This window comes from Zingiber officinale, chromosome 3A, assembly GCF_018446385.1.
Source record: "Zingiber officinale cultivar Zhangliang chromosome 3A, Zo_v1.1, whole genome shotgun sequence".
NCBI lineage: Eukaryota > Viridiplantae > Streptophyta > Magnoliopsida > Zingiberales > Zingiberaceae > Zingiber > Zingiber officinale.
The window spans coordinates 164,414,489-164,700,557 of NC_055990.1; the positions used below are offsets into that span (position 1 = coordinate 164,414,489).

General features: G+C 40.7%; 22 protein-coding genes and 2 long non-coding RNA genes across 29 annotated transcripts in view; 10 read left to right on the forward strand and 14 right to left on the reverse strand.

Annotated features, from left to right (window-relative positions):
* Nucleotides 1-32,346: 32,346 nt before the first annotated feature.
* Nucleotides 32,347-34,964, reverse strand: LOC122053351 (sigma factor binding protein 2, chloroplastic-like). Of its 2 annotated transcripts, none has more exons than XM_042615369.1 (2): nt 34,353-34,964; nt 32,347-32,601 (listed from the first exon to the last, which is right to left on the reverse strand). In XM_042615369.1, the coding sequence occupies exons 1-2, from the start codon at nt 34,762-34,764 to the stop codon at nt 32,459-32,461; spliced, it is 555 nt and encodes a 184-aa protein (XP_042471303.1). In that variant the 5' UTR covers nt 34,765-34,964; the 3' UTR covers nt 32,347-32,458. The 2 variants fall into 2 exon arrangements, with proteins under 2 accessions (XP_042471303.1, XP_042471304.1); XM_042615370.1 differs by lacking the exon at nt 32,347-32,601 and adding an exon at nt 33,244-33,291 and having other exon boundaries at nt 34,353-34,961.
* A 3,387-nt stretch (nt 34,965-38,351) lies between these two features.
* Nucleotides 38,352-40,839, reverse strand: LOC122053350 (G2/mitotic-specific cyclin S13-7-like). Its single transcript, XM_042615368.1, has 8 exons — nt 40,664-40,839; nt 40,350-40,467; nt 40,232-40,267; nt 40,097-40,154; nt 39,526-40,008; nt 39,192-39,440; nt 38,782-39,119; nt 38,352-38,705 (listed from the first exon to the last, which is right to left on the reverse strand). The coding sequence occupies exons 1-8, from the start codon at nt 40,707-40,709 to the stop codon at nt 38,549-38,551; spliced, it is 1,485 nt and encodes a 494-aa protein (XP_042471302.1). The 5' UTR covers nt 40,710-40,839; the 3' UTR covers nt 38,352-38,548.
* Nucleotides 40,840-42,122: 1,283 nt separating this feature from the next.
* On the reverse strand, nt 42,123-44,373 carry LOC122054233 (cysteine proteinase inhibitor A-like). Its single transcript, XM_042616046.1, has 3 exons — nt 44,127-44,373; nt 42,790-42,991; nt 42,123-42,390 (listed from the first exon to the last, which is right to left on the reverse strand). The coding sequence occupies exons 1-3, from the start codon at nt 44,310-44,312 to the stop codon at nt 42,383-42,385; spliced, it is 396 nt and encodes a 131-aa protein (XP_042471980.1). The 5' UTR covers nt 44,313-44,373; the 3' UTR covers nt 42,123-42,382.
* Nucleotides 44,374-44,686: 313 nt separating this feature from the next.
* Nucleotides 44,687-55,687, reverse strand: LOC122053352 (structure-specific endonuclease subunit SLX1 homolog). The gene is made up of 3 exons (XM_042615372.1): nt 55,410-55,687; nt 45,505-45,611; nt 44,687-44,997 (listed from the first exon to the last, which is right to left on the reverse strand). The coding sequence occupies exons 1-3, from the start codon at nt 55,640-55,642 to the stop codon at nt 44,825-44,827; spliced, it is 513 nt and encodes a 170-aa protein (XP_042471306.1). The 5' UTR covers nt 55,643-55,687; the 3' UTR covers nt 44,687-44,824.
* Nucleotides 55,688-55,981: 294 nt separating this feature from the next.
* On the forward strand, nt 55,982-69,318 carry LOC122053353. Its single transcript, XM_042615373.1, has 26 exons — nt 55,982-56,413; nt 56,559-56,618; nt 56,713-56,805; nt 57,405-57,633; nt 58,842-58,948; nt 59,291-59,353; nt 60,033-60,133; nt 60,894-60,988; nt 61,184-61,204; nt 61,383-61,478; nt 61,576-61,696; nt 61,815-61,979; nt 62,080-62,270; nt 62,506-62,777; nt 64,780-64,881; nt 65,380-65,556; nt 65,942-66,130; nt 66,228-66,469; nt 66,554-66,700; nt 67,143-67,356; nt 67,596-67,730; nt 67,795-67,938; nt 68,295-68,366; nt 68,455-68,640; nt 68,740-68,799; nt 68,889-69,318. The coding sequence occupies exons 1-26, from the start codon at nt 56,162-56,164 to the stop codon at nt 68,964-68,966; spliced, it is 3,612 nt and encodes a 1,203-aa protein (XP_042471307.1). The 5' UTR covers nt 55,982-56,161; the 3' UTR covers nt 68,967-69,318.
* A 1,021-nt stretch (nt 69,319-70,339) lies between these two features.
* Nucleotides 70,340-74,321, forward strand: LOC122053354 (ABC transporter I family member 19-like). Of its 2 annotated transcripts, XM_042615375.1 has the most exons (7): nt 70,340-70,524; nt 71,200-71,360; nt 71,804-71,855; nt 72,251-72,387; nt 72,833-72,919; nt 72,996-73,334; nt 74,130-74,321. In XM_042615375.1, exons 1-6 carry the CDS (start codon nt 70,395-70,397, stop codon nt 73,290-73,292), a joined length of 864 nt encoding a protein of 287 aa, XP_042471309.1. In that variant the 5' UTR covers nt 70,340-70,394; the 3' UTR covers nt 73,293-73,334; nt 74,130-74,321. The 2 variants fall into 2 exon arrangements, with proteins under 2 accessions (XP_042471309.1, XP_042471308.1); XM_042615374.1 differs by lacking the exon at nt 74,130-74,321 and having other exon boundaries at nt 72,996-73,610.
* A 3,952-nt stretch (nt 74,322-78,273) lies between these two features.
* LOC122054234 (NAC domain-containing protein 21/22-like) lies at nt 78,274-79,556 on the forward strand. The gene is made up of 3 exons (XM_042616047.1): nt 78,274-78,495; nt 78,567-78,832; nt 78,952-79,556. The coding sequence occupies exons 1-3, from the start codon at nt 78,327-78,329 to the stop codon at nt 79,399-79,401; spliced, it is 885 nt and encodes a 294-aa protein (XP_042471981.1). The 5' UTR covers nt 78,274-78,326; the 3' UTR covers nt 79,402-79,556.
* Nucleotides 79,557-80,742: 1,186 nt separating this feature from the next.
* Nucleotides 80,743-82,072, reverse strand: LOC122053355 (GDP-mannose 4,6 dehydratase 1-like). The gene has a single exon (XM_042615376.1). It carries the CDS (start codon nt 82,017-82,019, stop codon nt 80,904-80,906), a length of 1,116 nt encoding a protein of 371 aa, XP_042471310.1. The 5' UTR covers nt 82,020-82,072; the 3' UTR covers nt 80,743-80,903.
* Nucleotides 82,073-84,523: 2,451 nt separating this feature from the next.
* LOC122053356 (GATA transcription factor 8-like) lies at nt 84,524-87,319 on the forward strand. Its single transcript, XM_042615377.1, has 3 exons — nt 84,524-84,789; nt 85,648-85,911; nt 86,050-87,319. Exons 1-3 carry the CDS (start codon nt 84,652-84,654, stop codon nt 86,908-86,910), a joined length of 1,263 nt encoding a protein of 420 aa, XP_042471311.1. The 5' UTR covers nt 84,524-84,651; the 3' UTR covers nt 86,911-87,319.
* A 352-nt stretch (nt 87,320-87,671) lies between these two features.
* LOC122053357 (50S ribosomal protein L18-like) lies at nt 87,672-90,124 on the forward strand. 2 transcript variants are annotated; one of them, XM_042615378.1, is made up of 2 exons: nt 87,672-87,962; nt 89,552-90,124. In XM_042615378.1, the coding sequence occupies exon 2, from the start codon at nt 89,572-89,574 to the stop codon at nt 89,914-89,916; it is 345 nt and encodes a 114-aa protein (XP_042471312.1). In that variant the 5' UTR covers nt 87,672-87,962; nt 89,552-89,571; the 3' UTR covers nt 89,917-90,124. The 2 variants fall into 2 exon arrangements, with proteins under 2 accessions (XP_042471312.1, XP_042471313.1); XM_042615379.1 differs by lacking the exon at nt 87,672-87,962 and adding an exon at nt 87,982-89,280.
* A 5,933-nt stretch (nt 90,125-96,057) lies between these two features.
* Nucleotides 96,058-97,060, forward strand: LOC122053361. The gene is made up of 3 exons (XR_006132191.1): nt 96,058-96,302; nt 96,380-96,452; nt 96,840-97,060. It is a non-coding gene; the product is annotated as an uncharacterized LOC122053361 (long non-coding RNA).
* A 240-nt stretch (nt 97,061-97,300) lies between these two features.
* On the reverse strand, nt 97,301-101,070 carry LOC122053360 (actin-depolymerizing factor-like). Its single transcript, XM_042615381.1, has 3 exons — nt 100,918-101,070; nt 97,865-98,124; nt 97,301-97,708 (listed from the first exon to the last, which is right to left on the reverse strand). Exons 1-3 carry the CDS (start codon nt 100,930-100,932, stop codon nt 97,558-97,560), a joined length of 426 nt encoding a protein of 141 aa, XP_042471315.1. The 5' UTR covers nt 100,933-101,070; the 3' UTR covers nt 97,301-97,557.
* A 291-nt stretch (nt 101,071-101,361) lies between these two features.
* Nucleotides 101,362-169,737, reverse strand: LOC122053359 (S-linalool synthase-like). The gene is made up of 11 exons (XM_042615380.1): nt 169,422-169,737; nt 104,221-104,539; nt 103,589-104,147; nt 103,401-103,519; nt 103,080-103,309; nt 102,901-103,016; nt 102,700-102,792; nt 102,412-102,627; nt 102,211-102,340; nt 101,865-102,110; nt 101,362-101,785 (listed from the first exon to the last, which is right to left on the reverse strand). Exons 1-11 carry the CDS (start codon nt 169,431-169,433, stop codon nt 101,483-101,485), a joined length of 2,343 nt encoding a protein of 780 aa, XP_042471314.1. The 5' UTR covers nt 169,434-169,737; the 3' UTR covers nt 101,362-101,482.
* Nucleotides 169,738-194,459: 24,722 nt separating this feature from the next.
* Nucleotides 194,460-197,215, reverse strand: LOC122053362 (protein TIC 20-I, chloroplastic-like). The gene is made up of 3 exons (XM_042615383.1): nt 197,013-197,215; nt 195,452-195,631; nt 194,460-195,142 (listed from the first exon to the last, which is right to left on the reverse strand). The coding sequence occupies exons 2-3, from the start codon at nt 195,615-195,617 to the stop codon at nt 194,511-194,513; spliced, it is 798 nt and encodes a 265-aa protein (XP_042471317.1). The 5' UTR covers nt 195,618-195,631; nt 197,013-197,215; the 3' UTR covers nt 194,460-194,510.
* A 588-nt stretch (nt 197,216-197,803) lies between these two features.
* LOC122053363 lies at nt 197,804-200,440 on the forward strand. 2 transcript variants are annotated; one of them, XR_006132192.1, is made up of 3 exons: nt 197,804-198,516; nt 198,646-199,101; nt 200,097-200,440. XR_006132192.1 is itself a non-coding variant. In XM_042615384.1 (2 exons), exons 1-2 carry the CDS (start codon nt 197,937-197,939, stop codon nt 199,029-199,031), a joined length of 966 nt encoding a protein of 321 aa, XP_042471318.1. In that variant the 5' UTR covers nt 197,804-197,936; the 3' UTR covers nt 199,032-199,184. The 2 variants fall into 2 exon arrangements, 1 of the variants encoding a protein (XP_042471318.1); XM_042615384.1 differs by lacking the exon at nt 200,097-200,440 and having other exon boundaries at nt 198,646-199,184.
* Nucleotides 200,441-207,691: 7,251 nt separating this feature from the next.
* Nucleotides 207,692-208,123, forward strand: LOC122050885. The gene has a single exon (XM_042611753.1). The coding sequence runs from the start codon at nt 207,692-207,694 to the stop codon at nt 208,121-208,123; it is 432 nt and encodes a 143-aa protein (XP_042467687.1).
* Nucleotides 208,124-209,073: 950 nt separating this feature from the next.
* LOC122054235 lies at nt 209,074-210,015 on the reverse strand. The gene is made up of 2 exons (XR_006132609.1): nt 209,904-210,015; nt 209,074-209,299 (listed from the first exon to the last, which is right to left on the reverse strand). It is a non-coding gene; the product is annotated as an uncharacterized LOC122054235 (long non-coding RNA).
* A 275-nt stretch (nt 210,016-210,290) lies between these two features.
* Nucleotides 210,291-221,641, reverse strand: LOC122053364 (methionine aminopeptidase 1B, chloroplastic-like). Its single transcript, XM_042615385.1, has 12 exons — nt 221,439-221,641; nt 220,746-220,824; nt 219,756-219,993; nt 215,836-215,997; nt 215,706-215,747; nt 215,469-215,540; nt 214,651-214,730; nt 213,308-213,405; nt 212,202-212,249; nt 211,012-211,197; nt 210,585-210,634; nt 210,291-210,483 (listed from the first exon to the last, which is right to left on the reverse strand). The coding sequence occupies exons 1-10, from the start codon at nt 221,569-221,571 to the stop codon at nt 211,052-211,054; spliced, it is 1,098 nt and encodes a 365-aa protein (XP_042471319.1). The 5' UTR covers nt 221,572-221,641; the 3' UTR covers nt 210,291-210,483; nt 210,585-210,634; nt 211,012-211,051.
* An 853-nt stretch (nt 221,642-222,494) lies between these two features.
* LOC122053365 (exocyst complex component EXO84C-like) lies at nt 222,495-228,330 on the reverse strand. 2 transcript variants are annotated; one of them, XM_042615387.1, is made up of 7 exons: nt 228,136-228,330; nt 227,007-227,101; nt 224,806-225,841; nt 224,228-224,395; nt 223,238-223,426; nt 223,025-223,161; nt 222,495-222,943 (listed from the first exon to the last, which is right to left on the reverse strand). In XM_042615387.1, the coding sequence occupies exons 1-7, from the start codon at nt 228,229-228,231 to the stop codon at nt 222,700-222,702; spliced, it is 1,965 nt and encodes a 654-aa protein (XP_042471321.1). In that variant the 5' UTR covers nt 228,232-228,330; the 3' UTR covers nt 222,495-222,699. The 2 variants fall into 2 exon arrangements, with proteins under 2 accessions (XP_042471321.1, XP_042471320.1); XM_042615386.1 differs by having other exon boundaries at nt 223,868-224,395; nt 228,136-228,329.
* Nucleotides 228,331-234,377: 6,047 nt separating this feature from the next.
* Nucleotides 234,378-236,133, forward strand: LOC122053366 (AT-hook motif nuclear-localized protein 22-like). Its single transcript, XM_042615388.1, has one exon. It carries the CDS (start codon nt 234,824-234,826, stop codon nt 235,811-235,813), a length of 990 nt encoding a protein of 329 aa, XP_042471322.1. The 5' UTR covers nt 234,378-234,823; the 3' UTR covers nt 235,814-236,133.
* A 25,239-nt stretch (nt 236,134-261,372) lies between these two features.
* Nucleotides 261,373-263,667, forward strand: LOC122053369 (ACT domain-containing protein ACR8-like). Its single transcript, XM_042615390.1, has 6 exons — nt 261,373-261,772; nt 261,862-261,907; nt 261,996-262,178; nt 262,261-262,848; nt 262,932-263,036; nt 263,118-263,667. The coding sequence occupies exons 1-6, from the start codon at nt 261,711-261,713 to the stop codon at nt 263,472-263,474; spliced, it is 1,341 nt and encodes a 446-aa protein (XP_042471324.1). The 5' UTR covers nt 261,373-261,710; the 3' UTR covers nt 263,475-263,667.
* An 851-nt stretch (nt 263,668-264,518) lies between these two features.
* On the reverse strand, nt 264,519-269,140 carry LOC122053367 (3-phosphoshikimate 1-carboxyvinyltransferase 2). Its single transcript, XM_042615389.1, has 8 exons — nt 268,754-269,140; nt 268,386-268,630; nt 268,160-268,313; nt 265,658-265,872; nt 265,455-265,572; nt 265,183-265,390; nt 265,041-265,102; nt 264,519-264,963 (listed from the first exon to the last, which is right to left on the reverse strand). The coding sequence occupies exons 1-8, from the start codon at nt 269,084-269,086 to the stop codon at nt 264,745-264,747; spliced, it is 1,554 nt and encodes a 517-aa protein (XP_042471323.1). The 5' UTR covers nt 269,087-269,140; the 3' UTR covers nt 264,519-264,744.
* Nucleotides 269,141-271,668: 2,528 nt separating this feature from the next.
* Nucleotides 271,669-276,001, reverse strand: LOC122053370 (uncharacterized protein C119.09c-like). Its single transcript, XM_042615391.1, has 3 exons — nt 275,626-276,001; nt 274,813-274,961; nt 271,669-272,037 (listed from the first exon to the last, which is right to left on the reverse strand). The coding sequence occupies exons 1-3, from the start codon at nt 275,809-275,811 to the stop codon at nt 271,905-271,907; spliced, it is 468 nt and encodes a 155-aa protein (XP_042471325.1). The 5' UTR covers nt 275,812-276,001; the 3' UTR covers nt 271,669-271,904.
* Nucleotides 276,002-282,465: 6,464 nt separating this feature from the next.
* The window catches only part of LOC122053371 (CDPK-related kinase 3-like), a 6,345-nt gene continuing 2,741 nt past the window's right edge, over nt 282,466-286,069 (reverse strand). The window contains exons 2-11 of the mRNA XM_042615392.1: nt 285,290-285,420; nt 284,951-284,992; nt 284,722-284,830; nt 284,522-284,600; nt 284,018-284,314; nt 283,718-283,827; nt 283,389-283,496; nt 283,201-283,263; nt 282,920-283,087; nt 282,466-282,822 (exon numbers count right to left, since the gene is read on the reverse strand). Coding sequence (XP_042471326.1) covers nt 282,688-282,822; nt 282,920-283,087; nt 283,201-283,263; nt 283,389-283,496; nt 283,718-283,827; nt 284,018-284,314; nt 284,522-284,600; nt 284,722-284,830; nt 284,951-284,992; nt 285,290-285,420 — 1,242 coding nt within the window. The 3' untranslated portion in view covers nt 282,466-282,687. The remainder of the gene's footprint in view (nt 282,823-282,919; nt 283,088-283,200; nt 283,264-283,388; nt 283,497-283,717; nt 283,828-284,017; nt 284,315-284,521; nt 284,601-284,721; nt 284,831-284,950; nt 284,993-285,289; nt 285,421-286,069) is intronic.

The following is a 286,069-nucleotide window of genomic DNA, read 5'->3' on the forward strand; positions in this document are numbered from 1 at the left end:
CCAGTTCCTGTTTTTTCGGCGGCTACCAACCCACCGGTGATCTTTTCCGCCCGTTTCCTTCTCAGTGAGTCTTCTCCCTTCGTTTACAAGGTCCTCCCAAGTCGTTTTGCCTCTTTCGTTCCCGTTCCTCTGGTTTCTTGCCATCTTATTGCTTCTCCGAGATGGCAAGCTCCTCTGAGCCCGCTGTTGGTGTTCATGGCCCTTGGTATATGACCATGGAGAGTCGGTTTGATGAAGAGGGCGCTCGGCGTCTTGTTCGGACGTATGAGATCCCCGATGACCACGAAATAATTATAGCCGGCCCGTCCGATCGGCCCCATAACCCGCCGATCGGCACCATTTGCTTTTTTCTAGACCAATTCCAGGGCGGCCTTAGCTTTCCTACCCATCCATTCATTTTGGAGGTTTGTAATTATTTCCGCATCCCGCTCGGCCAACTTGTGCCGAACTCCTTTAGGTTGCTGAGCGGGGTGGTTGTCCTCTTTAAGCTGCATAGTATCCCACTTGACCCCAAAATATTCCACTTCTTTTTCTACCCCAAACAATCCGAGTTGGGTACTTTCATTTTCCAGAGTAGAATAGGCTTTAAATTTTTTGATAATATGTCGACCTCCAACAAGCACTGGAAGGAATTTTTCTTCTACATCCGACTTCCCGAGCGGCCGGCATTTCGAACCAAATGGCAGATCGCCGTGCCGACCCAGCCGGAGCTCGGCAAATTCAGAAGCAACCCGGCATACCTTCACGCGGCGAACTGGTTGTCCAGTCAGCGGTACAAGATCGACCAGTTGCTTCTCAAGGGGGTGTTGTATATTTTCGGATTATCTCCCGTTCGGGCCAATCTCCCCTACCGCATGAGTAAGGACTTTTTACTCTCCTCGCCTTTTTTTGTCTAACTGATTTTAATTTCTTCTATTGCAGCTGAAGTCATGTGGCGCTCCAAAGCTACCGCTCATCTGAAGTTGAAGGCCGTGGAAATTGAAGCGGCCACCAAAAAAGAGCTTGCCGAGCGGGGTCTTATCCCCAGCCGTCCGGCAGCTACAGGAGAGGGGGGGGGGACGCAGTCCGCCCCTGAAACAGAAGTTACCTCAGCCGCTTCAACGGAGGTTGAGGCGGATCCTGTTTCCTCTGCTCCAGCAGAGCTGGGAGTCCCCCAGGTCGGGGATCCCCCACTGGAAGTTCGGCGAAAACGTCACAGAGACTCCAGCCTTCCGCCGACCCAAGAGGGCGGACCACAGGCGCCGATCGGGGTAGCTTCGCTAGATCGCACGCCGTCGCACATCGGGACTCCAGCAGCCTCGCCCACCGCACAGCCCTCTGGTTCTCCTCCACGAACTCGCCATCGCTTACGACGGTTGGGCGAAACCTCTACCATAGGGGAGTCCTCAGGCCAGGCGACTGCGGCTGAGGAAGCGCCGACCGGCCACCCGACCATCAAGACTACTCTTCGATTCCCATCGGAGGAATATTTACTGTCAGCCGATCGGCCCGCCAGCCCCGTTCATGAGATAACCCTGACGGGTCCGCTCGCCAAGCTGTTCGAGGACGCTCAAATTCGGATTGCCCTCATGACGCCCAAGCAGCTCGGCGATAACCATATGCAGCAAGCCACTCAGGTAGGTTCGTTTTTCTTCCTGTGTCATGCTATTGTTCAGTTCCTGACTTTGTTATTTTCCTCACAGCATTGGGCGGAGCAAATCGCCACCAGCCATCGGCTGGCCGAGCTAGAGGACCTCATGGAAAAACTCCAAGTTTCGAGGGGTCTGTCGGCCGAGCGGGAGAAACAAGCCCGTGAGGCCGAACAGAAGAAAGCCGCCGACCTGGCTACGGAGGTGGCTCGACTTGAGGGCCTGGTGAAGACACGCGACGCAGACGTGAAGCGTGCCAGTAGCCGGAAGAAGCGAGCGATTGCTGATCTGGACAAGAAGAAAGTAGATGTCCGTGCGCTAGATCAGCGATCCAAGGATCTGGAGGCCCAGCTGAACGCCGAGCGGGAGGTCCGTTCGGCTGAACGCACAAAAGATGAGATGGACATAAAGGCAGTCCAAGATTCCTTAACTGCCTCCCGGGCGGTGCTTAAAAAATATAAGGAGAGAGAGCCGAGTCGCTTAGCAGCAGCGCGCCAAGAATATCTCCGCTCGGAACGGTTCGGCGCAAAATTCGGCGACAATGTCTCCTCCACTTTCGCCGAGGCGGTCAAGGTCACCATGGCGTATTTGAAGAAGGGTGGCCACCTTCCTACGGGAATGCATATTCCCTCCTCCGACCTGGCGGCCATGATTGATGATATCCCGGACGCCTTTTTTAATTTTGAAGACTCGGAGTGAGGCGAGTTCTTTCGAGTGCTCTCTGTATTTCCTCCGCTCAGCGGATGCAAAAAATTTTTGTACGTGCCGTTCGGCCTCCTTATGTTCCTTTGCTTGTATTTTTTGTTTGCCCTTCATTGTCTCTTTTTAGTATGTTGCTGCTTATCAGTTGGACTCCCCTTGTTTCCTACTAAACGACCGATCGGGTTAATCAATTGACTTGTTTCCTCAAAATCGTTTAGCGCTTGGCTATACTGTTTGCCTTCAGTGAATGCGAAGTGTTGGCAAACCGACGGCCGATCGGACTTAAACAATTTAGTTTTTGCGAATGCTCGTTGCGCGGATGTTTATAGACAATCGACGCGGTTCTTGATTTTTAACGACGGAGCTCGTCGGTCTTCCGCTCGAGGGGTTTATAGACGCCGGCTCGTCTCTCGATCTTTAACGACGGAGCTCGTCGGCGCGGATATTTATAGCCGGTCGGCGCGGCTCTCGATGTTTAACGACGGGGCTCGTCGGTCTCCCGCTCGGAGATTTATAGACGCCGGCTCGTCTCTCGATCTTTAACGACGGAGCTCGTCGGCGCGAATATTTATAGCCGGTCGGCGCGGCTCTCGATGTTTAACGACGGGGCTCGTCGGCGCGGATGTTTATAGCCGATCGGCGCGACTCTCGATCTTTAACGACGGTGCTCATCGGTCTCCCGCTCGGAGGGTTTATAGACGCCGGCTCGTCTCTCGATCTTAAACGACGGAGCTCGTCGGCGCGGATATTTATAGCCGGTCGGCGCGGCTCTCGATGTTTAACGACGGGGCTCGTCGGTCTCCCGCTCGGAGGGTTTATAGACGCCGGCTCGTCTCTCGATCTTTAACGACGGTGCTCGTCGGCGCGGCTCTCGATGTTTAACGACGGGGCTCGTCGGCGCGGATGTTTATAGCCGATCGGCGCGGCTCTCGATCTTTAACGACGGTGCTCGTCGGTCTCCCGCTCGGAGGGTTTATAGACGCCGGCTCTTCTCTCGATCTTTAACGACGGAGCTCGTCGGCGCGGATATTTATAGCCGGTCGGCGCGGCTCTCGATCTTTAACGACGGTGCTCGTCAGCGCAGATGTTTATAGCCGGTCGGCGCGGCTCTACGGTTTAACGTCTGGGCTAGACGGCCGTTTAAGGCTAATTTTAACGCTCCCGTTCGGCGCAGCTTTAAAATATACAATTAGCGCCATATTACACCACTTTGCTTCCCGCACGTGGCCTTCGGTTTTTGTGTCGATGCTTGGGTATCGTACGCCCGGCCGAACGGCACGGGGTCTTCCGCATTGAGCATTTTGGCTCGGATAATTACCTCCGTCCAAACGATACGGGGCCTTCGATCTTCGAGCGCTAGGCTCGACCCATTTACCTCCGGCCAAGCGGCTCGGGGCCTTCGTCGTCGAGCCTCTGGCTGGCTAGTATATCAACCTCCCGTCCGAGCGGCTCGGGGGCCTTCATTTCGAAAATTACGATGAATTCTACGCCCGAAATAAACTATATCTGAAAAACTAACCTGCCGATCAGCATAAGATCTAACGCAATTTCTCAACTCCCGAATACCCGTGGAGTGAGGTGGATACAATGTACTTCGTCGAAATTTATCAAGGCCAGGAGGATGGCGAAACTTCCCGGTCGATCCTCCATGGCCGCTCGGCCTACCAGAGGTGGAGGCGGCCTGCTGCTTTATCCTTTTACTTGAGCCTTCCGCTCCCATTGCTCCACGAGCCTTCGTCATCGAGTGTCTGGCTCGGATACTATACCTCCAGCCAAACGACTCGAGGCCTTCTCCATCGAGCCAAGAGCGCTTGGCTCGTATCTTATACACCATGAAGATAGGCCGCTCGGCCAATAATTCCAGTTGCGCACATTATAACATTTTGCCTTCTACATTTCAAATATACAACCAAACGGAAAATATACAGCACATTCTATTAGTGCACCTCTTGCCCTGTCCCGGACAGGCTAGAGATAATTTGTGCTTCATGGTGGATCCAAGTGTCAATCCCTCTTCATCCGCTCGGCGGCTCGTCCACCCAACTTCCTCGTATGCGGTCGATTCATCGCCTGACATCAAACTCCCGTTCTTGAGGTTCCAGAAGGAGGGGCTTGCTATAAGTCGAATTCGGGAGATGAAGTATCTGCTTTTGAGGGAAATGGAACTGTGGCAGTCGGTGCTTCCGCTCGGGAGAAGCGTCTGCTCGGAGGGTTTTGCCCTTCTTATGATCCCGAACGGGAGGCTCATCAGATGAAGATCCTTGCTCCCCGTGAGCGGGCGCGATTTCTGAGGGAGTACGGAAGAGTGCCTGAGGGAATGCGACGGTGGCTTGAGGTGCTCCCGCTCGGCCACCCGACGCAGATGTTGCTTGTTGCTCCGGCCGCTCGGCGGCTGCTTTCTGTTTTAGCTCCATAAGTTTGGCGGCCCTCATCTTGACCAGAGTGTCGAGTTCTTCCGTCGAAAGCGTCACCGTGTGTTGTCGTCCAGCCTCGTCCATTGTTCCCTTTCGGATGCAGGTGCGTTCCCACAGACGGCGTCAAATTGATCCTGTCCGAACCAGGGGTCAACGAACGCTGGGGACGTGGCGCTCCCTGCTGGATCCTCGAGTACTCCGGCGAACCTGCAACAAAACCGAGCCTGGGGGGGGGGGGGTATCCCGGCGACGGCCCTCCGACGCTCAAGTCAGGCGAGGAATGGATGAAGAAGGTGGCTGCAGAATGAAGACTCGCGTACCTCCGGTGAAGAAATGGAGACCTTATATAGACCTCTCCAAGAAGCCTGGGCGCGCCAATCAAAGCAACCACCTGCTTTTGACCATGCCCAGGTATGGGTCTGTCAGAAGGGCCATGCTCAGATATGGATCTGTTAGGAAGACGTCCAAGAGGCCATACTGCTACTGTATCAACCTTTCCATGATGTGACGGCAAGATCCTCCATCGTGCGATCTTGTGTACGGCCTAATCATCAGACATGCTTCTGCTGATATCCCATATCCCGAGCTGAGCGCCTAGGCCGCTCGGCCACCTTTGTACCCTCGCCCTTATCTTGGCCGAACGGACAACCCGCTCGGCCCTTCGGTCCCAGCCGAGCGGACTCCCGCTCGGCCCTTCGATCCTCCTGCCTTGGCGTCGGAAACCCAAGCCCATGGATGGGTTATCTCTAGCTCCGCTCGGACCATTACCCGCTTGGCCAGCCCTCCATCCGTCCTTAAGTTGGGACCCTTCAGAAGGTGGGCCCCCCATTCTTACCGCCGGATCATCAGGTAAGCAGGTGGTGGAAAAAGTAGCTCCAAAGGTCTTGAACGCGTACCTCCGACGAAGTATGAGGCTCTTTATATAGAGCGGTGAAAGAGCTCCTGCACATCCACCGAGGCGCCTACGTGTCTGCAGCCCATACCTCGGTATGTGTTTGTCAGAAAACTTACTTGACGCCATACTGCTACAGTCCAAGCACGTCTTCGATGGGACAATAGAACACCTAGCTGTCAGACTTAGAGTATGGCCTAGCCATAGGACTTGACAGCTGTCAGAAGATGTTCTTGCCCTTCCCTACCCCACAGGCCGGTACGTCCGTCCGGACGAGGAGTGAAGTCCGGATGGCCCTCATTTTATGCGACAGCCGGACGGAATTCCCATCTCGTCGGCCTGCCGTATGCATCGATATGCTGGGGAGATTTTCGGTAGGGTACTATGTAGGGCCTGTTAGCAGTATCACCTTCTCTTAGGCCTTCCGCTCGGCTCCTTGCTACTGTTATATTGAGCGTCGGAACCCCGACTTCAGTCGGGGCGCCTATTGCCCTTGGCTATTCACCGGTCGGTCTGCCGGGATCGGTCGGGAGGTCGGTCTCTCCTTCTCCGGTCGGCCACTTGGCCAGACGGCTACAGCGTGCCATTGACCCCTCTCCGGTCTGCTCACCCTTCTTCGACGGACCACCCGACCCTTTGACCTCCACGTGGCATTGACCCTTCAGAATGAGAGTCCTCTGTTCTAACCGCCGGATCAGAACTAATGATAAGAGAGGAAAAAATACATGGACACTAATGAGATAATGAATAGATGATGAACTAATTATAAAATGAGATGAAAAAAAAAGAAAATTAAATGTAAAGTCTTAAATAGTTATATTGTAGCTTTAGATATAATTTTTGCATCATAATATAATAATTATAATTAATATATAATTAAATGTAGCTGTCATTGGAATTAATTGAAGTGCACTATAAAAATAGAAACAACAAAATCTGAAATAAAATTGATTGCATTGGAAGCTAGCAAAATCTAAAGAGCATTATAATAGAATTCGAAGCAAGCCCAATTTAGAGCAAAATCTACATGCATGCATAATGTAATCTGGGAACTAGATAATATAACTGTTAAATGTAAATATTAAATAATAAATCTATTCTTTAATTAATAATGAACCATAATAAAGTTAGTAGCCTAGGTATAGATCTTAATGACCTATATGCGTTGAGCCGAGCCTGTCGGTTGAAGATACTCAATCTACCGTATAGATTGAGTATGATGGTAGATTTTCTCAGTGTTTTTTAAAAAAGTAATATACTATCTATAATTTTCAAATGCCACTAATAAATAGATCTATAATTTTCCCGGATGCTGTTTGCGTCATCCGTACATCCTTGCCTGACGTCGTCGCACATTGGACTATGGGACCACCACAATCCTTTTGGGGCAATTGACGTATATCCAAACATATCGTAGTCGTGAATCATTTTAACCATATCCATATGTGTGACCGATGAATGCTAGGATAGAAGTGGAATCTTATTTGGATACTCTTGACCGATGAATTGTGATATTTCTCGGCATCACCACCTCTGACCAAATCTGCAATCTTCTCGTAAACGGCCCTTAATTAAATCAATGATATCATCCTTAGAATCATGGAGTCCAACGGTTGAGCTAGAGGACTTGAGTAACTGGGCTGAAGAGTCTCGTGAGTTGGAGGGTTGGAGATGTACACCACCTTGATCGGCGGCGGCGGCTGCTTTTCTTCTTCTTCGACTTGTCGCCTGCTACTGTGGCGGCGGAGTCGCTCTTCTTCTTGTTGCTGTTCCGCCCCTCCATGCTTCTTTCCTCTCCCCCTTCCATCCTTACCCACGGCGGCAGAAAGGACGACGGCGAGAGGGAATCTGACCAAGATTTTTGCCATTTTAAATCTACTAAATTCTATTATTTACATTAGATTATTGCATTATATGTGGTTAGATTTTGGGTAAAAAATGGGGGGAAAAGGACAGGTGTCCGTCTCGATTGGAGGGGAAGAGAAGCAATAAAGGATGGGCCGTAAAAAGTTCATGGCACCAATAATATAGACCACGTGGCAGAGCAGCAGACACGGGTCCGGAATCCGGATGCTATGTTTGCGTCATCCGTACATCCTTGCCTGACGTCGTCACGCATCGCAACGCCGGTACAAGATACTCATCCTAATACGTATACCACATAATAATTTGATCTACGGAGATAAATGATCGGCATTTTACTTAAACCGTCGATTAATTTCAGTGTTATCTACTTCAAATATCTAATTTTAAAATACATATCATATTCATAGTATATTTTTTTCATATTTAAAATTTTCAATTGTCCTTTAAAAAATTTATTATTCTTAATTTAACTGACAAAAGTAGATTGAGAGCAGAGAATTAGTTTTAATATATCTCTGCCATTATATCAGAATTTGAAGCAATAAATTTTTAAATTTATAAAATTTGATAAAATTTATTACAAACATTATAAGATTTAGAATAATAATATGTACAACTAATAATTTTTTAGAACTTTTGGTTTGAAAAATATTAAAATTTTAAATTTTCAAATGATGTATCATGTATATTAATTTCCTCCTAAATTGATTGATAAATCTTCAATGATTTCAAATCAAAATACTCTTAAAAACCTTCTTAATATATCCATATTTTCATATCTAAATTCAATAACATCAATTACAAGTGATAAATTTTTAAACTTATACAGGTTTAATAAAATTTATCATAAGCTCAGACATAAGACAATAATACTCACAAACCAACATTATCAATGGATTCTTAGAACTCTTCTGGTTTGAAAAATATCAAAATTTTGAATTTTGGAATTGTATAGATTTATCTGTCAATTTCAGATAAATTTGGTTGATGGACAAACTCCAAATCACTGCAAACCAAAACTAATGTAATTTTATAAATTTTCTTAATATATTTGATCCCGTCCAGAAGCTAAGTATATGGGCAGACGATGAGGTGGCAGGAATATTAACGAAGAAAGGACTTCGAGCTGGGAGTTGCGGACCTACGCACACCATAGACAGAGCCAACGAGAACGTTAAAGGAAGAACCCAAAGAGAGGGTCCCTGACACATGCACTCCAATGTATAAGTCAAAATAGTAGCCGAGCGAAAATGAAGAAGAAATTGAACAGTATAATAGTAGTGTGATTGCGTGTGCGTGCGCACCTTTATAGCCAAGAAAGAGAACCCCTTTTTATACTATCTCTCATAACCTCTGTAATAATGAAGCGTTAGAGAATATCAGGCGTTAGAATATGTTAGATAGTGGAGGATGTATGACAGCCTTGTCCTAGGTAGAGGAATGTTCCGTTGTGCGTATATATCAGAGCAGGTAAATATTTCCTAGTGAGTAGCCGTTATTCTCTGGCAGGTGATTGTGATTTCCTAACAAAGCTATCTCCTGGAGGGAGTCCGATCGGCTTAGAGCCAACCTGCAGGTTTAGGTTGGGAGTCATGTCCATGTGAGGTGGAGAGCCAAGCCCTGTTGAAGTCTGATCGACGTAGGCCAGTCGAGTTTATATTGGGAGTCATGTCCGTGAGAAGTGGGGAACTGAATCCCGGAGATCCAATCAACTCTAGGGTTGGTCGGCTTTATGTTAGGAGTCATGTCTATGAGAAGTGGAGAACTAAGCCCTAGAGATCCGAGAGCCACAAAGGTCCGATCGACTCTAGGATCGGTTGGATTTATGTTGGGAGACATGCTCATGAGAAATGGGGAATTAAACCTTGGAGATTCGAATGGCTATAGTGTCGAATGAGTTAATGTCAAGAGTCATGCCCATCAGAAGTGGAGAACTGAGCCCTAGAGATCCGACCGACTATAGCGTTGGTTAAGTTTATGTTGGGAGTCATGTCCATAAGAAGTGGGGAACTTAGCCCCGGAGATCCAATCGGCTCTAGAGCTGGTCGAGTTTATATTAGGAGTCATGCTTATATGAAGTAGGGAACTGAGCCCCAAAGGTCCTAAATTATAGTGTCGGTCGAGTTTATCCTGGGAGTCATACACATGAGAAATGGGGAACTGAGCCTCAAAGGTCTGACCGACTCTAGCACCAGTTGGATTTATATTGCGAGTCATGTCTATAAGAAATAGAAAACTGAGCCCCAGAGGTTCAACTGGCTCTAGAGTCGATCAGGTTTATGTTGGGAGTCATGCTCATGAGAAGTAGAGAACTGAGCCTAGGAAATCTGATCGTCTCTAGAGCCGGTTGGATTTGTTAGTCCCGGTGTGATTGGTAAGAGAGGGTGAATTGCCTATAAGTTAAATTCAAACCTTCTTTTACCATTGTTCTTAGCAAAAATAAATACACATTAGTTAATTAAAATAAATATAAACAGAAAGTAAGAGATAAGAATATTTTACTTGATTTGCAACTGAGGAGGTTGCTACTCTAAGGCAGTGGAAGCTCACTAAAATTCTCCTTATTTGAAGGTGAAGAAGCCTCTTACAAAGTTTAAGCATAGACAGAAAGAAATACAAAATATCAAAGTTAAAGCATGAGTGTTGTCTAAACTCCTTAGACCAAAGTTCTATTTATAGCCTTTTGGTCGAATTTATCCGTTAGTTGATGTGGCAGCTCAGGATGCTTAGAGCAGGTCCAAGCGCCCCCAGCAGTGCATTTTATCTGCTCGTAATGACTCTTCAACGGTTCAGCGATAACATTTTTCTAGTACCCTGGTGCCTGGACCAGTCCGGGCGCCTGGACTGTTGTTGACATTGATTCAAACTTTATCCCCGCTGCAACGTCTCTGAAAGGGCGTCTGTGCTGACCCAAAGTAGTTCTGGCATCCGGACATGGTCCGGGCACCTAGAGTCCAGGCTCTTGGACTTGGTCCAAGTGCATGGACAAATCAACTTTGTGTTGACTTGTCCGACTTTTGCTCCAATCGCTTGGGTGATTTCTCTATCCATCCATAGTTGAACTCACCCAAACCCAACTCTAGCCTTCTCTCCTCGAGTAATCTTCCACTTTGGTTTCTCATCCCTCGAAAGTATCATGTGCGTCCTTCTTGTTCCACTAGTGTTCTCTTCCATAGCTTCTCGTCTCTTGAATGCACCGAGCCTTTCGACTTGCTTCATGTGACATCCTTCTAGTTCACTATGTCTTCCGCTTGACTTCTTATATTCAGGAAAATGAAGAATCACTATTTGAAGCATGAGACATATTTAAAGGTTTATTAAGACAGTGTCATCACAATTTGGAAAGATGACTGACAATACAATATTCAATATTTGGATTTCTTTTTTGAGTAAGAGATTTTTGGATATAGCTACAAGAGGTTCTTTGATGAACAAAAGTTTGGATAAAGCTTATACATTAATTGATCTAGTGGTAACAAACCTCTGAGAATGGTCAAGTGAAAATTTAATGACATATTCCTCGAGAATTTTAGAAGTGTGAGACATGAATGCAAGTGTGTTAGCTGAACAAGATGTAGTGCAACCACCCAAGAACTTTGAAAATCATGAGTCACAGAATGAGAGGTTCAAACAATCAGAGGCTAAGTTAGAAAGCTCAAAATTGTTTAAATAATGCCTCCCTCCCATCCAACCAAAGTCTAGTGAATATCGTAATGCTTTCAAGATGAGAAGTGACAAGAATCTTAAAGAACCTTTGGAGAATGCTCGGTGTAGAAACAAGGAGAATTACATAAGAGAATCAGAAAAATCTAACCGCATATCTCCAGTAAATATCTATAGGCCACCAGTACCGTTCCCTGAACGACTAATGTAATCAAATCTAGACAAGCAATTTGAATCTCTGTTATATAGTCAAAAGGGGATGGAAGATAGGAATCAGAAATTCATTCTAATATTGTGGTAGAATACATTTGTACAATCAATCCCTCTCCCACAAGGCAAGTGGCAAATATGAGCGAAGACAAATTTAGCAAATTCTATAATGATAATTTGGTTGCATGTAAATTTGTTGGTTTAATTCAAGATGATGAATTTTCTGATGATGATGAATTAACCACATGCAATTTTGTTGAAATATGCAACAACGAAGAATTTTTTGATGAGAATAATCAGTATGAAATTTCTGATGAAATTATTGATGCTCCTGTTTATGATATTGATGTTAGTGAATTCTCCAATATTGATGATGAAGTTAATATTTTGGAAGGATGTGTAGGGAACTATGTTGTGAAAGCAGTATCTCATGAATCACATCCTATGTTCCCACAGCCACTCAACACTATGAGAGTTGCAAGAATCGAACAAGTTGTGGATATAAGTGTAGGGATTTGTGTAGAGTTGGCAGGGCCCCAAGAATCACCACCTTTAGTTGCACTACCACTTGAGCTAGAGCCAGAACTATCATTTTATCCTGAAGAAGTTATATCCATTTATTTAGAACTTTCAGGTACCTTTCAACAATACAAGGTAATTATTTCTTGTGATCTTTTAGAAAGTTTCATAGAGATACTTGTAATGGATTTTGTTGGATGTGATTCAATTTTTAATACATACTCAGTTCAACTTAATATGACTCTAATTCTATCTTACATGACATACTTGTGGGAGGTATATTTTTTTTTTCCTTTGGGTGTGCAAATTTTCATGAGGTTAAAAATTTAGAGTTCAATCTGAACCGTCTTTGACCATCAGAAAGAACTTCCGAGAATACGAAGATGGAGAGAGCGGTATTGATCCTGTCCGAACGGCTGACTCAACGGACACTGGGCACGTGGCGCTTTTCGGTTGCTGATGTGGGTCTTCGACTGGTCGCACGAATCTCCGGCAATCCTGCACAGAAGTCGGGCCGGGAAGGGGTTCCCGGCGGCGACCCTCCGACGCTCAAGTCAGGTAAGCAGACAGCAAAAGGTGGCTCCAAAGCTTGTAGAATGCGTACCTCCGGCGAAGTAAAAGGCTCTTTATATAGAGCGGTGAAAGAACTAATGCACGTCCACTGAGGCGCATACGTGTCCGCAGCCCATACCTTGGTATGTACCTGTCAGAGAGCTTACCTGACACCATACTGCTACAGTTCAATCACGTCTTCGATGGGACAACAGAACACCTTGTTGTCAGACTTAGAGTATGACATAGCCATAGGACTTGACGGCTGTCAAAAGATGTTCATATCCTTCATCCACCGCCCGACCGGGATGTCCGTCCGGACGGCCGACGCGAAGAGCGTCGTCCGGACGGCTTTAATTCCCTGCGCTGGCCGGCCGGAGCGCCCATTATGTCCTGCCTTCTCTTAGGCCTTCCGCTAGGTCATTATTTACTATTTCATTGAGCGTCGGAACCCCGACCCCTGTCAGGGCGTCTTTCACTATCAGACGTTTACGGGCAGGCCGATCGGCCTGCCCTTTCTTCATGCGTCCGGTCGGCTCACCCTTCTTCGACGGACCACCTGGCCCTCTGACCTCCACGTGGCATTGACCCCTCGTTAGGGGGTCCCGGGCTCTTACCACCGGATCACTTGCCTCCCCTTCGAGTCTAGTCGAAGGAGGCAAAGTCCGACTGACTGGACTGCCGATCTGACTGAGCATTGGGCCGCTCGGCCAGGCATAAGGATGCTCATCCGTTCGGCGGTATCTTGCCCATGCCTTGTGTTTTCTTGGAATCCATGTCCGATGTTCTCCCCTACTACCCATCACGTGCGCTGCGCACGGTAAGGGGAGCTCATTAAATGCGACCAATATTCTGCTGACACGTGGCGATCGTGCGTTTGTCAGCGTATGGCGGTGGCGTCACTTCCGATGGGACAACCGCCGTTTGAAATGAACGGCTGGATGATGACCTCGTTATCAACGACCTGGATCGGACGGTGGAGGTTGCTCCCGGGCGGCGATATAAAGCCCACGACTCCGTTTCCGCCGCATTGTTGCTTTCTCCTCCTCCGGCGCTCCTCTGCCCGTTTTTTTCTCCGGCGACCTTGCCCCTCAACTCTTCGGCAACCTCAGGCCCCTGTCGATCATCTTTCTTGCTCGTAAGACCCTCTTTCTCGTTCCCAACGTTTTCTTCTTGCTGTTAATCATTTCCTTCAGTCGGTTTTCCTCCATTCCTTGCTTGAACCTTCCCCTTTTGTCCCGCATTCCTGTCTTTCGATCATGACTAGTACTTCGCAGTCAACCGGCGGTGCTCCGGGTCTTTGGTATTCGACCATGGAAAGTCGTTTTGACGAGGAGGACGCGTTGCGTCTCGCTCGGACTTACGACATTCCTTCCGACCATCAAATAGTATTAGTCACACCAGCCGATTGGCCTCATGAACTGCCGATCGGCACAGTTCTTTTTTTCCGAGATCAATTTCTGGCCAGACTACGCTTCCCACCCCATGAATTTTTCTTGCAAGTCTGCAATTACTTCCGCATTTCACTCGGCCAGGTAGTTCCCAACTCTATCAGGTTGCTGAGCGGAGTAATAGTTTTGTTCAAACTGAACGGCATTGCCTTAGACCCAAAAATTTTCCACTACTTCTTCTATCCCAAGCAGGCCAAGTGGGGAACTTTTGTTTTTCAATCTAGGATAGGTTTCGTCCTCTTCGACGGCATGCCGAGCTCCAACAAACATTGGAAGGAGCACTTTTTCTATATACGTTTTCCCGAGCGGCCAACTTTTCGTACCAAGTGGCAGACGGCGATGCCAGCGCAGCCGGAGCTCGGCAAATTTAGAGGCGACGCGGCCTACCTTCATGCAGCCGAACGGCTGGTTGGTCAGCGTTATCATATTGACAAGCTGCTCCTTCCGGGAGTAATGCACATATTTGGCTTGTCCTCTACCCCAGCCGATCTGCCCTGCAGTATGAGTAAGTTCCCTTATCTTCCCGTTTGTTTTGTTCTAACTGATTTATTTTTTGCTTCTGCAGCTGAAGTCATGTGGCGCGCCAAGGCGACTGAGAAGCTCAAGTTGAAAGCCGCTCAGATTGAGGCGGTGACGAACAAAGAGGTCGCCGAGCGGGGCCTTGGCTTAGCTGATCCGACCGGCGAAGCAAGTGAGGGGACTCAGAATGCCCCTGAAGCCGTGGCAGCTACTACCTCCCACGAGGAGGCAGCGGGCGACACAGAACCTCCTACCCAAATCGAGGTGGAGGGCCGCTCGGCCGACGATGTTCCGCTAGTCACTCGAAAGCGCCGCTGACCGGACTCTGCGTCTACCTCTTCTCCACTTGATGAGCCACCGCCCGAGCGGGGCGCGAATGCTCCGATGTTGTCCGGGACGGTTTCCCTCGAGAGTACTCCGACCCCACATGGCTCTCCGAGGGCCAGCTCTGAGGTGCCGCCATCCAGCCCTTCTAGAACTCTGCGTCGTATCAGGCGTTTGGGCGACCTCCCCTCCTCGTCCACCGGTAAAGCCGATGCCTCTCAGAGCGAGCCGAGCGGCTCGAATTTAATTAAGACCATTCTGCGCCTCCCCTCAGAGGCATACATGGCTGCTGCTGATCGGCCAGTGGTCCCCGAGCAGCAGATCACCTTGACGGGCCCTCTTGCAAAAGCTTGGGAGGACGCTCGGCGCCGCATAAAAGCGATGACTCCCGGGCAGCTCGGCGACAGCAACCTCCAACAGGCCACCGGGGTATGCTCTTCTTCTTTATTCGTGTAATTGAATTAAGTTGTTAACCTATTCCCCTTTGCTCGTAGAACTGGGTGGAGCAGATTGCCATTAGCAATCGGTTGGCCGAGCTAGAGGATGAACTGAGAAAACTTAAAGCCGCCGGGGACAATCAACAATCGACGACCGCTCTGGAGAAGGCCAAAAAATCACTGGAAGCCGAACGGAAAAGGGCTTCCGATCTGGCAAGCAAGGTCGTTCGGCTTGAGGCGATGATCAAGCAACGAGATAAGGAGATCAAGACGGCGACCACCCGAAAGCTCCAGGCCATCGAGGATATGGACCGGATGAAGGTGGAGATCCGAGGGCTGGAGCAACGCATCAAGGATCTGGATGCTCTGCTGGCTACCGAGAAGGAGAGCCGCTCGACCGATCTCCAAAGATTTGATGGAGACTTGCAGGATCTCCAAGCCGCCAGCGACGCTGCCCATGCCGCGCTCAAAGAATATCAAGAGGGGGAGTTGGCCGTTCTGACGAAGTGAGGAAGGCGTATCTCCGGACGGAAGATTTCGGAGAGAAGTTTACCGACAAGATATCCCTCACTTTCGAAGAAGCGATCAAGGCGGCGGTGGATTACCTGAAGACCAAGGGCCACCTGCCCGTCGAGCTGGCCATCCCCCCCTGAGGACCTCGCGATCGTGATGGGCGCCATCCCCGACACTCTTTTTGACTTTGACGCGTGATAAGCGTTTTTTGTGTATGAACTTTTTTGTATTCCAGCCGTTCGGCCCAACTTTTTTGGTTCACCCAGTGTATAATAGATAATCTCTTCTGTTCCTTCAACTTCTGTTTTGGCAAGAAATTTTTCTCTCGTCACGACTGAAGTGTTCTTTTTAACTCTTCCGCTCGGCACCACGCTCGGCACCAAGCTCTACCCGACAAGTCGATTGTTTTTAATGTCTTTTATCATGCGACTGAACAGCCGCTCGGCGTTCTATCGAAGCCGCTCGGCGTTTACACGCTAATATCTTTTAACTTCTATTGACCAACTTTTATTTTGTGCCTTACCCCCAAAGGGGTTTTCCGTACACATTGGATAAGCGAGCCGCTCAGCCGTATGTTGGTCTTAACGACCAGGCTGTCGTTGATCGTGTCATGTGAATGGCTATCCGCTCGGACGTTTATAGAGGCCGGCTCGTCTCTCGATATTTAACGTCGGAGCTCGACGGTCTTCCGCTCGGACGTTTATAGACGCCGGCTCGTCTCTCGATATTTAACGTCGGAGCTCGACGGCCTTCCGCTCGGACGTTTATAGACGCCGGCTCGTCTCTCGATATTTAACGTCGGAGCTCGACGGTCTTCCGCTCGGACGTTTATAGACGCCGGCTCGTCTCTCGATATTTAACGTCGGAGCTCGACGGTCTTCCGCTCGGGCGTTTATAGACGCCGGCTCGTCCATCGATATTTAACGTCGAGCTCGGCGGTCTTCCGCTTCGGGCGTTTATAGATGCGCTCGTCTCGATATTTAACGCGTCGAGCTCGGCGGTCTTCCGCCGGGCGTTTATAAACGCCGGCTCGTCTCTCAATATTTAACGCCGGAGCTCGACGGTCTTCCTTCGGCGTTTATAGACGCCGGCTCGTCTCTCGATATTTAACGTCGAGCTCGGCGGTCTTCCGCTTCGGACGTTTATAGACGCCGCTCGTCTCTCGATATTTAACGTCGGCTCTCGACGGTCTTCCGCTCGGACGTTTATAAGCGCCGGCTCGTCTCTCGATATTTAACGTCGAGCTCGGCGGTCTTCCGGGCGTTATAGACGCCGGCTCGTCTCGATATTTAACGTCGGAGCTCGACGGTCTTCCGCTCGGACGTTTATAGACGCCGGCTCGTCTCTCGATATTTAACGTCGGAGCTCGACGGTCTTCCGCTCGGACGTTTATAGACGCCGGCTCGTCTCTCGATATTTAACGTCGGAGCTCGACGGTCTTTCGCTCGGACGTTTATACGCGCTCTCTCGATATTTAACGTCGGAGCTCGACGGTCTTCCGCTCGACGTTTATAGACGCCGGCTCGTCTCTCGATATTTAACGTCGGAGCTCGACGGTCTTCCGCTCGGACGTTTATAGACGCCGGCTCGTCTCTCGATATTTAACGTCGGAGCTCGACGGTCTTCAAGGTTAATTTTGATGCTGCCGATCGGCGAATCCATTGGCCATCCTTTGCATTAATTTTGCTTCCTGCATTACAAGGACATGGACGACTAACATAAACAAAAATGATTTACATTCATGCACCTTTCACCCCGCTCGATAAGGCTGGAGATGATTTGCACTCCACGGTCGATCCAGCTGCCGCCCGTCTTCATCCTCCAAATAATATGCTCCCGATCGGAGCTTCTCAATAACCTTGAAGGGCCCCGCCCAGGGAGCTTCTAACTTGTCGACATCGCCGACCGGCTTGACTTTCTTCCAGACAAGATCGCCGACCAGGAATGATTTGGGGATTACACGGCGGTTGTAATTTTGCTTCATCCGCTGCCGGTACACCATCAGCCGAACGGACGCCTTGGCTTGCTCCTCGTCGACCAAATTCAGCTCCATGTTTCTCCGTTCGGCGTTGCCATCATCATAACTCTGAATCCGGACGGACTCGATGCCGACTTCAACTGGAATAACTGCTTCGCCACCATACACCAAATGGAATGGTGTGACGCCCGTCCCTTCCTTTGGAGTCGTCCGGATGACCCACAAGACGGCCGGCACTTCATCCGACCAACTTCCTCCCAAATGGTCGAGCCGAGCGCGCAGAATACGAAGAATTTCCCGATTGGCTACTTCGGCTTGACCGTTGCTTTGGGGATAAGCCACAGACGTGAAGTGTTGTTCGATGCCGTAGCTCTTGCACCAATCCTCCAACACCTTCCCTGTGAATTGCCGCCCATTATCGGAAACCAATCGGCGAGGGATGCCGAACCGACAGATGATGTGTTGCCATATGAACTTTTTGACCATTTGTTCGGTGATCTTGGCTAGCGGCTCGGCCTCCACCCACTTGGAAAAATAATCTACCGCCACTAGTAGAAATTTCCGCTGCCGGTCGCCATAGGAAATGGACCAACGATATCCATTCTGTTGGTTGCTACTCGGAAAACCTATAGGTTCCACTGTACAAAAATTTTGTACAAAGGTCTGAACCTTTTCCTAGCTACCATGTGTTCTTTTAAATTAAATTTTTGATCGCCTGCGGAACTTAACACGTTTGATCCAAAACTTAATCTATTTGTTCTTTTAGGTTTTGACTTGGATCTCCTGCGGAACTTTACACGTTCGACCCAAGTCTCCTTAAGTTATTAATTCCATTAAATATTAATTTCCATAATTGGTTCCCAATACTGACGTGGCGAGGCACATGACCTTCTTGGATATGGGAGCAACCACCACCGACTAGACAAAATCTTTTATAGAAAGCTAATATTTAATTTCCTAAAATAACTTTAGGTTAACCAAAGAGAACAATCAAATCACAAGGAAAATAAAAAACAAAAGAACACAACATCGAAAAAACATATTCGAAATTCTAGAACGTAAGCCTCTTGTATTTGGTATTATTTCCATAAATAACTAGCATGATGCGGAAATAAAAATTACTAGTTATACCTTATAGAAAAACCTCTTGATCTTCTACCGTATTCCTCTTCTAACCTCGGACGTTGTGTGGACAACGATCTACCGAGATGAGAAACCACCAACCACCTTCTTCTCCTCCAAGCAAGGTTCGGCCACAAAGGAAAAACTTCACCAAGGAGAAAAACCAAAATACTAACCAAGCTCCAAGAGATGCTAGCTTTCTCTCCTTCTTCTTCTTCTTCTCCAAGTAGTATCCGGCCACCACAAGAGCTCCAAGGGGGAGAGAGAGGTTTGGCCACCACAAGAGGAAGAGAGGGAGAGGATGGCCGGCCACACCAAGGAACAAAAGAGGGAGAGAAATAATAGATGTTGTCACTAATGAAGGCACCCTCACCCCTTCGTTTATATTCCTTGGCCTAGGCAAATTAGGAAATTTAATTGCAATAAAATTTCCTCAATTTCCTTGACATGATTTAATTGAGAAAAATAAAATAAAATTTCCCAATTAAATCTACATTGGCCGGCCACATCATTGGAGAACAAATTGGACAAGTTTCAATCAACAATTAAAACTTCCTAATTTGTTTCCGGAAATTTTAAAATTAAAATTTCTCTTTAAAAATCTCTACATGGTTAATAAAAGAAAATTTCTATAATTTTAATTTTACAACATGTGAATAATTTTTAAAGAGAAAATAAAATATCTCACCAATCTACAAATAAGGAAAGAGATCTAATCTCCGAATCCTACTTAAGTTAATATGACCAAGCCTTAGATGCCAAAGATATGCTTGGTTCATCTCCGAAGGTTCTTTTCTCTTATTAGAGTTAGAAGATGAGTTATAAATTTCCATGTTTTGCTTTGTGGAAGAAATTGGATTTAAAGTATACAAATTGCCAACTAATGCACCAGAACAGATAATCACTTTATTTCTTTTAATAACTACATCGTTACTGAAAGAAACTGAATATCCATCTAAAAATAGTTTAGAAACTGAAATTAAATTCTTTCTAAAACTGGGTACATAAAGACAATTTCTTAAAATCAAATTTCTATTTCTACTAAAAGATAAGTAGACGTCTCCCACTGCAACAGCTGCCACCTTATTAGCATTGCCCATGTAGACGGTAATTTCTCCTTCAGATAGTCGTCGGGTTTCCTGGAACCCCTGCAAGGAATTGCAGACATGATCAGTGACTCCCGTATCTACACACCAGGTGCTGGTAGATAACACCGCTAAACATGTTTCAACAACTAGAGTATGAGATATACCTTTGTTTTGGTTCCTACGAGGATAGTCCGCCATCCAATGTCACCTTACGGATGAAGCACTTGCCTGACTTCTTCATTCCAACTTTAAATCCCGTACACTGAGATTTATTCACTTTCTTTCTTGAACCAACTTGTTTCTTCTTCTTTCCTTTCGGTTTAGAAGTAGAACCATTTTCGATAGTGAATTTGAGCATTGTGACGAAATAATCCTTCTGCAGTAGTTCCGCTAATGAATAAACCCTCTTATTCATATTATAGTTCGGTGCCTCAAAACTTCTAGGTAGCGTTGGAGGATCATATCGATCTGGGTTTCCCCATCAATTTCTCCTCCAAGGATCCGTATCTCGTTCGGATAAGCCATCATCTTTAGGATATGATCCCTTACAGTACCCTCTTGCATGGTGGTCGTCATTATCTTTCTCATGGCTTCTTGCCTAGAAGCCCTATCCTGATGACCAAAGAGTTCCTTGAGATTGTTCATAATATCATATGCTGTTGGTAAATCTTGATGCTGATGTTGCAATACATTTGACATTGAAGCCAAAATGTAACACCGCGCCATCTCATCTGCTTTTACCCATTTCCTATGATATTCAATCTCCTCTTGGGTAGATTTACCAGTAGGTGCATCAGGGCATTGCTCAGTCAGTACAAATTTATAGCTTTCAGCAGTAAGAACAATGTCCAGGTTTCTTTTCCAATCTATGTAGTTTGGTCTAGTAAGTCTATTCTGTTGAAGTATGATGGACAGTGGGTTGAAAGACATCCTAAAAATCACAAATAACTTTTGGTCAGAACTCTAAATTTAGAATAATATTGATTCCTCAAACAATACTATTTTAAATTAACCAACACCTCAAAACACCGTGAATTTTGTATGCCACGTTAGTGTGGACGTATACAAATTCAACATTTGTAAAAGGAGGGTTTTATCCCATTAATTTTATTATCTTGTCAACCTAACTTTTTGACAAATAAAATTAATAGTTGGTGTCTTTTGGTCACACAAATAATAGCAGTGACTCCGATGGGGAGGATACTATTAGATGTGTCTAAGTATATACCATTACTTGACACTAAGTTCATTAATAAGATTATGCCCCTTCCGTTGGGGAAGATCACACGCTCTTAATTAACTTCCTATAGTCATCCAAAAATGGAAGTCTGTTCTAGTGATCCACAAACAAGCTCATCCGTTATGGAGGAAGGCACTCAGAGCCAACGCGCAAGCTTGTTTGCATCACTTACAAACCAGTAATGGAGACCATGGGATTTATTTAAAAATCCCTCTCCCACTTAGTTATTTATAAATGAGGAATTTTAACTATGCTAGCCTACTAAAACTTGTAAACTAACATGCACACACAGCATAATATAAAAGCAATAAATAGAAAATTTAATTTTCAACTATTATGGCTTTTATCACTAATTGTCCTCCGTGTGTTGTCATCCCAAGCTGCTGCCATATTTGGCCACCGCCACCGGATCTAGCTGTCGCATCCATCTTGCTCCTAGTTCCGCTGCGCCTCTGGTCCTTAGAAGGTTCCATGCTTTGCAAGATTCGATCCGCGACATAAATAGAATTTTACATTTTGATCCTATATTTCATAAAAGGAATGTACATGTATCTAGATCAAAAATAAAATCTTAATAAAACTAAATACAGCTCCTGCTGTATTTTAATACAATCATGCACACACAGATAAATGCCCTTGACATGTCCAAGGGTCCAATCACACACATAATAACTAAAAGCCATAATAGTTGGATCCTGCATCCACAAAGTTAGCACATTCTACTATTAACCTGCCTAAATTATGTATGACATGTGCATAATTAAACTAAATACCAAATACACAGAGGCAAAACCCTAGCTCTGATATCAATTGTTGGTTGCTACTCGGAAAACCTATAGGTTCCACTGTACAAAAATTTTGTACAAAGGTCTGAACCTTTTCCTAGCTACCATGTGTTCTTTTAAATTAAATTTTTATCGCCTGCGGAACTTAACACGTTTGATCTAAAACTTAATCTATTTGTTCTTTTAGGTTTTGACTTGGATCTCCTGCAGAACTTTACACGTTCGACCCAAGTCTCCTTAAGTTATTAATTCCATTAAATATTAATTTCCATAATTTGTTCCCAGTACTGACGTGGCGAGGCACATGACCTTCTTGGATATGGGAGCAACCACCACCGGCTAGACAAAACCTTTTATAGAAAGCTAATATTTAATTTCCTAAAATAACTTTAGGTTAACCAAATAGAACAATCAAATCACAAGGAAAAGAAAAAACAAAAGAACACAGCATCGAAAAAACATATTCGAAATTCTAGAACGTAAGCCTCTTGTATTTGGTATTATTTCCATAAATAACTAGCATGATGCGGAAATAAAAATTACTAGTTATACCTTGTAGAAAAACCTCTTGATCTTCTACCGTATTCCTCTTCTAACCTCGAACGTTGTGTGGGCAACGATCTACCGAGATGAGAAACCACCAACCACCTTCTTCTCCTCCAAGCAAGGTTCGGCCACAAAGGAAAAACTTCACCAAGGAGAAAAACCAAAATACTAACCAAGCTCCAAGAGATGCTAGCTTTCTCTCCTTCTTCTTCTTCTTCTCCAAGTAGTATCCGGCCACCACAAGAGCTCCAAGGGGGAGAGAGAGGTTTGTCCACCACAAGAGGAAGAGAGGGAGAGGATGGCCGGCCACACCAAGGAACAAAAGAGGGAGAGAAATAATAGATGTTGTCACTAATGAAGGCACCCTCACCCCTTCTTTTATATTCCTTGGCCTAGGCAAATTAGGAAATTTAATTGCAATAAAATTTCCTCAATTTCCTTGACATAATTTAATTGAGAAAAATAAAATAAAATTTCCCAATTAAATCTACATTGGCCGGCCACATCATTGGAGAACAAATTGGACAAGTTTCAATCAACAATTAAAACTTCCTAATTTGTTTCCGGAAATTTTAAAATTAAAATTTCTCTTTAAAAATCTCTACATGGTTAATAAAAGAAAATTTCTATAATTTTAATTTTACAACATGTGAATAATTTTTAAAGAGAAAATAAAATATCTCACCAATTTACAAATAAGGAAAGAGATCTAATCTCTTTCTTTAATCTTTTGTAAATTTTACAAGAGAGATAATTTAATTTAAATTCTCTTTAATAAATTATTTCTTCCACATAATAAAAATTAAAATTAAAATTCTTTTAAATTTATTTTGGCCGGCCCTACTAGCTTGTGTTCAAGCTAGGCCGGCCCTAGCTTATTTCCCAAGCTAGCTTGGCCGGCCCCTATTGGGTGGGTATAGAAGGTGGGTATAGGTGAGTATAGAACTCTATAAATAAGAGGCTACGATAGGGACCGAGAGGAGGAATTGGTTTTGGTCTCCCGATAAAATTAAGCATCCCATGTTCGCCCCGAACACACAACTTAATTTTATCAATAATAATTCATTCCACTAGAGAACTATTATTGAACTACCGCACCAATCCCAAATTACATTTTTGGGCTCCTTCTTATTATGAGTGTGTTAGTCTCCCTGTGTTTAAGATATCGAATGTCCACTAATTAAGTGAGTTACTAACAACTCATTTAATTAATATCTTAGTCCAAGAGTAGTACCACTCAACCTTATCGTCATGTCGGACTAAGTCCACCTGCAGGGTTTAACATGACAATCCTTATGAGCTCCTCTTGGGGACATTATCAACCTAGTATCTCTAGGACACAGGTTCCTTCTATAATCAACAACACACACTATAAGTGATACCATTTCCCAACTTATCGGGCTTATTGATTCATCGAACTAAATCTCACCCATTGATAAATTAAAGAAATAAATATCAAATATATGTGCTTGTTATTATATTAGGATTAAGAGCACACACTTCCATAATAACCGAGGTCTTTGTTTCTTTATAAAATCAGTATAAAAGAAACGACCTCAAATGGTCCTACTCAATACACTCTAAGTGTACTAGTGTAATTATACAGTCAAGATAAACTGATACCTAATTACACTACGACCTTCTAATGGTTTGTTCCTTTCCATTTTGATCGTGAGCTACTGTTTATAATTTATAAGGTACTGATAACATTATCTTCTGCATATGACACCACATGCTATGTTATCTACAATATAAATTAATTGAACAACTACAAACAAATGTAGATAATTTGACCAAATGTGATTCTTTATTCAAGACAAATGTTTACAAAAGCTTAGGCTTTCAGTATACACTCCAACACATTCCCCACTGGTCGAACGGACACGAGACTATAGATGCCTTCATTTCCTCTGCCGGTCGGTGATTGAAGTTATGGTACTTCTGGCATGAAAGGCACGTCGACACGGTCTGAGCGGCGTCTGCTTGTAAAGTCGGCCAAAAGTACCCGGCCAGGAGGATCTTCTTGGCCAACGATCGTCCGCCCGGATGCCCTCCGCAGGATCCTTGATGTACTTCTTGGAGGATGTAAGCCGAGTCTTCCGAGCTCACGCATTTCAACAACGGGCGAGAGAAAGCCTTTTTGTAAAGCTGATCGCCGATGAGTGTGAACTGACCGGCCCTCCTTCTTAACAGCTGGGCTTCGTTCCGGTTGGACGGTGTGGCTCCCGAGCGGAGGAACTTTATGATGGGTGTCCTCCAGTCACTTGGAAATGTGAGGCCTTCCATCCGGTCGACGTGCGCCACCAACAGTACTTTTTCAATTGATTGTTGAATGGCGACCGGCGTTATTGAGCTCGCGAGTTTGGCTAACTCATCGGCTGCTTGATTTTCTGCTCTGGGTATCTTCTGGACAATAACTTCTCTAAAATCAGCTTTGAGCTTCTCGAAGGCTTCAGCGTAGAGCTTGAGCCGAGCACTATTGATTTCGAAGGTACCAGAGAGCTGCTGAGCGGCCAACTGCGAATCCGAGTGAAGTGTTACCCGACCGGCTCCCACATGCCGAGCTGCTTGCAAACCGGCTATGAGGGCCTCATACTCTGCTTCATTGTTTGTAGCTTTATAATCCAGCCGGACGGATAAGTGCATCTTCTCTTCTTAAGGGGAGAGTAACAATATTCCAATCCCGCTTCCGAGTCGAGTGGACGACCCATCCACATATATTCTCCACATAGCTTCCGGCTCTGGCCTTTACACCTCAGTCACAAAATCGGCCAAGGATTGCCCTTTGATCGCCGAGCGGGGCTGGTATTGGATATCAAATTCACTTAACTCCGTCGTCCATTTGATGAGCCGTCCGGATGCCTCTGGGTTTAGCAATACGCGCCTGAGCGGACTATTGGTTTTGACAATGATGGTATGCGCCAGAAAATATGGACGAAGGCGCCGAGCGGCGAGGACCAGAGCGAAGGCTAGCTTTTCGAGCCCAGTGTAGCGAGATTCAGCATCTTTTAAAATGTGACTGAGGAAATACACAGGCTCTTCTCCACTCGCCCTCACTAAAGCCGAGCCGATTGCATGCTCGGTTGAAGACAAGTACATGTACAGTGGCTCGCCCGCAGTCGGCTTGGCCAATACCGAGAGAGAGTTCAGGTATGTCTTTAAATCTTCGAACGTCCGGTCGCATTCTTCGTTCCGGTGAAATTTTGTAGCCTTGCGCAAGATCTTGAAAAACGGGAGGCTCCGGTCGGCGGTTTTGGAGATGAACCTGGACAGAGCGGTGATCCGACCGGTCAAACGCTGCACTTCCCTTGTATTTCTTGGAGGCGGCATATCTTGTAGAGCTTTCACCTTGCTGGGATTTGCTTCGATTCCCCGCTCGGTCACTATGTACCCCAGAAAGCGCCCTCCTTTTGCTCCGAACGGGCACTTCTGGGGATTTAGCTTGACTCCATATTTGCGCAGCGTTCGGAAGGTTTCCTCCATGTCTTTGAAGAGATCGGCCGCTTGGACGGACTTTATGAGAATGTCGTCCACATAAACTTCTAGATTCCGCCCGATCTGATCTCTGAATACTTTATTCATCAGGCGCTGATATGTGGCCCCCGCATTCTTCAATCCGAACGACATCACATTATAACAATAAGTGTCGTCGGCCGTCACGAAGCTGACTTTTTCTTGATCTTCACGGGCGAGCGGCACTTGGTGATATCCCTGATAGGCGTCGAGCATACAGATTAATTCGCAGCCGGCCGTAGAGTCCACCAGCAGATCTATCAGGGGCAGAGGATAAAAATCTTTCGGGCAAGCTTTGTTGAGATCCCGAAAGTCTATGCACACTCTCCACTTGTTGCCTGGCTTGGAGACTAATACTACGTTAGCCAACTAGCTCGGGAACTGCACCTCGCGTATATGGCCGGCCTCCAGAAGTTTTTCCACCTCCGCTCGGATGATGGAATTCTGCTCGGCGCTGAAGTCCCTTTTTCTTTGCTTTACCGGCCGAGCGTCCGGTCGGACATGCAACTCGTGCTGCGCTATGCTCGGCAAAATTCCGGGCAGCTCATGTGTCGACCAGACGAAGACATCATGATTTCTTCGGAGGCATTGGATCAATTCTTCTTTCTGCTTCTCTTCCAGATCGGACGCTATAAAGGTTGTGGCCTCCGATCGGGTTGGGTGAATCTGCACTTCCTCTTTTTCTTCATAAACTAAAGAGGGTGGCTTTTCGGTGATGGCGTTTACCTCGATCCGGGGCGCCTTCCGAGCGGAATTGGCCTCTGCTCGGACCATCTCGATGTAGCATCGCCGAGCTGCTAGTTGATCTCCCCGCACTTCTCCCACTTTGTCCTCCACGGGGAACTTGATCTTCTGATGGAAGGTTGAGACGACCGCTCGGAATTCGCTGAGAGCCGGTCGTCCCAAAATGACGTTGTAGGATGAGGAAGAGTCGACCACCACGAAGTTTGTTGTCCGTGTCCTCCTGAGCGGCTCTTCTCCCAGCGAGGTAGCCAGCCGGATCTGTCCGACCGGCTGAACTTCGTTACCCGTAAACCCGTAGAGCGGGGTTGTCATGGGCAACAGCTCGGCTCGATCAATTTGCAGCTGATCGAACGCCTTCTTGAATATGATGTTGACTGAGCTCCCTGTGTCAACAAATACGCGGTGAATAGTGTAATTGGCTATTACCGCTTTGATGAGCAGAGCATCGTCGTGAGGTACTTCAACTCCTTCCAAGTCATTGGGCCCGAAACTAATTTCGGGTCCTTCTGCTCGTTCTCGGCTACAGCCGACCGCATGAATCTGGAGCTGCCGGACGCTCGCCTTTCTAGCTTGGTTGGAGTCTCCTCCGGTCGGCCCGCCAGCAATAACGTTGATCTCGCCTCGGGAAGTATTGCTTATATTTTCCTCTTCCCGAGCGGATGGCCGAGACCGTTCTCTGGACACTCGGCGATTCTCCTTCCTTGGGGAACGATGCCGATCGGGAGTCTGTTGCTGTGGCCTATCAGCTCGCGTCCGATCGGCGTCATGAGTTATCCGTTGCCTGTCGACTGAGGGAGACCGTCGTCCGGCATTCCGGGGCGCAGGATGAGCCACGAAGGGAAGACTTCGGCAATCCCTTGTGTTGTGCGTATCCGTCCGGTGGAAGGAGCAGAACATCGGGGACCATTTCTCTTTGGCTTGGGTCGGGCGACAGCTACCTCTTGCACATGAGACCTGGCGTGGGGGGATCGGATTGCTTCGGCCCTTGGTCCTCTAGGCGGCTGATGGGCGGCTTGCTGTTTCCGCTCGGCTGGAGGAGCCCGCTCGACTGGAGTTTCCTTTTTCCTTGCCGCTTGTACTTCTTCCACGTTGATGTATTCGTTCGCCCGGTGTAGCATGTGATCATAGTCTCGGGGCGGCTTTCGGATGAGCGATCGGAAGAAATCCCCATCCACTAGGCCTTGTGTGAAGGCATTCATCATGGTTTCCGAGGTGGCCGTTGGAATGTCCATCGCCACTTGGTTGAACCGCTGGATGTAAGCTCGAAGCGATTCACGGGCTTCTTGCTTGATGGCGAACAGGCTCACGGTCGTTTTTTGATAGCGCCGACTGCTTGCAAAATGATGGAGGAAGGCCGTTCGGAAGTCCTTGAAGCTTGTGATGGATCCGTCCGGCAGCCTCCGGAACCACCGTTGAGCCGATCCCGAGAGAGTGGTGAGAAAAACTCGGCACTTTACTCCATCTGTGTATTGATGGAGAGTGGCTGTGTTATCGAACTTACCCAGATGATCATCCGGGTCGGTTGTCCCATTGTACTCGCCGATCGTCGGAGGCACGTAGTGTTTGGGCAGAGGGTCTTGTAGAATGACCTCCGAAAATTGGCGATTGATCCGCTCGGGAGATGCGTCCGCTCGGGGGGCTTTCCCTTTTCTGTTGTCTCGTCTTGGTATTTCATCCGAAGATGATCCCCGCTCTCGATTAGTTGCTACAGCTTCAGGAGTGCGGAAGAGAGCCCGATTGAATGGTACTGTCGCTGGTGGTGCTTCCGCTCGGCCACCAGACGCTGATGTTGCTTGTTGCTCTGGCCGCTCGGCTGTGGATTTCTGTTTTTGATCCACGAGCTTGGCGGCCCTCATTTCGATCAGAGCATCGAGTTCCTCGTTCGAAAGTGTCACCATGTGTTGTCGTCCAGCCTCGTCCATTGTTCCCGTTCGGAAGCAGGAGCGTTCCCACAGACGGCGCCAAATTGATCCTGTCCGAACGGCTGACTCAACGGACGCTGGGCACGTGGCGCTTTCCGGTTGCTGATGTGGGTCTTCGACTGGTCGCACGAATCTCCGGCGATCCTGCACAGAAGTCGGGCCGGGAAGGGGTTCCCGGCGGCGACCCTTCGACGCTCAAGTCAGGTAAGCAGACAGCAAAAGGTGGCTCCAAAGCTTGTAGAATGCGTACCTCCGGCGAAGTAAAAGGCTCTTTATATAGAGCAGTGAAAGAACTAATGCACGTCCACTGAGGCGCATACGTGTCCGCAGCCCATACCTCGGTATGTACCTGTCAGAGAGCTTACCTGACACCATACTGCTACAGTTCAATCACGTCTTCGATGGGACAACAGAACACCTTGTTGTCAGACTTAGAGTATGGCCTAGCCATAGGACTTGACGGCTGTCAGAAGATGTTCCTATCCTTCATCCACCGCCCGGCCGGGATGTCCGTCCGGACGGCCGACGCGAAGAGCGTCGTCCGGACGGCTTTAATTCCCTGCGCCGGCCGGCCGGAGCGCCCATTATGTCCTGCCTTCTCTTAGGCCTTTCGCTAGGTCATTATTTACTATTTCATTGAGCGTCGGAACCTCGACCCCTGTCAGGGCGTCTTTCACTATCAGACGTTTACGGGCAGGCCGATCGGCCTGCCCTTTTTTCATGCGTCAGGTCGGCTCACCCTTCTTCGACGGACCACCTGGCCCTCTGACCTCCACGTGGCATTGACCCCTCATTAGGGGGTCCCGGGCTCTTACCACCGGATCAGGTATTACTCCATGTTGATCTTGTAACGACAACTTTCTTCATAATAACATGGCCAATTGGAAGGAAAGTCTGAAGGTATTCTACTCCAGCTAGAGCCTGATTTAGATGAACTAAATAAGGGGTCGAGCTAATGACATAAAACAATCACTTCTTGGGAGGCACATCAAATTCTTTCTTGTTCTCATTTCTCTTTTTCATAACCCAAACCTTCTACTTAGTTCTTTATAAAGAAGAGAATGGTTACTGGAAATTAGGATTTTGAATGTATATGCATGCGTACCTTTGCTCATGTGAGTTAACTACCTTTTATAGGACCATATCTCTCCAGCACATTCTCCCCGTGCCCCCCATTTCTCACCGTTGTGGCCATATTCCCCTAAATAAATTCCTATTATAACCCATTTATATCGGAGTTAATAGCTGTGTTTTCCTCCTTTCCCGTGATAACGGCTATATTATTCATTATCCTCCAAGAATAACGTAATGTTTCGTTGCTCCAGTCAAGAGTCGGGAGTAGTTGGGAGTCGGACATCAAGCATAGCAGGGAGTTGGTAGTCGATGTTGGATTGCAATGGTTGCAAACAAAGTCTCATATTGAAAACACATAGAAAAAATCATGGACTTATAAGGGAAAGATATCTACATTGGTATGAGACCTTTTGGGTAGAGCTAAAAAATAAAACTATGAATGCTTATGTCCAAAGTGGATAATAACATACTATTGTGGAGATATCTAAATTCTTTTTATCTTAACAATTGGTATCAAAGGGGTAAGAAAGTCCTAGTAGGTCGGGTGGACCGAGGGGCAAAAAAGTCCTAATAGGTCGATTGGATAGAGGTAGGGATGACAATTTTCCCCGCGGGTTTGGGGCCCCACGGGGAAAACCCGAAATGGGGATGGGGATCCCCGATTTTTCGGGGATGGGGCGGGTTTGGGGCGGGTATGAGAATACTATCTCCATCCCCGAACCCGCCCCGAATATTATTATTATTAATATTAATAAATAATAATATGATTTTTTTAAAAAATATTAATAATAGTGTTAACATTAATCTATTGGCTTCAAATAGGCAACAAGATCTGTGAGGTCTGTATGTACTTCATGATTTACCTGAGCTATTATTCGGAACCATGTCTTCTGTATTTCCCTGTTTGCCATCCTTGCAGGAAATCGAGTTGAATAAGACTAGCTGGAATGCACTGTTTGAGCCTTACCTTTTCTTTGAGACATACAAAAATTATCTCCAGGTTGACATTGTTGCTGCCGATAGATCATGGAGATGGGGCGGGGATGGGGAATCCCCGAACCCGTGGGTTCGGGTCCGGGGAATCCCCGAACCCGTGGGTTCAATCCCCGAACCCGAAAAAATGAAAATGGGGTGGGGATGGGAATGGCAAACCCGCCCCCACCCCGCCCCATTGCCATCCCTAGATAGAGGGATAGGAAAATCTTGATGGGTCAAAGATCAGATGACATTAAGCAGGTAGGTTTGAGGACGCCCTTCGTTTGAGAGAGGGTTGTTGGGTTGCAATGGTTGTAAATAAAGTCTAAAATTTAAAACACATGTGATGCGGTGATAAGGGAGAGCCCACCTGTTACAGATCAATTGACATGGTGTATATCAAAGTCAAGGCGGTCAACGCCGGACTCACAATTATCCTGGTCGGCAAAGGAGTGGCCGAGCGAACATCACTCGGCCGGTCAGGGCATCATGAGCCGGTCGGTAGTGAAACGAGCCACTCGGCCCACCCGTCCAGCGTAAGGAATGACGTTATATAGGAAGAGACGAGAAAACAAAAGGGAGCATGCCATGTATCATTAAATACAAAGAAGGCAAAGAAGAACACTACACTTATCATTAATGCACATAAGTCAAGACAAATAAGTCTTCCTCTGACAATTAATATTATTAAATAAGGGCAGATGAACGATCACAGAAAAGGTATAAAAGGGGACGCCATTATGAGGAAGACAAGATTTTCTATTTTCTTGATTACTTCATTCTCTCTTCCTGATTTTGATTTGAGCGTCGGAGGGCCAACGCGAGGGACTCCTTTCCTGATTTTGATTTTGTTTGCAGGATCAAAGTTTTCATCCAGTTAGCAGTCATCTCATTCCCGACTTTCCAACTTCCTTCATTCATTATGAACTTATAAAGGAAAGGTATTTCCATTGATACGTAAATCTTTTGGATAGAGTCTAAAAATAAACTATGAGAACTTAGATCTAAATGAATAATATCAAATCATTATAAAAAATCTATTTTTTTTTAATCTTAATAATCCAAAAGTAACTGAGAACTGAACACCTAACATAGCTAAGAGTCTATGTAACTACTACAATTACAAATCTAGTTATAGCAGTTATAATTCCTTAATTACGACAATTGCATATTCAACTGTAACATTTACGTTATTACGCTGCCTCTGATCGATTCAAAATCTAGGTAGAAAATTTAAATGAACATAATATGATGAAATGATATCGAAGAGTAAGAGCATCTGCATCAGATACCCTATTTAAAAATTTTACCTTAAATTTTAGATAGGGTAGTTAAAAAATCTTTACATCAGCTACTCTATCCACTCCCTAAATTATGCATTTATATGAACAGTACTTCTCTAAATTTAGGCAATGAATTCCATTCCCTAAACATTAGAGAGGAGAGAGAAGAAATAGGGAAGCTGATATATGATGTTTTGAAAAGTGGATATCTAAATTTAATAAAGTAATTTTTTTATCCTAAATTATATATTTTGGATAGAGAAGCTGGTATAGATGCTCTTATAGGATAAACGTACACGATTGAATAAGGGAAAGCGACATCTGTTTTTGATTTAAAAAAAAATAAAAATGGAGCGTCGATTAAAAAAAAATTAAGACCTCGTTCTAATTTTTGCCCATAGCTTTTTTTTCAAATTAGTTAATTTACAAAATAATTTCGAACAGTACAAAGACAAACTCATTAGGTACTGGTTGCCCTCTCTTAATAAATTAACTTTTCTAAAATAATAATTGAACGATTGAAAAAACGGGGGGAAAGCGTGTTTTTCGTTGGGAAGGAGTAGTGGTGTTGTCGGATGTGGATGGAACGGCTGCTACTGCTGCTATACCTGCTGCATCTGCATGCTCGCTACTGCACTTCTCTGCAGGTTCAGAATTGTAGTTTTCAAATTAATTACGCTCAGTTAATTGGATAGTGACCGAAAAAAACAAATTTAAAAATAATTTACATCTATAATTATACGCTTTAAGTGTACATATGGATTATTTAGATTAATTATATACGAATTGAAGGTTTGATTTGACACTCAAATACATCTGGATTAGGAACAGTCATATTAATTGGCTAGTTAATCAGATAGCACTATTATATATATAATGCAAAATTTTCCATGATAATTGGCTCAGCTCAATACTACTCTAAACCCTGCTCTCGTGTGAAGTGATTAACAGGCCACGCTTTTTAAAATACAATTAAGTACCATGTCTTAATCTAATTAATTATTCATTTATTTGACTGATTGTATAGTAAAACAATGTCGGCAGCCCCAAAAAGATGTACTGAGTTGACCTCAATCTAGCTCAACGGTATAAGATTATACTATTAATGGTAAAATTCACAAAGATACCCTTATTTTAAATCGATGCAATTTCTTAAAATGCAGGTTTTCAGTAAAGATGAACTATTGTAAAAACCTCTGAAATAGCATGCATTTTCACAGCCGCTAATGCTATAACTTGAATTATAGGTGATCATAAAATATTTTTTTTTAAAAAAAAATCACCTTGCTAATAGAGAACCACTCTTATGAAGCCTTTGTATCAATCTTACTCTGCAAACAAATGTAAAATAAAAATGGGAAATCAAAAATGTATTTTTTGATAAAGAAAATCTCAAGACTAGGGATAAGCAGTCAATCCGTCAAACCGACCAACCCGCTTATACCGACCAGAACCGAACCGAAAAAAAATGATCCGCCGGATATAGGGTTGGATGTAGGGTCCTAATATTGCATTATCTGATCTAGTAGGGCTGGATAGTTTTTTATCCCAATAACCGAACCAACCCGATCCGATTACCCCTACTTGTAGCAACTAATATTGATAAGCTGTTACACGTTATAGCAACTATTGCCGATAAGCTGCTACACGTTATAATAGTTATTTTCGATTAGCTGCTATAACGTGTAATGAGTAATGTCTATTATCATTTTTTAAAAAATATTTTTTTTTGTTATATTTATATTTATATTTTATATTTCATTGGATATAAGGTCGGATATCCAAATAACTGACAACCCGTCGGATATTTAAAACATAAGAACCGCCGGATATAGGGTCGGATGTAGGTCCCGATTTTGCATTATCTGATCTAGTAGGGCCGGATAATTTTTTACCCCAATAACCGAACTAACCTGATCCATGATCACCCCTACTCAAGACACAGAGCTGAAGCACAGGGAGAGGAGAGGGGAGAAAATGCACACCTAGTTCCTCATATTTATACCACCTTGTCACATCTAATTAGGTTTCATATAATTTGCCAAAGCAACAACAAAAATAGATAGGAATGAACAGGTCAGACATGAAAAGATGAGTTCAACAGGTCAGACATGGACATCCACAACATCGGAATGATCTTACATGAAAAGATTAATTGCCTTTTCACTTGTTCAGTCAGATAAGAATAACCGTGTTTACTTGTGCAAGTAGAAATTAAGGAGAAGAGAGAGGAGAGGAAAAGACATGATCTTAGGAAACTTGTATATCTTCCAACACTGGACGATGTAATTTCCAATTAATTGGCACACAAAATACCAATATATGTACACACATGGATGCAATTTAAGCTAGATCGAGTCAAATAATAGTCAATGATGGGAGTGTACGTGACCTTGAAGCTCGTAGTAAACTGGCGGCGTCGACAATAACCCCGGCAACTCCTCGTGGTCGTCCAACTTCAGCTCCCCGCCCGCTCGCTTCGCCCGCCCGTCCCCGCTCAGATCCGCGCAGGCGGAGCCATCGCACGGCTCTTCCTCCTGAGGCGGTAGATCAGGGGTCCCGTAGTAGTCGACTGCGACGGCGCCGTACTTGGAGAGGGACGACTCGAGGTCGGAGTCCCGGCCGGTGAGCCCTTGGACGACGGAGCGGAACTCGGCGACGGTGGCCTTCACCTTCATGGGGTTGGAGATGTACACCACCTTGATCAGTTGCTGCAGCTTATTCTTTTTCTTCTTCTTCTTCGTGCAGATCTTCTCGGTGGCAGGATCGCTCTTCTTGTTCTGGTTCAAGGACTCCTCCTCCATATGTCCCCGCCGCAGGAAGGAAAGCGGCGGACGAAATCGAACTGGGATTCTTACCGTTAGTGGCTAGATCCTGAGAGGTTAGATCTGGGGAAAAAAATGGGAACAAATTTGTTGCCGGAAACGTAGATCGGACTCATTTGGGGAGTGGTCGCCAGGACCACAAAATTAATGAAACCGACAAAAACCGGCCACGCGGCGGATTCACAGACACGGGTATGAATGCTGGACGTCAAATGTACGGACATTCATGGCGTCATCTTTCGTTTATCGGACATATGTTATTTATTTTATATGTTTACGGTAATTTATCAAAAGACATAATTTATATATTGTATTTATCAAATATATATATATATAGAGGATAATTTTATTTATATCAAAAGGTTCAGATAAAAAAAAAAAAATCAATTCTCAGTTTATCCTCCTGTCAACCTCCCTTTTTTATCATCATTTTCAAGCATCCAATTCACAAAGTGAATTGAAAATTATTTTGTGATTCAGATGTACGTTTTTTCACCGTCTCTCTCCCTCCATCTCTCTGCCTGGTCTTATAAACACGAAAAAATATGAACCTCCTTCGCTTGTCATTCTTTCTCGTGATGATTGACGGAATTGCAAAAGACCCGTCAGGGTTTAGGAATATTACCGTAAGAGTTTCAAGAGAAGTCCAAAGGACAACAGCAGTTAAGAACGTCAACATTGAAGGGAAAACTTCTAACAAGAGTGAAATTAGTAGAAGAATACAGTTAAAGATTTAGCGATGTATGTATAGATTTATTATTGTAAAATAGGATATTGATGTAAAAAAAAATTACAATTTGGTTACAAAGGGTGATGACAAAAATCATGTTTATGATTTTATTGGATGTGTGGAGAATAAATATTCAACAACACCTGCAATATGATGTACTCCAATAATACTTACTCGATTTGCAAGGTGCTCCATTGTGATTCTAGATTTTAGTTAGACCTTGCTCATGCATGTTAGGTTAATATAGTAGGTATCAGGACATTGGGCCTAATATACGATCATATCAAACTCACTTTCTACCTTGATTAAAAGTTTTGTTTGATATCATATCTACCTTCTCTCCTCGCTCAACCCTTCATAATGATTAGGAGTTTGTATAAATCCAATTACCCTTGGTCCATCAATGTATTTTTACCAAAAATTACTATGGACCTAAACTTGTTTGATTACACCAATTTAACGTGTTGTTAGTTTATGTGGTTGTAAGGAGTTAAATTGTGCTAACCACTTTTTATTTAAGGCTCTCATTCTCTCAATGGTGGTCCTAGTTTACGAGAAAATATGCCCCTAATCTTAAGTAATTATGGAGCCATAAATTCATGGATGACTTCAACCCAGTTGAATCTAGTAAATTTCTCAAAATCATCTACTATATCTATAAGACATAAAGGGACCTTATATGTACTAGAAAAAATTAATACACAAACAAATATATATACAAAATATAGAATTTACAAAATAATAAAATATTATCTTCTTCTTCAAAGCGTTTGACATAAAATTTAAGCAACTTCTCAATTCTGGATCTAGTAGTTTTTTTTTTTGTTTAAGAAGTATGTTAGAAAGAGGTTACCGAATGTTTTAGTTGAATTGATCGGAATCAAATCTCCTCGGTCTGCAATACCATGCAGCAATGAAACGTCTCTTCTTGTGAAGGCAACCGGAATACATAACCAAGTTAAATGATTAGTTGACTTCTATAAACATATACATAAGTATTGGACATACCGTGGGCCTGATATGATCATATCAAGCCCACGTTAGGCCTGATTTGGCATCATATCAGTCTCACGTTGGCCCTGATATGATATCATATTAGGCCCTCGTTTGCTATAAGACCCCACTATCAGTGTCATTAGCTGACTAAAATAATCACCTTTTCAAACTATTTTATTTGACTATACAACTACTTCGTGATTAAAATAGAAAATTATAAACTGTACCTGAGAATATAAAGGTTTGAGTACTTGAATTCCAATTTTGAAATATATTGGCCAAAATACCACGAATATGTTGTATATCTTGTATGCCAAGAAAAATACTAAAGGGTGACTGTTTGATCAACGCTATGTGTCGGTTATGTAAAATTACAGATCCATGATGCCTTCCTTTCTTTGTGGATGCTTGAAAAAAACTTTTAAAGTGACATAAGATACTGTTCCAATGTAGTTTCTGTCCAACATCAACTGAACCCTACAATTTAGAAAAATTAAAATTTTTTAATCATACTCATTTGGATCTTCCTCAATGTCCTGGCTATTTACGGAACGTGAGAAGCAGATGAATAATCATATGCTCCCGGAAGAAATCGAAGAATTCCTTGGGAATCCTACAAGATCAATTCGTTCTTTTTTCTCTGACAGATGGTCAGAACTTCATCTGGGTTCGAATCCTATTGAGAGGTCCACTAGAGATCAAAAATTTTTGAAGAAAAAACAAGATGAGATGCATTTCCTCTAGCTCCCGAAAAGGGCATTATATGTACTGGATTAGAAGGATTAGTCATACGAAAATTAGGATTCATTTCTTGTCTCAAATATTCACTTGTAGCATACCATATCTCAATGGATTGACGTAATTTTTCTACCGCGTGTACATTCCCATAATGATGGTGTTTCTCTAAAATAAAACTTTGTTGTTCGGCGTCTTGGACTAACCATCCCTTCGAAGGGATTGTTAAAAGATCATCAATTCCTAATGAAATAGATGTAGCAGTGGTTTGCTGGAAACCCAAAGTTTTTATTTGATCCAAGATATGTGATGTATATGCCATTCCGAAATGATCGATTAACCTGCTAATAAGTCGTTTCATGGCAATTCCATTTATCACTTTATTATGAAAGATCGGATCAACCCGTTCTGCCATAAGTACCTCTTCTTATATTTCTTCTGCTGAGTAGGATTCGACAATAGACCCAAGTCAATGATAAAATTTTTCAAAATCACAGAGTTTCTAAGGCGATATCTTTACAGATAATTGAAATGGAAAGGATGATACACCCGATCCACTTCTTTGCGCTATTATGAAAGGAGATTATTGTCGGAAATCCTAAAACCTTTCACTGGAGCCTCACGAACACTGTAGATTTTTAGGTCAAAAAGTTTGATGCCGCTTGAGAGAGACACAAAGACATGTAGGATTTCATTAGGGGGATGATTTCGTCATAAAATTGAAGTTGCAGTTGGAGAGTTACAAAGAACACCCAAGCATGCACGAGTTGAGGGAGGGAGGGAGAAAAATTATCGCACGATTATTTTTAAATCAAAATGATTCAAAATATGGTTCGGATGCTCGGGAAATCACGATTGAAGAGGGGTTATTTTGCATACCTCTGTTGATAAATTGCCAATATTTTTATAAATACCTATTGGTGCAAGTGCTTTTTAATCCCGGACTTCTATTTCAGAATTTGCCCAGTTTTAAAATCTGGATGCTTGATTAATCAATGACCTAAAAGGGAATTAAAGCATTACCCAGAGAGACCACATTTCAATTTCCTTTTTCCCAAGAAGTGGTGCATATTGAGTTAGTTTGTGTAGGAAAATGAAAACAGACTACTCTTAAATCATAATTTCAATCACCCAGCAATTATTTACACATTGAGGTATCGATAAAATTGCCAAAAGGTTCATGTTGCTTCTTCTTCTTCTTCTTCCTAATTGCTCCAAGGAAAAGGAGCACGGACCGAGAAATCTTTCATTAAGAACATGAAACAAAACACGTCTAGCATTTCTCTGCAACTTCAACCAGCATCATATTCTGGTGGTCTTCAACTCCTCTACCATTTTCGTTGCCGGAGAACGCAACGCCACACCACTAAATTGCTCCCCTGAATACTTCTTGTAGGCAGCTCTCAGTTTGCTCTCACGAGCGCCAGCGTGGGAGTTCACCAGCATCTCCGCGCAGTCCCTAAATATCGTTCCAAAGTTTAGATGTTGCAACACTGGTCTATAAATAAAAACTCTCTTGAGAATTATATACTTACAATAGCTGGTGCTCAGAAAACCCAGTGTGCCTCTTCAATCTCTCGTTCCAAAGAGGTTTCTTGTTGAGCGTGCATTGTGCAGCGTACACCGCAGAAGCGGCGACCATCGACGGGCAAAACATGATCATGGAGTAGTTCATTAAAGCCAATTCCGCAAAGAAGTACACCATGTGTTCCATCTCCTTATCACAACTTGCAGCCTTAATAAACCTCACGAGGAACACGTACAGAGTTGGGACAGTCAAGTTCCATTCGAGCTTGTTCAGAATCCTCTTCTCCATGCCAAGGATTTGCTCTCGGGTGTATGCCCTGTCCGCTATGCAAATGAAGTCGTTGACCTGCAAACATACACACAAGATTCAGCTACAAGCCCCTGCAATTTCTAATCACTATGTGCTGCCTTTGACTACCTCTGGCGCCCAAATTTCCTCATACTTGCTGGAAATGAGCATGGCAGATACACCAATTAGCTGAAATTCTTTACGCAGAGCGGTTTCAGTCGAAAGGTACCGATCGACTATGTTGAATGTTAAGTAGAGCGTCTCAGGGGTCAGCTGAAACCTATGGTTCACTTCGATCAACCAGTCAGCAAGAATGGCTCTCATCTTCGCGTTGATCTCCACCTGGGAGTTCATGTAGTCATGGGGTCTGCTTGCGTGCTGCATTAGTAGTTCAAAGAATCATCTTTAGTGAACAGATCCAATTGGACGAATCACGAGTTATGAAGATTCGACATTTTAGTACCTCATTAGATTTGTAGAACTTGTAGATATCCTCGACGTAATCAACAACAGCCAATTGGTCACCAGCATCTGCTACATCAATCTCGTCTACCAAATCCTTCGGCTTGCATGAGATTCCACAAGCAATCTTGCTTCGAGCAGTGAGTACGGAAGAATATGCATTAACCTTTTTCCTGGAAGACCTTTTGTGAGAAGACGATGCTCGGTGTGTTTCGACATCAATAGCTGTCACTACTATCTTATCAAGGTCAGTCTTTGCTACAATCTTTTCCTTCTTAGCGTTCTTCTGTTCAGGTTTACTTGGGACCTCTGCAGCAACCTTATCCTTCTTACTGTTCTTCTCTTCAGGTTTACTTGGGACCTCTGCAACAACCTTATCCTTCTTACTGTTCTTCTCTTCAGGTTTACTTGGGACCTTGTTGAGAGGCGGTTTTGCTACTGCACGTTTGTCGACTGCCCCATCTGATGCAACGACCACAGGGATCTACATCAAAATGGCACATTTTGAGATTAGTCATTAGCAAACAACGGTGCGAATGAGAAAATCAAAGAGGGAAAGAGCGAGATACCACCTTGTTAGCATCGGCAGCGGCGGCTTTTGCATTTGCCAGAAGTTGAGCACCAAAGCTTCTGTGACATAACGCATGGAAATCAGAAAAATTGAAAAGTAAAGAAAGAAAAGTGAAGGTTCTGCCGAAGTGACTTACCTTGTGATTGGGCGATTGATTTGGGGTTGCTGTTTCCTGATAATTTGAAGATGACGTTGATTTCAAATTATATGATAATCGCGGTGTGGAAATGAAGTTTATTGATTTCTGCACTTACCCTTCGGGAACGCGGGGATTGACCAGATTGCCGATATCTCCGAGCGCCCTGCGGTTCTTTGCATCGGCTGCAGTGACAATTTTTGGCTTGCCCGCGGCCGGTGGAACTACCCCAACAACTGATTTGAGGAGAGACAACACATTTTAGGCGACTCATGATCAAGAAAAACATGAATCGAAATCAAGAATTGGGTTCCAAGAAACACTAGCAAGATTCATTGCTCCAACGATGAGAAGGCAACAGAAAGGTTGGATTTTGACACGAATGGTTAAGAACAGAGAATGGAATCGAATGAAGTGCAATGAAATGGCTACCTCTCTGTCGATGCAAGACAGGGGCCTGCTGACGCCGGGAAGCCATGTCGCCTTCTTCTTCTTCTTCTTCTTCTTCTTCTTCTTCTTCTTCTTCGTTAGCTTAGTCCGGCGCTAAACTCGACAACTCCGACACATTCACCGGCAAGAATGAGGGAGGGCGGACGAGGAATGGGGAAGCGGTGGGTATGGTGGGGGTTTAAAGAAGGGGACACGCAAATGCAAAAAGAGGCAACCCCTTACGAGCTTCCAACGGTCGAATTCTTCTTTCCATAAAATTCCATTTTCCCAACGGTATGATTTTGGTGAACGGGGAAGCACGTGGCAGCACCAGGTGGCTGCCCACAGAATTGCGTTGCCTCTTTGAGGCGAAAAAGGGGATCTCTGCCAGGTTTCGGCTGTGGCACGCTACGGCTAGTTGCGCCGCCCAGAAAGTAGCCGTTAGGTGGGTCAAATTTTTATTCCCACGGCTGACACGTCACGGAGTCTCGTAGCTGTCCATATTACTTCTTTTAAAAGAGAATATAAGTAAAATAAAAAATAAAAAATATTATTATAAAAATAGAAAGAAGTAAATTTTAGATAAACTCTATTCTACTTTTATAAAATTCATTCGAAAATAGTTCTCTATATATCATCAGTTTCAAAACAAATATTTGAAATAAAGCTACGTTTTTTGAAGTAAATGTTCTGTTATATTAAAATGTAAGGAAAACAAAGCTCCCTCTCTCCTTTAGTTAAATTATTTTTATTTTCAATATTTTTTTATCTATAAAAAAATATCACTTAAAAATCTCTAAGAATTTGAGATGACCCTTCGCCGACATACATATTATAGTCACAAATGCAATTATAATTATCGTAAACTAATCGAACTCAGCCTATAACTAAACATATTGATCATCAACTTAAATTGGGAGCAAACAATTCAATTGAAAAGTATTTTAAGTGGTTATTGCTAATTTTACATACTATAATTATGTTTTTTTAAATCATCTAATGGTTGAAAATTTTAAATTTTAATAAAAAACTGGAGCCGATCCAGTAGCAAAAATTCAATTTTAATTAGAATTGGACCGCTTGATTGAACAACTCCCTGTCCGATTCAATTTTAAAAACTCGCTGCAACTCTTACTACTTCCAAGTGACCTGTTTCCCTCTATGTATACTCCTAGCATGATCAAATCCAATTGTTAAGCAAATCTATTGACTAGATTCAACTAGTAGCAAAAAGAGGATTATACTCACCCAGACATCCCTCGCGGAGTTGACTTACAACCGACAGTCAAATAGCTAAGAAATGGGAGGAATTTTTTCCCGCTCGCTGGGATTCAACTAGTGATCGAGCTTAAGCTCTGTCCAGAGCAGTTACTAATCTAGCATAATCATCGACTCATCACTCATCAGTACAACAAATAATACAAAAGTATCTCGGAACTAAAATAGGAGATAACAACTATGCTGAAGCAAGACAATGCATGGGGGGCAAACCAACAATATTAAAATAACATCGGCAAATACATGCCACTATTTGTTTCAATTAGAACTACTTTTGTTCGTTCTTCGCACTCATCACTCTGTAGCTTGTACAAGCTATAACAATATCATACCACATATATACAGAACTTCGATAAATATACTGCGGAAGGAAGCAACAAAACCACACATCTGTGCACGCCATGAAGTTCTCTTGTGGGGATTGAAATTTAGCAAACTAAATCATCATTCACCTGGATAAAGGAAAAAAAAATGAAAGAGAAAGAATGAACTCATATTTTGGTGAAAGGAGCAAAATCAAAGGCATCCTTTGATTTATTCTGTTCGGTAACAGAAAAAGGTATATGGGCCACACAATACATGCCTTGGCGAATAATTCAGTAGTACAGTATCGATCTTTGATCATTAGAATACAAGAATGAGGCTAGTAATTTATGAAGAAAGGTGGAGAAAGCAGATTTTAAAAAATTGGGTAGAAACGGAGAAGAGGGATCATATTGAGTCATTGAGGTAGTCTTACTATATGACATAAAATCAAAGGCATTTTTTGAATCAACTTATCTGAGAAAATAGGGATTTTAAAAAGAAATAGTTTGGCGAGAATGAATGGTAGCAAATAAAAGCAACCATACCTTGTGAGGAGGTACTAGGGCTATCAGCCAGTGGCTTAAAATCCTCAAGCTCCATGAAGTTCATCCAAGGCTTGACCCAGACTTTAGCCTCATATTGTTTTTTGGATCCACAATCATTAGCCTCCAGAGTCAGGTAGTACATTTTACCAGCTACAACTTGCTCTTTAGCCTTCAATAACTGTGTAAACTTGAGAAGAGCATTCTACACAAAATGATATCAATTAGAGGAAAATGTCGGTATCCTACAATGTTGAAGAAATAAAATCAGCCAAGAAAAGGTAAAAAAAAAATGGTTGATTCCAGAAATCGGCCAATAAAATCAGCAACATCGCCTTTAGACCTAATTACACTAGGTTCCTCTTTGTTTCAAATGGTTATAACCTGTTGGAAATCCTTGTCAAAACTTATCATAATCAATACTATCCTTTAGACTTAATTACACTAGGTTCCTCTTGGTTTCATAATTCCTATAACCTGCCTGGAAATCCTTGTCAAAACTATATCATAACCAATACTATCCCTACAGTGATGCTAGGATTTCAGGGGATGATAATGCAACATGGAATTCAGAGGAGGGGCTTGCAGTAAAACCACGGGTCAATTATAAGCAGGTAGTGCCAAATGATTAAGTTTGATCTATATCCCACAAGCTCACTGTTGTACATTCTTATCCTGAGAGTAGAAAATTGGAAGATTGCCGTTTGCTAGGCTAGTTCATAAAGAACTCAAAACTTCATACATGAACATCAAAGTAAATATCGAAATCTGCATCATAAAGTATTCTATAGGCATAGTCAGATAGAAGGAAGAGTACTTGACAATCCGAACTGAATTAAGAATTGAACAATTAGCGAAGGACTCAGGACTTTTTCAAAATTGAGGTAATCAGCCGTTGACACAAGTTTTGAAGGAAACAAAAAACATGTACATGATCTTGAAAACTACCTTTACGCATTATAAAATCAGGCCGAAGACGTATTTGAACAAGTCTAGGCTCGCGGAAATTTTTAAAAATGCAACAAAAATCAATATAAAAGAAACTTCATACTTCATCGCACGAAGCTCATTGTTCAACCTAGCTTTTCTGCTGGTTTGACGAAAAAAGAGTACAATAATTAAATACATAAGAAATTTTGTTTACTCCACCAAGTTGCCCCTTTTCACGCCTAATTCCTGGATTAAAGTTTTCAAAACTATTAAATTTGAAGAACATTCCTAGGGTAGAAAAAACTCAAAAAGTTGGTACCCCGAAGTGTTTAATTGGACAACATAACCCAATAACGAATGATGCTAAACGACGACGATGATTCAAAGAAAAACCCAAACAGGGCATGCACCTGCTTCTTGTTGTACTCCTCCACGGCAAAACGAGCAAACCCCAGGATCTCGGCGCTGTTCCGGAATCCTTCGCAGTCATGGATGCCTCCCATCATACGCATCGAAGAAGCGCCTCGCAGTGAGAAGAACAAAACTAGGAGAGATATCAGAGGAAGAGGAAATCGGCGATTCGGCAGGGAAGCCATGGCGGAAACCTCGACCGGAAGAGGAGCAGCGAAACCCGTCAAGATAAAATAGCGGAAACGAAACGGTGACATGTAAATAACGGCTTCAGTTGTGGCGGTAAGATGTTCCGAGGTGCGCCACAAAACGCGGGACGGATGATACATGGCGCCGATTCTCGTGTCTGTTGCACGACACGAAACAGGGAGAAAGTGCCTGTTCCAGCTAGCGACGCGGCGTCATCATATACCAAGGCAAGGCAAAGGAGCCATTGGCGTCGTGCGTGGTGTCTCGAGAGGGACAGGCGAGATAGAGACTACAATGTAGAATGTAATGAGATACGCTACAATTATCGAAGGGATCCCAAGATTTGCAAGAATGATAAGGTTAATTACAATTTATCAAAACAACAAAACGAAAATGTTCTTTTACTCTGAATTCTTTACAACGAAAAATCATCTGGTGCCATCATTGAACAATCAGAAGCTTTAGTTAACAAACTTGAGACGAAAGTGATAATATACACTGTCATAAATTAAGATGAGTTGGCTTTCCATTCTATTTGCAAGCTGCTCCAGTCGAACCATCTACGAACATGGTCTAAAGCCGTTTGGCGATGTTCCAATACTGGATTTGCAGCACACAATTCCTTTTTCTTCCTTGGCATTTTCCGCGAGGCAATCTTCCACCTTGACTCGAATTCACAAGCTACAATGAACCAAATGTCAATAGTTATTTGAGAAAAACAGTGACAGGAATTCAGGGAGAATCCTGATGGTAGCAAGGAAATTATGATGCATTGATCATTATTGGAATGCAATAATTGAAAGAAAACAGTAGATGAAATTTCAAGTCAAAGTTTCCATTTAAAGTTAGGGTGGTAATATGGACTTAAGATAAATCTACTCTAGTAATGCTGTTCTACAACGATTGCATAACCTGTAGTATGGAATTCTGGTGGTATGATCAATTAGAATCAACTAGCTATAGACTGAAACTGAGCCTAGGCAGAATCAGAATCATAAACTTGCTGAACAATCTTGGGCATCCTACAACAGATTATCCAAAAGTTGCAGAACAAAGTTGTAACAAGTAGTAAAAGATTTGCAACTCTTATTCGATGCATAACAACAATTTTGATTTTGACACACGAGGCATTAACACCTGTTTTAACTTGACGCTATCTACTTGATAAAGTCAAGCAAAGACATTTACCTTCACTTCGATCCTTGAATCCTCGAATAATACATGCAAGACTCCAAGGCCTTCCACCAGAGCATGCTTTTGCTCCACCTTTTAATATGCCATTGTGTTGCTTCAGTCTGAGAATGCCATCTTTTGTCAAACAATTGGAAGGGTTTCACTTACATATGCACGAATCTATATATTCATCAACAACATCTTCCTGACAGATGAATCTAATGAAGGTAAAGGCACACAAATAATACATATAAAATTCTACAGAATGTGTGTTTTCAGATTTAGCAAATATTTCAGTGGCATGTAAGTCAGAAATCAGTACTTAACAAATTAGAAAAGCAATCATCTTTTGAGATTTGTCAAGGACACATTTAACTAGCACCTTATCTGGATTTAATATAGGCATTGGACGTGTAATCAAAACCTCATCTTTTTCGATAAGAACAAAATAAATTAAGGAAATGTATACAAGCGGGAAGTTCTCAACATTCCACCAGAAAAATCCATGATCATATTTGTTAAAGCTTCAAATCCGAGGCCAAAAGCTTGCACAAGGTCATTAGAGACTCACGCAAGGTCATTCAATACTTATATACTTGCTCATAAAATCTTTGGAAAATTGATAAATTTACTGAATTTCACTTCCTGTCATGGCACCGCAAAAAAGAATAACTAGGTTGAGTAGGTTCCGTATAGATCTCAACCTTGCTAAGTGACTATTTTCGTACTGACGAGAACAACTAAATTGATGAGGTAGAATCACCATTTTCACCAACAGAATAAAAACAGCATAAAATACTGCTTGATCCTGTCCGAACCAGAAGTCAACAGACGCTGGGCACGTGGCGCTCTTCGACTCGCTGATGTAGATCTCCAACTGGTGGCGCAATGCTCCGGCGAACCTGCACTGAAGTCGAGCCGGGAAGGGGGTTCCCGGCGGCGACCCTCTGACGCTCAAGTCAGATAAGCAACGATGAAAAAGGTGGCTCCCGAAGTCTCAGAATACGTAGAAAAAAAGTCTCACCTCCGGCGAAGTCTGAGGCTTTTTATATAGAGCTGTGAAGGGTTTGGGCACGTGTATCGAGGTGCACACGTGTCCTCTGTCCTTTCCTAGGTATGCGGCTGTCAGAAATCTTACCTGACCCATATCGCTACAGTCAAAGCATGCCCTCGATGGGACAGCACAATCTCCTGTCACAAGATCTGGAGCATGGCACACACGTGAAACCTACCGGTTGTCAGAGAAAGAAGTCCCCTGTCCTTTTCCCTTGCTCCAAACTTGTTGTCCGGGCGGACAGCTCCCTTAACATCCGGCCGGACATCCGTAGTGGTTTACTTGTGCTTTGTGGAGACTAATAAAGAGGGGTGCTTTATGATTTTGGTCGGTCAAGAGGTCAGCTCGGTCCATGACCTTTTCAACTGAGCGTCGGAACCCCGATTTGACAGGGTGCCGTCCAACCATAAGTGCGAGCCGGCCGGACCCATCCGGGTATTCGATTCCATCGGCCGGCTGGTCTTCCGGTCGGACTGGCCGTAGACGGCCGTCCGTCCGGTCGGACAACACTCTCCCCGGATGGGCGGCTGCTCCGGTGACTTCCACTTGGCGTTGACTTTGCAAAAAAGGGGGGGCCCCGCTCTTACTACCGGATCACTTGCCTCCCCTTCAAGTCTAGTCGAAGGAGGCGAATAGTCCGACTGACTGGACTGTGAGTCTAGCCGAACGGCTCCTCCATGTTAATACTCTCCGCCCGGTCAGCCATAGAGATATCCTTGAACGAATCAATGATGGCCTTCACCGGATCTCCTCGCGTTCTGCGCCAATCTTCGACATTAAGGTTGATCATACCTTCATTAAATGCTCCGAATGATTGACTGCCACGTGGAGCAATGCCATCAGAGTACGGGGGCGGTGGCATGATATTTTGATGTGATCGAAGCGATTCGAAATAAACGGCTAGATGCATGCTTTGATTCCCGTGACCTGGATCCGACGGTGGAGGCCGCCCGGCCCTCACCCTATAAATTCTTCGTTTCCTTCCCACCTTCACTCGCCTCCGTTACCTCTACTGTTGCCCTCTGCGCTTTGGAGCTCCGGCAATCTTGTTTCTGCCCTCTGACGCTCTCCGGCACCTTTCCTCGATCCCTCTCCTCCCAGTAAGGTTTTAGATCTTTCCTCCTTCCTTTCCGGTATCTAATTCACATTTCTTCCCTTAGCTCCAGTCTTTGAAACTCCTTTTCTTCGTCTTTGAAACTTCTTTTTTGATTTCTTCTGTTCGGATCATGGCCAGTTCTTCTAATCCCGAAGAACAATCCCTAGGCCCATGGTATACTATCACGCGGTCCCGTTTCGAACAACGGGATTTTGATATTTTGGCTGACAATTTCGAAATCCCCGAGGATTTCGAAGTTCGCCTAGCTGGTCCCGCCGCTCGGCCACATAGACCACCGCGCGGCGGTTTCTGTGTCTTTCGTGACCAATTTACCGTCGGTTTGCGGTTCCCCGTGCATCCTTTTATAGTAGACGTCTGTAATTATTTTGGCGTGCCGCTCGGAAGTTTAGTACCAAATACCTTCCGCCTCCTCTGCGGTGTTGTCGTTTTGTTTAAGATTCACAACATTCCCCTCCGACCGGAGGTCTTTTTTTATTTCTATTACCCTAAGCAAGCCGAGCCAGGCACCTTTATGTTCCAAGCTCGGCCCGGTTTGGTCTTCTTCAATAAACTACCCACTTCCAATAAACATTGGAAGGACTATTATTTCTATCTCCGCATGCCCAGTCAGCCAAACTTTCCGACCCAGTGGCAGGTCAGTCTACCTCCTACTCCCGAGTTGAAGAAATTCAAGACCCGACAGGATTATCTTCACGCCGCAAATGTACTAGCCGGTCTGCGGCTTGACATCAACAAACTTCTTCACGAGGGAGTGATGTACATTTTTGAATTGCTGACTGATTTCTTCTTCTTTTCATGCAGCTGACATCGTCATGGACTCGGTGATGGCCGGCGTTCTGAAGAGAAAGGCAGCGGCGCTGGAGGCCGCGGCGGCCAAGGAAATGGAGGCGCTGGGTATTCAGCCGGTCGGTTCTCACGAAGGAGAGAGCGGCTCCCAGACTGAATTGGCCGCTCAGGCCTCTCAACAGCAGGTGGCCAGCGGAGCTACCTCCTCCAGGGAACCAACGGCCCCCGAGGAAGGGTCCGTTCGGGAGGAGGAACAGCCACTGCAAACGAGGCGCCGGGTGGAGACTCCGCTGCGCTCGGCTACCTCCGTGGTCCAACCCTCCGACCGGGCCGCCGTGACTGCTAAAGGCAAGGCGCCTGTGCCCGAGACCAATTCGTCCGACCGGACGCCTTCTGACTGGGACGAGCTGACTGCTCCGGTTGAGGCCACTCCGGTCGACACTCTCCCCCCTGCTCGCCGTTCAGTCCAACGTTCGACCATCCATTCGCGATTTTCTGCGCCATCTTCTGATCCCGGTCGGGCGATCCCTGGTCACGGCCGCACAATACGGGTTACTCTTCATCTTCCCACTGAAGAGTTGCTACCAGAAGCCGACCGGCCAACCGTGCCCGAGCACACCATTACTTTGAAAGGGCCCCTCGCCGAAATGTGGGCCGACGCTCGGGCGCGCGTAGCAATGATCCCCCTCCGGAACTTAGCCAACAGCCACATGCAAGCGGCTACGGGGGTAAGTTTTTTGTTTTTTGTTGTTTTTTTTTTTTAAAGTTCTGCCTGAATATTTCCGCTCGACTTTTAACAACTGCGCCTTCTTGCTTCAGAGATGGGTGGAAGAGATAGCAGTTGCAAGCCGCCTGGCTATGGCGGACGAGGAGATAAGGCAACTGCAGGCGGCAGGCGGTCCGAGCGGCTCCCAAGGCCCTTCCTACTCTGAGCTGCAAAAAGAGCTGAAGAAAGCTCAAACTCTGCTGGCTGCTGAGCAGAAGAAAATAGCTGACCAGTCCGAGCGACAAGTCAAGTCGCTTGACACAAAGATACCTCTGGCCACCACTCGGAAGAACACAGCCATCTCCGATCTGGAGAAGAAAAACGTGGAGGCCCGGGGCCTGGAGTTGAAGATAAAGGAGCTGACGGAGCAGCTCGACCGGGAGAAGGAAGGCCGCTCGGCCGATGCGGAGAAGATTGAACATCTGAATGAGGCCCTCACAAGTTCCCAGTCGACCTTCAAAGAATATCAGGATGCCGAGCCGAGCCGAGTTGCCGCTCTCCGACAAAGCCACATCCGATCGGCCGAGTTCTCGGAGAAGATTTGCGAGCGGATGTACTCGGCTTTCGACTTGGCCATTACGGCCACTATGATCTATCTGAAGTCGAAGGGCCTTCTTCCGGAGTCCACCAATATTCCAGCCGGCGATCAGGTGGAGCTCCTGAGCAACATTCCGAGGGACCTTTATGACTACATCGAGTAATTCTTGTAATTTCTCCGCTCGGTTGAACATGAATCATTTTGTACTTAGGCCACACGGCCTAAGGTTTTAATTTTAATGAAATGCTTTCCTTTCGTGTACTCTATCTTTTTGCACTGTCCCCTTGCTAATACTTGTCCTGCCCGCTCGTCTACTATCACACCTTTGGCACTCGAGGTGCATTCTTGCAAGTGTTTTCCCCAGCCCTCCGTTCGACCGAATATCATTCTCGAGTCTGAGCGGAACTTAGCGTCGGTCTAACAATATCGGCGGAGAATACGAATAATTGCAGTGTCAACGATATTCCGCTCGGATTATTTATAGACGCCGGCTTGTCTCTCGATGTTTAACGTCGGGGCTCGACGGCGCGGATATTTATAGCCGGACGGCGCGGCTCTACGGTTTAACGTCTGGGCTAGACGGTCTTCCGCTCGTAGGGTTTATAGACGCCGGCTCGTCTCTCGATGTTTAACGTCGGAGCTCGACGGTTCGTCCGCTCGGATTATTTATAGACGCCGGCTCGTCTCTCGATATTTAACGTCGGAGCTCGACGGCGCGGATATTTATAGCCGGACGGCGCGGCTCTACGGTTTAACGTCTGGGCTAGACGGTCTTCCGCTCGGAGGGTTTATAGACGCCGGCTCGTCTCTCGATGTTTAACGTCGGAGCTCGACGGTTCGTCCGCTCGGATTATTTATAGACGCCGGCTCGTCTCTCGATATTTAACGTCGGAGCTCGACGGCGCGGATATTTATAGCCGGACGGCGCGGCTCTACGGTTTAACGTCTGGGCTAGACGGTCTTCCGCTCGGAGGGTTTATAGACGCCGGCTCGTCTCTCGATGTTTAACGTCGGAGCTCGACGGTTCGTCCGCTCGGATTATTTATAGACGCCGGCTCGTCTCTCGATATTTAACGTCGGAGCTTGACGGTTCGTCCGCTCGGATTATTTATAGACGCCGGCTCGTCTCTCGATATTTAACGTCGGAGCTTGACGGTTCGTCCGCTCGGCTTCTTTATAGTCTGCTCGGATATTTATAGCCGGACGGCGCGGCTCTATGGTTTAACGTCTGGGCTAGACGGTATTCCGCTCGGAGGGTTTATAGACGCCGGCTCGTCTCTCGATGTTTAACGTCGGAGCTCGACGGTTCGTCCGCTAGGATTATTTATAGACGCCGGCTCGTCTCTCAATATTTAACGTCGGAGTTCGACGGCGCGGATATTTATAGCCGGACGGCGCGGCTCTATGGTTTAACGTCTGGGCTAGACGGTCTTCCGCTCGGAGGGTTTATAGACGCCGGCTCGTCTCTCGATGTTTAACGTCGGAGCTCGACGGTTCGTCCGCTCGGATTATTTATAGACGCCGGCTCGTCTCTCGATATTTAACGTCGGAGCTCGACGATGCGGATATTTATAGCCGGACGGCGCGGCTCTACGGTTTAACGTCTGGGCTAGACGGTCTTCCGCTCGGAGGGTTTATAGACGCCGGCTCGTCTCTCGATGTTTAACGTCGGGGCTCGACGGCGCGGATATTTATAGCCGGACGGCGCGACTCTACGGTTTAACGTCTGGGCTAGACGGTCTTCCGCTCGGAGGGTTTATAGACGCCGGCTCGTCTCTCGATGTTTAACGTCGGAGCTCGACGGTTCGTCCGCTTGGATTATTTATAGACGCCGGCTCGTCTCTCGATATTTAACGTCGGAGCTCGACGGCGCGGATATTTATAGCCGGACGGCGCGGCTCTACGGTTTAACGTCTGGGCTAGACGGTCTTCCGCTCGGTGGGTTTATAGACGCCGGCTCGTCTCTCGATGTTTAACGTCGGAGCTCGACGGTTCGTCCGCTCGGATTATTTATAGACGCCGGCTCGTCTCTCGATATTTAACGTCGGAGCTCGACGGCGCGGATATTTATACCCGGACGGTGCGGCTCTACGGTTTAACGTCTGGGCTAGACGGTCTTCCGCTCGGAGGGTTTATAGACGACGGCTCGTCTCTCGATGTTTAACGTCGGAGCTCGACGGTTCGTCCGCTCGGATTATTTATAGACGCCGGCTCGTCTCTCGATATTTAACGTCGGAGCTCGACGGTTCGTCCGCTCGGAATTCGCTGAGCGCCGGTCGTCCCAAAATTACGTTGTAGGACGAGGGAGAGTCGACCACCACGAAGTTTGTTGTCCTTGTCCTCCTGAGCGGCTCCTCTCCCAGCGAGGTAGCCAGTCGGATTTGTCCGACTGGCTTAACTTCGTTGCCCGTAAACCCGTAGAGCGGGGTCGTCATGGGCAGCAACTCGGCTCGATCAATTTGCAGCTGATCGAACGCCTTCTTGAACATGATGTTGACCGAGCTCCCCGTGTCAACGAATATGCGATGAATAGTGTAATTTGCTATTACCGCTTTAATGAGCAGAGCGTCGTCGTGGGGCACTTCAACTCCTTCTAAGTCCCCGGGCCCGAAAGTGATCTCCGGTCCACTTGCTCGCTCTTGGCTGCAACCGACTGCGTGGATTTGGAGTTGCCGGACGCCCGCCTTTCTGGCTCGGTTGGAGTCTCCTCCGGTTGGCCCACCAGCAATAACATTGATCTCACCTCGGGAAGTATTGCCTCTGTTTTCCTCTTCCCGAGCGGACGGTCGGGACCGTTCTCTGGACGCTCGACGATTCTCCTGCCTTGGAGAACGATGCCGATCGGGCTTATGTTGATGTCGCCTCTCGGTGCGGGTCCGGTCGGCTTCATGGGTCCTTTGCCTCCTGTCGATGGAAGGAGACCGTCGTTCGGCTTTCCTGGGAACGGGATTAGCCACAAAGGGAAGACTTCGACAATCCCTTGTGTTGTGCGTATCCGTCCGGTGGAAGGAGCAGAACATAGGGGTCCATTTCTTCTTTGGCTTGCTCTGAGCGGCAGCTACTTCTTGCACTTGGGACCTCACACGAGGGGAGCGGATTGCTTCGGCCCTCGGTCCTCTCGGCGGTTGATGAGCGGCGGAGGGTTTCCGCTCGACTGGAGGAGCCCGTTCGGTTGGTGTTTCTTTTTTCCTGGCCGCTTGCGCTTCCTCCACGTTGATGTATTCATTGGCTCGGTGTAGCATGTGATCATAATCTCGGGGTGGTTTCCGAATGAGTGATCGGAAAAAATCGCCATCCACCAGGCCTTGCGTGAAGGCGTTCATCATCGTCTCCGAGGTGGCCGTTGGAATGTCCATTGCCACCTTGTTGGACCGCTGGATGTAAGCTCGGAGCGATTCTCTCGGCTCTTGCTTGATGGCGAACAAGCTGACGCTTGTCTTCTGATAACGCCGATTGTTGGCGAAGTGGTGGAGGAAGGCCGTTCGGAAGTCCTTGAAACTTGTGATGGATCCGTCCGGTAGCCTCCGAAACCACCGTTGAGCCGATCCCGAGAGAGTGGTAAGAAAGACTCGGCACTTTACTCCATCGGTGTATTGATGGAGCGTGGCTGTGTTATCAAACTTACCCAGATGATCATCCGGGTCCGTTGTTCCATTGTACTCGCCGATCGTCGGAGGCACGTAGTGCTTGGGCAGAGGGTCTCGTATAATAGCCTCCGAAAATTGGCGATTGATCCGCTCGGGAGATGAATCCGCTCGGGGAGCTTTCCCCTTTCTGTCATCTCGTCCGGGTATTTCGTCTGAAGAAGATCCTCTATCTCTTCGAGCTGGTACGGCTTCAGGGGTGCGAAATAAGGCCCGATGAAATGCGAAGGTGGCTTGAGGTGCTTCCGCTCGGCCACCCGACGCAGATGTTGCTTGTTGCTCCGGCCGCTCGGCTTCTGCTTTCTGTTTTTGCTCCACAAGTTTGGCGGCCCTCATCTCGACCAGAGCGTCGAGTTCTTCCCTCGAAAGCGTCACCGTGTGTTGTCGTCCAGCCTCGTCCATTGTTCTCGTTCGGATGCAGGTGCGTTCCCACAGACGGCGCCAATTTGATCCTGTCCGAACCAGAAGTCAACAGACGCTGGGCACGTGGCGCTCTTCGACTCGCTGATGTAGATCTCCAACTAGTGGCGCAATGCTCCGGCGAACCTGCACTGAAGTCGAGCCGGGAAGGGGGTTTCCGGCGGCGACCCTCCGACGCTCAAGTCAGGTAAGCAACGATGAAAAAGGTGTCTCCCGAAGTCTCAGAATACGTAGAAAAAAAGTCTCACCTCCGGCGAAGTCTGAGACTCTTTATATAGAGCTGTGAAGGGTTTGGGCACGTGTACCGAGGTGCACACGTGTCCTCTGTCCTTTCCTAGGTATGCGGCTGTCAGAAAGCTTACCTGACCCATATCGCTACAGTCAAAACATGCCCTCGATGGGACAGCACAATCTCCTGTCACAAGATCTGGAGCATGACACACACGTGAAACCTACCGGTTGTCAGAGAAAGAAGTCCCCTGTCCTTTTCCCTTGCTCCAAACTTGTTGTCCGGGCGGACAGCTCCCTTAACATCCGGCCGGACATCCGTAGTGGTTTACTTGTGCTTTGTGGAGACTAATAAAGAGGGGTGCTTTATGACTTTGGTCGGTCAAGAGGTTAGCTCGGTCCATGACCTTTTCAACTGAGCGTCGGAACCCCGATTTGACAGGGTGCCGTCCAACCATAAGTGCGAGCCGGCCGGACCCATCCGGGTATTCGATTCCATCGGCCGGCTGGTCTTCCGGTCGGACTGGCCGTAGACGGCCGTCCGTCCGGTCGGACAACACTCTCCCCGGATGGGCGGCTGCTCCGGTGACTTCCACTTGGCGTTGACTTTGCAACAGGGGGAGCCCGCTCTTACTACCGGATCACTGCTGACTATAACCAAATTACATGAAGATCCTCAACAATCTGCAGCTTTTTTTTTTAAAACAGATAAAAGGCTACCAAGTTCCAGTCGGGTGAGTTTGAGTTTCTAAATGTAATCGTTGTCGATTCCATATCTTCTTCTAAAACCATTATTTAAATCAAAATCAAACCGTCCAAGAAAAACGAATTGCAGATGCGGATAGCTCCTCTGCAGCTGCAGCGAATAAATCTTCAAACGAAATTGGGCAATCTCTCCACGTTTTGCAATAGAGCCCCCACACGAGGTGAAAATGACTCCAGAATAGATCCTCACTCAAGCAATTATTTTTGAGTTGAGATCCCCTGTCCCCAAAATGGTGTGTCCCCATGTCTCCTCGTCGATCGGACGGGTTAAATCATATCTCAAAGATGCAGTGCACATCACGAGATCATCATAATCGTCCGATCGACAAGAGGACACGGGGACACCCCATTTTGGGGACAGAGGATCTCAACTCATTATTTTTACCCCAACAGATCAAGGACACAGAAACGATCATCAAAAGGCAAAAGTCACAAAATTGGCAGCACAAACGATGCCGGGAAGGATGGGAAGAAAGACTTCAACGAGTCTAATTGAAAAGTTTCTCATTGAAAAATTGGGAAAGTACCAAAATCGACCGGAAGCATCCATCCATCACAATAAAGAGGAGAAAGAAGAAGCAAAAACAAACGTCCTCGCTTACCGACGCGAGAAGTCGGTGGTGACGCCGACGTAAGTCTTAGGCAATCGGGATGAGACGATGAGATAGACTTCCCAATCTCTGGCCTTCCTGCGACGCTTGAGTCGTGCTCCTCCACCTCCGTTCCGGCTGTGGTGTCGGGACTCCGGCGTGATTTTTCCATGATGATCCGCCGCAGATGTTCTATTCCGGCGACGATTTTTGACGGATCGGAAGACGCTCGAGAGGGGCCTCATTGCGCCCGTTGAATTAAATGGCACCACGCCTGAGCCAAGCCTAATTTGCACATCTCGGGAAATTTGCATTCACCACCTCCAAGAGTTTATCATCAGTCTCAAAATCTCCACAGAGTTTCAAAATCATAAAAATACCCTCAATAGTTGTGGAACGACATAGATTGGTATTGCACAATTAAATATTAATACATTTAGATATGCGTCATTTCCATATTTATAAATTCTTTATAAAAATACTTTAAAAGGACACGTGGTCGAGACCTTTGAGCAGGGAGTGAGAATATCGAAGTCAAGTCAGTATAACTACTCCCATCTCAAAACGAACCGGCGGCCAATTCTCTCCGGCCGGAAATCGCGGGTTCAATTTCTTGCGGATCCCAATCGGACCCAGCAATTTGTTGATCTTCCGTTGCCGTGTGGACTACACTACCGATATCGATTTTTCTTCAGTAAACAAGGTAGACCGCCGTTCGCCGGCGTTGGGCTCTCTCCCCACGCCGAGGACCTGCTTCCGTTACCATGGCTTCCGGCCAGAACTCGTCCGGGAACACGCTCATGGATCTCATCTCCTCGGTTCCCACGACGGCGCCAGCTCCCACCGCCACTAGCTCCAGACCTAGCGAGGCCTCGGCTCCCTCCCAGCTCGGCAAGCCGGCGGCGACGGTGGGAAAGCCTAAAAGGTCCACCTTGATGCAGATTCAGAGTGACACCATCGCCGCCGCCAAAGCGCTCAACCCTGTGCGAGCCATCCCGCAGAGACAGAAGACGACGGTACGCTCATGTTTCCCACTGTCTACATCTTTGTCCCGGTTATTGTTATTATTCTGTTCGTGAGAACTGCATAGGCTCTGTTTCTTTTTATTGCTCCGCGTCAGTCTAGTTTTGGTAGTAATCCCTAAAGTTGTATTTTGAGCAGCCGGTCTCATATTCCCAGCTTCTGAGGAGTGTGCATGAACTCGCAGCCACATATGATCAGGTTTTTTTTGCTTGCTATTTGCTATATCTTGATGTTAATTGTTTTGATTGTTTGAAAGTGATACCGATGCTGAAAATTATCTACCACTCTATAGAGAAGCTCCCAGAAGCAATTGGTTAGTCGTGTGTTTCCAAAGCTCGCTGTATACAGCTCTGTGGATCCTTCAGTTGCTCCATCACTTCTTATGGTATTCAGTTTCTTCTCAATTCTTACTTTTTGTTCAAGTTCTTTCACTGGTTGCCAAGTCTTCCTATCTTTTGATATTTTATGCTACCTGAATTGATAATCATTAGGAATTGGGGATCACTTGTTAATACTGGTAGTTGAATTAAGGTGTGCATAACAAACGATTTCGTGGTATAAATTGATATCCTTTTGGGTAGTCCTGAAGTTGAAGGTGGCGGTGATTGTTTTGGGAATGAGCAGACTCAGAGGATTAGTTGCCCCTAAAGAAGTTACTCAAATGCAGTAGTGCGGTAAATAATTAAAAGGTTAAGAGTTATTCTACTAGTATGAGTGTACCAATGGCACATGGCAGGAGACCATCAAGGAGCAATATAAATTTTATGACATGCAATACTTTGAAAGTTCAAAATCCATCCACCCACATTTATTAAATATATCTCATTGAAGCTTAAATATATATAGTTAATCATTGTAGGTGCATTCATTTCAAGTTGATTGGTAGAAGTTCATATAATGGTTTCAATATGACTTAATCAATCTTGGATGCTCATGTATAAGAATTAGAAACTAACCCATAGCGCCTTATGTTTTTTTCCTCAGCTTCTTCAACAATCTGAAGATAGAAATGTTTTGCGATATGTCTACTACTACTTGGCTCGAATTTTGTATGATAGTGATTCTGAAGGTTTGAGTCCTAGTGGTGGAATCCCTACTCCAAGCTGGGATGCAGTTGCTGACATTGATGTTGTTGGAAGGGTCACGAGAGCAGATGTGATACCTCGAGTAGTAAATCAGCTTAGTACTGAGGCCACAAATGCTGATATTCAATGTAATTATTTTATGCTTTATCATCCATTTTCACATTGCTATATTTACTAAAGCATGCTTAATGATACCTTACATCATTTAATGCTTATTTACCATCTCTGCATCCTGTTGTCTGAATCTCTAATCCACCACAACTTCAGTTTGAGCAGGAATAGCTTCAATAGTGTGATAAAATTGTAAGAAAATATTGAATCTCTTTTATTTCGGAGGAAGAAAAATGAAGCTAAAGAATTTCTTTGACTATTCCTTACTGTTATTTATTGATCAAGTGTAAAGGAATTCATAGATTGGGAAATTTCATCTGCTTTAGGTTGTAATTAATTACCAAGTTTATGATGCCTTTTCAGGTAGATATAGGAATAATGAAGCAGTAAGTACATTCAGACTAACTTTGCCCTTCTGCATGATACTCTAACCCCTTTATTTTTTGTCTTTCTTTTACTTTACTTCTTCTTGCCTGATACTAGTATCAACATGACATTCTATCATTATAATCCGCCAGGCTGACGGATTTCACCCCCATTATAATCATCATAAGTATTTGCCTCAACAATACCCATACAAGAACAATTGCCTTTAGTAGTCTAGGAATTTTTACAAACACTTAAAACAAGGCTACTTGAACTAGTATAGGAATTTATATTCATAATTCTCTTAGCTCAAATAACAACAACCAAGCCTTCTCTTAGCTCCAATAGCCATGTAAAAAATTTTAAGCAATTTTTGGTACAACTAGAAAGTTTCTGTCATAAATTGATTGGTTTCTGATGTTTTTGTTTATACTTCATTGGTCCTTGGAGAAATAATGTTTGTTTTTGGTATGAAGGATGCTTGACCTTCTGAAAAATAAGAAAAAATTATTATCAATAGGTTTGTCACGAACAGTTTCTGAAGGAAAATGCTTCTAGAATTCTAGGACAGATTTTGTTTTGTTAGAAGATGACTAGTTTGTGTGCGTGTGTGCATGTGCGTGTGTGTGTGCACGTGTGCGTGTGCGTGTGCGTGTGTTGGAAAAACACTTCTTTTTGGAGTTCAGTGAGAATATACTCTTTGTTCCTTTATCTTTAAATTGATAGCTTCTCATGTATGCCATTGTTGTGAACATCTTTAGCTGCCAAGCTTATTGGTAAAACTCTTAATGATCATGATTAAAATATTATATTATAACTTTCCTTTTCATTCTAGTAACTTTGATATTCTCTTCTGAAGTCCATGCACGTAGGCTTGCAGCACTGAAGGCTCTTACTTCTGCTTCAGCAAACAGTTCTGAAATCTTGGAGAAGTTGTATGAAATTGTATTTGGCATTCTAGAAAAGGTTTGCCTGCCTCTCATGATCAATTCTTTGCATAGTTATATATCTATTTTAGGAAAAGAAGAAATATTAATTTCAACACGATATCCACCATACACAGTTTGTCCTTTTAGCTTCATTTTCTTTATGCCTTCTCTGTACTGTGTCCTAATTAGTTAACTTTGTCAGCAGATGATCTGTGTCAGCAATAAATGCTCCTTTTTTTGGAGGGTTGCTTATTGCACAACCTACAATCTAACTTTGATTTTTCTTTTTAATTTTTTTTTCTACTTATAGCTTGCTTTCAGGTCTCTATGCCATTTACAAAATTCCTGTTTCTAATTCACATGATTTTTAATTTTTGAGATTGGAGATATGAAACAAAAGCCTCGGAAGGGCATATTAGTAAAGCAAGGTGGTGATAAAGAGGTAATTTTCTAATCTTCTCAACAAAATTAATTGATGGTCACCAAAGCTGGTTCATTTTGGTCTTTCTTTTTCTTATTTCATGGAGAAACTGAGGGAAAAAAGCTGCTGATATTTAAGTAATAGAGGATACAATCTGTCCATACTCCATGGTCATGTACTAAATGTTATCTTCATGGAGTATTCTGCTAACTCATATTAGTGTCATTTATTTGCGTGTTCATGTGAATATTGAATGGTTTCTGCATCTTGTCATGTAACTTTTTTTTAGTTTCTTTTAAGGCTATGCCAGTATTTTTTCTTTTGCTGCTACTATTCGGTATTTACAATGATTGAATATTCTGGATATTTGTTTTTTTTTTTTGAAAAATCTGAAGCTGTTAGTGGGGGATTTGACTATTCCTTTAAAAGGACAAGTTATTTTTTCTTGAGATTGAATTTAGTTTAGCAAGAGAAAATTGTTGATGACAATCTTTAGATATCCAGAAGGTTCATGTAGTTTTGTTGGACATATAGAACTGTTGATGCTTATTTTTATTTTTGTAAAAGATTTGCCATCGTGGTAATCATAGGGTTTACATGTCAGTAAGATTGGTGTATCATGTGGTTGCTACAGTTGATACAGTAATTGTGTCAGTAATATTTTCTTGATACAGTAATTGTATCCATCTCATGTTCGCAGTCTACAATTCATGATAATCTGCAATATGCTGCTCTTGGTGCTCTAAGAAGACTTCCCTTGGATCCTGGGAATCCATTATTCCTCCATCGAGCCATACAAGGGTCGGTAGTTACATGTTTCTGAGGTTCAACATCATGATATTAGAATCTGCTCCAAGAGTACATTTATATTATACCTTATTGTAATTCTATTTTGCTTTTGAAATGATGATCATATAAAGTTATAAGGCAGTATTGATATGACTTAGAATCTACTACCTGTACTAACTGATGTTTAGTGTTATCTATCATCAACTAAAGTAATTTGCTAAAGGTATTGTCTTTGCAGTCTTTTCATTTGAATTTAATGTCTCAAAACTAATGCATGAACATATGTCTTTGTTTGTAAAACATACTATAGCTTATTCATGACAACTATTCACAGAAAGTTTAAATTGCAAATGATGATACTTGCTGATTGAATTAGTTGTTGTAGGAGCAAGATTTCTCAGGAATGCTATTTTTGATGTTCCCTCTCTGTTATGAAGCAGTGCCCTGTGGTTTGCTTCTTTGCCATCTGTGTTGCTGCTGATGCTTGATAGCAACTTGGGCACTTTTTTTTCTGAATTGTACTCCTTGTTAGTCTTTGCAAGTATATATATATATATATATTGGGTGAGGCCTTTTCACTGTATAGTTTTTCAGGAAGTAGTATGATGCCAAAGAGAGAATTTTTATGTGGTACTTGGATTACAATGTAATCATGAATCAGCCAAGTTGTATACTTAATACTCTTATTAAAATATTACTCCTAGAATTGCTTATATGTTATGTCTATAACTTCTTCGCTTGCTAACTTCTTGAGGCCCTGTTCTGATTTTAGGATTTCATGCGGAGATCCGGTTGCTGTGAGGCATGCCATGGCAATTATCACTGATATTGCTACCAGAGATCCTAATTCTGTTGCCATGGCTCTTGGTTAGTTTTTAGTTTACGTTTCATTTTTCATTGCGTAAAAAGATTCTCTTTTGATGCCTTTTAATTTTTTTTAATGTCTATTAATTAAGTTCAGTGTTCCTTAGATTTGGTTGCAGAAGTGGTATAACCTACCTATTTGATAAACAGTTCTATGCTAATTTGTGATGCACCTAAGTGTTTTTTTTTTTTTTGCAGGGAAACACATTGAGCACGGAGGTGACTTGCTCTGTCATTCTTATCTTTCTGTGTTACTTTCAAATAGTGTAGTTAAGCTTGGATTTTACACTTGTAATAGTGATACATATGCTATCTTATAAGGGTCTTGGCATATTTCTATGTAACATCATGGATTTTGTATTAGTTTTATTAATAAAAGCAATTCTTGGATGAGCAGGTGCTTTGCATGACATACTTCGGTTGCATGATGTTCTTGCTAGGGTTTGCCTTGCTAGATTATGTTATGTATTATGTAGAGCCCGTGCACTGGATGGTATGCAAATTTTATTGTCTCAAAATTATTCTTATATATTTTACTCTGTTGATTTCTTACTTTTGCATTGTTGTCTAATAGGCTGTTTACTTTACAGAGAGGCCTGGAATAAAATTTCAATTTACTTCTCTTCTTTATCAACTGCTTCTGGATCCCAGTGACAGAGTTTGTTTTGAGGCAATGTTTTGCATTTTGGGAAAATTTGATAACACCGAGAGGTAATTCTTCAGTCCTTGCAAATTAGATACAAATGTTGCCTATGTTCATTTTTTTTTTTCTGTTCTGTTAATTTTTCTAAGGAATAAAGAAGTTTCTTTCTTTATGGTTTTGTTGCAGAACTGAAGAGCGTGCTGCTGGATGGATTCGATTAACAAGAGAAGTTTTGAAGTTGCCTGAGGCACCATCTGTAACATTAAAGGATGCTTCAGTAAAATTGAATCGTGAGAAACGTGCTTCTAAAGCAAAGCACCCACAACCCCTTATGAAACTTGTAATCCGAAGGTTGTTGAATTTTTTTTTTTTTGCAGTGTATGTTCTGACAATATGAAGTTTAAGTCAACAATACCAAATTTATTTTATGAGTTTCTTTATTACAACTCAGATTAGAGAGCTCTTTCCGAAGTTTCTCCAGGCCAGTTCTTCATGCTGCTGCAAGAGTTGTTCAGGAAATGGGAAAAAGTAGGGCAGCTGCATATGCTTTGGGTGTGCAAGTTGATGAAGCAATGCAACTACATTCATCTGAGAATGATGATCCTCCTGATTCACAGCTCATGGGAAGCTCAAAATCTGCAGGTAAATATATTTCTGAAAGCAATTTCTTTGAATATCGAGAATTTTCTTTGTTTGATATGTATGCGATATTTTAATCCTTTTTAGAGTTGCATTCTGTTAAATCATTTATCGTTTGTTTTCTATCCAAAATCCAAACAACTGTTGAAGCATGTAAATGCATGGTTCACCAAAGTTTATTTATCAAATTGAACTGTTATATCTCTTTTATACTCAATAGATGGTCTCATTTTTGCAGAATCACACAAGACTTTATTTCCTTCAACTGGTCCAGGTGGCATTGATACTATTGCAAGTTTATTGGCTTCACTACTAGAAGTAGTGCGCACAACTGTAGCATGTGAATGTGTTTATGTTCGTGCTATGGTAATAAAAGCTCTGATATGGATGCAAAACCCACATGAATCATTTGAGGAACTGGGATCTATCATTGCAAGTGAACTGTCTGATCCTGCTTGGCCTTCCACTCAATTGAATGATATCTTGCTTACTTTGCATGCTCGGTTTAAGGTACTTCCCTCTCTATTCAATTGCATGTGTGTGTTTTTGTGTTAGTCTAAATACTTTTTTAACTCCCTTTTTAAAAAAGAGTGTACTATGTTTTGATCCTTGCTCATCCTTGGAGATTGAAAAGTTTTTGCAATTTTCTTGTGATCAAAATATAAATATGTGATAGTGTTACATACTTAGTGTTGCTCTTTTAGGGGCACAAGAGTTTTGCATAAGGATTGTGTTGATTTTCAAAATGATTTAAATTTACAGAATCCTTTATCCCATATTGGGAGAAGTTATCAGCAAACCAAAAGTTACATCGAGAATGAACTGTCTAACAGTATTTTCTAAATGCTGTGATGTAAAACTTTTATACTTATATGAAGCTAAATTTGTTAGCAAAATGGAATTAGTTATTAGTGATGTTAGCCTGGACAAAAGGAAAGTAGTGAAACATGCTGCCTTCAGTTTGATTGAAGGTGAAACAAGACTTTTAAAGCTGATCTAGTAGATTAAAGGTGAAAGTAAGACATTTAACAACATCAAGATGTGGTGTTTTAGCTTCTGTAACCAATGTTTATGTCACAAAACCAGCCTATTTGCTTGAAGGGTAATTTACATTAATCTCCATAGGCTCTACATTGGTGGAAATCTTTTGTACAAATTGCACTTGGATTGTACTAATAAATGAGATATGAAAAGAGAACTTTTGCTTGTAAGGACAAGGTGGAGCGTCTCTATAAACTGTGTGTTGATCAAAATCTCATGAGTTAGACAAGGTGTAATGCATCATTCCAAGCTAGGGTATCAATCTTTGGCCTCAACAATTTTATTTCAGTATTGTGTTGGCATGCCAAAAAAGTTCACGGAAGCCTTGTGAAAGGAAAGCCTTACTTGTGGGTCATCTTTTTGTGGAACCTTGACCCTTGCATCTCGTCGCGGTTCGCAGAAGGTCAGAAGAAGTCCCTGTATCCTTTCATGGTTCATGGAATGCTGTAAGAAGGTTATCCTTATGAATCATTCCATCACAAAAGCTCACTGTGGGAACTTAGTCCTTGACTCCCTTGTGACTCACAAGGTTGGAAGTGGTTTTACATTGTGTCATCACCGGTGAAAGCTGAATACCTTTCCCTTGCCTTGTCTTGGTTCTTGAATCTGTTTCATGCATTGGTAGGTTTATCATTCCTCTCACAGACAAAGTCCGACCAATAATTTTTGTGTAGAGCTGCAGAACACCTCATTATTGCCACCAGCAGTGAAGCCATATAGTGCTTTCTGACACTGTGGACCTGGTAATTTCCGTCCTCGTCCTGCATGCTAAATCTCTGAGCTCCACTCCATGCTAAAGGCTTAAGAAATTTTGGAGGATTCAAATTGTTGAAGAACAATTGGCGCTTATAGTGTAGGCAGCTCTTCCTTGGCCTAAAATTAGATAATATACAATAGTTAACGATTAAGGATATCATTTTCGCGATTACCAATAAATTTGTGTATTTTTGTAAAAAAATATGCAAAGCAGAAAAATCTGTCACCTCAAACATGTTGAACCTTGTTCCCTGCTTGTCTTCCTGCTTGTTTCCCTGATTATTATGCTTCTGGTCTGCTCTCTCGACTTCTGAGTAGCTTCCTTGGTCTCTTTTTTCATATCTTTTCCCTCATCTATTTCTCCTTTCTTTCAATTTTTGTCTATCCTCACCTACTGACTATTGAGCTTGGGGTTGTTTTCATGTTAGCTATGAGGAGCCTGGTACATATTGATTGGCACACCCAGTTTTGTAAGATCAACTCTTTTTTGAAAGATAATATGAGGTACCTAGAAATCCACATTGAAGCTTGCAATTTGCACTCCATTTGTTTCATAAAACTCTTTGAGGGAAATTTAGTTTATTTTCTATTATGATAATTTGATTAATTGTTGTTTATTTTCATTTAAATTCATGAAGGCCATCTTTGTTTTTTGTGATGTTTGTAGCTTCTATGTAAGTTTGATCTTTATTATGTTTCACTGTTGACTAATCAGGCAACACCAGATATGGCAGTGACACTTCTTGAAATTGCAAGAATATTTGCCACTAAAGTCCCAGGGAAGATTGATGCTGATGTGCTGCAACTGCTATGGAAAGTAAGTTTAACTTGTGGCATATATGAACCATCCTTTTGCTTTCATAGTTTTCAAAAAGGTGTGGATTCATACTTACAAGTAAAACAACAATTTTATTTGAACTACTCTTCCCATAAGGAACTTGTGTTGTCATTAATTTCTTGAGGAAACCCTTTCATACAATCTGCAAGCATTATTTATCTACACAAAGACTGATTCCAGACTCATAGCTTCTTCTTGTTATGGTCGCAAACAGTTGATTGAGTGGTCGTCCTCTTTGTTTTGATAATTCAGAAATCTGGACTCTGTTTTATTTTTGTACACCATGGTGTGTGTATATCTCTGCAATAGCTGCCTTTATTTTCTTTCATAACAACTCGTGATTTTGAATTATTTCAATTCAAATAAGTTCTGCAAACATGAGTCAGTGAATTTACGCACCTTTCTCTCCATATATGTATGGGAAGCTTTTCTTTAAATATATGTATTGATTGGCATGTCTCATTATTTACTTGGCAGACATGTCTTGCTGGAGCTGGGCCAGAAGGGAAGCATACAGCATTGGAAGCAGTCACCATTGTTCTTGACTTGCCACCTCCTCAGCCTGGGTCTAGGTTAGGACTGGTATCTGTTGACAGAGTGTCTGCATCAGATCCTAAGTCTGCTTTGGCTTTACAAAGATTAGTGCAGGCTGCAGTAAGGATCGCTTTGACTTGCTGAAAGTTTGCATCTTTATACACAGATACATCTATATGCCCGTCTTTACTTGCACAACAAACAAAAAATTCTGCATGTGTAACCCATAAATGACTTGAGACATTTTTGTCAACGCTAGCATTTTAATGTTCCTTTGGGTGGAGGGCTAGTTGTTGCGAGTTTGGGGATGTACTGGATAGTGAGTACTTGTTTTGGAGATTCTAAAGAATACTTTTTTATTGCTTGTGATCTATATACTGGATAGTGAGTTGTCTTGAAGATTCTAAAGAATCCACATTTATTGCCTGTGATCTATATACTGGATAGTGAGTACCTGTTTCGAAGATTCTATAGAATACTTATTTATTGCCTGCAATCTACACAGGTTTGGTTTCTTGGTGAGAATGCAAACTATGCTGCCTCTGAATATGCTTGGGAGTCAGCAACACCTCCTGCTACAGCACTTATGATGCTAGATGCAGACAAAATGGTGGCCGCTGCAAGTTCACGGAATCCAACACTTGCAGGTGCTTTGACACGTCTTCAGAGATGTGCCTTTAGTGGAAGTTGGGAGGTACAAACTTTCATCTAAAAACATCATTTTGAATTTATTTTACCAGTAAACAAAGGAACATTTTCTCAGGTAAGTTTTACCTGCTTTACCTGCACAGGTTCGGATTGTTGCTGCTCAAGCCTTAATGACTATTGCAATTAGGTCAGGGGAGCCATATCGATTGCAGATATATGAATTTTTACATGCTTTATCTTTAGGTGGTGTTCAATCCCAGTTCTCACAATCACACTTCAGTAATGGGGAAGATCAAGGTGCTAGTGGTACTGGTATTGGGTCTCTAATTAATTCTATGCTAAAGGTCCTTGATGAAATGTACAGGGCACAGGATGATCTCATTAGGTGATATATAGATTAATTTCCTGTTCCTCCTGAAATGAATGTTCATTTTCATCTTCCTTATTCTTGTTTTTCGGTGGCTTCTAGAGATATGCGTAATCATGATAACAACAACCAAGAGTGGACAGACGAGGAACTCAAGAAATTGTATGAGAACCATGAGAAGCTTCTTGATTTAGCTTCTTTGTTCTGCTTTGTTCCCAGGGCAAAATATCTTCCACTAGGTCCTACCAGGTAATTACATGGTGCTGATTTGCACATGCTAGTAAATTTCAGTCAATTGAAATTTATGGTGTTAGGAGGTACCTATTCAAACAAGTTTGATCTATGATTTGTATGTTTTAACATTATTACTATGCCATGCTTGTATTTGAAATGAACTAAAACTTCTCTAGCTGATTTACTGTTGACTTAATGAAAACTAGCTTCTTGATTAAACTTAAACTTGTAGGCAGTAGAACTATCTTATTGTGAGATCTTACAATCCTTAACTGAATGAGAACCACACTTTTAGGTTAGTGTGCCAGAAATTATAAAATTATATTCAATCTTTTGCACTTGTAAATAAGGTATGACAAACTTGTTCTAAAATTGGTATTTTTTGTCGCAAGTTCAGTATTTGGCTCGATCTCCCTGAATCTGTGATTTGATGTTCACAACTTGTATTAATTTGCAGCGCCAAACTCATTGACATCTACCGTAACCGACATAACATTGGTGCATCTACCGGACTGAATGATCCAGCTGTTGCTACTGGAATATCTGATCTGGTATATGAATCTAAAGCAGCTCATATGGAGCCTGAAACCATTGATCCGGAACTAGCAATGGCCTGGGCAGCAGGTTTAGATGATGATCTATTGGGAACTAATGCCCCTGCATTGAAAAAAGTAAGATGCCTCTCTACTTTATAATTATAGGAAAAGTATAACTGTCTTGTAGCTTCAAAAATTTCAGTAAGCAGATTATATGTTTCATTTTGAATGCCAATAAACAGTTGCAGTATGGCTGCTGAAGGTCAAACCCATTGTATGAAAAATAATACCATTCACAATTTTCCTCGAGAATTCATCATCAGTGTCATACTACTATTTATTCTACTTTATTACTCATTTATACTCCTTTCTAGGTAAATGAATTTCTTGCTGGTGCTGGAATTGAGGCTCCAGACATAGAGGAGGAAGATGAGAGCCTGATGTCTCGTCCATCTGTGGCTTATGATGACTTATGGGCTAAGTCTTTTCTAGAAACTGACGAACCGGAGGTAATGGTAAGGATTTTTTTTATGTTTCTGATAAATTTTATGTTGACGAATTGGATTATTCCAGGAAGATGATGGTAGGTCATCTGGGACATCATCACCTGAGTCAACTGGCTCAGTTGAAACTTCCATATCCTCCCATTTTGGTGGTTTGGGCTATCCGTCCTTGTTCAGTTCACGTCCATCAGGTTATGGAGTCTCGCAAAATTGGGTAGGTCCATGTGTAACTCTGATACTTTTTGCTAACATTTTTTTGAGCTGAAAGTTCTCTTTTGAAATTGTTAAATATTCTGTATCTTGTTTTATATTATTCATTTTTTTTGCACCAATTTTACTTTATATTCATCTGGGGCATCATTAAATAGGCGATGCCCATGAATAACACAATTCATTATCTATGTAATAGTGTTAAAAAAGAATGAAAAAGGAAATCTAAGATTCTTTTTTATGTGTGTAGAGTATCGAACTAGTTATCATGCACTGCTATGGTAGAATTACTTCTCTCTCCTTCCTATCAGAGTTGAACTGGAAGCTAACATCAAAGCCATATTTTATTGAAACATTCAGGAAAACAAGTCTGGAAATGATGCAACAAGGTTCAGCAACGCATCATCCACTTTTGAGGCGGCAGATTATCCAGTTTGGATTTAACCAATATTTCATAAACCTATTGTTAATTGTGACAATATCCTTAGTTATTAATTACTGATATCTTATCTAATTATAGGTTAGGGAAGAGACACCACCACCACCATCTTATGCATCAGCGGTTCTTGGAAGATTTGATACCTTCGAAAACCCTTTAGCAGGGAGTGGAGCTCAGAGCTTTGGCTCGCAGGAGGAAGATAGGAGTTCCCAAAATCCACAGTCTGGGAAAGCATTGTATGACTTCACTGCTGGTGGCGACGATGAGGTGTATATCCTGCAGTTCTTACAATTTTACATCTGCTTGATAACCTTTGTTACCCGATGAGCTTTTATCCTGCTTAACTATTGTTTGTCACGTCTACAGCTAAGTTTAACTGCTGGAGAGGAGGTTGAGATCGACGATGAGGTTGATGGCTGGTACTATGTAAGTACACAAGTTCATTAGACGACCGACCAATGGAGCCATTATGAGTTGAACTCGACGGTAAATAAATGCATTTTTGATCAATGCAGGTGAAGAAAAAGCGACCTGGGAGAGACGGGAGGATGGCTGGGTTAGTTCCAGTTCTTTACATCAGCTCATCATCTTGATCATGAAGGAACGAACTCATCTACATATTTACACATTGCTGGTTGCATCAGTCCCAATCCCTGAAAATCATCTCTTCAATTCCTGTTGTTCAGATGAATCCTTAAGCAGGAAGAGCCTGCATTATACTGCCTCTGTTTATATAGACCTAAACTATGTCTATGTTTGTTGTTTGTTGTAGATCGATCTGTAAATAAATGTTGTACGGGAGGAATTTTAAGTTGAATAATTATACGTAGGTTTAAGGTTTTATATTCTTTTAGAAAAAAAAATGTATAATTCTAACACCAAAATTTGGTGGAAAGAGACTTATTTATTGCACATGATGATAAGATATATCGTGTTCATCGTATACTTGGAGGAATTGTCATGTCGTATCGAGAGGAATATGGTTAATTGATTAGATTATATATATATTTTTTGTTTTTTTTGCAAGACTCGAAAAAAGTTACTTAATATCCTAAAATAGTTATTATTATTTGAACTTAAATTAAAAAAAAAAATCTCAGTTAGTTTCATTGATTATATTAGTTTCATTGATTATTTCTAGAATGATCGATCTGATTTTATGGAAGTTTTCTATTGACTATTAGGATAATTAATCGGTCTTACGAAAATTTTTCATTAGTCATTAGAGTAAATCGAGAAGTGTATGTCGTGGTAAGTCGAGAAGTCCAGTATCTTTTGATTACACTTCTTATTTGTAGGAAAAATTCTTATAAATACATTTTAGCTGGGGTTCGAACTGTGAATACTTAGATGACAATCTGAATGTCCTATTGCGTTAAAAAAAAATAATAATCCCAGTTAGTTTCATTGACTATTTCTTTGGTGACCGGTCCGGTCTTACGGAAATTTTCCATCGGCTATTAGGGCAATCGGTCGGCCTCACGGAAGTTTTCCACTGACCACCAGGATAAATCGGAAAGTGTATATTGTGGCCAGTCTAGAAGTCCAGTATCCTTTGATTATGTCTTTTATTTAGAGGAAAAATTCTTATAAATATGTTGTAGTTGGGATTCGAACTATGAGTATTTAGATGATAATTTGAATATCCTATCATGGTATCATGATCCCGGGGACTATTATTATTTTAACTTTAGGATGATATTTTCGACTTCACTGTGTAAAATAATCTTATAAGTCATTTTCATTCAAATGAAATTTTATAATTAAAAATAATGCTTATATAAAAAAAGAATTTTATCTTTAAAAAAATGATACTGTTATTGTATTACTATTTATATTTTTTGAGAAAAAATATTTCAAATTATTTTATTATTTAAGAAGAATTGATAATAATTAATTAATTGACCCTGTTCATTTTATGTAAAAATGAATAATAATGATACATTTTTGGGTAGGTATCAATCAAATCAAATCCAAATTATTAAGCGAAGACCGGTGAAGTCTTCTGGCGGACAAAGGAGATGATCGGCGGCGGCATCGAGGTGTCAGGCCTCCACTTCGCCTACGAAGGCCGATCGCCGCTTTTCGCTAGGTTTAACCTGAACGTCTCTCCCGGTTCCCGATGCCTCCTCATCGGCGCTAATGGATCTGGTGAGTCTTCCCTCTCCTAACCTATATTTGTCCTTCTTTGATATTGCTAGGTATTCTTTGATTTCTTCCTTACAGGTTAAATATAGTACCAAATCATATCTTTTCCTGTATTTAAACTCACTTCAGAATTTTGCGTGCGTAGATGAATTTTAGTATAGCATTCTCCTTGAAGTGAATGCTTTCTGGCCTCGGCTAGTTGTATACATCGTTGAATTGGATGAATCGTTTTGACCGTAGCAAGGATTTGGTAGGCAAGTTTTGCACGGTATAATGTATAATGTTTGTACAATTGAAGATCGTGCCCAAGTATAATTTTTTCCAATCTTCCGGAAGAAGAATGATTTAAAGTTTTTAATTTGCATCTCTCCGTGTTGAAACACATAGGAAATTTGCTTTTCAGTACCTTGATTGACCCAACTATTTGAGATCGGCAACATGGGCCGTATTCCTCAATTTGAATCTATGCAACACTATATCATTAGTAATATTAAAGGAGAAAATATTTCTATTACATTATTACAAGTTGCGCTATAATTGATTCAACCCTTGAAACTACTCTTCGATTCCAATATAAAAAATTACTTGTACTCTAATTGATTCAACGCTTAGAGCTACTGTTGATTGCGAGTATAAAAAGTTTTTCCTTCAAGCTCTATATTTGGCGGGTTTCTGCAGGAAAAACTACCCTTTTGAAGATTTTAGCAGGGAAGCATATGGTTGGGGGAAGGGATGTGGTGCGAGTTCTTAATGCCTCGGCTTTCCATGACACGCAACTTGTTTGTAGTGGTGATCTTTCTTATCTTGGTGGATCTTGGAGCAAAACTGTTGGATCAGCTGTGAGTGTTTGGTATTTATTGCTGTCTTCAAGTGGAGTTAATTGACCTCCCCTTCCCCCAAAAAATAAATGATAATTTATTATGTATGACTTTCCTGATATTAGTCCTGTCTGGAACTAATCAGTTTGGAAAAGTGAATTTCTTTATCATCGATTAAGTTTAATATGCTTTTCCTTTTTGTTTTTGTTTGAAATTCCTAAGCAATTGATATGCAATATAATGACTAGCAAATGGCGAAGTTGATAGTTGACTGGTGATGTTTTCTGATTGATGTCCCTTGTGTGTCATAGTTTCAATCTATTCCACGATATGAGATCTGAAACGGTGTTTGACATATGCTGTGTTGAAAGTTGTCAGCATAGCAAGGAATAAAGTTGTTGAAAGTCTAAACTGCATTCATTAGTGGATTGATTATCTAACTCAAGGACTTCTTGTTCACTCAGGGAGAGATTCCACTCCAGGGCGACTTTTCTGCTGAACACATGATTTTTGGAGGTATGATGTTGAATGGAAGTTTGGGTGATGAGAATTTGATAAAATGTATTACTTGATACGCTTTTCTCAAAAAAAAAAAAAAAATCTCTTGCTGGATTTGTCTACATCAGATTAATAATGTTAGTATTGGTAAGTTTGTTTTGAAATGACTAGTTATTGATTGCTTTCCAAGTACTGGCTGTGAAAGCAAGAAATGTTTGCAATTTTGTGCGGTAGTTTTTCTCTCTAAGAAAAATATTTTTTATGCTTGGTGATCTTTTCTTAAAGTTATGTGTATTGATTGAATTAACATTTCTGATTGTAGTTTGCCTTTGCTAGTGTCAGTGCAACTGATTGTTGAAAATAAATGATGGAAATATGTACTTATCAAATTATTATTCATCATCTCTGAACAGTTGAAGGTGTCGATCCTGTTAGGAGAGAGAAATTGATTGATCTTCTTGACATTGATCTTCAGTGGAGAATGCATAAAGTTTCCGATGGACAACGCCGCCGTGTCCAAATATGCATGGGCCTTCTCTACCCATACAAGGTTAATTTGTTGCCCATTCCTTTTATTCATCATCAACAATCTGGAAAGAAGAGCATGTTTCCTCATTCCACTCCCAAATGATACTGTTTCTGTTTTCCAAGCTAGTATTGTAGCAGAAGTTCTTTGCAAAAACAACAAAGGGTACAATTTCATGCTGCTACAGAAGATGTGCTCAAATCATCATTCTCGAGTGCTTCTGGATATAGTGTTCGCTAATAATATTTTCATTGCTTAACATGATTTTGGAAGTCTATGGTATTGTGATTTGTTCACATAACTTGGTTCCTGGAGACCTAATTAGAGATTAAAAAAATGACATGACACTTTTTCTGAACAGGCCTTAAATTCCTTCTTTACGGGCATCGACTTTGATGATATTTTGTCTAAATGATGGGATCTTGTGTATATCTGTAGAGATTTTGCTTAAGCTTCAAATTGAATGCAGGTTCTTCTACTCGATGAGGTGACAGTAGATCTCGATGTTGTGACAAGAATGGATCTTCTTGATTTCTTCAAGGAAGAATGCGAACTGGCATGTGCTACTACTTCTCATAGCTATTTAAGCATTCTGTTGTTCTGTTTTATGATGTACTGTCATTGTATTTCAGAGAGGAGTCATCATTGTCTATGCAACTCATATATTTGATGGACTGGAGTCATGGGCAACGCATTTGGCCTACATCCAAGATGGTGAGTTGCTGAGGTCAGGAAAGATGTCCGACATAGTTGAATTGAAAAATGCTGATAACTTGCTGTCGGTCGTTGAGTCATGGCTTCGATCGGAAGTGAAGCTACCGAAAAAGGAATCCACAGCACCTATTAACTCTACAACACCAGCAAGCAGGCCCAGTCCTTTTGATTCTTCTCCTTTTAGATCATCCCGTCATATGGCATACTATCGCTGATTCATTAAGGCCTTTAAAAATCACTGTTCTCCTGAACTAGTGGTAAGATCATGGATTATGTCCAAATCCTATTCTTGGCTAATACAAAATAAAGAGTCAGTTCTTTTTTCTAAGGTTCATAATGGTTCTCTCATGTAGTAGGTAAGTATCTTGAAGCCAGATCATGTTGCTTCGGTTTGTGCCACCAGAAAAGCAAGCAAAACCTTATCGTATTTGAGTTGTCAAAATTTTATTATGTAAAAAATTGGATGTTGTGAACATAAGATAGTTACTTTTATTTTCCAAAAAGGGCATTCTTTGGCCTAGCACTTTCAAATTCTTCATATGCTACTCAACAGACAACAATGTTGGAATGGGTTTGGTTGGTTGCATGGGATGGAATGAGAAAGATTGCGTTCTAATGGTTGTGGTATGCCAATTAAATGAATGAATTCATTCCATGCCTTTCATATTTGAAGAGGCAGAAAACTTCATAGTTAGCAGTACCTATATAAGTTAGTTCAAAGAATGAGAATCCACTTAAGTATGTAGTTCCTTAGTATCTTAATTAGTGGTAGAGCAGTAGCTTGCCAAATAATATATGTGTATGTATTCAGAAGTGACAATTGTGTTGATATTTCAGAATGCTCATGGTCTCTCTCTGCAGAGGGTTTTCATTTGCCGATGTACTATACCTATGGGAAGTAAGCTTTCTAATTGCAAAGTAGTTTTAAATTTTCAAAAATATAATGAAGAAAGTAAGTGACAGCGCATTGAAACTCCATGCCAAGTATGTCTCATTTGATTGTAGCTAACGAATGTGTTTACAAATGACAATAACAGGGCATTCTTCTGCAGATAAAGAGAACTCTTGCATGAAGCCACGGGCCAAAGTTGAAAAAAAAAAGGAGACTGCTTGAGCTTTGTTGCTTTTATTTAATCCTTTGTTATTCCTTCGGAGCTGCAAATGCAAATGTAAATGGAGGAAGAAATTTAATTGTATTTGTACAGATTATTTTTGCTCAATTATTGTCTGATAAAGTTGGATCCCGTAGAGTGTACGTTGCATGACATGTCCTAGTCGACTTTGCACAGGTAGGTATTGGGCATCAGGATTGTACGTTTTCTATTGTATATCTTCATGATTGTCATGTTGGGCAAGAATAGCCTCACCTGATGAAGTTCTCGTGAACTCTCGAGGATATGATTCGTATTCTTGTGTATTATACCTACAGCTTGAGACTTAGAACAATTTAAACTATCAATTACAGCAAATTTCTATCAAATTTATTCCTAATCTGATTGAATACTACTTGTGATTTGTTAGGTTATGATGTGATTATATTGTGATATCTATGGGGACATTATCAAGATTTCCTGAGTGAGATGGGATCGGTGGTGAATTATGTTTTATAAAATATGATGCAATATATATATATCTTATTATTTTTATTAAAAATCTCTCCCTACTAATTAATTTTGGTGAAACCTAAAATGTATTTACGTTAATGTTCTTTTTTCTATTTATATTAAAAATAATTCCAAGGTTTATTAGTAATTTCACAAGCGAAACAATCAGTGATCTAGAGTTCGATACTTAGTTGTAGCGTATTATTATGTATTTTTCTCATTATTAATTTTCTCTGGTTGTTTTATATAAAAAAAATATAGTTCTTTTTAGTCTCATATCTTAAAATTGACAACACTATGATGATATGATCAAAAAAGCTTCTATAAATATTTTAGGCTGACGATGTTAAAAAAATATATTTTTCTTAGTTTTTTTTAAGTAAGACAAGTATAATATTAAATTAAAATAATTTTTTTCATAAGGAAGCCCGTTGCAGTAGTCATTATTGCATGGGTCTGATAAACCATACCCAAATAATTAATTCTTGGTTTATAAGGGTGGTACTAGAAAATCCAAATAATTCGGATTTTCAAATATCCAAATAATTCATATATTATTATATTACACACGCAACGCGTCTGCACGATGACATTAATATATATATATATATATATATATATATAGTGGAGGCTGAGATTAATATCTCTTAATTATCCTCTTCAATAATTAGTCTAAAGATTATGTTCAAAATCTAATTAAACTTATCCACAAATGACAAATCTTATACTTTGTTGGCTTCGAAATGTCTCTCTACAAGTGGTTAAATTAATGCTTTTAAGGCTTCATTTTCTATCAGATTTTTGCGTTATCTCTCTCTTTATGCATTTTAATTTTCCTCCGTATTAATAATTAATTAATTGGCCTAAATTAACTTAATTATATAAATATATAATCTGCTCTAAAAAAAGTCCAAATTGAACACCAAAAGGCCAAACTCATGGGCCCTTTTATAATCAATCGATAATCCTGAGAAAAATATAATTAATTATCTCAACTAATACATATTAAGTATTGCTGCTTCATTCTGCCTTGCCTCGCTTTTAATTAAGAATCTTGTCGCCATCTCCCTATTATTTTGCTTGCAGACAACCACTTTACCAACTTCTCAAGTCATATAATTAATAAGACATGCCCAAATCCACACTTCCACTGCATGCAAATCCTAAATAATCACTTAATTCCTTAGTTATCTTTAATCAATTAACTAATTAACAAACAACTTAAATGGCTGGAGAATGAGGTGGCGCTGAAAGATATTAAAAATAAAGGGAAAGAAATGATTTAAATTCCATATGGTTGTAATTAATAAGGATATATATACGAAGGCCAAGGATCGATCGACATGTGCAAATGAAAGATAACAAGAAATGCGAACTGCACACTCGTAGTTCAGTCTCTATCCCACAGTGTTCACGCCTTCGTTCATGAGTCCCGCTGCCACAAGAGAACGAGAAAGGTGCGTGGCCATCCCATGACAATTTCCCTGTGTACTTAATTAGCTTTTAGCAATAATTCGAAACATCATAATTAGAAATGACAAGGAACTGAGGAGAAGAATATTCCATGTGTATATTATATTGGCTATATATATATCCAACGTTTACACATCCAATATTAATTAATTTATCTCTTCAATCATATTATCGCATGTGTATGCCGGGGTGTGACAGAGGAGAGTTTGATATATGTGAGCTTGTTCATTAATTATTAATTCCAAATCATGGAGTTCAATTATTGCACTCTTTCTAAGGCTCGTCAAGATCAAATGATTTATTAATTAATTAATTAGTTTCCTAGCTTGAGAATAATGTGTCTAATTAGTAATTAAATTATACTGATCATGAAGTAGTCTCTCTTCTTTGCTCGACTCTCCTTTCAATGATTGGATTAGGACGTGTATGACTATGGCATGTCATCCTCATCATGTGAATGAAAGGCAGCCACCTAGGACTACGACTCAGTAAAATGGATAAAGTTTTAACTTAATGACTAATTAATCCAACAAATTCATGTTTCATTACTACTAATAATTGACTTGTCTTACAATGGCGACAAATATGGATGTACAAGTATATGATGTCTCCATCTCGTTTAAGATTGTTAGTTATTTTTTTTTTCCATTAGAATTTAATTCGTAACTACTAACTAATATGATCGATCTGCAGTATGAGAAGGAATAAAGCGCTAAGCATTTTCCTAATTCGATTTGAAGAGGCTTGGATATCAATACATATGTACTCGAACTAGTGGCTTAATTTCTGACTTTATTATTATTCTATCTATATATCTTTATTAATCAGGCCGTGCACGATTCTAGCATCAAAATATATATATATATATATATATATATAATCAAAATTATGAAGATGGCTGACTGGGGATATGACTCTTTTATTAATTTTGTAAAGACTCCGCTTTGATTTGTAATAATATGATCTTGTCTTAAAATTGTGAGAAGGTTGGCTGAGGATATGACTCCTCTGTTGACCTCGTGAAGACTCCGTTCTAATCTGTAACACACAAAATATCAATGCTGGGTCAGGGAACGGGTCCCAACATTGACCCTTCAACGCTCACCGAAATAATAGACAGAAAGTGGAGTAACATAGTAGCAGTAAAAGCACAAACGTAAATAATGAATAACACATATCTCCGTTGGTACATGTACCTCTTTTACATACTACTACAGTAGGCGACGTTCACGCTCCTTAAGGTGTGAGTATGTTTTCCCGACCATCCTATGAAATGAGATGTTAGAAAAGTGTCTCTGATACCATACCTCAATAGGGCATGCAAATCCCTAATATGACAGTAGAAATTTTCGTCGTACGATTTACCTGTTGACTATGCCCTGTTGTCAACGGTGTTACCTCTCGGGGGATATTAAGAGATATAGGAAGGGTCCCACTATTTGGCCTAGCGGGTTAGCCGCTTGGCCAGGACTCTCCGCCCGATTGATCTCAGCTGCTTTTCTTCATATAGTGATTCGGTTCGACAGATTGTTCCTAACCCAACCAGATATGAGCTCCGATCGACCTGACATTTGCTTAGTCAATTGCGAGAACCTGATGTTCTGGCTTTACTGATTCAATTCGAACGAGCAATCTACCCCCAATGAACCTGCTAACCAACCAGATACTTCGAACTTGATTGACAGTTGGCATCGAATACCATTCGATCCACTTTTAATGAGCTCGTTGGTCTTTTAACATTGACTCCTTTAATTTTAACCACTACATCGACTACTGTCTTTATCCTTAGATATACATGTGGATTAGTACTTAATAATTTTTTAGACTAGAGTTTCAACAAAACATAAAGGATGTTTTAGCCTGATAATATATACACAGTGAAGAGCCACATCAGCTAGATTTCTTGTGGCGATGGATATCTGATCAAATTCTTTCTCCACAAGCATAATATTTGTTAGGGAAACACAGCATCTTCTCGGAGATAACGACCGCCGCAAACTCTGGAAATCATGACAGCAATCTGATACCAAACAGTAGTTAAGCCGCTTTTCATAATATAAATTAATCGAGCTATACGTATCTGTGTGTATATATAGAGAGACTAGAGAGAGAGAGGGAGTTCAAGTAGTTTTTGCACGAAGAAGGTAGCTAAGGCTTAAATTTGAGGGTTTAATGAGTTTAAGGCACATTGAGTCGACTCTCCCAGCTGGGTTTCGCTTCTGCCCTAGCGACGAGGAGCTTATGTGCTACTACTTGCAGAAGAAGGTAGCTAACGAGAGTTCCTCCCGAGGAACCATGGTCGAAGTCGATTTGCACACTCATGAGCCATGGCAACTTCCAGGTTACTTAATTAATCAATTACTTATTCTATTATTGCTGTTTGTCATGTGTATATATCTATGTATGTATCAGAGGCGGCAAAGCTAAACGAGAAAGAGTGGTACTTCTTTAGCTTCCGAGATCGAAAGTACGCGAGGGGTTGGCGATCGAATCGAGCGACCAAGAGTGGGTATTGGAAGACGACGGGGAAAGATCGCGTGGTTTCTGATCCAAAAAGCCATGAGGTTGTGGGAACGAGGAAGACGTTGGTGTTCTACCAAGGGAGGGCTCCCAAGGGGAGAAAGACTAATTGGGTGATGCATGAATTTCGACTAGGGATGCTACATGCACCTCCCAAGGTTCGCCATGCCCATGCATATATCTCAAATTCTTCTTCTTTAATTAATTAATTCCCTTTTATTAATATATTCTTCTTCAGATATAATTAATTAATTTGGTGTTTCATTGTGCGTAACAGGAAGACTGGGTGCTGTGCAGAGTGTTTCACAAGAAGAGAGGGGAGTCTTGTAAGCTCTACGACATGGAGAATGAGCAGGAGAATATCCACAAGCCGAGCTGCTCGTCTCCTCCTCCTCTTCCTCGTGATCAGCATATGCCTACTGACCATTCAATTAGACTGTGCCATGAACAGACGACGACGACGACTTCGCCGGCATTCCCCATTGATCTCCCAGTAGTGCAGGAGGGCAACTTTCTCGACTTGGCATGGCTGCGCCACCACTTCATCGAAGACAGTACTGGCTTGCTGTTGGATGTGGGTTTAGACGGAGACAGAGAATTGGATGATCATGAGATGGTGGTGCAAAGGCTCGGCGGAATAATGGATGACAGCTTTGGAGCTTGCAGTACTGGTTTAGTAGCTCGAGGTGGAAATAATTACAACGTCGATCAGTTCATCTTCCCCTGATCGATCCAAGCAAATTATATATATCCAACACAACAAATTCATTTCGCATAATCTCTAGCTAGCTAGCTTGTGTATAGGTACAGCAGTGTTGTTTTCTCTTTCGAATTCATGACACAAAATATTATACGAGTTCATGTTGTGATTTTGTTAATTTACTTGCAAAGGATTTTTTTTAAAAAAAAATCTAATAATTATTTATATAATATAATATAATATAATTCTTCTAAGCTAGAATGTTATTATTAGAATATTAGACGGCCCAGGCTGAATAAAATGTGAAAAAAAAATTAGAACACTAAAACATTGCTGAAAATTAAATGATGTAGTAATAAGGAAGAATCTATCTAACACGAGTTAATTATCATAGTATAGATCAAAGTCAAGATGGTCAACACCAGGGAAGCGGATCATCGATTGATTGGAGAGACCCTTGTCCTATCGGCCATCATATTATCCAATCGATCATATGAGTAAACAGTATAATTAGTTCGGTCAACAGGAGAACAAGTTACGCGAGTCGAGGCATGATCCGAGCGGACCACTCGTTAGACTCGAAGAATGACGTTGACATTATACACTTAATGAAACAATAAAATGAATAATTAATAAAGGAAAGAGAAAATAAAATAGAATACTCCATCTATCGTTAAATGAGAAGAAGTCAAAACAAAGATATCTTCTATCGATAATCAATATCATTAAACAGGGAAGATGAAGGGTCACTAAAAAAAAGTATAAAAAGAGCACACAACACAATGTATGAAGAAGAAACACAAAATCTTTATCCAACACAAAAGACCCCTTTCTTAATTTTGATATTGTTTTGTAAAAAACAAGGTTTTGTCGAATCAACGAAACTGTCTCTTCACGCCTTCGATAGATCACTAAATATAAATTTTAGACTGTTATAATAATTTAGAAAAATATATAAACCGTTTTAGAAGATGGAGGTGATTAATTATTGAGCGGCATTGATGACCATCTCAATAAAATAGTAAGGCAAGAAATTCGAAGGGTAGTGAAGAAATTCAAACGCCACACCAAAGCATAGCTAATGGTGTTGCTGACGACGGAGAGAAGAGCGGCTACGACTTCACTGCCATCTTTATGTTTCATTTCGTCAATAATATATCAATATAAAACCCAACATTAATATATTAGAAGGTTTAATCAATTTTAAATTCATATAAAATTAGTATTTTTTAAGGTTTAATCAATTTTAAATTCATATAAAATTAGTGTTTTTTTTTTAAAAAAAATGATTGCATAGATATATGATCTACTCATCACATGAGTCGAACATTGGCCCTAACCTCACAGGCGATCGCAAGATCGAACATATTTCGGAGAAAACTTTGGGAAATTAATTTTATCGAATACGAAGAACTCAAAATGACAAAACGCCGCAGAGATGGAGCGGAACTAGGGCTGCTGGTGGGCGTCGATGTATCCGGCATCCGCGAGAACTCAAAATGACCAAACGCCGCTGAGATGGAACGGAACTAGGGCTGCTGGTGGGCGTCGATGTATCCGGCATCGGCGAGCACCTTCTCCTTCTTCGCGATCTCCAGGTCATGATCCACCATCATCTTCACCAGCTCCAGGAACCCTACCTTGGGCTTCCACCCCAGCGCCTTCCTCGCCTTGCTCGAGTCGCCTTTCAGGTTGTCCACCTCCGCCGGCCGGAAGTACCGCGGATCTATCACCACGTGCTCCTTCCATTCCAGCCCCACGTAGCCGAACGCCGCCTGCAGGAACTCCTCCACCGTGTGCGATTCCTCCGTCGCCACCACGTAGTCCCCCGCCTCCTCCTGCTGCAGCATCATCCACATTGCTTCAACGTAGTCGCCGGCGAAGCCCCAGTCTCGGGCGGCCGATAGGTTCCCGAGGAAGACCTTGGTTTGGAGGCCGAGGCGGATGCGGCCGACGGCACGGGTGATCTTACGGGTCACGAAGTTCTCGCCGCGGCGGGGGCTCTCGTGGTTGAAGAGGATGCCGTTGCAGGCGAACAGTCCGTAGGCCTCGCGGTAGTTGACGGTGTACCAGTGGGCGGCGACCTTGGCGGCCGCGTAGGGGGATCGCGGGTGGAACGGGGAGCTCTCCGACTGGGGCGGCGGCGTGGATCCGAACATCTCCGAAGATCCAGCCTGGTAGTAGCGGGCGGGTTTGGGGGAGCACCGGACGGCCTCAAGGAGGCGGAGGGCCCCGGTGGCGACGACGTCAGCAGTGTAGTCGGGAATCTCGAAGGAGACGGCGACATGGGACTGGGCGGCGAGGTTGTACACCTCGTCGGGGAGGAGGGCATCGACCCATCGGCGGAGGGACGAGGCGTCGGAGAGATCGGCATAGTGGAGCTTCATCCGGGCCTTGGCAGCGTTGTGGGGGTCGACATAGAGGTGATCGAGCCGGGCGGTGTTGAAATTGGAGGATCGGCGGATGAGTCCGTGAACCTCGTACCCCTTCCCCAGCAGGAACTCCGTCAGGTACGATCCGTCCTGCCCCGTAATCCCAGTAACCAGGGCTACCTTCCGCCGCTCGCCGGGCATCGGGCGCGGTACCGCAGCCGCGTCTGCCTGCTCCTCGTCGTAGACGCCGTTGTTGGATTCGTGGGGCGCCATTTTTCCAGATCTGAGGGAGGGGAGGAGACGACGAAGGAATCCGAATTGGGGATGGAAAAAAAATATATATAAATTGGAAAATAAAAAAAAATGTCAACTTAAATAAAAAAATACGGTCCAGTATGAGATCAACAGCAATAGGGGATTCCTCATGGAGGGCTGGCTCATTTTCAGTCGTCCGATTCGCACCTAATAAATCAAGGCCGTTTATAATCGCTTTCGTTAAACGGTCAAGATTCCATCCGTCCATGTTGGACGGATAAAATGAACCTTTCCATAGTTATCTTCATGGGCTTCACGTTCTCGCGAGGCCCTTCATGGGCCAAATCCATAAGTTCTCTCAATGGACCAATAACGAAGTCGTACGGAAACGCCAAGGTCGAATGCCCAGAAAGTGCGTGCTAGTATACTGGTTTGCAATTTTTCTATCTTTTAATAAATTTTCTGGATAGCGTTGGGTTAATTAAATTATTGTCCCTACGCACGGGAGTTCATGGTGATTAGGTTAGGTACAGATCATGCCAAAGCGTTTCCACCTCATGCTTAACATATTGACCATTCAAGCGAATTAGGCCTGCTCCATCTTCCATTAAATTAGGCCTGCATTTTTCTCCTTTGTCCAATGGATCTACCGATAAATTTGATTTTTGTTACACTCACACTTTTGTTTGCAGTCAAGTAGAGGCCAAAAGATTTTCCAGATCTATCAAAAACCCCGCCAAACCGAAGTAGTAGCACCTTGCGGCAGCGCCACATGCTCCATAATTGCACCGACACTGTTTGGAAACATCCTCTATGGCACCCCTCACGACTTGAACGTATCCTATTCCTATTGGATGAATAGTGGTGGGCGCCACCGGATGGTCTAACGGAAGACGGTTTTACGACGTTTGCTATGCCAGAGGAAGCATCGGATCAGTTGGCCTTCTCCTCGCCGCCGCTGTCCCTCTGCTTCGCCGCCTGTGGCCTCGGGCCACGGCCACCTCTGTCGGTCACCGACGCTGTCGCTCATCGTCGATTACTATCATTTCTATCTGGAATTTCAATAATTAATTGATGATTTATTTCTTCATTAATTCGGAAGAAAATAAACATGCGAACAAAATTAACACGTAGTCTACACGGCGCAGATGCAAGTTGGGAAGCGATGGCGACCGCAGAAAGCAAGTGGCGCGTCCTCATCAACGTGGTTTAGTTAATTGTCGATTCATGCTTACGTACAGTAACACTACAATCTACACCTATTTTCAAAATTAATTACTGCTGATCTTGGAGATTAACTCGACGCAGGTTGAATGCGAACGTGATTATAATTTAGGTCAAACCTCACCCACCTAATTACAGCGATTGAATGAGATCAAATACCTACCTAATCTTGGGAAACAATCAAAGAGTGGGCGAGGACCAATTCTTTGTGTTAGGACAAGAAGAGAAAATACAAAGAAAAAAAATGTACATTTGTGGACGTTTGGTATATATGTTTGAACAATATTTTGTATTTAGATTTATTATCAGCGTGCACTATGGATACGTTTTGCTAGGAATGAAATTTATTTTTATTTTGTGTCTTATCTGTGTCGATAAACGGCATGTGACATCGCCGCATGAGATGCGACGTGTCTCGCGTGACCGAAACGCGTCGGTTCATGGCTGTGATCCAGCTGGCTCCGTCGTGGGTACATGTGCGGGGGACGAATAAAGTGCCACCTGACTTCCGGAGGACCCAACACGTCGTATGATTTGTTAAGAAGTTAAAAGCGGAAACAATAATTTAGTCGTTAACGATCCCGAGACGGGTAGAGAATTTTCACACCCCGTAGATGCCCGCATAACCCCGCTGCGTGCGTGGTGACCATGTGATCGGCCTGAGAACCGTGGAGGAATTATGCGGCGCACGTCGTCGCTTTGCCTTCACGAAACGCTCTCGAGATGGACGGCCTCGATGCGTCTTGACTTAATTCTTTGCCCCCGTCTACTGGGATGATTGTCGACAGCACAGCAGTTTTTTTTTTAATTTTATTTTAAAATAAGAAATAATTCAAATGAAGAAATCGTTTTAGTAAGACGGCGGGAGTTTTCTAAAAGTTCAAATAAAAGAAATTGAAAATTCTCTTAATTTATGCGGATGTTTTTTTAATGTAAAATGTAAAATTTAAGGTAAAAGTTAAATTTAGGATGATTGATATGGATGCTCTAATATATCGCTATCCCATTTTGATTTATTAGAAGTGGGGGTTGAATGTATTGGTATCCGGCAGACAAGGAGGAGTTAATGTAGGCAGCGGCGGTGAAATAATAATCATATTCGTATTCCGGCGCGGTGTGACTCGGGCCCTCCGGCGATCAGCTACATAATAGACAGAGAGACAGACGTCAGGGTGATGGCGAAGGCAATGGGCGGAATCCAGCTAGCAATGAACGAGAGAGGATGTCTACCTTGCACCACACCACACCACACCTCACCAACCTGTGATGTGGGTCACGCTAATCAGATTGTATTCCACTTAATTATTGTGACCTCATCTCGCTGCTCAGTCCATGTTGCTGCTGCTGTTGCTGTTTCAGTTTCTGCCGCTATAGTTGTTGTGGTGGATGCATCGACCCTGTCACGTTCTCTCCTCTCCTCCTTTTTATGCTCCGGGCTTTTGCCCCCCTTCCTCTTTCTTCCCATATCCCAACTCTCCCTCTTGGCTTTAATCTCCCTTCAAACAGGCCGATAGTATTTCTACCTCTGCGACAGCTGGTCACCGGCGAGCTTCTGCTCTATTCGGTGAGGGTGTGATATGCACACACGCCTGAAGCATAATTTTCATGTCATTTCTGTTTCCCGGTCTATTTGTGGTTTCATGCTCTCTGCCCTTAGATTCGGGTTCATGATGACTCTTCTTCCCTTAATTTTCTTAATCAAGGAGTGTTTGGAGCTAGAAAAATTAGAAAATTTGAGTCTAGTGTGACAAGAAAAGCAAAACTGTGTTTTGTGTTAGGGTTTTTTATTCCCCTCGACTTTTGCTTTCAGAATTGAGCTTGCTTGCTTCGTTGTGAAGCGATTTGCATAGTTGTCTTTTTCCATCGGCGGCCGTGCCGTCTCTCCAATCACGTTCCATGCCTCTTTGACCGCTTCCTTCCTTCGCAATGAAGCCGGCTTCTCGACGTCCTTCCACGCGGTCTCCGCCACTGACCCGGAATCCTTCACCCCAAAATTGACAGCTAAAATGTAAATGCGAAAGCCCTGCAATTTATTTGTTTACTTGTTTGTTTATTTTCCTTATTTTTTCTGGAGAGAAATTGGTCAAATTGCCGCTCAACTGGCGGCGTAGACGGCGGACCGTGGATTGGTGAAGTGACGCGTTCCTAATCCTACAAACCATGGCCGCCACGTTACGTTAGCTGAGGTAGATCTCGTATAATTCTACGGGCCTTTGTCCTCGCGCGCAGATAAACCTGCCCTGCTTTCGTTCCCTGATTCTCCTGGTTTCTTTTCCGTTCAAGGCGTGTAGGCAGATCGCCAAGTGGAGGAGTCCTGTTCATTTCTTACTCGTGTACTCGATTCATTCCGACGTTTTCGCGAGCGTTGCGTTAATCGCGTTATTGTTTTGACCTCGTCTCATTCATGGTGGTGTGTGTGCAGAGGGACGCGATGGAGGATGGCATGGGCGACCTGTTCGACCACATCGAGGACTTACTCGACTTCCCCGGCGACGAGGACGTTTTCGAGCTGTTGGAACCGTGCGGTGGCGGGAGCGAGACGCTGCTGCTTCCTCCTCTGCCGGTGCCGGACGCCGGGGTTTTAGGCGACGGCGTCGGTAAGGACTCGCTCGATGGCTTCACTGCCCCGAACACTAACAGGAAGGATGGAGTCGAGTTCAGCAAGGAAGACGACAAGCTTGGCCAGGTGAGTTTTCAATTTGGTCCGGTGAAATGAAAAAAAAAACTATAATTTAATTCCATAAGAAACATTACAATTTAGATCAATAATTGTTGCCGAAATTTTGGTAATTGACGAGCAACGTGGTGTTTGTGGAAATGGCAGTGGGATGAGCTTGACATTGTGCAATTGGAATGGATGTCAAACTTCCTCGATGACTCCGAGTCCTTCTCGCTTGGCCTCACCGGCGGCGTTGACACCGTCGACAAAAGTAGTGCCACCAGCGACGACAGCCATGGCGAAACCAAAGCCATTCGGCGTTGTTATTTTCGCACCTCGAGTCCGGTCTCTGTGCTCGAAGCGAACAGGAACGCCTCCGCCGGCGGCGTCAGCGAGTCCTACTCGTCATCGTCCTCTTACTCTTCCTCGTCGACCTCCGCTTCCTACTTCATCGGCAGCAAGAACGACGCGGGGGCATCGCCGCCTCCGATCAGCCCGCCTGAGTCACCCGCGGCGTTACTCGTTCCCGCTCGCGCGCGCACAAAGCGCGGGCGCCCAGCCGCCTACTCGCCTCTCCACGTCCTCATCCCCTGCTCCACTCCTGTGGCCGCCGCCGCCGCCGCCGCCGCGTACACTTCAGACCCTGAAAGCTTCTGCGAGTCATCATTTCGCGCCACGCTACCGCCTCCACCCAACAAAAAGAGCAAGAAAACCCATCCAACCGGCGAGGGGAACGACTCGAGCCCGCCGGCTGCGGTGCGAAAGTGCATGCACTGCGCGATCACCAAGACCCCGCAATGGAGGGCAGGGCCCCTGGGTCCCAAGACCCTCTGCAACGCCTGTGGCGTCCGCTACAAGTCCGGCCGGCTCTTCCCGGAGTACCGTCCCGCCGCCAGTCCCACCTTCGCCCCTTCCGTTCACTCCAATTCCCACAAGAAGGTGGTCGAGATGCGAATGAATGCCAAACACAATGCTACCGCAACCGACGGCTGCGATCTCCTCGAGTACATTCGCCGGCGAGCATGAGCCACGTATGCATGCAACAAAAAATAATTCCACGCACACTCAATTAGCAGCAGCAATTTCTTAGATTTAGAAATTATCCCGGTTTCTGATTTCATTTTATTTAAATACAATATTTTTATATTTATTATATTATATTATTATATCCCCTAAAATTGTGTACAGAGGAGTTGGGAGTGAAGAGAAGGATGGTTGAACCACTACAGTCTACAGGTAGGAAGTAGTAGTTGACAGTCACAGAGATTGCAAGAGAGCATATTGTTGTCATTGTTTAGTTAGAAGAAAGAAGGAAAGGAGAGGAGATTGATTATTATTCTAGTTTGATTGTGTGAGCTTGGTGTATTAAATTCTTTTTGTAGTTGATTGATTGATATTTGATAATGACTATGTGGATTACAATATTTTGGTTTTATTTTTCACTTGTTTTGGAACTATTGTGTTAGTCTACTCTCTTCAACCATCGCACTGATGCACTCAAAACTCTCTACTACATCTCTTGCTCTCCATTGCAATTTGGATTCTCTGAATTATTTTTTACGTTTAAGTGATGGTCCTTTTATATATATTGATGGATATGAATGATCTTCATCTATTTTATAAGAAGAAATTATTCATCTCATCAATATATATAAAAAGATCATCCCTTGGATCATAAAATGCGATCCAGGATCTGCTCTGGCATTTATCCGTGCTATTTAATTTATTCCTCTGTTTTTATGAGCTTCGGATCTGAACTGGACTTAATTTGGATGAATTTAAACTGAACCGGAATTGAACTGATCTGTGAATAGTCTTAAAACCCTAATACTCTCACCCTCAATCTGCCGCAGCCCTATTCTCCCTCTCCCATATCTCCCTTTCTCTCTCGCATCTCACAACTCAGTGCCGCCGGTCTCCCGTCGGCGCACAACTTGCGCCGTCGACGAGTTGTCTCCACCGACAAAAAAAAAATCTCCGCCTCCCTCCCGCACGCGGACCTCTCGCGAGAAGGCCTCTTTTCCATTTCGTCCCGTTGGTTGCGACGCCGCCGCCTGGTTCTGTCATCTCGATCTCGCGTAGGACTTATATTCATTTGCTAATTTTAACCTTCATTTTTTCTTGTAAATTTCATCCCGTCTCTTCAGAAGGAGAATCTCTACAGCATACAAATTTGCAGACATTTTCTAGCATGAAAATGAAGCATTATTTAAGCTAGTAATCGCAGGTTTTAGCATTATGGTTATAGGCTTATAGCTATTGGGGAAATTTTAAACCTCTAAGCTGGTTGCTGTCTCGTATAGACAGTGTAGCTCTGGTCAATTTTTGATCATTAAGGTTATTGCTTTATTAAAATATTCATTTGTTGGGTAAAATTGATGCTTTTGTATTATTTAATTCACATTCTTGGTCATCCGGAAAGTTAAGTGGTTCTAAAAACATTCGATTTGATGTTTAATTGCTTAACGTAGTCTAGATGAAATTAGGACCAAGTACCTCGATGTGATTATGATATCCATTTTGCTCCAAGCGCTGCATAAGCAAGACTACGTTAAGCAAACTACATTCTTGGTCATTCTTGGATTGAGGCACTTGGTGGAATTGATGCTTGCCTGGCTATTAAACCGTACCTTCTAATTCTTTTTGCCTATCTTTTAGTTGCTACATTTGGCACTCTTGTACAGCATACAAAAAAATAATCTGAGTCAGGGCAGTAAACTCATACATGCCCTCATATGTGCCAGTCCTTAAATCCATTTGGTGAATCAGGTTTCATGCTCATTGGATATGCTACGACACAAGCTATGTTTTGCCTAATCTATTATTTTAGCATTACTTGAGCTATAAGCTATGTTATTCAATTTCCAAGATTGAAGATTATTCGATGTGTGAATTTACATCATATCCCAAATATTTAATCTTTTGCACTCCATGTCATGCAAGCCAATATCTTGTCATATCTAACATGGAATACCATTATTTTTGTGTTTGTGATTATCTTAGCTATTGTTTGCCCATCTGTATCTAGCATACACCAACAACATAGCAGAAGAGTTGAATTTGAGAGTGGATTCAGCAAGGGTAAGAGAAAATGAAAGTAAACTTTAATTGATGTGATAAACGTGATATAGTTGATATATACATATCTCACCCGAGGGATATAATTGCATATATATAGTTGATGATCTGAATCAATAAATAATAGCCTATCAATTGATGATTTAATTTTATAGAGTTCAATAGAGGATAATAGTGGAACAAATATGGTTTGATTGTGGTATATATATGCAACTTGACCAAATGGGGGCTTGTCTTGGAGCCTGAGAGCTCCAAACACTGAAGGGGCTCGCAAATTGGAAGGAAAGATGGAAGGGGATGGAGGACATTATTGACAAGGTAGAATATGAGGTTTGTGTTTACTTCCATTGTTCTCTTCATCTCTAGGAAACAAGATACAAAGAAGACTCTCTTCTCTTAATCTTCTATCCCTATGTTTGTCTGTCTCTCTCCTATTCTCCATTTCCTAAACATAACCTATACCTTGCAAAGGAATTGGCAAATTGTCATTCTTCTTTAGAGTTTCCTTCTTTTTGTTGTTGTTTTGGTGCGAGGTGGGAATGGGGGATTATGTTTTCTACAATATGATGCTCCACTTTGCTTCTTTCAGGTTGTTTACCAATACCAGAAATGGTCATCCCCCCTCCTGTCAGGCGGCCAAGGATCATCAACTACCTGAAGCCTTATGTTCTGAAGATGCACTTCACAAACAAATTTGTGAATGCCCAAGTTATTCACACCCCAACTGCTACGGTCGCAGCCTCAGCAAGCTCACAGGAAAAACTACTCAGGCCGAGCATGGAGTCCACACGAGATGTCGCAGCAGCTGCCAAGATTGGTAAGCTATTGGGGGAGCGTCTCCTACTCCAGGGTATTCCTGCTGTTTCTGTGTTCTTAAAACGGGAACAAAAATACCATGGGAAGGTGAAGGCTGTCATAGATAGTGTGAGAGAAGCCGGTGTCAAGCTACTTTGATGTCATCTCAGTTGCCATCAGATAGTTACAACTAATAAGCTGCTGCGACAATTTACAGGAAACATTCGCTCTAAATTTAATTGTCTAGCTTGCTCTGGTGTCTATTCATCTTAGGACTTGGAAATGGTACGCTGGAATGCTAAGAATTTAACTCGATGCTTAACAATTCAATACCATCTGGAAATATGGTGACATAGCTTGTTTAATCTGATGATTTCAAGGTTGTTTTATGTTTTATTTAGTAGTAGTAGCATTAGTACTAATTAATTATGGGATGATTTATATTGATATATTTTTTTTTATCATATTTCATTAATTAATAAAAGATAAAATTGGTTATTAAATTTATTTCACTGCAATGTCGAATGAATAAGTATAATAATGTCTTAAGTTAGTATGTTCTAATCTATAACATATCAATTAGTTGAATTAATAGTGGAATATTATAAATATATAGAATGTTATTTTAAATTATTTTTAGTCAAATATTAATATATAAAGATAATATTAATGCGTTGAGATTAATATGTAAGTTAATGAATGATTTAATCTCATAAGTCATGGATATGAGATATCGAGTTAACATATGAGTATAAATATTAAAGAATATATACTGAATGACTTGCTATAATAATGTTTTATGGATTATTGTATGAGTGTCATAAATATTCTCAGACCTGAAGTCACTATAATTTCTTATATAATGAATAATATATTTTGGTATTGACAAATGTCACCTGTAATAAGATGAACTATAAAGCCGATTATTGGTATGCAATAAGTTATGTGGAGGGATGTGAGTGATATAGATGAAATCTATTCTTTCCATATGACGGAAGTGATATATGTGAGCCCCTTGATTAGTAGGACACAAGAATGCATGGTCATGCTCAAATTAATTAATATGAGATATTAAACTTATTTGATTGATTGTATCTACTTAGAGATCAAGAAACATAAAGATTGATAAGAGGATGACACGGTGTATGTCTCACCAATCAATCTAGATAACAATGATAGAAGGATTGAGTCATACAAGATAATAGACACGGGAATGTTAGATCGAATCTCGACATTCTTGTCACTTGGATAGCAATGATGTCTTGTTAGATGTCACTCATTGTTTATGTATCTAAAATGATTTTAGAGACATTACCAACTTTACAAGAACTTATTGGATTACCCACAAATAGCATGTTAATTTGGAGATGTGTTCACATAATGGATCATTGGATTAAGTGTAAGATCCCTTGTTGCATGTGGACTGTGGACAATATCATATGCAAATCTAAATGTTGTCTTAAACAATTTCATAGCAATGAAGATCTAACTATGTATGCTAAAATAAATACATACTTTCCAATACCAAAAAATGAAAAACTATAAAAGAAAACTAATAGTTTTGTGCAAAGGAAATATACTAGACTCAGTAAATATGAGTAAAAGAAACAGTTAAACAATAGAACATGCAGTAAGTTATCATAATCATATAGTAAACAGTAGAAGTAGAACATTGAAAAATAGAAGCAATAGTTCAATTCAAGATTACAATGCATTGTGAACTAGTAACCACTAAGCAAAATATAATTGTTAAATAACATAAATCATGTCTTAACAAAATGAGTTCAAAATTACACAACTAATAATATCTCATAGACTCATATTTATTCTGCTTCTTCTTCTCCATAATTTTCAATAACTTGTTCTTCATCGGACACAAACTCAATATCATTATTGTGATCCTCGTCTTCTTCTTCGGATTCAAAATCATCTTCATGAAGTTCTCTCACTCTAGAGCTTGTTCGGGTTGTAGATTTTCATCTGCTCCACTTGCTTCATCAACCATTTGCCAAGTGAGCCCGGAACCTAGTTCAACTTCATCATCTTCCCCACCATCCACAATCCAACCTTGTGCATTTGAAGCATCTTTTGCAAGAAGGACATCAACATTTCTTTCTTTTTCTCTTTTTTGTTTGTTCAACAATCTAGCATTAAATTGGACAAATACTAGATTGTTCAACCTGTTGGCATCCAACCTATTTCTTTTCTTTGTGTGAATCTAAAAAAACAGAGAAAGTAAATACTATAGTTAGTACCTGAATATAGAGTATAGACGTTAAAAATTATAACTAATTTAATTAAAGAGTAGACTGAAAGTTTAAAACTTACTCCTTCAAATGTACTCCAATTTCTTTCACACCCCGATGAACTTGTAGTTAATGAAAGTATCCTCAATGCCACCCTTAGCAAGTTAGGTGTGTGAGCACCGTATGTACTCCACCATGCACATGGATCAAATGTATCATCATTTTTTTCACATGCTTTTGCTGCCAATGTTTTTCCAAATAACCCAGTCTTATTTCTATATTTTGGAAATTCCTTGTTAATAATTGTATCTTGTAGATCTAACTCATTGGCATGCAAAGTTTCCATGCATTCAAAAATCCCCATCGCGACCTCCTCATAAAGAGCAATAGAACTATCTTTGTAGTAAAAATAAGGATTCAACAAAAATGCAGTGGTATGCAATGATGTATCAAGTCTATCCTTCATTTTTGACTCAATAATGACTATGATAGGCTGATAATTTGATTCCACGTTATTCAGAGCCACCTTGATATCTTCTTTAGCTTGAAGAAGCTCCCCATATAGAAACCCCATCGATGACTTTCTATCTCCATCTACCAATCGAAGAACTCTTACCAAAGGAGCAAATATTTTCAAACAAAGTGTCACACCATTCCAAAAACTCATGCTCATCACTGTAGAGTAAGCCAATTTTCCTTTGTTTGTTTTTGACCATTTACATTTCTCCCACATATCACTTGTAAACATGACCCTTAAACTAGTTTTTTTTTTCAATCAAACTTTGCAATGTGAGAAAATTTGATGCAAACCTGGTAACTCCTGGTCGGACTATGTCTCTCTTCTTCGTGAAACTTCTCATCAATGATAAAGTCTGATGGTGAGCATAGATGAAAATGGTAAAAGCCTTGGATTGCTCAATCACCTTTTTATATCGTGGAAGTTTGCCAATACTTTCAAGCATGAGATTAATAGTGTGAGTTGCACATGAACTCCAAAAGATCCCAGGTCGTTTTTCTCTCATCAATTTAGCTGCAGCCATATTGTTGGTGGCATTGTCTGTAACAATCTGAACAATATTCTGAGCTCCTACTTGTTCAACACACTTGTCAACATACTCAAAAATAAGTTCAGTTGTATGCGCCTCCTCTGAAAACTCCTTAGATTCTAAAAATGTAGTACCCTCATTGCAATTAACACACAAATTTAAGATGCTTCTTCTTTTTCTATCACTCCATGCATCTGTCATGATCGAGCATCCATTCTTTGCCCATTCTTCTTCATGTTTCTTCAGCAATTGTTTTGTTCTTTCAACTTCGGCTTTCAATAGTGGCTCCCTAAGTTGATATTGAGTTGGAGGCTTGAATCCTGGTCCAAATTAACCCACTGCCTCCATTAGTTGCTTGAAGCTATCATTATTAATAGCATTGAATGAGATTCCATTTTCATAAACCCATCTCCCAACATATTGTTGAACTTGTTGAGTTCTCTCTTTGAAAAGTGCATCATTTATATTTTGTTGGCGAAGCACTTTACTTCCACTGGAGCCTGCATTTTCTGGAGCAATTGTCGATGCATATCTATCCATGGGGCCAAGTGGAAGAGGTTTCTTAATTCCATCCATCCCTTCAATTTCAAGGCCTTCTTCTTCATCTAGATAAATAGCCACCTCTGCTCTACAACTTTGTTCTTCCATTATTTTGTTCTTCTTTCTGTTCCTCCCTTCTAAAATAGCCTGTTTGCACTTATTTTTGTCTTCTTGAGATGCTTTTCGACAACCAGATACATTTCCAGGTATATTTCCAATGTGCTCCTTTATCCTATACACTCCTCCTGACATTGTTTTTCCACATAGCTTGCATTTAATTTTGTCGAGGTTTTTAGGATCAATCAATATCCCAAACTCCCAAACAAGTTAACAAGTAACAACATAGCATAGCATGATAATAAAATTTAATTATACATTTTAACTATACCAAACGATACAAAATAATGAAATATAACATTAACAAGTCTGAGAATATTTTTTATATATCAATATATCTTAATCTAACTAATAAAATTTATTAGATAATCATAATAGATATTTGTTTAAAAAAATTAAATTTAAAATATATTTTTTATATTTTTTAAATCTGTAATGTGTAGCTTTTCTGGTTGTTTGAAATAATCTTATTCATCTTCAATTTCCGATCTGTAGAAAGGCAAGGCTTGGATGATCCAACTATTATCAGTGGCTTGTTTGAAATTCAAGATGAATAGAATTTTTAAAAAATTAATTTAATTTTCATATTTTTAAAACTGATTTATATAAATTAATAATATTAATTAGAATTTTTAAAATTTTAATATAATTTTAATATTTAATTATTTATAAATCTGATTAAAATAAATTAATAATATATAAAATTTATAAATACAATTTATATACATTAATATATAAATTAATAATATTTGTTAGATTGTTTAAAATTTTAATATAATTGTAATATTTATAAATCTGATTAATATAAATTAATAATATATAAATTTATAAATACGATTTATATAAATTATTAAAATTAATAATATGTATTATGATATTTATAATAATTTTTATTTTTTTTAAATCTGTTATATAAATTAATATTTAATAATATTTATTAAAAAAATTAAATCTATTATTATTGAATGATTTGAATCCTTATTAGGTTTTATGAACCGAACCCTACCCTATTATTAAAATTATCCCGTTAGGAATTGTTTTAATTTATTAATTATTAAATAAAATAAATTCGTGAAAAAAAAAATTCCGGCGGCGTCTGATGCCCTGCGACGAGTCCGGTGTTACCGGAGAGTTGTCGCGACGACGAAGAACCAACAAAAAAAAAAGAACAAAACAAGACAACCATAAAAACTCACCGGAAGCTGCTGCAGGGCGAAGACGCAAGTCGGCGAAGCACGAAGACGAAGCGCGATGAGAGAAGACGAAGCGCCAGCAAATCTGATTTAGCGAATCGCGATAAAAAAACATACCTAAAATACATACAAATAGCATGTTAATTTGGAGATGTGTTCACATAATGGATCATTGGATTAAGTGTAATCCAAATTAGACTCATTAAGTTAGACTCAATTGGATTCAACTATTGAATTGAGTCCAATTCGAATTAGAGTCATTTAGTGAATTCGGATTGTTGAGGATCAATGAGTTAGACTCATTGAGTGACTTGGTGAATTCGAATTCACTAAGAGGAATGATCAATTTCGAATTGATCATGCATTGGATGAAGTTCAAATAACATATTGGATTAATGGGGTATCAATTCAATTATGACAATTGATTGAATAAATACAAAAGGGGTTTTGATTCATTTCCGTGAATATACTTACATTCTTACTTGTCTTCTCTTTCTTCTTCCTCCTTGGCTGAGACCCCTTAGTTGGTCGCTAGCACAACTTTAGATCGTTCTTCTTCTCTAAGTTGGTGAGTTTATGAGACGAACGGAATATGTTCATGTGGACACCAAAAGAGGAGCGAACATTTAATCATGCTGAGATTCACCAAGGATAAAGTTGGTATCAGGAGTTCGTGTTTCGCAACAAAGGTTTAACTCTCAATTCAATCAGTATATGATTTCCTTCCTATCGATCTTTTGAAAAGGATCTTAATAATATTGTGTTGTTTTGCGCTCAAGATCCTAACATTAATAGTATAATTGAATATTGCCATTAGTTTTAAAGATTAATAGATAGACTAGACATTTGAAATTTGAAAATCAATTGTGGCATATTATGGAGAATATTTTTTATAATGGAGAGTAGATCTGAGAATGTTGATTGGCAGAATAAATTTATATATATATTATTTGATTTATCTAAGTCATGGGAAATTTATATGGGCCAGACAGACCACCTCTATGATTAGTCGAGAGACATCAATTTTTGATTTGTATTATAAATTTAAAAATAGAAAGGGGGGCGTTGAGTTGTATATGAAATATGACAATTTGTGTTTTGTTATATATGAAATTTGGGGGAGCGAAATGATTATTTTCCCAACTAAAAGGTAATAAGTGGTTTTGAGCCCTAACGAGAAAGAGAGATCGACAGCGCTTTGGATCCGTCGTGCTTCGCCTTCTTCCATCCGTGCCCTCGTTATCTCCTCATAGCGGTCAACGTCTCCATCGCCTCTTCCTCCTCAAATCGATTCCAGTTCTGAGGTAGTAGTATCAGAATGAACTGGGTCGCCAGGAAGATCCATCTTTACAACGTCACCATGGGGCTCTACATGCTCGATTGGTGGGAGCGCTACCTCTTCAGTATCCTTATCTCAATTTTCCGATTCGACCGAAGCTTTTTTTTATTCACTAGATTGGTGCGACCTTAACGTGATCAGACATATTGATCCTTGTACTGCTCTGGTTCGTCTTCTACAACGGTTCCAGATCTGCCACGGAATTATACAACGGGTATGTTTTCCCCCCTTTTCTCCTATACTCGAAAGGTCGACTGGTGAGATCGAAAGCGGATGAATGTTTTTTCTATTATTATTTTTCTTTCCTGTCTTTGGTAGCCGTGTGTCCTTTAACATCTAAATGATATCTTTTCATGTTTTTGGTTGTTGTTGGATTAAACTTCCAGTTAGGGCACATCATTCATTAGCTCTTTTGTTAGCATCGATGGAGAGATTTGATAATCTTGGATGAGTATTTATATGTTTTTCTTAATCAGAATAGGAGCATATCAAAGTTTTCCAATTTCCATGGAACTTTGGCATTTTTGTAGTTCTCCATATCCATTGCTGATTTACATTCTGTATTAGCAATTTCTGATCCATTTTTTTCCCCGGATTCCAGTTACATTAAACCAAAAATGTTGGCTGGCCCATGTTTTGCAGTCAAAGGAAACATCATCACATAAAAGGACAAGATATTAGATGAGATAAGGTTGTGTTGTAAGTTAGATTCCTGGTAATGTTGTTGCCTTTGTGTTGGACATTATCTCTCGTTTACCTTCTCAAGTGAAGGCAAATGTAATTGGTGTCTTTTTCACGTCTATCTAATGTATCATTTCCCCATTTTCCCCCCCTCGAGATTTTCTATTACTTACAAAATTTTGTGCCATCGACCTGCAGAAGCAACAATATTATGGCATACTGTTTATGTTTATGAATACAAGAAGTCTGGAACAGGATGAGTTCGTTGCACAAACACAAACTTGTTGGAAAAGTTGAAATACTGAAATAATGAAAGCTTGCAAAGTGGTAAAAACTTGACACAAATGAAGGCTTCATTTGGGGAATAGATAGAGTTAAAAGTAAGCAAAAGAATTAGTGTTGTCCTCTAATTTTAGACCTTTCTGTAAAAGCTTCTAATACAGACTAGATTATGATCAATGGCTAAGGTAACAACACATACTTTTAAGCATATCCCTAAGAATATCACAAGTTTGAGATAGTATCCCAATAGTAACATTAGCTTGAAGCATTGGTTTAATACAATTCTTTCTGGTAGATACTTGAGCTGCTAAATGGAAAGGATCTGTTAAAATCCTTTGGCTGCTTCAAATTAGGCTTCAGTTGGCGCGATCTCTAAGAACTTCCAGATCCATTTCTGTGGGGTCGGTGGCTTGGATCTCATAGTGAATGCCATCGAGCTCGTGCCTGAATCGGTCCTTTGATGTCGCGTAAAGCATCTTTGCACGTATGCGAGATGTGGAGGGTGCCCTGATGAGCATTCAGGTTAGTGGCTAATAAACCCCACAAGTCTCAACTATGACATTGAAATCCTAAATGCTTCAAATACTTAAAAAAGAGGATATTAACTGCTAAGAAATAACTTAAAATAACAAAGGTACTACTTGTGGGTTAATAAAGACTGACCATGCAATGAAAAATATCTTGCTCTTACGGCAGTTGTCTTCAGTCACAAAATCATAATCATACACAGCATAGCGACAATCATTCTCAGGTATCGCGGCAGTGAAATCATCATAGCTCTCTCCTTGAGCTCCAGTCTTCTCAACAATAACTTCTTTATTCTTTTCATCAATCTTAAATATTACATATCGATGCGCTTTCTTTCTCTGCAGTTCTAGAAAAGTGCTTTTACTCTGTTCAGCAACTAAAATGCCGAATGGTGCCTGCAAGTAAAACAATCATAATATCAAAAATATAATAATAACAACAACCAAACATAACTCTGATAGTTGATTAGTCATATAAATTAAGTAACAATCAAGTAAGAAAGGAATCAAACAGAACTGTGAAGTATTATAGTTGACTAGCCATGTAAAATAATTTTAAACAAAGAATATAATGCAACTCAAATCCATTTTGCTGCCATAGAAGAAAGAGATCTTAGATCGGTCAATGGCAATCTCCTTCTTAGGATATTCATGAACAAAGTTTAGTATTCAATTTAACAAGAACTTATTTATATATGTAAAAGATTGATTTAATCAACTTAAATACATATATGGTCAGATCATAAATAAATTTTTTTTATTTTATCCCAAATCAATCGATTGATTAAAAAAAATAATAGACTGATAAAAACAGTCAGTCGAATTGATTTCTATTTGAAAATTAGTCAATTGATTTTTAATACTAGTTCGATCGATTTCTCTATGTGCTAACGTTTTGAGCAAATCAGTCGATTGATAATGAAAATCAGTTGAATCGATTTGCTTCTGTATCAAAGTCGGCTTTAGATAAAATCGGCTGATGGATCAAATGACCATAGATTAAATTGAAACTAGTTTATATGTGTTCATCTACTTCTTCTGATTATATTTATGTCATCAAACGTCAATTTGACCCAATATATTGAGATAAATGATTTTTTAAACATGAATGTGTTCAAAAAATCTAATTCGTGTTCAAAAAAATCACCGCTCTCAATATATTGAGTCAAATTGACGTTTGATAGCACGAACACATAAAAATTAGTTTCATATCATTTTTAGTTGTCTAGGTCCATCAAACATCAATTTAATCCAATATATTGAAAGCAGTATTTTTTTTAAACATGAATTATATTTTTCGAACATATTTGTGTTCAAAAAATCACAATCACTGTTCTCAATATATTGGAGAATTAAAATTACGTTTTCGGTCATGTAACTTGCATTTTTCCTAATTTTAGTCCTATTATGAGTCAATTTATGTTCTTATTCTAGTAACTGGTAATATTTTCTAATTTCAGTCTTTTTTTCTCTAAAATTGAAATTTTCCAACAAAAAAAACCCAGTTAGTGGTCGGAATGTTCAATTGTAAATTGAATGTGGGGATTTTGATTTTTCATGACCCATGTGGCTTTTTTTACAACTCAGCATTTCGACCGCCAACTGGTATTTTCCAACTGCCAACTGACCATTTTCTGATGGAAAATTTTAATTTTGGAAAAAAGAACTTAAATTGGGAAATATTACAAGTTATTGGATTAAAAACGTAAATTGACTAATAACAGGACTAAAATTTGAAAAAGTGCAAGTTACATGACTGAAAACATAATTTTCTCCAATATATTTGATTAAATTAACGACTCAAAATCGACTGATGGACAAAATGATCTTGGATTGATATAAAACTAGTTTCTATGTGTTCGTCTGCTTCTCCTGATTATATTCATATCCTCAAATGTCAATTTGATCAATATATTGAGAATAGTAATTTTTTTAACATAAATGTGTTCGAAAATCTAATTTGTGTTAAAAAAATCACCGCTCTTAATATATTATGTCAAATGCATATTTGAGAACATAAATATAATTAGGAAAAATAGACAAACACATAAAAATTAATTTCATATTAATTTGAGATTGTTTAATTCATTACTCGATTTTGGGCAAAATTGGCTGATGGACTAAACGCCCTCGGATTGATATAAAAATAGCTCGTGTTCGTCTACTTCTCCTGATTATATCTACGTTCTCAAATTAAAATTTGACCTAATATATTGAAAGTAGTAATTTTTTTTTAACATAAATGTGTTCGAAAATCTAATTTGTGTTAAAAAAAAATCAATACTTTTAATATATTCAATCAAATTGATGTTTGAGAGCATGTATATAATCAAGAGAATTAGTCGAACACATATGAACTATTTTCATATCAATCCGAGATTGTTTGATCCATCAATCGATTTTGTCTAAATCTGACTTTGATATAGAGGTAAATTGATTCGACTGATTTTCATTATCAATTGACTGATTTACTCGAAATTTCGACATAGAGAGAAATGAATTCGACTAATGTTAAAAATCAGTCGATTGATTTTTAAACAAAAATCAATTCAAATGATTTTTTATCAGTCACTTATTAGGAGTAAAATAAAAAATGGGTATATGATTTGATAATTTCAAAACTAATTTACACTATCTGATAATTCCATAAACTTATCTATGTGGCTACCAAAAGCTGTTAAAATGTTCTCAAAATGAATAAACAAAATATTAAGCTCACTAACCAATTAAAGAAGTTTAAAATACGCAGAAGTTCAAATAATCAGATAAAGAAGAAAACAGGAAGGGTTAAAGAAGAAAACAAGGTTGTGTAATTCCAAATGATTAAACAACATCAAATCCTCACAAAGTTCAGCAACCTATACAAATTTCACCGTCTATGTAAAGAAAATAACAAGGGGCGAGAATTAACCCAAATTAAGAAAACTGCAAACAAAATTAATATAGTCGACAAATCTCGCACATACTAACACGATCGATCATCCAATATTACTTAAACCTAAAAAACGTCTTTTTCTTAACATTAGCAGGAAAAAGAATCTGCGCAAAATGGCAACCAGAAGGTAAAAATAAATCCAGACAAGTATCAAACCCTAGAAGAGCGATAACAATCTACTTAATCGCAGAAGCTCCGTGAGAAGAGTCCAACAGTTGAATTCACACAAGAAACAGAGAGATCGCAAACCGTACCATCCGGAACGCCATGCTTCCTCGATCCAAAGGAGGAAGAGTGCGAGCAGCAGAGAATGAAGAACAGAAGCCGATGAAAACGCGGAATTCGAGCAATTAAGAAAACATTTCGTTCGTGCCGCCGCGTTACTTCTTTTGGTATCTGAATGCAACCACGAAACACAGAATTGGGGAATCTAAATCTGGCACGTCGATATGCCGCTGAGATGGCATATTTCTATTGGTTACCTAAAGAAGGAAGCCCGGAGATTGCTTTGACGGTGGAACTACACTCCACCACCAACGGGGACCTGCGTGGAATCAACGCTTAATTGTTAAACGTGCGGACGCAATGGGAGGATCGGAGCGCATAATCGGCAAAAGCTCACATTCATTTTTATTTTTTTTATTTTTCATATTGTCTCACTCATGAAACAATATTAATTGGTACATCGATACATGCTCTTTTGCTATGAATTATCGAATTTTATTCTTGTTCTGTTAAAAAAACATTATTACAGTTTTTCCTTAATTTTTATTTTTGATAAGAAAATTGGAAGATATATAGATGCAGCCAGCTTTGAATCTAAGTATTGATGACCAGAGGTTCATGGAACGCTAGGCTGATAGCTCGAAGCAGCGCGGTAGGCGAGTCGAATTTATTGATCGATTCATAAAGCATCCAAAAGGCCTTGAGAGTGGTCAAGTGCAGTTCCTTCCACACTCTCGGAACTCCTCCATAATCTTGGTTCAAGAACAGCTCCACAAACTCTTTCCCCATTTTCCCAAGAACTCTCTTTATGTGCTCGATCGAGTCATCGATGCAGTACCCCACGTTCTCTTTCACGTACAGTGGGACGAAATTCAACTTCCCATCCTCTAATTCTCTCTGATCAGATATGCCAAAAAAAATAAAAACCAAAAGTAGATTAAGTTTATTGATTGATTCTCTTATTATATTACTATACCTGATAGCTTCCTATGTCATTTAGAAGCCGCGCACACAGCATTGCCAGCTCCGTCATTTTGCAGTAACGAGAGCCCGATTTGCTGTCGACTGGAGCTTTCGGGTGAGTTATGTAGCAAGCAGGGAGAGTCATCACTTGAATGGCCACGGAAACTGCGGCCACATCCATGTACTCCTTCGTCGAAGGTGCGTGTTTGCATACGCTCCACTTGGATTCCTTTAGCCATGTCTTGAAGGCATCACGCCACTTCAAAAGCAGGAAGAACAGAAAGCCAATCAACAGGCACAAAAATTGCTTATAAATGATCTTAATTCTTAGTATGTTTAAGTCTCAATATGCAGGCTACCATATCTCGAAGGGCTTCTTTCACCGGGTTGCCATGTTTTAAGAATGCTTTGGACTCTATTTCGTCTACGAGTGCATCAAGTGTATCGAAGATTACTTTGGAGTGGCTACGTAAGTTGCCTCCTTCCCACCTATTTATTATATATAATCAAATCAACATACAGCAAACAAGAGGAGAGGAGAGGATATTATATGTATACACCTGTTGACAGCTTCAGTTAGTGTTTCTAATTCAATTTGAGTTCCTTTTTCATCGTAGAAATCATCGGCAAAGGTGACTAGAATAGCACACTTGGCCACTATCTTCCTTAAATCACAATGTAGAGGAAGGCATGTTGGCACAGTGGCTGAGTAGTAACAGTATTCAGTTTTCTGTCTGCCGAACCCCATTTTTGAAAGCCCTGATTCCTCTGACCACCTATCGTTAATCATTATGTTTTCAGCAACAAAGATCCGGAATATACAGCCCTCGACATGCTAATTAAATTACCTCTTTAGCTCCAGGAGCTCATTTCTGTAAACGGATTGGCGGTTCGTGAAATTTTCTACAGCCAGTTGCATGAGAAATTTTGGATAAGAAAGCCTACAGTCAAGCACAGTTCGATTCACTTTTTGACATCAAGTAACTTTTTTCGCAGAAAAAAACAGAGGAAAAGATTGATAAGAAATTTTGAGTGCTTGTTCAACTTACATACAAGTGTTGGTCTTCCCCATACACGACAAGTACCCTTTATTTCTCTCTATATACATGCGATGCTCAAGGTGGTCCATTCTAAGTAACCATGGGTGTTCTAATTCGTGTGCAATCTGGCAAAACAAAGATAAATTAAATGATCATGTTCATTTGAGTCAGTTAGATAATTAATGCACCTGTTTCTGCAAGTCAGTGAAGGCCTTGCAGTTTCCTTGTAAATCTTTGTCAGGAAAGCATTTTCTCAACACTTTCAGCGAGAATTGCTTTGCATTTTGAAGATCAACTTCCTTTGGGAACATCAACTGTGCTGCTCTGTACACCCCATACATGGCTCCCATGAACTCGTTGTGATTTTCCATTATGTGCGTGAGGATTTCCTTGTCATCCATAAACCAACACAATTTCCCTACAATCGGTATTATATATATAGTCGATCGTCAGAAGAAAATTACCTTATAGTTTTTGCTGCATTATTTACAAATTTTTTTTCATGTTACTTGGTGTCACAGGATATCCATATGCCCTCAGAAGCTGAAAGGCCAAGGAATCCCTGTATATTTGTTCTTGTAGCAGATAGTTCTTGTTGCTCTGTTCCTGATGCTGCTCTATCCAATTCCTGCACATTGATACAGCCATTAGTAATACATTGGATGAAGATTTAGTTACATCCAAAATCATTATGTACCTGAAATTATGGTCCATAAGATCTTTGATTTCCTCTTCGAAAAACTCACCGCACCCCAATCTTCTCAAATGGTCTACCAGACAAAGCCTCAAGAGATTGTGGTCCACGGGAAAAACAGAGGGAACTGTTCCAATCGAGAGACTAATACTATTGCTGCATCTGCGCATCATGTCCTGCAGGTACTTGAGACAACGAGCATCTCCTGTGATCATGAAAGCAGCGGCAGTTGCTGATGGAGACTGGAAGAGCGATCCATCTTCCATTAGCTGAGCGAGGATCGCTTCGTTTTTTGGCCGTCTGTTTGGTGGGAGTGCTTCGAGGAACATCGTCAGACTCAGCGGCGGGAGATCTCCTTCAGCACTACGGCTATCCTCAAATATGCTTCTCCTCCTGAAGATAATATCGTCGACCAATCGAACGCCGTCATGGGGAAGTACACTTAAGCCTATGGATTGCGCCTGCTCCAACATTCCTGGAAAAATAACGGCGAACCAGCGAGGGACGCCGCCCTGCCACTGCGCGAGTATCTTCTCCACATTCGATCGAAGATACTCCAACCCTGAAAAGAAATCTTAATTTCAAATCTCATCTAACTAATATTTTGATTACTGCACGTAATCTACGGCACCTACCCCTCTGAACATTTGCACGCCCAATGTTCCATCGACTAAGGGCCAGGAGAGAAGCGAGCGTGGCAGTGATGGAATCGAGTCCGGGCTGATCGCTCTCCCCCCAGAAGCCTTCTCTGCTCTGGTTCGCGATGATCCACCTGACGCATTGCGGAAACAGGGGACCTGCGCCGGCGACGCTGCCGACCATGGCGACCCATGCGGTGTCGTACGCAGAGGGCGGCAGCAGAGAACAGCAGTAGGTATCGTCGGAGAAGAGCAGCGCCACCTCCTCTTTGCAGTTTATCTCCATCGTAAAGGATGATTCTGTTCGAGTTGCGAACTGAAACGATGATGCGTGAGTTGAATCAGTCAGCAATTTATAGTACGCATATGAATTCGGGTACAACCGTACCAAGAGAATTTCTTTGGCGCATTCATTCAATGGGCCATCGATTAATTAATGTTATCCTTTTCAAAATAATTAAAATAATAAGAATTTAAACAAGTATCGCTACTTTAGATTCATTTATTAGAAAGCTGTTTGTTGGGTAAAAATAGGACGGTAAATGCACCAAGAACGTTTGTAAATAAATTTGATGTTCGAGTTGATAAAAATTTATTTATGTTCGTTCAATATATACAAGATTAATTAAATAAATAAGTTTAAATAACTCGTTAAATTAAATAAATAATCTTGAACACATATGTGTTCAGCTCGTTAACATTCGTGAACAATGTTCGTAAAATTATTCATTAATAAAATTATTTTCAATATGTTAAATAAATAATAAAATAAATAAATAAGTTTAAATTATCAAGCTCAATAACCAATCAAACAACTAAAAATTTCAAACAATTAAACAAGTTTGAATTGAGAACTTGATAACATCTAAACGAATCAAGTTCAAGCCAAACTTGAATTGAGAGCTTGATAACATCCAAACGAACCAAGTTCAAGCCAAGCTTCAAACAAGATTAAGCTCATAAAAAATAAATCAAGCCAAACTTGAGCACTCATCATAAAAACTTAATTCATTTTAAGTTCGGCTCGATTATCTTATCAAATAAGCTTGAACACTTCAAAGCTCGGCTCGACTCGTTTACCGTCCTAGGTAAAAATGTGATTTCTTGCAAGATAAAACTTTATTAATTTATTCTTGAAAAGATTAATTTATTCTGTGAGGATTAAAATATTGAATATAAAATTTTATTTGTCTAGTCTAGCTATAGGATTAATTACTTGGCGTTTTGCTATATATGACATGTATTATCCAAACTTAAATATTTATGGTATTTATAATATTTTTATTACAAAAATATATTAAATTTACGAGTTTCCATTAAAAATAACTAATACTTTTTTATATTTATAACAATAAATATTTCAGAATTAAAATTATGTTCGGAATTATTATAATATAAATAACACAACTATTATCCTTTTCCCTTATTTAAATTATTTTTAAATGTATATAATATAAATAACACGATCGACTATTAATTTTTGGCATTTAATAATTTTAGCAAAAATGAAATATATATTATTAATAGAAATTAAAATTTCAAAATGTTATTTTAAATCGCCATACATGGCTAATATTAGCGATATGATGTTTAAAAAATATCATTTAAAAATGACCTTACTAATGTGACTTTATTAAATGAAGACATTTTGAAAACATGAAGTTATTAATTTGACGTTTAAAAAAACGTCAGTTTAAAAAAATGCAATTTATAATTGTACATTTAAACTTGTCTGTAAATAACCTCTGCACATCATTTTTACGATAGATATTAGTAGATTTGAGTTGTTTCTTCGCATGCCACTCAATTTTTATATTTGCATTTTATGGTCTTGGTACTCGGGATGTTTTATCTAATGTGCGATTATTATTTTACTTTGATGATTTTGACATGATGATAAAATTATTATTATTTAATTAAATAATCATAAATTTAAATTTTAAAAATAGTGTTTTGTAAAAAATAAAATAAGATTTCATATAATATATTTTTCTTCATGACCCTACATGATGGGACCTTTGTGCATCAGGGATGAAGTACTAGGGCTTCGTCCGTGACAATGGTGAGGTGCCTACCTCGATTAATTTAGTATTTTTTATTATTTTTTTTAACTCCAGGATTAAGCTAATTATATATTGCCTTTAATTTAGGGGTTAGATTATTATTGTGTCCAAAAGGAATACACATATTTTCACAATTAAAATTATTGGAATATAATTAAAGGCGAACATGGGAAAGAGATATAAAAGATTATGGGTTTAAAATGATATAAGATATTTATATTGGTATGAGGTTATTTTTTTTTGGATAGAACCAAAAAATAAAACTATGAGGGCTTATACTCAAATTGGATAATATCATGACATTATGAAGATATGTGTATTCCTTTTAGTTATAATAAATGGTAGCAGAATCATGGTCCAAACCAGATGTCGTGGGGTGGCCTTTACGAAGTTGAGGAAGATCCGGAGCAGGCCAGGGTGATTGGATGCTTGCGAGGAGGTTCGGAACAAATCAAGAGTGACCAAATGCAAATGCTTGCGGGAAGGCCGGTAGCAGGTCAGGGTGACTGGATCCTTGGAGAGGGTTAAGAGAAAGTTAAGGTGACTAGATACTTGCAAGGAAGGCCCAAAGCAGGTCAGGATGATAGGATACTTGCGGGCAGGTCCAAAGCAGATCAGGGTCACAGGATGTAGGGATGACAATTTTCCCCGCGGGTTTGGGGCCCCGCGGGGAAAACCCGAAATGGGGATGGGGATCCCCGATTTTTCGGGGATGGGGCGGGTATGGGAATACTATCCCCATCCCCGAACCCGCCCCGAATATTATTATTATTAATATTAATAAATAATAATATGATTTTTTTAAAAATGTATTAATAATAGTGTTAATATTAATATTAAATTTTTTGAAAATATGATTAATAATAATATTATTAATATTGATATTAATATTAATATTATCATTAATAATCATTATTAAATAATAATAATAATAATATAAATTAAATTTGAGAATGAAGCGGGGATGAGGGCGGGGATGGGGATTCGATCCCCGTGGGTTCGGATTCGGGGAATCCCCGAACCCGAAAAAATGATAACCGGGCGGGGATGGGAATGACAAACCCACCCCCGTCCCGCCCCATTGCCATCCCTAACCGGATGCTTACGGGGAAGGCTCGGAGTAGGTCGGGGTGACTAGATGCTTATGGGAAAAGCCTGGAACAGGTTAGGATCACCAGATGTTCGCGGGAAGGCTCGGAGCAGGTCAAGAGTGACCGGATGCTCACGAGAAGGCCCAGACTCAGACTATGAGAGTAATTGTGATCTTTTATTTGAGGGGAGAGTGTTAGGATACAATCAAAATTCCACATTTAAAAGATATAGAAAAGATCATAAGTTTAAAAGGATATAAGATATCTTCATCAGCATAAGATTTTTTAAGAAAAGGCTAAAAATAAAATCATGACAGTTTAGGCCCAAAGTGGACAATATTATGTCATTATAGAGATATGTGCATTCTTTTTTGTCACAATAGTGAGAGTGTTTAAACTAAAAAAAAATTAGATGATCACAGGGTATATATTTAGGGTACCTGATAGCATTTTTTTTTAAAAAAATTCCAGGACTAAGTCAATTAGATTTTACTTTTAGAATGTAGGGGTTGGATTATAATGTTCAAGTTAAAAAAAAATAAAACAAAAAAATTTTAGGTGCTTACGGAGTTATTATATGTATTTAGGATTTAACATTTTAAAAAATGTTGATTTTTTAAAAATGAAAAAAAAATGAATTGAGGTGCTTGGATCAAATCAGGCGCCTCAATTCACTGTGGTGTGACGAGTCCGCAGTGTAACTTTATATATAATTCCATTTAAGAATGCTGATGATCAACCCGTTGGTGATTGTATGCTAAGGTTAACTATCGTGTTGATCACCTGACCACATGGTATTGATAAACTTCTACAAGGGGTCTAGGAAGGAAACATGACAGGAAGATGATGTTAGAATGATGGTCAGGGGGTTCCTAGCATAGTAACTTCGACGCTCAAGTAAGTCTTAAGAGTAGAGATGGAAGATGCGTAAAGGAATTAGAGTTTGATGTGCTATGTACGTGTACCTTTTCTCATGAGGGTCAGCTACCTTTTATATGGTCATTAATATCCACCACTTTCTCCTCATGCCCCTCATTTCTTGTGATCGTTACATTTCCGGAAATAAATGATCATTACTGTCCATTTATTTCTGAGTGAATAGTTGTGTTTTTCACCTTCCTCGTGATAACGACTGTGTTGTCTACATCTTCAATAAATAATAATTTTTCGCTTTAATTCTCGATAACTAGGGTCGTTTCAGTTTAGTCAGGGGGTGGAGTCATGAGTGATTGGGACTAGAGTACTCTTGCTATTGACTTTTTACTGCCATCTTGGATAAATTATTGACTTCTTTATCCACGTGACCTCTCCTAATTACCCATGTAATATTAATCTCCCCTTCAAGTCTAATTGAAGGAGGCAAAAGTTCGATTGACCAGACTAGTATGATGTGGCAAGACATCTTTCTTTATCCTGATTATCTGAACACGTCGCAAAGGGAAAATCCTAGCTGTGACCTTTAACAAGTTTTGTGCCTTAATTACTGCCACGCCTCTTTAAATGTGGAACATGCTTTATTAGTTTTGGCTTCCGAGCCCTGAAGTCATCTTTGTCTATAAGGTTATATCACATTAATGTGAGGTCACCTTTAATAGGGAAGACTGAACATCTATCTTCGTGTAATGATTATTTAGGAGTTGCTATGATCCATGTACTTGATTGAGCGACCAATGATTCCTCCTATTTTTAAGATGGTCTAGATCCAATGACCCTACTTAGATACATGCAAATATAAATCTGGTTGCGAGGGTTATTGTCATATTGCACAACCCTTATTTGTACATACGCCGCTCTTCATCATCTTTGCTTCGAGCTTTTTGCATTTTCATCTTTAAGTAAGTCGCTCACTTTCTTATTGTTTGTCATTCACCAACCTTCCTTTGGCTCTCCCCTTTCTCTGCTAGCATCTGTGTCCTAGTATTGGCCTTATGATGGTTGCGGGGTTTTCATCTACTCCATGATATAGGTCTGTTGAGTCAAGCTTTAGTAGCGATGCATTAGACCAACTAAGGACCACCTGAGGTGTCCCAATAATTTTGTATTCTCTTGTCTCAGTTGGAGCTAAACTCATTTTGAAATTTAACCGGAGTAGTTACCTTTTCCATCTATATCGAATCTCTGTATTTGCTCTACTTTTCCATTATTTCTTTTATCCAAAGAAAATGAATGACGGAGTACTCTTCTTCTCATCCTATGTTGACCACGACCTACTCAAGGATCACATAATGGGTGGAAATCATAATTTTTTTAGTCCAACCCTGATTCCTGTGTCCTGGCCAACTCGTTGGCAACGTGAATTACCCCCCCCATTTTTAAAAATCATCACCTGTAGCAAACCTATTTTCATACCTCAGAGCAACTACAAAATTTGAAGTTTGACAATACTTCCTTACTAGAGGAGCTCTGTTCCGGCTCTCCTTCAATCCCTTTTGGTAAACTCTTTTTCTTCCTTTTTGAACTTTGATTTATAACTAAAAGTTTATCTTTATTTTTGCAGCTGCCACCATGTTGAAAGCCTTTTTGGGACAAACGATGAAGCTGTCGAATACCGAGTTAGAGGCCCGTGGTATTAAAATTGCTGACTCAACCAAGGAGGCAATAATCAATAGGGAGGCTCCAAATCCCCCACCATCCTTGGTGGAAGCAGCACCTCAAGCATCAACAAGTGCAGAACTCACACTCTCAAGGGACTCTAGGGCCCCTTTACAGATAACCTAAAAAAGGAATTGATTATTTGATCACAACCTCTCACCACCACGAACTTGAGACTCAGTTTCTCCTCCCAAGTCATAGAATTCCCGTGCAAGAATTCTATCCCCTGACGGTCCTTCCCTTTATTTGTCTAGCTCTCAACTCCCCTTGCGGAGACAACAGATGATCTAACTGCCAGTTCCTTGCATTTGCTCTTTCCGACTCCTCTCGAGGCCATGGCCTCTGACTTCCCTTCTATAAGGAGACCTAGGGGCTAGCTCATCGAGTCCCCCAGTGGGACTCGATCTCCTGGCTCCTCAAGCTGGTGCGACTACCATGCCTGCTTTTTCTACTCAAGGTGACGAGCCTACTCCAGCTAGTGAGAGAGTCCCTCAAGGACAAGCAATTCCAAGAGAGTTCCATTTAGATATTACTCTCCTTGGCTCGGTGGCGGCTAGGTGGAAGGATGGCGAAGAGACCTCAAAAGATCTTTCTCTCAAAGCTCTAGTAGAGGAGCTAATGGGAACTGGGCCTAACATATGTCGCAGTTGATGGCCTTCAGTTGATGATTCCCGAAAGTATGGTAGGGTTGACTGAGGATCGGCTATACGAGTTAGAGTCCTTTCACAGTAAGGTAGAGACCACTCTTGTGGGAGTTGAAAGCGAGTTTCGGGCAACATTAAAGAAGACGCACCAAGAAATCGAATCCACCCGAGCGTTATGAGGCTCGATTTCATGAGCTCGTGCCTCTTCGATTCGAAGATGAGATCATTCAAGCTGAGTACCAAAGCACTAAAAGTCTCTAAGGTCGAACTACAAGTAGCTTTCGAAGCCCAAAGAAATCAGTTAGAAGGCAAGATGGTTGAACTCTTGGAATATCACATCAGGGAAGATGTCTGCTGGGCCACCAAAAATAAAGAATTCCTTCACTCGGAGGAATGTTATGGAATGGTTGGCAAATGCTTGGCCCGAATGGTATGATATGGTGTGAACAGCGCCTTGAAGCAACCGCTTTTGTATTCCCGAAGAAGATGTGGTGGATTTTACTTGAATTTTTCTTCTTTCCAACACTCATCTGCTTTTGTAATTAGCCACCTTATGTCAACGAAGCTTTTGGTTTTCTAATTTATTTTTTCAACTTACATTCTTATAAAATTTTAAGAATTTGCTATTGTTGGTGCGATTAGTATTGGTACAGTTAGCACTAACGGTCTAACTCAAGTTTTGATGAATGACAAAATAAGTTAAATTAGTTTTGTTATTTTCTAACACTCTGATCGAGTGTACAGGAGAAGTCCAGACAGGTCGACGGACTGACCTGATGTCTGGCACGAAACCCAGCTAGGTTGACTGGTCGATCGGATAGTTGGCACGAAGTCCAAACGGGTCGACGGGCTAACCGGACGTTTGGCACGAAGTCCAGCTAGGTCGACGGGCTGACTGGATAGTTGGCAAGAAGTCCAGACGGATCGAAGGGCTGACCGGAGTCTGGCAGGTAAGTGAAGGTAAGTCACTGGAGGGGAGTGACTGTGAGGACGCATTCCCGGGAAGGGAACTTAGGCGTCGATCAGACTTAGAATCATTTCGGAACTCTAAGTCAAGATCTTAACTAGCTTCCGGTCTCGGAGAGGCGGAATCTAATTAATACTCTACTTATTAAACTTGAATTGTGCTAACACTTTGTTTTGCAGGACATATGTATTATATATTTGCCTCCGAACTAACGTTTTCTTGTAGGAAGGAAGATGCTGGAAAACAAGGGTCCGGGCGCCTCGGATGGTTCCGAGCGCCCGGACGTCCGGGCGCCTGGAGGCAAAAACTTATCTCCAACGTCATTTCGCCGCGTGGAGTTCGATCCACACAGCCATGTAAGGATTGAACTCTGATTTTCTTCAAAACTTGGCACGACCATGTGAGGTTCACACGGCCAGACCTTCTTCCTTTGCTGTTGCTGCCACACGGCCTCTGAACTCCACACGGCCAGAGCTCCCTACCAATGCAGGGCCATGTCTGGTACACGGCCAGGTGCCTTCTCGCTTGCTTAGCTCATAAGTTTTGTCCAAGAATGCAGAATCTTCACCGAATTCGACTCCTGTGTATAGAAAATGCACAAAAACAGATCTCCGAACAAAAAGAGTAAATATGTTAAAAGGAAAACTGGAAGTACAGAAATGCATAGATCAAGCATGCTCAAAGTATGTAAATGTGCGTCAAAACATGCATAAAAGTATATAAAATCTATGCACATTACACCCCCAGACTTAAACCTTTGCTTGTCCTCAAGCAAAATGTTACAATCTAAATTCATATGTTCTACAACGCATTCATTGTTGGAGTGTATACTGAAAGCCTAAGCTTTGTAAACATTCATTATGAATAAAGAATTACATTTGGTCTAATTATCTACATTTGTTTGTAGTTGTTCATTTAATTTATATTGTAGATAACATAGTATGTGGTGTCACATACAGAAGATGATGTTATCAGTACCTTATAAATTATAAATAGTAGCTCACGACCAGAATGGAAAGGAACAAACCATTAGAAGGTCGTAGTGTAATTAGGTATTAGTTTATCTTGACTATATAATTACACTAGTACACTCAGAGTGTATTGAGTAGGACCATTTGAGGTCGTTCCTTTTATACTGACTTTATAAAGGAACAAAGACCTCAGTTATTATGGAAGTGTGTGCTCTTAATCCTAATATAATAACAAGCACATATGTTTGATATTTATTTCTTTAATTTATCAATGGGTGAGATTTAGTTCGATGAATCAATAAACCCGATAAATTGGGAAATGGTATCACTCATAGTGTGTGTTGTTGATTATAGAAGGAAACTGTGTCCTAGTGATACTAGGTTGATAATGTCCTCAAGAGGAGCTCATAAAGATTGTCATGTTAAACCCTGCAGGGTAGACTTAGTCCGACATGATAATAAGGTTGAGTGGTACTACTCTTGGACTTAGATATTAATTAAATGAGTTGTCGTAACTCACTTAATTAGTGGACATTCGATATCTTAAACACGGGAGACTAACACACTCATAATAAGAAGGAGCCCAAAATGTAATTTAGGATTGGTGCGGTAGTTCAATGATAGTTCTCTAGTGGAATGAATTATCATTGATAAAATTAAGTTGTGTGTTCGGGCGAACATGGGATGCTTAATTTTATCGGAGACCAAAACCAATTCCTCCTCTCGGTCCCTATCGTAGCCTCTTATTTATAGAGTACTATACCCACATATACCCACCTTCATACCCACTAAAGGGGCCGGCCAAGCTAGCTTGTGGCCTAAGCTTGGGTTTAAGGTGGCCGGCCTTAGCTTGAACCCAAGCTAGTAGGGCCGGCCATAATTAATTAAAAAGAAAATTTAATTTTAATATTTATTATTATGTGGAAGATTTAATTTAAAAGAGAATTAAAATTAAAATATCTCTCTTGTAAAAGATTTACAAAAGATTAAAGAAAGAGATTAGATCTCTTTCCTTATTTGTAGATTGGAGAGATGTTTTATTTTCTCTTTAAAATTATTCACATGTTAATAAAATTAAAATTATAGATATTTCCTTTTAACCATGAAGAGATTTTAAAGAGAAATTTTATTTTTTAAAATTTCCGGAAACAAATAAGGAAAGTTTTAATTGTTGATTGAAACTTGTCCAATTTGCTTCCTATTGATTTGGCCGGCCATCATTGTTTAATTGGGGAAATATTATTTTATTTTTCTCAATTAAATCATGTCAAGGAAATTAAGGAAAATTTATTGTAATTAAATTTCCTAATTGACCTAGGCCAAGGAATATAAAAGAAGGGGTGAGGGTGCCTTCACAAGACACAACATCTATTATTCCTCTCCCTCTTTTGTTCCTTGGTGTGGTCGGCCATCATCTCCTTCTCTTCCTCTTGTGGTGGCCGAACCTCTCCCTCTCCCTTGGAGTTCTTGTGGTGGCCGGATACTACTTGGAGAAGAAGAAGAAGAAGGAGAGAAAGCTAGCATCTCTTGGAGCTTGGTTAGTATTTTGGTTTTTCTCCTTGGTGAAACTTTTCTTTTGTGGCCGAACCTTGCTTGGAGGAGAAGAAGGTGGTTGGTGGTTTCTCATCTTGGAAGATCGTTGCCCACACAACGTCCGAGGTTAGAAGAGGAATACGGTAGAAGATCAAGAGGTTTTTTCTACAAGGTATAACTAGTAATTTCTATTTCCGCATCATGCTAGTTATTTATGGAAATAATACCAAATACAAGAGGCTTACGTTCTAGTATTTCGAATATGTTTTTTCGAAGTTGTGTTCTTTTGTTTCTTTCTTTTCCTTGTGATTTGATTGTTCTCTTTGGTTAACCTAAAGTTATTTTAGGAAATTAAATATTAGCTTTCTATTAAAGGTTTTGTCTAGTCAGTGGTGGTTGCTCCCATATCCAAGAAGGCTATTTGCCTCGCCACGTCAGTACTGGGAACCTTTTATGGAAATTAATATTTAATGGAATTAATAACTTAAGGAGACTTGGGTCGAACGTGTTAAGTTCCGCAGGAGATCCAAGTCAAAACCTAAAAGAACAAATAGATTAAGTTTTGGATCAAGCGTGTTAAGTTCCACAGCGATCCAAAATTTAATTTAAAAGAACACATGGTAGCTAGGAAAGGTTCGACCTTTGTACAAAATTTTTATACAATGGAACCTATAGGTTTTCCGAGTAGCAACCAACAATTGGTATCGAGCTAGGGTTTTGCCTCTGTATTTGGTATTTAGTTTAATTATGCACATGTCATACATAATTTAGGCAGGATAATAGTAGGATGTGCTAACTTTGTGGATGCAGGATCCAACTATTATGGCTTTTAGTTAATTATGTGTGTGATTGGACCCTTGGACATGTCAAGGGCAATTTATATGTGTGTGCATGATTGTATTAAAATAGGAGCTGTATTTAGTTTTATTAGGATTTTATTCTTGATCTAGATACATGTACATTCCTTTTATGGAATATAGGATCAAAATGTAAAATTCTATTTATGTCGCGGATCGAATCTTGCAAAGCGTGGAACCTTCTAAGGACCAGAGGCGCAGCGGAACTCGGAGCAAGATGGATGCGACAGTTAGACCCGGTGGCGGTGGCCAAATATGGCAGCAGCTTCGGATGACAACACACGGAGGACAATTAAAGATAAAAGCCATAATAGTTGAAAATTAGATTTTCTATTTATTGCTTTTATATTATGCTGTGTGTGCATGTTAGTTTACAAGTTTAGTAGGCTAGCATAGTTAAAATTCCTCATTTATAAATAACTAAGTGGGAGAGGGATTTTTAAGTAAATCCCATGGTCTCCATTACTGGTTTGTAAGTGATGCAAACAAGCTTGCGCGTTGGCTCTGAGTGCCTTCCTCCATAACGGATGAGCTTGTTTGCGGATCACTAGAACAGACTTCCATTTTTGGATGACTAGAGGAAGTTAATTAAGAGCGTGTGATCTTCTCCAACGGAAGGGGCATAATCTTATTAATGGACTTAGTGTCAAGTAATGGTGTACACTTAGACACATCTAATAGTATCCTCCCTAACGGAGTCACTGCTATTATTTGTGTGACCAAATAATACCAACTATTAATTTTATTTGTCAAAAAGTTAGGTTGACAAGATAATAAAATTAATGGGTTAAAATCCTCCTTTTACAAATGTTGAATTTGTATACGTCCACACTAACGTGGCATACAAAATTCACGGTGTTTTAAGGTGTTGGTTAATTTAAAATAGTATTGTTTGAGGAATCAATATTATTCTAAATTTAGAGTTCTGACCAAAAGTTATTTGTGATTCTTAGGATGTCTTTCAACCCACTGTCCATCATACTTCAACAGAATAGACTTACTGGACCAAACTACATAGATTGGAAAATAAACCTGGACATTGTTCTTTAATTCTTAATATGTCTTTCAACCGACTGCTCATCATACCTCTTGGTGAATCTACCCAAGAGGAGATTGAATATCATAGGGAATGGGTAAAGCGAGATGAGATGGCGCGGTGTTACATTTTGGCTTCAATGTCAAATGTATTGCAACATCAGGCATCAAGATTTACCAACAGACTATGATATTATGAACAATCTCAAGGAACTCTTTGGTCATCAAGATAGGGCTTCTAGGCAAGAAGCCATGAGAAAGATAATGACGACCACCATGCAAGAGGGTACTCCTGTGAGATCATATCCTAAAGATGATGGCTTATCCGAACGAGATACAGATCATTGGAGGAGAAATTGATGGGAAACCCGGATCGATATGATCCTCCAAACGCTACCTAGAAGTTTTGAGCGGTTTGAACTATAATATGAATAAGAGGGTTTATTCATTAGCGGAACTACTGTCAAGCAGAAGAAGGATTATTTCGTCACAATGCTCAAATTCACTATCGAAAATGGTTCTACTTCTAAACCGAAGGAAAGAAGAAGAAGAAACAAGTGGTTAGAAAGAAAGTGAATAAATCTCGAGTACTGGATTTAAAGCTGAAGAAGCAGAAGGGCAAGTGCTTCATCTGCAGGATATTGGAAGGCGGAATGTCCTCGTAAGAACCAAAACAAAGGTATATCTCATACTCTAGTTGTTGAAACATGTTTAGCGGTGTTATCTACCGGTGCCTGGTGTGAGCCACCGATCATGTCTGCAATTCCTTGCGGGGTTCCAGAACCGACGACTATCTGAAGGAGAAATTACAGTCTACATGGGCAATGCTACTAAGGTGGCATCTGTTATGGGAGGCGTCTACTTATCTTTTAGTAGAAATAGGAATTTGGTTTTAAGAAATTGTCTTTATGTACCCTTTAGAAAGAATTTAATTTCGGTTTCTAAACTGTTTTAGATGGATATTCGGTTTCTTTTAGTAACGATGTAGTTATTAAAAGAAATAAAGTGATTATCTGCTCGGTGCATTAGTTGGCAATTTATATACTTTAAATCCAATTTCTTCCACAAAGCAAAACATGGAAATTTATAACTCATCTTGTAATTCTAATAAGAGAAAAGAACCTTCGAAATGAACCAAGCATATCTTTGGCATCTAAGGCTTGGTCATATTAACTTAAGTAGGATTCAGAGGCTTATAGCCGATGGACTTTTAGGTTCATTAGAGTTGGAAAATTTTCCAACTTGTGAATCTGCTTGGAAGGTAAAATGACCAAGAGGCCGTTCAAGGCCAAGGGTATAGAGCCAAAGAAGTGTTAGAGTTGGTTCACTCTGATTTGTGTGTCTGTCCGGGCAAGAGGAGGTTTTGAATATTTTGTCTCTTTCATAGAGCGATTATTCAAGATATGGATACATTTACCTAATGTGCCGTAAGTCCGAGTGCTTTGATAAGTTCAAAGAATACAAGGCGATGTGGAGAAGCGACTAGGTAAAAGTATCAAGACACTACTGATCGGATCGTGGTGGCGAATACCTCTTAGGAGAGTTTAGGAATTACTTATCGGAGGGGATTCAATCCCAATTGCGCACCTGGAACACCCAGAATGGTGTAGCGAGCGAAGGAATAGGACTCTTATGGAAATGATTAGATCGATGATGAGTTATTCGAATTACCAAATTCGTTTTGGGGATATGCTCTGGAAAAGCAGTGTATCGTTCTGAACTTAGTACCTTCTAAATCAGTTTCTTCTACTCCCATAGAATTGTGGAATGGCGAAAACCCGTCTAAGACATATTCGGATTTGGGGTAGTCCGGCACATGTGTTGAAACCAGATCTTGATAAGTTAGAATCTCGTAAAGTTCGCGTGTTTGTAGGATATCCCAAAGGAACGAAGGTGATTTATTTTATAGTCCTAAAGACCGAAGGTCATTGTTAGCACCAATGCCCGCTTTTAGAAGAAGACTATATAATGGATCACAAGCCCGATAGTAAAGTTGTTTTAGAAGAACTTAGAGAGGACATGTCTACTTGATACCAACAAGACAAGATGAAGTACCACAAGAGCGCAACACGTGTCACACATGATACACAACCACAGATAGTGCCTCGTCGTAGTGGGAGGGTTGTGAGGCGACTGAAAGATTCATGTTTTGGGAGAGTCTTGGACTTGATCCGGGTAAACATGAACCTGATCCCGATCATATGATGAAGCACTCCAAGATATAGATGCAGCATCTTGGCAAAAGGCGATGAATTTTGAAATAGAGTCTATGTACTCTAATAAGGTGTGGGAGCTTGTAGTACCACCGATGGTGTAAAAGCCGTTGGATGCAAGTGGATCTACAAAGGAAAAGAGGGACGGGAAGGTAGAAACCTTCAAAGCTAGGCTTGTTGCGAAAGGGTACACTCGAAAGAGGGAATTATGAGAAAACCTTTTCACCGGTAGCCATGCTTAAGTCTATCCGGATACTCTTATCCATTCTTGCTCATATGGATTATGAGATTTGGCAAATGGATGTCAAGGCGACTTTCCTTAATGGAAGTCTTGAAGAGAACATCCATATGAAGCAACCGGAAGGATTTATTGAAAAGGCAAAGAGCATCTAGTATGCAAGCTCAATCGGTCCATTTATGGATCAAGCAAGCTTCAAGGTCTTGGAACATCCGGTTTAATGAAGTAATCCAGTCATATGGATTTATTCAAAGTCGGATGAGTCTTGTGTATATAAAAAGTGTAAGCGTGGTGGTATTTCTTGTACTATATGTAGATGATATTTTGTTAATTAGCAACAATGTCAAGATATTATCAGACGTAAGGGTATGGTTGTCCAAACAATTTGAAATGAAGGACTTAGGAGAATGTGCACACATTCTTGGGATCAAAGTTATAAGGGATCGCAAGAAAAGAATGTTGTGTCTATCCCAAGCTTCATATATAGATACAATCCTTGCTCGTTTTAGCATGCAAGACTCCAAGAAAGGTTTCTTACCTTTTAGACATGGAGTAGCTCTATCTAAAGAGATGTCTCCAAAGACATCAAAAGAGATAGAGGACATGAAAGCAGTTCCTTATGCTTCGGCTGTAGGAAGCCTAATGTATGCAATGCTATGTACGAGACCTGATATCTGTTTTGCCGTAGGCATGGTCAGCAGATATCAGAGTAACCCTGGACAAGGACATTGGACTGCGGTAAAGCATATATTAAAGTACCTGAGAAGGACTAGGGATTATATGCTAGCAGATGATTTGCTCCCTGTGGGTTACACGGATTCAGATTTTCAATCAGATAGGGACAATAGTAAGTCTACATCAGGCTATGTGTTTACTTTAGGAGGTGGAGCCATTTCATGGAGGAGTGTTAAGCAGAAATACGTTTCGGACTCAACCATGGAAGCTGAATATGTAGCAGCCTCTGAGGCAGCTAAAGAAGCAGTATGACTCAGGAGCTTTCTAATGGACTTAGATGTGATTCCTGGTTTGCCCAAAATCATCACAATTTATTGTGATAATAGTGATGCAGTTGCAAACTCGAAGGAACCACGAGCTCATAAGGCAAGTAAACATATAGAGCGTAAGTACCACCTGATACGAGATATCGTGAAGCGAGGAGAAGTTGTCATCGCCAATATTGCATCAGCGGATAACCTGGCAGATCCTTTCACTAAGGCCCTTCCGACGAAAGCTTTCGATCGGCATGTGGAGGGAATGAGAATCAGATGTATGGTAGAAGATATGGCAGCTTAGTCATTAGTATAAGTGGGAGATTGTTGGAGTGTATACTGAAAGCCTAAGCTTTGTAAACATTCATTATGAATAAAGAATCACATTTGGTCTAATTATCTACATTTGTTTGTAGTTGTTCATTTAATTTATATTGTAGATAACATAGTATGTGGTGTCACATACAGAAGATGATGTTATCAGTACCTTATAAATTATAAACAGTAGCTCACGACCAGAATGGAACAAACCATTAGAAGGTCGTAGTGTAATTAGGTATTAGTTTATCTTGACTATATAATTACACTAGTACACTCAGAGTGTATTGAGTAGGACCATTTGAGGTCGTTCCTTTTATACTGACTTTATAAAGGAACAAAGACCTCAGTTATTATGGAAGTGTGTGCTCTTAATCCTAATATAATAACAAGCACATATGTTTGATATTTATTTCTTTAATTTATTAATGGGTGAGATTTAGTTCGATGAATCAATAAACCCGATAAATTGGGAAATGGTATCACTCATAGTGTGTGTTGTTGATTATAGAAGGAAACTGTGTCCTAGTGATACTAGGTTGATAATGTCCTCAAGAGGAGCTCATAAAGATTGTCATGTTAAACCCTGCAGGTGGACTTAGTCCGACATAATAATAAGGTTGAGTGGTACTACTCTTGGACTTAGATATTAATTAAATGAGTTGTCAGTAACTCACTTAATTAGTGGACATTCGATATCTTAAACACAGGGAGACTAACACACTCATAATAAGAAGGAGCCCAAAAATGTAATTTGGGATTGGTGCGGTAGTTCAATGATAGTTCTCTAGTGGAATGAATTATCATTGATAAAATTAAGTTGTGTGTTCGGGGCGAACATAGGATACTTAATTTTATCGGGAGACCAAAACCAATTCCTCCTCTCGGTCCCTATCGTAACCTCTTATTTATAGAGTACTATACCCACATATACCCACCTTCTATACCCACCTAAAGGGGGCCGGCCAAGCTAGCTTGGGAACCAAGCTAGGGCCGGCCTAAGCTAAGTTGTGGCCGGCCCTAGCTTGAACCCAAGCTAGTAGGGCCGGCCATAATTAATTAAAAAGAAAATTTAATTTTAATGTTTATTATTATGTGGAAGATTTAATTTAAAAGAGAATTAAAATTAAAATATCTCTCTTGTAAAAGATTTACAAAAGATTAAAGAAAGAGATTAGATCTCTTTCCTTATTTGTAGATTGGAGAGATGTTTTATTTTCTCTTTAAAATTATTCACATGTTAATAAAATTAAAATTATAGATATTTCCTTTTAACCATGAAGAGATTTTAAAGAGAAATTTTATTTTTTAAAATTTCCGGAAACAAATAAGGAAAGTTTTAATTGTTGATTGAAATTTGTCCAATTTGCTTCCTATTGATTTGGCCGGCCATCATTGTTTAATTGGGGAAATATTATTTTATTTTTCTCAATTAAATCATGTTAAAGAAATTAAGGAAAATTTATTGTAATTAAATTTCCTAATTGACCTAGGCCAAGGAATATAAAAGAAGGGGTGAGGGTGCCTTCACAAGACACAACATCTATTATTCCTCTCCCTCTTTTGTTCCTTGGTGTGGCCGACCATCATCTCCTTCTCTTCCTCTTGTGGTGGCCGAACCTCTCCCTCTCCCTTGGAGTTCTTGTGGTGGCCGGATACTACTCGGAGAAGAAGAAGAAGAAGGAGAGAAAGCTAGCATCTCTTGGAGCTTGGTTAGTATTTTGGTTTTTCTCCTTGGTGAAGCTTTTCTTTTGTGGCCGAACCTTGCTTGGAGGAGAAGAAGGTGGTTGGTGGTTTCTCATCTTGGAAGATCGTTGCCCACACAACGTCCGAGGTTAGAAGAGGAATACGGTAGAAGATCAAAAGGTTTTTTCTACAAGGTATAACTAGTAATTTCTATTTCCGCATCATGCTAGTTATTTATGGAAATAATACCAAATACAAGAGGCTTACGTTCTAGTATTTCGAATATGTTTTTTCGAAGTTGTGTTCTTTTGTTTCTTTCTTTTCCTTGTGATTTGATTGTTCTCTTTGGTTAACCTAAAGTTATTTTAGGAAATTAAATATTAGCTTTCTATTAAAGGTTTTGTCTAGTCGGTAGTGGTTGCTCCCATATCCAAGAAGGCTATGTGCCTCGCCACGTCAGTACTGGGAACCTTTTATGGAAATTAATATTTAATGGAATTAATAACTTAAGGAGACTTGGGTCGAACGTGTTAAGTTCCGCAGGAGATCCAAGTCAAAACCTAAAAGAACAAATAGATTAAGTTTTGGATCAAACGTGTTAAGTTCCGCAAGCGATCCAAAATTTAATTTAAAAGAACACATGGTAGCTAGGAAAAGGTTCAGACCTTTGTACAAAATTTTTGTACAGTGGAACCTATAGGTTTTCCGAGTAGCAACCAACATTCATAAACCCTAATACACTTTCCTAACTCTATCAAAGAGTTCCACTAACAAGCATAATCATGGAAATAAATCAAGTATGACTCAAGCTTAAGTATCCTGTGCACAGTGTAAAAGTAACTCAAAAACCCTTCAAGTTTCAATCTATGTCCTAGTCAAGTCGTCATCAAATTTGAATTCCTAATATTTTCGGTGAAAGACAAGTAACCAGTGATAGACACTTACTTGCTACTCACTTGGTTCATATTTCTCAACCAACCCAAGGTCTCAAAGGTGTGCTCAATCTCAAGAGAAGCTAAGCAGTCATTTCCCCAGTAACCTAACTCGGTCTCAAAGGGGTGACTTGCTAGATTCCACTCACGACAACTGTTTTTTATATCCCATATTCACTTTTTTTTTCATTGCTTTTTTTTTCAATTTTTTTTTCCATAAGGATTTGCATTGTGCAAATCTTATTATTTCACAAGTATACTTTTAGCACAAATGTTGGGATATTTTGATTTTTCTAAATGAGCTTTCATGAGTTGAGCCTCATCCAGTAACCAAAATGAAGTTTTAAAAATCACCATGGAAACCAAGTACTAAGCAAACAAGATGAATCATGACTATTTCAATGATATCAACCATTCAAGCATCAAGTCAAAGTGTAGTGAAAGTAAGATTCTTAAGGTCAAGCCAAGACTAAAACTCATCTCCATATGATTCTTAGCTTATTTCATGCTACCCAAGATAGAGAAAAGAAGTACATAAAGCTTACTACTAGCATCATTTACAACATCATGAATCTAGATAATGAACGTGCTAACATTTTATCTTAAAGACAAGAAAGCATAAAAGTGAAGATTGATATTCTCAAGATGTTTACCAAAATTATTTCAAAAGATAATCAAATGACTATCAAAACAAACACTCAAGCAAGACAATCAAAATAGAAGCAAAACAAAAACTACACATGCAGAAAACAAGAAAATAATCAAAAATTGAAACAAAAAGAAATCAGGTGTTGCTACTTTATGCTTCACTCCATATTTTCTGAGTAAATTTTCAAATTATTTTTCTATGAAGTGCGATCCTCCATCACTAATGACCGCCTTAGGCACCCCAAATCTTAGAAAGATTATACTCCTAAATAATTTGATAACTGTTTCCACATCGCTCGTAGGAGATACTACAACTTCTACCCATTTGGACACATAATCCACCGCCACAAGAATAAACCTATTCTCATATGAAAGAGGGAAAGGTCCCATGAAATCTATTCCCCATACATCAAATAGCTCAACCTCAAGAATGTAATTTAACATCGTTTCATTCCTCTTAGTTATATTCCCAGTTCTCTGACACTGATCACAAGACTAAACAAACATCTTAGCATCTTTGAATAAGGTTGGCCAATAAAATCCTGCTTGAAGAATTTTTGTAATCGTTTTTGAACTACCCAAATGTCCTCCATAAGATGAAGAATGACAATGAACAGGATATCCCTAACTTCTTCTTCAGGCACACATCTTCGATAAATCACATCATTACACTTCTTATATAGGAGAGGTTCATCCCAAACATAATTCTTAACTTCTGAAAAAAACTTTTTCCTTTGTTGATAAGAGAAATTCGGGGGTAACACTCCACTAGCAAGGAAATTCACAAAATCTGCATACCAAGGTGTTTTAACACTTGATAAAGCTAATAAGTGTTCATCCGGAAAAATGTCATCAATAGATAAATCAAAATCTACTTCTTTTTCTGAATTTTGAGATATTCTGGATAAATGATCAACTACTACATTTTCAGCTCCTTTCTTATCCCTAATCTCAAGGTTGAATTCTTATAGTAATAAAATCCATCTGATGAGCCTAGGTTTAGCATCTTTCTTTCACAGTAAATACCGGATAGCCACATGATCAGTATATACAATTACTCTTGAACCCACTAGATAAGATCTAATTTATCAATAGCGAATACCACCTCTAGGAGTTCTTTCTCTGTAATAGAATAGTTTACTTGGGTTGCGTCAAGTGTTTTACTTGCATAATGGATTGCATGTAAAACCTTATTTCTTCTTGTCCTAAAACTGCTCCTACAGCAAAGTCACTAGCATCACACATTATTTCAAAAGGAAGATCCCAATCTGGGGCTTGAATAACTGGAGCTGTTGTAAGAGCACTCTTTATTTTGTTGAAAGCTTCAGTGCATTCACTATCAAAACAAAACTCAACATCTTTAATCAATAGATTAGTTAATGGCTTGGAAATCCTTGATAAGTCCTTAATAAAATGTCTATAAAAACCAGCATGCCCTAAAAAACTCCTAACTCCTTTTACATTGATGGGTGGGGGTAACTTCTCTATTACTTCCACTTTTGCTTGATCTACTTTAATACCACACTCTGAAATTTTATGCCCAAAAATTATTCATTCTTTAACCATGAAATGACATTTTTCCCAGTTTAACACTAGATTTGTATCTTCGCATCTTTGAAGAACAGTAGAAAGGTTTGACAAACAAGAATCAAAGTCATTTCCGTAAACTGAGAAATCATCCATGAATACTTCCATAATTTTTTCTATTAAATCTGAAAAAATTGTCATCTTACATTTCTGAAAAGTGGCTGGAACATTACAAAGCTCAAACGGTATCCGACGATAAGCAAAAGTGTTATAGGGACAAGTAAAAGTAGTCTTCTCCTGGTCTTGAGGATGAATTGGAATTTGAAAAAATCTTGAATATCCATCCAAGTAACAAAAGTATGAGTGTTTAGCTAATCTTTCAAGCATTTCATCAATAAATGGTAGAGGGAAACGATCCTTCCTAGTTTCTTTATTCAACTTCCGATAATCAATGCACATTTGCCACCCTGTCACTGTACGTGTTGAAATTAGCTTATCATCTTCATTCTTGATAACAGTCATTCCCCCTTTCTTTGGAACCACATGAACTGGACTTACCCATTCACTATCCGAAATTGGGTAAATGATCCCTACATCAAGAAGTTTAAGTACTTCCTTCTTTACCACCTCTTTTAAGTTTGGATTTAATCTCCTTTGATGCTCAATTGAATTCTTGTACCCCTCTTCAAGTAAGATTCTGTGCATACAGAGAGAAGGACTAATCCTTTTTATATCATCAATCGTATATCCAATTGCCTTTCTATGCAGCTTTAATTCCTCTATCAGTCTCTTTGTTTCAAATTCATTTAGATGAGCATTAATTATAACTGGATAAGTAGAATTTGGACCAAGAAATTCATATTTAAGATTTGGTGGTAATGGTTTAAGTTCAAGTTGAGGTGGTACTATTTCTGGTAAAGCTGACTCTTATTCTATCAACTTAATCTCCTCCTTAACCAATCTCTCTTCTAAATACTCTTCATTTTCTGAAAACAGATCTTCCTCTCTATAATCACAAAGACATTCCTCTTTTTCTGTTGAAAGTACTTTTTCATCAAATATTTTTGATAATGATTCACAGTACTAAGGGAATAATGTTTAAAAATCATTTTGATTCAAAATAACCCCCTTTTCACCATTCTCCTTTTCTCCAATAATATCAACTGTTAGAAATGAGTTATCTTGCTCTGACCAATCATTGGAATTTTGTGTAATTCTGCAAACTATCTCGCAGGCCTCTTCTAAACTCTTTTTCATAAATGATCCTCCAGATGCTATATCCAATTGATTTTTATTTAAGAAAGAAAGCTCAACATAAAACAAATGCATTATTAATCATTTCTCAATTCCATGATGTGGACATAATTGCAAAAGGGAAGAATATCTTTCCCAAGCTTGATATAATTCTTATCCATCTAATTGCTTGAAATTCAAAATTTGACTTCTCAAACAAGTAGTCTTCTTTGGAGGGAAATATCTATCCAGGAATCTTAGCTCTAACTCATCCCATGTTTTAATACTTTGATATTTTAGATAATTATACCATCTTTTTGCAGCATCCTTCAGACTAAAAGGAAAACAAGCAGTTGTATAACATCAGATGGAACCTCTTCGTATTTCAAAGTATAACGATATCTATAAAACTCCATCAAGTGTGAATAAGGGTTCTCAATCTCTAATCCTCCAAACTGAGTTTTCTGAACCATTGAAACAAAAGATGGTTTGAGTATAAAATTTCTTGCTTGTATATTAGGGTAGACAATTGGTCCCAATTCTTTTGCGGACCTTGGAGCTCCATAATCCCCTAATGACCTGCGCACCATGTTTAAATCGTACAAGAAAAAAAACACAATTACGAAGACAAAATTCTAAAGATTATTTTTTCAACTATACAAATGAAAAGAAATAGAAATGTTATGTTTAATCTAACTCAATTGATAATCTCCAATGTTATAGCGTAGTCTCCGGCAACGGCGCCAAAAACTTGTTCGCTCTCCGCAAGTGTACGAAAATGTCGCAAGTAATATAAAAGATTATCGTATCCACAGGGACTGGAATAAGCACTAGAAATATCTCAAAGCGAATTAGCTAAACGACTATCAATTGGTTTTAAATGCTAAGTGATCCTGTCCGAACCAGGCTCAATGGACGCTGGGGATGTGGCGCTCCCTGCTGGATCCTCGAGTGCTCCGGCGAACCTGCAACAAAACCGAGCCGGGGGAGGGGGGTGTCCCGGTGACGACCCTCCGATGCTCAAGTTAGGCGAAGGAATAAGAAAGTGGCTGAGAAAATGGAGACTTGTGTACCTCCGGTTGAAGAAATGGAGGCCTTATATAGACCTCTCGAAGGAGCCTGGGCACACCAATCGAAGCGATCACCTGCTTTCGACCATGCCTAGGTGTGGGCCTGTCAGAAGGGCATCCATAAGACCATACTGCTACTGTATCAACCTTTCCGTGACGTGAAGGTGGGGCCTTTAATAGTGCCATCTTGCGTACAGTCTAATCATCATGCTTTTGCTGACATATCATATCCCGAGCCGAGCGAATAGGCCGCTCGGCTAACCACTGTTCCCTCGCCACGATTCCGGCCGAGCGGACACCTCCGCTCGGCCATTCTGTCCTCGGCCGAGCGGACACCTCCGCTCGGCTCCGGTTCTTCTGCTTTGGCGTCGGAAACCCAAACCTTTGGCTGGGTAATCTCTGGTTTCGCTCGGACGGGACCCCATCTGTGGGTCCCCCATTCTTACCGCCGGATCACTTGCCTCCCCTTCAAGTCTAGTCGAAGGAGGCAGTGAATCCGACTGATTGGACTGTGTCCGAGCGGGCGGTCGTCGCCTTATCGCTGCTGCTGATATCCCAACGCCCGAGCGGGCCTAAATGTTTTAATACTTGTGGTTTCCGCGGTTTCTTATTCTTTGATATTCGTTCGTCCGCCCGGGGTATTTATAGTCGCCGGACCGACTCTCGATTTTTAACGATGGTGCTCGTCAGTTTTCCGCTCGGTTTTTATAGACGCCGGCTCGTCTCTCGATTTTTAACGTCGGAGCTCGACGGCGCGGATATTTATAGCCGGTCGGCGCGGCTCTCGATCTTTAACGACGGAGCTCGTCGGCGCGGATATTTATAGCCGGTCGGCGCGGCTCTCGATCTTTAACGACGGAGCTCGTCGGCGCGGATATTTATAGCCGGTCGGCGCGGCTCTCGATCTTTAACGACGGAGCTCGTCGGTCTTCCGCTCGGGGATTTATAGACGCCGGCTCGTCTCTCGATTTTTAACATCGGAGCTCGACGGCGCGGATATTTATAGCCGGTCGGCGCGGCTCACGATCTTTAACGACGGAGCTCGTCGGCGCGGATATTTATAGCCGGTCGGCGCGGCTCTCGATCTTTAATGTCGGAGCTCGACGGCGCGGATATTTATAGCCGGTCGCACGGCTCTCGATCTTTAATGACGAAGCTCGTCGGTCTTCCGCTCGGGGATTTATAGACGCGGCTCGTCTCGATTTTAACGTCGGAGCTCGGCGCGGATATTTATAGCGGTCGGCGCGGCTCTCGATCTTTAACGACGGAGCTCGGCGGCACGGATATTTACGGTCGTCGCGGCGCTCGATCTTTAACGACGGAGCTCGTCGGCGCGGATATTTATAGCCGGTCGGCGCGGCTCTCGATCTTTAACGACGGAGCTCGTCGGCGCGGATATTTATAGCCGGTCGGCGCGGCTCTCGATCTTTAACGACGGAGCTCGTCGGCGTGGATATTTATAGCCGGTCGGCGCGGCTCTCGATCTTTAACGTCGGAGCTCGACGGTCTTCGGCGCGAATATTTATAGTCGGTCGGCGCGACTCTCGATCTTTAACGACGGAGCTCGTCGGCGCGGATATTTATAGCCGGTCGGCGCGGCTCTCGATCTTTAACCACGGAGCTCGTCGGCCTTTGAGCCTAATTTGTACTCTGCCGTCCGGCGAAGCTGTTTGCCATCTTTCATCATTTTTGCTTCCTCCGTCCAAACGGTACGGGGCCTTCGATTTTTTATTCCGATGCAAGGATATCGCACGCCCGGCCGAACGGCTTGGGCCTTCGTCCTTGAGCATTTTGCTCGAATAATTTACCTCCGGCCAAACGGTCCAGGGCCTTCGATCGAGCCTTTGGCTCGGCTAATATACCTTCGTCCGAATGGTACGGGGCCTTCGGTTTTTTATGCCAATGCAAGGATATCGCACGCCCGGCCGAACGTCTTGGGCCTTCGTCCTTGAGCATTTTGCTCGAATAATTTACCTCCGGCCGAACGGTCCGGGGCCTTCGATCCTCGAGCCTTTGGCTCAGCTAATATACCTCCGTCCGAATGGTACGGGGCCTTTGATTTTTTATGCCGATGCAAGGATATCGCACGCCCGGCCGAACGGCTTGGGCCTTCGTCCTTGAGCATTTTGCTCGAATAATTTACCTCCGGCCGAACGGTCCGGGGCCTTCGATCCTCGAGCCTTTGGCTCGGCTAATATACCTCCGTCCGAATGGTACGGGGCCTTTGATACTCGAGCGTTTGGCTCAGATAATTTGCCTCCGGCCGAACGGCACAGGGCCTTCGATACTCGAGCGTTTGGCTCGGATAATTTACTCCCGGCCGAGCGGCACGGGCTTCCCATCGAGCTCGGGGCTCGGCTAATATACTCCCGGCCGAGCGGCACGGGCTTCCCATCGAGCTCTTGGCTCGGTTTATACTCCCGGCCGAGCAGCACGGGGTCTTCCCATCGAGCTCTTGGCTCAGCTAATATACTCCCGGCCGAGGGGCACGGGCTTCCCATCGAGCTCTTGGCTCGGTTTATACTCTCGGCCGAGCGGCACGGGCTTCCCATCGAGCTCTTGGCTCGGTTTATACACTCCCGGTCGAGCGGCACGGGGTTTTCCCATCGAGCTCTTGGCTCGGTTTATACTCTCCCGGCCGAGCGGCACGGGGTCTTCCCATCGAGCTCTTGGCTCGGTTTATACTCCCGGCCGAGCGGTACGGGCTTCCCATCGAGCTCTTGGCTCGGTTTATACACTCCCGGCCGAGCGACACGGGGTCTTCCCATCGAGCTCGGGGCTCGGCTAATACTCCCGGCCGAGCGGCACGGGGCTTTTAGCTCGAGGAACTATAATAAATGTTACAACGGAAAGAGGATAACTGAAGAACTGACCTGCCGACCAGCGAGGGTTCTGACCCAATTTCTCGACTCCCGAATACCCGTGGAGTGATGAAGAATATATATACTTGTCGAAACGCATCATGGCTCCCTCGTCGGACCGATATCGGTGCAGGAGTTACTCCCACTTGAGTGCTGGTCGGACCCTTATTTTGCCCCCATTTCTAATGCTTCTCCGGTCGTTCCTCCTGGGCCGCTCAGATATCCGCTCAGCTTGAGCCTTCTGTTTCTGTTGCTCCACGAGCTTAGCTGCTCTTGCCTCAATTAGAGCGTCGAGTTTCTCCTGGGAGAGCGTCACGGTGAGGTCGTCCAGTTTCGTCCATCTATTCCGCTCGGATGCAGGTGCGTTCCCACAAACGGCGCCAATTTGATCCTGTCCGAACCAGGCTCAATGGACGCTGGGGATGTGGCGCTCCCTGCTGGATCCTCGAGTGCTCCGGCGAACCTGCAACAAAACCGAGCCGGGGGAGGGGGGTGTCCCGGCGACGGCCCTCCGACGCTCAAGTTAGGCGATGGAATAAGAAAGTGGCTGAGAAAATGGAGACTTGTGTACCTCCGGTTGAAGAAATGGAGGCCTTATATAGACCTCTCGAAGGAGCCTGGGCACACCAATTGAAGCGATCACCTGCTTTCGACCATGCCTAGGTGTGGGCCTGTCAGAAGGGCATCCATAAGACTATACTGCTACTGTATCAACCTTTCCGTGACGTGAAGGTGGGGCCTTTAATAGTGTCATCTTGCGTACAGTCTAATCATCATGCCTTTGCTGACATATCATATCCCGAGCCGAGCGAATAGGCCGCTCGGCTAACCACTGTTCCCTCGCCACGATTCCGGCCGAGCGGACACCTCCGCTCGACCATTCTGTCCTCGGCCGAGCGGACACCTCCGCTCGGCCACTTGGCTCCGGTTCTTCTGCTTTGGCGTCGGAAACCCAAACCTTTGGCTGGGTAATCTCTGGTTCCGCTCGGACGGGACCCCATCTGTGGGTCCCCCATTCTTACCGCCTGATCACTAAGGATGAAAAACAAATCTAAAATGAAATATTAACAAACAAGAGTTTGGGGTTTGAGTTATAATAAAGGGAGGTTCTAGGAGTTTTGGTTTCTTTGTAAGATCTCTTGAATGTATATGGTTTACCAATTCTTATTTCTCAATTGTCTAATATTTGTAGAAGGTTGCCGGTTCTCTCTTGCAATAGATAACCGGCTTAGGACTAAAAAATGTATCTAAATGTGATCAATTAGATATGAATCTACGTTGTCCTTACACAGGATATTGCGCCTATTACTATGCTTCCCTCGGATATCAACATAGAAGTTCATAGCTTCTTAACTCATAAAGATACAAGGATTGAATTATAAAATCTATCCTACCCTCTTGAATATTCTCATTTCTCCTTCAAGGTTATCTCTCAAACGTCCTTACACGGGCTTGCACCTGTCACGTGGATCCCTCGGAAAATCGAGTGAGAGTTAATCTCTACAAAGTCTATAAGATATCCAAACAATCAATCAAGAATGAGAATTAAGCCCTAATCACAATTAATCATTCAAGATCCAATCGATATAAACTAGACAACATCATAGAAACAAAGAAATGACAAATCCACAAGAGTTTACATCAATTTATCTCACAAATACTCCCTCCATCCTTGAACAAATAGATCTACTCCATAAAAAGAAGAAAGAAAACCAAAGATAAGAAGATTACAAGCATTCTTCAATCCCAATCCAAGAAGAGGAAAGAAAGAAAACTTATCTACAATATAGCTCCATCTTCGGATCTAATCCTCGCTCCCGGAGTCGAATTCGCCAAGATCTCCCTTTAGATCGCCCAAAAATCCTCCCAAGAATGGGAGGAATCCATCAAATCTTGCTTTCTCCCCAAAGGGGAGAAGATCCCCTTTCAAATCTTCAAAGAGGCTTTAAATAGAGGGGGCTTTCGGGCGCCACACGGCCCCGAGGCATGGCCGTGTGAGGTTCACACGGCCAGAGCCTTTCCCCTCTCTACCATCCATACACGGTCGTGTGATGTACACGGTCGTGGACAACTCCCATCAAGACCTCCAAGCACGACCGTGTAGATCCACACGGCCTGGATTGCCCCTGCTTCTGGAAACCTGGCACAACCGTCTGGTGCACACGGCCAGAACACTTTTAAGCGCTGGGAACCCTGCACGGTCGTGTGGTGCACACGACCAGGGCCTTCTTGGTCTCTGGAAACCTTACACGGCCATGCAGATCCACACGGCCATGTAAGGATTGAACACTGATTTGCTTCAAAACTTAGCACGGTCGTGTGAGGTTCACACGACCAGGCCTTCTTCCTTTGCTATTACTGCCACACGACCTCTGAACTCCACACGGCCAGAGCTCCCTACCAATGCAGGGCCATGTCTGGTACATGACCAGGTGCCTTCTCGCTTGCTTAGCTCATAAGTTTTGTCCAAGAATGCAGAATCTTCACCAAATTCGACTTCTGTGTACAGAAAATGTACAAAAAGCAGATCTCCGAACAAAAAGAGTAAATATGCTAAAAGGAAAACTGGAAGTACAAAAATGCATAGATCAAGCATGCTCAAAGTATGTAAATGTGCGTCAAAACATGTATAAAAGTATATAAAATCTACGCGCATCACACCCCCCAGACTTAAACATTTGCTTGTCCTCAAGCAAAATGCTGCAATCTAAATTCATATATTCTACAACGTATTCATAAAGCCTAATGCACTTTCCTAACTCTATCAAAGAGTTTCACTAACAAGCATAATCATGGAAACAAATCAAGTATGGCACAAGCTTAAGTATCATGTGCACAGTGTGAAAGTAACTCAAAAACCCTTTAAGTTTCAATCTATGTCCTAGTCAAGTCGTCATCAAATTTGAATTCCTAATGTTTCCGGTGAAAGACAAGTAACTAGTGATAGACACTTACTTGCTACTCACTTAGTTTATATTTCTCAACCAACCCAAGGTCTCAAAGGCGTGCTGAATCTCAAGAGAAGCTAAGCAGTCATTTCCCCAGTAACCTAACTCGGTCTCAAAGGGGTGACTTGCTAGATTCCACTCACGACAACTGTTTTTTATATTCCATATTCACTTTTTTTTCATAAGCATTTGCATTGTGCAAATCTTATTTCACAAGTGTACTTTTAGCACAAATGTTGGGATATTTTGATTTTTCCAAATGAGCTTTCATGAGTTGAGCCTCATCCAGTAACCAAAATGAAGTTTGAAAAATCACCATGGAAACCAAGTACTAAGCAAACAAGATGAATCATGACTATTTCAATGATATCAACCATTCAAGCATCAAGTCAAAGTGTAGTGAAAGTAAGATTTTTAAGGTCAAGCCAAGACTAAAACTCATCTCCATATAATTCTTAGCTTATTTCATGCTACCCAAGATAGAGAAAAGAAGTACATAAAGCTTACTACTAGCATCATTTACAACATCATGAATCTAGATAATGAACGTGCTAACATTTTATCTTGAAGACAAGAAAGCATAAAAGTGAAGATTGATATTCTCAAGATGTTTGCCAAAATTATTTCAAAAGATAATCAAATGACTATCAAAACAAACACTCAAGCAAGACAATCAAAATAGAATGCAAAACAAAAACTACACATGCAGAAAACAAGAAAACAATCAAAAACTGAAACAAAAAGAAATCAGGTTTAACACCCCCCCAGACTTAAACTTTTCATCATCCCGATGAAATCAATATGGTGGAGGTGGAGGTGGAGGGGGATGAGGAAAAGGGTGCCTACGACGTGGCTGACCAACGGGGAAACTAGGGAAACCTGGAGTTTCACTCAGGACTATATGATACTCAAACGAAGCATCAACTTGTTGGCTAGTGACACTCATGCTTTGCATAAAGTCTCTCATTCTAGCTTGATCAGTATCATAATCCTGGACAAATTTGGCCACCTGACCCTGAAAATTCCTTGTGAACTGAAAGTGCTCTTGTACTTCTCTAAACTGATTATCTGATAAAGAGAAGCAGCCTTCTAACATTCTTCGTTGGGCATCATACTTCTCGTGGAGTGATTTTAGAGAAGTACGAAAATCAAAAAACTCAAATCTGGAGGAACCCGTACCATAAGCAAAAGAATACCTAGCAGGATCCGGATGTCCGGAAGGCTGCGGGTATCCAGATATTGAGGGTTCAATGTGTGGCTCTGTGTCTCCGGATATAGAGGGAACATATTCGGGATCGATATTAGTGATTACCCAATTAGCAGGGTTACGAATAGACGTTTGTCCGGGACAAGGGAGAGGTAGAGGAAAACCATTCCTCCTAGGAAATGCAAACTCATTCTCATCCCGAACAATTATTTTCATGGCAAGACATGCATCAATGTCTATCATATCATTGCCATGAATTATTTTTAACCCATCTAAATCAAGATCTAAATTATAAGTTATTCGGGTAATCAATCCACCAAAGACAATTGATCCCGACGATGCCCTTGCGTCTCTTAACAAGGTTTGTACAAAATGAAAACCAGAATCGAAATCGACCTTATGAAGCATGGCCCATAAAGCATAAAGCTCTATCTTTTTAACTACCCCATCACTCTCTCCCCTACCAAAAATAGTTTTGCTCATAATTCTATGTAGGTACCTAAAAATGGGGTTTTGCATATGAGAAGCCTTAGCTCTTGAAGGCTCATAAGGTTGATCCAATCCAGTTAATGTATTCCAAAAATGATTCTAATTAAACCTTGAATCAAACCTACGAGGGCTACCGTAGACAATCCAAAACAAGAATTAAAATCACTAAATGTCCATTGAAATTCTTGATTCATCAATCTAAATGAAAATTTTCCAATATAATCATCCTCGTTAGTAAAATAGACATCTAATGAACTTAAAAACTCCAAAACAAGATGAGGATATGTAGGCAAATGTGTGTACATAATATCACCCCACTCTAAAAACTCAATCAACAAATCTACATCTTCCCTATTCCAAGCATATCAAGAATAGTTGGGTCCATATACCGAGTACACACAATCTTTCTATTGACAAGAATTGCAAATCTAGTAATTTAATCATCATTTCTAAATACAATATTGAATTCATTGTCATTACCTTCATTGCGTGACGTCCTCTTTCCTTTGCCCTTCATCGGTTGTTTTCCTTTATCCCTAGATGGTTCCTTCTCTTTATCTCCACTGGATCCACCACCTCCTTTATGATGTTTCTTCAAAAGATTGGACATCTTGTTGAGTTTAGATGAGGGAAGGGACTATTTAGGGTTAGAGAAGTAAGATCTCAAAGAAACAGATTTTTGAAGAACAAAATCTGAGGTTAGGAGAACAGAGATCTTGAGTGTTGGAGAGGAAAAGAATCTGGATCTAAGAGAGTTTGAGGAGAAGGTTGAAGAAAGGTGGAGTTTTGAAGAGATTGGAAGAGAAAAAGATGCTTTAGGAGAGGTGGGTGTGTGCGGGACATGGCCAAAGTCTGGTCGTGTAAGGAGAAAACTGCCTCTTAAGAGCCTCTCCACACGGGTCGTGTAGATCTACACGACCCCTCCCTTTTCCTCTTCGGCTTCACTCACACGGCCGTGTCTGGGACACGACCACATCCTTCTTCTTCTCGGCTTTCTCCACACGGTCGTGTCTGGAACACGCCCTTCTGAGTTCTCTTCTTTGGATTTGGCACATGGCCGTGTTTGGTACACGGCGGATGCAAGCTTTTGCTCTGATTTCTCCACACGGCCGTGTCTGGAACACGGCCGAAGAACTCTCCTTCTCTGGATTCTTTGCACGACCGTGTCTAGTGCACGACCCTGCTCCCTTCCTTCTCTGCAGACTTCACACGGCCGTGTCTGGTAGACACGGCCAAATCCTTTGCCTGGCCTGCATCCTTTGCCTGGCTGTGTACAGTACACGACCATGCCCTGTTTTACTCCATTTGATGTTTATTCTCCTAATCCACTTCTCCAATACTTCAATGCCCATGAAGAAGTCATGGTCAGCTCATGGAAATAGATTTCAACCTGAAAACAAAACTAAAACATAGTGAAAACAAAATAAAGATGAAAACACAAAATACAACTAACAAAAAGAACCCTTGGGTTGCCTCCCAAGAAGCGCTTGTTTAGGGTCTTTAGCTCGATCAATTCAACTTATTCTTCTCGTTTCCTTGCCCTTGGAGGGCAGACATATTTTTCATTTTTGTTGGGAGGTCTCCTCCCAACATCCTCCACCAAATTGTTCCTTTCATTAGGTGGCCTTCCATGAGGATGGAAATTCTATTCCTCAAGTTTGTAAATGCTTGCCCTGCTACAAGCATTTAAAAGAGAAGAAACATAGTTAGAGATATTAGATAAATCATACTCCAACCGTTCCTTATCAATTACCAATGACAACTTATGATTTTTAACATCAATAATTGCTCCAGTTGTAGCAAGGAATGATCTTCCTAATATGATAGGAATTTTAGGGTCCTCTTCCATGTCCAACACAACAAAATCTATGGGAATAATACTCCCACCAACTTCTACTGGCACATCTTCAATAATACCCATAGGGTACCTACAAGAATGATCAGCAAGTTGTAGTGCCATAGTAGTAAGTTTAATATTTTTGGAGACCTAACTTATTACAAATTGAATAGGGAATGAGGCTAACACTTGCCCCCAAATCACAAAAAGCTTTTTCAATGAATTATGTTCCTATATTGCAAGGAATATAAAAACTCCCTGGATCCTTCAATTTCGGGGAAGTGTTCTTCACCAAAAGAGCGCTGCATTCCTCAGTTAGTGCAATGATCTCTATATCTTCTCTCCTTCTTTTATTTGACATGATGTCCTTCAGGAATTTGGCAAACATTGGCATTTGAATAATAGCATCTATAAGAGGAACTTCAACGCATATCTCTTTAACCTTCTCCAAAAATTTATCAAATTCTTCATCCTTTTTAAGCATATTGAGTCTTTGGGGAAAAGGGATAACTTTGCTCTGATGGTTCAGTGGAAGAGTCTCTTCAACCTCAATAGTATTCTCCTCATTATCAAAAATCTGACTAGGTGTAGGAGGAGAGAGCTCTTCTTCATTTTGCATCCCTTTTTGAGCAGACACTTGGGGATTTCCCAAGGTCCATCCGCTCCTAAGCTCAATTATATTGCAATGCTCCATAGGATTTACATCAGGTTTTCCAGGAAGTTGTCCTGGTGCTCTAGAAGATGAGGAAGCTAGCTGGGCAATTTGGCTATCCTGAATCTTTTGATGCTTTTCAGAATTATCCATTCTCTGAGTAAGCTTCAATAGATCCTACTTCATTTCATTTTGATTGGAGATAATTTCTTCAAGCATCTTTTCAATTTTGGATGTAGGAAAGCCTTGAAAAGATTGTTACTGAAAATTTTGTTGCCCAGATTGAAAATTTGGTCTTGCCCCCATAGATGGTCCTTGATCCTGATTATTTCTGTAAGAGAAATTTGGATGATTTTTCCATCCAGGGTTGTAAGTATTTGAGTATGGGTTGTTCTGTCTTTGATTGAAACCCATGATTGCATCGCATTGCTCCAATTGATTAATTTGTGCAGTGATAGCTCCCAATGGACATGAGTCATTTGAATGTTCTGAACTCCCACATACTTCACAAGATGTAGCAATGACATTTACCATATTTGAACTAGTCCCCATATTCTCAAATTTTTTTGTAAGAGCATCAAGTTTTGCAACCAATAAAGTCATTGCATCAACATCAAACTTTCCTGATGCTTTTGTTATTGGGTTTATTGGAGGATGACCACCACTTCTTTCATTTGCCCATTGATGATGATTTTGTGCTACACTCTCTATGATTTCCTCAGTTTCATCCAAATTTTTATTCATGAGTGCCCCTCCAGCAGCTGAATCAAGGGACACTTTGGTATGATAATTAATACTTTTATAGAAAGTATGCAACACTTACCATCTCTCCAAACCGTGGTGAGGGCATTGTCTGAGCATACTATTGTATCTATCCCAAGCTTTAAATAGAGATTCTGAGTCAGCTTGTTTGAAACTTGCAATCAAATTCCTCATATGAGCAATTTTACTTGGGAGATAGAATTTATCAAGGAATTGTTGCTCACATTGTTCCCAAGTGGTGATACTGTTGGGAGCTAAAGAATTCAACCATTGCTTGACCCTATCTCTCAAAGAAAACCCAAATAATAATAACCGCACTGCTTCTGAAGGAACACCATTCATTTTCATTGTCCCACATATTTCATAAAAGACCTCTAAGTGTTGATTAGGGTCTTCATGTGGTCCTCCACCAAATTGATTTTGCTGCACCATGGAAATAATTGCAGGTTTGATCTCAAAATTATTTGCCTCCACTGAGGGTCTGGAAATACTAGATCGAAAACCCCTAGCATAATGTGTTGCATAATCCTTTAGTGGTCTATTAGCCATGTTCAAATGCTCTTGTTATTCAATTTGTCTCTGCAGAATTCTTCTTCTATGAAATGTTTTTTCAATTTCAGGGTCAAGAGGAAAAAATTCTCCTGCAAAGTTAGATCTTCGCATACACAAGAACAAGATTGCAATAGAAACTAAATCAAACAAATAAATTAAAAATAGAGAAAGGTAAGATTGGAATGTTAGAAAACAAAAGAAATGCAGAATTAAAATTGCTACAAAAGAATTTCCAAGAAGTTAGAAAGTAAACAGGAAAGTGAAAACAGAAAACTAGAGATTAGTTACAAATATGCAAATGAAAAGAAATAGCAATGTTATGTTTAGTCTAACTCAATTGATAATCTCCAATGTTATAGCGCAGCCCCCGGCAACGACGCCAAAAACTTGTTCGCTCTCCGCAAGTGTACGGAAATGTCGCAAGTAATATAAAAGATTATCGTATCCACAGGGACTGGAATAAGCACTAGAAATATCTCAAAGCGAATTAGCTAAACAACTATCAATTGGTTTCAAATGCTAAGGATGAAAAACAAATCTAAAATGAAAGATTAACAAACAAGAGTTTGGGGTTTGAGTTATAATAAAGGGAGGTTCTAGGAGTTTTGGTTTCTTTGTAAGATCTCTTGAATGTATATGGTTTACCAATTCTTATTTCTCAATTGTCTAATATTTGTAGAAGGTTGCCGGTTCTCTCTTGCAATAGATAACCGGCTTAGGACTAAAAAATGTATCTAAATGTGATCAATTAGATATGAACCTACGTTGTCCTTACACAGGATATTGAACCTATTACTATGCTTCCCTTGGATATCAACATAGAAGTTCATAGCTTCTTAACCCATAAAGATACAAGGATTGAATTATAGAATCTATCCTACCCTCTTGAATATTCTCATTTTCCCTTCAAGGTTATCTCTCAAACGTCCTTACACGGGCTTGCACCTGTCACGTGGATCCCTCGGAAAATCGAGTGAGAGTTAATCTCTACAAAGTCTATAAGATATCCAAACAATCAATCAAGAATGAGAATTAAGCCCTAATCACAATTAATCATTCAAGATCCAATCGATACAAACTAGGCAACATCATAGAAACAAAGAAATGACAAATCCACAAGAGTTTACATCAATTTATCTCACAAATACTCCCTCCATCCTAGAACAAATAGATCTACTCCATAAAATGAAGAAAGAAAACCAAAGATAAGAAGATTACAAGCATTCTTCAATCCCAATCCAAGAAGAGGAAAGAAAGAAAACTTATCTACAATATAGCTCCATCTTCGGATCCAATCCTCGCTCCCGGAGTTGAATTCGCCAAGATCTCCCTTTAGATCGCCCAAAAATCCTCCCAAGAATGGGAGGAATCCACCAAATCTTGCTTTCTCCCCAAAGGGGAGAAGATCCCCTTTCAAATCTTCAAAGAGGCTTTAAATAGAGGGGGCTTTCGGGCGCCACACGGCCCCGAGGCATGGCCGTGTGAGGTTCACACGGCCAGAGCCTTTCCTTTCTTTGCCATCCATACACGGCCGTGTGGTGTACACGGTCATGGACAACTCCCATCAAGACCTCCAAGCATGACTGTGTAGATCCACATGGCCTAGACTGCCCCTGCTTCTGGAAACCTGGCATGGCCGTGTGGTGCACACGGCCAGAACACTTTTAAGCGCTGGTAACCCTGCACGGTCGTGTGATGCACACGGCCAGGGCCTTCTTGGTCTTTGGAAACCTTACATGGCCATGCAGATCCACACGGCCATGTAAGGATTGAACTCTGATTTGCTTCAAAACTTGGCACGGCCGTGTGAGGTTCACACGAACAGGCCTTCTTCCTTTGTTGTTGCTGCCACATGGCCTTTGAACTCCACACGGCCAGAGCTCCCTACCAATGCATGGTCGTGCCTGGTACACGACCAGGTGCCTTCTCGCTTACTTAGCTGATAAGTTTTGTCCAAGAATACAAAATCTTCACCGAATTCGACTCCTGTGTACAGAAAATGCACAAAAACATATCTCCAAATAAAAAGAGTAAATATGCTAAAAGGAAAACTGGAAGTACAAAAATGCATAGATCAAGCATGCTCAAAGTATGTAAATGTGCGTCAAAACATGTATAAAAGTATATAAAATCTACGCACATCAGACGTTTGACACGAAGTCCAGCTAGGTCGACGGGCTGACTGGATAGTTGGCGAGAAGTCCAGACGGGTCGAAGGGCTGATCGGAGTTTGGCAGGTAAGTGAAGGTAAGTCACTGGAGGGGAGTGACTGTGAGGACGCATTCCCGGGAAGGGAACTTAGGCGTCGATCCGACTTAGAACCATTTCGGAACTCTAAGTCAAGATCTTGACTAGCTTCCGGTCTCAGAGAGACGGAATCTAATTAATACTCTACTTATTAAACTTGAATTGTGCTAACACTTTGTTTTGCAAAACATATGTATTATATATTTGCCTCCGAACTAACGTTTTCTTACAGGAAGGAAGATGCTGGAAAATTAGGGTCCGGGCGCCTCGGATGGTTCCGAGCGCCCGGACGTCCGGGAGCCTGGAGGCAAAAACTTATCTCCAACGTCATCTCGTCGCGTGGAGTTCACTGATTAGCTCGGCTACGCCACACCCAGGGTGCCCTTAAGGTTCCAGGCGCCCCGAACCTCATATATAAGGAGGGTCAAGGCTGGAGTCAGAACAACAACTCAGAATCTACTCTCGTGTGCTCATGCGATGCTGCGAAAAGATCTCCGATGAAGTTTTGTTTTCTTTCCTGTCTTATTTTCTTAATTGTCGATTTTCTTTCACTACATAATTCCTGTACGTAGCTTGTAATAAGTTTCAAATTATTAGTGATTGCCCATCGAAAGCACCCTTGTGTACGGGTCTTGGAGTAGGAGTCGACACAGGCTCCGAACCAAGTAAAAGGTTCTTGTGTTAGCATTATTATTGGTTGTTCACTTTTTCCACTGCGTATCTCAAAATTTTTAATCGATATTCACCCCCCCCCCCCCTCTATCGAACACTTACGATCCAACAGTTAGCACTAACGGTTTAACTCAAGTTTTGATGAATACAAAATAGGTTAAATTAGTTTCATTGTTATCTAACACTCTGAACGAGTGTGTAGGAGAAGCCTATACAGGTTGACGGGTTGACCTGATATCTGGCATGAAGTCCAGCTAGATCGACGGGCCGATCGGATAGCTGGCACGAAGTCCAAACGGGTCGACGAGCTGACCGGACGTTTTGACACGAAGTCTAGCTAGGCCGACGGGCTGACCAGATAGCTAGCACGAATCCCAGACTGGTCAAAGAGCTAACCGGACGTCTGGCAAGTAAGTGAAGGTAAGTCACTAGAGGGGAGTGACTAGGAGGATGCATTCCCGAAAAGGGAACATTAGGCGTCGATCCGACTTAGATCTATTTTGGATACCTAAGTCGAGATCGTGACTAGATTCCGGTCTCGAGGAGACGGAATCTAATTACTATTCTTTTTTTTATCATAAACTATGCTAACACTCTGTTTTGCAGGATATTTTGCATTTATGCTTTGGACTAATATTTTCTTGCAGGGAAATGAAGTTGCTGGAAAATGGAGTCTGGGCGCTCGGACGGGATCCGAGCGCTCGGAATGCAAGTTTTATCCACAACGTCACTTCGCCACGTAGAGCACCCTGGTTGGCTCGGCTACATCATATTCAAGGCATCCGAAGGGATCCAGGCGCCCTGAACCTCCTATATAAGGAGGGTAAAGGCTGGAGTCAAAGCACAACAACGAATGATTTGCTCTCCTGTGCTCCTGCGTCGTTGTGAAGGCTCTTCGACAAGTTTTGTTTTCTTATTATTCTCTTATTGTCAGTTTCTTTTCCTTTACTAAAATCCTTGTATTGCATTTTTAAAAACATTTCGAATTATTAGTAATTGCCCAACGAAAGCACTCAACGAGTACGTGCCTTGGAGTAGGAGTCGACAAAGGCTCCGAACCAAGTAAAACAACTTGTGTTACCGTTGTGTTTTCGGTTTTCCACTGCTTACTCTATACAAAATTTTTAATCGCTATTCACCCCCCCCCCCTCTAGCGAAACTCATCGATCCAACAAGTGGTATTAAAGCAGGTACCGCTTTGATTTGGTGTAACCACTAATCAGACAGGGGTGAAATTCTCTTCTATTTTTTTTTGGGTTCATTTTTTTCGGTTTTCAGTTTTGCGTCATATTCCAAACTGGTATTGTTACCTTTTTGGAATCCTTTTTTTTCACAATTAATCTGAATTGGTGCAACACCAATTCAGTTTTAGTTTTCTTTCATTTTATTCCGCACTACTAATCTAAGACCAACTCTTGGGACCCCTTGCCTATTTGTTTAATTGTGTGCAGGTTAAAAAATGTCTCAAGTTAAAGGGTTCAGCACAGTACGTCCTCCCCTATTCAACGAGGATGATTTCCCGTACTAGAAGAAGCGGGTGGAGGTCTACCTGAAGACGGATTTCGACCAATGGTTTAGCGTCACCAGAGGCTACAAGGTGTCGGTCGACAACTCCGGAATTCCACTAGAACCAGAACAGTGGACTCCGGACATGAAGAAAAAAGCGTCAACAGACTTCAAAGCACTCAACACGCTATAATGCGGACTGATGAAGGAAGAGTTGAACTGGGTAGGACCGCATCAAAACGCTAAAGAGTTATGGGACAAGCTGATTAAACTACACAAAGGAACAAGCGGCGCCAAGGTAACGAAATGCGACCTTCTTTTAAACAGATTATTTAAATATTAAAATGCAGGAAGGAGAAACGGCGAGTCAGCTTCATGCGAGGATCAAAGACATCCTCAATGGACTCAACGCGATAGGACATCAAATGGAGAATCACGATCTAATCAGGTATGCGTTAAACGCTTTTCTGCGTAATAATTTGTGGGCATCTATCGTGGATGCCTACAAAATCTCAAAAAAAATTATCTAAGTTAAAGTTAGATGAATTATTTTGTGAATTAAAATTACACGAGCAAACTAACGCCGGGATCGAGAAAGGCATATCCTTATTTACAGGCTCCTCTAAGGAAAGAACAAAGACCAAGCCTGAGGTTGAAGATGAGTCTGACCAGGATTCTGAAGACGAAGAGTACCTGGTAAACCTGGTAAGGAAGATGTTCACCAGGAGAAAGAAAGGTTTCAACAAGAAGGACCTGCAAAAGATCAACTCCCCAAACGAATCGAGAAACGTGATTTGCTTCGGATGCAACAAGAAGGGACACTACAAGAACGAGTGTCCGAGGTTGAAGAGCGACAAGACGAAGACAACCAAAAAGAAGGCTCTCAAAGCAACGTGGGACGACTCTTCATCAAAAGAATCAGAGGTCGAAGACCAGAGGCACCAGAGTCACCTCGCATTGATGACCCTCGAAGCAGAGTCAGAGGACGAATCGGAAGACAGGTCCGAACTCGAATCGAGCCACGAGTCCGTACTCATTTCCGAAGGTCCCGAAGAGATAAACTTTAATTTGAATAGAAAATTCTTTAAAATTATTGCATGTCTAAATAGTAAATTAATTACAATAGAAAATGAAAACAAATTGCTCCTTGAAGAGAATCAAAATCTCAAGGAACAAATCACAAATTCAAATCCAACTCAAGACCTAACACTTGAGGAGGAAAATTTATCACTAAAAATAGAAATTAATAAATTAAAAGATCTCTTAGAAAAATTTACAACAAGATCTAAGAATTTAGATCTAATTTTAAATAATCAAAAAGTAATTTACAACAAAACCGGACTTGGCTAAAAGTCAAGTTCAAATAAAATATTTAAATCGTTAATAACCCAACACAAACAATCAAGTAAAGCTTGGGTTCCAAAAGCTTGCTTAACCACGCAAGTAGGACTTAACCAATACTACATATCCAAAGAAAAAATGTATTATGTAAAATCGAATAAATCAAATCAAAAATCAAAATGCAAACCTAGACCAACAAATTCAAATCTAAATATTTAAAACCCCACCAAAACTTAGAATATCATCAAGTCAATTATAATTATAAAAGTAACAGACATAAACCAAAAACTAAAACTCAAAAATAAAGGCCAATAATTCAGGGGGAGACTCCAGAATAGTTGGCACCTCCAAAAATAATCTACCCGGCAGAGTAACCGAAACTAACCTACCCGGCAGGATAATTAGGACTAGTTAGAAAGGGACCAAGTTTAACTTGACCTATGGTACTGGTGAAGTTTTGGATGATAGTACGTTAGGGAAGCTTAGTCTATGCATGTCTAGGAAGATATAGCTTCGACTTGGTGCATTTGGCTAAGTGGAACTAACCGAAGCTACCCTTTATGTTGGTGCAACATCCCTCAGGTCAAGGTTGACCTGGGTGACCAAGCTGAGTCTTGGTTTGAGTTTAGATGTTTGACAATAAGAAATTGATTGAAGAAGAGTCAAGTAGGTCAAGGTTGACCGGATACTTGACAGGGAAGTCCTGGTGAGTGAAGCCAGGCAGAAGGAAAACCCTAGTGAGTGAAGCTAGGTGAAAGTCCTGGTGAGTGAAGCCAGGCAGAAGGAAAATCCTAGTGAGTGAAGCTAGGTGAAAGTCCTAGTGAGTGAAGCCAGGCAGAAGGAAAACCCTAGTGAGTGAAGCTAGGTGAAAGTCCTGGTGAGTGAAGTCAGGTGAAAGCCCTAGTGAGTGAAGCTAGGCAGAAGGAAAACCCTAGTGAGTGAAGCTAGGTGAAAGTCCTGGTGAGTGAAGCCAGGTGAAAGCCCTAGTGAGTGAAGCTAGGCAGATGGAAAACCCTAGTGAGTGAAGCTAGGTGAAAGTCCTGGTGAGTGAAGCCAGGCAAGGGAAAATCCAGATGGATCAAGGATGATCGGACATCTGGTGTTGGGAAGTCCAAGTAGGTCAAAGGATTGACTGGTCAAAGGGATTGACCAGACATCTGATGGAAGTCCAAGTAGGTCAAGGGAGTGACCAGATACTTGGCATGAATAGAAAAGTCTAAGTGGGTCAAAGGGATTGACCAGACACTTGGTGGGAAGTCCTAGCAGGTCAAAGGAGTGACCAGATGCTAGGCATGATGTACCAACAGGTCAAGGTTGACCGGATGTTGGTTTGAGAGGCTTGGAACTTGGTTTTGGGCAAAAACCAAGTGTTGGATCGATCAGTGGATCGATCCAGGCTTCTCCTAAGCGAACAGAGAGCCTCTGGATCGATCCGTGGATCGATCCAGATGTTCCAATCGATCAGTGGATCGATTGGGACGCGGCTGCTTCGCGCGATAAGCGCTGGATCGATCCGTGGATCGATCCAGGCGCTTTTCCAGAGCACAGAGGCGCTCTGGATCGATCCGTGGATCGATCCAAAGCCTCCCCGATCGATTGGGAACATTCGAATCGATCGGGATCCGACCGTTGGCGTCGATAAAGGCCGCAGGCGTTCATTTCCTTCGGCATCTCTTCACCGTTTCATCTCAGATCTTCGCCAGCTCCTCCACAGCACTCTCAAAGCTCGTGATCGCCAGTTCTTGAAGGTTCTTGGAAGCTCTCCGAGTCAAGAGGCGGATCAAAGGCAATAAGAGAAGCTAGGGTTAGGGTTTTCTGCATTCATTGTAAGCTTTGTGCTTGTATTTTGTTTCCCTTTCCTTCTTCTTGTACCGAGAGTCTTGTAGGGCTTCTCCGCCCTCGGTAGTTACCGAAAAGGAGTGTTTCATAGTGGAGGGTGCGTGCGTGGTGTGGATCCTTGGATTAGTCACCTCCTTTGGAGGTGGATACCAAGTAAAATCCTAGTGTTAGCGTGGTTGTATTTGTTTCTGTATTTTCCGCTGCATATTCTTGAAGAAACAATCAACGCCGAGCAACGCCAAGCACCGAGCGAACGCGACGAGCTATTCACCCCCCCCCCCCTCTAGCTACTTTTGGTCCTAATAAGTGGTATCAGAGCAAGGCCGCTCTTCACCGGAATCATCGCCGGAAGGGTCAAGCATAACAAGAAAAGCTAGAGGGGTGAAGAAGTTGGAGCAAATTCTTCAAGTTCAAGATTTTATCAAGCTCAACTTCAAGATGCAATTCCAAGATGGACTTGGATTTGACACAAGGGTAGCTCCACCATATTCATCTACAAGCTTCGATTCTTGGAAATCAAGAATCGAAAATTTTCTTATGATGGAGATAGAGCAATGGTTTGCTCTCATGGAAGGTTTTGAAGCTCCCACAAATTCCAAGGGCAAAGTACTCAAAAGGAGCAAGTGGAGCAAAGACCAAATCCAAAGATGTGAGGCCAATGACAAAGTGACCAAGCTTTTGGTCAATTTATTGCCAAGCAACATCTTGGAACAAATTGGAGAGTTTGAAGATGCCAAGGAGCTTTGGAGCAAATTGGCAAGAATTCATGAGATCCCCTCCACTGTACCAGATCAAGGAGAATCCAAAGAGGGCGACTCATTGGATCAAGACCAAGAGGAGGACTCCGAGGTTGAGAGATGCTCAACCTCCGAAGAAGAAGTTCAAGAAGAAGCTTCATCTTCAAGGGAATGCAACGAAGGGAACAAGGAGGGAGCATACTCCTTGTTTCATATTCAAGATGATGAAGCCTCCACCTCTAGGATTGAGGGGGAGCAATCCTTGGTGACACCGGATCAAGAAGAGATTGAAGAAGCTTCTACCTCCATGAGTCAAGAAAAATCAAATGGAGGAGAATCAAGATCGGATCAAGAGGAAGCTTCTACCTCCGGATCCAAAGGGAAAGATGCCACCCCTACAAGCAAAGGTATAAATATTTCAATTAAAAATAAAAATCATATTATATGCTTTGAGTGTAGGGAACATGGGCACTACAAGAGCAAGTGCCCTATATTGGCCAAGAAGAAGGGCCAAGTGGCACAAAAGGGCAAGGCGAAGCCCAAGGAGATCATCCCCAACACAAAGAAGAGCAAGGAGCATATTATATGCTTCTCTTGCAATCAAAAGGGGCATTACCGAAGTCAATGCCCCAAAGGGAAGAAGATGGTCAAGGCTCAAGGAGGCATTCGTCAAGGGGGAGCCTCCAAGGTAAAGAAGAAGGTAACATTTATTGAGTCTACCCCTTTACATTATGGTGAAAAGCATGATAGTTCTAACTTATATCATTTTAATGCTATTTACCATGAAAATAGAAAGCATGATAGCGTTAAAGAAAAATGATCCTGTCCGAATCAGGAGTCAAGGGACGCTGGGCACGTGGCGTTTCCTGCGGAATCCTCGAATGCTCCGGTGAACCTGCAACAAAACCGGGCCGGGAGGGGTGTCCCGGCGACGGCCCTCCGACGCTCAAGTCAGGCGAGGAATAACAAAAAGGTGGTTCCCAAATCAAGATTTTTCATACCTCCGGTGAAGAAATGGAGGCCTTATATAGACCTTTGGAGGAGACCCGAATGCCCCGGTCAAATCAACAGCATGCCTTTGACCATGCTCAAGTATGGGTCTGTCAGAAGGGCCATGCCCAAATATGGATCTATCAGGAAGATGTTCATGAGACCATACTGCTACTGTACCGACCATTTCACGATGTGACGGCGAGATCCTCCATCGTGCGATTTTGTGTACGGCCTAATCATCAGACATGCTCCTGCTAACATCCTAGATCCAGGGCCGAGCGGATGAGCCGCTCGGCTACCTTTTACCCTCGCCCATATTTCTGCCGAGCGAACTCCCGCTCGGCCCTTATGCTTCTGCCGAGCGGACTACCGCTCGGCCCTTCGATCTCCCAGCCTTGACGTCGGAAACCCAAGCCCTTGGATGGGTTAACTCTAGCTCCGCTCGGACCTACCCCAGCTGCTCGGCTCGCTTAGTTAGCCTACCCTGGGTCTACTGCCGGATCACTTGCCTTCCCTTCAAGTCTAGTCGAAGGAGGCAGTAAGTCCGACTGACTGGACTGCGTGTCCGAGCGGGTAGTCGTCGCCTATAATATTCTTTGAGCCGTTCGGTCCTTACATCAGGTTAGGCCGTTCGGCTATTCAATTGGGATGCCTTGTCGTTCCAGATAAATGTTTATTCGCCTGCATTTCCCGAAAATCGCGCAAAATCTTTCTCATTAAATCACAGCATGCGCGGTATGACGCGCATTAATTGCACTCGGTGACAGAGCGCCACGTGTCGATCCTGGTGTGGCGGCGACGTCACTTACGAGGGGATGCGCCCGTTTGAAATGGACGGCCCGATGGCGTCCTTGTTTCTCGTGCCCTGGATCGGACGGTGGAGGCTGACCTGCCTCTGCAGTATAAAGTCTTCCTCTCCTTCCTTCGCCGCACGCTTGTTTGCGTGTTGCCTTCTGTTCCATTCCATTGCTGCGGCCTCCGGTGATCTAGTGTCTGGGTTTAGGCGGCGATCCCCTCATCGGTGATTCTTCCGACCTCTTTCCTTCCCCGTGAGTCCTCTGCCTTCACTTATTAGGTTTTTCCTGCTCCTTTCGCCCCTTTCCTTCCCCTTTCTTCAATTTCTCGCCATTCTTCCGCTTTTCTGAGATGGCAAGCTCCTCCGCACCCGCTGGTAGCGCTCTGGGCCCTTGGTACTTGACCATGGAGAGCCGATTCGATGAGGAGCACGCCCGGCGCCTCATCCGGACATATGAGCTTCCTGATGACCACGAAATAATCCTAGCCGACGCGACCGATCGGCCACATGACCCGCCGACCGGCTCTATTTGTCTCTTTTTAGACCAATTCCAGGGCGGCCTCAGATTTCCCACTCATTCTTTTATTTTGGAAGTTTGCAACTACTTCCGCATCCCGCTCGGCCAGCTTGTGCCGAATTCCTTTAGGTTGCTGAGCGGGATGGTCGTCCTCTTTAAGTTGCACAGCATTCCTCTCGACCCTAAGATATTCCATTTCTTCTTCTACCCCAAACAATCAGAACCGGGCACTTTTATCTTCCAAAGCAGAATAGGCTTCAAGTTTTTTGATAACATGCCGACCTCCAACAAGCATTGGAAGGAGTTCTTCTTTTACATTCGACTCCCCGATCGGCCAGCATTCCGAACTAAATGGCAAACTGCTGTGCCGACCCAGCCGGAGCTCGGCAAATTCAGAAGCAACCCGGCCTACCTTCATGCGGCCAACTGGTTATCTGGTCAGCGGTACAAAATTGACCAGCTGCTGCTCAAAGGGGTCTTGTACATTTTTGGGTTGTCTCCCGTTCGGGCCAATCTCCCATACCGCATGGGTAAGGATTCTTCATTCCCTTCGCTTTTTTTGTCTAACTGATTTTAATTTTTTCCCCTGCAGCTGAAGTCATGTGGCGCTCTAAGGCTACTGCTCATTTGAAACTGAAGTCCAATGAGATTGAAGCGGCCACCAAAAAGGAGCTCGCCGAGCGGGGTCTTATCCCTAGCCGCCCGGCAGGTACAGGAGAGGGAGGGGCACAGTCCGCCCCTGAAACAGAAGCTGCCTCTTCCGATTCTGCGGCGGTTGAGGCGGAAATCGATCCTGTTTCCTCGGCTCCCGCCGAGTTGGGCGTTCCGCATGTCGAGGATCCCCCATTGGAGATGCGGCGGAAACGTCGAAGAGACCTGAACCCTCCGCCGACCCAGGAGGAGGGACTACAAGCGCCGATCGGCGTGACTTCGCCCGACCGCACGCCATCACAGATCGGGACCCCTATGGCGTCGCCACCGGCACAGCCTTCTGGTTCTCCTCCCCGGACTCGTCGTCGCCTGCGACGGTTCGGCGAAACTTCCACTATAGGGGAGTCTTCGGGCCAGGCTACCGCAGCTGCCGAAGCGGCGTCCGGCCATCCAACCATCAAGACCACCCTCCGATTCCCATCGGAGGAGTATTTGCTATCCGCCGATCGGCCGTCGAGCCCTGTTCACGAAATAACCTTGACGGGTCCGCTCGCCAAGCTCTTCGAGGACGCCCAGATTCAGGCGGCCCTGATGACGCCCAAGCAGCTCGGCGATAATAATATGCAGCAGGCGACGCAGGTAAACCCATCTTCATTCCCGTGTCATGCTATTGTTTGATTCCTGATATTATTATTTCCCTTACAGCGCTGGGCTGAACAAATTGCCACTAGCCGTCGGCTGGCCGAGTTAGAGGGCCTTCTGGAAAAACTTCAAGTGTCGGAAGGTTCCACGGCCGAGCGGGAGAAACGAATCCTCGAGGCCGAACAGAAAAAGGCTGCCGACCTGGCTAATGAGGTGGCCAGGCTAGAGGCCTTGGTGAAGAAGCGCGACAAAGAGGTGAAGCGCGCTGGTAGCCGGAAGAGGCAGGCGATCGCTGACCTGGACAAAATGAAAGTGGAGGTCCGTGCGCTAGGTCAACAATCCAAGGATCTGGAGGCCCAGCTGAACGCCGAACAGGAGGCCCGTTCGGCCGAACGCACAAAGGCTGAAGCAAACTTGAAGGCCCTCCAAGATTCTTTAACTGGCTCCCGGGCGGTCCTCAAAAAATATAAGGAGGAAGAACCGAGTCGCCTGGCTGCAGCGCGCCAAGAATACCTTCAGTCAGAGAGGTTCGGCGTAAAGTTTGGGGGCCACATCTCTTCTACTTTCGCCGAGGCGGTTAAGGTCACCGTGGCGTATCTGAAGAAGAGCGGCCACCTTCCTGAAGGCATGCATATTCCCGCCTCCGACCTGACGGCCCTGCTTGATGATATCCCCGATGCTTTCTTTAATTTCGAGGACCCGGAGTGATGTGCGTCATTTAAGCACTCTTTGTATTTCATCCGCTGGGCGGATGTTAAATTTTTGTAATTGCCGCTCGGCGCAACGGCCTTTGTTAAAATTGTTTACCCTTCATTGCCTTTGTATTCTTGGTGCTCGTTCGTAGAGTCAGTTAAGCTCTATTCGTTTAAATCGCTTAGAGGATTCACACTGCTTGTATTCAGCAAATGCCAAGTGTTGGCAAACTGAAAACCGGTTGGTGAGGCTCTCGATGTCTAACGACAGTTTGTCGGTCTCGAGACTACACTCCCGACGGCACGGGGTCTTCCCATCGAGCGTTTGGCTCGGTCCACATCCTCCCGGCCGAACAGCTCGGGGGTCTTCGGCATCGAGCCCGTGGCTCGGACATAATCCTCCCGGCCGATCGGCTCGGGGGTCTTCGGCATCGAGCCCGTGGCTCGGACATAATCCTCCCGGCCGATCGGCTCGAGGGTCTTCGGCGATAACGCGACCTCGAACGGGGGAGAGAATATATGATATGCTGGTCCGTGCAGAGGTCCAGCCCGGGAGGTTTATAGTCGCCGGTCCGACTGCGTCCCGACTCTTGGTCGGTCGCCCGGCGGTTTATAGTCGCCGGTCCGACTGCGTCCCGACTCTTGGTCGGTCGCCCGGCGGTTTATAGTCGCCGGTCCGACTGCGTCCCGTGATTTATAGTCGCCGGTCCGACTGCGTCCCGACTCTTGGTCGGTCGCCCGGCGGTTTATAGTCGCCGGTCCGACTGCGTCCCGACTCTTGGTCGGTCGCCCGGCGGTTTATAGTCGCCGGTCCGACTGCGTCCCGACTCTTGGTCGGTCGCCCGGCGGTTTATAGTCGCCGGTCCGACTCTCGATTTTTAACGACGGTGCTCGTCGGTCTTCAAGTGATACCATATACCCGGCCGAACGGCTCGGGCCTTCACATCGAGCGCTGGGCTTGCATATAATCCTCCCCGAGGTAGTCTCGGCTATAATGTACCTTGCCGAGCGGCTCAGGCATTCGCTCCTAGGCAATAACCTCCCTCTATCACCCTGAACAGCGCAGGGTTTTAGTTTCCCATCCTGCCATAATAGTATGCAGCCCGGCCGAGCGGCCTGGGGTCTACAAGGCAACGATGCTTATGTTCTATACGCAGCCCGGCCGAGCGGCCTGGGGTCTTCTAGGCAACGATGCTTATGTTCTATACGCAGCCCGGCCGAGCGGCCTGGGGTCTTCTAGGCGACGATGCTTATGTTCTATACGCAGCCCGGCCGAGCGGCCTGGGGTCTTCTAGGCGACGATGCTTATGTTCTATACGCAGCCCGGCCGAGCGGCCTGGGGTCTTCTAGGCAACGATGCTTATGTTCTATACGCAGCCCGGCCGAGCGGCCTGGGGTCTTCTAGGCGACGATGCTTATGTTCTATACGCAGCCCGGCCGAGCGGCCTGGGGTCTTCTAGGCAACGATGCTTATGTTCTATACGCAGCCCGGCCGAGCGGCCTGGGGTCTTCTAGGCGACGATGCTTATGTTCTATACGCAGCCCGGCCGAGCGGCCTGGGGTCTTCTAGGCAACGATGCTTATGTTCTATACGCAGCCCGGCCGAGCGGCCTGGGGTCTTCTAGGCAACGATGCTTATGTTCTATACGCAGCCCGGCCGAGCGGCCTGGGGTCTTCTAGGGCTGATGATCTGGTCTTATTTCTGCTCCTCGGATTTTTCATTTCTGCATTTTCAATAATCAGTCGAAAAATGTACACGTAGTGGTTTACAGTGATACCCCTTTCACCCCGCCCGGTAAGGCTGGAGGTGGTTCGCGCTCCACGGCCTATCTAGTTGTCGACCGCCCTCATCTTCCAGATAGTACGCGCCCGAGCGGAGCTTTTCGATGATTTTGAAAGGACCTGCCCATGGAGCCTCCAGCTTACCGACGTCGCCGACCGGCTTGGCCTTTTTCCAGACAAGATCGCCGACTTGGAATGCTCTGGGAATGACGCGTCGGTTGTAGTTTTGTTTCATCCGCTGACGATATGCCATCAGCCGAACTGACGCCTTTGCCCTTTCCTCTTCGACCAAATCTAGCTCCATGTTTCTCCGCTCGGCGTTGCCCTCATCGTAGCATTGTATCCGAGCGGATTCAACGCCGACTTCAACCGGGATGACGGCCTCACCGCCATATACCAAATGGAACGGTGTGACTCCCGTCCCTTCTTTCGGCGTCGTCCGGATGGCCCACAAGACGCTCGGCACTTCATCTGGCCAACTTCCTCCCAAATGATCGAGCCGAGCGCGCAGAATACGAAGGATTTCCCGGTTGGCGACTTCAGCTTGACCATTGCTCTGAGGATAGGCCACGGATGTGAAATGTTGCTCAATGCCGTAGCTATTGCACCAATCTTCTAACATTTTCCCTGTGAACTGCCGCCCGTTGTCAGACACTAGTCGGCGGGGGATGCCGAACCGACAAATGATGTGTTGCCAGATGAATTTTTTCACCATTTGTTCCGTAATCTTTGCGAGCGGCTCGGCCTCCACCCACTTGGAGAAGTAATCTACCGCCACTAGTAAAAATTTCCTCTGCCCGGTCGCCATCGGCAATGGACCTACAATATCCATTCCCCACTGATCGAACGGACATGAGATGGTTGATGCCTTCATCTCCTCTGCCGGTCGGTGGGAGAAGTTGTGATACTTCTGGCATGAAAGGCAGGTAGATACTGTCCGAGCGGCGTCTGCTTGTAAGGTTGGCCAAAAGTACCCGGCCAAGAGGATCTTCTTGGCTAACGAGCGCCCGCCCGGATGACCGCCACATGATCCTTGGTGTACTTCCTGAAGGATGTACGCCGAGTCTTCTGAGCTCACACATTTCAACAAAGGGCGCGAGAAAGCTTTCTTGTACAGTTGATCTCCGATGAGTGTAAACCGACCGGCCCTCCTCCTGAGAAGCTGGGCTTCATCCCGATCGGCAGGTGTTTTTTCCGAGCGGAGGAACTCTATGATGGATGTCCTCCAGTCGTCTGGAAATGAGAGTCCTTCCATCCGATCGACGTGCGCCACCAGCAGCGTTTTTTCAATTGGCTGTTGAATGGCGATCGGCGTTATTGAGCTCGCAAGTTTGGCTAATTCATCGGCCGCCTGGTTCTCCGTTCGGGGAATCTTCTGAATAAGCACTTCTCGAAAAGTAGCCTTGAGTTTTTCAAAGGCTTCAGCGTAGAGCTTAAGCCGAACGCTATTGATTTCAAAGGTGCCAGAAAGTTGTTGAGCGGCCAACTGTGAATCGGAATAGAGGATCACCCGACCGGCACCCACATGCCGTGCTGCCTGTAATCCGGCTATAATGGCCTCGTACTCTGCTTCATTGTTGGTGGCCTTGTAGTCCAGCCGGACTGATAGGTGCATCTTTTCTTCTTGCGGTGAGATGAGCAATATCCCAATCCCACTTCCGAGCCGAGTGGAAGACCCATCCACATATATCCTCCATAGAGCTTCCAATTCTGGCCTCTGTACCTCGGTCACAAAATCAGCCAAGGATTGGGCTTTAATCGCCGGGCGGGGCTGGTACTGGATATCAAATTCGCTTAACTCTGTTGTCCACTTGATAAGTCGTCCGGACGCTTCTGGATTCAACAGGACTCTTCCGAGTGGACTGTTCGTCCGGACAATGATTGTGTGGGCTAAGAAATACGGTCGAAGGCGCCGAGCGGCTAGAACCAGAGCAAAGGCCAACTTCTCGAGTCCGGTGTAGCGAAGTTCAGCATCTTTCAAAATATGGCTCAGAAAATACACCGGCTGCTCTTCATCGCCCGCCCTCACAAGTGCCGAGCCTACAGCATGCTCAGTTGATGACAGATACATATACAGTGATTCCCCGCCGATCGGCTTGGCAAGTATAGGCAGGGAATTTAGGTATGTCTTCAACTCTTCAAATGCTCGGTCACACTCCTCATCCCACTGGAACTTTGTAGCTTTTCGCAGGATCTTGAAGAAGGGCAGGCTCCGATCGGAGGTTCTAGAGATGAATCTGGATAAAGCAATTATCCGACCGGTCAACCTTTGCACTTCTCTTGTATTTCTTGGGGGCGGCATGTCTTGCAGGGCTTTCACCTTGTTGGGATTTGCTTCGATTCCCCGCTCAGTCACTATATACCCCAAGAAACGCCCTCCTTTAGCTCCGAACAGGCATTTTTGGGGATTTAGCTTGACTCCATATTTGCGCAGTGTTTGGAAGGTTTCTTCCATATCTTTGAAAAGATCAGCCGCTCGGACGGATTTGATAAGGATGTCGTCCACATAAACTTCTAGATTCCGCCCGATCTGCTCCTTGAACACCTTGTTCATCAGGCGTTGATAAGTGGCCCCGGCATTCTTTAATCCGAACGGCATCACGTTGTAGCAATATGTGCCGTCATTCGTTACAAAGCTTACTTTTTCTTGATCTTCCCGGGCGAGCGGCACTTGATGATACCCTTGGTAGGCATCAAGCATGCAAATTAATTCGCAGCCGGCCGTAGAGTCCACCAGCTGATCTATCCGGGGCAGAGGATAAAAATCCTTGGGGCATGCTTTGTTCAGGTCTCGAAAGTCGATGCAGACCCTCCACTTGCCGCCCGGCTTGGAGACCAAGACTACGTTGGCCAGCCAGCTCGGGAACTGTACCTCGCGTATGTGGCCGGCCCTTAGAAGTTTTTCTACTTCCGCCCGGATAATGGTATTCTGCTCGGCGCTGAAGTCCCTTTTTCTCTGTTTCACTGGCCGAGCGTCCGGTCGGACATGCAATTCATGCAGCATCAGGCTTGGCGAAATGCCGGGCAACTCATGTGTCGACCAGACAAAGACATCATGATTTTGCTGGAGGCATTGGATCAGCCTCTCCTTCTGTTTTTCCCCCAGATCCGCAGCGATGAAAGTGGTGGCTTCCGATCGGGTCGGATGGATCTGAACTTCCTCCTTTTCATCATAAATTAAAGCAGGGGGTTTCTCAGTTATGGCGTGCACCTCAATTCGGGGGACCTTCCGAGCGGAAGAAGCTTCTGCTCGGATCATCTCTATATAGCAACGCCGAGCTGCTAGTTGATCTCCCCGCACTTCTCCAACTTTGTCCTCCACGGGGAACTTTATCTTCTGGTGGAAGGTTGAGACAACCGCTCGGAATTCGCCGAGCGCCGGTCGTCCCAGAATGACATTGTAAGATGATGGAGAGTCGACCACCACGAAGTTTATTGTCCTGGTCCTCCGGAGCGGTTCTTCTCCCAGTGAGATGGCCAGCCGAATCTGTCCGACCGGCTGAACTTCATTGCCCGTAAACCCGTAGAGCGGGGTTATCATGGGCAGCAGCTCGGTTCGATCAATTTGCAACTGATCGAACGCCTTCTTGAATATGATGTTGACCGAGCTCCCTGTGTCAACAAATATGCGGTGAATGGTGTAATTTGCTATTACCGCTTTAATGAGCAACGCGTCGTCATGGGGTACTTCTACTCCTTCTAAATCCCCGGGCCCGAAAGTGATTTCTGGTCCGGTCGCCCGCTCTTGGCTACAGCCGACCGCGTGGATCTGCAGCTGCCGGACGCCCGCCTTTCTTGCTCGGTTGGAGTCTCCTCCGGTCGGCCCGCCAGCAATAACGTTGATTTCGCCCCGGGAAATATTGCTCCTGTTTTCTTCCTCCCGAGTGGATGGTCGGGACCGTTCCCTGGACGCCCGACGATTCTCTTGTCTGGGTGATCGGTGCCGATCGGGCGTCTGGTGATGTTGCCTCTCCATGCGGGTCCGGTCGGCTTCCTGAGCCCTTTGCCTCCTGTCACGGGGGGGAGACCGGCGTTCAGCCCTCCTGGGAACGGGATTAGTCACGAAGGGAAGACTCCGGCAATCTCTCGTGTTGTGCGTATCTGACTGGTGGAAGGAGCAGAACATAGGAGTCCACCTCTTCTTTGGCTTGGGCCGAGCGGCATCCACTTCTTGTACATGCGATCTGGTGTGGGGAGATCGAATTGCTTCAGCCCTTGGTCCTCTAGGTGGTTGCTGAGCGGAGTGCTGCTTCCGCTCGGCATGAATAAGTGCACGCTCGGTTGGAGCTTCTTTTTTCCGAGCGGCTTGCGCTTCTTCCACGTTTATGTATTCGTTAGCCCGATGTAGCATGTGATCATAGTCTCGGGGCGGCTTTCGGATGAGCGATCTGAAGAAGTCCCCATCAACAAGGCCTTGTGTGAAGGCGTTCATCATCGTTTCCGATGTGGCTGTTGGGATGTCCATCGCCACTTGGTTGAATCGCTGGATGTAAGTTCGAAGCGATTCCTTTGGCTCTTGTTTGATGGCGAACAAGCTGACGCTTGTTTTCTGATAACGCCGACTGCTGGCGAAGTGGTGGAGGAAGGCCGTTCGGAAGTCCTTGAAGCTTGTGATGGATCCGTCCGGCAGCCTACGGAACCACCGCTGAGCCGATCCCGAGAGCGTGGTAAGGAAGACTCGGCACTTCACTCCATCAGTGTATTGGTGGAGCGTGGCGGTATTATCAAACTTACCCAAATGATCATCCGGGTCCGTTGTTCCATTATACTCGCCGATCGTAGGGGGCACGTAGTGCTTGGGCAAAGGATCTCGCAGAATGGCTTCCGAAAATTGGCGGTTGGTCCGCTCGGGAGATGAGTCCGTCCGGGGGGCTTTCCCTTTTCTGTCATCCCGCCTTGGCATTTCGTCTGAAGAGGAGCCTCTATCTCTTCGAGCTGGTGCTGCTTCAGGGGTGCGAAATAGGGCCCGATGGAATGCGATGGTGGCTTGAGGTGCTTCCGCTCGGCCACCAGACGCAGATGTCGCTTGTTGTTCCGCTCGCTCGGCGGATGCTTTTTGTTTTTGCTCCACGAGTTTGGCGGCCCTTATCTCGACCAGAGCGTCGAGTTCCTCCCTTGAAAGCGTCACCGTGTGCTGTCGTCCAGCCTCGTCCATTGTTTCCGATCGGAAGCAGGAGCGTTCCCACAGACGGCGCCAATTTGATCCTGTCCGAATCAGGAGTCAAGGGACGCTGGGCACGTGGCGTTTCCTGCGGAATCCTCGAATGCTCCGGTGAACCTGCAACAAAACCGGGCCGGGAGGGGTGTCCCGGCGACGGCCCTCCGACGCTCAAGTCAGGCGAGGAATAACAAAAAGGTGGTTCCCAAATCAAGATTTTTCATACCTCCGGTGAAGAAATGGAGGCCTTATATAGACCTTTGGAGGAGACCCGAATGCCCCGGTCAAATCAACAACATGCCTTTGACCATGCTCAAGTATGGGTCTGTCAGAAGGGCCATGCCCAAATATGGATCTATCAGGAAGATGTTCATGAGACCATACTGCTACTGTACCGACCATTTCACGATGTGACGGCGAGATCCTCCATCGTGCGATTTTGTGTACGGCCTAATCATCAGACATGCTCCTGCTAACATCCTAGATCCAGGGCCGAGCGGATGAGCCGCTCGGCTACCTTTTACCCTCGCCCATATTTCTGCCGAGCGAACTCCCGCTCGGCCCTTATGCTTCTGCCGAGCGGACTACCGCTCGGCCCTTCGATCTCCCAGCCTTGACGTCGGAAACCCAAGCCCTTGGATGGGTTAACTCTAGCTCCGCTCGGACCTACCCCAGCTGCTCGGCTCGCTTAGTTAGCCTACCCTGGGTCTACTGCCGGATCAAAAAACATATAGCTTTTCATGCTAAAACCACTACATCTAAGGCTAGGAATGTAGGTAAAAGTCTGGGCAATAACTCTAAAGATTTTAGATACAAGCCCAAGAACAAATATGCTCATGAATCAAATGAAAAATCTAAAACTAAGGACTTAGTGATAGAAAATCAAGTCTTGAGGTCAAGGCTTGATAAAATGGAAAGGACCCTAAAAAAGATGGAAAATATCCTATTAGGGCAAAATGAGCATAACCTAGGTTTAGGGGTACAAAAGCCATCCAATGGCCATAGAGGTTTGGGATACAAACCAAAGGCTAAGAAGGATGTGCCCTCTTACCATAGAGTTCCATATAGTTATGGAACAAACCCTAGATCTAGTGGTCAAGCCAAAAATACTAGGGAAGTCATCCCTAAGAGTATTTTTGCAATAAATGTGACTAAGACTTCTAAGAAGTCTAAGAAAGTCACAAACAAGGTCACAAGGGAGGTTATCCCTAGAGTTGACCTAGAAACTGTGACCAAGGCTTCTAAGAAGCCCAACAAGGTCACTAGGAAGGTATCTAGGGAAGTTATCCCTAGTGAGTACCTAGAGCATCCAAGGAGCACCAATAGGTGTTGGGTTCCTAGGAGCATCTTCTCTAGCCCATAGATGGGTTAGAGAGTGTCAACTCCGATTAGAAAGGTAGTTAACCCAACTTTGAGGAAATTGACACTCAAGGAGCATTTTCAAGGTTTTAGTTAACCTTTGAAAATGAAATGGAATTATTGTTTACTCCTTGAAAGAGTAAAATGTGCCTGACGGTGGAAGAATTGATTTGAATCTTAAATGGCACATATTGGGAAATTCATAAGAACTATCAAGTTGGGATTTTGGTATGTTCTTAGGCAATTTAAGGCAATCCGGGCCTTAATTTAAAAGTGCTACTCTTGAGGAAAAATGGAATATGCCAACATTTGAGGACATGTTTATTTTCAATTGGCATACATTAAATCAAGGAAATTAGAAATGCCAAATTTAGGCTTTGGCATTCTCTTGTAGCATTTTAGGGCAATCTAGGTTTAAGGTGTAAGTTTAGCTAAGACTTTAAGGATACTTAGATAGGTAATCTAAGTATATTTTATTTATGCTAAACCTTGCCATGATTATTTGCCCATCATATGCCATGACATCATGTCTAGTTTTGCATTCATGTTTTATTATGAAAAATTCAAAAATACCATGTCATGACATTCATACATCATGTAGTAATAGGATATTTTCTTTTGAAAATTATTTTCTTTTGATGTATGCCATAACATAATCATGCATTAAGTTTAATTCCTTGTAATTAAGGACAAATGGCATTTAACGACACTTATTGACAAGTGACATCCTAGGTGGATGTCTAATATTTCTAAAATGCCTAGATAGATATGCATGATCCCTAGATTAGGGCAAAAACCAAAATCTATATCTCACAAAGACTATAAGGTGACTTGTATGTGATTAGTGCACATTAGATACAAGTGAGATGTTAGGAAGATGAACAAAACTCAAGATGTTGATTTAGTGCATTCTTTTGAGTTTTAGGTTCATCAAAACACATAGTTATGTGTTTTCCCATCATTGGGAAAGCTAATGTACAAGTCATGTGCATTATGCCCAAGGAACATGATGGGATATTGGTTTTGAAAATGTTTTTAAAATGTTTTTGGAAAACCTTGGTGAAGGCTATCTTTTGATAGTAATCACCATTGAATAGTTAGACACAAACTTGAAGAAAACACTAAAGTTTTTGCAAGTTTTCAAGTTTGTGTCAATCTTTGAAAATATGATGTATTTTCATAGAAAGCTATTTTTCCATGATTAAGTATGCCCTAAATAATGTCTACACGAAATTTCATGATTTTTGGATTTTTGTAGAATTTTCTAGGGATTTCTGAAGTTGACTGAAATGGAATTTCAGCAACTATCAGAGCTCCGATCGATCCAGGGATCGATTGGAGTGCCCGAATCGATCCGTGGATCGATTCAGAAGGCAAGTCTCCCGCGAGCAGAAGCTCGCTGGATCGATCAGCCGATCGATCCAGGTAGTCTGAATCGATCAGTGGATCGATTCAGAAAGGTTCAATCGATTGGAACCTAACTCCAATCGATCCAAGTTGCTGATTTTGGCTGGGAAGGCTTGATTTCAGCATCTTTGAACCTCTTTGAGTCTAGGTAACCATTCTAAACCCCTAAAATACATTTGTATACATACAAAGGGTGTTTTCATGTGAAACCAAGGATGGATTGGTTAAGGAAGGCTTCATTGAAGTTTAGGTTGAGGTTTGTTTCAAATTTTGAGTATTTGAACCTCAAAACTTCTAAATTTGGGTTTCCTAAAGGTTTAGGGATTCTAAGTCATTGTTGGTGCAATGACAGAAGTCACCACCATGTCTTTAGGGGGAGGGACTCTTTAAAGACATGAAAAATTACTTTTCATGAACCTTGGAAGGTGGTTAACCTTCTGTAAAGAAAATGCTCATGTATGAGCTTTTGAACTTGAAATGGGGAGTGGATATCCTCATTATTTTAAGTGAGAACTCAAGTGGTTAGATAATGCTCAAGGTTGGGTATTTGTCTACATTGAGGGGGAAGTTAAGGATAAAAGAAGGGTATGGGACCTTCATTATCGTGTTGATCACAACGAGTGATGTTGTGAACAATGATGAGTAACTCTTCAGGAGGAGAGTCGTCAACAAATGGATTTGTTGATATGTCCCCAAAATTGGGGCATGGGTTGATGTGTGCCCAAAGATGGGTTGATGTGTGCCAATAGGGGGAGAATGAAAGGACCTATGAATGGGTGTAAGTTAGGCTTTTATTACCTAGAGGGAGTGTGCCCTCGTAGGGGGAGAATGAAGAGCTTAATTTATATGTTCATTACCTAGTGGCATGTAACTTACATGTGGTATTGTAAGTGTTATTGTGGTATTGTCAAACATCAAAAAGGGGGAGATTGTTGGTGCAACATCCCTCAGGTCAAGGTTGACCTGGGTGACCAAGCTGAGTCTTGGTTTGAGTTTAGATGTTTGACAATAAGAAATTGATTGAAGAAGAGTCAAGTAGGTCAAGGTTGACCGGATACTTGACAGGGAAGTCCTGGTGAGTGAAGCCAGGCAGAAGGAAAACCCTAGTGAGTGAAGCTAGGTGAAAGTCCTGGTGAGTGAAGCCAGGCAGAAGGAAAACCCTAGTGAGTGAAGCTAGGTGAAAGTCCTAGTGAGTGAAGCCAGGTGAAAGCCCTAGTGAGTGAAGCTAGGCAGAAGGAAAACCCTAGTGAGTGAAGCTAGGTGAAAGTCCTGGTGAGTGAAGCCAGGTGAAAGCCCTAGTGAGTGAAGCTAGGCAGATGGAAAACCCTAGTGAGTGAAGCTAGGTGAAAGTCCTGGTGAGTGAAGCCAGGCAAGGGAAAATCCAGATGGATCAAGGATGATCGGACATCTGGTGTTGGGAAGTCCAAGTAGGTCAAAGGATTGACTGGATACTTGGCACGAGGAAATCTGATGGAAGTCCAAGTAGGTCAAGGGAGTGACCAGATACTTGGCATGAATAGAAAAGTCTAAGTGGGTCAAAGGGATTGACCAGACACTTAGGGGGAAGTCCTCGCAGGTCAAGGGAGTGCCCGGATGCTAGGCATGATGTACCAACAGTCAAGGTTGACCGGATGTTGGTTTGAGAGGCTTGGAACTTGGTTTTGGGCAAAATCCAATTGGATCGATCGGCTGATCGATTCAGAGTGATCTCGGTGGATCGCTCAGAAGCTTCAAATGGTCGGATCGATCCGTGGATCGATCAGATGTTCCAATCGATCGCTGGATCGATTGGGAGGCAGTCGGGATCACCGGATCGATCCGCGGATCGATCCGGTGAGTCCCCGAGCAGGCGCCGGATCGATCCGTGGATCGATCCAAAGCCTCCCGATCGATTGGGAACATTCGAATCGATCGGATCCGACCGTTGGCGTCGATAAAGGCCGCAGCGTTCATTTCCTTCGGCATCTCTTCACCGCTTCAGATCTTCGCCAGCTCCTCCACAGCACTCTCAAAGCTCGTGATCGCCAGTTCTTGAAGGTTCTTGGAAGCTCTCCGAGTCAAGAGGCGGATCAAAGGCAAAAAGAGAAGCTAGGGTTAGGGTTTTCTGCATTCATTGTAAGCTTTGTGCTTGTATTTTGTTTCCCTTTCCTTCTTCTTGTACCGAGAGTCTTGTAGGGCTTCTCCGCCCTCGGTAGTTATCGAAAAGGAGTGTTTCATAGTGGAGGGTGCGTGCGTGGTGTGGATCCTTGGATTAGTCACCTCCTTTGGAGGTGGATACCAAGTAAAATCCTAGTGTTAGCGTGGTTGTATTTGTTTCTGTATTTTCCGCTGCATATTCTTGAAGAAACAATCAACGCCGAGCAACGCCAAGCACCGAGCGAACGCGACGAGCTATTCACCCCCCCCCCCCCCTCTAGCTACTTTTGGTCCTAACACTTTATGGATCCTAACCAGTTAGACCAAGGTTTTGTATTAAGTTCAGTGGATAGGACTATTTGGAAAACCTTGAATGCATAATTACTCTAATGATGTCCAAGTGACTCATCATATCCCAGAAGTTTATCCAAAAAATGTCTATTTGTTGAGCCCAAAACTAAACCTGAATCTAACATAAAGTTAAACTAAACCATAAAAACTGAACCTAATTCATCTCACAAAATTATAGGATTATCTGATTGAAAATGTAAATCGGGTGAGATGACTAAGGACTCACTTAAATAAAATTTAATTATTAAATTAATTAAATTAAATTAAATTATCAAATTAATTAAATAAAATTAGATTATTAAATTAAATTAAATTAAGATAAATTAAAATTTAAAAATTATTTAAAAATCATTTTAAAAATTCCTTTAAAAACTATTTTAAAAAATCTTTTAAAAATTATTTAAAAAATTCTTTTAAAATCATTTTAAAAATTCCTTTAAAAACTATTTAAAAATTATTTTAAAAAATCTTTTAAAAATTATTTTTAAAATCATTTTAAAAATTATTTTAAAATTTATTTTAAAAATTATTTTAAAATCATTTTAAAAATTCCTTTAAAAACTATTTAAAATTATTTTAAAAAATCTTTTTAAATCATTTTTAAAATTATTTAAAAAATTCTTTTAAAAATTATTTAAAAATCATTTTAAAAATTCCTTTAAAAACTATTTAAAAATTATTTTAAAAAATTATTAAAAAATCTTCTAAATAATTATTCAAAAATCATTTTAAAAATTCCTTTAAAAACTATTTAAAAATTCTTTATTTTTTTAAAAAATTGTTTAAAAATTATTTTAAAAAATTATTTAAAAATTCTTTTAAAAATATCTTTTAAAATTCTTTTTAAAATTATTTAAAAATCATTTAAAAATTCTTTTAAAACTTTCTTAAAAATTTTAAAAATAAACTCTTTTAAAAAAATCTTTAAAATAATAATAATAATAATAATAATAATAATGATAATTATTTTACTGTTATTCTTACCTAAACAAAATTGGAATCAAAACATAGACTAACCCTCAATTCGTACCTCTTGTAGGAAACCAAGTGGATCTTGGACAATGGTTGGTCAAAATATATGACTGGAGATCACACCAAATTCACTCAACTTACCTACAAAAGTTTAGGAACAGTTGCCTTTGGAAACAATGACAAACTCAAGGTAATTAGTATAAGTAATATTGAGCTTAAAATTGACTTCATTATTACAAATATTTTACTTGTTGAAAATTTCAAGTATAATCTCCTAAGTATCAGTCAATTGTGTGACACTAAGTATAAGGTTAGGTTCTTATCTTCAGAATGTTTAATAAAACACCTAGATAATCCTACGATAAGTCTAAAAGGGTTTAGAAAAGATAACATCTATGCAATTAACTTAACCACTTCTTCAATTAAGCGTTATTTAACACAAAAAGAAGAAACTTGGTTATGGCATAGAAGAATGTCACACACAAATTTCAGAAATATAAGCAAATTAAATGGATTAGTTAGAGGTTTACCAAAATTACATAACTTAGACTCAACAATATATAATGCTTGTCAACAAGGTAAACAAACAAAATTTACTCACAAACCAACTAATCAAACTCAAACTAACTCAATACTAGAACTTCTACACTTAGACTTATTTAACTCTCATGGGGTCAAATCAATAAATCATAGTTTATATTGCCTAGTAATAATAGACGACTATTCTAGATTCACTTGGGTAAAATTCTTAAAAAATAAGGATGAAACTTTTGAAATTTTTACAAACTTTTACAAACAAGTTGAAAAATGAAAAAGACATTAAAATTAAAAGAATTAGGAGTGACAATGGGGGAGAATTTAAAAATCATAACTTTAATAAATTTTGTCTTGAAAACGGATATCATCATGAATTTTCGTGTCCTAAAACTCCCCAACAAAATGGAATAGTAGAACAGAAAAATAGAATTTTACTTGAAACCTCTAGAACTATGCTGAATGAATATAATTTACCCAAATACTTTTGGGCAGAAGCTATCAGTATAGCCTGCTATGTGCAAAATAGAACAACACTAAATAAAACACATAACAAAACTTTTTTTGAAATATATTATAATAAGCAACTCAATATAAAATATTTTAAAGTATTTGAGTGCCCAACCTTTATTTTAAACACAAGAGAGCACTTAGGAAAATTCACCCCTAAAGTAGAAGATGGAATCTTTGTAGGATACTCCCTAAACAATAGGGGGTACAGAATATATAATAAGGTTACATTAAGAATTGAAGAAACTACTAATGCAAAATTTGAGGAATCCAAACAAAACCTAGAACAAACCCAACCTCAACCAATTAAATTTATTCAAGAAAATAGCAATCAAGAAGGAACCAATGATCATGAAGAAGAAGAAGAATCTTTAAAAAATCAACCGCTTAGAACTATAAGAGTCAACCCAAATCATTCAATTGATCAAATAATTGGTGATCCAGACTTAAGGGTTCAGACTAGGTCATCTTTTAGGAACCTAAGTCAGATTTCTCTGATTTTAAAACTGAACCCAAAATCATAGCTGAATCATTACTTGATCTAGACTGGGTCATAGCTATGCAAGAGGAACTAGCTCAATTTGAGCGTAATGAAGTTTGGGACTTAGTACCACCATCCAAAAATAAGAAAATAATAGAAATAAAATGGGTGTTTAGAAATAAATTAAGCGAAACTGGAGAAATTACCAGAAATAAAGCTAGGCTAGTCGCTAAAGGGCTTAGTCAAGTTGAAGGACTTGACTATGACGAAACCTATGCCCCAGTAGCTAGATTAGAGTCCATTAAAATGTTACTCGGTTATGCAACCCATAAAGGGTTCAGACTGTATCAAATGGACGTCAAATCTGTCTTTCTAAATGGACTGATAAAAGAAGAAGTCTATGTAGGCCAACCACCTAAGTTTGAATGTCTAGAACACCCTGAATATGTCTTTAAATTAAAGAAAGCATTATACGGACTTAAGCAAGCACCCAGGGCTTGGTATGAATGGTTAACCTCTTACCTAATATCCAAAGGGTTTAACCAGGGTCAAATTGACCCAACCCTATTCATTAAATTAATAAAAGAGGACATATTTATAGCCCAAATCTATGTAGATGATATAATTTTTGGCTCAACTAATTCAGAATTTTTAGAAGAATTCATAAATTTAATGGAACAAGAATTTGAAATGAGTCTAGTAGGAAAATTAACTTACTTTTTAGGATTACAAATAAAACAAATAAATGAGGGAAATTATATTTATCAGCAAAAATATACCAAAGAATTACTTAAAAAATTTGGGATGGAAAATACTAAAGAAATAAAAACACCCATGGCAGTTAACACTATTCTAGATGACAACCCAAATGGGAAACCAATTGACTTAAAATACTATAGGAGTGTCATAGGTAGCCTACTGTACTTAACTGCAAGTCGACTCGATATTTTATTTGCAGTGAGTATGTGTGCTAGATACCAAACCTGTGCTAAATAATCTCATTTGACTCGAGTCAAAAAAATCTTTAGATACCTTAAAGGAACAACAAATATAGGAATTTGGTATCCTAGAACTAACAATTTTGAATTAATAGGGTATTCTGACTCAGATTATGCTGGATGCAAATTAGACCGCAAGAGCACAAGTGGTGGATGTCAACTACTAGGTCCATCACTTGTCAGCTGGTTTAGTAGAAAGCAACACTGTGTTGCTCCATCTACAACTGAGTCAGAATACATAGTCATAGGAGAATGTGTTGCTCAACTACTATGGATGATGCACCCTTTAAAAGACTTTAACTTAAACATTACAAATGTAAAAGTATTGATTGATAATATTAGCTCAATTAATTTAACAAAAAATCCTGTGCATCATTCCAGAATCAAACACATTGAAATTAGGCATTACTTTATCAGGGATCATGTCACTAAAGGAGACATTGAACTCAAATACATTAAGTCCAAATCTAATTTAGCTGACATATTTTCCAAACCTCTCCCTGAAAGTGAGTTTAGTAATCTACGTAAAAAATTAGGGATGTGATTAATAGACTAGGATTACAAAAACTATTTTCAAAAATAGTGCTTTCAAATTCTAGGATAAAATCTCTATTTTTTTTTTAAATCTTCCATTTCTAGAATTTAAATCAGTTTTAGCCTTAGACTAGAACAATTCTTTAGAAATCATGTCCCCTTAGGGCTAATACTTGAGCATCTCACCAACACCCTAGGATTCCCTTGTTTGTGATTGCCAAACATAGAAAGGGGTGAGATACATAGACAAATTGTCTGGACTTAAGATGCTTATTTCAGTGCATCGACATAAATCTGGACGTTAAATACCAAACAGACATTAATCAGGCTAAGTCATTCAGTTTAGTCAAACACTAACTGATTACAGTTCGGAGTGGGCTACCGGAGGCTGCTCTAAGGCCGCGAATGGTGGACAAGTGGCCAGATTGCTGGGCACCGAGCGGGGGTGGCCTCCGACAGACCACACCGAACCAAACTATAACCTGGAGGGGATGGTGAACCCAAGAAGAGATCACAACCTATTGCAGCCACGATCCAACAGTAATTATGAGTGATCCATTCGCTGGCCCGCAAAAAAAGGGACCTGGAGATCTGGTCTCAATTAGAGGCTTCCGACAGTAATTATGAGTGGCGTTCGACCGCCCGCTCCTAACCAAACTATAACCTGGTGGGGACGGTGAACCCAAAAAGGGATCACAACCAATTACAACAGGATTACAGTCGGATTACGGCAACGATCTGATCGCAATTATAAGTGGTACATCCCTTGATCCATAAAACAAAGGACCAAGAGATCTGCTGTCAATTAGAAAGCAGATCTCCTGGTCCCGTTTTTTATGGACCAGTCGATGGACCACTCATAATTGTTGTCGAATCGTGGTCGTAATCCAGCCGCAATTTGTTGCGATCTCTTCCTCTATTCATCGTCCCCTCCAGGTTATACTTTGTATCGGAGCGGGCGGCTGGAGGCCACCCCCCGCTCTTCGCCTAGCAACCTGACCCCTTGCCCACCATTGGCGGCCTCCGGGCGGCCTTCGACCGTCCGTTCCGAACCAAACTATAACCTGGAGGGGGCGATGAACCCAGAATGGGAACGTAACTAATTACGGTCGGATTGCGGCCACGATCTGACCACAATTATGAGTGGTCCATCCCCTGGTCTCTTTTTTTGTGGACCTGGGAATGGATCCATCATAATTGCTACCGGATCGTGGCCGCAATTGGTTACGATCCCTTCCTCTGTTCACCGACCCCTCCAAATTATAGTTTGGTTCGGAGCGGGCGGCTGGAGGCCACCCCTGTTCGGTGCCCAACAACTTGGCAACTTGTCCACCATTGGCGGCCTCCGAGCGACCTATGGTCGTCTGCTCCGAACCAAATTATAACGTGGAGGGGACGGTGAACTCAGAAAGGGATCGCAACCAATTACGGCCGGATTGCGGCCACGATCCGACCACAATTATGAGTGGTTCATCCCCTGGTTCACTAAAAAGGGAACAGGAGACCTGCTCTCTAATTGAAAGGAGGATTCGACCAGCACCTCAATAACGACATTCCAAGCATCTTCCGCTCTTGTGCGCTGCTCAAAAAACGCTTCCATGATGCCAATACACTACTCCGACAATTGAAGACTCGCGACTTCAGATCTTTACAAGTTGTCGGTATAGTTTTGTTTAAAGTTTTATAATTGTAGTTCTTATGCATAATATTTGTAAACTTTCTTCAGACTACTAGTCGATTGTTTATCGAAAGCACTCTCACGTACAAGTCTTAGAGTAGGAATCACTACAGGCTCCGACTCTTGGGCTCTACATAAAAGGCATCATGTCAATGGAGATATTTTACCTCCTTTTAAATCCATGATCTTTTCCAAATCTTTTTAATGTAGAACTTTGATTGAATCCTAACAATTCTCCTCTAAAACGAAGGACCACAATTACACTCATGGTCCGAGCCTCTTCGCGAGTATCGGTCATCCTAACTTGCTCCGGACCTCCCCGCAAACATCCGGTCATCCTGACCTATTCCGAGCTCACCCTCAACTTCGTTCAAAGTCACCTCATATGACATCTGGTATGAATCATGACTCTGATATCATTTGTTATGACAAAATGATATTCACATATCTTCATAATGACATGATATTATTCACTTTAAACTTAAATCTTCATGACTATATTCTTAGACTCTACCTAAAAGATCTTATGCTGATGAAAATAATTTAATCCAACTCATGATCTTTTTAAAATTTTTCTAACCTTCGATTGAATCCTAACACATACCATTTAGAAGCAGATACGATGGTGAAATATGCTCCTTTTTTCATTATTTTTAAAAGAAAAAAAATGCTTTCCTTCTTTGTGTTACGTACTTTCCAAATTAAGTTAATATCTTTCGAAGAATAGTGATTAAGATATATAGATTGTACCTGTCTTAACATTTGCAAGGCCAGTGAACCTTTGACGAAGGGCAGGAGGAGAAGAGAGGAGAGGAGAGGAGAGGCGAGGCGAGGGTGCCAGTGACGGAATCGAGTACGCACGCAATCCCTCCCCAGAAGCCTTCTTTGCTTTAATTTGGTTCGCGACGATCCATTTGACGCATTGCGGAAACAGAGGAGCCTAATTCGCCTGCGGCGTCGCCGGAAATATCACTCGATCGAAGAGCAGACCTTCGACGTAAGCTGCAAATGGATCGATGCTCGTCGATCGTCGCCGGAGTTGTTAATTTAAATAGTTATGGCTGACTGACTGGCTCGACTTGTTGCTATAGAAGTGCAATCACGCTTCTTATTTTGACCCAGCTTAATTTTTGTTTAATTAACACTGGTCCTTCATAAGTTAGGTTATCATCGAAAGGTACCCCGCACCCTCAACAGTACGTTAAAGGCTTAAATCACTAAAACGGCATTTAATATAAATATTTTTATATGGGATTTGGAGGGTTCTTTTATTGTGTTTTTGGTTCTGACAACGATGTTATTTATTATGGATTTGAATCTCTTAAACATACTGTTGATTTATGTATGTAAGGTGAGCAATTTGACTCGTAGAATTAAAGGTGATTAGAATTATATTAACAATCTGTGTGAAATATTTTAATCTGCAATTTGAATTGATAAATTCACCTCTTCATTTCCGTCTTTAATTTGCTACCGTGGATTCATGCTAGCAGTGGCGTAAAATTTTTTCCAGGAGGAATTTAATAAATCAAAAAAAAATTAATACAACATGAAATATCATTACAAAAAGGGGTTTAGAAGCGATTAATTATACATTTATATATCCTCTGCTGCTAAATCTATTGAATTGATTTTTCAACCGGTGCATATGTTGATGGTGCTAGCTATTGATAATCGAAGTAGTAAAATTAACCGGTGGTCTAAAATTAGCAGCTGCTTCTGTCTCTGTTGCATACTTTTAGATAGGGCTGTAAATAAACCAAGCGTTCGTGAACAAGTTTAGTGTTCGGCTTGATAAGAGCTTGTTTATGTTCGTTCAATATATATTAGATTAATTAAACAAACAAGCTTGAACAGCTCGTTAAGCTAAACAAACAAACTTGAACACATATGTGTTCAGCTCGTTAACGTTCGTGAACAACGTTCGTGAACAATGTTCACGAACAATATTTATTAATAAAATTCTTTTCAATATGCTAAATAAACAATAAAATAAAATAAATAAATTTAAACTATCAATCTTAATAACCAATTAAACAATTAAAAGTTGCAAATAATCAAACAAGCTTGAATTGAGATTTTGATAATATCTAAACGAACCAAGCTCAAACCAAGCTCAAGCCAAGCTCGAACTAAGCTCAAGCCAAGCTCGAATTGAGAGCTTGATAACATCTAAACGAACCAAGCTCAAACCAAGCTCAAGCCAAGCTTGAATTGAGAGCTTGATAACATTTAAACGAACCAAGCTCAAGCCAAGCTTCAAACAAGCTCAAGCTCATAAAAAATAAACCAAGCCAAGCTTGAACACTCATTTCAAATGCTTGGTTCATTTTAAGCTTGGCTCGGCTCGGCTCGACTCGGTTATCTTATCAAACAAGTTTAAACATCCCAAAGCTCGGCTCGACTCGACTTGTTTACAGCTTTACCTTTAGAATCAGTTAACAATCGATTTAGAAGGATAACTTGTAGAAGCAGTCATGAACCGATTCAGAAGGTGACTTATAGAAGCGATTATTGACCGTGAGTGGATAGAAGCGATTATTGACCGTGAGTGGATGTGTTCTACAAGAACTGTCGGTAACCCATGTAGAAACTTACATTTTAGAAGTAAGCACTAGTTTTAAGAGCGGTTAGAAATTGCTCCTAATATTAAATTTAAACAGTCATATTTCCAAAACTAGATGCAATGTCAAATTAAATTAATTCACTATATTCATATTTCACAAAATAAATTTATTGGATTACCAAATCAATACATAATATTTATTTTTCATTCTAAAATATTAATATATCTAATTAGAGAGCAGGTCTCTTAATTCCTTTTTTTTTTTTTTTTTTTTTAACCAGAAGATGAACCATTCATAATAACAGTCGATCGTGGCCGTAATCCGACTGTATTTGATTGTGATCTCTTTCTGGGTTCACCATCCCCTCCAGGTTATAGTTTAGTTTAGAGCAGGCGACCGGAGGTTGCTCGGAGGCCGCCAATGGTGGACAAGTGGCTAGATTGCTGGGCACCGAGCGGGGGTAGCCTCCGATCGCCCGCTCCGAACCAAACTATAACCTGGAGGGGATGGTAAACCTAAGAAGGGATCGCAACTAATTGCGGCCACGATCAGACATCAATTATGAGTGGTTCATCGCCTGGTCCAAAAAAAAAAGACCAGGAGATCTGCTCTTCTGGTCTTTTTTTTTGTGGACCAGGGGATGGACCACTCATAATTGCTATCTGATCGTGACCACAATCCGACAGCAATTCGGCTGTAATTGGTTGTGATTTCTTTCTGGGTTCATCTTCCCCTCCAGGTTATAGTTTAGTTCAGAACGGACGGTCGGAGGTCGCCCGGTGCCCGCCAATGGTGACAAGTGGCCAGGTTACTGGGCGCCGAGCAGGGGTGACCTCCGGTCGCCCGCTCCGAACCAAACTAGCTATAACTTGGAGGGGACGGTGAACTCAGAGAGTGATCGCAACCAATTACGTCCGAATTGCGGCCACGATCCAGCAACGATTATTAGTAGTCCATCCCCTGGTCCACAAAAAAAGGGACCAGGAGATCTAGTCTCCTGGTTGCGATCCCTTCCGCAGTCTGGCCGCAATGGATGGGCCACTCATAATTGTTGGTCCCTTTTTTGTGGATCAGGGGATGGACCACTCATAATTATTGCCGGATCATGGTCGCAATCCGACCGTAATTGGTTGCGATCCCTTTCTGGGCTACTCATAATTGCTGTTGGATCATGGCCACAAAAAAGACACCAGTAATTATGAGTGGTCCATCTATTGCAATCGGATTGCGGTCGGATTGCAGAAGGGATCACAACCAGGAGAGCAGATCTCTTAGTCCCTTTCTTGTGGACCAGGGGATGGACCATTCATAATTACAGTCGGATCGTGACCGCAATCTGGCCGTAATTAGTTGTGATTCTTTCCTGAATTCACCGTCCCCTCCAGGTTATAATTTGATTCGGATCAGGCGGCCGGAGGCCGCTCGGAGGCCACTAATGGTGGACAAGTGGCCAGGTTGCTGGTGTGCCGAGCGAGGGTGGCCTCCGGGTGGCCGCCGCCTACCCGCTCCAAACCAAACTATAACCTGGAGGGGACGGTGAACCTAAGAAGGGATCACAACCAATTGCGGTCACGATCTGGCAGCAATTATGAGTTGTTCATCCCCTGGTTCACAAAAAAGGGGACCAGCAATTATGAGTGGTCCATCCATTGCCGGCCTCTGAGCGGCCTACGACCGCCCACTCCGGACCAAACTATAACTTGGAGGGGACGGTGAATCCAGAAAAGGATCGCAACCAATTATATCCGGATTGCGGCCACGATCCGACAACAATTATTAGTGGTCCATCCCCTGGTCCACAAAAAAAGGGACCAGGAGATCTACTCTCCTGGTTGCGATCCCTTTCGCAATCCGGCCGCAATGGATGGACCACTCATAATTGTTGGTCCCTTTTTTGTGGACCAAGGGATGGACCACTCGTAATTGCTGCCGGATCGTAGTCGTAATCTGACCGCAATTGATTGCGATCCTCTTCTGGGCCACTCATAATTGATGTCGGGTCATGGCCACCAAAAAGGGACCAGCAATTATGAGTGGTCCATCAATTGTGGCCGAATTACGGAAGGGATCGCAACCAGGAGAGCAGATCTCCATGTCCCTTTTTTGTGGACCAGGGGATAGACCACTCATAATTGCTACCCGATCGTGGTCGCAATCCGGTCGTAATAGGTTGTGATCCCTTTCTGGGTTCATCGCCCCCTCCAGGTTATAGTTTAGTTCGAAGCGGGCGGTCGGATGTCGCTCGGAGGCCGCCAATGGTGGACAAGTGGCCAGGTTGCTGGGGTGCCGAGCGGGGGTGGCCTCTGGCCGCCCGCTACGAATCAAACTATAACCTGGAGAGGACGATGAACCTAGGAAGGGATCACCACCAATTGCGGCCGGATTGCGGCCACGATCCAACCTCAATTATGAGTGGTTCATCCCCTGGTCCACAAAAAAAGGACCAGGAGATCTACTCTCTAATTGGTTGTGATCCTTTTCTGGGTTCACCATCCCCTCCAAGTTATAGTTTTGTTCAGAACGGGCAACCGGAGGCTGCCAATGGTGGACAAGTAGCTAGGTTACTGGGCACCAAGCGAGGGTGGCCTCCGGCCGCTCGCTCCAAACCAAACTATAACCTGGAGGGGACGGTGAACCCAGAAAGTGATCGCAACCAATTACGTCCAGATTGCGACCACAATCCGGTAGCAATTATTAGTGGTCCATCCCCTGACCCACATAAAAAGGGACCAGGAGATCTGCTCTCCTGGTTGTGATCCCTGCCATAATCCGACCGCAATGGAAGAACCACTCATAATTGCTGCCGAATCATGGTCGTAATCTGACCGTAATTGGTTGTGATCCCTTTTTGAGCCACTCATAATTGCTGTCGAATTGTGGCCACACAAAAATGACCAAAAATTATGAGTGGTCCATCCATTGCGGCCAAATTGCGGAAGGGATCGCAACCAGGAGAGCAGATCTCCATGTCCTTTTTTTGTGGACCTGGGGATGAACCACTCATAATTGCTGCCAGATCGTGGTCGCAATCCGAATGTAATAGGTCGCAATCCCTTTCTAGGTTCATTGTCCCCTCCAGGTTATAGTTTGGTTCGGAGCGGGTGGTCGGAGGCCACCAATGGTGGATAAGTGGCCAGGTTGCCGGGCGCCGAGCGGGGATGGCCTCTGGGTGGCCTCCGACCTCCCGCTCTGAACCAAACTCTAACCTCGAGGGGGCGGTGAACCTAGGAAGGGATCACCACCAATTGCTACCACGATCCAGCAGCAATTATGAGCGATCCATCCCCTAATCCACAAAAAAGGGACTAGGAGATCTACTCTCTAATTAGTTGTGATCCCTTTCTAGGTTCACCGTCCCTTCCAAGTTATAGTTTGGTTCAGAGCGGGCAGCCGGAGGATGCCAATGGTGGACAAGTGGTCAGGTTGCTGGACGCCGAGCAGGGGTGGCCTTCAGCCGTCCGCTCCAAACCAAACTATAACATGGAGGGGATGATGAACTCAGAAAGGGATCACAACCAATTACATCCAGATTACGGCCACGATCCGATCACAATTATGAGTGGTCCATCCTCTGGTCAACAAAAAAAAGGACCAGGAGATCTACTCTTTAATTGAGAGAAAATCTCCTGGTCCTTTTATTTGTGGACCAAGGGATGGACCACTCATAATTACTGTTGGATCGTGGCCGCAATCCGGCTACAATTGATTGTGATCCCTTTCTGGGTTCACCATCCCTTCCAGGTTATAGTTTGGTAATTCAGAGTTGGCGATCGAAGGTCGCTCGGAGATTGCCAATGGATGGACCACTCATAATTACTGGTCCCTTTTTTTGTGGACCAAGGGATGGACCACTCATAATTGCTGCCGGATCGTTGTCGCAATCTGGCCGCAATTGATTTTGATCCCTTCCTGGGTTCACCGCACCCTCCAAGTTATAGTTTGGTTCAGAGCGGGCGGCCAGCGACCACCCAGAGGCCACCCTCGCTCGGTACCATAATTGCTGTCGAATTGTGGCCACACAAAAATGACCAAATATTATGAGTGGTCCATCCATTGCGGCCAAATTGCGGAAGGGATCGCAACCAGGAGAGTAGATCTCCTTGTCCTTTTTTTGTGGACCTGGGGATGGACCACTCATAATTGTTGTCGGATCGTGGTCGCAATCCGAATGTAATAGGTCGCAATCCCTTTCTAGGTTCATTGTCCCCTCCAGGTTATAGTTTGGTTCGGAGCAGGCGGTCGGAGGCCACCAATGGTGGATAAGTGGCCAGGTTGCTGGGCGCCGAGCGGGGATGGCCTCTGGGTGGCCTCCGACCTCCCGCTCTGAACCAAACTCTAACCTCGAGGGGGCGGTGAACCTAGGAAGGGATCACCACCAATTGCTATCACGATCCAGCAGCAATTATGAGTGATCCATCCCCTAATCCACAAAAAAGGGACTAGGAGATCTACTCTCTAATTAGTTGTGATCCCTTTCTAGGTTCACCGTCCCTTCCAAGTTATAGTTTGGTTCGGAGCGGGCAGCCGGAGGATGCCAATGGTGGACAAGTGGTCAGGTTGTTGGACGCCGAGCAGGGGTGGCCTTCAGCCGTCCGCTCCAAACCAAACTATAACATGGAGGGGGCGATGAACTCAGAAAGGGATCACAACCAATTGTTGGTGCAACATCCCTCAGGTCAAGGTTGACCTGGGTGACCAAGCTGAGTCTTGGTTTGAGTTTAGATGTTTGACAATAAGAAAGTGATTGAAGAAGAGTCAAGTAGGTCAAGGTTGACCGGATACTTGACAGGGAAGTCCTGGTGAGTGAAGCCAGGCAGAAGGAAAACCCTAGTGAGTGAAGCTAGGTGAAAGTCCTGGTGAGTGAAACCAGGTGAAAATCCTAGTGAGTGAAGCTAGGTGAAAGTCCTGGTGAGTGAAACCAGGTGAAAACCCTAGTGAGTGAAGCTAAGTGAAAGCCCTAGTGAGTGAAGCTAGGCAGATGGAAAACCCTAGTGAGTGAAGCTAGGTGAAAGTCCTGGTGAGTGAAGCCAGGCAGAAGGAAAACCCTAGTGAGTGAAACTAGGTGAAAGTCCTGGTGAGTGAAGCCAGGTGAAAGCCCTAGTGAGTGAAGCTAGGCAGATGGAAAACCCTAGTGAGTGAAGCTAGGTGAAAGTCCTGGTGAGTGAAGCCAGGCAAGGGAAAATCCAGATGGATCAAGGATGATCGGACATCTGGTGTTGGGAAGTCCAAGTAGGTCAAAGGATTGACTGGATACTTGGCACGAGGAAATACAAGTAGGTCAAGGGAGTGACCAGATACTTGGCATGAATAGAAAAGTCTAAGTGGGTCAAAGGGATTGACCAGACACTTGGTGGGAAGTCCTAGCAGGTCAAAGAAGTGACCAGATGCTAGGCATGATGTACCAACAGGTCAAGGTTGACCGGATGTTGGTTTGAGAGGCTTGGAACTTGGTTTTGGTCAAAAACCAAGTGTTGGATCGATCAGTGGATCGATCCGGATCTGATCGTCGATGGATCGATCCGGCTTCTCTAAGCGAGCAGAGCCTCGGATCGATCCGTGGATCGATTCGGATTTCCAATCGATCGTGGATCGATTGGGACACGGCTGCTGGAAAAGCGCCTGGATCGATCCGTGGATCGATCCGAGGCCTAGCACAGAGGCGCTCCGGATCGATCCGTGGATCGATCCAAAGCCTCCCGATCGATTGGGAATATTCGAATCGATCGGGATCCGACCGTTGCTGATGGCGTGTTCATTCCTTCGGTATCTCTTCTCTGATTCACTCCAGATTTCTCGCCAGCTCCTCCACAGCACTCACAAAGCTCAGATCGCCAGTTCTTGAAGGATCTTGGAAGGTTTCCAAGTCAAGAGGCGGATCAAAGTCAAAGAAGAGAAGCTAGGGTTAGGGTTTGTACTCATTGTAAGCTTGTAAGCTTGTATTTCTTGTATCCTTTCCTTCTCTTCTTGTATTGAGTCTTGTAGGGCTTCTCCGCCCTTGGTAGTTACCATAAAGGAGAGTTTTATTTAGTGGAGGGTGTGTGTGTTGGTGTGGATCCTTGGATTAGTCACCTCTTGTGAGGTGGATACCAAGTAAACCAACCGTGTTAGCGTTGTGTGATTGTTTCTTTGTATTTCCGCTGCACATCTTTGAAGGAACAAGCAACGCCGAGCAACGAGCGAACGCGACGAGCTATTCACCCCCCCTCTAGCTACTTTTGGTCCTAACAAGTGGTATCAGAGCGAGGCCGCTCTTCACCGGAACCATCGCCGGAAGGGTCAAGCATAACAAGAAAAGCTAGAGGGGTGAAGAAGTTGGAGCAAATTCTTCAAGTTCAAGATTTTATCAAGCTCAACTTCAAGATGCAATTCCAAGATGGACTTGGATTTGACACAAGGGTGGCTCCACCATATTCATCTACAAGCTTCGATTCTTGGAAATCAAGAATCGAAAATTTTCTTATGATGGAGATAGAGCAATGGTTTGCTCTCATGGAAGGTTTTGAAGCTCCCACAAATTCCAAGGGCAAAGTACTCAAAAGAAGTAAGTGGAGCAAAGACCAAATCCAAAGATGTGAGGCCAATGACAAAGTGGCCAAGCTTTTGGTCAATTTATTGCCAAGCAACATCTTGGAACAAATTGGAGAGTTTGAAGATGCCAAGGAGCTTTGGAGCAAATTGGCAAGAATTCATGAGATCCCCTCCACTGTACCAAATCAAGGAGAATCCAAAGAGGGTGACTCATTGGATCAAGACCAAGAGGAGGACTCCGAGGTTGAGAGATGCTCAACCTCCGAAGAAGAAGTTCAAGAAGAAGCTTCATCTTCAAGGGAATGCAACGAAGGGAACAAGGAGGGAGCATACTCCTTGTTTCATATTCAAGATGATGAAGCCTCCACCTCTGGGATTGAGGGGGAGCAATCCTTGGTGACGCCGGATCAAGATGAAGGAGAATCCTCTACATCCGGGTCAAGAGATGAAGAGATTGAAGAAGCTTCTACCTCCACGAGTCAAGAAAAATCAAATGGAGGAGAATCAAGATCGGATCAAGAGGAAGCTTCTACCTTTGGATCCAAAGGGAAAGATGCCACCCCTACAAGCAAAGGTATAAATATTTCAATTAAAAATAAAAATCATATTATATGCTTTGAGTGTAGGGAACATGGGCACTACAAGAGCAAGTGCCCTAAATTGGCCAAGAAGAAGGGCCAAGTGGCACAAAAGGGCAAGGCGAAGCCCAAGGAGACCATCCCCGGAATAAAAAGGAGCAAGGAGCACATTGTGTGCTTTTCTTGCAACCAAAAAGGGCATTACCGAAGTCAATGCCCCAAGGGGAAGAAGATGGTCAAGGCTCAAGGAGGCATTCGTCAAGGGGGAGCCTCCAAGGTAAAGAAGAAGGTAACATTTATTGAGCCTACCCCCTTTCATTATGGTGAAAAGCATGATAGTTCTAACTTTTATCATTTTAATGCTATTTACCATGAAAATAGAAAGCATGATAGCGTTAAAGAAAAACATATAACTTTTCATGCTAAAACTACTACACCTAAGGCTAGGAATGTAAGTAAAAGTCTAGGCAAGAACTCTAAGGATTGTATCTACAAGCCTAGGCACAAAAATGCTCATGAACTTAATGGAAAACCAAAAACTAAGGACTTAGTGATGGAAAGTCAAGTCTTGAGGTCAAGACTTGATAAAATGGAAAAGACCCTAAAAAGGATGGAAAATATCCTATTAGGGCAAAATGAGCATAACCTAGGTTTAGGGGTACTAAAGTCATCCAATGGCCATAGAAGTTTGGGATATAAACCAAAGGCTAAGAAGGATGTGCCCTCTTACCATAGAGTTCCATATAGTTATGGAACAAACCCTAGGTCTAGTGGTCAAGCCAAAAATACTAGGGAAGTCATCCCTAAGAGTATTTTTACAATAAATGTGTCTAAGACTTCTAAGAAGTCTAAGAAAGTCACAAACAAGGTCACAAGGGAGGTTATCCCTAGAGTTGACCTAGAAAATGTGACCAAGGCTTCTAAGAAGCCCAACAAGGTCACTAGGAAGGTATCTAGGGAAGTTATCCCTAGTGAGTACCTAGAGCATCCAAGGAGCACCAATAGGTGTTGGGTTCCTAGGAGCATCTTCTCTACCCCATAGATGGGTTAGAGAGTGTCAACTCCGATTAGAAGGGTAGTTAACCCAACTTTGAGGAAATTGACACTCAAGGAGCATTTTCAAGGTTTTAGTTAACCTTTGAAAATGAAATGAACCTATTGTTTACTCCTTGGAAGAGTAAAATGTGCCTAATGGTGGAAGAATTTATTTTAATCTAAAATGGCACAAATTGGGAAAATCTTGAGAAATACCAAGTTGGGATTTTGGTATTCTCTTGGAAATTTAAGGCAATCCGGGCCTTGATTTATGTAATCACTCTTGAGGAAAAATGGAATATGCCAACATTTGAGGACATGTTTATTTTCAATTGGCATACATTAAATCAAGAAAATTGGAAATGTCAATTTAGGCTTTGGCATTCTCTTGTAGCACTTTAGGGCAATCTAGGTTTAAGTTGTAAGTTTAGCTAAGACTTTAAGGATACTTAGATAGTTAATCTAGGTATATTTTATTTATGCTAAATCTTGCCATGATTGTTTGCCCATCATATGCCATGACATCATGTCTAGTTTTGCATTCATGTTTTATTATAAAAAAAAATCCAAAAATACCATGTCATGACATTCATACATCATGTAGTAATAGGATATTTTCTTTTGAAAATTATTTTCTTTTGATGTATGCCATAACATAATCATGCATTAAGTTTAATTCCTTGTAATTAAGGACGAATGACATTTAACGACACTTATTGACAAGTGACAGCCTAGGTGGATGTCTAATATCTCTAGAATGCCTAGATAGATATGCATGATCCCTAGATTAGGGCAAAAACCAAAATCTACATCTCACAAAGACTATAAGGTGACTTGTATGTGATTAGTGCACATTAGATACAAGTGAGATGTTAGGATGATGAACAAAGCTCAAGATGTTGATTTAGTATATTCTTTTGAGTTTTAGGTTCATCAAAACACATAGTTATGTGTTTTCCCATCATTGGGAAAGCTAATGTACAAGTCATGTGCATTATGCCCAAGGAACATGATGGGATATTGGTTTTGAAAATGTTTTTAAAATGTTTTTGGAAAACCTTGGTGAAGGCTATCTTTTGATAGTAATCACCATTGAATAGTTAGACACAAACTTGAAGAAAAACACTAAAGTTTTGCAAGTTTTCAAGTTTGTGTCAATCTTTGAAAATATGATGTATTTTCATAGAAAACTATTTTTCTTTGATAGTATATGCCCTAAATAATGTCTACACGAAATTTCATGATTTTTGGATTTTTGTAGAATTTTCTAGGGGTTTCTGAAGTTGACTGAAATGGAATTTCAGCAACTATCAGAGCTCCGATCGATCCATGGATCGATTGGAGTGCCCGAATCGATCCGTGGATCGATTCAGAAGGCAAGTCTCCCACGAGCAGAAGCTCGCTGGATCGATCAGCCGATTGATCCAGGTAGTCTGAATCGATCAGTGGATCGATTCAGAAAGGTTCAATCGATTGGAACCCAACTCCAATCGATCCAAGTTGCTGATTTTGGCTGGGAAGGCTTGATTTCAGCATCTCTGAACCTCTTTGAATCTAGGTAACCATTCCAAACCCCTAAAATACATTTATATACATTCAAAAGGTGTTTTCATGTGAAAACAAGGATGGATTGGTTAAGGAAGGCTTCATTGAAGTTTAGGTTGAGGTTTGTTTCAAATTTTGAGTATTTGAACCTCAAAACTTCTAAATTTGGGTTTCCTAAAGGTTTAGGGATTCCAAGTCATTGTTGGTGCAATGACAGAAGTCACCACCATGTCTTTAGGGGGAGGGACTTTTTAAAGACATGAAAAATTATTTTTCATGAACCTTGGAAGGTGGTCAACCTTCCGTTAAGAACATGCTCAAGGTTGAGCGTTTGAACTTTAATGGGGAGTGGATATCCTCATTGTTCAAGTGGCTTCAAGTGGATAATGCTCAAGGTTGGGTATTTTTCTACATTGAGGGAGAAGTTAAGGATAAATGAAGGGAATGGGACCTTCATTATCGTGTTGATCACAACGAGTGATGTTGTGAACAATGATGAGTAACTCTTCAGGGGGAGAGTCGTCAACAAATGGATTTGTTGATGTGTACCCAAAATTGGGGCATGGGTTGATGTGTGCCCAAAGATGGGTTGATGTGTGCCAATAGGGGGAGAATGAAAGGACCTATGAATGGGTGTAAGTTAGGCTTTCATTACCTAGAGGGAGTGTGCCCTCGTAGGGGGAGAATGAAGAGCTTAATTTATATGTTCATTACCTAGTGGCATGAAGATTGAGGCTATAGGATTAGCCTAACTTACATGTGGTATTGTAAGTGTTATTGTGGTATTGTCAAACATCAAAAAGGGGGAGATTGTTGGTGCAACATCCCTCAGGTCAAGGTTGACCTGGGTGACCAAGCTGAGTCTTGGTTTGAGTTTAGATGTTTGACAATAAGAAAGTGATTGAAGAAGAGTCAAGTAGGTCAAGGTTGACCGGATACTTGACAGGGAAGTCCTGGTGAGTGAAGCCAGGCAGAAGGAAAACCCTAGTGAGTGAAGCTAGGTGAAAGTCCTGGTGAGTGAAACCAGGTGAAAATCCTAGTGAGTGAAGCTAGGTGAAAGTCTGGTGAGTGAAACCAGGTGAAAACCCTAGTGAGTGAAGCTAGGTGAAAGCCTTAGTGAGTGAAGCTAGGCAGATGGAAAACCCTAGTGAGTGAAGCTAGGTGAAAGTCCTGGTGAGTGAAGCCAGGCAGAAGGAAAACCCTAGTGAGTGAAGCTAGGTGAAAGTCCTGGTGAGTGAAGCCAGGTGAAAGCCCTAGTGAGTGAAGCTAGGCAGATGGAAAACCCTAGTGAGTGAAGCTAGGTGAAAGTCCTAGTGAGTGAAGCCAGGCAAGGGAAAATCCAGATGGATCAAGGATGATCGGACATCTGGTGTTGGGAAGTCCAAGTAGGTCAAAGGATTGACTGGATACTTGGCACGAGGAAATACAAGTAGGTCAAGGGAGTGACCAGATACTTGGCATGAATAGAAAAGTCTAAGTGGGTCAAAGGGATTGACCAGACACTTGGTGGGAAGTCCTAGCAGGTCAAAGGAGTGACCAGATGCTAGGCATGATGTACCAACAGGTCAAGGTTGACCGGATGTTGGTTTGAGAGGCTTGGAACTTGGTTTTGGGCAAAAACCAAGTGTTGGATCGATCAGTGGATCGATCCAGGCTTCTCCTAAGCGAACAGAGAGCCTCTGGATCGATCCGTGGATCGATCCAGATGTTCCAATCGATCAGTGGATCGATTGGGACGCGGCTGCTTCGCGCGATAAGCGCTGGATCGATCCGTGGATCGATCCAGGCGTTTTTCCAGAGCACAGAGGCGCTCTGGATCGATCCGTGGATCGATCCAAAGCCTCCCCGATCGATTGGGAACATTCGAATCGATCGGGATCCGACCGTTGCGTCGTATTTGAGCTGCAGGCGTGCGTTGGCTGCAGCAATCTCTTCTCCGATTCACTCCAGATTTCTCGCCAGCTCCTCCACAGCACTCACAAAGCTCAGATCGCCAGTTCTTGAAGGATCTTGGAAGGTTTCCAAGTCAAGAGGCGGATCAAAGCCAAGAAGAGAAGCTAGGGTTAGGGTTTGTACTCATTGTAAGCTTGTAAGCTTGTATTTCTTGTATCATTTCCCTCTCTTCTTGTACTGAGTCTTGTAGGGCTTCTCCGCCCTTGGTAGTTACCATAAAGGAGAGTTTTATTTAGTGGAGGGTGTGTGTGTTGGTGTGGATCCTTGGATTAGTCACCTCTTGTGAGGTGGATACCAAGTAAACCAACCGTGTTAGCGTTGTGTGATTGTTTCTTTGTATTTCCGCTGCACATCTTTGAAGGAACAAGCAACGCCGAGCAACGAGCGAACGCGACGAGCTATTCACCCCCCCCCCCCTCTAGCTACTTTTGGTCCTAACACCAATTACATCCAGATTACGGCCACGATCCGATCACAATTATGAGTGGTCCATCCTCTGGTCAACAAAAAAAAGGACCAGGAGATCTACTCTCTAATTGAGAGAAAATCTCCTGGTCCTTTTATTTGTGGACCAAGGGATGGACCACTCATAATTACTGTCGGATCGTGGCCGCAATCCTGCTGCAATTGATTGTGATCCCTTTTTGGGTTCACCATCCCTTCCAGGTTATAGTTTGGTAATTCAGAGTTGGCGGTCGAAGGTCGCTCGGAGATTGCCAATGGATGGACCACTCATAATTACTGGTCCCTTTTTTTGTGGACCAAGGGATGGACCACTCATAATTGCCGTCGGATCGTGGTCGCAATCTGGCCGCAATTGATTTTGATCCCTTCCTGGGTTCACCGCCCCCTTCAAGTTATAGTTTGGTTCAGAGCGGGCGGCCAGCGACCACCCAGAGGCCACCCTCGCTCGGTACCCAGTAACCTGGCTCTTTGTCCACCATTGGAGCCTCCGAGAGGCCTTCGGCCGTCTGCTCCGAACCAAACTATAACCTAGAGGGGACGATGAATCCAGGAAGGGATCGCAATCAATTACGACCGGATTGCGGCCACAATCCGACCACAATTATGAGTGGTCCATCTACTAGTTCATAAAAAGGGACCAAGAGATATGCTCTCTAATGGTGGACAAGTGGCCAGGTTGTTGGGTGCCGAGCAATGGTGGCCTTCGACCACTCACTCCCAACCAAATTATAACCTGGAGGGGACGGTGAACCCAGGAAGGGATCACAATCAATTGCAGCTAGATTGCGACCACGATCTGGTAACAATTATGAGTGGTTCATCCCCTGGTCCACAAAAAAAAAGACTAGGAGATCTGCTCTCAATTGCTGCTGGATCATGGCCTCAATCCAGCAGCAATTGGTTGTGATCCCTTCTTGGGTTAACCGCCCCTCCAGGTTATAGTTTGGTTCGGAGTGGGAGGCTGGAAGCTGCTCGGAGGCCGCTAATGGATGACCACTCATAATTGTTGGTCCCTTTTTTTGTGGACCTGAGGATGGACTACTCATAATTGCTGTCGGATCGTGGTCGGAATCCTGCCGCAATTGGTTGTGATCCCTTCCTGGGTTCACCGTCCCCTCCAGGTTAGAGTTTAGTTCGGAGCGGGCGGCCGACGGTCACCCAGAGGCCACCCCTGCTCGACGCCCAGCAACCTGGCTACTTGTCCACCATTGGACCCTCCGAGCAGCCTCCGACTGTCTATTCCGAACCAAACTATAACCTGAAGGGGACAGTGAACCCAGGAAGGGATCGCAACTAATTACGGCCAGATTGCGATCACGATCCGACCGTAATTATGAGTGGTCCATCTACTGGTTCATAAAAAAAGGGACCAAGAGATTTGCTCTCTAATTGTGGACAAGTGGCCAGGTTGTTCGACGCCGAGTGGGGGGTGGCCTCCGGTCGCCCGCTCCGAACCAAATTATAACCTAGAGGGGACAGTGAACCCAGGAAGGAATTACAACTAATTGCGGTCGGATTGCGACCACGATCTGGCAGTAATTATGAATGGTTCATCCCCTGGTCCACAAAAAGAGAGACCAAGAGATCTACTCTCATCTAATTAACATTTTACTCTACAATATATCACTAATACAAAAGCACCTTCAATCCCCAACATATATACAACCTTCAATAGCAAATCTTCTCCACCGAAAAGGCGTTAACAGGAATCTATACTATTGCATCTTAATATGATAGCTTGACATCGTCCAAACGTAAATCATCTTTTTTTATGACATTGCATTTGCTCCAAACGACAAAAAGAAGAATCTGTATATTCCACATATATCCCAAATCAGAACTACTATAATCCTAAAGATGTAGGAAGCTGAAAAGAAAAAGATTTGACAGAAAAATTTGCAAGGTTAGTGTTAAACCTGTAGGGATCAAAAACTGTGAATCGGTAATTAGATCTGAAGCATAAGTTCATTGAGAATGAGTTCTTCTTTCTGAAAATACATGAATTGGAACTTTGTATTAGATAGGTTAAGTTATTGAACTAGAATTTGTAATCAAGTTCCTGCTGCAGAAGTGAGAAAATATTGTTTGGGAGATGAATAATTCAGCAACTAAATTTGATACATCTTGCAAAAAAAAAAATCTGTACAAGAAGCTAGAGATTCTGCAAAAACATATGGAATAGTGATTTACTATTGGAAATGTTCACATCAGTTCATGTTTCAAATTGCAAACAAGCAATTAGTTCATAATTTTGTGGGATTGAATTGTTAATTTTGAAGAGTTGAAACATCTCAAGAATCTAGTTTAGCTCGTGAAAAAAAAAATGCAGAAGTTGAGATATTGGTTTTTGAAATATTTTCAGTTGCTGTAATTTGAAACCTGCAGGAACTGTGATGGATGCATAAATGGGTTGAAGCTGAGTTCCAGCAGCTGTTGAACAATTGAATCAAATTGAGTTGTTTCCATTCTTTTGCAAGAGCACAACCAGGAGGGCTGAAAAAAAAAGAGTAGCTTAAAGAGAGGAGTCCCTGAATTTGGAATGGCTAGTGAATTATTGCAAGTTGTAAACTGCAGAGAAGATTTTGAATTCAATGTATCAATTGCGTGCCAAGCTCCTCTTGTAGTTCTTAGACCAGCTTCTCTCCTTTTGGGTTCTTCATGATTCAAAATACTAGACTTCCTTGTAATCTGAATTCTTGAAAAGCTGATTTCTTTGAACGGGTTGCTGAAACAGATGAAGTAACCTTGAAGCTGATTATGAATATTGGATTCACCTATACAATGTAAAGGTATTCCTCAAGTACTCAGAGATAGGGAATTGATTTGCAACTTAAAGGCATTAAAAGAAGTGTACAAGATGCCAAGGTCAATAATTCAGCAATGAAGTTGTATTACTAGGATTGTTGAGCTGAATTTACTCAAGTGTTTGGATAAAAGCATTCAGTCATTCTAACTGATGGGAAATTACAATATTCATTCTTAGTTTTTAACTCTCCCTTAGTGTTTCCAGAAATTGTCCACAAGTTAAGGTTCATATTTAGAATCTATTGGAGATGAAAGTTGGTTTGTTTGAATGCTACAAGATTTGAACTTTTCGATGAGAAAATTAACTCCAACTATCTTAGCCTTGCTACTAGAAAAGGTTTCAGAGGAACATGTAAGTTTCAAGGATTGTTGAAATGTAAGTTTTAGAGGAATAAGAGTGCTAGAATAGTATAAAATACTATATGACTAAGATTATAAATTAATTTGTTTAAAACATCAATTTAATCTATATTTAAAAAAAGTAGAATGGCAGAAATACTCTAACAAAAATATTTGTACTTAAAAATCAACCTTATGATTGCATTCGAAATTTTCTCTAGTCATTATCCGGCTGGGGGGATCCACACCTATTTTCTTTCGTAGTTAATGAAATTTGTTGCTACATAATATTTAAAAACATATCTATCATCTACAAAAATAAATAAATTTGTTATCATGTATTTAGTTATACAAATAATTTTAAATAATTATTTTATTTGTGAGAGAAATATTATTATGTGTGTCAGTGAAAATTCGGGTCCATAAGAGCCCCAGTACTTCCAAACAATATACTTAGCGTTACTCATGCAAAAAGTTAGAACCAATCATTTTCTTGCATCTGTCTTCTCATCTACTCTATTTTCGTCTGCTGTTATACTTATCACAACTCCACATCTTTTTTTTTTTCAGATTCCACATTGCAAAATGCAAAACTTAAATGCTACTGGATTTGGATCATGCGAAAGCACCCTAAGATCTAAGTCATCGATTCGTTCATTTACTCGATCAACCTATAAGGTAAACATATAGTTTTAAAAATAAAAAGTAACAAGTCTATTTATTATAAGTTTGTAATATAAAATAAATCACATATATTACTTATTCATCTTGTAAACCATTCTAAAAATTACATTCTAACTATGTCATCCAATTGAGAATTACTCGATGGTCATATCTGTGTCTTCTTTTTTATTTATTTTTTAATTCACTGTTCAATGACAATACTAATATATAATTAGAAAATTTTATTGTTTATAAAACATTATTCAAAATTTTTTTAAAAATAGTAAACAGAATTTGTATTCAATAAGTAATACTTACGATATGGTTGATATTGTACAATTACAGAAAATATATCTATGAGCTTGAGTTAGAGTTTTGTCATCCAAGATAATTACTTGAAATCCTTTTGTTGGTCACCCTACTTGCGGAAACATCGACGTGTGAGAAACTCAACATTTGGTGTTTCTTTGTCGTGTTCCGTGATTGTTTAATGAGTTGCTACCATCTACATAATGAGAACAAAACACAATACATTCATCTGTTAAATAAGCCTTTGTAATGTTGGCTATGGTCATGCTTTATTTCTAACAAAACGTTTAAGTTTCCCTAGATATCTTTCTATTAGGTACATCTACCAATAATTTACTAGCCTAGCAATGCTTACTTTATATGCTAAATGTACCACCAAATGAATCATTATCGTGAAAAAAGATGGTGGTAATATTCTCTCTATTTGACATAAAACCAAAACAACCCCTTCTTTAACCTTATGTAATTATTCTTTTTTTTTTCAGGGGGTTCTCCGGCCCAGCCATTCCGACGTTCAAGTCAGTGAGGTGGAGAAGATGTAAAAGATGAACAGTAGTAGAAATATGAGATGCATACATAACAAAAAGTGTACCTATATCTGTGGTGGAGGGACCCCTTTTATAATACCTTTATAATCTCCCTCATTAATTAGATATCATATCTTGCTGAGGGAAATGTTAAATCGCTATATTTTTACTGTATTGATCAATCCCATCATCGATATCCCATATCCGTATAATAATACTATCGCACGTGCTGTTAATATTTCACATGTAGCATTTATTGCAGCATTAGCCCGTAAACCACATGGTTTGTTTGGCTTTCAAGGCTAGACCCAGATAAGAGGAGTTTTGGTGGAGCCCAGTGGGATGATGTAACATATAAGGGTAAAACCCTTGATCTCGGGTGGACTTATTTAATTTATAAACATATTTATCTATAAGAGATCGAGAGATGCTAAACCCCTGGAGTTGGTGGAACCCGATCGATCGATCTCTCTGAGCTAGCAGAGAAAAGTACATGCAAAGGGGAGCTAAGCCATAGGGGTAGAATCCGATTAACTGATCTCTTTAAGCTAGCAGAGCAAAGTTCATGTGAAGGGGAACTAAGCCCTGGGGTTGGTAGAATCTGACTGGCCAATCTCTCTAAGCTAGCAGAGCAAAGTTTATGAGAAGGGGAGCTAAGTCTTGGGATCGTTAGAATCTGATAGGCTGATCTCTCTGAGCTGGCAGAGCAAAGTTCATGTGAAGGAGAGCTAGGCCCTGCAGTCGGTAAAATTCAACCTACTGGCAAATTAAAAATGGCTTCCATAATCAACTGCCTAAGTTGACCCTAAGGACTTTGACCTTCACCCATACATGAATGTTGACCCTTCCCGCCTATGTGGAAGCTTTCTATAATCCCTGCATCACACACATTTGGTTTTGATGCATTACTCTTACCAAAAATCACATTCTTTTAAGGTCATTCATAGAATGTCAAATCCAGACAATGACGTCAAATCTAACTCACGTTAAGGGTTTGCCATCACTTACATTGTTTGAATTTCTGAATATGGTGGTAGAAAACGACAATGCTCTCTAAATGACCATTTTTTGTCATATTTTAGGTACAATGCATATGTCTTATTAGTACAAGTTGGGCATCCATTCTTGGCATATATATTCCATCCAAACAAACATCCTAAACTAGGAAAGTCACTAACTATCCAAAGTAATGCAACCCGTATTTGAACATTTCTTTGTTACAAGCATTAAATGTGGCAATCACACTTTGCCATAAATCTTTCAATTCAATCAATAGGGAACACAAAAATACATATCAATATTATTTTCAAGTATTTTGGACCTAAAATAAGGGTGAATAAAATAATACAATGAGACTTCATACATTCTCAAGATGGTAAATAATAAGCCATCAGGACAATAGGCCAAGTACTATACGTAATGTTTTGATTTTAAAATGGATTGTGAGTTCCAACCGTACATTTCTAAGATCAGGGGTAAATTCATAATGTCATTCATCAAATTTCTTCCATGCTCAGGAATCAACTGGATGCCTTAAATTTCCATCTGAAATGTGTTTTTTGAAATGCCACTAAATACTTTCAGACGTCTTCGATGACATGAATAGCTGTTGCAATCTTGATTTCAACAAAAAATACCAAAAGAATTTGGCTAGAATTTTAACCACAATATTTTTTCCACCTTTATATGACCTCCTAAATGATTTCTGTAAATTTTTTCATCTTGGAAAGTTATACACTTTGGAAACCTGTTCATTCTTACTTCCCCAAATAAATCATGCAATCATTTGGATAAGCGTCTATTTTTTCATTTCTTTGCAAGTCTGTTCATTCTCACTTCTCCAAATAAATCATGTAATCATTTGGACAAGAGTCTATTTTTTTCATAATGAAGTCTTAAACTAGAAATTAATTTCTTTACTTCATAAAAAGATTTAGGCACTTGAGCTTCAGATGGAAATACTCAATGAAGGAAGTCCAGCAATGTCGTAAATGACTTATCACTCCATTTTCTACTCAATTTCAATTGAAATAACTCAACAAAGAATGTTAGTTTAAAAAACTCTATGTATCCGGTATATAGTTGTTGTTTCCCTTTTCTATTAGTCAATAAAAATCTTTCACATTAAACTTCATCGGTGTATGACTCATTGATGCACAAATATAGTTTTCATTACTTATAGATCCTTCATGCATTCCAAATGCGTCATGCAACATTTCATGTACCATGGGAGCTAATTACTTTAAAAACTTATTGCACCGAATCTTGAAGTTTGTTGTTATTATGATCTTGTACAATTAATTTTTCTCCATAAAAATTCTAGATGTGATAATCTTGTAAGATGTCATTTATCATATGATGTTCGTGTACTATCTCTCGATCATGACTCAATAAGTTTTTGTATTTATAAAAGGACATGATCTTATGACTTCTTGAGTCGCATCTACGCTCTATTTACTTGGGAGGACCGATTTGAAAACTGAGGAAAATATTTCGAGCAAAAAACTTTCTGCTATTTGGATTATTTTTCCTTCCGTCGTTTGCTTATGGTGGCAAAAGGTGAATATGCTCGCCCCCAGTGTCCCCGCCAACCCGTCACAGGGCCAACACGGAGAAAGTAAATAATGGGCGACTACTAGCTTTTGGAATAATGACTAGCACATAAGGAAGGCTCCGTCGTTTGCTTATCACTCAATAACAGATGGATGGATTCATATATTCATCTGCTAATTAAATTCTAAACAAGTTTTTATCTGTCCGATTTAAATCGGACGAAACTACTTTCTTTCCTTCTTCCCGACTCTACCTTCAACCACACGAGTGGCAGTGACCCTGCCTCTTCTGAAATATAATTTCTACATTTTTTCTCATCAAATGATAAATTCTCATAACCTCCAGTCTCAACTACACAAGAGTAAAAACTTTTGCTTAAAGTTATTCCAGCTTGATCATTTAATTCTAATTTTCTCTTCGTAGCTAAATCCAATACTTTATTACATCTAAAATGTCGTGACTTTCCAGAGCTCAAGAGATGATTATGTTCAAGGTCTACACTAGTTATCACAAAATTCCCACCATTTCGAATAGCTACATTAATCTTAACTTTGCAATTTGTCTTACCAGAAGGTGGAGAGGGTGTAAAACATTTTTAGCTTGAGATACTTTCTTACAATTTTTAGCACATCCAATAGAAAAATATTTTTATTTTCCATCATCTCGATTCCTACCACCTAATTTTGAAATACCAAAACCAATATTGGTAGCATAGGAATTATAAAAAGTACGAACTTCTTTTTCAAAGGAAAATATCATTCCAATCTCAGATAACTTGACTTCTTCAACGATAGATGGAGATGGGTCTTGATCCGCATGGTCGGTGTTATCCTTCATCTTATTTGAACCAAATTTTCCTTCTGCCATGATAGTTTCTTCACCTACATTTATTAAGAGAAAAATTAATAATATAAACAAAAAAAAACAGAGAACATGCCTTGAAAAATGAACAATATGTATGTACGAAATTGTTTGTATTTGTATGCATAACCTCCACACATTTCAGAAACAGCCCTGCTAGATAGTTTTTTACAAGCTCTTCTATTAACATTCTTGCTAAACACTTATAGATACGTGTATGTACAGTTTAATTAAATGGTTCTTTCTAAACATGAGTAAATATCTGGGTGTTCAAGAACAAATTATCTCAAAAATAATATATATATATATATATATATATATATATATAAGGCATGAATTTGTATACAATAGGGCACAAACTGCTCTCACCTTGCTGTTGTTTGGCTCTGAACGAGAAAGAGAAATTAGGGCTGAGGGTCGTGGATGGAGGTAGGCCATTGGCGGAGGTAGTCGGTGGAGGAGGAAGGATGAGGTCGTTGGTTGCTCTTGGGCTCAGAAATTAACAACCCTAACAGTTAGCGGGGTCTCTCCTTCTCTGCCTCTCTCTTCTCCACAAAATTAGGACTATGCGGAGGCAATAACTCACTCGTCTTTCACATAGGGAGGTCGGTCACGAAGGAGGTCATCGCTGAGAAAGAAGGAGGTCGTCGTCGCGGAGGTCATCGCGAAGGAAGAAGGAGGTCGGTCAGAAACAGAGAATGGAGGCTGGAAATTGCAGGTCTGAGGAAGAGGAGAAATTCCAAGAAGAAGTCGCGGCAGCGAAGAAGTATAATTTTGTGAAGAAGAGAGAGGCGGAGAAAGAGAAGAGTAGAGGCAAGTATCATTTACCTGCTGCTGACTTGGTCTCATCCATGTGGGTCTCCAGCTGGGTCGCGGACAGTCATTGCGGAGAAAAGTAGAGGCAAGTATCATTTCGCTTACTTCAAAAACTTATTGTGCCGAATCTTAAAGTTTGTTGTTATTATGATCTTGTATAATTAGTTTTTCTCCATAAAAATTCTAGATGTGATAATCTTGTAAGACACAATTTATCATATGATATTCGTGTACTATCTCTCGATCATGAGTCATGACCCAATAAGTTTATGTATTTATAAAAGGACATGATCAATTGAAGTAGTATCACTTACGCTCTATTTACTTGGGAGGACCGATTTGAAAATTGAGGAAAATATTTCGAGCGAAAAATTTTCTGCTATTTGTTTGATAAAGAGAGATGGATTATTTTTCCTTTCCTTCGTTTGCTTATCACTCAATAACAGATGGATGGATTCATATATTCATCTGCTTATCACTCAATAACAGATGGATGGATTATTTACTTGAGATGCGTGCAAGAGGGTCGCTAAATTGGAGAGGGATCTTGTATGCAACCATTAGAAGACATCTTAAACTGCTTTAAAAAGAACAACTTATAGAATCGGTCATACATACCACTTCTAAATGTGTCCAATAGCAACGATTTTATAATTGTTTTAAAAAGAGATCAATTGAAATAGTTTTATGAGCAATTAACTTTGATCATGTCTAAAAGTTCTGCTTTTCAATTGTTTTGTTGACCACTTCTAAAATTTTGATCTAGATGACTTATTTTTTAGTGTATTTAGCCCTTGTTTCTAGTTGAAACAATGATCTGTTGATTCTCATAATCTATCTATGACTCAAAGTTAGAATCATTTGTGATCTCGCTTCCTCTATTTTGATCTAAATAATCATCCTAATTAGCAACCTAATAAAGTAAAGTTTATGTTTTACCACTCTCCTTCATTTAATGAAATATGAAAGAAGACAGAAATAACTTCTCTAATTGTTGCTATGATTAGATAAAGGAGAAAAAGAGTTGCTTGTAAAGGACAGCTCGTTGGAAAAAATAAAAGGAAGATCGTTGTTTTTGAGAAAAATAGAGAAGAAAAGATAGGGAAGAAGAAGCAAAAGAGGAGAGCTTTACCTTCTTCGTTCGGTGAGCTCAGCAACAACAAAAAGAGAGCAAGGTAAGGCAAAATAAGATTCTTCTTGTGGTGCTAACAAAACCCTAGAAAATACTAGAAAGGAAGAAGATGCGAGGGTCAAGAGCTACCCTTATTACTGAAAGAGAACAAAGAGAAAAGAGAAGAAAAGAGAGCTCTTGTACTTGAGAAGAGGAAAGGAAAAAACAACAGGTTTATTGCTGTGGGAGAAGAGAATGACAAGAAAAAAATGAGGAAGAAGATGAAAGGAAAAATAAAAAAGAGGAATGAGCGAAGACACTATGGCAACATGTGTCGAGGGGGAAGAGAAAAAACGAAACAGAAAGTTTCTTCAAATATATCCTAATTCATTTTAATTCAATTGAATTTGTCTAAATCTTAAACTTAGTTCAGTCATAACTTAACCAAATCAACTCCAAATTAATCCTACTTTGAACTAACATAATCCTTATCTTGTGTCTATCTGTTAAATTTAATTCGAACTCGATTCAATTTTAATTTAATGCACTTACGGAGTATTTTACAATTTAGTTTATCAATTTATTATTATTTATTTTATTTTTAAAATTTAATACTTAACATTTTAAATCGTAATATTTCCTCATAAAAATTATCATACCGTTTGTTAGCTTAAGTCAAAGAACCTTTTAAATATATAATCAATTTTAATTTTTCAGATGATGATAAACCTATCAATTAAAATGATAGTGAAGGGTAATACTATCTTTAAAAAAATGGAGACGGCCGCACTCTTCCATTCCCACATGCTTATGCCCCTACATGTAGGCATAAATTATGTCAACTCAGGAAGTATTTTTCTTAAAACACGATATAAGGGATGAGGAATATTAAAGGAGGCTCTTTTATATTTGCCAAAAAAAATATTAATATTAAAGTTAAATAATTACCTCACAAACAAAAGTGTGGGTCTTGAGAGATTGCCAATAGAATGGATCATGAACAATGTCAAATGATAAAACAATGGAACCGAATCGTTTGCAACCATTGAATACCAAAATTGTACAGCTAACAGCTGCCAATTATTAGTCTTTAGATTCTACCAACGGAAATCACAAGACAGAATCAAAAGTTCTATCTCAAAAAGTGGTTTTTGTCTAGGTGAGAACACTTAATTGAAATAAATTTAAAACAATTTTAGATCGGAATGAAGATATGCCGTGTCTGAGACAAGAGGCACATCGGCATACATGCCGCTGAGTGCAGATCTCATACATTCCACCACAGTGTACAACTGCATAAACGTAACTGCAAGCCAGAAGGTCGCCCCTAGCTTACCACGGTAGAATGTGTTCGGAAGCCAAGTGCAGGCAATGGCTATCGCTTGGTATCCATTCTCCAGTAGCATGGCCATGATAACATGAAACCGCAAAAAATGAGGCCATTCTTTTCGCCTCACAACGAGATAATAAGCAGCAAATATGAGCGCCATCATAAACCAATTTGGCATCAATGTGATCGTGTCGATAAAAGGATTCACTAGGAAATCCCAGCTTTCCAGTAGGCGTTGGAGATGGTATGCTGTGACGGCATGCAGCCACATCAAGTGAAGAGGTAGGAGATATGGAGTGCAGGCCAAGGTTCTCCACCACCAGTTGGGCTTGGTGGTCATGGGAGGATAAGTGAAGAGAGCAGGAGCCTTTGATGCCCTGGAAACAACTGCAGATCTTGCCCTGCTGCTACCGCCGTCAGCTGATAAGGACAACTTAAGCGCATCTCCATGTTGTCCATGTAGAAGTGGACTAAAGGGCAGGGAACCTGCTAAATTTTAACAGGGAAAGAATGAAATGGTGAAAAGGTATGAAATTTGCTTCAAGAAAGCACTTGGGAGATTGGATTTTATGAAAAAGATGAACGTTTCACCAGTTTCAGTTTGAACCTAAGAATTAGACATATAATCAGATAATTTGCTGCTAAGCTAATTATAAAAATTTCCTTGAACTTTAATTCTTTTGTAAGTAAAGGATTTTTGCAAGTAACGGATTTTAGAATAATACCAATGACGCTTGAATCATGCTCATATTAAATGATAGTTTAAATAGTATCATCCAAGAATATACGATTTACCTCTAAGAGGAGGAAATGCCTTTCCTTGATAAGCTATACAAGGACTCCTAAATTTAAGAGTTCTTGCTGGAGCACAGATGGGATGAACGTGTTGGAGAGAAGAATACTGTTTCACATGCAGAAAGTTGAAGCCGCCCGATCGCAGAAAAGCAGCATTGAGCATCATATTGTTCCAAAAACCTAGCAAAAATAGGCAAATAAGATGACAAAGAGACGAGCAGAAAAACTAGCGAATCACTAAACACATATATGAGAAGGAAAGGGAAAAAAAAACCAAAAATCTAGAAAGAAGGCGTTAATATATGTGAAATAAATGGCACGCAACAATGGAGTAACAGCTTGGTGGTTCTGCAATGAAGTATGATTCACCTGCAGTGTTATTGTGTTAACTGCCTGTGAGTGAAAGGTGAAATATTTTAGACGATGAAAATAAGAAAGGTCTTAAACATTATGTTCATGACTAATAAGACCCCACAAGATCAGACTTCCTTGTAAATGTTGCTATTAATGCCTGAAATGTAAGAACTATGCCCATTTTGTTTACCTGAACAGAATGATCATGGACTAATACTTCAAAAAAGCCACGGACATCAACTGCAGAGTTTGCAAAATAAAAACATTGCCTAAAAAAACTATCTAAGCAGCTATTTCTCAAATTCAAAAGCAATACTAAAAACTATTGAAATGCTCTAACCCTAAACTGAAAACAGAAGGTTTTTTTTTCTAGAATTGTAGGGTTGTGGTTTTAAAAGCCTCTCCAAGGGCAAGCCAAGGAAGATCACTGACAAGCTGTGTTTCTTCCGACCCGTCTATCCAAACTATTCCATATACTAGCAAAAATTGAGTTCATACTAGATTAAAAGCATAAAAAAAGGATAACCGAATTGCTTTAATATATTAAAAAGTTTCAATATATTTCCTATCCAATTTGGTCATTACATGATCATAAAACCTTTTGGTTCAATTTAAGAGGATCAGATTTACAAATCGGGATAAATTTAGATCCAACAAAAAAAAATACATTGACATAGAACGCCAAAGCAGCCCCAGAACACTAGTTCAGGCTGTGAAGCCACTTCAATCTTTTCAGTACTTAGGCGAAACTTGCTAAAGCAATCATCTTTGTCCCATAAACCATAGCGATAATGAAGAAAATAATTCATAGCCATCTTGCGTGAGGACGATGAAAAAAAACAAAAGTCATCGAGACATTAAAGATCAACCGAAGAAAGACGATGTCATCCATCAAGTATTGCCCTCCGATCAGAATCGATCGGTGAAAAATCTCATAAGATCCCGCAATTTAAAAAACTAAACGGGTTCAACCACACGAAACCCGTACGCACTATGCTTTTCTTTTTTCCCAAGCAAAGAGAGATTCTGTCCGCTAGGCGACCGAGCGACTACGCTACCGCCATTAGCCGCCATACAGACTCTACTACCGAAAGGCTACGGATGCATTTTCAGGAGACCAAAACGGAGGAGGATCCCCCGACAAAGCTGGTGAGCAACAAGAACCAAATTAAAGGTTATTCCACCTAAGCAAGCAAGAAGCACGGACCTTAGGGTTACTTCCTATTCCCTGGCGGCGTGCTCCGGACGATGCCCGGACCAAACTCTCCTCCTCAGACTTGGAATCGCCTGACGACGGAGAAGCCAAGGACGGCCGTCCAAATCCTCCACCGCACTCGAGAACTTCGGCTCTATTGCAGGGAGGCGACTCGATCGGAGGGTACGGTGCGGTCCGTGAGGAGAAAGGTTGCGCGACCCGCGTATGCTTATTTATAGGGTCCGACTCGCTCTCAAGTCAGGCGGTGAAAGGCATTATCTAATTTATTTATTAAATAAACTCTAATATTAGACTTCATTGGGCCACATGTTTATAAAAACTCTCATATTTGGGCCTTTCGGCCTACAATTGGCGCTAACTGCCAACCATTCGATGACTGCCAGCTGTCGTTTTCATGGGTCGCTCACCCAAAATTGGCTCATGAGATTTGACTCGATTCATTTCGAACCTTCTGGTTCCTGTCGTCCATCATCACAACCATGACTAGATGGATCTACGAATGGACGGCAGAGATTATTCCTGAGAGATAAACAGCTTGGCCCCACTTTCCACTTCCCGCACTCAACGGTCCTTTTTTTGACCGTTGGAGTTGGTACCTTTCCCCGCTCCTTAATTATTTTTCTTTATGTGCGTTAGATTATTATTACACCCTTTTCCTCTTACATAATTCTTTTTCAGATCCCTACCGTCCATGGTAGTTTGTATCGGTCGTTTAAGTATTCATCTGACGGTCTAAATCCAATCATCACCACCAATAGACATTTGTTTCCTTATAAATATAATCCACTCTATCGCACCATGGATTCTCTGATTGCCTTTTGCAGCCTTTTGAAGAGCTTGAGCACTGCAGTGAGGGCGAGTGAGAGAGAGAGAGAGTGAGAGAGACAGAGAGAGCGGCCGCTTAGGAGGGGGGAGATGCATTCCAGGAACAGGCGCGGTGGCGGAGATAGCTGGGCTTCGATGGGATTGAGGGCGGCGCTCACCTCCGCCGGAGTGGTGACGGTGGCCGTGGCTCTCCGCCTCGCTGGCCTGCCAATCCTCTGGTTCCTAGCTGCAGAGGTCCCCCGGGTATACGATTCCGCTCTCGACTGGATCCGCCCTCCCTACCTCTACCTCGTCATCAACGGCATCATTATATCCATCGCCGCCTCGTCCCGCTTCCAGAAGAAGACTCCATCCTCCGATGATCCGCCGCAGACGCAGCAGCTCGCCGCGATGGATCCTGCGGATTTGGTGGTTCAGGGGACGGAGTACGGTGCCGAGCTTGCAGACGATGCGCAGACGCGGGAGTCGATCTACGATAAGGTGAAGGAGGAGGCGAAGGATGAAGTGATTGAGGAGGAGGAGTTCGTGATATCGAGGTCGAACTGGTCGCCGAAACGACGGAAGGCATTGTTGGAGGACGTTTCGAGGGAGCCTCCTGCCTCCTCGGTGGAGAAACCGCTGGTTTCCACCCGGTTCAGCCACCGCAAGGTCGCCAAGCCCAGTCCTGAAGGTTGTTACAGTAGCCTACTCTCTTTCGCAAACCTTCTTCTATAAATCCACCCAAAATTTATAGTTGCCTTGTTCTGCTCGCGATATCGCCTATAATAACTAAATTTTCCGATCAAAATGGTATCTTTAGGGAAGGCGCTCGGAGTGGCGAGGAAGCCGAGGCGGAACGAGACATTGGAGAGCACCTGGCGGACGATCACTGAGGGCCGGGCGGTACCGTTCGCCCGTCACCTCAAAAAGTCCGACACATGGGACACCCGCGGCGAACGGCAGGAGGCAGCAGCGGTGATGATGCGGAAGTCGGAGACTTTCAACGAGAGAGCGGCTGCGGCCTCAGCGTCGCCAGGGAGCGGGGGGTCGTCAGCGGGAAGGCTGAGGAGGGAGGCGTCGCTGGGACATGACGAGCTGAACCGGCGAGTGGAGGCTTTCATCAAGAAGTTTAACGATGAGATGAGACTGCAGCGGCAGGAGTCGCTGAGGCACTACAGGGAGATGGTCAGCCGCGACAGCCATTAGAGGAGAATAAATTGAGGAGAAGCTTCAACATGGTCCCTTTTTCCAAGCCCTTCTTCTACATCTTGTTAGTGTATGTGAAACCAGAAATTCTATCTTCGTTGTCCTGTTTGTTTATCAACAGACCCGAAATTTATTCCTAATCTTTGCTCTAAATTTCCCTCCTTTGATCTCCCCCCTTCGTTTTGGGGGCAATTTTGAAAGGTTGAGTTTTGCATTCCTTTCGAAGAAGAAACGATTCTGACATGGAAATTTATAAGCTATAACTCTTGGACATGGAAATTTAGGATGATTTATAATTTTTGTGTCTGAACTCTGAACACTGCATTTTCACATGATTTGAAATGTATATATTATCCATCATTGATTCATTGTACATTTGTACTCTATGTTTTTTTTTTTTTTGCTTTTTTAAGATTGACCTCTAATATTAAATAAATATCACCGTTTTTAATTCTTCTAAAAGAGTGGATTATTTCAAAGACAAAAAGGACTCTCATTTGGTCAAAATAAAGGTCTGATTTTTAGAAAAATAAATAGAAAAGAGAGATAATGTTGGCTCGTGTCAGAGTTCCTTCACGTCTCAACTTGAGTTAAGAAACTCCAAGGCTCCTTCACAAGAATGATATTGGGAAATGCAGAAAGAATGTATTTTATTCTTGATTGATACCAAGAAATTTGTTCATGCTCTCATTCAGGTTGCAAATAACAAAGTCTTTGATATTTGAATAACATCGAGGATTCTTAATTTTGAGGCTTCTTTTGATCTATCGCATAGTTATTGGTTGACTAGAGTGGTTATTTGCAGAACACTTCTAGTCTTCCTAAAGGTTATATTAATTGCTTGTCCAAGTTCTTGCATTGGTATCGATCACTTTGTTTTTCTACTTTTTTGAGGATTCCTTTCTGTTGAAGTGAATTCTGGCCTCCATATTTCAAGCAGAATCCTGTAAATCTTCTCAAATATAGATGCTCATGATTTGATTAGATTATTTGCAATTGCAGAGGATGAGGTTGATGTTCTCTATGTCTATTTGAGCTTACCAATTATTTTTCTTCTCTTAACAGCTGAAACTTTCATCGGCGTTAATGGAGAAGGTAACAAAATGGGACCCGGGAACTGCAAAAGTGGCAGAGGATATCTACCGATTCCATTGCCGCCCGAAGCTTCCTGAGGACGAATGGGTAAATGACTTCTCTGTTATCTCAGAACTTCGGATGGAGCTAGAGCGGACTCGAAGTTATATCAATGATCTTGAATCTGAGCAACGGTATGGAAACGAAAAGCTCAATCAGTTCATGAAGAGGCTGGCAGAAGAGAGATAGTAATATGGAGGAGAAGAGAAAATGATAAAGCCCGCTCGGTGTTAGAACACATTAAGGATGATCTTATTAGAGAAAGGAAAAATAGAAAACGGACGGAATTTGTGAATGCCAAGCTGGTCGATGAATTCGCAGAGGCAACGTTGTCTGCGAGAAGGTGCTTGCTAATGTTAGAAATTTTGATTGATATGGGTATATGGATCTTTGGTATTGAGATCCAACAATTGGATCAGGTTAGTCATCTCGACGATGAGTTGATGACTCTAACTGGTCGAGCTCGGTATAGCGATGTGGACCTTGTCCCATTTATTCTCTCGACATCTCCTTTCGATTATTAAAGTACCCCTTGAAGTAAAAGACATACCCTTCTTGGTATTGTCGTTACCGACCTAATATCGTCGGTTGTCGAATTATCCCTTCGGATATTGACACAACTCCTAAGGATAAGAGTATTAAGGTCGAGATGAAGGCTAGGTCTTCTTTCCTTAAGATGATATTACCCCACCCAGGTACTTACGATTTATTGGCAATCGTCTCCCAAGATACAACGACTTAAGTCTGGTTAGTTTGACCAATGATTGATCTAAACAGAACTTAATGTTTGAAAGAGAGAAGTCTACTTAGAATTAGATGACTAGCAACGGTAAGTCTTAACCGAAGGATAGGTAAGCGAGAAGTCTACTAAGTTACTAGTCCTAACTAGAAGTTAGGTAAGTGGAAGTCCTAGTGTGTGAAGTGGGGCTCTAATAAGTGAAGTTAGATAGTAAAAGTCTTGGTGAATGAAGTCAGATTCTAGTGAGTGAAGCTAGATAGTAGAAGTCCCGGTGAGTAAAGTCAAGCCCTAGTGAGTGAAGCTAGGTGGTGGAAGACTAAACAACCCTAGGGGATGTAACCCTAGGTAATGAAAAGTCTTGAAGGAATAAACTCTAAACATGTGTGACCGACTGGTTTTCGATCGACCCCTCGTGGTAGATCGAACCAGCGAATCCTGAAATATGTTAACACTGTTTACTTTACTATTTTATCTATTGTGCTAATTCAGTGTTACAGGTAAGTCTGAGTAGATCAGCTTGGGTAAATACTAAGCAAGACCAAAGAAAGTCCAAACATATCTGAAAGATCAAATATTTGACAAGTGGAGTTTAGTCACTGGAGGAGAGTGACTCAATGATGACACATCCCAGTTGAGGGGACAGTAGGCGTCGGTCCAATTTAGGTAAATTTTATAAACCTAAATTGAGACCCTGACTAAATCCTGGTCTAGAGGACAAAGTCTAAGTCATAAATTAATCATATTATTATTGTGTTAACTTTGTCTTGCAAGTTATTATTTATTGTATTAAATTAGCACATTTTGCAAGGCAAAAGAAGTAAAAATTGCCTCGGGTGAATAATATTCGAGGAGTCTTCTAGACGACGGAATGCACCTTCAGTACTGTTCATGGAAGGCGCCTTCCATCGGATAAAATCTGAGTTCATCGGTGATAAGGATCAGTATTTTTTGGGATAAACTTTTATCTATGACAGGCGCCTTCAGCCTTATGGAAGGCACCTTCCACACCTTATAAAAGTGTTGCTCGACCAAGTATTCTTCACCATCTCTTCTACGAGCTTCTACGCATCCATTTGAAGTTCCGACTATTCTGACTTCTTGCTATTACTCCGCTATAATGTTGCTTCATCCGACTACTGCTGAGGAGTCGCCCGACACTGAGTCTAAGCCGATAATCTTCAAAAGTGTTGGGTAACGAACTTAAATTTTGTATTTACTTTCTACAAAAGGAAAAGTATAGCGTGTTACACTTGTTCCTATTTTCCTTGTACTTGATCCCCTTTTCTGGTGGTTTTGGAGAAGGTATTTAGTGGATTACCTATCGATAGGTCTGTGAGACCTAGGTCTTGGAGTAGGAGTCCCCAAATACTCCAAACCAAATAAAACTGCTTGCATTCTTGTACTTTTCTATCTTCATTTTTTCCGCTGTGTGTACTTACTTTATTTTTAAAAGCAAAAGAAAAATTTTGAAAATCACATGATTCACCTCCCCCTTTCACATGCTTCTCGATCCAACACTCGGATATATATTGTGTAATGTTGAATATCTTATTATAAAGTAATAGAGAACCAAATCCCCTAGATTCGGATGACTTTATGATATACCGACCATTTGTAGAGATACTTACTTCTAAATATTGGGGAACTGAGCCTTGAGAGGCCTGGTCGATACTTTCAACCGATTAACCTTGCACTTGGAGGCTTGTCCCTAAAGTGATAACCTGAGCTTTAGAAATCAGACCGAGTTTCTTCTGAGCTTTGCCTTGTATGTTGATTCTTCATCGATAAAGATACTGAGTCCAGTAACTCTGGTTAACTTTATACCGAGCTACTCATATGCAGGAGGATGGGGGAATGAATACTGAAAGCCCTTAGGTTCGACCGGTTGCATATTAAGTTGTACTCTAGAGTGAAAAGCCGAATTTATAGGACCCAACCGAATATATGCCTAGCCGGTCTTGTGGCAGAGCGGTCATCTCTTAAACCCAGCAAATAATGGATAGTCGGATATGCACTAAGTGCCTTGACACAAGAATAAAATGCTAGGTCCTTCGGATCTGGCCGGAGCTAGGGCTAATCACCGGTCGTCCTTGGATTGAGACCTTAGTGTTGGGTGGGGAGCAAAAGAGGGATATGCTAGCTGCCCCATTTTCTTGACTTTGACTATCATGTCACTTTGACTTTGATCTCCGCATCACCTCGGGATCTGCGTTTAACACCCCATATCATTAATCTCCCTTTCAAATCTTGTCGAATGAGGCTCATAGTCGATTGACTAGACCCAAGTCTTGTATCTTCTCGACCATCTTGCTTATTGGTTCGACAAAGTGAACGTGCTTCCGCTCGCTCATTATTGCTACACTTAGTCGTATTTTTTGAAAAAATACATGTCAAGGGATTGATATGCCTGGTGGTATACCACTAATATGCGGGAAGACATTTTCAGCATAATAATTCAGCTGTCTTATCCATCATAAGTGCTCATTTATGAGTGAATGTCATGTGTTCCACTAACACATTCTTTGAAACGAAAGTTGACGATACTAAAATCAACAATTGAAGCATCCGAGGTTGCATCAATCGAGGATACACTATAGAAGGAATGATTCTATCTAGAAACTTCACCTTCACCCAGAGTGGGTTTATTTTAATACTTTGATTTTTTTTTCTATCTTGAACTATGTTTTTTCTATATTGAACTATGTCTCTTTTTAATACTGGACCTAAAAAAAAAAAAAAAAAAATCAAATTGTACACTTTTTCATATGCACCAACGGCACTCATCTCTTTGCAAATCAACTGTCATCAATGAGTATACTATTTTAATCGGATGATTGTGGTGGAACTTTATTTGGTGGCTTATATTTAAAAACCCTAACTATTGCAGAAACAAATCATTTTGCTTTTCATCTTCTTTGACTTTCTATTAGGTAACTTCTGTCGACGAGCTCTCATTTCTTGCAACTTTTGCCAGTGAGTTTTCCCGTTGTCCTTCCTGTGCTTTTTCTTCCTTTATCCATGGCCTAAAAATCGCTTGCTAGCTTCCTGGACAATAAAAAGTGGTTGATATGCTTCAAGAACTACCTAGTCTATCAAAGTTCTAAATATATATCATGGAACTCTATTACCAACCACCTGCTTCCTGGGACCTCAGCTCTGTCTTTGAATACCTCAAGCCAAGGGAAGAGACTAGTCGGAGAGAGATAGAGCAGTAACATCAATACCACCCAGCAAATCATATCTCTGTGATTGATGCAGTTAGCCCGGAATCTGATTCATTTCTCCTGAATTATGTTATCAATTCAGCCGAATTTTCTAAAGGCACTCTATCAGATATCTCCCTTCTAATATATAATAGAAGAATTCACTAGAACCATTAAACTCACACATTACTCAAACAAACAAGGGAAGGACGTGCTGAATAGCCCCAAGGAATTTACGCAGATCTTCATGGAAACTCCTATCGGAATATCATTAATTACTGTAACATCTAAAGATGGTCATGACTGGAGTTGCGATCGATCAAACATTACATTTCTGAAGAATGATATCTGCACTGTTACTGTATAATCCTAGATAAGCTCAAAGATCCATGAACGTCGGCTGGGAATTTGTGTGCGTCTATCAATTCAAGGTTAATCCTTGACCTTGTCTGTCACTTACCTGAAACATTTTATGTGTAAGTTATATTGGTTCAATTTTTCGACGCACCTAATCCACGTAGGTTTCATAAATATCTGGAATTTGTTTCATACAAGTTCTTAGATCACTGATTTTGATATGATGGGAATGAAAATGAAATAAGACAGGAAAAGTAATCTAACTAGCTAGCCATTATTCGATTCAATCAGATACTGCTTGATCGGATACCTTGCCTTCAGATGATCACCCACCCATCAGCTAATCATTCGGCGCAGGGGGGCCCTGCCTGCGCAAGAAGCTCCCGCCGGCCATTAACGCAGCCGGGCCCATCCGTGACCGTCCTTTTCGATCGCCGACGTCATCCATGATGGCATGACGGAGCCCTCCAGCGACGCCACGCGTCGAGAGATGGCAGGAATTGCAAGCTCCGCTCCGGAGGGTCGCCGTCGCCCGAAAGGCATTCATCATTTAAATATTCTGTCATTTGTCGTCTGGAGCGGAAGCGACAGAAGGCTTTTAGACTCGGCCACAGGGCGTTCTTGGTTTTGTCTCGTGATGAAGAAGACGTAGGAGTGCAGTTGTACGTGCAGAGCGGTCGAGCTTGATGGTGGTGGGGCTCTTTAACTTGTTCACTGGACGCTTCGAAGACGACGACAACGACGACGACGCATGAAGATGATCCAGTGCAGTGGGACCGGGAAGAGCAGGATCTCCTCCTTTAAGACGATAGTAACTCAAGCAAGTATTCGAGCAGAGACTCTCGCCCTCTTCTGCCAAAAATCCACCCGCCAATCATACACAACGCACCGTCGCTCTCCGGTGGAAATCCATACGCGAATTTTGAACGGATTCTGATTTTTACTTATATATTTATTTATTTTTCCATTCAAAATATATATATATATATATATATATATATATATATATATATATATATATATATATATATATATATATAAAAGAATTGTGATTGGTGGGATCGAACTGATCTCAATCCAACCCCAATTTAAGACACCGCAGGTGAGATAAGCTCACGAACCCACCAAAAAAATTTTAATTTTTTTAAATTTAAATTATAAATTAGGCGGATCAAATACATGATTTAGACGCACATTATGTTAAATATCTTTATATCCAAAATTCATTTGGGATATAGGTATCACATTCTTAATTTAATAGTCTACTTTTTAGACATTTACTTTTCGTTCTTTGATAATTATTCTTATTTGATTTGAGTATATAATTATTCTTTATTTGATTTAGTATAAAAGTGGACAGATCCAATCTCATTCAAGTTAAAAATTTATCTTCGAAGTTGTTAAAATTTTCATTTTAATTTAAAGTTTTAGGGATTTTTTTCTATCCTCAACCCACAGGTCAAACCAAGTCAACCGTAAGTCAACCCACATACGTCACAGCCCAAGCGAATCAACCCGTCTGGACTCGCTTTTAAATGAGTTAATGAAATTTTAATCTATAACCCCCTAAAATTATTTGATAGGACGAGCTAATCCAATGAATGTAACCTAAATTGATGGTTCTAATATATATATCTGGACGTCGGAATGTGCTTTGCATACTCAGTTGCGCACTAGAGTCGTCCACAAGAATGTAATCTAAATTGACGGCTCTAATATATATATCTGGACGTCTGAATGTGCTTTGCATACTCAGTTGCGCACTAGAGTCGTCAACAAACGGATGTACAGGTTAACAAATTTATATATAAGGAATAATATGTTGTCGACCTTATGTTACACACCTCGTGCACATCTAGTATATTTTTATTTTTTTTCTACTTTCTTTACCCTAAATACTAAACCCTATACATTAAATCCTAAACTCTAAATATTGTACCTTAAACTCTAAATTTTAAAAAATAATAATAATAATAATAATAATAAAATAAAATTACACAACTGTTTATCCAACCCCTAAATCCTATAGCATCAGTTTACTATATACAATGATCAATATATATATATATATATATATATAATTATTACCCTGTTGTTTGGTGAGCGACGTATAAGCGACTCAGAGTGATTTCGGATACCTGGACTACTCCCAGGTGCCCCTAAGTGGATTTCGATCATTCAGGATGTCCAAGAATGGTCTAAACACCCAAAATCATTCTAAGTCACCTAGCGTCACTCACTGAACCGTTATATATATATATATTCCAACCCTTAAATCCTAAACACACTAGCTTATTGACATAATTAAGAGCTGTAAATTTTTTTTTAAAAAAATAACATTTTTCTCGTTGTGAGAGGTGTTCACAGTGACAACTCATTGTGACAAAAAAGACGAATACGCTCGCCCCCAACGTCCCCGCCAACCTGTCCTAGAGCCAACACGAAAAAATTAAAAAAAGAGACAACTCATGCAGATAGCTCAGGTAAAAATCATATATAAATAATAATTTTTTTAGTTATTTTTTAAATAAAAAAAATATAAAACGATCATCTTAGGATTGACATTAAAAAAAATTTATAAATATCTTGAGCCGCGTTAAAATGCATACCAATTATCTATATCCTTATGTCGCTCTCTCACGCAGATCCACATGTACCTAATCCACGTCTCCTGAGGCGTATTCAGCTGACAGTAGGGATAAGTCAAAGTATATATGGAACATTAGTGTATTCTTTTTTTGGATAGGTTAGTGAATATACGTTCCACGTATTGGAATTGCAGGAATGGAAGGCCAAAGGCAGCAAAAAGTTCTATAGAGAAAGTAAAATCATGTATATCATTTACTTCCAATCAATAATATCAAGAACGCGTCATTTGATCTGATTTGATCATTTATCACATCATCATCTCCTCAAGTAATGGTATATTATAGCTGTAAAATTATATTCTAAAATTTAAAGATATTTTTTAAAATTGGAATTTATGAAGACCACGTTGGACGAAGAGTAAATTGTAAATTGTAAGGTGTGAAGAAAATATATACTTCCTTTTCGAAAACAAAAATCTAAATCGTGATAAGAATGGTCCCGCAGGGTCTTCTCGACAGGTGTCCGGCTTCCATTGGATAGAGACGGCATTTCCCGCGTGAGGATGGACCCAAGCGGTGGGCCCGATTTCGTTTGGGCTTATAAATTTGGAGCATCGTCGCCATGAAGCCGCAGAGCTGATGGCCAAGTCGCGAAGACACGCTGCAGACCGCCTCCTGGGCCGCGCCGCCGGGACCGACCTCCCAGACCTCACTGAGGAGGAGGTCTTATGGCCCATCGGCGACTCCTCCAGGTGGCGCCGGGCCGATCCCGACCGCGCCAGCTGTGACGGGGAGGTCGACCGGTGCGCTCGTCCCGCCGTCGCATCCTCGGCACCGGTAGAGGTGCCGGTCTGGCCCAGTTTCCTCCGCGATCGTCCCTCCGGTCGGGCGGAGATCGAGGAGGAGGAACCGACGAAGGGTGATTGGATGCCGCCGCACGAGTACCTGGCGAGGTCCAAAGGGCGGAGCGTTGCGATGTCGGTGATGGAAGGCGCCGGCCGGACACTGAAGGGCCGGGACATGAGCCGAGTTCGGGACGCGGTCTGGAGTTGGACCGGATTCAACGGTTGAGAGCCGAACCGGACCTTAATACGTTTATTTATCTGGTTGAATTGATAGTTTGTATAGAGTAATTTGTTCTTATGTTTTGAATGAATAATCTCAAGACGCGAGTTAATTACAACAAGGATCACTTAAAATCTTCCACAATAGTTTTAATCATATTAATCATTCCTTTATTAATAAAAAAAGAAGATATTTGATTATAGCGAGTTATTTGTGAGGAGAAAAATATAAGATATATATATATATATATTACTTTTTTGGGAAAGAGACTTGTTTTTTTTTTTCTAGGCGCTTCTTTGATAAAAATATTTTAGGTCATCCTTAAAAAATAAAAATTACATTTTGACATGAGGGATGGATTCTCTGGGGCAATTTTTTTCCAATTAATTTGTTGATAATAATGGCGAAGGGAAAGAAAATGTCAAAAAAAATATTTAAAAAACTGTGAGAAAAGATTAATATAAAGGCGGAAAATGAAAAGAGAAAATTGGATGGAAAATGGAATAGTATTATAATAGTTTAAGAAAACAAAATTGGGAAAACAATCACATCAATCTGTGAGTGTGAATATCAAAGATGGTCATCACCTTTCAATGTTGTTTTCAATTATTGCAACACTAGTTGTTCAAACTGTTTTGAAGAATTGGAGCTTATTATTGAGATTTATTGTTTATCAGTTGGTCAGAGTGAGCATCAACCTTTTTGAGACATGAAAGGAGATAATAAACAATATTTTTGACACTGTTTGAATTCATAATCAATTCAATATCCAGTCCAAATCAGTTTAAAATGACCATTTTAATATTCATAGCTATTCGCAATTATTTAAAAAAATCTGAATGGCAAGCAAATCAGATTATTACAAAAACTCTCCCACTGGCCACTATATATCATTAAAGATTTCAATTCTGATAGTTTGCACTAGTTTATAGATTATTGTCATCTAAATTGACATGTTAAGAATCTCAACTCAGTTGATCGACAGTAGATTATTTTAGAATGAACCTTTTGGAGTTAGCTTTCTACCTTCATGAAATGCCAAATCAAATCTTTGGTTTATATACAGAAAAAAAAAAACACAATAACACTGACAAGCTTCATGTGCATATGATTCCAAAGCTCTGTAACAGTTCATCATTCGGTGCCATTACTTCTTTCAACAATCGCATACCTCTTAATTATCTGTAAACAGAATAACCAGAGTAAGTTTCATCAGTAAAAAATTCCATAGCTTTTAGCAATTATTCATCATTTAGAACATCATTCTCTGTTTTTTTTTAAAAAAAAAAAAAAGAACACAGACGATAACAAAGAAATCTGGAACTGAACTAAAGATCCTTCAATATCAGAGTAACTATGACAAAGCTTCATATGGAAATAATTCCATAGCTTTCAGGAGTTATTCATCATTTAGCCATTCAATCTGGCATCCATATCACCAGCACATTTCCAAAATCACAAATTTAATTGACAGAGCATTTGCCGCACAATCGAACGTGTTGAAACAACTAATTATTCTGATTTCTAAGCTCAGAAACACACTGGAAGTATTAACAGAATCAACTTCCGCTATTTAAAAATGCAGCAAAATTCATAATTTCGAGTTCTGTAAAAGAAAGAAATAACACAAGGGAGTCGATCATGGTCATTTAGGTTTACATTTTTCTCCACACACAAAAAAAAGCATTAAAAAAAAACAGGGCTTCAGATTCGGACGACTCGAACCCCAAAATAATTTTTTAGTAGAACCCTAAGTAAGCAAGCGGCTTTGCCGCCAGGGTCGTACCTGAAAACGACGGCACTAGTTGCAGAAGACGCGCAAGGCTGAGGTGGTGGTTGCGCGCGGCGGAGGAAGCACGTTCGATCAGGGGCCGGTATATATAGAAGCGACGTGGCGGTGGTTCGGAAAATGGGAAAGAGCTGCTACGTGTTACCCTAATATCTACGGTGCTTATGACGTTTGGTGCCTTTCATCTGCTTTCTCGAACGTTGGATTAATGGGCTTAAACTGGACCTCCAATTGCAATAAAAAGGTCCTTCGTTAATCCAGGAAATTATAATTTTTACCATGCCATACTAAGTATCACCAAATATTCACCTCATCAATTTCCAAAAAAAAAAAACGCATTTTTATAGGACTTTAAACTCAAAATTAATGATTTCCCAAAATCCAGTGCTCAACTTCTTGGTGTTTAATATCAGTAAAAAAAACACACATAAATAATCATCAGATTACAAAATCCCAGGCATTATAAATGGCCACTGTGTTTCTAGCACTAATTATGCCATCGATGCTTCATATTAACTGAAAATTCTGTCTCGTTTAAGATCCCTTGGTTGGGGCTGTGACAGCAATAGCTAGCATCCTGAACAAACGATAATTCAATTAATAAATTTTCTACAATTATTCGGAAGGAAAAAACATGGAATGTGCAACACTAATTCTCAAACAGAATCCATTGCTCACCATGTGTCTCTCCAATGATGTGGAACAAGATAGCATGCAATCAGTTCATCCTGCAGACGTATCAGAATTGGATCCATAAAAGAATAACCGGCAGTAATTTTACAGATTAACTCGCAGGTTTGGTTGTAAAAAGAGTTATTTTTGACCTTACAGATTTCTACAGAATAATTAATCTGATATATGATTGTAAATATAAGGGTTAATTGCGCCAGTGGAACCAAGCAGATGGGTTAGATGATCTGAACAAGTCAAATAAATAGAACGAGCAAATTAAACTAATCGAGCTGAGCAACAGACCCAGCAGGTCAAATGAGCTGATTGGGCTCGTGGACCAAGTAAGCTGGTCAAGTCAATCGAATTGAGGGGGTGAGCAGCGAGTGAACAAGCAATTCAATGAAAAACAAGGACTAAACTATATTGAGATTACCATTATAGTGATTAAGAGCCTTTTGTATGGGACTATGACCTCAGCATTTTGTTAAAACCTCTGCGCCAGTCCTGGTGATCAAAATTGTGTGCTCAAACTGTGCGGCACGACTACCATCTGCAGTTACAGTCGTCCACCCGTCATCCCAAGTAATGTTTTCAGTACTTCCCATGGTTAGGATCGGCTCTGAAATCATAAAACCACATGATAATTGATAAATGTTATGCTTCTAAGAACAGGCATCTCACTAAAGAGCTTAAAGCGACCCATAAAGAAGGAACATAGTAGATAAGTTAAACAACAGCAATAACAACCAAGCTTTATCCCACTGATGAGGTCTACTATAGTAGATAAGTTAAATAAACACAAAATTCTATAAGCTTGCTTATTCTTAGGGCCAAAAGTCTAATGTAGGCAAAACGAAACCCAATATGTATATGGTTAATATGGGCTCCAAAAGGGTTTGCGAGGAACCAACTATACGAATGTTGATACAATATGATCCAGGACCAAACAAGGCGAAGATCCAATCTTGACGATGAGCCTAGCAAATATGAACGGATCTGGAGAAACTGAAGGTTCGGAAATGATCTCAAAGGCATACAAAGAACAAGGAAAATAAATAGAGATGAATTTTAATTAATATTTTAACTACAGCAAGTTGTATCTTTATTTTATAAAAAAAAATCATGTAATAGAGGATAAGCATGCAATAATACGAGTTCTCTCTGTATTTCTTCCTCTCTTTTATTTTTCTGCCCTTTCTTTTCTCTTTACCACCAATTGCTGGTCCATAACAAATGTCCTTTACAAGTAACTAGTTATACAATGGTATATCTGATTTCGTTCCTGAAGACGAAGCTGGAAATGAACCTTCAAGGATTAAGCAGCCAGAGAATACATAAAGGAGTACTTGCACATAAGATTACTCTGACTTGATTAAATTACCAGTCTAGCAACATTTCTAAGAGTATTTGAGAATATAGGGAAACAAAAAAAACACTCAGGTTGTGTATAGTGAGGTGCATTAAGATTTCAAAACCCAGCTTGCACAAATATATGCAGATAGAAGAAGCGAGTTCATATTCTTTAGAATGCAGCATGTGCTAATAGTTGTGCACTTCATGCACAAGAAACCTTGCATTGAAACATAAAACTGACAGAAAATCAATGAGGCATAATAGATTTACCAATGGTAAATGTTTCACCTTCAACCATGCAGCCCGATTCATCATTACCTAATTAGAAAACCATTCTCATCAGTAAAGATCATATATGCAAAGTCAAATTCTATGATGATTGTTCAAACAATAGATTCAAATGCTAAAGTTAACTAGGTCATTTATATTCTGAAGAGAACAATTTCAAGGAAATACGTAGAACATCCACTAGAAGCTTAAAGAGTTAGAATTATTAAAGCTTTAATTCTTAATGCCTCTTCAAATATTCTAGCATTCAAAGAGGCATTCTACTGTGTAAGATTGCTGGAACACTCCGCAAGTATGCATTCATAGCAAAGATGCGCATAAACAATAAGGTACCATATAAGCAACTATCATCACTATTGGTTCCTTAATCCTATCTGACAGACATGTAATATCAAGTGATGAACATAAATTACCTATCTACCTTACTGTATAAGAACAGATGCATTGCAAGAAATTCTAAATCCTTAATAATCAAATTTAGCCCGTCATTCCCTAATTAGTCACTAGAACAAAAAATACAGAAGCAATCAAAGGACAGAACTACTCTTAGAACATATACGTGCAGTGCTACAACTAACCAAGAAACTGCAGAGTCATTGTACAACATGACAGTTTTTTCCTGGCCAAAGAACTCCCTTTGAGCTTCCACATTCCACAAGGATCAGAAATTCTTAAATCTTTATACAAATAAAAGTATTGCTTAGAAAGGATACTGCGTGGTCATCCAACCAAACAAATGACTAAAAGATTCAGAAAGATCTAAATTCCTGTTAGAACATTCATTTCAACTATCACTCCCTGATGTGAACCAAATATGATCCAAATATCTGCAAGGCTGCATTTAATCAAATTACTCGCAAGTAGTATAATGCACTATCTGGAGAAAGGTTATGAATCACACTAAAATTACTCTTCAGGAAACTTATAATAAATTTTATCAGATGTAAGATCTCACAGAATGGCGGTTCATAAAATCCACACTCCTCTCAAGTTTGTTAATGCAATCACATTTAGCACAACATGAATAAATGCAAGTACACGTGACATCAACAGAGATAATTAACCGACAGATGAGAAAAAATACTCACGATGGTGCAAGATGAGTGGCTCAGAATGGAATACTGTCCCTACACCATGACCAACAAAACGCTCCACAACACCATAGCCATATTTTTCAGCATGCTCGCTAAATATTGTGCAGAAAAAATGAATAAATGTTCAAATGAATCTACAGAAGCTTTAGATGTGAATCTTAAGCACAAGAAGAAATTGACAGTCTTATTCATAAAAGAGTACAAAAAGTGCAGAAGTGTGTGAATCTTGTCTGTGCTTTTTTACAAGAACATAAATGGCAATTGTTTTTTATCAGACTAGAGGATCTGATAATCCTATCGTCAAAATCTGCATATATAATCTGAGTTTATCAACCCGTTATTTTCTATAGACTAATTGAATACATGGTGGCAAAAGGTGATTCGCTTGCCCCCCAGTGCCTCCGCCGGCCCGTCCCCAAGCCAACACGGAAGAGGTAAATCACAGGTGGCTACTAGCCTTGGGCAACAATAAATTGAATACAAAATACATGGAGAGATGCCCACTGTCCATTCAAACAGCAATACTTCTTCCAGTGCAGTATAGCTTGCTTTGTGCAATTCATATGAATATAACGACAATCACATTATTTTTACATGTAAATAACATGCCATTTAAGGTCACACCCACAAGCTCCAGTAAACATGATTTAAACATTGAGTCAATGAACAACTAATAATGTGGAGAAAAGTTAAGCATGAAGGCAAATGTTCATCAAAAACTAAATTAAATTTGAAAACATATCAAATGGCTAAGCGATTCAATGACTAGAACATTGTATGAATCTTGGAGTTTATTTTCTATAATCTTCTTTTTGATTTGATCAATGACTAAAACTTTTGAACCATAAAAATGACTATCATAAATATCTTATATAGTCTAGTGCTCTTTGAAGTTGGGTATAAATTCGAGGAATGGCTTCAAATAAATCTATGGGTATAAGCCAATAGAGTTTTATCCTAGCTACAAGTGACACTGTTATTTCTTGTCTAAACTCTAAACTACCAGTCTTGACTCTAGTACGAATAAAGTAGACAAAGTAATTGTAGCTTTAGCCATTGATTGACACGGTAGAAAAGTGAATATTTGTTTTATGGTAACTCTAATATTTTAAACCTACCCAGTTGACACCCCATACAAAAGTATATAACAGTTTCATTGCCTTGTACACAACACCAAGTTATAAACTTATTGCCGATTTAAATTGATGTTGGGTCCCTCCTTCCCACCATCACCATCGCCAAAAATTAAATAGGAGCCCTTAAATTTATAGATGAAACTTATCAGTGAACTTAAATTCTTCATAGCACAAAACTATCAGGTAAGAGAACAAATATACCTTATTCTTTTGCCAATCTTCTTAAAGTTTGCACCATCTTTGCAAACATATATGGCCCTCTCTAGGCATTCTTCAGCCACCTAGAGAAAAAAGTATATATATAAAGTCAAATTCTACCTAATTTCCGTTTTGGTATCTTTGAAGTCATTGCTTGAAGTATGCCTTACTAGAACTTTGCTACCCAGTAATAACAACATTAGAGCAATTAGTATCGTTCATTTGCTGACATATTTCATATTTTTTCTCCACAGTTAAACAGTTTCAATCTATCTTAATTCACCTAATGTGAAGAAAGATCAACATTTGCTTCGAAGAAAAAGTCTTACATACGAAATCTCTTAATCTAATCTACAAAAAGTCCCGAAAAAATTAAATGGTACTGACTAAAGGGTAATCAATCAGATAAAATATATATTGTCATTGAGAAACCTATATGTATTGGTCATATCAAACCAACATTGACTAATAAGAGATTCAACAGACATAAGAGGTAGACTTCTTTTAGAGATGTCAGCTTCAGGCCAAGGTTTGCCAAACTGAATAGTCATAAGTCAGACAATCCATGGAATCCCCAACTCGTGTTGTCCATAGATTATACCAAACACACCGCCAAGCTGAATCTCATTTCATCATTACATTTTCACCGAGAACACAATCTATTCATGGTTGCACCTTAGATTACTAACCTGACAAATGCAGATGACCATATCTCGTACATTATGTATTGTTCACAATATCACCATAAAGTCACATTGAAATGAAAATTAGTTATACGAGATTATGACAAGTGTCTTAATTGAAATACTGCTGAACTTTACTTTGACTAGACGCTTTGTCAATTCGTTGACATTTCCACATAGAAATGTTTTTGATGTGTCCCCATGATAACCCTGAAATTCCAAAAAAGAAAAGAAAAGAAAAGAAATCAAACATCAAGCCTTGTCTTGATAATTCTCATAGCAAGTGTTACATAATATATGCGTTGATATGCCAGAAAATATTATTTCCATCTATAGGTGAATTGACTAAAAATAACTAAAAGTAGAATAACATACATTCAGATAAACAGTGACATCGATGTTTATGATGTCCCCATCCTGCAGTAGAAAGGCATTGCAAGCTGAAGGACAATCAAGAAACCTATAGAAAGTGGGAAAAATATGAAGGATTAAGGCACCATAAAACCTGTAGTTGGCGGGAATCAGGTATCCCATGGCACATGCATTCATTTACTGATGTGCAAACACTTTTGGGAAATCCACCATACCCAAGTGGGGAAGGATAAGCCCCAGCATCAATTATCATATTGTGAACTGCTTTATCAATTTCATTTGTCGTTACGGATGGCTGATGAATGGAAGCATCTCTCAAACAGTTAATACAATATTTTAAGCACACAGAATTTGTAGGAATAAAATTGGGCACCTTAAACAAGAATAAAAGAAAGAAGTTGGAAAACAAATGATAATGAAAAGTGAAACTTACATCAAACTCAAAATAAGTTTAGTAGATAACAAATGAAAATTTGCTATTTCAAGCATATATATTATCTGTTTTTTTGCATGTATGTTAAGATTCTACACAAACAACAGTAAGGAGTTTATGCTAATGAGGGCATGATCTAATATTTTAGGTACAGCAATTACCATTATAGCCACATTAACAGTGAAAACCTCTTAATAGAGATTGACTACGCCATGCATAAGAATGCCTTATGTTGAACAAAATTATCTAAATCAAAAGGCAGGTGAGTGGACTATCTACTGCTATATATTGTACACCAAAATTAGGATATTTTAAGTCAATCTCAAATGCCCATATCTTATCCAAAACAGAATAAGAGAACATGGATATGTAATGCCCCATGCATCACATGAGAAAAGAGGGAAAATTTTGATTTAATAACTTCTGTAAAATAATTGAGATAATTCCTTGAAACAAATCATAAATCGTATCTTCAAGATAAACTGACATTTGAGTTGCTAAAAACAACAAGAACACAATTCTTAAATTGATTTTGTCAGTTAAGACTTACAAGGATAATTTTTTAGAGTTAATGTTAATAGTGCGTGCTAATAAATGCCCCACGCATCACATGAGAAAAGAGGGAAAATTTTGATTTAATGAACTTCTATAAATTAATTGAGATAATTTCATGAAACAAATCATAAATCGTATCTTCAAGATAAACTGACATTTGAGTTGCTAAAAACAACAATAACACATAATTCTTAAATTAATTTTGTCAGTTAAGACTTACAAGGATAATTTTTTAGAGTTAATGATAATAGTGCGTGCTAATAAATGCACAAAATGCAAAATGATCTTTTATGTATATATATATATATCAACATTAAAGGAGGAAAATCACTCAAAGAAGTGTTGGGTCTACCTGCACTCAATTAAAAGGATTGTTTGGCAAAAAGGAACCCATCCAAAGTAACTCATGAGTCTATGTGTTGGTCAGTCTATAAGGAGTCCGCAGTGGAAGAAGCTGGCAATAAATAATGGATCCAGATCAATGTGCATTGGTTCTTAGCATAACTAATTATATTCTAAAGATTGAATAATATCACTTACCTGGTAGAACTATCATGACCAAGCATAATTTAGAGAACCAAACTACTAACTTATGAGGCTCAACTACTATCCCAAAATGCACAAGTTGAAGTTAGAAGTATCACGGTTTAAAATCTCGACCCGTGTTGAAGTTTCAGTCCCACGATACAGTTTCAGTATCGTATTGTGTCGTGCCAATATAATTTTGATATTTTTTATTTATATATAGTAATTATTAGATAAATATGTTTATTGTGTATAATTTAAAATTAAGTTATATACTGATTTTATATAAGTTTTTAATTATTGAACAACTTAATATTGATAGAAAAAATAATTAAATATAATTTTCTTTAAAAAAAATTGATCTATCAATAACTCGAATTAAAATTGTTTAGGAAGCAATATTTCCTAGGCATATCAGATAAAGACATTCTAAGACAAAAATATATGTTTCATATGTTTATGAAGCAAGAATCCTAAAAGTAAAAAAGCTAAATATGTTAATATTCGTCGATCCAAATTTCAAATTAATTCTAAGATAAAAAAAATATTATCTATAATAAATATATAAACTAACACAAAGATGTTACTTTATATATAATAATTATATAAATTAACTATTTATTCATTTAATTAATTATTAATTTAAATAATACATATTTTAAATAGTAAAAAAATATCAGAATATCAATTAAAAGTAAGACAATAAAAAAATATCAGAATATAAATCTGAGTTTTTTAGAATTTTTAAATAAAATTTAAAACAATGAACAAAGAATTTTCATAATATTAATTAATAAAAAAATTTTAAAAATTTTAAATTTTAAACATATTTTTTATATATTTTATTGGGATAATTTAATTAGGGTTTATAAAAACCTATTCGAAATACCCCACTTAAGTTGGGAATTGTTTGAATTAATTAAATCGAAAGGTATAATTTTCGATCATGTAACACGAACATGAACATTGCGCTCATCCGGTGGCGCTAAAGGCGTTCTGGGACGCTTCTGGTGGCATCGGAGACGTCTTGCAACACTTCCGACGGCGTGGCACTTATGACACTTCCAGCGGCGCCGAAGGCATCCTCCGTTGCGACACATCCGACCCGCCTGCGATGCATCTGGACACAGTACTTGTGCGAAGCGTGGTTAGAGGCATTCGAGATGCCTCTAGGACATCTTGAGCTTTTGCGAAGAGGGGTCGAAGACGCCTTGGTCTTGCGACACTTCCAACAGCGCTAGAGGCATCCCACGACATCTCTGCGACGCCTTCGGGACACCTCCACTCATTTTATGGTCCTGCTGCCTCGCTGCTGCCTCCCTGCTACTGATCGTTCATGGTTGCCTTCGCCACTGCCTCCGCTACTTTATATAATGTTTTTTTTATTAATCGATTAACAGAAGGAATTGATTCGATTCCTTCTATCGCAATTCCGATTACTTCTATCGCGAATGTGTCGTGATTAATTAAATCGAAAGGTAATTTTCGATCATGTAACACGAACAGGAACATCGCGCTCATCCAGCGGCACTAAAGGCGTTGTGGGACGCTTCTGGCGGCATCGAAGGCGTCTTGCAACACTTCCGACGGCGTGGCACCTGTGACACTTCCAACGGCACCGAAGGCATCCTCCGTTGCGACGCATCCGACTTGCATGCGATGCATCTGGGACACAGTACTTGTGCGAAGTGTGGTTAGAGGCGTCCGAGACGCCTCTACGACATCTTGAGCTTTTGCGAAGAGGGGTCGAAGGCGCCTCTGGGACGCCTTGGTCTTGCGACACTTCCAGCGGCACTAGATTCGATTCCTTCTGTCGCAATTCCGATTACTTCTATCGCGTATGTGTCGCGATTCCTTTTGTCACACGATGCGCACGCTCGATTCCTTTTTTCGCGTGACGCACGTGATGATGCATGTAAAATTATCGTGCTTGCTGTGCCGATTTTGCTCCCGTGTCGGAACAGTAAAAACCATCTGTGTCACGCGGCATGCAACAGTATTTCAATCATTGAGAAGTACCTCATGTATTGAACTTATAAACCTTCTTTAATAGCCCACACTTCTTCAAGTAGGACGAAATCAGGATGTCATAATCTCCCTCACTTTAGGTCTGACAACTTGTCAAGGCCCAACATCCAACTCAATCTAGAAACATCCCTAATCAAAGGTATGTGAGGCCCAAAAGTAGCTATGCCATAGCATAAGAAACCCTTTCCAACACCCAACCATGCCTAAGATTAGCTCCACCTAAATACCAATTGCCACAACCCACATAAATGAGAAAACAAAGCCATTAACTTCAGGCCTAATCACTAGCCCAGAATGTTTAAGCTCGAGGAATTGTAACTCACCAACAAAAGTTTATAAACTTTATGGTGTAGTAGGAACAACTATAGTATATTTCACTATAATTGTTCAAAAAACATTAAATGTAGCCATGTGGAATATGCATAAACAAGACAAATTTTTCAGATAAATTTGCCAAGTATTCATGGGTGTTGCTCCAGATAATGACCTAAGTACAAAGGATAGGTACTTACTCTAACCAATGTTCCTGCATAATCTAAGACGCGGGCCGCAAGTTCACAGGCAGCCTTCATGCGAGAAATACCCTCATCATCATGTAATTGATGCTCCCTAGATAGTTCCGGCAACAAGCCTGAATCAACATATGGAGGTCTACAGATGTGATCAGGAACAGGAAGCCTTCCAGAAACTTTTCCACGCCTTAACGGTGCCCTTTTTCTTAATTTTATTGAACCATGTAGTTCTCTTGACCTTCAAATTAAAAAGCTCAGTAAACACATCATTCAATAAAATGCTTTACTGATCACTGATCAACAAAACTTGTAGATATGTTCCATAGAATTAAGCATACTTCAGTAAGTCTACAATGATAACAAGTGAAATATATTTTAGTAACACATGAACATGATGAAAAAAGTTTCAAAATATGGCACAGACACCACCTCAACCCTAGTCTGCTTTATTTCACACAGATCCCCTCAGGGAAACCTACTGAGGAGGCAATTGAGAAAAAGAAAAGATGAATTGTTTAAATATATTGCAGGCACCATGAATCTAATTGGTACAAGGTTTGTTTATTTCATTTTTAAAAAAATTCTTTCAAGCATCATCAATTTTTTGTCACGAGATGTGAAAACAAATCCTTGCCAAAGTATGTCTGAATCATCAATGGTGTGTCATGCAACATCACTAGAGTAAAAATAGTTTGAGTCTTTGACTAGCACTACATGAGACTAAAATAATGCCATTTAGAGAGCCTCTTTCTACAGAACATGACATTCAAGGTGTTCATTGAATTTTAAAATCATAAGGAGCAAGGGTTAGAATGCAAATGGAAAATACTAAGTAAAATCCATACAATTCACCCTAAACAAAAATACAGGAAAGAGCCAGAACAACAAATAGCTACGTTATGACAACATATACGCTCATAGAAAATGGGGTGAAACTTGTTGTCGTGCCCTCTGAAATATACTAAAACATAGAATATTGAATATGCATACCTTTGAATTCGTACAGCCTCCTCCAGTCCTGACAATTTCTTCGATACAATGATGCCTGGTCTCTTCAGAGTATACTCTCCTGATAAATAAAGTCATTTGGATATAATTGAATGGGGGGAAGGGAAAGAAAGCATCCTACAGAAATTAAAAAAAAAAAAGTACCACTAGGGAGCATAATCGATGGGAATTTATATGTACCCTAGCAAGTACATCTCAAGAAGTTAAATTTCAAACTTCTTCAAGGAATACAAAATAGAGCAAAATTTGTCTTTTCCGCTATAAGAATAGGAGCAAAAAAGGAAAAAATACATTGTGAGTGACCCACCCATGAACTGTGAAAACTGAAGACCGAGGAGTATCTCCCAACAAATAAATGGTGAAATGACCCACTCCTGAACTGTTAAGACCAAGGAGAAGCATCTCGCATTGTCTATATATATATATAGTAAATAGAAGCAGTATAGCTTCGTCTAAAAAGATAAACTTCAATTTTTTTTCGACAAACATATGATCACTGCAAAACTTTTATCTTTTCCCCTATAAGAACAGGAGCAATAAAAAAAACTAATACATGATTAAATCACCCACTCATGAGCACAGAAGACTGAATAGCGAGGAGAAATTTCTCGCATTGTCTATAAAAATAAAAAACTAGAAGTAGCGCTTCTATCCGAAGCTCAAATTCGACAATACCTGAAGGGGGGTTTGGGATGGAGATTTCGAGAAGTTGACCGACGAAGAAAGAAGACCTCCAAGAAGGTTCAATCGAGGGAGGAATCGCCGCCGATACGCAACATGGCCGGCAAATGAAAGCTTTCAGTGCCATCCGCGAGCGCCACTCTACGGAGTCCGTCGGGGCCTAGGAATTGGGATATCGTAATAATAATAATAATAATAATAACAAAATATCGCTTCTTAAGTTTTATAACGGGGATTATAACGTGCCGGGTTCACGATTTGGGCCAAACCGCCTCAAGTATTTTAGCACCAATAAAAAATATATATACATACTGTAGAACGTAAATTATTTCTAGAAATTCGAATTCTAATTTACGAGTATTGAAATTGAAGTGCCCAATTAAAATTATATAAAAGGTAGATTTGTCCTATCAATGCAAAGTTTATTATGGTACAATTTTGATTAGTCGAATGAATCTCTTTCGTCTACGTGTTTTTGTCCATATGACAATTAATTAAATAAAGATATTAAATTTAAAAAAAACATCACAATTAAATTTTAATTTGTTATTAACACAAATAAGTTAAATCATCTGTCGCAACTCACGCCTAACCTCAGTGTCGAGTTTAGCTAAATGCACAGTGATTTGTAGAGGTGAGCAAAAATTCGAAAAAATTGAATTAACTAAATTGAACCAATCGAATTTAGAAATTCGGTTCGAGTAATTCAGGTTTCAATTTTTTAAAAAAATTCGGTTCGATTTTTGATTAATTCGATTTTGAATTTTTATAATTCAATTAAATCGAATAAGAATATTATTTTAATTAATTTTTATTTTAAAATATAATTAATTAAATAAAATCTTTTTTTAAAGGTAAAACCGAATAGAATTTTAAAATTCGATTAATTCGGTCGAAAATCGAATTAACCGATATCTTATCAGTTCAGTTGGTTCGGTTTCATAGAGAAAATCAATCGGTTCGATTGGTTGAAAGGAAATTCGGTTTATTCGATTTTCAGTCTATTTGATTCGGTCGGTTCGGTTTTGACCGAATGCTCACCCCTAATTATTTGTGATAATGAATCAATCAAAACTTGTGCTAATTTCAACAATAATCCATATTTTTACAACAACCGATTTAAATGACATCAGATTTTAAACCTCATTGTATTTCGCTGGAAAGTGAGATGGCAACTAGACTCGAAGAATCAAACAGAATTAGGCTCTAATTATAACTCTAGTTATCAGACTAACAAATAGTAACTTTATATTCATCATGTTTCTGGATCAGTGAAGTAGACAGGGCTATCAGTTCCACCCATGTTTGCTGAAGCAAATGAATCTAGAGATTCTGAGATGGATGGGCTCGAAAGGCTTTCATCGGAATCCGAAATATCGTGATGCATTATAGAAATGTGTTCATCAGGATCAGAAATTTCAGACTCTGAGGTTCCGTGCATGAGCTTGCTTATTGCTGTCTTTGCAGTATCAACAAACCACTCATCCTCAGGAAGTGCACTAATAAAAATTCTCTTGTTAAGGTATTTGAAAAGAAAACTAAATGATAATTGCCAGATAATGCACAACATAAAGTCATACCTTTGAGGATCTATACCTCTAGCAGAGAAAGTGCCAATTGCTCGTGTTATAACAGCCGAGACGAGCTGATGGACAATTCTAGATGAGTATCCCCCACAAACCGTAATTTCAACTATGAAGTGCATATCAAGTATAAACTGGGGAGACAATCAAATGTTAGTTCAGCAAGTATGAAACTCAAAATTAGATGATTGATTGAGAGGAAAAACGTGCCTGTTGCAAGCCAAGAGGCTGAAGTTGAACAGAGTCATCTTCAAATACATTCCAGAATTCATGCTCTTCAGAGAGCCACATAACCACTGTCTCTATTAACCTAGAAAGAAGAACTTTTTGTATCTTTTCTTTCCCCAGTAGGACATCCCTTGCCACACTTGCTAATTGCTGTAGCCTTCCAAATATTCCCTGAAATTAAACATGTAACAATGTATTGCCAGAAATTAGTGTGATGGAATAGCAGCCTATAAATGTCGACATATCAGTTTAATTCCAAGTTATTGAGCTGGGAATTGCATTTCCTACACAAAACCAGACTATTCATTCAGGAAAGGAAGTTCATAAAACAAATTAGAGAGAAATGACAACAGTCAGTCATATATACAAGCAGAATAGCTAGAGGATCAAGAAATGATACTTTTGCTACAGAAAGAATAAAGTATAAAGGCCTTATTAATGCTGCAAGGATCAAAAACAGAGAAATAGAATATCCGCTGAGGGATAAAGTTATTTTTTATCCCTCTTGACTCTGAGTTTGTTCATCTGATGGGTCATTCATGTGCTTTTAATTAGCAAATAGCACCATGATAATATCAACAGAAAAATTAAAAGTTTCGAGCAGTAAATCACCCGAAATGGCAAAGATGGAAGTGGCTCTAAATCCCAGTAAAGGTCATCTCCTTTGCTTTCCAAATATATCCGAGCATCTAATTTTGCTTTTCCTTCCCGTGAGTAAATGAAGGTCAAGACATACTGTCTACAGAAATGATCTCTAAGCTTATCTAATGAATGTTGGAGATTTCGCCTCCAATCTTTGTAGTCCACACTGGTAACAGAAACATTTGAAATGTTTTCTGATGAGCCACCACCCCTATCTTTGTTTTCATTTTGCGCAAAGGTAACTATTTTTTCTACAGCTATTGGTAAGAGTTCAAGAGCAACAGCATATGCAGTGCCTAATAGACGAAGCTGCTCAGCATCAGTTTCAACCTTAAACTCTGCAGATTCTTTTGGTTCAATGAGATTATCATCTTCAGAGGGACCAGGTAATGTCTTAATTACTGCCTCTATGAACTTATCGAACAGTTGAAGAAGCTTATTTAAAACGTGCCTTCCAAATTGTGATATTACGGTTGGTGTAAGTTGATCCAATATATCCTGTAAAAAAAAGGTCAGATAAAACATCATGTCAGCTATTTCATCAATAAATCAGTGAATCGTATAACCATGAAAACCCAAGTTCATCATCTTAGGAAAGAGCAAAGAAACAGGGACAACTGTAGTACCACACTCCATTCAATTTAGAAACTTAATAAACTTAGATCATAAAAATTAATCTAAATACACGTTTCTGAATGCAAAGTGTATTCTTGTCTATTTACTAATAAATACCTAGAAATATAGATCCAGATTGCTTTTCATTAACAAAACTAAAAGATTTATTATGGTAACACCACTTATAATTTTAACATTTTCAGTGGGTGTATTATAGTTTATGTTCATCTGAAAGAAATATACTGGTTTTCGAGAAATTTTATGCATCCAGCAGCATGAAAAATGGTACTTACTTCCACAATAGTCATGAATTTCTTCCCAATGCCTGAAAACATGAAACCTGATGGTGTTGCAATAGAAACTGGCAAATCTAACTGAGAAGATAGAAATTCCAAATTATCATCCTTTGTCAAATCAAGAATCCTTCTTCTGGCTCGCCTAAAGTTCATATCTAGAACCTCTTCAAGGTAAGGAAACAAAAGTACCATAATTAACTTTGAGAACTTTAGTCCTTGTGGTTCCAAAAGGGAACAGTGACTAAGGCATGCCTGAATACAGATACATGTAGAACGAAGAGCCATGGCAGTCTCGGGTGAATCAGAGTTTTCTTTTACTAAACGAACAAAAGATTCTATCTCATCTTCAGCCCACTGCACAATTCGATTCATGTAATTAGCCATGTCTCCAACAATTAAGGTGGATTCTTTTGTTGCCACTGAGATTGTTGAGAAAACAAGCTCAGAAAGAATTGCAGCATATGTCTCTAAGTAAGTAGAACATGAAGGAAGAAAAGCCTCAATCTTTTTCCGAAGACGGGAATCATATGCATTCAGCATTAATTTAAGTGCTAGAGAACCTTTCCCCAGCTTAACTAAACCAGATGCAGCTTTTCGTAATTCTGTAATTGATATATATGGTTGCTCAGTGATCCCTACAATCTTATCCACAAGCATTTCCTTTTTTTTGAGAAAAGCTAACCTATACGAAGAACCTTCAACTGATGTATTTCCCTTCAAGTCACATAATTCTGGTGAACTTTTTTCCTCAGTTAATATAGCTGAAAGTGCTTCTTCTAGTTTATGCTCTGCCAATAAGACATCTACCATTTCCAAGAAAGTAATCTTAGGGTCCTCCAGATCATTGTGCAATAACTGATTGATATCAGCAATATCCTCCTCGGAATTAGGTTCTCCACTGCTATATTTATTCCACACTTCTAATTCTCGGCAAACACCGCTCATGAGATCTTGTACAATAATTCCTTGAGCAGAAACATGTTTTTGGAGATCAATCAACTCTTGCTCCATTTCTATAACCTCTTCTGATAGTCTGCAAATAAAGCGCAAAGCCACTAGCAAGTTCAGGCAAAAATAAAAATCCTAAGAATTGCATGTTCTCATGGAAACAGAGCAGATCAGGTAAAACATCTTATATACTGAATGCTTTTCTACTGGTTTATTAACACGACTTTAGCAAGTTAGACCTAATTTGATGTTTTCATTGAGAATACATGAATCAGATCTTGCTTTGTGATGCTAACTGGCAAGATATTTTCATAAATCCAATGTAGGGATTGTAGTAAGGTCGGTTCTTTCATTTTAACTGTGACTATCCAATGCGAATGTGGCAAGTTTGGATTTGAGAACTTGAGTTTTGGTTCCTGAATCATCACTATCAAGCCCCATTAGCTCCAACTATTGAGATGGGCTACAGACCGTATCCCCCTATATGTGGCAGTGTAAGTTTATATTGCCAGTAATATCCAGATAATTAAATTATTTTTTGTTAAATGTTAACTAAACATTTTTGGACTTGAATTGACTTTATTAATCTTATAATACAAACAGACTTGAAAATCCTATTACCTAAATTCTCTTAGTGTATGTTAGGGTTGGGTTAAGTTTTTTACGTACCTAGAACTAGCTTATTTTACAGTATGGACACAAATCTTCACGCTATGGAGTGGATATGAGTAGAAAGATAAATATTCATGATGAATTATGTCTCTCAAATAGATGTGAGTATATTTAGAGCATTTTATTTTTTTCAAGAACACTACCCTTTAGTCCCTTATCTAATGTATGTTAGAATAGATGATCTATATCAGGAGGGGCTAAACATTGCCGCTCATGCCCCAATGACACGCATCCAAGTGGTGCAGGGACAACACATGGTCTAGACAAAAATAGATTCAACAGTTTGTAGCTAATGGATCAGCCCTTTATTTGGTCCATTCCATAAATGATATACAGAATTTTGATTTAAAAAGAAAAAAAAAAAAAGAGGTTGACGCATAATGTTCTCTGGAATTAGTCCAACATAACCAATATAATATCCTAGTATTTGTCAAGGTCAAAGCCATCACCCAATATATACTTATCTATTAACCAATCCAACGAACTACTGAGAATTTATTGCATAACAATTGCAAGCATATTGGTTTTTAATCTGCTAATAAATAGAAATTGATATGTATTGATTCTACCAACATTACCTGAGGAAGGCTAGATACTTGGATTGTGTGTTCCCAGATAGGTTTTCAACAGCATCCTTCAGTTCCAAAAGTTCAGAACAAACTTTTCTGATACCCTGCATATACATCCATTTCCATGAAGGGTGTAAAATCAACCTTAGATTGTGCAAGCAAGATTTAAACCCACAAAGTTGTAACATTTGTCGTTCAATTTATTTCAGCCAAAGATCATGCTGATTTTGCAGCAATTTATGGATTTTTGGTCACATCCAGTCCTCAAGGGGTTTATTTATTAAAAATATATATCAATTATCCTAGTTGATTTTCATTTAACTCAAAGTGAGGTGCAGATGTGTTTTATGATAAATGTCCATCTGTTGGGCTAGTAGTAACAATCACAATTGATTGAGTAAACATCCTTGGTTCAGTCAATGATATAACCCACCTAATGCACATGCATTTATCTAACTACATATGCTGTTGGATTGTCACCTAATTGTACATGCATTCATCTGACTTCTGAACCGAGATGACTGAATTGAATTTGCATCAGATAGATGCCTACGGTACATTGCCATGTCAAACTTTTACAGTTGAACAAGAAAATCTGGAAGGAAAAATTAGAATGGTTGACACTTCATGTTATTAAATATAAAAAGTGAAATCATGAATTACGATGACATGTTGAATGTGGCATCCAAAAGCCTGGCATAATTGGGAGCAAAGTCATTCAACACAATAGAAAATCCACCTCCAGGCTAATATTTTCGTCTAATGGCATAGTATTTCCAGACGGAATTTTTTCATTGGAAGTTCCATATCACCCAAGTGAAGTCCCTGATTCTTGTAGTTGTTTCGCTCTAGAAACCTGTCTGCTAAATGTCCATTTATATACCTAACATGTCTCTCAATAAACAACAAACCTAAAACATCTAGATCTACCATATTTTTCAGTAGGATAAGCTGTAGCAGATACAAGCAAGTAGAAATTATATTAAATATGGAACTATAAATCAAAACCAAACTACATCATGGAGCAAACCGTGAGATCACCGTCACTAAACAAAAGGGCGCCGCTGCTAATTCCTCAGTTAAAAGGATAGTTTAACAGAGGGTTAGAGAACAAAAGGGGGTTTAGAAATCGGGGTACCTTCTCGGTATCGGATTGGTAAATGGAGTTGATGCTGGACTGGGGAGTGATCCATTCATGCGGGGGGAAGTAGTCGTCCTCCTCGCTGCTCTCCATCTGCTCTCCTCTGCCACTCCGCCTGCTTTCCCCTTTCTCCTGCTCCTTGGCTTCGACGCGGACGAGAAGACGAAGAAAAACAAAGGATTTTAAAAATGTTTTCCTTTTCGCTTCTTTATTTTATAAAAGTTTTATAATCTTACATAAATCCCTCGAAAGTAAAACCTTTTGCAAAATAGGAACAACGCATTTACCGCAGCCAAATATAAACAATTACATAAATATATTAAAAATTAAAACTTTTTAAAAAATTGTAACCAAATTGTATTAGTTGATAATTTATTCTGCTTACTCCTAGAGCTCCCTCAATATTAGATCAGTACCATATTAAACGTAAGAACTTTTATATAACTCAATCAAAAAATCTCTTTTATTGTTTTTATTTGTGTAAACAAAAACTAAATTAAAAAAAATCATGTGAATTAAAAAGAAAAAAAATATATGAAAGAGCAGCGCTCTGTTTACTCCCTCTCTATGGACTCGCTCCCTCCCTCACCTATGCCAAGGGCCCAAGTCAATTAATGTCTCTCTTACTTTCTAAAATATGAAACATATAAAATATGGACAATTTTTTAAAAAACTTTGAATATATTATTTCACTATTTAATTAAAAAGTTAGACTCTTTAATAATAATCAACTCTCAATTGACATTAATATTTCGAAAGTAATTTTAAGCCTTATTAATAACTTCAACTTCTTATCTATATTAAATCATAGGTGCATAATTTAATTTTTATTATTTGTATTACTTCTTTTTGCCACCTCAATCTTTATTGGTTCTTCATTCTCTCCTCCTCTCTCTCTAATTTTTACTATAATTTTCTCTTTCTAATCTTTTTTATATTACAACACATCAAATTCATCTATTTTTATTCTTCTGTATATCAATACAACTGTATCAATCCATCTGTATCTCATCGATTCTTTAAGAAAAATTACAACTGCATTTATCAATCTTTGTATCTCATCAATTCTTCAGGTGATATAACATATTTTTGTTACATAACTTGAGATATGATTAATAATCTAATTTCTATTTTATTTTCAAATTAAATTTTTTATAAAATAAATCATATTAGCATTGAATAATATTGTTTAAACATTTATTTTATATAATTTATAAGTATTCATGCATTATATTACATGTCGTGGCCGCGATAGCTAGTATTTATTAAATATTTAAAATGGTTCTTACATATTTTAAAGCTAAGTGACGTTACGTGGGAAATCGATTTAGCTGGAACAAAAAATTTAGAAGAAAAGGAAGGTAGAAATAAATAAATACTTATTAAATTAGAGTAAGTATATTTGGTAAAATTAAACTAATTGTGTCTATAATTGAATGGTAGATTTACATAAATGAAAGATAGTTCTTCATTTTTAATGTCGAACATGAGTGTCACAACATACTCGATTTAAAACTCAATGAAAAGTTGTCAATTCATCATTTTCCCAATTTTAAGTCCATTGCTTTGTACCTTTTTTTAACTTCTACATAACACTTAAGTTTGTTATTAATCTCTTAAACTCCCTTATATATATTTAATATCTTATTATTGAGTGATAATAGTCCAATTTAGTCAATTTCGAGCGCAAAGCGGCATTAATGATGCCACGTCCTTATTAACTGTAATTAATTACTCAAAAAATTAAATGATTAATAGTAGCGCGATCGAACTTTGTGGGGGCTTAAATAAGACGGGCACTTGGATTAAGTGGTCCCAAATTAGGTTGGAATCACATTAGTCGTTCTGCTTGAAATGGACATATTGTTTAAAATCATTTCTTAATCTATTCCCTAAAGTGGACAAGTCTGCTCGATCAAAATTAGAGAGAAAACGAACTAAAACCGTAGGTGCATTAATGTGCAGAACTGATGAATTATGACCTCTAATCTCTGCCATTATCATTAAACAACTGTCAAGCCTATCCACAAGTTAGCTGTCTTAATTATTTTTGATGTTTTACCAATTTTATATAAAAAATATACTGTATTTTTAATTGAATGTGATTATATATATACACACACGGTGATAAAGATGGGATCATCTAAAAGTGAGTCAAAACAACGAGGATCGGTTGACGTGAAGGTTAAAGTTAAACGGTTAAAATTACAGAGTCAAACGGATCTAGAGACAACGGATCATACAAGGTTGGCCGAGCAGGCTCGCAGCACCGGTCAGACTTGAAAGGCCGACCTGACTGTCTGAATGGTCGTCCTCCACAACATGCAAATGAGATTAAGAGTGAAGTACTAGGTTATCCGACCCACCGTCCTTGTTGATCAGACCTAAGAGTCGATCGGACACAGTGCGCTTCTTTGACAACATGAAAGTCGAGTGAAGAACAGGTTGGTAGCTACATTTTGTATGGTCGAACTGGCAATATCGACCGAGCGACTGTCAGTCGACCTACAACGAGACCCAGCTACTTGTCATATCATACTCTTTTGGAAGTTTATGTCGGAAATGAGAAGTCACATATATTGGCAGGGTTCGTTTAAGGAAAGGTGTCAATGACATTTTATAGTATGTGCTTTATTAGGAAAGTTTTGGGAAATATGTTAATGCTTTGAGATGCGAGCATAACTCAACAATGGTGGTAAAAGGCGAATATGCTCGTCCCAAATGCCCCCGCCAACCCGTCCCATGGCCAATTCGGAGAAAGTAAATCATGAGCGGCTACTAGCCTTTGGAATAGCGACTAACACATAAGAAAGACATTTTACCTCGGCTTTGTCGAGATTCGAACCCTAGACCTCACGGTGGCAACACCTCATGCGCTAGCCACTAAACCCATCCGAGGAGATAGGTATAACTCAACAATGACGCTATAAAAGGAGGTCTCCATCTACAGGCGGAGATATGTGATGTTTTTTATTTGAACACGCTATTTGCTACGGTTCATAGCTACTATTTTTTCCTCTTAAATTGAGTACTGACTTGAGCGTCGGAGGGCTAATGTCAGGGACCCCTTTCTTGGTCCGGTAATAATCCTTCGTGTGTTGCAGGACAACGCAGAGTCTTCAACAAGTCAGCAGCAGAGCCACGTTTCCAGCTGTTCACTACCTTCGTCAATTTTGGACAGGATCATATTTTGACGTCTAGAGTCGCCTCCGTCTCCTCCAACTTCTTCGCCAAGACCCGAGCCTCCTTGTTCTCGATGCCCAAATTTTCAATGGCTCTGAGCTTTTGGGTATTCGCTGAGTTGATATTTGCTTAAAAATTATAAGCTTTCTTCCTCAATTTCTCCAGCTCAACGGATTGATCGTGTTGATCGTGGTTTTTATCCTTTTTTTCACGGTCAATGCCCGTTCGAACCCAAGGAGTTGCTCGGACTGCTTTTCCAAGTCCTCCTTCAGTTGGGTAGCCTTTGCAGTTAAACGTTTGATCAAGACTCTGTGTTTTATTGTGGTTTTTGTTTTCGATTTCTTATTTACTTTCCGTTGCGTTTGCAATCGTGATTTAAAAAAACGAGAAAATAAGTTTTTGAAAATCACGTGATTCACCCTCCTCTCACGTGTATATCGATCAACAAGTCGGACTTGCAGCCTCCTTCGACTAAACTTGAGGAGAAAACTTGTGATACGGTGATAAAGATGTGCCTATCAAAAAGCGAGTCAAAGCATTGAAGACTAACTGACGTAGAAATCAAAGTCAAATGGTCAAAGTCACAGAGTCAGACGAACCTGGAGACTGTAGACAAGGTAGGGTTGCCCGAGCGAGCTCGCAGAGCCAGTCGGATGTGAAGGGTTGACCAGACCATCCGAATGTTCGTCCTCCGTAACTTGTAGATGATGTTAGGAGCCAAATACGTACTAAGTTATCCGACCTATCGTCCTTGCCGATCGGACCTAATGGTCGATCGGATATAGTGTGCCTCTCCGACAATATGAAAGTCGAGTGAAGAACAAATCGATAGTTGCATTATGTACTGCTGAGCAAGCAATATACTGGCCGAGCGATTGTCGGTCGGCCTACGGCGGGACCCAACCACCTATTATATTGTACTCTTTTGGAAGTTTGTGCCAGAAAAGACTAAGAATGTCCCGTCGGCAAATCGTCTTTTAAAACCTTCCAGCCTGTCGAGTCACAGAGATTGCCAGACTCATTTAAAGAAAGATGTCAGGGGCACTTTATGGCCTGTCCTTTTTTAGTAAAGCTTTGGGAAACATGCTAATATTTTAAGATGCGTGCATAACATAATAGTGATATTATAAAAGGATCTCCATTTACATGCGAAGGTATACGATACTTCTTATTTGTATATGTTATTTGCTACCGTTCACAACACTATTTTCTTCTCTTAAATTAAGCATTGAATTGAGCGTGGTAATATCGAGGGTCCCTTCTCTGACCCAATACTAATGCTCTTTATGTTGTAAAACAATATAGAGTCTTTGACAAGCCAGTAGCATAGTCATATTTTTAGCTTACCATATATGTTCTGAAAGAATAGGTACCTGAAACAGGAAGACAAGTAGAGTAGAAATCATACAAAGAACATTGATACAATTAAATTACTATGCGCTTGCAATAACAATAAACAGTAGTTAATGATGATTCCTAGAAGCAAACATATATGTGCAAACTCATCTTAATTTAATGGCAGAAGATCATACGAGTTCAGACCGGGCGACAACGTTCAACAGTACAAACAACAATTGAACTGGATAAACATATGTGATTTGGAAAACAAGAAACAGATCTGATCAAGGGGATAAGAAATATTATTATTTTTATTTTAAAAAATTATGCCTTTCACCCATCAAATTAACTTCCTGAATCAGTGAGTGAATCTTGGAAGGGAGTGGTCTACAAACCACTCGTGTCCTCTCCTTTCACAGATGACACATGCTTGTCATATTTGCACCGATTTCTCAGTCAATATCAACATCAACATCAGATACACAAATCAAACTCGAAATATTGATGAAAACTATCATTTATTTATTTATTTTAATTTCTTTTCTAAAAATAAATAATAAAGAAAGATCAGAAACCAGACTCCCTGGGTGGTGGAAGGAATGGGATCCACTGACCACTACTGTCCTCTCCGTCCTGAGATGACAAAAGGTTGTCATATTCCCGCCCTTTTCTTGGTCAACATCAATCAGCGTTGAGCCCTGCACAATCCCATGCACGCACGCAGTCCTGTGCGTCCCCTACGCCCTCGCTCTTCTCTGGCCATTTCATGCCCCAGTCATGGCTACTCCATCACCATGCCTGCCTGACTGCCTGCTCCATCAAAACATTCAATTGTAACTGTACTGAAACCCGGCTCACCCTGAATGCCCTAGGCTGACATCGCGCCCGCGTCGACGTTCTCGGCCCGCCGTTGACCTGCGGTGAGGCCCCAGGTGAAGGCGTGGCTTCCGTGTTCGATGTCGGGCCCGCGACTCCCGGTCAGACGACGGCGACTGCGAGTTCCATCTGGAACGCGGCAGGAGGAGGGACGGCCACGATTCGGTCGTCGACGCGGCCGAAGCCACGTGGGCCCCGCGATACCGGGATGGTCGGATGGGGACCCTCGAGATTCGCGCTCCACCCCTTCCTCCTCAGTCCTCGCGCGACAACCTCTGACCTCGCTGGAAATATTCAATACGAAGAGCGAGACACATGGTGTGGTGTGGTGCGGTGCGGTGAGGATTCTTCCTGTGTACCGCTCTGACGCCACCCTCCCTAATAATACCCTTCTCCTCTCCTCTTGCGCGCTGGGTCCCGCACTGAGATTGCAAGTAGGTGTGAAAATGGGTAAGCGTTCGCGAGGGCGGAGAAGAATAGGATCGTAAACTGCTGTCATGCACACGTGGATTCGAAGACGTGGGAGCCACGCTGTCTCGGATCCGGTCACCAGAGAAGCCTCCAGTTCATCCGTCCCCTGTCGAAGCAACACGTAGGTGCGCGATTCAACCTGAGTGGCGAGGAGAGGAGAGGGGAAGGATGAAACTGGGAGTTGGAAGGAGGAGAGGGTAAGGCCGAGAACGTGAAGAGAGCAAGGGAGTTAAAAGGAAAAAAACAAAGTTGAAATGAAATATAGTATAATATAACAATATGGGTATAACAAGGAGAGGTGGGGCCCATCCACCGCCTACTTCGCTGTCGAGATCACCATCACATTCACACCCATGCATTTCTTCCTCCTTTCCTTCCTTTGACTTGCTTCTAAAATCTAATCCTAACCCACCCTCGTCCTGCAACGTTATTGATCAACTCCACCCTTCCCACGCCTCCTCTCCAGGTCGCTGAACAAACAGCTAGCGTCGGAGCTAATTAAAACGATGGAGAAGGGGACGGTGAGCTTGCTTCCATTTTAGCAGCTTTTGAGAGCCATAAAGTGTACTGTTATCGTACAGAAGAGGAGGGAGGAAAAGGGGAGGGAGACAAGGCGCCGCCTTCCTTTTTCCCTTTTTAAGCTAATTTTTTCTCCCCACCGGCCGGCCCTCGTTTTCATTATTCTCTTAAGCCTCCCTGTTTGTTTCGCCACAGTAGTGTTCCATTTCCTGCGGTTGAATATTACGAGCTCGAGCAAGTCTCAATTTGGTTTACGACCTAAAGGAATCAAATTTAAAGAGTTCAGGAGTGCAAATTCATGGATCCAATCACACACCACCGTCCTCCTCCGTTTCATGCCCGGGACTTCCACCCTCTGCGCCATTTCCAGCACCTTCACCAGCAGCAACAGCAGCAGTTGAAGAGTGATCAGGAAGATCATAACGACGGCATCGGTGCGGGCCTCCAGCGCGGGAAAAAACGGGAGCGCGACGAGGGAATCAATGATGGGGGCAGCAATAACGACGGCAATAACAATGGCGGAAGCGATTCCAAGGAGCCTGTCCCCACCAACTCCGGAGGGGCAGGGGAAGGCGGGGGCGAGATCCTGCGCCGCCCGCGCGGGCGACCGGCTGGTTCCAAGAACAAGCCGAAGCCGCCAATCATCATCACACGCGACAGCCCCAACGCGCTGCGGTCTCACGTGATGGAGGTCGCAGGCGGGTGCGACGTGGTGGAGAGCGTTTCCGCGTTCGCGCATCGCCGGCAGAGGGGAGTCTGCATTCTGAGCGGGAGCGGGTCGGTGGTTAACGTGACGCTGCGGCACCCCGGGACGGCGGGCGTTGGGGCGGTGGTGAACCTGCACGGCCGGTTCGAGATCCTGTCGATGTCGGGGTCGTTTCTGCCGCCGCCAGCGCCGCTCGCGGCCAGCGGGCTGGCGATCTACCTGGCGGGCGGGCAGGGGCAGGTGGTGGGTGGCACCGTGGTGGGGGCGCTCATTGCGTCGGGGCCGGTGATCATAATGGCGGCGTCGTTCGGGAACGCGGCGTACGAGCGGCTACCGATGGAAGAGGAGGAAGCAGCGCTTCCGGCCTCCGGCGGCGTTAGGATGGGGTCCCCCAGCATGGTGGACCAATCGCCGCCGCCACACCAGCAGCAGTTGCTCGATCCCAGCGGGGCCAACCACGCGCTGCTCCACGGCCTGCCTCCGAATCTTCTCAACACCATGCAATTGCCGTCCGACACTTACGGCTGGGCCACCGGCAGCGGTGGCGGCGCCGACGGCAGTGCAGCTCGCGCGCCCTACTGATCGAGGAAAGTACATAACTCTCACTTGGTAATCAAATTAGCTCCTTGCTCAAATTTTCGGAGAACCAAGCCTGAATTAAGAAGGACGACAACGTACGCCAATCAAATTAAATACCTCATCGATCTGTTCAGGCTTAACTTGCTCTTCTGTTCTATTTCAAGCATGACTTAATCTTCTCTAGCTCTCTCGTTATTTGATATATATCTCGGTTTTGTCATTTGCGTGATCGCATAGGATCATAATGCTCGATCGTCTCTCTCTCGTTTTGGAAAATTAAGCCTCTTACAAACTATGAACCATTAAGGTTTAATTTTCGTCTACTACTCTTGGGAAGTCTTGTAGCTTAATAATTGTGTTTCACCCTCTTTTTAACATGATGCATTCATATGATCATCTGAGACAGCTTAAACCTGCTGTATACTTAGTTACATTGCATGATCTTGGTTAATATTTACAAATATGGTATTTTTGGAGTTACAACTGTTATCTTCCTTAGTTTTCATATATGCTTTCTAGCTAGTGATTGGCTTATGCATATTGAGCCTGCAATGGAATGAGGTGTGATGAGATCAGGAGAATGGGAGGAGGTGCAGTGACAGTGTGAATTAAGGAAGGCAGTAACTTAAGGAGGGGGAGCCGGGGAGGTGTATTGGCAACACGTGCAGTCTTCTCAAGTGGCTAGTTCCAAGACAGTTGACTACGTCCGATTTACTCGCATCTAATTTGATCTGGAATAACAAAAAATAGATAAACTAGATATCGTAGTAATAAGAAATATAATAAATTTGATATCGGGTGGTATTTCATAGTGGTAAATACATTTTCAACTTATAATATAATTTTAGATGTCGATCGGTGCTGAATTAGTTTTGAACTATCATTTTTACATTATGTTAAAAGATTAAATTCTTGATTAATAACTCAGTCGACAGGATAAAAGGAGATTAATTGGTGGCACATAAGTGTTATGTGGAGGTAGTAAAAATCGAAGCTCGCGCAGCTCAGAAATTTTAGCGAGTGGAAGTTAACGTTATTCAAGAAACTCTCCCGACTTTGGTTTATGAAAAAAATGAGGAAGTGCAAATTTATCTTAGTCAATAGGAAGTCGCCACTCAAGTAGCAGCTGATCTAATCCCAAAGCACAAAGCTCAGCTGATCACGTGTTTAACGCGCAATAATAATGTCTTCGTCTAGATGTCTCAGGAACTCAAGGGTATCTCGCCAACTATAAGGGAGCATGCGCTTCATGTCCGTCCAGATGCTCAACCGGTTAAATAAAAAAATGAGATTTTAGAGTCAAGTAGAACTAAATCATCCGAGTGGAGATGGGCAAGCTACATGAAGTCGGGCATATCCGTTAAGTATAATCCCCGAGCTAGTTAACAAACCTTGGTGTCTAAGCCTGGAAACTAGTGGTGAGTCTGGTGGATTTCAGAGATCTAAACAAGGCGTGCCCAAAAGATTACTATCCTCTGCCATGCATTGACCAGATGATAGACTCAATTTTCGGCTGCGAGTTGATATGCGTGTTAGATGTGTACCATGGCTACCATCAGGTCCCTTTGGTAAAAAAAAAGGCCAAGAAAATGTTAGTTTCCTCATTGCTAAAGGAACTTACTGTTATAATATTATATCGTTCGGACTAAATAATATAAGAACAATATACTAACGACTTATAAACAAGGTGTTCCGAAGGCAGATCGAAGAAACATGGAGATATACGTGGATGATATACTAATCAAGTCCCTTGGAACTATTGATTTATGCGTAGACATAGAAAAGATATGTCAAACTTGAGAAAGTATGGACTCAAGCAGAACTGCAATAAATACTTATTCGGGGTTAAGAGTGAATGCTTCTTTGGCTACATCATGGCAGGGTGAGGAACTGAAGTCAACTCGAACAAGGTGAAAACTCTCCAAGATATGACCCCACCACACAATTTGAAAGAGGCACAACGCGTGACTGAATGAATCATGACTTTATTTCAATTCATCTCAAAGTCATCTAATTGGAGTCTACCATTCTTCAAGATATTTCGCCAAGTCACTAAGTTTCAATGGGATGCGGAGTGTGATAATATGTTGGAGGAGCTTAAAATTTATTTGTCTACTTTACTTGTACTTGTAAAACCCACAATTGATGAGCCACTTTAGGTATACCTATCCACCAATGAAAGAATTGTCGGGTCAGTATTGGTACGACAGGACGACCAAGAGCAACAACCTGCATATTTTCTAAGCATTTAATAAAAGATGCTGAATGTCGCCACATCGCTCTCGATAAGTTAGCATATGGGTTAGTTTTGACCACTCGTATGTTACACCCTTAATTTCTCTCTCATCCTATAATTTATTAAATAACAATGCCCTAGGTCGAGTGCTCATCAACCCAGAGGCTTCAGAAAGATTGATCAAATCGACTACAAAACTAAGTGAATATGACATACAATATCAACCCCAATCAACTATCAAAGCTCAAGCCTTAATAGATTTTGTGTCAGAGATACAAAGCCCCAAGCCAGAAGAAACTTAAAGAATTTATGTAGATAGATTGTCCACTTAGTACGACAGTGGAGCGGAATCCTTATGATATCCCCATGTGAAGATAGAATGCAACTGTTCGTTTAGCTAGAGTATCGAGCCACCAATAATGAAGCGAAGTATGAGGCATTAATCGTTGGTCTGCATGCAACAAAGCATGTGGGGGCTTCCCGAGTCCTGATTTATTCATACTCTCAGTTAGCTGCTCAACAATTATCAGATAACTTTGAAATAAATAATGATCGATTAAGATCATATATAGAAGTGTTCGAGAAGTTAAAAGCAGAGTTTCAAGAAGTAGTGCTACAGAAAATTTCTCGATCGAAGAATCAGTATGCAGGCAAGTTTGACAAGTTGGCTAGTGTTGGATAGAACGCTATAAACGGGGGGGGGAATAGCGATCGTTTAAAAATGGTTATCGAGTCAAAGTACGCAGTGGAAAATAATAACGAAAACAAGGCTAACATACCAAGTTTTACTTGGTTCGAAGTCTTTGTCGACTCCTACTCTAAGTTCTGCATGTGAGAGTATTTTCATTGGGCAATCCACTAATAGTTAGCAAAAGAGTTACACAATAAGTACAAAAAATATAAAATAAAGTTACCGACAACAAGGAAAAATAAAAATCGAGTCGCAGGTTGTCGGAAAAGCTTCACAGCATCGTAGGAGCGTCTTTGGAGTAGCGCACAAGAAAACAGTTGCAAAAAGAAGTTGTGTCTTGTGCTTCTGGTGGAAGGCTGCTTATATAGGCAATTCTGGGCGCCTGGATCCCTTCTGAGTGTCTGGACTGTGACGTCAGTCATTCAATTAACGCACTCTAAGCTGATGATAAGATAGATTTTGGGCATTCCGATCACCCGGACGACTTTCGGGCGCTCAAATCCCTTCCGAGCGCCCGGACCAACTTTTCCAACAGTCTTTATTTCCTACAAAATGAAGTTAGTCTGAGACAATAAAATTTATATTACCCTGCAAAACAAGTGTTAGCAAAATTATAGTCAAAAGTAGTAATTAGATTCTGCCTCCTTGAGACCAAAATCTAGTCAAGATCTCAACTTAGATTTCCCAAAAGAATCTCAGTTGGATCGACGCTTATTGTTCCCTCAAACGGGGAATGCGTCTTCACCAAGGCACTCTCTTCTAGTGGTGAAGGCCTTTGGAAAAGAAAAATCTAGAGGTGAAAGGCTTTGGGGGTGCCCCTGTCGTCCCTTTTAAATTTTAAGTTTAATTTAAATTAAATTTTAAGTTTAAGTTTAATTTACTTTTTAAATTTTAAGTTTAATTTAATTTAATTTTTAATTTTTAAGTTTAAGTTTAATTTAATTTTTAAGTTTAAGTTTAATTTAATTTTTAAGTTTAAGTTTAATTTAATTTTAAGTTTTAATTTTATTTTAAATTTTAAGTTTAATTTAATTTTTAACTTTAAGTTAAATATAATTTTGAATTTAAGTTTAATTTAATTTTTAAGTTTTAAGTTTAATTTAATTTACTTTTTAATTTTAAGTTTAATTTAATTTTGAATTTAAGTTTAATTTAATTTTAAGTTTTAATTTAATTTTTAACTTTAAGTTTAATTTAATTTTAAGTTTAATTTTTAAATTTAAGTTTAATTTAATTTTAAATTTTAATTTATTTTAACTTTAAGTTATTTAATTTTAAATTTAAATTTTATTTTTAACTTTAAGTTTAATTAATTTTATGTTTTTATTTTCAACTTTAAGTTTAATTTAATTTTTAACTTTAAGTTTAATTTAATTTTTAATTTTACGTGTAATTTAATTTTAAGTTTTAATGTTATTTTTAACTTTAAGTTTAATTTAATTTTAAGTTTAAATTTAATTTTAATTTAATTTAATTTAATTTTTAAATTTAAAGTTTTTGTTTAAGTTAATTTTAAGTTTTAATTTTATTTTTAACTTTAAGTTTAATTTAATTTTTAATTTTACGTTTAATTTAATTTTAAGTTTAAGTTTAATTTAAAATTTTAATTTCTTAGTCATCTCACTCGATCTATGTTTTTAATAAGAAAATTCTATAATTTTGTGAGATGAGTTAAGTTCAATTTCTGAGTTTGATTTAATCTTGTGTTAGATTCAGGTTTAGCTTTGGATGCACTGAGCACGTCGACTCATTTTTCGTACCACTCTTCTCACACGCTACGTCTTTCATTCGACTTCTTGTGTTACTAATTCCCTGCATATTAAGACACTAGGCATAAAAAATTATAGAGTCAAACTTAACTCCGTTAATTATATCAAATCAATATGGACTACTTCATCAAATCTCTCCCTTTTTGATATAAATTAACTCAAGTTAAATTAGAATTAAAATAAATAAATAAATATTTAATTGCATATTTATAACAAGAAATATATTTACAATAAAAAAAATTAAATCTACCCTTAATATCTAATTTCTTGCTCTTTGAGTGATCATACAAAATATGTTAGGAAAAATATGAAAAAAGAGTTAGACAAATATTGAAAAATTTTCTACAGGTTTTAAATAGAGTATACAAAAACTTATTTATTTACTGAAAATAATTTTCAAAAGGAATAAGTTTTATTAATTAATCCACAATTTTAGAAAAAATAATTTAAAGTTTTAAAAGATCCTAAAATTTTTTGTCAATAACAATTATAAGTAATCAAAACATGATAAAAAATTTCATACACAAAATATTTTTATTTTAACCATAATAAATATTTTGAATAGATGAAATTATTTTCGTAACTAAATATTAAAAAATAGTTTTTGAGTCCTAAAAATTTGATTGATTTTGTCTACTAATTGAAAATACAAGGGTAATTTTTTTTTTGAAAAATCAAGTTCTTCAAAATTAATTTACAAAAAAATAAATTTTAAAATTTTATTTTTTTTAATTCAAAAATTATAAAAAATTAATTACTAGTGGAAAATTTTGAAAAAAAAATTACACTAATAACTAAGACAGTAGCACACTCAGGAGGTGGAATTCAATCTTACCGTTTGCCATGAACTCGGTTTACTTCTTTTTGTTCCACAAATGTTCTTCCTTTTCTTCTCTGTTCTTATCTCTAGACACTTCAAAATCATATTTATAGTTAGTAAAATGTCGAAATCAATTTGAAAGTATAGCTCCATTTTCCGCTTTCATAGTGTGAACTCCCCCTCAAATTTTGGTTGGTAGATGAAAGATCCAGCCATTTACTCATTGCTTCAGTTGGTGGTTAGTACTTCTAGAGTGAACATTGCTTTGATACTAATTGTAGATCTCAATAGTGTTAGGACCAAAAGTAGCTAGAGGGAGGGGGGTGAATAGCTCGTCGCGTGCTCGTTGCTCGGTGTTGCTTGTTTCTTCAAGAATGCGCAGCGGAAAATACAGAAACAAACACAAACACGCTAACACTAGGATTTTGCTTGGTATCCACCTCACAAGAGGTGACTAATCCAAGGATCCACACCAACGCACACACCCTCCACTATGAATAACACTCTCAATACAAGAAGAAGAAAGGGAAATACAAGTTAAGCAAAAGCTTACAAGATGTGCCGTAAAAACCCTAACCCTAACTTTTTCCTCTTGCAATAGATCCGCCTCTTGACTTGGAAAGCCTCCAAGAACCTTCAAGAACTGGCGATCACGTGCTTGTAGAGAGTTGTGGAGGAGCTAGAATGAATCTGAGAAGAGCTCGTAAAGAGATTACCGAAGACCACGCTCGCCTGCGGCTTTAAACCCGACGCAACGGTCGGATCCCGATCGATTCGAATGTTCCCAATCGATCGGGGAGGCTTTGGATCGATCCACGGATCGATCCAGAGCGCCTCTGTGCTCTGGAAACGCGCCTGGATCGATCCACGGATCGATCCAGCGCTTATCGCGCGAAGCAGCATCGTCCCGATCGATCGGCCGATCGATCGGGACCTCTGGATCGATCCACGGATCGATCCAGAAGCTTTATGTTCGCTGGGAAGAATCTAGATCGATCCACTGATCGATCCACCTGGATCGATCCACGGATCGATCCAAGACTTGGTTTTGCCCAAAACCAAGTTCCAAACCTCCCTAACCAACATCTGGTCAACCTTGACTGTTGGTACATCATGCCTCGCATCCGGTCACCCTTGACCTGCCAGACTCCCCACCAAGTGTCCGGTCAATCCCTTTGACCCACTTGACTTTTCTCGTCGTGCCAAGTATCCGGTCACTCCCATTGACCTACTTGGACTTCCACCAGATGTCCGGTCAACCTTGACCCATCCGGACTTCCTTCCTTGCCAAGTATCCATCAATCCTTTGACCTACTTGGACTTCCCAGACCGGATGTCCGATCATCCTTGATCCATCCGGATTTTCCCCTGGCTTCACTCACGTGGGCTTTCACCCAGCTTCACTCACTAGGGTTTTCCATCCGCCAGCTTCACTCACTAGGACTTTCACCGGCTTCACTCACCGGGACTTTCATTTTGCCTAACATCCCGGTTAGGACTTTCCCATCAAGTATCCATCAACCTTGACCTACTTGACTCTTCTTCAATCAATATCTTATTGTCAAACATCTAAACCCAAACCAAGACTCGGCTTGGTTACCCAGTCAACCTTGACCTGAGGGATATTACCAACAATCTCCCCTTTGATGTTTGACAATACCACAATAACACTTACAATCCCATATGTAAGTTAGGCTAATCCCATAGCCTCCTTCTTCATGCCACTAGGTAATGAAAGCATAAATTAAGCTCTTCATTCTCCCCTAAGAGGCAAACTCCCTCTAGGTAATGAAAGCCTAACTTACTCCCTTTCATGAGTCCTTTCATTCTCCCCATGACCTTCCCATAGGTAATGAAGGACTAAGCTTAACCATACATTCTCCCCTATTGGCACACATCAACCCATCGTTGGACACACATCAACCGATGCTCCAATTGGGCACACTTCAACAAATCCATTTGTTGAAGACTCTCCTCAAGAGTTGCTCATCGTTATTCACAACATCACTCGTATGATCAACACGATAATGAAGGTCCCATACCCTTCATTTATCCTTAACTTCTCCTCAATGTAGACAACTACCCAACCGTGAGCATTATCTACCACATGAGTGTCCACTTGAAATAATGAGGATATCCACTCCCCATTTCTCCCCATTTCAAGTTTAAATGCTCAACCTTGAGCAAGTTCACAACAGAAGGTTAACCACCTTCCAAGGTTCATGAAAAATAATTTTCATGTCTTTAAAGAGTCCCTCCCCCTAAAGACATGGTGGTAACTTCTGTCATTGCACCAACAATGACTTGGAATCCCTAAACCATTAGGAAACCCAAATGTGGAAGTTTTGAGGTTCAAATATTTAAAATTTGAAACAACCTCAACCTAAACTTCTACTTAGTCTTCGTTAACCAATCCATCCTTGTTTTCAACATGAAAACACCCTTTGTATGTATACAAATGTATTTAAGGGGTTTGGAATGGTTACCTAGACTCAAAGAGGTTCAAAGATGCTGAAATCAAGCCTTCCCAGCCAAAATCAGCAACTTGGATCGATTGGAGTTGGGTTCCAATCGATTGAACCTTTCTGAATCGATCCACTGATCGATTCAGACTCCTGGATCGATCGGCTGATCGATCCAGCGAGCTCTCTCGCGGGAATTGCCGTTGAATCGATCCATGGATCGATTCAGGAACTCCAATCGATCCATGGATCGATCGGAGCTCTGATAGTTGCTGAAATTCTATTTCAGTCAACTTCAGAAACCCCTAGAAAATTCTACAAAAATCTAAAAATTATGAAATTTCGTGTAGACATTATTTAGGGCATACTTAATCATGGAAAAATAGCTTTCTATGAAAATACATCATATTTTCAAAGATTGACACAAACTTGAAAACTTGCAAAAACTTTAGTGTTTTTCTTCAAGTTTGTGTCTAACTATTCAATGGTGATTACTATCAAAAGATAGCCTTCACCAAGGTTTTCCAAAAACATTTTAAAAACATTTTCAAAACCAATATCCCATCATGTTCCTTGGGCATAATGCACATGACTTGTACATTAGCTTTCCCAATGATGGGAAAACACATAACTATGTGTTTTGATGAACCTAAAACTCAAAAGAATGCACTAAATCAACATCTTGAGTTTTGTTCATCATCCTAACATCTCACTTGTATCTAATGTGCACTAAAACATATATAAGTCACCTTATAGTCTTTGTGAGATGTAGATTTTGGTTTTGCCCTATTCTAGGGATCATGCATATCTATCTAGGCATTTTAGAAATGTTAGACATCCACTTAGGATGTCACTTGTCAATAAGTGTCGTTAAATGCCATTCGTCCTTAATTACAAGGAATTAAACTTAATGCATGATTATGTTATGACATACATCAAAATAAAATAGCTTTCAAAAGAAAGATTTCTATAACTACATGATGTATGTATGGCATGACATGGTATTTTTGTATTTTTCATGATAAGTCATGAATGCAAAATCCAAATAAGATAAAATATGATGTCATGGCATATTATGAGCAAACAATCATGGCATGGTTTAGCATAAATAAAATATACCTAGATTACCTATCTAAGTATCGTTAATCTTAGCTAATCCTAAAACTTAAACCCTAGATTGCCCAAAGTGCTTCAAAAGAGTGCCAAAACCTAAATGGGCATTTCTAATTCTCTTGATTAATTTATGCCAATTGAAATTAAGCTTATCCTCAAATGTTGGCATATTCCATTTTTCCTCAAGAGTAATCACATAAATCAAGGCCCGGAGTGCCTTAAAATTTCTAAGAGAATACCAAAATCCCAACTTGGTATTTCTCTAGGTTTTCCCAATTTATGCCTTTTTAAGATAAAATCAATTTTCCACCATTAGGCACATTTTACTCTTTCAAGGAGTAAATAATAATTCCATTTCATTTTCAAAGGTTAACAAAAACCTTGAAAATGCTCCTTGAGTGTCAATTTCCTCAAAGTTGGGTTAACTACCCTTCTAATCGGAGTTGACACTCTCTAACCCATCTATGGGGTAGAGAAGATGCTCCTAGGAACCCAACACCTATTGGTGCTCCTTGGATGCTCTAGGTACTCACTAGGGATAACTTCCCTAGATACCTTCCTAGTGACCTTGTTGGGCTTCTTAGAAGCCTTGGTCACATTTTCTAGGTCAACTCTAGGGATAACCTCCCTTGTGACCTTGTTTGTGACTTTCTTAGACTTCTTAGAAGTCTTAGTCACATTTATTGCAAAAATACTCTTAGGGATGACTTCCCTAGTATTCTTGGCTTGACCACTAGACCTAGGGTTTGTTTAATAACTATATGGAACTCTATGGTAAGAGGGCACATCCTTCTTAGCCTTTGGTTTGTATCCCAAACCTCTATAGCCATTGGATGACTTTTGTACCCCTAAACCTAGGTTATGCTCATTTTGCCCTAATAGGATATTTTCCATCCTTTTTAGGGTCTTTTCCATTTTATCAAGTCTTGACCTCAAGACTTGATTTTCCATCACTAAGTCCTTAGTTTTTGGTTTTCCATTAAGTTCATGAGCATTTTTGTTTCTAGGCTTGTATCTTACATCTTTAGAGTTATCGCCTAGGTTTTTACCTACATTCCTAGCCTTAGGGATAGTAGTTTTGGCATGTAGGGCCACATGCTTTTCCTTAAAGCCCTCATGCTTCCTATTCTTATGGTAAATCGCATTAAAATGATAAAAGTTAGAACCATCATGCTTTTTACCATAATGTAAAGGGGTAGGCTCAATAAATGTTACCTTCTTCTTTACCTTGGAGGCTCCCCCTTGCCTAGTGCCTCCTTGAGCCTTGACCACCTTCTTCCCCTTGGGGCATTGACTTCGGTAATGCCCCTTTTGATTGCAAGAGAAGCATATAATATGCTCCTTGCTCTTCTTTGTGTTGGGAATGATCTCCTTGGGCTTCGCCTTGCCCTTTTGTGCCACTTGGCCCTTCTTCTTGGCCAATTTAGGACACTTGCTCTTATAGTGCCCATGTTCCCTACACTCAAAACATATTATATGATTTTTATTATTAATTGAAATGTTTATACCTCTGCTTGCAGGGGTGGCATCTTTTTCTTTGGATCCGTAGGTAGAAGCTTCCTCTTGATCGGACCTTGATTCTCCTCCATTTGATTTTTCTTGACTTTTGGAGGTAGAAGCTTCTTCCTCCTCTTCTTCTCTTGACCCGGATGTAGAAGCTTCTTCTTCTTCTTGCTCCGGTGTCACCAAGGATTGCTCCCCCTCAATCCTAGAGGTGGAGGCTTCATCATCTTGAATGTGAAACAAGGAGTATGCTCCCTCCTTGTTCCCTTCGGTGCATTCCCTTGAGGATGAAGCTTCTTGGATTTCCTCTTCTTCGGAGGTTGAGCATCTCTCAACCTCGGAGTCCTCCTCTTGGTCTTGCTCCAAAGAGTCACCCTCTCTGGATTCTTCATTATCTTGTACAGTGGAGGGGATCTCTTCATGAAGCTTAGCCAATTTGCTCCAAAGTTCCTTTGCATCTTCAAATTCTCCAATTTTGCAAAGAATGGTGCTTGGCAATAAATTGACCAAAAGCTTGGTCACATTGTCATTTGCCTCGCACCTTTGGACTTGCTCCGGGCTCCATTTGCTTTTCTTTAGAACTTTGCCCTTTGAATTTCTTGGAGCCTTGAAACCTTCCATTAGAGCAAACCATTGCTCTATCTCCATCATCAAGAAATTTTCAATTCTTGATCTCCAAGAATCGAAGCTTGCCGATGTGTATGGTGGAGCCACCCTTGTGTCAAATCCAAGTCCATCTTGGAATTGCATCTTGAAGTTGAGCTTGATAAAATCTTGAACTTGAAGAATTTGCTCCAACTTCTTCACCCTCTAGCTTTTCTTGTTATGCTTGACCCTTCCGGCGATGATTCCGGTGAAGAGCAACCTGGCTCTGATACCACTTGTTAGGACCAAAAGTAGCTAGAGGGAGGGGGGTGAATAGCTCGTCGCGTGCTCGTTGCTCGGTGTTGCTTGTTTCTTCAAGAATGCGCAGCGGAAAATACAGAAACAAACACAAACACGCTAACACTAGGATTTTACTTGGTATCCACCTCACAAGAGGTGACTAATCCAAGGATCCACACCAACGCACACACCCTCCACTATGAATAACACTCTCAATACAAGAAGAAGAAAGGGAAATACAAGTTAAGCAAAAGCTTACAAGATGTGCCGTAAAAACCCTAACCCTAACTTCTTCCTCTTGCAATAGATCCGCCTCTTGACTTGGAAAGCCTCCAAGAACCTTCAAGAACTGGCGATCACGTGCTTGTAGAGAGCTGTGGAGGAGCTGGAATGAATCTGAGAAGAGCTCGTAAAGAGATTACCGAAGACCACGCTCGCCTGCGGCTTTAAACCCGACGCAACGGTCGGATCCCGATCGATTCGAATGTTCCCAATCGATCGGGGAGGCTTTGGATCGATCCACGGATCGATCCAGAGCGCCTCTGTGCTCTGGAAACGCGCCTGGATCGATCCACGGATCGATCCAGCGCTTATCGCGCGAAGCAGCATCGTCCCGATCGATCGGCCGATCGATCGGGACCTCTGGATCGATCCACGGATCGATCCAGAAGCTTTCTGTTCGCTGGGAAGAATCTAGATCGATCCACTGATCGATCCACATCCTGGATCGATCCACGGATCGATCCAGCACTTGGTTTTTGCCCAAAACCAAGTTCCAAACCTCCCTAACCAACATCCGGTCAACCTTGACCTGTTGGTACATCATGCCTCGCATCTGGTCACTCCCTTGACCTGCCAGGACTCCCCACCAAGTGTCCGGTCAATCCCTTTGACCCACTTGGACTTTTACTCGTCGTGCCAAGTATCCGGTCACTCCATTGACCTACTTGGACTTCCACCAGATGTCTGGTCAACCTTGACCCATCTGGACTTCCTTCCTTGCCAAGTATCCAGTCAATCCTTTGACCTACTTGGACTTCCCAGCACCAGATGTCCGATCATCCTTGATCCATCTGGATTTTCCCTTGCCTGGCTTCACTCACCAGGGCTTTCACCTAGCTTCACTCACTAGGGTTTTCCATCTGCCTAGCTTCACTCACTAGGACTTTCACCTGGCTTCACTCACCAGGACTTTCATTTTGCCTAACATCCCAGTTAGGACTTCCCAGTCAAGTATCCAGTCAACCTTGACCTACTTGACTCTTCTTCAATCAATATCTTATTGTCAAACATCTAAACCCAAACCAAGACTCAGCTTGGTTACCCAGGTCAACCTTGACCTGAGGGATATTGCACCAACAAATAGGTCGGCTAGAAGGGGGGGGGTGAATAATCTACAATTTAAAATTAAACTCTCTTGCTATTGAACTTAGTAAGGACATAATATTAATTATAATAAATGTTGATCCGGTGGTAAGGACAGGGGACCCTCGTTGGCTGGAGGTCAACGACACGTGGAGGTCAATGGTCAAGAGGGTCAACCCCAGGGTCAGGCCGAACGGATAGATGTCATGCCGAGCGGACTGGCGGGCCAACCAAGCATCTGGCCGACCCGACATCCGACAAGGGTTTCCCGGATAGGACGAGAGACAGCCCGACCAGGGGTCGGGTTTTCGATGCTCAAGGTAAAACAGTCTATGGTCAGGCGAACAGGCCGCTCGGCCGAGTCGTAGAACAATAAGGCGCAATTCCATCCGAGCACATGAGCAGGGCTTCCCCGCCCTGGCTGAGGTATGTGCATTCCCGGAAGCCATGAGCGTCGAGCTGCTGGTCCGCTCGGTCCGCGAGCAGATAAGAGCGCTAAGAGACAAAAAGGACAGCTGGTAACTTCATCCTCGAGACACCTGCCGCAGACAAACAGCACGGTCGGCGGCCGAAGAGGACACAGTATCGTACGGTGGAAGTTTCCACCGTCATATCCGGGATATGCTCAGACGATTGCGGAATGACGTCAGACATGCTTTTCTGACACAACCCTACTGAGGTATGTTTGGGGAAGCGTGCACGCATTGAGAAGCGTGCTCGCGCGTCCCGGAGTCCTATATAAGGACCCCCAGACTTCGACGAAGGTATGCAATCTTGATTACTGTAGCCACAGTAGTGTTACTTCGTTTCTCCTCTTCGCTGCTTGACTTGAGCGTTGGAGGGTCGTCACCGGGAGACCCCTCCCGGCACGGCTTCTTTGCAGGTCCACCGGAGATCCACATCACTAGTCGGAGACAGCGGAGAGCGCCACGTCCCCAGCGTCCATCGACTCAGCGCTCGGATATGATCAAGTGCATAGAAGTAAAGTAAGAGAAAACTTTGAGTTTACTTAATTTATATCTGGAGAGATTGCTAATCCAAGGTGTTGAAAGCTCCACTAAGATCTCCCTTAAGAAAGGCAGAGTAACCTCTTACAAACATTGAACACTTAGAACGAAGTACAGAAATGAAATACAGAGTGTGTTATACAACTTCAAGGACCAGAGTTCTATTTATAGCTCATTGGTTGAAGTTAGTTGTTGCCTAATGTGGAACCTCCCGGGTATCTAGGCCCGGTCCGAGCACCTAAATGTGCTCGACTCGAACCACTCTGTAACAACTTATTTTCTAGAAGTTATCGCTTCCTGGGCACCTAGACCCAATTCGGGCGCTTAGAGTTTGTTAACGTGGACTCCAGTGGTGATCCTTACTGCAATGACTCACTGATCTGGCCAAGATTGCTTCGGACGCCTGGGGTCCATGCACCTGGACCTGGTCCGAGCACCTGAACTCGGTCAACTTCTAGGTTGATTGATTTTTCGTTTGGTCACTTGGGTGATTCTCCGACCATCTAGAGTTGATCTCACTCGAACCCAACTTTAAAATTCTCCTTGAGCAGTATTCCTCCCTGACTTCTCATCTCTCGAAAGCGCCGCACATGTCCTTCTCGTCTGTCGATGTACTCTTCCACAACTCCTCATCTTTCGGATGCATTGAACCCGCTGACTTGCTTTCCATGTCACCCTTCTCACTCACTGCGCCTTCCATAAACTTCTTGTGTTCCTAAGTTCCTGCACATTTAGACACAATGCATCAAAAATCACAAAGCATAACCTAACTTGATTGATCACATTAAAATCAATTCGGGGTACTTACATTTTGATGTCGGGCAGGTGGCTAGGAGTGAATTACAATCAATTTGCCAAGTATAAATATGATTGCCGATCAAGCGGCTAGATACTATAGAGCCAAACAAGTAGGAACATCAAGAGGGTGACTGAGTACCATTCCTATAAAGGTGCGTGGGATCATGCTCATAATTTGTTGAGAAATGGTCCTTTGGCTTATAAGCGTGAACGCCTGAGATAAACATATGACCATATATTCATTGAGCATAAAAAACTCTACTTATAACTTGGCCCTAAGGCATAGTTTGAGACTTGATCTTACCAGACGGTCGTTGGGCATGGGGATCCCCACTTATAACTTAGCCCTAAGGCACAAGAGTCTAGGACTTATATCAAATCGGATGGTTATTGGCTATGAGAAACTCCACTTATAACTTGGCCTTAGGGTACAAGAGTCTGGGACTTGATCTGATCGAACGGTCGTTAGATACAGGGAATCCTGCTTATAACTTTGCCCTAAGGCACAAGAGTCTGGACTTTATATTTGACTGGATGGTCATTAGGCACGGGGAATCTCACTTATAACTTGGCCCTGAGGCACAAAAGTCAAACATTTATATTTGAACAGATAATCGTTGGGCATGAGGAACCACGCTTATAACTTGACCATAAGGCACAAGAGTTTGAGACTTTAAATCCGACTAGATGATCATTGAGTATGAGAAACTTCACTTATAACTTGACCTTAAGGCACAAGAGTTTAGGATTTGATTCAATCAGACAATTGTTGGGCACGAGAATCCTCACTTATAACTTGACCCTAAAGCATAAGAGTTTGTAACTTTATATTCGATCAGATGATCGTTGGGCATGGGGAATCCTACTTATAACTTGACCCTAAGGTACAAGAGTCTAGAATTTATATCCGACAGAATGGTCATTGGATATAGGGAACCCTGCTTATAATTTAGCCCTAAGGCATAAGAGTTTGGGACTTATATCCGATCGAACAGTCGTCGGGCACGGAGAACCTCGCTTATAACTTGGCCCTAAGGCACAAGAGTCTAGAGTTTATATCCGACCGAATGGTCATTGGGTACAGGGAACTTCACTTTTAACTTGGCCCTAAGGCACAAGAGTCTGGAATTTATATCCAATTGGATGATTGTTGGGCACGGGGAACCTCCCTTATAACTTGGCCCTAAGGCATAAGAGTTTGGAATGTATATCCGACTGGATGATTGTTGGACATGGAGAACCCTGCTTATAACTTGACCTTAAGGCACAAGAGTCTAGGACTTATATTCGACTAGATGATCATTGGGCACAGGAAATTCCACTTATGATTTGGTCCTAAAGCAATATCTGACTGGATGGTCGTTGGGTACGAGGAATCCCACTTATAACTTAGCCCTATGGCACAAGAGTATGGAATTTATGTCTCACTGAATAGTTTTTGGGCATGGGGAACCCCCTTTATAACTTGTCCCTAAGGCATAATAGTCTGAACTTTATATCCGACCAGATGGTTGTTGGGCACAGGAAACCCCACTTATAACTTTGCTCTAAAGCATAAGAATTTGGGATTTGATCCGGCTGGACGATCATTAAACATGGAGAATCCCACTTATAACTTGACCCTAAAACATAAGATATAGAGTCTGAGACTTTATATCCGACCAAACAGTCGTTGAGTAAAGAAAACCCCGTTTATAACTTAGCCCTAAGACACCAGAGTCTAAGACAGTTTCTATTTGGGTGAAGCTTACTTGCATTCTCATTAAACACAAATACTCAACAAGATATACATGTAGTACAAGCATACCCTTAAGTTCGATAGGGCTGAAGATGGTTGACGCTCCACTGTCTATCTAGATTTTTTCCATTGGTGTCTTAAAGATAATAAGCACTTGAAGTGCACTTTTGTATAACTTCATATGGTTAACCCCATTGAGGTTCCAACTTGTTAACATCTTCTACTTGTCTGATTCTCTTTTATACCAAATCATCAACTTGAAAGAATTTGGGGATAATCCTCTGATTGTAATTCTGTCTCATCCTTTGATGATATGTTATCAGCAAACAATTGCTTTTTCTCTTCTTTGGTCGATCGGATCTAGTTCCACGAGATGCCGATCGAAGTTGTCTTCCGCACACAGTCGTTGCCAATTCGACTCTTGGCCAACCTTTACTAGGACCACCATCTTTCCCCCATAAACGAGATGGAAAGGGGTTATACCTGAACTTTTACGAGGAGTAGTGCGATAAGACCATAGAACACTGGGAAGCTCGTCTACCCAACTTTCTCTCACGTGATTCAACTTGACTTTAATGCCTCTAATGATCTCCCTATTGGTAACTTCCGCCTGGGCGTTGCTTTGAAAATATGCTACAGAAGTAAAAGCTTGTAAAATACTATAGCTCGAGTACCACTCTTGAATCCTCAACCCTTGAAATTATCTTTCATTATCTAAAATTAGTTTATAAGGGATTCTGTACCAACAGAGGATATTTTGTCATAAAAAATTTGATAATCATCTTCTCTTTAATTTTCGTTAAGGCTTCCGCTTCCACCTACTTAAAAAAAAAAAGATAGATCCGCTACCTTAGCGACCCCCCTAGTGTCGGCCCGCTTCCACCTACTTAAATAAACAATCTATGGTGACCAGCAAGAATCTCTTTTGCGCTAGCACCATTGGGAATAGCCCTACGATATCCATCCCTTATTGGTTAAAAGGGAAAGAAACGATTGAAATCTTCAAAAGCTCTATAGGATGATGTGGAATGCTTTAATGTTTTTGACATGATAAGCAAATAGTCATAAGCTTTGCCAAGTCAGCCTGTTGAGCAGGCCAAAAATATTCGGCTAATAAAATCTTATGAGCAAGTGACCAACCTCCAGCATGGCTCTCGCAGGAATCTTGATGAACCTACTTCTGATTGGACTTGGGAAGCTAGGCCCCTCAAATGTCCGATCAAAACCATCCGACTAATGTTGTAGAGGGAATCGTCTTATGTGCTCATCGGGGGACTAGGAATGCTCAGCTACATATGTTGGGTATTGTGGTCGTTTCAAATATCCGCTCAACTTCATCCGATCGGGCTCCAGGGAACCACTCCCGAACTCCTTCTGAGGATGACTTGTTCCTGCGATTGGATTTCACTAGCTCGAAATCCGGATGCTTAAGTTGACTTTTTTTCAACTTTGAACTCTATATTAACTAGTAAACCTGACTTTACTATCCACTCAGGGTTGTCGTATCATCATCAAAATAATTTTTGTAGTTACAAAGATAATTTTACTTTTCTCCTTAGTCATCTAGATTTAACACATGTTTATAAATGAACAGAAGTAGGCGCAAGTTGATTTACAATATTTTTCACCAAACCTAACTTTTTTAAAATACGAGGAAGCCTTAATTCTACTTAGACGACTAATCTTGCCTCTCGTTAGTGTCAATTTTATGGGCACAAGTTGATTTGTGACATTGATCAGTATAGCAATTATTCTGTAGATTGACGAAAAAGAAAAATTGAGAAGAAGGTAGGTAAGAAGAGAATTTGAACAAACTAAGGAGGAAAATTCATCATTTGCTAAAAAGAAAAATATTATTATTAATTGAGGGATGCTTCCTCATACAATTAAATAGGGGTTTATATATTCTAGATCCTAAGAAAAAGAAAGAAAAGAAATTCCAATATATAGATCTCAATTTCAATTTTGTAGTAAAAGAAAAGAGATTTTTTGAAAAAAAAATCTCTATGTAGAAATTAAAATTAATAAAACATAATGCTATTTTTTTAAAAAATTATGATCAATAATTACTAGAAATATCAAAAATATCCTAAATACCATAAAAATAAAAATTACTAAAAATAATAGCACTACTAGAAAATTAGGCTTTAGACAAATATTTTAAGACAGTGACAAAATTCATCTCAAATACTAAGCAATTAAGACAGTAATAATAGATGTCTCAAAATTTGACATGGAGACATTAAATTTAAGACAGTATTCACGACCAATTTCATCTAAATAAGACACTTAATAAAGATGGTTAAACATATAAGGTTATGTTTGGTAGGATGTAATTCACCTTGTAATGTAATATAGATTACATTACAAAATTGATTACTTGTTTGGTACAGTTTTAAAAAAGGTAGATCCGCTACCTTAGCGGCCCCCCTAGTGCCAATTGTTTGGTACAGTTTTAAAGCTGTAATGTAATGTAATCTGAATTACAAAAGGTAATGAAGTTTTGTAATCTGAATTAAAAAGTAAACACCATGTAATCCGATTACATTACGAAGTCACTGTTTAACGAAAATTTAAATACCAAATATACCCTTAGTTTCTCTCTCTTCATTCTTTTCCATCATATTTTCTCTCTCCTCATCTGCTCTCATTATGCTCTCTCCTATTATACTCTATTTGCTCATGTTTTTTCTCATCACACTTTCCCTTTCTTTATTCTTTCCTATTATATTTTCTCTCTCATCATACATTCTCTCTCATCATATTTTTCTCTGACATTCAACTTTCTTTTTAAATCTATGTTTTTCTCTTATTTTCCTCTAAGGTTAAAAAAGGAAATTTTGATTTATTCCGATAGAAAATATTCAACTAGCCAAATATTATTTTTAAAAGTGATATCAATGCTCATACTCATTGTCATTCTATAATACTATGATTCTTATTTCCATTCCGATTCTTAAGAAAGAACCAAACACCACCTAATTTCTATTAACATCCTTATCTTCTCGTCTCGTGTTCTCACGCGCCTAAACCCTAAACCACCGTCGCTGCTACCACCACTGTTGTAGCTGCTTTCGCAGCTTCCACAGTCATCGCTGCTGCTGCCTTCATTTTCTCTGGAAACTTATGGCTATGCACCTTATTATGCTCTTTTTCCACCACCTATGCCACCTCACAGTTTTGATCCCGCACAGAGCTAGCCTTGGAAATGTACCATGGGATGTCTCCTCTGTAGAACAAATGACAACGCATGGCTTAAATGCGGAATATGAGAAGTTAATGTCAAAGTTGATCAAGTGATGCTGAAATTTATAAAGGTAGCTTACCGACCTCTTGAATTTTGTTTATAGTGTAGGTAGCTTCAATCACACTTCTCTAACACATTGATCTACACTATAAAACATACATCAAAGATTTTTTCTTACATTTTGGATACCAGTAAATTTCTCGAGCATTCTAAACGAGACTGCCATTTATTGTTTGCATATTGATTCCTTGAGAACATTAATAGCTTTTTCATGGGACACCTTGAAACATTATCCATATCATTAGGAATGATCCAATAAGCACATAGAGATAAATCAACACTATCAGAATATCTCATTGTTATTTGAATAAAAATGATGGAAGAACTAGAAAGTTGATTATAATTATTGGAATTGTTCTTTTATGCATCAAAATGTATGTATCTTTGGAAATATATTATTAGATTGAAGCAATATTATTATCAGTGGTACCTATTGAGGATCAAACATCCGAGTTGAGACAGAAGATTTTCAAGAGTTTTATGGGAAATGAAAGTCATGGTAATGTTTGCACTATGAGTTTAGGTACTAGTCCTTCTGATATGTATACTCACCTCTTGTTATCCAATGAACATTCAAATAAGTTAATCAAAATGACTACGGAGAAAGCTATATCAGAGTGTATGAAAGTAGTGACTTCTATTCTAAATCAAATGAAATCCCAAATAGATACACTTCAATCAAAGTTAGAGAATCATGAATCCCTATTGACTCATCTTCGTATGAAATCTAGTGAATTTAATAATCAAAAGGTATCTTGACTTTATTTAAATAACTGACTTTTATGATCATTTTTGATAGTTTGTGATACGTTTACTATTTTTTATTTAGGTTGCAAATAATACTATTTCACATGTATAAGGATTGGGTAACCAATAGGGACATTGGTAGTTATTTTTATAAGATTTTTTTTTAGTTTTATTAACAATTTTGGCGATGTAGTGTACATATTTTTATGTTGTAGATAAATCTACTTTACATGTGCAACAATTTGAAAGGCATAAAGATATTGGCAAACACCTGAACTATCAATTCTTATTACGAGATGAAGAGGTTTGTTTAACTTGGGGTTGTTTGTGTTGTTTATATACATAGTTGCAAGAAAGAGGGTTATGCGTTAGATGATGAGATTTCTTATTGAAAACTTTTATTTATTAATTTTTCTGAATAGTATATATGTTTAGACATGTAATCTCAACTTGGGGATGCTTGTGGTGTTTAAACATTAATTTAACATGGGGTTGTTTGTGTTATTTATATACATAGTTGCAAGAAAAAAGATTGTGTTAGATGATGAGATTTCTTATTGAAAAGTTCTATTTATTGATTTTCCTAAACATTATATGTTATAAATCATACTTACCTCTAATAAGAATTTTTTTTTAATGTTTAGGTTTTTGATAAAAAGGATTATAGAAGTTATCTTTAGATCATGAGGAGTTGTTCTTTAGGCTTTCTCTTATGTTATTTTCGTGCGAATAATAGTTTTTTTCTATGGATATGTAAATATCTTTATTATTGGATGAATGTTGGCATGAAATCTACGTACCTACTTGTAAGTTGAAATATATTAGAATTTTATATTATGTATATTACTTTTAACTTATAAAGAGAAAGTGTTTCCTTTTATTTTGAAATGACAATTCAATAAATCTGATCTAGATTAATTTGTATAGTAAATTTTCTTTTAAGATTATTAATTTTTGTCATAAATGGTGCATTTAACAAGTCAAAATATTAAGGACTGAAATTAGCGTATTCACTTATATTTGAAATGGCACATTACTATCTCAATTTAATGTCTCTAGTTTTTTCACAAGATAAGACATGTCATTTGAGACAAAAAAAAATAATTGTCTTAAATACTTTTGAGATAATTGAACAATCGTCTCATCACCGTCTTAAATAACATTTGAGACAGGACAATTGTCTCGATAATTTTTTGAGATGATTGTATTGGGGATAGCTACATTACCGTCTCATCACTGTTTAAAAAATATTTTGAGACACTAAGTTTATAATTTAAGACATATTTTGTTGTCTTAAAAAATATTTTTTCTAGTAGCGTAATAAAATCTTTGGAGACTTGGATGAGGGTCTAAACAGTGAAATTTGGACCTAAAAATTGATGGTAATGAGTACCCTTGAACAAATATAGATTTTTAAATTCTGCATGTGTGACGACAGATAGAGCCTGATTCCAAGTCTCGAGTCAAAAGTTATGTCTGTTTGAAGTTCAGGATCTAAACATTGAAATTTGGATCCGAAAATTGGTGGTATGAGTACCCTAGTAATAAGTGTAGATTTCCAAATTCTGGACGTGTGACGACATATAGAGTCTGATTTCGAGTCTCGAGTAAATAATTATGATTGTTTGAAGTTCAGAGTCTAAATAATAGAATTTGAGCTTCAAAATTGGCGATTACAAGTATCCTACTAATAAATATAGATTTTTAAATTTTGTACATATGATGATAAATAGAATCTAATTCTAAATCTTGAGTTAAAAATTATGACCATCAAAAATTTAAAATGTTATGCTGGATCCGATGTTGCACCAATTTGTTAATTAGCTTGCATATTCAAAATCAAAATAATTCAAGCATAAGGTAGGATAAGATTTTTAAATTGTGTTATTTTTTGAAGTAAAATTTGGACAATAGAATATTGATATTTTTCTCATTACGAAAAGAGTATTTTAATACATACCTCATTATAAGGATTAAGTTTTTTTAATTAACAAAGATTTATTAAGCTATTTTTTTTTGATAATTTATAGGGATTTTTTCTCTAAATAAAATTTGCAACTAAAAAATATTGAGCTTTTAAGCTGTCCGTCACAAATGCTTCTCGATTTATCCTGATAGTTGGTGAAAAAATTTCATAAAATCGGACCGATCACCCCAAACTCAATATTATCCGGCTTGATTAACCATTTTTCAAAAATTTAAGTGTCACTATCATGTAAACTTTATATTTCAAAAATCAACTTCATTTAACCTAACACAAAAGCATATGTTGTTGTTGATGGCCCATTTAACAAAACTTGGGCTCATCCCCCATCAACATTGCCCGCTACACTAGTAACTAGTTCACTAGACTAATAACTACCCATCACTCGATGGTCGAGTAACTCTCCACCAATGCATCATTCTGTTCTTGACTTTATGCCCACACCCAAAAGCTTCGAATGAATAATTTATGACGTTAGTATCATTCATTCATAAGTGCAATGTATGGAGTGTACTGCTTGTGTGCGTTAGTTGGGCTTTGATGAACTGTAAAAGCACACTGTGGAGTGTGGACATAACTGATAATTCATGTGACAAAAGATGAATACATTCGCTCTTAGTGTCCCTGTCAATTTGTTTCAGAATCAACACGAAAGAGATAAATCATGATGACTGAGAAAGCCAGTGGCAGACAAGACGAGTTATGCGGATTGTAAAGATTTACGCTCCGTCAATCTAACGATTATCCCGAGATCTTATGTGACAATCAATCTATTATTTATCACCTCCGCTAAGCCCGTTCCGGTTGGAGTGTGGGCATAACTCATGCTGCAAAAGGTTGGAAACCGCCAACCTAGCGGCCCCCTCAACCCGACCCCACAAGTATGAGAGGGAGTAAATCACGATGAATACGGGCCCGGCTATGACATGGTGGTCTCAGGTGTTTAGCACGGACAGATATTGATGTTATCGCATTTGCTGCCGCAGACCCTCGACCTCTCGACTCATGCTGCAAGAATCCATGTCATAACCGGTTGATCCCGCCCGTGGGGGCGAGTGTGGGCATAACTCATGCTGCAAGGTTGGAAACCGCCAACCCAGCGGCCCCCTCAACCCGGCCCCACAAGTATGAGAGGGAGTAAATCACGGTGAATACGGACCCAGCTATGACATGGCGGTCTCAGGTGTTTAGCACGGACAGATATTGATGTTATCGCATTTGCTGCCGCAGACCCTCAACCTCTTGACTCATGCTGCAAGAATCCATGTCATAACCAGTTGATCCCGCCCGTGGGGGCGAGTGTGGGCATAACTCATGTTGCAAAAAGGTTGGAACCGCCAACCCAGCGGCCCCCTCACCCCGGCCCCACAAGTATGAGAGGGAGTAAATCACGGTGAATACGGGCCCGGCTATGACATGGTGGTCTCAGGTGTTTAGCACGGACAGATATTGATGTTATCGCATTTGCTGCCGCAGACCCTCGACCTCTCGACCCATGTTGCAAGAATCCATGTCATAACCGGTTGATCCCGCCCGTGGGGGCGAGTGTGGGCATAACTCATGCATGCATGTTTAGTTGTTGCACCCGTAAAGTTTTATTAAGTTGACTTATCTTGATCTCACGATCTCTGTCTCAGTTTAAAGTCGATGAACTGTCCAGGCTGCTTAATGAATAAGTCAAGCCAGTGTTTCACACGGTATGGTAATTATGTGCATCCATCTGTAATGGGTCCTCATTGTCCACAGGAAGAATTGCTTACAAGTCAAGCACTCTGACTTTGGATGTCCAAGTTGCCACTGTTAATGGATCCAGATCACAAAGATATATAGATATGTTCACAGTTTGGAATTTGGTAGCAGCATTGATGGAGGCATGCATGGACCCAGATCAGTGAGAGTATCCAACAAGGATACAGTCTTGATCATAGGCAGAACGCATGAACACAGTTAGTTGCCGCACCAACTAACTTTGAAAGGCAATGAGTTCAACACCCACTGTTTATGTGCAGTGTACTCTTGCAGTTTTCAGATATTTGTTAGTGTCATTGTGTCTATGAAAAATTAAAGAGGGCAAGTCGGTAGCAGCTTTTGTTTTCGAGGTGACAGCAACTACACCATCCTCAGCATGCTTTAATGTTACAGCACCAAACTAAAGTTGAAACAGGGAGAGACAAGAGGATTTGAGCATAAGGTAGGAGATTTGGCCGCCATCGAACCTAAACGATATGGTTCGTGGATATGAGTCTGAAAACACACTCATGTCTCAGTGGAATCTAAAACCTTAAAGAAAAAAAAAAAACAGAAAAATTCTTGCATGCTTACAAAAGTTGTTGGACTGCTCACCCTCCTTCGTCTTTTGTTTGGTTCTGCTAGCTCTTTTGTGGGGGAGACAGACAGCTCCATTTGGTTTGGAGGGAAATGGTCGTCCACTCTTCCCGCCAACTTTCGTGTTTCGAGGGATTTAGATTGGGATCGGTTAAGGTTTTGCGGCATGATTGGTGGACAAATCTTTCAGTGGATTCAAGAGATTTACGCCGATAGCTACCGAGCCATCTCTTTCTGGTGTCCTTTTGTGGTCCTCAGGAAATATTTTTTCAACAAATTTTTTATTATGGAATTTATTTTCTTCCTTCGCTAGGGAACAGAGCCCAAATCTACGAGAGATTTTAGATTTGAATGGGAGCGGGTCAAATTAGTTATTCCAGTTACCCCCTTCCGCGTGCAGATCATCTAATGATTGATTCAAATGACAAAGATTACTCAAGGATCTAGAGATAATGTTTGGCTGTAAATAAGTTGTCTACGTGGAATCACATCGCCGGCCGTACATTTGCCTTCCGGCATCGGCACGCGAGCGCCAACCTACGACCCGATCCGATCTGACCCCGACAACGCCAGTCTTCGACCAAAAGCAAAGCAAAGATCTCGGCGTACTGTCCCTGCGGAGCCCACCGCCCCAGCACGCTTCGGTCAGGTGGGCTTTGACTTGACCTGACATGGGCGGCGGGCGGGAAACGGGACCTGCCCCCTTCCAATAGCTGGCGCCCCGTCGCGGAGGGCCCCACGCCGCGTGACAGGTTACTCCCCCGCCGCCCGCTTCCCCGCTTTAAATATGCCGCACCGCCGCGGCTCGCCGTGTCTCCACCGCTGTGCTTTTCTGGTTCCCAAGCAGAGCCAATAACCAAAGGGAAGTTTTCCCACGTAAAGCCGCGACAAAAAATATAGCATTGTTAGCGGAGACAGAGAGCAAGAGAGGGCGGATCTGTTGTTGCCGTCGGCATCGCCGTTGTCGTTGTTGCCATCGCCGCGGGGGTTTCGAAGCCGCCGTGTGAGCTCCTAAAGGAGCTCGAGGGCGACTTAAAGCGCAAAGGGAGAAGAAAAAAGTGATCTTGTTGTCGAGGAAGGACGGAGCATAGGAACTTGGGTTCCTCTTCCTTGACCTGAGAAGAGGACTCCCGGAGAGGAAGAAACAGAGATGACCTGGCCGGCGTATTTGAATGAGTACGAGAAGCTCGTCATTCGGATGGACACCCCCAGGTCATCGAAGATCTCTGCTTGCTTCTGCAATAATGTGTTCTTTGTCCTGCACAATATTGACGCCTCTGCTTTCTTGTTCTCTGTTGCAGGGTTGTGATCGACAATGCCGTTTGCCCCACCGCGACTCTCGTGAAGGTAGGCGAAAAAGATGGTTTTTTTTTTTTTTTTCGAATTCCTCTTCTCTAGCTCTCTTCTTGGTCTCACGCCGGAGATCGACTCATAGGTCGACAGCGCCAGGAAGCATGGCATCCTCCTCGAAGCCGTGCAGGTCCTCACCGATCTCAATCTCTCCATCAAGAAGGCCTACATCTCCTCCGACTGCCGTTGGTTCATGGACGTCTTCCACGTCACCGACCAGTTTGGCAGCAAGCTCACCGACGAGAGCGTCATCTCTTACCTCGAGCAGGTCCAATTCTGCTTTTTTCCCCGTTCTCTTCTTTTTCCGGCCGGTAGTTTGGCATTTCTTAACCGTGCTATTAAAAATGCAGTCTTTGGACACGGAGGAGAGCGATTTCGAGCGACCCATTGGCGCCGAGGGCTACACTACCCTCGAGCTCGCCGGCGCCGACCGCCCGGGCCTACTCTCGGAGGTATTCGCGGTCCTCGCAGACCTCGGTTGTGGCGTAGTCGACGCGAAGGTGTGGACCCACAACGGCCGCATCGCGTGCCTCATCTCCATCCACGACGTGCTCTCCGGCGCGTCAATCGACTACGACTCCCCCCGGATCCTCCACATCGAGTCCCGCCTCCTCCACGTCCTGAAGGGCGACCACGGCGTCTGCGGCGCCAGAGCCGCCGTCTCTTCCGCGGCGATCTGCCATCCCGACCGCCGCCTTCACCAAATAATGTTCGCCGATCGCGACTACGACCGCACATCTTCGCCGTTAACGACAACACTGTCTTCCTCGTTCCCTGCCGTCTCTATTCAAAACTGGATCGAAAGGGGTTACACCGTAGTCACCGTGCAATGCCTCGATCGCCCGAAGCTACTCTTCGACGTGGTCTGTACGCTCACAGACATGGAATACGTCGTGTTCCACGGCACCATCGACACTGACGGCAATATTGCTCATCAGGTCTCATCCTTACTAACTCATCATCGATTACTCGAACAAGTTTCGATTTACCTCTGCTAAATAAATTCGCCGAATCAATCTAGGAGTTCTACATGAGGCATAAAGACGGCAGCCCGATCAGTTCCGGAGCAGAGAGGCAAAGAATGATTCAATGCTTGCAAGCAGCCATCGAGAGGAGATCAATAAAGGTGATCAATAAAAAAGGATTAGGAAAACTTTAATTTGATTCCTTCGTTGTTCATTAGTAAATTCTCCAGATTAACTAACAGGGGCAAAGGCTAGAATTGTACATGGAGGATCGCCCGGGACTCCTCTCGGAGGTAACTCGAACACTTCGAGAGAACGGTTTGCTGGTCACGAGAGCAGAGGTGTCGACCAAGGGAGATATGACCTTGGCCATGTTCTACGTGACGGACGCCTCCGGGCAACCAGCGGATCCCGGGGTCATCGACGCAGTCCGGCAAAGGATAGGTCCCGATTGCCTAATAGTGGAGGAGAAACGGCCCCAGTTCCGGCGCCACGAGGTGGCGCAGGGGTCGGGTGGCGTCGGCGTTGGGCTGTTCTACTTGGGAAATCTATTCTGGAGGAATTTGTATAATTTGGGACTGATCAAGTCCTTTTCATAGCTCCATTACCATCCAGAATTTTCTCATTGCGTGTACAACTTTGTATATGAAGTCCTTTACATATTGGTCTGCACATAGTGGGTGAAGCAGAGCTCGAGGTGATGGATTGTGATTTGTGATTGCTGTTTCCTGAATTCCTGGAGTTTTTTGTTTTAGATACTCTTTGTATATAAGTAATTGACATTTGAATTCAGGAGCTTGATTTACTCGATTTTATGTCCTTCTGAATTTTTTTTTTTTTTGAGAAATTTGTTTGAACTTTTAGAAGAACTACGTTGTCCGCATCCAGAGAAGAACGTTTCACCAAAAATCTGAATCTGTGACTCTTTCTGCCTCCCTAAATTTGCAGTCAACGCAAGCTCATTGGAGATCACATCAAGGTAGTAGGTTGCCAGCCTTTTCGGGAGTTGACCAGACGGTTTTGTGTATCACCGACTGAAGTGTGCAGGGACAAGCTCTTCTGCTTTACTTCTGCCATTTGCCTCCACGTGGTTTGTTCCTCCACTGTCGTCCGACGTAAAAGACAGCGGTCAACACGCCGCGACTCACGGCGGCACGTCGCTTCCAGTCGCAGTCGAGCTGTTCGCCTCCAAACTCTAAATATTTTTGAATAATTTATTATCTTTTCCTTGTGATGCTCTAAATTCTAACAGTTAATTCGGATGACTTTCCAGGCACCATATCTCGTCGGCGATCTTTCTTGGGAGTGATTATAAATCCACACTCCCGTCGGACTCCTGCTGCGTGCTGCTCAATTTGCTGCCTGCCACATCCACTGAGCCAGTGGGAGTTGAGGATGATTTCTTTATTCGATCACTCTGTTCTCAACTCAAAGACTTTGTGAAGGTTCGCCATTAGCTACTGCAATGAGGGAGAAACCAAAGGTTGTGGTTGGCTGCCACAGGCCGGCGGCGGCGGACGCTATCGATGGCAGTAGCATTTTTTCCCCTTTTTAATAAAAACTGTCTATTCATTTATTAAAGGAGTTTGAAAGTTTTTGCATGTTGAAAGGCAAAGAAAGAAAACCGGAAATGAATGTGTTCGTCATAGAAATGCTACTCATTCTTCATAAAAGGCATCATCATCTGTCAATTATTGTTGAAGCAACACCTCAGGTCATGATGGCATAAAATACAAATACATTTCTCTACAAAATATATAAGGCCATTGGTAGCCTTGTTAAGGATTCTCTAGCAGAATGGAAATAAGCAATTGCTCATCGACGGAGATCATAAATCCACCGCTTGCCTCTCTGTCCAGGAGGCTCCAGTCAGTTCTTCGAAAACCTTTGCAAGACATCGAAATAGTCAGGGAAGGTCTTTCGCGTGCAACCTGGGTCATTGATAGTTACAGGAACATCGCTGCAGGCTGCTATGGAGAATGCCATCGCCATCCTGTGATCATCATATGTATCAATTGCAGTTACGTTCAACTTTTCCGGGGGAGTAATGATGCAATAATCAGGGCCTTCTTCCACTGTTGCTCCCAGCTGATACAGGCAATGAATGAGTAGGGAGAAGCAAGGTATCTGCGTAAAAAGAACCACCAAATATTTATTGCCTATACCTTTCGAAGTTCTGTGCAAATGGCTATCATCCTTTCGGTCTCCTTTACCCTCCATGAAGCCACTGATCCATTTAGAAAGAAACATTCAGTTTGATAAAAAAAAAGCCACCATTGCAAAAGTAGAGCAAAATGTGACACATACCATCTCTTATGGCTGTAGGACCATCAGCAAACAGTGCAACGACGGCAAGGGTCATGGCTACATCAGGCATCTTGTTCATGTTGACATCGATACCACGCAAATGCTTCTTAGAAGGATCCCGTGGCGGACCAGTAACAGTTACAGTATTCTCCGTCCACGAAACCTTTGCTCCCATTTTCTCAAGAACTTCGGCAAATTTAACATCGCCCTAGAAATAAGGGAGAATGAGAGAGATGGGTAAAAAAAAATGGATAGAAAACAATGTAAATTACCTGGAGACTGGTAGTTCCGCAACCTTCTACGGTGACAGTACCACCAGTGACTGCAGCACCTGCTAAGAAATAACTAGCACTCGATGCATCACCTTCGACATATGCATTTCCAGGAGACCTACCATAAGGAACATCCAAATGATGGTAGCATTTCATCAATTAGTTTAGCGATGTTATAATTGATACTGAACTTTAGAACTTACTTGTACTTCTGAGCACCCTTGATGAAGAATCTCTCCCAGTTGTCAGAATGCTCCACCTTCACTCCAAAGCGTTCCATCAATTTTAAAGTCATTTCAACATATGGAATCGAAATGAGCTTATCAATGATCTCAATCTCGACATCTCCTTGAGCTAAGGGAGCTGCCATGAGCAAAGCGGACAAGTACTGGCTGCTAATTGATCCAGAGAGTTTCACCTAATGAGAATGGTGAAAGAATAAAGAATAAGATAAAGGAGATTAGTATCAGAAAAAGAGAGAAGAATATGAAACATAAGCTCATTTATATTCGGAAACATACAACAAAGTCTTTAAGTTCATCGTGGAAGAACAAAAAAAAAAATCCAACCAAATTAATTGTCCAGATACTGGTTTAGTATATGGTTCTTTTTCAGGGATACTGCAGCAATAAATGATGTACTCAACGTTTAATTACTACAAAGATTGCACAACATGACTTATGCACTGCAGCTATTAAGTCAGGTTTCTAACTTGATTTAGAGTCATAGCTGCAAATTTGGAGTTAAGTATATAAATTTCTTAACTTCACCATCATGTCAAATCCTAAAATCCAACTATTTGGGGTCAAATATATGAACTTTAGTACTCCATTGAACTCTATGCTATGCACCGAAGTATATGTGAATGTCATAAGAATATAGTCAAGCAATGGAATAATTACCAAAACCATGTGGCACTAAGGAATTTGTTACCATCTATCTGTTTGCTAAATTCATGCTATTTACAGCTTTGTTAATCAAAAATATCAAATTCAAATTTATGATAAAAATAAGATTGACTTGATAAGTAAACTGATCATAACTGCTAATGGATCCAAACCTTTTTTTACCTAAAGACTGGATTATAAAGAGGCTAATAGAAGGTTTAGGAGAGAATCAATGTAAAAAAATCTTACCCATCAAGCAATAACAACCTTGGGCATGTTTCCAAGTAGGGAAAGAAAACAACAATGAAATAAAGTAATAGAAATTTTTTTCCAAAGTTACACTCTTCTTCAGTTTCTGTTGGTGGAAAAGACTGGAGGGAAGAAAAAGGTTGAGAAAATCTTCCCTAGTTTTCCTCAAAATTGCTTTTGTCTGATTTAGACAGAATACTTACTTTCAAGTGCTTTAGAGCTCAAATCTGAGCCTCAAAAAATAAAAAATAATTCACTTTTGATTTATGTTTTTTTTATCTTGTACAAATAAAGTTTGAAAACAATCTTCTTCCTAGTCTCTTCCTTTCTGCAATTGTTTCCCTAAACAGAGTCGTGATTCACAGCCCCCATCACAAGATTAAAAACTGACCCATTTGCTCATGCATTTTTTACAACATGTTTTCATGATTAAAAAACACAAAAAGATATCCATAGTTCCTTAGCCTTTGAAACTTTCACATAATATATTGGACCATGTATGAAGCGAGTCTAACAACTGGAAGGTAAGCATAGCAATTCTTTCCTTGATATCTCATGCTAGACAACATATGGTGTATGACATAAATCATAGAACAAAGTGTTAGCTCGTTGAGAATCATGATCTGTTGCTGTATGCAACATACAGATTAAGGTTCAAAACAGGAGAGATTATGATTTAGTCGGATGACATAAGTTGCATGCAAATGCATGTCTGTCTGACAATTGTCAAGTTTCAGACATGCTGCAATGGTGTTAAGATTATTTGCATAATTTCAAAATAATTTAAGAAGGTATATGAACACTGATTGATGTTAAATGATCACCCTTATCAATGCAATTGAGCATAATCAAAGCCGTACTACACAATTTTGAAGAAAAATTACTCTCAGTATATCCCAAGCTTCATCAGGTATAATTCCATGTAAACAACATAGAAATCCATAACAAAGTAATGAGACATAAAAAAGCCATTTATGCCTTCATAGTGTTTAATTAAGACCAACTTGTAACCTAGAAAGTTTTGTTTTATGTATATAGCTGAATTGTTCCTTTAATTCATTGACAAGGAAAAAGAAGATATGCCATATACTATCCTTTTAAGCTTCTCTCCACTTTTCCCATAGGCAATCACAAATTCTTGTCATTTAGAAAAATGTAATGATTAGGATAGACAAATCTACATAGCCAAAAATACTTTGAGTGAAGGATAAGATACAAACTAGTGGAAGTAACTTCACTTAGACATAAGAATACTGGAGCTACTTCTGTGAATGAACTTGTAATTAGGTTAGTTATCTCATTCTATTATGGTTTTATATATCATATAATAGCAATATTTCATAAGTGCATCACATACATGATTATAAGAAATATAGTTACTCGATTGAATGACATACAAATTAGTATCTTCAGTTGGTTCAAGGCAAAATTCTACATGGTATGTCAGAAAGAAAGAACCAATTATTCTACTGAGTCAGTCGTTGATGCTCTTGTATGTGTAAAGCAAATAAGAGAAAATGCACTGGCAAGATAGAAGCAGATAAAGGTTTGTGAAAATGAAAGACAAACCTTGCCTCCCGGAAGACCTCCCTTTGCGTTCACACGAACAGGAGGACAATTGGTGCCCAAGAAACAATCAACATCTGCACCAAGCTGCTTCAATCCATCAACTAAGTCCCCTATGGGTCTTTCCCTCATTCTAGGAACCCCGTCAAGAACATAACTAAACACAAAATGAGACACGTTACAACAAAGCGAAATAAAGATCTTTTGCATGAGCAAAAACATTAACAACCTTGCATTTCCACCAGCAGCAGTAACAGCTGCTGTCAGTGGCCGCATTGCAGTGCCAGCATTCCCTAAAAAAAGTTTAACTTCATCGCTGGAAGCTTTACCCGCCGGGAAATGCCCGGCGCACCCGATAACAATTGATCTCTTAGTTTCAGCATCATCCTCCACAGAGAGGCCAAGGGTTTTAAGAGCAGCAAGCATATAACGAACGTCATCACTGTTCAGCAAGTTGTCCACCACAGTGGTTCCCTGGTCGAAATTGACAACAAGAAGATGCGCAAATTTTATCTTTTCCTTAAAACTCATCGAAACAGCGCATCCCAATAACCCAAAACCGAACGGAAGATTCAATCTTCGAACCAATCAACTCACCTCGGAGAGGGCCGCAAGAAGGAGAATCCGATTCGACAAGGACTTCGATCCGGGGAGTTTAACCGTTCCGGAGATCTCCTTAATCGGCTGAAGCACGATCTCCGACGCCGCTGACGGTTTCTCAGCTGCCACCGCGACAGAGGCCGAAACTCGAAGTTGATTCCATTTACTCCGGCTATGCCCCGCCTTCAAGCTACCTAAATGTCCGTGCTTGGCTATCATTCCGACACGGAGAGAAGAAGGAACGGGCGACGGCTTACGAGATCCGCCAGAACCATACGACAACAGCGCAGGGTTCACCGCCACTCCCTTCGCCATAGCCGCCTGCGCCATCTCTCTCTCTCTCTCTCTCTCTCTCTCTCTCAAAAATATTTGGGGGAAGAGAAGACGAAGACGGTAGAAATAAACCCAAGCAGGCCGTGCCGCTTGTAGTACCCTAAGTCGTGACCAATGACGTTAACAGGTTCGTTGAGACTTCAGAATTACTATCCATCGTCGATGTAAAATCGTATCCTACGTCGTTGTTTACTTCATGTTCTCTTCTCACCAACCTCCATCCTTCGCGTCACCTACCTCAGCGAAAGCGGTGCGTTAGTCCAGCGGGACATAAGCTGATCCATCATGACCCCAGTGGCAGCGGGCGTGGGTGGTTGGGGAACGGAGTGGCGGAGCGAAGCTAGCGATCGCAGGCGGGGTTATTGTGAGGAAACGTGCATTTATAGTTGACTCACCTAATCCCACCGAGTTAGGTGGGTTTCATCCCATACTTGCAGCAAAATGATGAAATCCTCATCCCCAGGGCCTCCACCGACCAGACCCATGATCATTATAAGGGAGATAAATCACAGCACCCGAGCTAACATGAGACGGACCGGATGGGATACAGAGATAGGAAATTTATTCCCCCGTTACCACTGAGTTTCGACCCGACGATCTTCTTACAGCAACTTTCGTCCCATGCTATCTCGGATGACCCACGAGGTCAGAGGTTTCACCCCCATACGTTATCGAGCGAGGTGGTCAGTGAACGGAGGTTCACAATGTGAAGTTTAGGATTAAATCTCAAAATTGACGGGGTATAAATTTCTATACCCCTGTAATTCAACCTTTTATTTACTTATCTGTTTACTCATCAAAGAAAGTAAATTATAGATTTAATTTATAATCGACCTCCTCCAAATAATTAAGAGAAGAACTTCTCATTTTAAATCTTTTCTTTTCTTACATAAAACTGAATTAAAGTGAATAGGAGCGGAATAAAAGAGAGGTAAAAACTCAATTGATTTTATTTGATTCATAGTCCAATGACTATTATTTTAAGACTAGACATTCTTAATTACTTTCAATGGATAATTTAATATATATTTTTTTCCGAAGAAGTAGATTCAAATAAATATGAAAAAGAATAGAAACAATAGTAAAAGATTGAGTGCAATTGTTGAGGTAGATTTTCATTCCCGTGAAATCTGACTTGATCGTTTGTCATTTCTTTTTATGGATTGATTGTCTGATCAAAAGTTTTAGTCGACCAATAACACTGTGTTTCTAAATCTGTAGAACATGATTATATCTGTGCCATACTGGCCGGATCAATTGACTGAACCTTCTGTTTAATCGACTGAATCCTCTGTCAACTCAAACTTTATTTAATCTACAAAATAAAATTAGCACAACAATAATACACTAATAGTCCTGCAAATCAGTGTTGGATGGATATATAAATACATGTATGAGACAGTTAGGACGATCTTGATCTTAATTTAGAAATCTTCATTAGTTTCTTTTAGTTGGATTAGCATATAAAATGTCAACCTCACTATACTCTCTCCAGAAACTTATCTTAATTTACCGGCCAAACATCAAGTCCTCCAAGCCTGTTTAGATTTTAACTGTTCAGCATCTAAGATGTTACCAGAGCTTCTACTTGATTCGATATCAGTTCTCTAGACCTAGCGAATTCATCTGCCAGATGTCATATCCATTTGTCCCATCTAAACTTTCTGTCTGATTTCACGATCTACTGAAACTTCCCCTACCTAATATCGAATTTAACTATTCTACTTCTAAATTGAACTTTTAACAATATCAAAATATAAATTAGATTATTGTACTTCTCTGTACCAACATAACTAACTGAGCACTGTCGGGACATTCAAAATGCCCTTCAGAATATGAATGTAGATTTCAAAAATTCTTCTCATTTCAATGATTAGCAATGATAATTGAAAAAAAACTCTATAAGTCTCTTTCCTTTCATAATCTTAATATAATTCAGTCATTAACAATGATACATTACTTTAATAAACTAGTGATGCGACAAATATAAATTTTTTAGCTATTTAATATGAAGTCTAACGGTGCCAAATTCATATCTATCCTTAATCTCATTTCTATTTTAATTTGAATCTGAAATGTCCACTCAGTAACTATTTGATTCTCGGACAAAGAACAATTTTATTAAGGACTTATGAACAAAAAAACCAAGCAAGATCATGAACAAAATTTAATGAAGCTAATCCACATAATGGAAGTTACACATGAGAGGATGCTGGAATCTTTTTTTAAATTGTGATTAGTCTTTGTCATTGCTCTAAATGAGCACAATAATATTAATCTAGATATCCAACTCTTAGAACTAATTAATCCTAGAGATGACCATCCGACCACCAGGATAAATTAAAAACTGCTAATAAAAATTTATCCAAATGATCATCATTCTTAGATCAACTTCACTGAAGAGAAAACCCTCTATAATGTATCATAACTGAGATCGAATATTAGATCCCTTGATTATCTATTAGAAGGCTTAACTATACACCATTACCTCGGTACTACAAATTTAACTTGTTGCAAGCATTTTAGGAGATAAGATCCACAATGATGCAGGAAGTGGCCCAGAAAAAAGCTTACACAGATGAGTAAATAATATTTATATCAAAAATCAAAGAAATTAAGTTTGAGATAAAATAAAATACAAAAGCAGCAAAACATCCACGGCTACAATCTTCAGATGTTCTATACATGAACACAAGCCCATCTTTTTTAAGGCTCTATGCATCGTCGCAGAGTTAAAAGGATTACCCAAAAAGACTTGTATAAACTACTGCGAATGAAAATTATAGACCAAGATACCTTCTGCGCAATAAACCTTTCATCCATTGATTCCGAAGATTCGGACCTTATGCATGTTGGGGAACTTGGCAATAACCAAAATTGCCACCGCGAGCGTGTTCAAGAAAAGCATTGGATGATGGTAATTAGTAGTATGCGAGGCAATCAAGTATCTGTCAAGAACTAGAGAGTCAAATGCATGAAACAGAAGTTAAATACTTTCACATGTCAAAACATAAGGATAGTCTTTGAGATGATTATGACTAAGTAGCCTGACTTGACATGGTGACAGGATGACAGACTGTGTGCGATTGAAGCAGAAATTAGTATGAAAAGCACGAATAAAGATGAACTACTCCGGCAAGGAAAAATAAAGAAAAGGAAGATCATTCAAAAAGCTAAGAAATTACCATGAAAGTAACCAGCAGTAGGTATACAGATTGTAGAAGCCAGTTTAAGCTTGTACTGCCTAATAGCATAGCAGGTAATGATCACTATGTAAATTAAACAAAAAGACTTAAACCTGAATATTTTTTTGGGAGAGAATGAAATTTTAGAATCAGTTTTTGGTCTTCAATTCTGATCATGATCATGAGCAACACAACATGTGCTAGTTGCATTTACCTTATGGTTATCTAAGAATGCTCGACTCTACTGATTCAAATAGGATATCTTCCACATATTGCCAAGACAAAGCACTTGCTATCAATAAAATGATGCTCATGTGCCAAAAGCCAATGATTTCAATTCCTATGCGTTCCTATGATAAAGAAAATGTGATGACTCGAAGGTATTAGATAAAGCGTATCACTTGACATCCCATATGTATATAGCTAGATATTAGAGGAAAAAATAGACAGGTGAAGGTAAAGGTCTTCTTTCATCAGATCCTGGAAAAATAAAGGAAAACACCATATTGTTTTGTTGTGAACAACAGGAAAACATACTGACCATCCACACCCAACCTTGTTGGCGTGCAATGCACAATATGGACCATGGAACTCAGGAATCTCTAAAAAAAATTGAGAAAGTCAAGAAAAATTCAGTCACTAAGAAAATACAGAAATCAGTGTAGCAATACTGTTAAAAAGAATTCCATAACAAAATAAAAACATAAGTGCCTCGATTATTGGAAAGTCCTGGGGTAGTGATATGCAGGAAATATAATTAGTTAGGTTTAGAGTTTAGTTACATATGCAAATAACGAAATACTTGTAGTGCATGAATAAATCTACAGAAGGCAATATGTAGGGACATGACCAGTCACCTCGGATGGTATCATGAAATTAAGTAGGACATTTTTTTGGGGTGGGTGGGTGGGTTGGGGATTTCAATTTTTTTTTCTTGTACAGTAGTTGGTGAAATCAATTCTCATATGCGGAATCTAAAGTATAATGTCACCATGTCATGAGGTAAGCAATTTTAGAAAATAAATAAACCTTTTCTTGTTAGCTAACACAATGTTATTCACAAGGAAAGGAGAGTGCATTCATTTCCCATAAAACATCATTTAGTAATTACTATAATTAACCAACATTAACAAGGATAAGCCATCGTAGTAATGCTTGTACATCTAAAGGCATACTCAGCATGCCCACTTCCTTATGGGTAATGTATCCACACTTTCTGAAAACTAAATCTCATTGTGTGAGGATACACATTCTAATAGTTCCATTTATCACGAATTTCTTTACTTCCATGGAGATGAAAAGTGGGATTCAAATTTTCATGTCTCAAGAGAGGCCACAACTTGTTTGGAATCAACCATTGGAAATGATTTCTAATAATTCCTAAGGAATATAATTTGATTTTTATATTTTGAATGATATATCTGCACATCTAAAGGCATAAGCAGCATATGCTCGCGTCCTTATGACTACTGTATCCACACTTTCAGAAAACTAAATCTCATTGTGTAAGTTAACAAATCCTAATAGTTTCACAGAGCATGAATTTCAAACATTAATCCTTACTTCCATGGAGATAAGAAGTGGGAATCAAAATTTCATGTCTCAAGAGTCCATGACTTGTTTGGGATCAACCATTGGAAAAGATTTCTGATTTCATGATTGAATAATAATTCCTAAGAAATATAATTTGAATTCTTATATTTTAAATGTGAAAAAGAAAATTGGAATTTGTTTGGAATCATGGCAATGGGGCGGGTTCAAACCCGGCCCCGTAATAAACTCGCAGGTCTAAGGCAGGTCCTGAGTTTAACCGGACCCGCCCCAAACCTATATATATATATATATATATATATATATATATAGTTTATTAATATAATTATATTTTTTCTTATATTTTAATTAAAATTTTATTTTATAATATTTTAATATTGAAATAAATATATTTTAAATATAGCGGATCTAACCCGGACCCGCCCCGCCGGGTTCACGGGGCGGGGCGGGTCCAAAGGGAGGCGAGGCGGGTTCTGGATTTGGCCAAACCCACCCCAACCCGAACCGTTGTCATCCCTATGTATCAATGTATTTGCATTTTACCTGTATGATGTTATGATATCCTTTTGCTTAATAAATTTCAGAATGTTTCAATCAAACATAAAACCAAGTTGGACTAAATCTCCAAATCCTGAACTTTCTTTCTGCAATTATTGTTTCCATAACTTTATTTTCCAAACACAATAGTCAAGTAAATATCTTAGTAGAATTCCCATTTTATAAAAACATTATAATTGGCCACAGAGAAGAGTTTTCAGTTCAAGAATGCATCGATCACAAATCCAGCCAATTTAGATCGTGCGTAACATGAGCTTCTTTGAAATTCCAATTCTCACCTTTTGTAATTTTTCAACTTAGGGATCTACTAAGCTATTTGAATTACTATGACAGTTCTATATGATTCTAAGATCACAAATAAGGAATAATTGGAATTTCAAGGAAATATCAAGAGCTTATAAAAGAGGGGTTCAAAAGCATAGTACTCACAGGACAACAGGTACAACAATCATAAATTTCCTGTTACGTGTGAGTTGCTTCCCATTATCTATTTGCTCCCACCATGTCAAATTATTGTAGATACCCTGGTCATCGGCGAATGGAGTCCCCTTTTCCCAATGGAAGAAGTAATACGTAACCTGGAAAAAGTTTAGAAATAAACTAATATTCAGCAGAGGAAGAAATCGTTTACAACTAAAAGTTCAGGTACTCATGCGGTCATGCGAATCAATCCAAAAAACGCAGTTAAACTAAAAAACCGAATCAGTCCTATAGACACAGACAAACAAATTAAGAGAATGGTAGAATTGTTTAATGTAACTTTGAACTGTCAGACTTTGACATTAACCATTCAATTTAGCCAATAAATATCAAACTTTTAGCTCTATAAGTTCAATCAGTAGCACCAAATATATAACTCGTCTGTAGCTGTTCAGAAAGAGGAGCTGATAATAGATAGTCTAGCGGATATAGTGATATGACTGTCCAAAGGAGAAATCTATTTTTTATGATTCCGAGCCTAAACCAATGAGGAAATAGAAACAAAAAAGAATTCGAAGCCAGGGAGCTCCAGGATGTTTGTCTTTGCTCTCCTTTTCTCAACTGCACTTCAAAATGACGAATAGATTCGACAAAATCCCAACTTTTTTGAACTAAAAAGAAGAAACTGAATCCAAAACCCCTCTTTCTGAATATTACGAACGAGATCTTCAACGACCATGCAAGAAATAAAAACAATAATAATAAATAAATAAAAACACATCGGAATGAAGACAAAAGGTCAGGGCTTGGCGGGCGGCCTACCGCAAAGTGGGAGAGGTTGACGACGGTCCAGGCCATGCCGGGCGAGCAGCCGAAGACGGAGAGCACTAGGAGCCAGTAGAAGAAGAGGATGAGTATGTAGATGGTCCAGACTCCAGGGTACATGAACCACTCCGTGTTCTTATTCAGATCCGTCGGCTGCACCGTCTGCACGTAGAGCATCGCCATCGCAGTTTCGCACTTCCCCTCCTCTAGTTATCGAATCCAATTAGAGGCACGGCGGTTGAATAGTAATCGCGAGCGATCGACGGAGAGGAGACGAGGACAAGGATCAAAGAGAAGGGCTCGATTTTGGACTTTCTTCCTCTCCGTCGGCAGATGGAGAAGAAAAAGAGGACGCCCAACTTTTATGTTTTTTCCTCCAAAAGTTTCATTATATTTCTCTTTAGTCAGAAAGTTTTTCCACAACGAATTTATTTTTTTAATATTTAATATTATTTTGATAAAATTTTAATTGGGCGTCAAAATAGCATTATATAATTCTTAAAAATTATATTATTTATCATTTTTTTCTTTTTAATATTAAATGAAAAAATTACGTGAGGAGAAAAGAGAGGGTGGTATTTTATGAAAGAGAGAACAATAGAAATCAATTTTGAAAAAATAAAAAACAAATAGAATGGCTCTTTAATGGTAACAAAAGGTTATTATATAGTCCATCGTTAAGTGAATAAGGGTGAGAAATTTTTTTCTAAAAATATTTTTTTAAAAAAATATATGGTTGTTGAAAATTGATATATGATCTATTATAATAAATCTATTATCATTTAAAATGGACACTAATAATATTTGATAAGAGGGTTGAATGTCACTTTTTTTATAATTTTTTAAAAAATAAGAATTATTGTACAACCTATTTTAGACAAGAAAATATTTACAGTAATTACATTAATACTATTAATATACAAATTATGGTAAATTAGATCTTGAAATCTCAACTATAATTTCTGCCATAATCTTAGCAATTGATATTGTAATTATCTTTGCCATTGATACCCCTCAAATTGATGCTGGATAATCAGAAAGCATTAATTTGGTAACTATAAAACTGTATTATTGTCATGAGAGAATCTTAGTAAATACATTAGCAGTCTGTTAAACAATGATGATATAAGGTAGAGAAATGACATTGACATCATATGCTTAACAAATAGAGTAACAATATACTTTTATGTGCCTGGTGCACTCGTGAAACACTAAGTTAGCTATAATTTGGATAGCACTAGTATTATCCGCATGAAGCGAAGGATGTTCCATTTGAGGAAAGCCAAGCTCATCCTCAAAGCCAAATAATCTCAGAACATGCAGAGGACATAACATGATATTCAGACTCAGTGGAGGATTTTGACACCCCGATCTTCCTTCTTGCTTTTCCAAGAGACAAGAGAGTTGCCAATGAACATGCACTAGCTAGTAATGGAACGTCGAGTATTAGAACAATCAGCCCAGTCAGCATCAGTATATGCAACCAAGTGAATAGAAGAATCCATAGAAAAGAAAAGACCTCTGGTAGAAGTGCCTTGCAAATAGCGAACAATGCGACGAATAGTAGCCAAGTGAAGGTACTGAGGGGCCTGCATAAATTGACTAACTTGTTGGATAACAAAAGAAATGTCATAATTCAAGCTCCCCACTAAACGTCTATAGAAGGAGGGATCAGGAAGAAAATCACCCTTATCACAGCGACATTTAACATTCACTTCCAAGGGAGTATCAACAGATCGACCATCTCGAAGACCTGCCAATATATTTATCTCTTGAATATATTTATGCTGATTTAAGAAAATACCCATTGTTGTAGAGTTCACTTCAAGGCCTAAACAATAGCGTAAATGACCTAAGTCTTTCGTATGAAAAGAGCTTTGAAGGCGCTGTTGAAACTAAGAAATCAAATTAGAATCAATCCTTGTAATAATGATATCATCAACATATACTAGGAGCAAAACAATTCCTTTAGAAATCTTGCAAAGAAACAAAGAGGAATCATATTGACTCTGGACAAAAGAGAAGCGATAAGCATGGATCGAAACTTATCAAACCAAGGATGCAGAGTTTGTTTTAAACCATGGAGTGACTTTTTTAGTTTACAAACATCAGAAAAAGGTGTAGAAAATAATCCTGATAGTTGAGTCATATCAATTGCTTCCTTAAGATCCCTATGTAAAAAGGCATTCTTGACATCTATCTGTCGTAATGACCAACCCTTAGAAATAGCAATAGCTAGAACAAGTCGCATTGTTGTCATTTTTGCTACTGGTGCAAATGTCTCCTCATAATCAACTTTATACTCTTGTTGATTTACGAGTACCACCAACCTTGCTTTGTATCGGTCAAATGAGTCATTAGATCTCATCTTAATAGAATATACCCATTTACAACTAATGTGTTTGATATCAGTGGGACAAGGAATAATATCCCAAGTATGGTTCTCTTGAAGAGCTTGAAGTTCTTCTTGCATAGCTTTCTCCCAACATATATGTTTAGTGGCATGAGAATAAGAGGTAGGAACTGTAATATTAGCTAAAATAGAAAAATAAATCATACCAATCAGTAGGACGACTAATACAATTAGATCTTCGATGAGCCACTAAAGTGGGCACTGGATCAGAGTTAGGAAGGATTTGCAATGATGGGAGTTGTCATCACTGATAGATAAAAGTAGGTTTAAAATGCTCAATGGAGAGAGAGATATCATCAAAGCTAGGAAGAACAACACCGTTTAAAGGGAGATATTGCTGTCGAAAATAGTACTCATGTTCAAAGAAAATCACATTTCTAAAAACACGCAGTCAATTAGTGACAGCATCATAACACAGAAAAATCCTTTATGAGTAGTGTTATACCCATAAATGTACACCTTGCTGATTGAGTTATAAGCTTGTGACATTCATATGGAGGTAAGTGAACAAAGCAAACACATTCAAAAGTGTGAAGCATATGATAATCAGGTTGTATACCAAATAGACAAAAATAATGAGAATCAAAATTCAATTGTTGAGAAGATAACCAATTAATTAGATAAATTGTAGTCAACAGAGCTTCCACCCAAAATCTAGGTAGAACTGATGCCTCTAAGAGTAAAGTATGAATCATATCCAGCAAGTGGTGGTTCTTCCATTCAGCCACCCCATTCTATTGAGGGGTATAAGGGCATGATCGTTGAGATATAATACCTTTCTGTTGTACAAAAGCTTGGAAATCATGTGACATATACTCACCACCATTATCAGATCGTAAAACCTTAATGAAGGTGGAAAATTGAGTCTCAAAATAAGACACAAAAATTCTGAAAACAATTAACACTTCAGCTTTGGTACGCAGAAATTATATCCATGTGAAACGACTATAGTCATCAATGAATGTCACAAAATATTTATACTACGCATGTGAAATGATAGGAGTAACATCACTATGTATAATCTCAAAACATATATTAGCACGAGTACCATAAGTAGGAAAAGGTAACACTTTACTTTTTCCTAGTTTACAAATAGAGTAATCAAGAGAAAAACTATTAGAAGAACACTAATGTTTGTTGCCAAGAAAATCATACTTCATCAAATGAGACAATATCACATTATTTGGATGACCCAATCGTTTATACCAAACGTCAACCTTATTTTCAATAATAATATAAGCCAAAGACAAAGTTCTAGCAATAGTAAATTGCAATGGAAATAATCTGTCCACTTTAGGCCGGCCCCCTCGTGATCACCTTCCTTGACCTCTTATCCTGCACAAGATAACTATGACGAGAGAAATTTATATCACAATTATTATCCACCATCTGCCCAACAGAAATTAAACTAGTAGATAATCCAGGAGAGATCATGAAAGTAAGGTCCAATATCACCAATGGCTATAATTGGAAGATTACTACCATTAGCAATCTGAATATTTTGTTTACCAGTATACTTCTAAAGATTATGCAACCAATTTGGTGATCCAGTCATATGATTTGATGCTCTAGAATCAACAAACTAAGGAGAAGAAACAATCTTAACTTGACTATGAAATCCAAGAGTAGAAAATGATGTGATGATCATCTCTTGGACCATGAAATCCAAGAGTAGAAAATGATGTGATGATCATCTCTTGGACCATTTCTGGAGTAGCAAAAGATTGATTTGTGCCAACAATTGTGGCTGTAGAACTGATAGTGGTAGGGTTTGAGATAACAGCCTGAAAAGTTTGGCCTCGTCAATTTTTTGGGCGTGTAGGACATTGCTTGATAGTGTCTCCATTCTGTTTACAATAATTACAAAAATTTCTTATCATAATTGCGGGCAATATGTCCTAACTCTTTGCAACTCTAGCACTGCATTGGTCCCTTTCCTTGGTTCTTTCCTTGAGCCGCATAAGCAACATTAACAACCTCAGATATTTCTTTGGACGAACCTAGAACAACTTGTGTAACCATTCTTTGTTCTTCACGTAAAAAGTCTCCAAGACATATATCCAAGGAGGGGATAAGATTTCTATTCAGTAATCTAACTAGTGCAACTTCAAATTTTGGCCTCAATTTCATCAAAAGTTGATCATGTCTACTATCTTCATGAATTGCTTGAAGACTGGCTAAAACTTCTTTAGGTACCTTTAAATAGATAAGATCAAAATATTCACTCCATAGATTAATAAATCCAGAATAATACTGCTCAATAGGGAGATTATCTTGACTAAAGTTATCAATCTCAAGTTCTAGTTGAAATCGTCTTGCAGTGTTATCTTGATGTTATATGCGTTGCAGATAATCTCACATCTCCTTAGCCGTACTAAAGGAACGTGAATTGTTCACCATATGAGGTTCAATAGAACTTAAAATCCAAGAGATAATTTGAGCATCCTTTGCCTCCCATTAACTAAGTTATGTAATTTCTTTAGGAGTAGGCGGTGGGTGCATGGTATCTCTGGCGTAATGGCCAGGGGTCGATTCTCAGGAACTAACGACCTGGGGTTTACCCCGCCATGCGCCTATGCCCTGTGTACCTGCATGAACCTCCCTCCATATCCGTGGGGCCGATACTAGGGGGGCCGCTAAGGTAGCGGATCTACCTTTTTAGGAGCAGGATCAGATTCGTCAATGTGATACCAAAGTTTTTTTCCTTTCAGAAATATTTTGAACTGAAATTCTCATTTTGCATAATTTTTTCCTGTGAATTTGATAGTCAAAGTCTCTGTAGACATTCTTCTAAGAAAATTCTCAGTAGATATTATTCCAAACAAAATAAAATCTCTAAGCCAAAGTTTTTGATCAAAAATTAATCAACCTAAAAGAAAAAAATGACAGCAAACAAAAAAACTTTGTAAGATGGAAATAAAAAAAAACTGATAGAGATTCAACGATTTAGTTATGAATTTCATAGGTGGACTCTGATACCATAATAATATTTGATAAAATGACTAAATGTCACTTTTTTTTATAATCTTTTCTTTAAATAAAAATTACCATACAACCTATTTTAGATAAGAAAATATTTACAACAATTACATTAATTTCCGCTAATCTACTTTAGGTAAGAATATATACAATAATTAATGCTAATCTATTTTAGGTAAGAATATATACTGCTAATAGGTAAGAATATATATTGTGAATATGAAATATGATAAATTAGATCTTAAAATCTCGACCATAATTTCTACTATAATCTTAATAACTAATAGTGTCATAATCTTTACCATTGATAGGCACCTAATGAAAACAGAATGATTACTCTTCAAGCTAATCATTTCAAAAGTGAGAAAGTACAATGAGTTTCATCAATTCATCCTCTAATCTTTTGTCTTATTTACGCTTAATATCATAACTTATGTTTATCCCTAGTTGCGGCTGCTGAACACCTATATCTATTAACATAATTACTTTATTTATTATAGTAAAAAAAAATTATGCTCATCTCAAATACGCTCATAATTCGTCCAAATTATATGAAAAAAGATAAATTAATTAATCTTTATCAAATTATAATAAGTATATTATTCTCCAACCAACTGAGTATTGCGTGGAAACAATAATTACTTTATTCATCATATGCTTAACGACAATGAGACAAACATGCACATCATTTTGTCATATATATATATATATATATATATATATATATATATATATATATATATATATATATATATATATATATATAAAGTAACTATGTTAATAGATATAGGTGTTCAGCAGCCGCAACTAGGGATGTAAATGAAATAAATGGTTCGCGAGTTATTCGGAGTTCGATTCGATAAAAAATTTGTTCGAATTCGTTTGTTTATCTTATCGAGCCGAGCTCGAGCTCGACAGTTTTATCGAGCCGAGCTCGAGCTTAAGGATATTCGACTCGTGAACTCGTGAACATGTTCGTTTATAGGCTCGCGAGCCAAAAAAACGAGCCTTAAAACGAATCTTAAACCGAACCAAAAAACGAACTTTAAAACGAACCAAAAAATGAATTTTAAAATGAGCCTTAAAATGAAATTTAAAATGAGTCAAAAAACGAGCTCTAAAACGAGTCAAAAACGAGCTCTAAACGAGCTCGAAAATGAACCCGAGCTCGCTTAACGAGTTAGACTCGTTAACTTTGATAATCGAGCTAATAATGAGTCGAGTTCGAACTGCTCGCGAGCTTGATAATTCTAAAACGAGCTGAGCTCGAGCCTTGTGATAAAAGCTCGATTCGAGCTCGAGCCGAGCTCGAACCCGAATATAACTTAAACGAGCCGAACTCGAGCCTAATACTGTTCGGCTCGTTTACCTCCCTAGCCGCAACAAAGTAAATTTTCATAGATTTACACTGCATGATTTTCTCATGCACAATTTATGGGGTGGAACAATTTCAAATACTTTAATTTAGAATTCAACAACAATAATATGTGGTTCCAATATCAGTCACACTGCAAACACATCTCCCCCCAGCACCATTCTATAGAAAGCCAAGATCAAAAGAATCGCCATTAGAATAAATAAATAAATAGAAGCAGAGATCTGGAGAAGGTAGACAGAACCATTCTAACACATAATTACATCAGTATATTAATTGTTTGAAGAGTTAATTATTGTTTTGTGTTGGAGGTGCGAACAGTTACGCCATGCAAGTATTTGGTGTACCCGTACAAGCTGAGCTTGCCATCTTCTTGTCTGATCCAGTCTTGTAGAAAGGAATGATTAGTATGAGTGAGGATCAGTTCCTGCAGAGGGGGTAGTTTTATCATGATCTAGATAATTTAACTAGAAACAAAATTTACTTGTACAGTACAAGTCGCTATGTATGGGTATATCTACTACCTGAGCTAGCTCTTCCACCGAAACAATCTGATTACCCTCCTGCTCAAAGTGTTGAAATGCTGTGTTTGATATTTGTTCCCATTGTTCCAAAGCTTCCAGCTGATACGGGCTGATTGCAGCAGCACAAAACTCATCAAAGTCCATCCTTCTTTGCGATAGCACATCCAACTGTGAGTTTTTAAATATCCCAAACTTCACAATTAACCCCAATAACAGAAGATAGTCTTGCCTAAACAACAAAGCCCTTAACTACTAATTAGCAAGAAGACAAGATGCCTCACTGAATTTATAATCTCAGGAATTCTTGATAATTTCATTGCTTCGGTTGCATTTTGTGAGAGTGCCTGCATGGAGTATGAAAGAACAGGCATCTCAAATGTGTATGACACTATCACCCAAAGAAAGGGGAAAAAAGAAACAAAATTATAAACAACTGAAGAGCTTGAATGAAATCAAATAGGCAAGATACCATTTGAAAGTTTTCAAGGGAAATCAGCCCATCTTTATTTGGCTGTAGTAACTTAAACTGCAATTCCAGATAGGAGAGTTCATCCTCAGTTATAGCTTTCGACAGTGCCTGTGGAAAGAAAAAGTAAGATTATATAACAAAGTAGGCAAAAAAAAAATCCTGATATAATCTAAAATTCTGTTCAGAATCCCCAATAACTGTGAAGAAATACTCCGTCCTTTATTGTACACTACTTTTTTTGGGTGATCACTTAACAGAAAATAGCTATGCCAAATTGGTTATAACTCATGCACCACTAAGCCAATCCACCTGACACGTATGGCAGGTACCTTCAGTGCAGCCCGTTTTAGAGGAGTAGCGAGGAGGTACGATTTTGTTAACCTATAAATAAGCATATCCAAAGGAATTTGCCTTTGATCATTTCGCAACCATGGGTGAGCTGCCACAAAAAACATATTTAATATCAGATGAAAACCACGAGAAAAAGAAGTTACAAAAATAAACAGTAAAAGAGTGATTTAAATAATTTAGAGAATGGAAGATAAATATATCATTTAGTTATTTGATGAGTCTCATGTGTTCTACAATCCATAACATAAAATTTGGGTGAACACAGTTAAACAACTTACTCAAAGCCTGAGCAGCTGTCATTCTTTTCCTGTAGTCTTTATTCAACAGCCTTTTCACAAAATCCTTAGCTTCTGCAGATACATCAGGCCATGGTGTATCATCAAAATTAGGATCAGCCCTCAATACTGATCGAAAGATTCCTGATTCCGTCCGTGCCCAGAAAGGTCTACTTCCACATAGTAGAATGTAGGTTATAACACCAATGCTCCACATATCTGCTTCAGTGCTGTATGATCTATGTAGGACTTCAGGAGCAACATAGTATGCACTTCCAACAATGTCATTTAGTCTTTCGTCTGTGACAGAAATATTCCACTCTTTAATAATAGCATAAAATCATGCAAAAAGCTAACTCATATATGGTAATCAATCAGCTACAGAAGATATCGGAAGTCATGTGGGAAATCCAAATACTACCACCAATGTTTGCAACTATCTCAATTCAAAGGAATAAATAATATACTGAGATGCCAAATATGACATCAACAATAGATATTTATTACCTGGTCTAACAAAATCAGAAAGACCGAAGTCAATTAACTTCATCGGAGAACTTTCATCGTTAGTTGTGAAGAGAAAATTCTGTTACAACATAGAGAAGAAGACATCAGCAACACGCATGGGTTTTAACTAAGGCAAGAACAAAAGTAAATGCAACTCATTTCAAACTTATATAATATGCATTAAGCAAAAAACAGTGGACCTCTGGCTTTAGATCACGATGAACAACACCTTGAAAGTGACAAAAGGCTACCACGCCCAATATTTGCGAAACAATTGCTTTTGCATCTATCTCTGCATATTTCCCTCCTCTTTGAAATAGAGGAAATTGAATTGAAAAAAAAGAAAAACAATAAGCACTACGCAGATGAGGGCTAAAAATGGAGATTCCTGATGAGTAGAAATTGATTTAACTTAAAGAATTCACTTACTTGGACAAGATTCTTTCTAATAACTCTCCACCTTCACATAATCTGAGAAAGAAAATTAGAGCAGCATAAATTGCACGTACCAAGTACACTAAAAGACTCAAACATTGTCTCTTATGAAAGCTATGAGAAGAAGCAATTAGGTAAAGGCTAAATTACAAGCATTTGTTAAAAAATAATGAATTTCTAAACAAACCCAAACAACCGGCACTTTCAAATTAATTACCTCAAATTGAAAGTAGCTAAACATTACAAGTTAAATAAACACGTGTAAATCCAAATGTATCATGTATATTGAGAACAAGTTTCTAGTAAAGTCAAAAGGAAATAGATAAGACATACTCCATTATGATGTAGACATTAATGGCATCCTCACATGCTTCATAAAATCTAACAAGATTTTTGTGCCCGGACAAAGCTTTCAGAATTTTAACCTCCCTACGAACATCTTCAATCGATATTGGTGTTGTCATCTGCAAAAAGAAAAATCTCATAAACCATATTTGACTTTCATGAAGTACTCAAATAAATATACAACTGCTTCAATGTTCTCTGGACAAACCTTGAACGAACTAGTTTCATATATAGTTATAAAGCAGTGTATATTTTTTCTTTTTGAATAATGATTGGTGAGTTTTAGCTAAGGGCAGGGCTGTAAATGAACCAAGTATTTGTGAACAAGCTTGGTGTTCGACTTGGTAAAAGCTTGTTTATGTTCGTTCAATATACATAAGATTAATTAAACAAACAAGTTTGAATAGCTCGTTAAGCTAAATAAACAAGCTTGAATACATATGTGTTCAGCTCGTTAACGTTCGTGAACAATGTTTATGAACAATTGTAACAACCCGGCCCTTCGACCCATTTGGCGGTCCATTTGGCGACTTCTCATGTCGTCGACTGTCGACCGTGCCGTTACTCACTAGGTCTTTCCACCCCTGGCCAGTGGATTTTTGCCTTCCCCAGGATTCGAACTTTAGACCTCTAGGCTTAAGTACTAGAGTTTATGAATTCTGGTAGCCAAGTGAGCGCCCGGAGATCTAGAGTTCGAATCCCGGGGAAGGCAAAAATCCACTGGCCAGGGGTGGAAAGACCTAGTGAGTAAGCACGGCCGAGGGTCGA

Coding starts and splice junctions, on each gene's coding strand:
- LOC122053350 (XM_042615368.1), bottom strand. CDS start 40,709: ATGGCTTCCCGGCGTCAGCAGGCCCCTGTCTTGCATCGACAGAGAG. Junction 40,268..40,349: donor AATCCCCGCGTTCCCGAAGG/GTAAGTGCAGAA, acceptor TCAAATTATCAG/GAAACAGCAACCCCAAATCA. Junction 40,155..40,231: donor ATCAATCGCCCAATCACAAG/GTAAGTCACTTC, acceptor GTTATGTCACAG/AAGCTTTGGTGCTCAACTTC.
- LOC122054233 (XM_042616046.1), bottom strand. CDS start 44,312: ATGGCTTCCCTGCCGAATCGCCGATTTCCTCTTCCTCTGATATCTCTC. Junction 42,992..44,126: donor AGGAGTACAACAAGAAGCAG/GTGCATGCCCTG, acceptor CATTTTGTGTAG/AATGCTCTTCTCAAGTTTAC.
- LOC122054234 (XM_042616047.1), top strand. CDS start 78,327: ATGAGTTTAAGGCACATTGAGTCGACTCTCCCAGCTGGGTTTCGCTTC. Junction 78,496..78,566: donor TGAGCCATGGCAACTTCCAG/GTTACTTAATTA, acceptor TGTATGTATCAG/AGGCGGCAAAGCTAAACGAG. Junction 78,833..78,951: donor TGCTACATGCACCTCCCAAG/GTTCGCCATGCC, acceptor TGTGCGTAACAG/GAAGACTGGGTGCTGTGCAG.
- LOC122053359 (XM_042615380.1), bottom strand. Junction 103,310..103,400: donor TGGATATCCTGTGACACCAA/GTAACATGAAAA, acceptor TACCGATTGTAG/GGAAATTGTGTTGGTTTATG. Junction 102,341..102,411: donor CTAACTGAAGCTGTCAACAG/GTGTATACATAT, acceptor TATAATAAATAG/GTGGGAAGGAGGCAACTTAC.
- LOC122053353 (XM_042615373.1), top strand. CDS start 56,162: ATGGCTTCCGGCCAGAACTCGTCCGGGAACACGCTCATGGATCTCATC. Junction 61,205..61,382: donor GAAACACATTGAGCACGGAG/GTGACTTGCTCT, acceptor TTGGATGAGCAG/GTGCTTTGCATGACATACTT. Junction 64,882..65,379: donor TGCTGCAACTGCTATGGAAA/GTAAGTTTAACT, acceptor TTTACTTGGCAG/ACATGTCTTGCTGGAGCTGG.
- LOC122053352 (XM_042615372.1), bottom strand. CDS start 55,642: ATGAGGCCCCTCTCGAGCGTCTTCCGATCCGTCAAAAATCGTCGCCGG. Junction 45,612..55,409: donor ACCACCGACTTCTCGCGTCG/GTAAGCGAGGAC, acceptor TGGCATTCTCAG/ACTGAAGCAACACAATGGCA. Junction 44,998..45,504: donor ATTCAAGGATCGAAGTGAAG/GTAAATGTCTTT, acceptor GGTTCATTGTAG/CTTGTGAATTCGAGTCAAGG.
- LOC122050885 (XM_042611753.1), top strand. CDS start 207,692: ATGGCCAAGTCGCGAAGACACGCTGCAGACCGCCTCCTGGGCCGCGCC.
- LOC122053364 (XM_042615385.1), bottom strand. CDS start 221,571: ATGGCACTGAAAGCTTTCATTTGCCGGCCATGTTGCGTATCGGCGGCG. Junction 213,406..214,650: donor AAGATTGGCAAAAGAATAAG/GTATATTTGTTC, acceptor CACAATATTTAG/CGAGCATGCTGAAAAATATG. Junction 212,250..213,307: donor GCCACTCATCTTGCACCATC/GTGAGTATTTTT, acceptor TTTTCTAATTAG/GTAATGATGAATCGGGCTGC.
- LOC122053351 (XM_042615369.1), bottom strand. CDS start 34,764: ATGGAGGAGGAGTCCTTGAACCAGAACAAGAAGAGCGATCCTGCCACC. Junction 32,602..34,352: donor AGTTTACTACGAGCTTCAAG/GTCACGTACACT, acceptor CTGAACCTGCAG/AGAAGTGCAGTAGCGAGCAT.
- LOC122053357 (XM_042615378.1), top strand. CDS start 89,572: ATGGTCATCCCCCCTCCTGTCAGGCGGCCAAGGATCATCAACTACCTG.
- LOC122053354 (XM_042615375.1), top strand. CDS start 70,395: ATGATCGGCGGCGGCATCGAGGTGTCAGGCCTCCACTTCGCCTACGAA. Junction 71,361..71,803: donor GCAAAACTGTTGGATCAGCT/GTGAGTGTTTGG, acceptor TTGTTCACTCAG/GGAGAGATTCCACTCCAGGG. Junction 72,388..72,832: donor GCCTTCTCTACCCATACAAG/GTTAATTTGTTG, acceptor AATTGAATGCAG/GTTCTTCTACTCGATGAGGT.
- LOC122053369 (XM_042615390.1), top strand. CDS start 261,711: ATGACCTGGCCGGCGTATTTGAATGAGTACGAGAAGCTCGTCATTCGG. Junction 262,179..262,260: donor TCATCTCTTACCTCGAGCAG/GTCCAATTCTGC, acceptor TTAAAAATGCAG/TCTTTGGACACGGAGGAGAG. Junction 263,037..263,117: donor TCGAGAGGAGATCAATAAAG/GTGATCAATAAA, acceptor ATTAACTAACAG/GGGCAAAGGCTAGAATTGTA.
- LOC122053366 (XM_042615388.1), top strand. CDS start 234,824: ATGGATCCAATCACACACCACCGTCCTCCTCCGTTTCATGCCCGGGAC.
- LOC122053370 (XM_042615391.1), bottom strand. CDS start 275,811: ATGGCGATGCTCTACGTGCAGACGGTGCAGCCGACGGATCTGAATAAG. Junction 274,962..275,625: donor TCAACCTCTCCCACTTTGCG/GTAGGCCGCCCG, acceptor AACTTTTTCCAG/GTTACGTATTACTTCTTCCA. Junction 272,038..274,812: donor ATTGTTGTACCTGTTGTCCT/GTGAGTACTATG, acceptor AGTTCTTGACAG/ATACTTGATTGCCTCGCATA.
- LOC122053362 (XM_042615383.1), bottom strand. CDS start 195,617: ATGATGCTCAATGCTGCTTTTCTGCGATCGGGCGGCTTCAACTTTCTG. Junction 195,143..195,451: donor GGCATTTCCTCCTCTTAGAG/GTAAATCGTATA, acceptor AAAATTTAGCAG/GTTCCCTGCCCTTTAGTCCA.
- LOC122053365 (XM_042615386.1), bottom strand. CDS start 228,231: ATGGAGAGCAGCGAGGAGGACGACTACTTCCCCCCGCATGAATGGATC. Junction 227,102..228,135: donor ACCAATCCGATACCGAGAAG/GTACCCCGATTT, acceptor ATGTATATGCAG/GGTATCAGAAAAGTTTGTTC. Junction 223,162..223,237: donor AGCCTCTTGGCTTGCAACAG/GCACGTTTTTCC, acceptor TTGTCTCCCCAG/TTTATACTTGATATGCACTT.
- LOC122053355 (XM_042615376.1), bottom strand. CDS start 82,019: ATGGCGCCCCACGAATCCAACAACGGCGTCTACGACGAGGAGCAGGCA.
- LOC122053356 (XM_042615377.1), top strand. CDS start 84,652: ATGCTCCGGGCTTTTGCCCCCCTTCCTCTTTCTTCCCATATCCCAACT. Junction 84,790..85,647: donor GCGAGCTTCTGCTCTATTCG/GTGAGGGTGTGA, acceptor GTGTGTGTGCAG/AGGGACGCGATGGAGGATGG. Junction 85,912..86,049: donor AAGACGACAAGCTTGGCCAG/GTGAGTTTTCAA, acceptor TGGAAATGGCAG/TGGGATGAGCTTGACATTGT.
- LOC122053363 (XM_042615384.1), top strand. CDS start 197,937: ATGCATTCCAGGAACAGGCGCGGTGGCGGAGATAGCTGGGCTTCGATG. Junction 198,517..198,645: donor CGCCAAGCCCAGTCCTGAAG/GTTGTTACAGTA, acceptor TGGTATCTTTAG/GGAAGGCGCTCGGAGTGGCG.
- LOC122053360 (XM_042615381.1), bottom strand. Junction 97,709..97,864: donor AAGATATTTTTCATTGCATG/GTCAGTCTTTAT, acceptor AATGCTCATCAG/GGCACCCTCCACATCTCGCA.
- LOC122053367 (XM_042615389.1), bottom strand. CDS start 269,086: ATGGCGCAGGCGGCTATGGCGAAGGGAGTGGCGGTGAACCCTGCGCTG. Junction 268,631..268,753: donor TTCTTGCGGCCCTCTCCGAG/GTGAGTTGATTG, acceptor AATTTCGACCAG/GGAACCACTGTGGTGGACAA. Junction 265,103..265,182: donor TCCTACAGCCATAAGAGATG/GTATGTGTCACA, acceptor TAAATGGATCAG/TGGCTTCATGGAGGGTAAAG.